The sequence below is a fragment of the Pipistrellus hanaki genome, assembly GCF_964339955.1.
Source record: "Pipistrellus hanaki genome assembly, chromosome: 18".
NCBI lineage: Eukaryota > Metazoa > Chordata > Mammalia > Chiroptera > Vespertilionidae > Pipistrellus > Pipistrellus hanaki.
Window position 1 is genome coordinate 27,737,443 of NC_140520.1, and position 288,358 is coordinate 28,025,800.

Consider the following 288,358-nt stretch of genomic DNA (forward strand, 5'->3'; position numbering starts at 1 on the left):
AGATTTAGTGGAATCCTTGGCTTGGATGTTGGAATTCTGACTGTTGTGGCTAGAAGCTGGGGCCCTGAAGAGGTACCCTCCGGGTCTTTGTGGACAGAGAACTTGGGATGGGGTTTGGACTAAGAACAGAGGATGCATCGGAGGGCATGTGTAGACTATAATAACACGATCATGGTTCATCAGAACATGTGAACTATTTCTATGGAGACTGGGTAGGGCCTTGTTGACATAGGTAGAAGGTTCTCATTGAGCACGTGGCAAAAAGAGTCAGGAAGCCAAAACCGGTTTGGCTTAGTGGATAGAGCGTCGACCTGTGGACTGAAAGGTCCCAGGTTCGATTCCGGTGAAGGGTATGTACCTTGGTTGCAGGCACATACCCAGTAAGGATGTGCAGGAGGCAGCTGATTGATGTTTCTCTCTCATCGATGTTTCTAGCTTTCTATCCCTCTCCCTTCCTCTCTGTAAAAAAAATCAATAAAATATATTTAAAAGAAAAAAGAAAAAGAAGAGTCAGGAAAACTCAGATTGTTACTGTCAAGGCGACCCCCTCTGTATGTAAGGAAAACCAAGGTTGAAATAACTTACACCTTGCCTATCAAACTATGGTGTTCATGTGCTCCCTAGTAGCCTAAGTGTTCTGAGGTGACCCTTGGGAGTGACCTTGAGATTGGGAGAGTAGGTCATGCAGGTTCTGGGCCTTTCACCAGCAACTCAGCCACAACAGTCACTGTTTCATCTACTTTCCCTTGGTGAGAAAGGTCTTGTAACAAGAAGATCCTTATCATTAAGAGAAAGGTCTTGACAGCCTGGCGTTAGGATTCTCTTGACTAAGCCTGGTGACTTGTACATGGCAGATTCTCAATGAAATCTATATTTATTTGTATACACAATTTAGCCAACATAGGATTTGAAGTGATAACAGCTTCTTTTATTTTTATTTTTTATGAATGAGACCAGAACCAGTGATTTATTTCTAAAATACATTGAAGAGAACAAAGCAATTTAAATATTAAGTGTTGGGAATACTGTTTTATTTCGTTTGCACAGACCAGAGATGAACAAATACAAATCTTAATGTCAGACATTTATATTGATTCTTCTCAATGGAAATAAGCAAGATAGTGAAAAACCATGAATGCGCTTGTTATTAACTATATTTCAAAGTTATTGCTGGTTGTTTAAGTCTGTCGAACTAATTTTCCATAACAAGAAAGAATAATGACCAACTCATAAATGTGTTCCTGCATACATTTTGACTAACAGAGATTATTACTAATTTTTAAATGGTTAGAAAAGATGAAAACTCCATTAATGAAGGAAAATTGTCCAAATGTTAACAGTTTTGAATGTCACTAGCCTAACATTTCATAACAAATAGATTGAATGAGAATTTTCCTTCGCCCTAGCCAGTTTGGCTCAGTGGATAGTGTCAGCTTGTGGACAGAAGGGTCCCGGGTTCGATTCTGGTGAAAGGCACATGTCCCGGTTGCAGGCTTGATCCCCAGTGGGGGGCATGATGGTTTCTCTGTAGAATAAATTGATGAACCACCTGCAAGACCCCACCCATTTGTGTAACTATGTCTGACCAGGTGGGCCTGCTCGAGGGCAGAGAATTTTTTTGAGGGCCAGTCTAAGCTGGCCAGATCAACATATTTGGGGAAAAAAAGGCCGTCATAAATCTATCAAATCACCTCTGACTTGAACTAAGCCACGGAGCAAACATAACTGCAGGATCTTCTATCAATAGAATGTTCTTGGGAATTTTACTGAACAGACTTTGAAAGGTACGTAACATTCTTTGAAAGTCTCCTCATCTGATAAGATTTCCTCACAGGTCATGATTATAGGGAACTATTCTGAAAGGGCGGGTGGTTACCATTACCGAGATTTCCAGATTAGAGGCAACCGCACCACAGTCTGAGGGGGATAGGGTAACTTGAATCAGACTGTATGGACCAGGCGTAGCCTTGCCTGTGCAGCAACAGGCCAGTCTAAGAGACGTGGCACAACCACTGTCTGCTGCCAAACAGGCGAAGTGATACAGCAGGGTCTGATCGGAAGGGGCCAAATGGGAATCCAGTTTCAAGAGTTCTTGGCAACCGTGATGCTCACTGTTAGGGGTAGACTGAAATGCTAATGGGAACCAGCCAGCCCCATGTGAGGCGTGAGACTGGGATTAGACCCAAGTCCTGGGAAACTGAACTGGCAGCAAGCAGGGAGGCGGCTGGAACACAGGCTCAGCCGGCCTCAATGCCAAAGACCAGGGCAGACGGACCAAACAGACAGCCTGGCTACTCATATGCTGCTTTTCTTCTTCTCCTTTTATTTTACTTTTTTCTATTTTGCAGCCATGGTCAAGGCTGCGCTCCTAGCCACAGGCAAAAGGCAAAGAGTCTTCCCAGCCCTATCTTGATGGAGAGGAAGGCAGCCTGTAGGCTGGCCTCTATGGGCTGTAACAGGACAGGGTGGGATGGGACTGGGGCTCAGTGCAAAACGTAGGGTGATGCTGGGCCTAGAACATCCCGATTTCAGAGTGGCCTAACTTAGGCAGAGCAATTCCCAAATCACATGTACTTCTTGGCAGACCACATTTTTGTGGCCTGCATCTGCATCTTGAAAACGTACTTTTATTTAAAAACAAAAAACAAGCTCAACTTTTCTCTGGCTGAATTCATGCAGGTGAATTCTACGTTCGATGTAGCTAACCATACATCCTTTGGGAAAAAATGTTTGAATCCTTGGGAAAAGCTCGAGGAGGCAGGGCCAGCCTTCCCATTTCCCTCCACAAGTGCACCACATCTTTGCTTTTGTGTATTTTACCCAGAGGCTGGGAACCAGGCCCAAACAATGTTGAAAAGAAAGGGTTTCCTAATGTGAAACAAATCCGGGGTCACGTTCAGATGATACCGAATGTGCCTGGGCAAAATCACATCCCGGCCTCGCTCTGAATTTTTATCCGTCCACACAGCAAGAACCCAGAAGCTGTTCCAAATCCTGAGCCTAAAAGTAAGTACCTTTCGAACGTCTGGAACCAGTTTCCACCGTGCCACACAGCCCCCTGGAAGACTGGCCAAGATCGCTTTCCACTCACTGCTTGCAGCTGGTGGGATTCCGCATGGGTGCTCTGTAGAGAGTGGAGCCGCCCGGGGAGAGCCACGCAGTAAACATGAACCTCTGCCAGCGCTGGCATCTTGCAGCACCAGCATTTGCAAACATGTTGAATTGCTATTTTATTCAATAAACGGAACTTACAATAGAAAATAGATTTGGAGGAGACATCAAACTTGTTTATCCTCTTACAGTGGGCTGGGGAAAGCGATTGTGCTCCGGTGATGAAGGCATTTCTGTCCGGAAGAAGCAAGAGCAGGTTTCTACCTTGCTCTCCGAGACTAACGTGAAGCACTCGGGACGGACCACCGCCACACCCCTTCCTTCAAGACCGCTTCTCCCAGCCCGAATCCCATCGCTTAGGCTGGTGGTCGGCAAACTCATGAGTCAACAGAGCCAAATAGCAACAGGACGACGATTGAAATTTCTTTGGAGAGCCACATTTTTTAAAACTTAAGCTTCTTCTGACGCCACTTCTTCAAAACAGACTCACCCCAGGCCGTGGTATTTCGTGGAAGAGCCACACTCAAGGGGCCAAAGAGCCGCATGTGGCTCGAGAGCCTCAGTTTGCTGGCCACGGGTTTAGGTCAACGGGTGCTAATTGTGCCCTTAGCTTCAAGTCCCAGTGTTATTCATCCATGCCATTTTCCTATGTGTTCTAAGAAAAAATATATTGCCCTGGGGGCGTGGCTCAGTGGTCAAGCATGGACCTATGAACCAGGAGGCTGCAGTTTGATTCCTGGTCAGGGCACATGCGGGCTTGTGGCCTGGATCCCCAGGGTGGGGTGTGCAGGAGGCAGCCAATCAGTAATCATCTCTCATCATTTATATTTTCTCTCTCTCTCTCTCTCTGCCTCTCTGAAATCAATAAAAAATTATATTTTAAAAAAGAAAAAATATATATTTATTAATATATAATATTTAGTGGACAATTATATGCATATGTATGTGTCTGTGTATATGCATGTACATATACGTAGGTTTCCTCGTTGTCAAGGCTGTGCCTTCTCCATCAGCTAATTGCTCTACAAGGCCAGAGGGCTTTGTCTCCTCCCTGAGTCTCAGAGATTCCCGGGAAGATATTCTGCCTTCCCTGTCAATCAAGAGGCAGGCTCATTCCCGGACTGGGAGCTCCCTGACCCTGCCAGGGAGGGCTCGGGAGAGAAGAGGTAGGGTGTTCTGTATGTGACCCAATGGACAGCGGGCAGTGAGCACACAGCCGAGCACACAGGAGGAGGAAGAGACGCAAAGACTGGCCCTCATAATAGCGTCACTTACTTTGCCAGCATTTTCTGTCTGAGCAAACGGGTGTGGTCACGATAAGAAGGTGACTATTCCCTCAAGTAAAAGCAGGGTATGCTATTTGCTGGAAAAGGAAATTGTGAGAGAGAGGGTGGCTCATTTCTGCAGGCTGAAAGCAGGCAGCGTCTGTAGTCTGGGTGTCTATTTACACGGCTTTTCAGCAATAAAGGGGAGCATTACCTTAATAACCCGCTCACCGGAGGCGGAGAGGACACTTAAGGCATCAGAGAAAGAGGCATTCACTCTGATGAGCCACTTTCCCCAAACAGAGCGAGATCGACACCATTTGCCCAGGAGGTTCTTTTTTTTTTTTAATTTCTAAAAATATTTCCTGGTTCTGACATGTGATCTCCCGCACAGGCACCCTGGGCTCGCTTTCTGCGATGGCTAATGACACCTCGATTCCCACCCCTGTCAGATAAATGTAGCACCAGACTTTGAAAGCAGAAAGTTTTACCAGGGAAAAGCCTCCCTGTGCCATTGTGAGGCAGAAAATGGCTCCGTCATTTGATCCCCGTCGCTTCTAGAAACACCTCGGGGAGAGATGCTCGGCAATGGGATCATGCCAGCCCCCCCCCCGCCCCCCCCCCTCCTGCCTTTGTCTCTTGCAAAGAGACCCCTGGACATTCCTGACCCGGGCACAGCTCTCTTCAGGCAACAGCAGCATTTTTTTCAAAATGGCCCTTTTTTGACACCTGTTCAAAAGCTGCCGGATGACAGGCCACACCCACCCCCACACCCATAACCACAGGGCATTGTTCTTGGTTCCAGCCGGCTTAGAGGACCTCGTCTCAACTTGCACTTTTAAAAGGATCTGAGGACAGATTCAGGGGAAGGTGTGGGTTTTTTTTTTTTTTTAATTTTTATTTATTTAATTGATAGGGCCTGAGGCATACTGTGTGTGTGTGTGTGTGTGTGTGTGTTTGGGGGGGATGTGTGTGTGTTTTTCATCTTCAACAATTAGTACTCTCCATGCTAGCAGATGCCTTTTCTTTGACAGAAAAAGCATTGCTAGGCATTGTGGTAGTGATGGGCACGGGGGTGGGGTGGGGGGATGCGTACACACAGTGAACGCATTCATTCCTGGACGCAGCTAAATCTAAATCTGATCATTTTGACCTTTGAAGAAAAGGTTGGGTCTTAAAAAAACAAACAACAACAAAAAAAAACCTGTTTAAAAAGGGAAATTGAAAGGCTAGGCAAGATCAGAGAAGGCGCGCTCCGTCTATTTGGCTGGTTTCTAAGTGCTGTCGGACACCGCCGGCTGGAAACGGATGCTGCTCGGTCCGGAACCGTCTTATCTGTGCGTTAACCGGCTCCAGAGACCCGGGACCGCGCCGCTGGGAAACCCAACCAACAGCTGACGCGGCTACGATCGACCGTGAAACTGAAAATCCTTGAAATGGACTCAACGGTCTTTAAAATGATTTTGTAATGCAGGTTGCAATGAGGCAGGAGAGCGTAGGATGTGGCTTTGGAATTCCTGGGTTCGAATCCTGGCTTACTCGCTGTTTAAAAAAACATTAGGTAAAATCACGTTACCTCTCCGAGCCCTGGCGGCCTCGTCCTTCGTAAGAAGTGTTTCACCTGCAAAGAATAAACGAGAGAGATTGCCAAAGTGTTTTGTAAACTGTAAAGTGCTGGACAAATGTACTTTGCTCTGACCACCCTGTGACTAGATTGTAAGATCTTTGAATTTCCTCCCATGGAGCTCAGAAATCTGTATTCGCTCCGCCCCCCCGTCTCCCCCTTCCTGCTCCAAACACACCTTGCCTTTTTTATTTTTTTACTTATTTTTTTTTTATTCTCACCAGAGGATAGTTTCCCATTATTTTTAGAGAGAGTGGAAGGGAGGGAGAGAAACATCAATGTGAGAGAGATGCATGGATTGGCTGCCTCCCGCACTCACCCAGGCAGGATCGAGCCTGCAACAGAGGTACATGCCCTTGACCTGAATCAAACCTGGGACCCTTCAGTCCACAGGCTGACGCTCTGTCCTCCTTGCCAAACCGGCTGGGGAAAGGAATCTGTATTTTTAAACGTGATTCCTTAAGAGTTCATTGTGCCGTGAGGCTTGGGAGCCAGCTCGGTGTGACCCTTACCTGGACCGGCAGCAGCTGCACCATCTGGAAACTTAGCAGAAACGCAAAGTCTCAGCCGCTCTAACCTCCTGAACCAGCAACTGGGAGGGTGAGATCCTGCATCCGGGTTTTTAATGAGCTCTATTGGTGACTGAACCAAGTAAGATTGAGAACCATTGGTCTGGTAGGCAGGCATTACCTCGAAAGTCATAGTGTTCATACAGATCACCTGCAGGCCTTGTTTTTGTTTGATGTCTGTTTGTGTTTTTTAAACATATTTTATTGATTTTTTTACAGAGAAGAAGGGAGAGGGATAAAGAGTTAGAAACATTCATCAGCTGCCTCCTGCACACTCACTACTGGGTATATGCCTACAACTAAGGTACATGCCCTTGACGGAACTGAACCTGGGACACTTGAGTCCGCAGGCTGACGCTCTATCCACTGAGCCAAACCGGCTAGGGCAGCCTGCAGGCCTTGTTAAAATGCCTGGCATGTCTGGGCGGGAGGGGAGAGGAGGGTCTGTGTGTCAAGGAGCTCCCAAGTGATATGAATGCTGCCGATCTGTCTTTAGGGAGCAGCCACCTGGAAGGCCCAGCTCCCTCTGGCTGCCTAGGGACACCTCAAGTCCACACCTCACAACGCTGCAGAGAGAACTTCTTGCCCTGCACACATCCCACAGTTGAGGGGTGGGGTAAGAGCAGGGGCTCCTTTCTAAGTGGCCCCAAGGTCTCTGTGCCCAGCGGGGAAGCAGGAGGCATGGACCGGGAGGGTGCTAGGGTGCCATGCTCCTGTCTGGGTCACCCCTTTATATGGCAGGAAACCCTGCTCCGTCCCTGACATCACAGCCGAGGCTTTATTGGGGTCACCCCAGCCCTGGAAGGACCTGACTCCGTGTCTTCCAAGAGGAGGAGTTTCCCGTAAGGAGAGAAAGACAGAAAGAGAGCTGGTTCAGGGTCCCACCCCCCAAGATAATTGTTATAAACCACAACCCAAGACCAGTTCCCAATTACTGTCTCCCTCCCAGGAGCCCGCCTCTGGGGGAACATGTGGCCAGAGAAGGCTTTGATTTCAGACTCGGGAGGATATTTCCAGGGATGGAAAGGAAAAAAAAAATAGATGCCATCATTCCAGCAAGGAAACGCACTTGACAGAGCCCCGCCCTCCGCCCCCGCTCCGGGGGCCCCCGTGCCAGCCTCCCTGACAGGGCGCTTGTCAGAGAAGGGGAGGTGTTGAGTGGAGCTTCTTCCTGATGGGGAGAAGCATCCTTCTGGGTTTTAATGAGATCATTTATTGTCTCTTTGCTCTGACGAAGGTTGTAAATGTGACGGGTGAAATAGAAAGAATAATTAGTCCCAGAGGTGAGCCCATCCCCTACAGTATGTCTTCTCTCCCTTCCCGGCCTGTTGAAAAGTTTACTGCTTCCAGATGCGCCCGATTTCAACAGTCAAGAGGCGCTGGTTCCCTCTGAGCGGCAGGCTTGTCAGGGGAAAGCCGGTTTTCGGAGGGAAGGGGGAGGACTCCTGGAGACACAGTTGCCGTGGCAGAAAACACTGGCCTCCCAGGGGCCTTGGCCGCTAGGAGGAGGCGGGGGAAGGCCCAGGACAGTGCCCATCACAGGAGCGACTCCTCACTAATGAGCTGGGAAGGAATCCGGCTGCCTCTGAAAGAGAAACGTGTGAGCAGTGCTCCCCGGATCCTGCCTGTGCTCCCCGCAAAGCCAGCGAGGAACTTCCCGCCTCCACAGGGCTCGGGGCAGGCCTCAGCCGCTGTCCGGAGCCCACACGTCAGTCTCCGATAAACACCAGCCTCCCCCTCTTTGGAAACATAAGCTCTCAGTCCCTGCCAGTTGCCTGGTAGCTTGGAGAGAATCCTGAGCATCCCCTGACCCCACCTGGAGGGGTGTGTGTGTGTGTGTGCAGAACCCAGCCCTTTTCAGATTGGAGAAAAGCGAATAAATATCCTACGAGAGCTGCTTTCCCCCTCGTGCCCACTTCCTCCCAGAGGCTCTGAAGCTGAAGGAGAGGACGTGGCCAGGTGTGGGCTTTAGGAGGCTGGGCAACGAGGGGGCCTCGGGGCCTGAGAGCGCCCCTGGCGGAAGGGGAAGGCATCGGGCCCAACAGATGCCTTCTGGGAGGAGGGACTGAGGAGAGGGGACGCTAGGGGCGGGTGGGCCTCACACACTGGTACTTGGCCTGGGTGTGAGCTCAGGGGTGGAAGGTGGACAAGCTAATGGTGCAGAGGACACACCTGATGCTGGGAAGCACCACCTTCGGGATCCTGCGGGGAAGTCCCGCACAGCAACCCTCTGCCCGGGGCGGGGGCCGAGTCTGTGAAAATCCATGCGTGTTATTGCCCTCCTTCTCACCCCCATCCCTACTCACTACCTCATTGCCCTCTCCGCTCCACCATTGCTTTGCTGGGATTCCGCAAACACAATAAGTATACCCCCATGTCTTAGTTTACTCCCAAAGCTGGGAGGTGTGTATACACACACACACACACACACACACACACACACACACACGCACGCAGGGCTGACATCCATTATCCATGCTGAGGGCCCACAGAACTTCTGGGGGCTCACGGAAATGTGTTCTTTGCAGAAACAAAGGGAAAATGAAATTTTAGATAATGTTTAGTACTTAATATTAGTATAGTCAAATTTGAATCAATGCAGTCATAAAATATATTATTTAAAAATTTTTAAAGATTTTCTATTGATTTTTAGGGAGAGATTAAAGAAAAGGCAGGGAGCCGAAACCGGTTTGGCTCAATGGCTCAATGGTAGAGCATCGGTCTGCAGACTGAAAGGTCCCAGGTTCGATTCCGGTCAAGGGCATATACCTGGGTTGCAGGCACATCTCCAGTAGGGGATGTGCAAGAGGCAGCTGGTCGATGTTTCTCTCTCGTCGGCGTTTCTAACTCTCTATCTCCCTTCCTCTCTGTAAAAAAAAATCAATAAAATATATTTTAAAGAAAAGGCAGGGAGAGAGGAGAGAGAAAGAGAGAGAGAGAGAGAGAGAGAGAGAGAGAGAGAGAGAGAGAGAGAGAGAAAGACATGGATGTGGGAGCAGAACAATGATTGACTGCCTCCTATATGGGAGCCTGCAACCCAGGCATGTGCCCTAACTAGGAATCCATCGCAATGGCAACCTTTCCATGCACAGGCCAGCCAGCATCCAACCCACTGAGCCACATCGGCCAGGACTGAAAAACAACTTTTTTGAAGGAAAGGTGCCCATGGCCACAAAGGCAAAAATGCCAAGGACCCCTAAAGTCAGTGTGGCCCCGGGAACAGTTCTACTGTCCCCCGTGTGACTTGTAAAGAAACCGAGGCCCTGAGAGGTGAGGTCACGCTCCAGGCCCAGCTTGTGAGCTGAGCGGTTAGGATCCCAGCTCGCATGGGGCTGACCCACAGCTCTGGCTCTTCCCCTCGGTCTGGAGAGACTCGGAGGACTTGGGTGGGTGGCAGGGAGGGAACGTTTGCTGGGGAAGGTGGGCCTTTTCTCTCGGCCGCTCTCCCTTCTCAGCAATGGGCCCGGGGAGGGCGCCGGAGCCTCTGGCCGCTGAACATCTGCAAACAGCCGGCCGTCCGGGTGCACCGCCACAGGCTCTTGGCGCCGCTCCGCCCGCTGCGGCCAGATGCGTCTTTGTGGCTTTCCTCCCTGGCTCCTTTCCCCAGGCCTTCTCATTCCTTTTCCTCTGAGACGGAGCTGAACCTGTTCCAGCAGGGCTTAGGGTGGACACCCAGGAGTCAGTGGGGACTCCAAGAGGAAGTGAAGGCCGGAGAAGGGGGCCAAGAAGAGGGGGATCAGCCTGAAGCACACAGCACTCCATCCTTCATTACTCACATGTGGCCGGGCCGCCCGTGGACCGGCTCCAGGAAAATCTGAACCCCAGACGAAGCCTCACTTCGGGCTTCAGGCTGTCCAGGCCGGGATGTCTCCCCCAGAGCCAAGCTTTTTCTCTTTCTGCTTTTTTTTTTTTTTTTTTTTTTTTTTTTTGCTTTTTGCTTTTTCCTTTCATAGCGTCGCTGCAGAGCGCGCTGAGCTGATGCTCCATAGACTTGGTCCCTCTCCACCAATGTGAACTGTGTGACCCGGAGCAAGACACAAAGCCTCCCTGCTTTTCTGAGTTCCCTCCTCCGGGAAAGGAGAGGCTGTTGGCGTTGGTGACCTTTGAGGTTCTAATCATGAAACAGAGAACCCCTGTTTCTAAGCTGATGAGTCCAGAAAGGTACTTCTGTTGCCAAAAAAAAAAAAAAAAAAAAAGCAAGACCCAGCGCTGGCTGGTGTGACCCAGTGGTTGGACTTCCTCCCTGTACCAAAGGATTGCTAGTTTGGTTCCTGGTCCCCGCTCAAGCTCAGGTTGCGGGCTTCAACAGGATGGGTTTGCGTGTGCAAGAAGCAGCCCTTGATGCCCATGTTTCTCACTCTCTTTTCCTCTCTCTCTCTCTCTCTCTCTCTCTCTCTCAAAAAAAAAAAAAAAAAAAAAAGAAAGAAAGAAAGAAAGAAAGAACGAAAGAAAGAAAGAAAAAAGAAAAGAATAACATACATTTTAAAAGCCAGTTCCCAATGTCCCCAAGGCCACTGATGTCCCCTTTGTGAGTGTCCCATTGAGGGCGATCCGGGCGCTGCCCCCGGTGGGTTCCGGCGGGATAACGGCGGGTGGGGGCAGATCGTCTGCCACAGACACCGGCCCAGCCCAGAGCCTCCAGGCCAGGCGTCCCCTCCCGCCCAGTCCCTCCCCCCAATTGGGGCAATCGCTTCTTTTTCTTTCTTTCCCCCTCGTTAGCGGGGCTGAAATCTGATCATGGAAAGTCTGGGGCGGGTCTCCCGCCGCTGGCCGGCTCGGGCTCCCAGAGCCCGGGGCGATTCCTGTCGGAGGAACCCGGGCCGGGCCCAGAGGGGCGGAGGCCGGACACCCGGGGAACAGGCCGCTTTGTCTGGGGCAGAGCTGGGAGGGAGCTAATTGCAGGGGCGGGGTGGGCGGGGGGAGGGGGGTGGGGGTCCGGGGAGCCAAACGACACCTGACAGCTCCTGAGAGCGAGCGCCCCGCAAACCCGCCGCTGGGGGGTGGTCCAGCTAATCCCCTTCTGGAGAGGAAGCTAATTGCCGCAGCCCGAGCAGGCAGGATGAAAGCCAGCGCGGACCCACACCCACCACCAGGCCTGGAGTCGCGGTATTTGCTGCTAAATTAATATAATTATATTACCTAATGCAAAAGCCACGTGAAGAACTCCGGCTTTTGGCTCCCACTAAGGAGCTGCTGATGGGTTAAAGGCTACATCTTGGTTTAATTCCCCTCTTTTTTTCCCATCCTCCTCCCTCCCTCCCCGGCCCTCTCCGCCGCCACCACCACCACCAGCAGCAGCAGCAACTACAAATGTCAGAAATAAATGATCGAAACCAGATGTCAGGGTTTTGGGTGCACATTTTCGGGCAGTCCCGCGCTCACAGATGCCTTGTATTAATAATGTACAGTTGTGACAGGAAATATGGTTTAGAGTCCTGGAGAAACATGAAAGCTAATTCCATTACCTCTTTTCATGGTACCTACTTCTTTCTCCAATGCTCAACTGGTTTGGATTAAGGCGAAACTTTAGAGGAAAAAAATGATTCGGTCTGAAAGGGTAACCGAGCCCTGTTTTCCAGCTTCTAGCCCCCTCCAGCAGCACCCACCTTCCCAGGCACCTGCGCTCCCACATCCTAACCGGAGAAGAGAACAGCTGGACCGGGTCACCCCTCAGCGGAGACAGCCCCGACTGTTTCCCTCTTTCCTGTTTGGGAGGGCCCAGCGGACAGCAGAGCCGGGCCAGTGATCCCAACTTCACACGCTTTTGCCTGGGACAGTCTCTTTAAACCTGGCCTACCCACTCACACTTCCCTTGGAGCAAAAAATAAAAAACAATAAAACACTTTTATGCTCCAGGAACCAGATAAATCCTGGTAATTGATCTCAGGAGAGGGATTAGGAAGGGGCTAAGTGCAATGCTTTCCAGAACCGGGGGTGTCATAAGCATGAAGCCAAACAAATGCACAATTTGTTATCTGTATTTCATCACTGGATGCGTTCTAAGCAACTGGCTTGGAAATGGCTTTCCTCCAGGAGGGGGAAGAAGGCACTAAAATAGCGGTAACACACGCATTGACAGTTATGCTCTGTTGCTGAAAAATGCCTGCACTGTCCGTGTGGCACGCACGCTCATGAGGGTCAGAATGCTCCTACCCTGTTTATTCGAGGGACAGGGTCCCCTCCACTCTATGGCACTGTAAATGCAAAGAGAGACAGCTCTTGGGGCCTTTCTGCTCCGCCCCCCCCCCCCCCCCCGATTTTCCATCGATGAAGAAACAAGGCCGCCAGCAAGGGCATCCTAACTGACCTGGACCTGTACATGAGAAACCCAGGGAAGAACGGTTAAGTTGGGAGAATAGCTACCAGTTCGGTTGGGTGGGACCACCGAATCATGGCATTCAAAATAATAGCTAAGCTGAAACGGGTTTGGCTCAGTGGATAGAGCATCAGCCTGCAGATCGAAGGATCCCAAGTTCGATTCCGGTCAAGGGCATGTACCTTGGTTGCGGGCACATCCCCAGTGGGGGGTGTGCAGGAGGCAGCTGATTGATGTTTCTTTCTCATCGATGTTTCTAACTCTCTTTCCCTCTCCCTTCCTCTCTGTAAAAAATCAATAAAATATATTTTAAAAATAATAGCTAATATTTTGGGGGATATAAGAGATCAACCAAAGGACTTGTATGCATGCATATAAGCATAACCAATGGATGCAAAACACTGGGGGGTGAGGGCATGTATGGGAGTGGGGTGGGAGGGACAATGGTGAGATATGTACACATATAATACCTTAATAAAAATGAGGGGGGGGAAACAAAAAACAAAATAATCGCTAATATTTATTGAGAGCTTAAAATGTGCCTGACACTTCCTATCTGTTCACACACTTGATGTCATCTAACCCTAACAATGCCCAAAAGGTACGCGCTGTATCGTTACACCCCTTGCTTACCGATGAGAAAACTGGGTTTTAGGGGTGCTCAGCCATCTGCCGAAAGCCACAGAGTTAGCGATGGAACCAGCACTCAACATTAAATCTGTCTGACTCCAAAGACTGGTTTTAACCAGCTCGACCGTGATTCACCCTGATGGGTGAGGACGTGGGGCCTGAATTATGGGCAGATCCAAGTTGTGTCATTCTGTTAGCAAAACTTTTTTTTTTTCTTCTTTTTTTCTTTTTTTTTTTTTTTTTCGGGCAGTGTTCACAGTTTCCAAAATAAATGAACAAAAGGCTGCGCTGTGGAAGTTGTGTGTGAATGGCACTGAGAAGGCCGGGAGTAGAAGAAGCTGGTGGAAGTCAGGAATCAGAGTCCCGGCTGTGCTCCCTGGTTTAGCCCTCACTGGCCGGGAAGTCAAGGCAATTAGCCTCCTTGTCTAGTTTCCGACCTTTACGGTTGACATGATAACACTTGCCCTGCTTGTGAAGATGGTGTGGAATAATGGCCATTCAACCGTATGACAAATACTCAGTGAACAGCTATGTGATCTTGAGCACATTCCTTTTCCTTTCTGATCCTCATCACCTCCATTCTAAAATGATGGGATTGGCCGAAACCGGTTTGGCTCAGTGGATAGAGCATCGGCCTGCGGACTGAAGGGTTCGGTTCAGGTCAAGGGCATGTACCTTAGTTTCGGGCACATCCCCAGTAGGGGGTGTGCAGGAGGAAGCTGATCAATGGTTCTCTCTCATCGATGTTTCTAACTCTTTATCCTTCTCCCTTCCTCTCAGTAAAAAAAAATCAATAAAATATATTTTTTAAATAAAAAATAAAATGAAATTATGGGGTTGAATGAAGCAAATCCAGCATCCTCTTCGGCTCTGAGACTGTACATTTGAAGGCTGAGTGTTGTGGCACAGTTCGAAGGCGCAAAAGCCAGGAAACACAGGCAATGCCTCCCAAGAGGGAAGAGCTGGAAACATCACCGCATATCCCACACATGGAATAGTATGAAACCGAGGAACATGGAAAGTCAGAGCGATGCCAGATAACTTAGAGGAATTTCTACGAGGTGGTATGGAGGGAGAAAAGGAAGACATGGGGGAAAGGTGGATAAATGATCCCACATTTGCAAAACAATGAACGGCACTCCCTCCAGTGTGTGTAGACGCGTATAGTCTATATAGAATTATATGAGCATAGAGGAAAAATATGGAAAACCATACTCTACATGGAAGGCATTAAGGTGGGGGCAGGGGAATGGGGCCAGGGCTGACCATAAAAAGAAAATGGAAAAAAAAAGATGATTGCATTGAAATCAATTTATTTAAAAGCCTACATATGCTCCATGGAGACATTCATGCAAAGGTATGTATGTGTGGATATGCTACTTTTTAGAAGATGAACCATGTATAGGTTATTTAAAACAAATAAATAAGATTTTTCATTTAGACCCTGTCTCGATGCCAGAGACTGCTCCCATACATAGACTAGTTAAGTACCAGCCTAGGGGTGCTTCCATCCAGGTTGGCTGTGTATCAACGGGGATTTAAAATAGAAACTTAGCCGAAACGTAATATGGCGTGTCAACTATCCTTTAACAATTAAGTGAGTACATTTTGTCTGAGAAGTCAAATAAATAAGACAATAAAAACAAATACATAGAAAATTCCCTAGTATAGTTCAAATATTCCCCCTGCCCACTAACCACACATATTTGCACGGGAAACCCTTTTCTCATATAAAGAAACATTTCCCAGCCCTCACCCAGGTGCTTTGTGTGTTCCACAGAGGCAGGTGATGTGAGCGAGCGAAGCCCCTGGCCTCAGGCACCTACCTTCTAGTGGGGGAGCCATGATAAAAACAAGCAAATAAAACATAGAACAGGGAGTGGTGCACGGCTATAAATAAGAATGAAGAGGGGAAGGGAGCAAGAGAAAAGAGGGTACTTGGCACTAAACTCATGAAGGTGTTTATGAGTTTATCCCAAGGAAGTGATAACTTAGGCAGAGACCTAAATGCAGGGAGTGGGCGAGTGGCCTGCAGCCCAGCCAGAGGAAATAGACCAGGAGGAGGAAGGGAGTGTGGTGTGCTAAGGAACCAAGTTTTCACGCAGGGTGTAGACACCATCTGATTTCGTCTCACCCCCACCATAGCCACCGCTCTCTTCCACCTGGTCCACTGCTCTAACCCTCCTAGCTGGTCTCCTGGTTTCTGTTTCTTGTGTTCCATGGTGGATTTTCCACACTTGCAGCCTGCGTGATCCTTTCAAAAGGCAAGCGAGATCAGGTTACAACATGTGCAAAACCCTCCAAGAGCTTCCCATCACTGAGAACGGCACTCAAAGGCCTTACCTTGGCTCACAAAGCTCCCCGGGATCAGGTTCCAGCTGCCTCCCCAGCCTCGGCTCACCACATTTTCCTCTCTATTCACTCGCTGGCCTCCTTGCGTTTCCTTATACAGGCCAAGCGCATACCTGCCCAGGTCTGGAGTTCCTGTAACTGGACCATGATTCATCTAATTGCTCCAGCCATGGATCTCAGAGTCATTCTTGACTCCTTCCTTTTCTCACACTCCTCAGCCCCAATACATCAGCAAGTCCTGACAGGTTTACATGAGAAAGAGATCCCAAATCAGATTACCTATTATCGCCTCCATCAACCATCCTAATCCAAGTCATCACCACCTCTCACCTAGATTGCCATAGCGACCACCTCACTTCCCATCTTGACCCCTTCCCAGCCTGTTCTTCACCCAGGAGCCAGAAGGAACCTGTTAAAACATTTACTCAACATTTAAAAAAGCCCAGCTGGCATGGCTCAGGGGTTGAGTGTCGACCTATGAACCAGGAGGTCACGGTTCAATTCCCAGTCAGGGCACATGCCCAGGTTGTGGGCTTGATGCCCATCCATGATTCTCTCTCATCCTTAATGTTTCTATCTCTCTTTCCCTTTCCCTTCCTCTCTGAAATCAATATATATATATATATAATATTTTTATTGATTTTACACAGAGAGGAATTGAGAGGGTCAGAGAGTTAGAAACGTCGATGAGAGAAACATTGACCAGCTGCCTCTTGCACCCCCCCCCCCCCACTGGAGATGTGCCGGCAACCAAGGTACATGCCCTTGACTGGAATCGAACCCGGGACCCTTCAGTCTGCAGGCCAACACTCTACCCACTGAGCCAAACTGGACCTGGCAATATATTGTATATATTTAAAAAAAGAATAAAAAATATTTATTTGGCCCTGCTATGTGGCAGGATCTATATTACATGCTGGAGAGTCAGCATTGGGAAGGGAAGGTTTGGGGGTAGGGGGATGAAAAGTTTTGTTTTACACATGTTAAAATAAGCAGTCAATATTGGTCAATATTATAAAAACACGTTTAAGCATGTGGATACACCACTAGCCATGGCACTTTATTGCTACACTTTGAAATCTTCAGTTTTACAACTTCAGGCCTCAGGATGCTCTAACTTTCCCCAGAACTGCGAGGCTCTGCCCAGTTGGTAGTAGATACCTTGATATCACATTCCAAACTATAGAGTCTGCAATGGACCTAAAATCTAGTTTGGAATAACAAGATTTTCAGACATTTAAAAACGAAAAGTAGGATTCTTTGCTAAAGCACATGAGCCCAAACACCCTATTTGGAGAAGATGATCAGGAAGCAAGCTTTTCAGTAAGGCACAGAGTCAAGGCTACCTATCTACTGACGCAGGTCAGTTCCAAAAAAGATTAGAGGGAACAACTGAACAGAATTGATTAATTTTAATGGTCATCGAACACAATTTAAGCTTGGTCTAATTTCCAAACTTTCATTAAAATGCTTCTTCCAAGTGACTTCATTTTATTTTGTTTTTTTTTTCTCCTTTGAATGTTTTCCCCCAAGTACCTGGAAGGCAAGGATTATGTTCATTCCTCATTTGACCCCAGTGCTTGGTACAATGCCTGGCACAAAATAAATGCTTGTTGAAGGACAATTCAACTTTCCTAGGGCGAGCTTTAAGTCTAAGTCCTCTATCCAAACTGGAATAAATATTGGCGTAAAGAAATACCTTTCTAGCTTTTTATGGGCATTTCAGCAAGAAGAGTGTTATGACTGCCCCTCTCCATGGGCAAAAACTAAAAGCTGTTTCCATTGTTTTCTGCTTTTTTTTTTCTTTTAAAACTTCCTATTTAAAAAAAAGTTCATTTGTAGGAAACAGAAACAATGATACCCATGTTAAACAGAAATGTTATTTACTATCAGGAGTTAGGTGGCTGAATTTGTTAGAAGGGCTGAAGGAGCAGGCCCTTGACAGCTCCTTCTAAAATGACTCTCAGAACAGCAGGACTGGCCCAGTGGGGGAGAAGCCACCTACCACGGGTGAATCTGAAGCTGATGAATTAAGAAACCCATGTGGTGGCTCTAGATGGATTCAGGGATCAAGAATCTGTCATCTTCACCACCACAGCCACTGTCTCTTGACACCTATAAGGCAACGCTGGAAGGCTGCTGCAGAAAAACACAGTGTCTACATGGCCAGGCTTGCTGCTAGTTCCAGGATTCCTCTGCGTGAGACCCTGAGGTAGGACAAGCAGGGATGATGCTTGGTTCTCAGGGAGATGCTCACCAGCCAGAGTTGCAGGGAGAACTGTAGCTATTTGGCAGAACCTATTCCTTATCCAGTAACCTAGCTGCAAGGAAGTCAGAGAAATGAGAGTTGAGTTTAGCAGCCTCTATAATACAAGAACTCATATTCAGAATGGTGGAATAGATACTGAAGGTCAATCAACCATAACCATCACGGTTCTTTCACTGATTCTGCAGAATCTCAGTCATTCAACCAACACAGCACTTACTCTGTGCCTATTTAAAGAAGAAAGAAGCATCTGGGGCAAACCTGGCATGAGAGCATTAAAATCCTCTATAAACAAACAACTACCCACTTTAACAGGGGGAGGGATTGCAACTCCACTCACAGGAGGCACACACCATCCTTGCTGAAGCTGGAGACGGGCAGCAAGGAGCAGAGAGACATTTTAGATGGTGAAAAGGAAGGATGAGGGGAGGACCTAATGACTTCTCTGTGGCTGTGCCAAACGCCTTTCAGTCAGCGTGCTGGGTGGGAAAGTGGACACAGCAGTACCCAGTCTGAGGGGAAGAACCCATTTCCCACTTCTGAGGCCTCTTGAGGTCTGGCTCGGTGAACTTCTCTCTATATAATTGGTTATAATTAAACACAAAATTTGACAAAGGAAAAACAGGTAAAATGGAGAGGGCCGGAGGGTAGGAATTGAAGGGTTCTGAGGGGATCTTCAGGGAGAACACAGTTAAAACAATCATGGGACTGTGTACAGGCAGTGTGTACATGACAATAGAACCCAACAGTGGTTGGGCATTTTCCTGAGAACCAGAGGTGCAGGAGGAGGCCCCAAGCCACTCAGCTTGTCTGCACAACCCAGATAGGGTTCTACCTAGAACCATCCCTGGCACCAGAATGCCCACCTGGTGAAGGCTGATGAATCAATGGCAGGACTGCTGCCTGCTGTGGTGAGACCCATTCAAGGTCACTGGCCAAAGACTGAATAGGTTTATAACATTTATAAAGTCTCATGATCTTCTGTGAACATCTCAACCTGGATAGTGGAATCTCTTCTGCACTCTCTTCAATAGTGATATACCATATTGTACCAGGATTGTACTATTTTTTTTAAATTGGGAATATGTTTCTCCAAATGAATAAAATTCATGATATTTTTAAAAAGTATTTTTAATTGATTTTTTACAGAGAGGAAAGAAGAGAGATAGAGACTTAGAAACATCGATTAGCTGCCTTCTGCACATCCCCCATTGGGGATATGCCTGCAACCAAGGAACGTGCCCTTGACTATCTGACCGGAATAGAACCTGGGACCTTTCAGTCCGAAGGCTGACGCTCTATCCACTGAGCCAAACCAGTTTCGGCAATTCATGAGATTATTAGAGAGAAGGGCAGGAGAGGAGATGGTGGACACATCCTTTTCCTAAAGGAATGATCTAGAAAATGCACATATCACTTCTGCTTAGGTCACATTGGCCAAGACTCGGCTACACATCCATACTGAGCTGCCGAAGAGGCTGAAAATGTGGTCGTTAGCTGCGTAGTCATGTGCCCAGCTAATCCTTGGTGGATTGTTCCCTAAAGAAAGGAAGGCCAGCCCAACTAGTGTGGCTCAGTGGTTGTGTGAACTCAGGAACCAACAGGTCACCAGTTCGATTCCCAGTCAGGGCACTTGCCCGGGTTTCGGGCTTGATCCTCAGTAGTGGGTGTGCAGGAGGCAGCTGATGGATAAAGCTCCTCTCTCACCATTGATGTTTGTATCTCTCTATCCCTCTCCCTTCCTCTGTCTAAAAAATCAATAACAACATATTAAAAAAAAAAAAAAAAAGAAAGAGGAAAATGGATATTGGGACATTGTAAAGATTAAATGTGCTATAGGACTAATGTATATTTAGGGAACTAAATGGAAATCTTATTCCTAATGATTTCCAAAAATACCTGGCAAGATTGTACCATTTCATTTGTGACAAATATTCAAAAGGTCAAACTGTATGTGAGGTTGGAAGCTGGAAGCTTCTTACAATGACCACACTACTACCTGAGGACCAAAGCCACTGCTCTTACTATTGTTGACGGAGAAAGACTTGAATTGTCTGAATCCTCTCCGAGAAAATATTTTGAAGACTAATTATTTATTTAATCAAATGACTATTAAATAAACTTTCTTCCTCTCGACTGGTTCTATCCATTACCACGGAGATGTATGAAGCAGCTCACCTTTTCTGAGCAAGGATTATTAAAGGCCAGACTACGCCTAGCTTTTTAAGCCTGACAAAAATGCTCACTTAAATTATTATTAGATTCTGAGAAACGCTGGAAGGTGATGAAGGAGCTTTTTGGAATGGAGCCAAATGCTAATGCTGATTTCAACAGCTGAGCCAGATCTGTGCCGGCACTCCAGGATCACTCCCCTGCTCTCCACCCTGCTGTTAAATGCCGAAAACAGAGGCTTGCATCCGTTGAAACGTTTTTATTTGCCCCAAGTCCTTTCTGGAGGGAACTGGGATACAAATAAACCACAGGATGGATGTTTCCCCAATTTGAAAGTGAGACTAGGGTCCTTTGTTTTCCCCTCATTCCTCTTCTGATAGGGATGTATCGTTTTTTAACATGAACATATCAAAAGTATGCTATTTCTGAAAAAATGGATCAGTATTAGAACCAGAGGGCTTTTTTATTTTTATTTTTATTTTTTGGTCTTGCAATTGCCTTGCTATGAAAACTGAGAAAGGAGAGAAGGGAAGAGAAAAGAAGGAGACAGGAAAAGAGGCACTAGGTTCTTAACCTTTTGACCTTTTGGGACCACAGATCACTTTGACAGACTAGGAAAGCTCATTCCCAAATGTGGCATCAAATATATAAAATAAATACACTGGTTTATCCAGGAACCGACTTTATTGCGATAGAGCTCTACTCACAGAATCCTTTGGATGTCTGTAGACACCAGATGAAGATGGTTAAATAACGTTTCACTAAAGTACAACTTTGCTCATTGGTTCACCAACTTTGCTATAAAAAGTGGAATTGAGTAGTTATGACAACTGAAAACGAAGTCTATATGGACCTCAAAGCCTAAAATATTTACTAATTGGCTCTTTACAAAAACTTTATCAACCCAGTGTAGTAAGGACTCAATAAATTCTTCCTTCTCCTTTATTTTCCTCTTTTTTCTGAAAAGAGACCAACAAAAAGAAAAAATTTGGAAATGAAATGTACTTTAGATTCATCTCATCTAACCCTTCCACAGAGGTATGATGTCGACATTCTGAAGGTCATACAATTATGCCTCAGTTTCCTCGTCTGTAAAATGGGAACATGTTAAGGATTAAATGTGCTAAAATATATGCAAAGCAATAAGGTAAGTGCCTGGACCATAGGTTTGCTATTTTTACTCTCATTGTTATCTGTCCTATGAACATCTGAAAACCGGGACTTTCTTAGTTTTTATATAAGCGATCCACATCCTTCCCTACAGAAAACGGGAGAGGGGCCTAGAGGGGAGGTGGGGGGTGGTGGTAGCTGGAAAAGCAGAGACCAGCAACTCAAAGCAGCTGCTGGCACCAAAGGCTGCTAGGTCTCTCCCCCGCCCCGTGTCTCCCCCCCCCCCCCCCCCCCCAGCCCCATCCCAGCCCAGCCTGTGCTAATAGAATTCAGAAGGTAATCCAATCCCCAGGCTCTGAATTCCTAGAGGATATGGCTGGGGGCTACTGGGAAGCTGGAAGGAGGCTGGGAGGCAGAGAGGGCACAGATAAAGATCAAGTACCCACAGCCCCCCCCCTTTCTCCCCTCCCCCCTCCCCCCTTCCAGCGGGACTGCCTCCCTAAGCCAGGCCTCAGCACAGGTTTGCAGGTTTCCTCCAATTGGCTGCCTGGGGGGAAAGTGTTCAAGTCCAGAGAGCCTCAGGAATGGCGGGTAATCAGGCCCAGGTGTGGAGAGAGCTCCCCTCCCTGCCTCTCTTCTTGCTGCTTCCACCCCCCTGGGAGCTGACAGAAGTGGCCAGATCCAGGAGGGCCTGCCCTGGGGGGCGAAGCGGGGAGGGGGGGGGGAGGAACCTGGTGGCCAGGGTTCCTCTTGCCCTCCCCAGAGTCCTGCCCCGAGGTGGAGCTCAGAGACACCCTCGCTGGTACCTTGCCAGGGAGCCTGAATGTACACAGGGCTTTTGTATTCTTTCTTCCTCCAGGATTCACAAGAGCAGAAGGAACAAATACAGGACAGTTGGGGCAGAGCAGGAAGGAGGTCAGAAGACACACAGAGCCGAAATCAGTTTGGTTCAATGGATAGAACGTTGGCCTACGGACCGAAGGGTCCCAGGTTCGATTCCAGTCAAGGGCATGTACCTTGGTTGCAGGCACATCCCCAGTGGGGGGTGTGCAGGAGGCAGCTGGTCAGTGTTTCTAACTCTCTATCCCTCTCCCTTCCTCTCTGTGAAAAATCTATAAAATATATATTTAAAAAAATAAAAGAAAAAGAAAAAGAAAACACACAGAGAGAAAGAGACACAGGCCCTTTGCACCCCCAGGCTGTAAGGACTCACAGTCTCTGCTTAGATCTTCCTGTGTGGGGCTCCAGGTGAGACACCCCCAGGACAGGAGAGGAAAGCAGCACCTGGGCAGCCGGAAGCTGGGTCTCTGACGAACAGGATGGTGCGGGACACGCGGAAAGTCCTTTTTGACTCTAAGAATCCAAATTCCTGGCTGAGCAGAACTATGGCAACAAACTGCCCACAGCGCTTCCTGCCTTCTCACCGAAGGCTCCTCTGCACAGGGCACGGCATGGGTGCTTCTGCAGAAGTCGGTTCTCCGTGTTCACGGGAGCCGTGCGCTGTGGAGTGGCTGCGAATCCTGACGCAGCAGCACTGAACCATCACTGCTGGGGGACACGGGGTTTGGTTCCTGGGAGCCCCCTGTCACAACATATTCGTCAACCCTTGTTTTATGTGTGCTTCTGATGACATAGAGCAGTGGTCGGCAGACTGTGGCTCGCGAGCCACATGTGGCTCTTTGGCCCCTTGAGTGTGGCCTTTCCACAAAATACCACAGCCTGGGCGAATCTGTTTTCAAGAAGTGACGTTAGAAGAAGTTTAAGTTTAAAAAATTTGACCCTAGCTGGTTTGGCTCAGTGGATAGAGCGTCGGCCTATAGACTGAAGGGGCCCAGGCTTGACTCGAGCCAAGGGCACATGCCTGGGTTGCAGGCCCAATCCCCAGTAGGGGGCGTGCAGGGGCAGCTGATCAATGATTCCCTCTCATCATTGTTGTTTCTATCTCTCTTTCCCTTTCTCTTCCTCTCTGAAATCAATAAAATATATATATATTTAAAAAAATAAAATAAAAAATGTGGCTCCCAAAAGAAGTTTCAGTTGTTGTACTGTTGCATTTTGGCTCTGTTGACTAATGAGTTTGCCGACCACTAGGGCAATGGCAGGCTTCAGCACCTCCACAAGCATCTGGGGGTAGCTGTTCTCTGTGCCTAGGCGAAGCACCATAGGGAAATGGAAATAAGCGAGGAAATATATTGACCTCACAGCTGACAGCAATGAACTCACGGCCTGAATGCATGGCTGGCAGCTCTAGGCCCATGTTTACCTAACACGTGTGTTTTCTCTGCGAGGCACATGGCAGCCTGCTGTGCTCAGGAACACCGGACAGCATGTCCACACGACACCTGAGGGCATTGTAAACAGTGAGATTGCCAACAAAAAGCGCAACAATGACAAAGATACGGCACTAAGTAGACCCCAGAAAGGACGCTTGTCTGCGGCCTGACAGCTGAAATGAGAAGGCAGAGGGTGCCTTGTTGGCCCTCAGTGAGGAGCATGGGGAGAAGAGGGCACATTTCCTGCCACTTTGTGCATGTTCCAGAATGATGCTGAAAGCACGGCAGATATTGATTGGGCGCTTACAAACTGATTTCAGTGAGCAGGTGTGTTTGCAAACACGGAGCTTCGCAAATAATGAGGACTGACTGTGCATGACCTCATTCACGTTTTCAAACCATCTCATGGAAGAAATTACGAGTCCCATTTTAAAGACTGGAAAACTGAGGCTCAGAGGGGTTATGCAACTTGCACAAGGGGATACAGCTACCAAGCGATGTTTTGTACTTCTCCTGCCATCAAATTCAAAGTAGTTCATTTGGAAGAAATACTGCCAGAGAGGACCATCCTGCCTCACTCGATCCTTTAGTCAATATCTATTCACTGTGCCTAACTGGATTTGTTGCGCTGCTGCTGTGAGTTGGTGTGCTCAAATGATCTGATTTGGGGATGCTTCTGGGGATGGGGAGCCATCCCCTCTTTCCCTCATGCCCATATGGATGCTACCTGAGTACAGACAGGGTCTCTCCTGCTGTTTATGCAAGCAGATTGTTGGAAAATCAACCCCAAGCTTTGGGCAGAACTTTGGTGGATATGAGGATCCATGAGGACTAGAGTGGGTGTTCATGGAGAGGACTCTAGAAGCAGTCCTCAAATGGTGAGTGGTATAGATGAAAGAAAGATGGAAGGAAGGAAGGAAGGAAGGAAGGAAGGAAGGAAGGAAGGAAGGAAGGAAGGAAGGAGGTCCAGGTGTCAGGAAGGTAGAAAAAGGCAAAGTATGGCTGAGTTTGAAGGCTGGGGCTGCACAAGGCAGCACCTTCTTTCCGTTTCCTCCCAAAGGCTGCGTGGAGCCCAGGGAAAATGCATCTAAGTCCCTTGCCAGTTACAATAGGATTTGAGCCTCTTCCAAGTTCTGAGCCCCTGGGCATAAAGGGCCAACGCAGATCCCCAGCCGACAATAGGTCATGCCACAGAGATGATGAAATCCCCTGGCTGGGGTTCTGGGGCACCCATCTTTATCTTCAGAAACCCAGAGCTATCTTTTTCTCCCTAATCTATTACATTTGTTACTCAATCCATCCTAATCTGGCTTCTGCCCCCTCACTCTAAATAAAGCCATTGTCATGACACAATGATCTTGGTGTCTGTACATTCCGTGGCACATTTTTGCAGCCCTCAACTCTCTGGCTGCTTCTCTCCTAGAATGTAATTATCGTGAAGTCAAGGCATTTTGCATTCACTACCTTGTTTCCCTGAAAATAAGACAGTGTCTTATATTAATTTTTGTTCCCAAAGATGCGCTAGGTCTTATTTTCAGGGGATATCTTATTTTTCCATGAAGAAGAATACGGTACACATTTATTGTTAAATGAAAATAAAAAAGGAAATTTATTACCTGTATACGGTACGGTAGTACGGTAGTTGTCAACACAAACCAGACAAACTGTGAATCCTACAGTATCAAGAATTTACTCATTTATTCAATGACAATCATGTCATCATCTTCTGGAATATCATCTTAACAATCCAATTCCTGAATTTCCTGATGAATTTCTTGTGACTCCATTTCTTTCAGAATCAGTGGACCAAATCTCTCATGTTTAGCCTAGGGGGGCCTTATTTTTGGGGGGATGCCTTATATTTCACTCAGAAGGAAACCTGTAAGTAGGTCTTATTTTCAAAGGATGTCTTATTTTCGGGGAAACACGGTACCATAGTCCCAGAACCTAGAAAAGTCTGGCATAGAAGGTGCTTGATAAATGAATGAGTGACGTTTCTTCCAGTGGCTTATGTGACACCACACTCTCCAGTTTTCTTCCCATCTCCTTGCTGCGCCTTCTCCGTCTCCTCTGTACACTCACCTTCTTCATCCTGCCACGTGACACCATGCCAAGCCCCTTCTAGGCTCTCTCCTCTTCCCATACAAACTCTCTTTCCTTGGGCTCTCTTATCCACTACCTTCAACGACCATCCACGACAGATGGTCATTCCATCCCCTGTGAGCATCTTTTTTTTTTTTTTTTTTTTAATATATTTTATTGAGTTTTTACAGAGAGGAAGGGAGATACAGAGTAGAGAGTTAGAAACATCGATGAGTCATCAATCAGCTGCCTCTTGCACGCCCCCTACTGGGGATGTGCCCACAACCAAGGTACATGCCCTTGACCGGAATCGAACCCGGGACCTTTCAGTCTGCAGGCCCACGCTCTATCCACTGAGCCAAACCGGTTTCAGCCCCTGTGAGCATCTTACAACCTGACACTCTCCCACTGAAAAGTGGGGTCTGAGTTTCCTCCCCTTGAATCTGAGTGGCAGCTTATGCACCCTTGGCCCGTGAAATACGGTGGAAGTGACCCTGAGGTTAGGTCATGTAAAGGATACAGTTCCCACCTGGCTTTCTCTCTTGGGGTGTTGATTTTTGGAACCAATCCATCCTGTGATGAGGAAGCCACATGTGGGTGCTTAGCTAAGATAAGGTCTCAGCCCACAGCCAACATCAACATCAGATAATTCTAACTCCCAGCCATTGAGTCTTCCCGCTGAGGCCTTAGACACTGCAGAGCTAAGCCATCCCCTCTGTGCCCTGTCCCGAGTCCCAAAACACCAGAACCGTAAGAGAAAATAAATGATTGTTGTTTCAAGTCATTAAGTGTTGAGGTAACTTGTAACTACGCGAGAGACAACCAGAATACCACCTGAATGCTGATATCTCCTACGTTCAGATTTCCACCCCACTCTTCTCCTTTGATCTCTAGATCCATATTTCCAAACGCCTACTCATCATCTCCACTGGGACGTCCCAAAGGAACCGAAATCTCACCGTGTCCAAAACTGAACTCTAATTTTCCCACAAGTCTGCTCCCTTTTCAATGTTTTCTTCCTCGGTAACCGGGTAACCGGCTCTGCCTTTCTACCATGTTTACAAACCAGAAATATAGGACTCATCCTTAACTCTTCCTTCTCTCCCCTGGCCCACAATGTACTTTGCCCATTTTATCTCTTACATGTCTCTCTGATCTGACAGCCTCTGTGGATCCTCACTACCAGTCTGGTCCTCACAATCACCCCTACAGCTATTCCCCATCTTCCCAAATCTCACTTGCTTCTCCCCAATTTGTTATTCACATTTCCATCAAAGCGATCCTGTGAAGGACATTTGAATGACATTGCATGTGTCTTGAGATCAAGGTCAGAATCATTAGCATGTGCTACAAGGCCCTAGGACACCTTGTCTAACCTCTGAAAGTCTATGTCATCTTCCCCTGTTCTGCCCTGCACCATGCTCTTTGTTTTTTGTTTTTTTTAAAAAAATTATATATATATATATATATATATATATATATATATATATATATATATATATATATATTATTGATTTTTAAATATATTTTATTGAGAGGGATAGAGAGCTGGAAACATTATGAGAGAGAAACATCGACCAGCTGCCTCCTGCACACCTGCTGCTGGGGATGTGCCTGAAACCTATGTACATGCCCTTGACCAGAATCGAACCTGGGACCCTTCAGTCCGCAGACTGACACTCTATCCACTGAGCCAAACCGGTTTTGGCTGCACTGCCCTTTGTTGATTTCTGGGTTGAACTGTGTTCCTCCCAACAGAGGGAAGTTCACATGTGGTCACCCTCCCAGAAAATCTCCTCTGTGCCCTGTCTTTCACCTTGTTTATTTCTATTCGTCCTTCAACTCTTAGCTCAGTCCAGGAAGCCTCTCCTGCCTCTTCCCTCATTCTCCTGTTTAGTATCCTCAGAGCTCCAGGCACTCCTTAACCACAGCAGATCTCTGTCTACGATTGCATATCATTCGGAGATTAGTTGATCAATATCTCCCCTACCTGACCCAAAGCTCCTGGCCAGCGGCAACCATTTTGTTCCACCCCCAGCACAGCGGGAAGGCAATATCCGGAGCATCTGCTGCTTGTGGAATGAGTGACTTAGGGAGCGCATCCAAGGTGGATAACAGCAACAAGCTCCAGCCTTGAGAGCCAGGAGCGCATTTCTGTTTTACGAGCCCCGTAAGCCAGGGAGACTTTGTCAGGAACTGCGCAGCACCCTTCGCCCTTTCCCAAAGACATGCTTTCTTTCTAACAGGATATAAATTTCCTTCAGGCTTTAAATCCCAGCACCAGGGTGGGTGGGGGTGAGGGATCCCAATTAGTTTAAAACTCTCGTAGTAATCCCCTGGCCCAGAACTGATTTAGGAATAGGCATGGGACACAAGGCTAGTGAGGCTGGAAGCGAAGCTGAGTTTTTAAGAGGGACAGGCGAATGCGCTTGGGTGAAAATACTTGGGGTCATTGTGGTCACGTGGCTCTGAGGGGACACGGGCCCCCAAAATGGCTAAGGCAAAGCCTACCGATTGGAGAGAACACAGCTCTTCAATGAGCAAATAAAACAACCAATCCTAGAACAGCTTGGGAGATGGAACAATACATTGTACCTTATTGGTTTAAGCCAGGGTTTCTCAACAAATCACCACTGACATTATGGGCCACGTGATTCCTTGTTGTGGGCAGCAGTCCTTGGTGTTGTAGGATATTGAACAGCATCCCTGACCTCTCCCCTCTAGACACCAATAGCACCCCTCCCCCCACCCCAGTTGCAACAACCAAAAATGTCTCCAAACACCTCCACATGTCCCCCAGGGGATAAAACCATCGCCAGTTGAGAATCACTGAACTGAACTAAACTTTCTATTACTTGAGACCAAAGGCATCTTAGTAGGTAAATGGCTGAACTGTGTTTACTCATAACAGGCTAACGTCTTTTCACCTTTCCACACCTATTTCTGCCTCCAAACTCAGACCTGCTCACAGACTCATTCACAGGATCACACCTTCCCATCAACCCCCCTCAATCTGAGCCTGCCTTACCTCTGCTTTACAGGAGCTCTCCACACTCACGCACTGCTGCTACCTCATCCCAACCATCTCTGCTGTCACCGTCTCCTGCCACTTGCTGTGGGCGCTGATGGGCGTGCTTCGTGTAATGCTCCTGTTCTGACACCGGTCTCTGCTACTTCTCCCCGTCATCAGGGTGAGACTGCTAGAAGTTTTCTTTAAACCACCCCACCAAGGCTCTTTCCCATCCCTTCTTTCTGCCTCATTTGCACAATCGTCTATCCTTCCTTTCTCCTTTCTTCCTTCCTTCTATCCATTCACCCATTCATCCTCCTATTCATTCATCCACCCATTCTATTTGTCCATCTGTCTGTCCAACTGCTATCCATTTATTCACCCATGCATCCACTATTCAACATTTATTTCACACACTTACTATGTGCTAGGGGCTACAATAGGCACTGGACAGCAAATTGATTAAGATACAGAATTTGTCCTTAAAGAACACACAGTCTGGCCCTAGCTAGTTTGGCTCAGTGGATAGAGCATCAGCTTGCGGACGGAAGGGTCCTGGGTTTGATTCCAGTGGAGGGCACATGCCTGGGGGTTGCAGGCTTGATCCCCAGTAGGGGGCCGTGCAGAAGGCAGCCGAGCAATGATTCTCTCTCATCATTGATGTTTCTATCTCTCCCTCTCCCTTCCTCTCTGAAATCAATACACACACACACACACACACACACACACACACACACACACAGTCTGGCTATGAAAACAAACAACTCACCAAGTCCATGAGAAGTGCTACTCATGGTGAAGATCTCAGACCTATTAAGAACAAATGTGTTTTCACACCCTATGTAGCCCGCACATTTAATTAGGTATACAGGAGGATGCTGAAGACGACCTTCATCTATCCACGAAGCAGGCCTGGTATAGGACCGCATCTGCCAATATGGTTAATCCAGTTCCGGTAACTGCATGAACTTGGGAGAAAGAGAAGGCCTACGTTTAAACATATTCTGTTCAGCTAGACTTTTTTTTTTTTTTCCTTCTTCCCCTCTGGTCTTTTCTCCAACTGGTCTGAATTAGTGAGGTCCAGCTGTTTCTATTTAAAGAAAAAGGCAACAAAATCTTTGGGGCGTGCCTCCAAATCCCATGCCAGAAGACACACACACACACACACACACACACACACAGCACCGCCACCACCAACTCCATCATCCACACACTGTGCCCCAGGGACAGGGACACACACTGACACACACTGTCAGACAGTTAAGGAAGGAAAAAAAACACACACAAAAAACCAGCAACTGGGCAGCAGCTCAAACAGCTTGCAGCTAGAGAAATGGAAGGCCAGCGGTGAGAGGGCAGGGCCGGAGGGGGGTTGGTGAAGAAACTGTTCCAAGCACAACAGAAAGGTCTCGCCTGAAGATTTTTGGATTTCCTCTCCAGTTCTTTCAAAGAATAAGTCTCTGGTTCTGTTTGGCTGGGGGACCGGCGCTTGTGGGGTGTGGCCTTGGGCTCCCTCTTCCCCTGCACAGTAACCCCATTGTTCAGAAACTGTGGCCAATTTATGGAAAGAGGTGGAATGTTTATGTAACTGACTCTGCGTTAGACAAGACGCTGGAAAGGGGGGGAAAAAATGACAGATGGAAGCAGGCCAGTCCAAACAGGGTTTTTCTTCCTTTCTGGACACAGATGTTGGAAAAAGGAGGCGAGGGAAGGAGGGAGGGAGGGAGGGAAGAAAGTCGGGGACGGAGAAGGATGCCAAAGTCCGGGCCGGCCAGAGACAGCCGGAGTCTGTCTTTGTGGCCAGGGGCAGAGCCTCGGAGCAGAACCTCCGTGTTTGGAAGCTGCTGTTTTAATTAAATGGGTCAGCCCAGGCGGAGCAGCTCGGTGTGAGTCTGGATCTCATTAGCCTCCGATGGGTGGGGGAGAGCTGGCCGTAGGGGAGTGGATCCCCTGGTGTGTGTGTGTGGTGGGGGGGGGTTGGGGCCAGGGATGAGGGAACTTCTTTACTGCTTTCCCCAAAGCCAGGCCCCAGGCAGCTGGAGCTGCCAGGAGGGCCAGACCACAGATGGAGAAAGCGCTTCATTAAGCAGGAGTCCGCTCTGCAGCCCGGAGGCCCAGGCAGACTGGAAAAATCAGAACTGCTTTAACGGGTGTGTGTGTGTGTGTGTGTGTGTGTGTGGAGGGGGGAGGTTGTGGGGGGAAGAGAGCAGGACAAGAATTGCCCTCCACCCAGCCCAAGTGGATGGGGAAACCAGAAGAATAGGCCTCATAACTTTCCATGAACCTTAGAGGTGCTGTGGGCCTGTGGGACACAAGACAAAGGCAGTAACAAGGAGGAGGTGAAGTCTTTGTCTTCCTGACCAGGTCCTGTCCTTGGGCACCCCTGTCTGACAGGGAGACAGTTTCCTGCCCTCAGGGAACCCCAGTTTGATGGCAGGTGGGGGGGGAAAGAGACCCAATCCCTGCACTTACGGGTAGTAGGTAGCCCTGACCCTGGGGTCACTGGTCTGATGAGGGAGGCGAGGGGAGTAAGAGAAACAGACATCAGATTCACACAAAATTAGCATGAAATCAGCCTCTGGTGCATTTCACGCCCCATGAGCACTTGGTGTAGCAAAGAACGTCTGTTCGCCATGAGAAGGGGTGAGACATGATTCCTAGAGGAGGCCAGATCCCAGCAGCTGGACAAGCTGAGTGGGACCGTCTGTGTGTTGCACATTCTTAGCTCTCCGGGAAGAGAGCTTAGGAGCCCACATCCCGGGAGAGCTGAGTATGGCCAGCTGGGGGTGGCGAGGCAGGGCCTGGCTGTCCAACGTCGGATACTGTGAGAATAAAGACAAATCAACGGACTGCCAAGATTTCCCCCACGGGATTCAGACTCAGCCACCGGCATGGATGGGCCAGGCTGCAATGACATCTCTGTCAGCACATCCTAGAGGCCACAGGCCTGTCAGCTGTCCCCCAAGAATAAGATGACCATGTCATTTATCATCTGGATGGGGACACGTCGGACAGAGAGGTGCATGCTGTTAACAGGTATGCTGGGCCCACAGGCAGAAAGCAGGCCTGATCCACATAAACAAAAAACACACAAACATTTCACCACCTTAGGTTCCTAAAATCTTTAAGGGCCTAGGTGTGTACGCAGCTGAGATTTTAAGAAACCAGAAGATTAGCTTCAAATACTCTCTTCAGGGCTTCAATTCAACTCCAAGATTTTTGGAGAAATGTGATTACCATGCTAAATAAAGCATGTGTGTGTGTAGTGTGTACTTATAGAACAGTGTATGTGTATTTATGTCTATGTAGGTACATAGGGATCTAGACACATGTATCTATGTCTATATAGGTAGAGAGCTATACACATACACTGAGTGGTCAGATTATTATAATCTCTGAAGGCATAATAATCTGGCCACCCAGTGTATATCCTATATAATAAAAGGCTAATATGCAAATTGTTCCCTCAACCAAGGGTTCGACCAGCAGGCAGGCAGGCCAACCTCATGTTCCCTCCCCATCCACAAATTCATGCACCGGGCCCAATACATACACACACACACACACACACATATATATATATATATATATATATATATATATATATACACATACACACACTGAGTGACCAGATTATTATGCATTCAGAGATCATAATAAATAATAATCTGGCCACTCAGTGTTTAATATAGAAGTCTCATGAAGTTTCAAATTTTATTTAAGTTAAAATGAAAAACCCAAAAAATCTAGAGCATGTAGCAACCTTCTTGGGACTATATCCCCAGCACCCCATTTGTGGTTAGCCAAATCCTTTCGACATCTAACACCCTTTCCATATGTTAATAGATTTTCAGAGTATTCATTCCACCTGCTCAAGGAAAAGTCCAACAGGATTAAAATGCCCCCATTTCCCAGTTTTCCTAGCTGCTGGGGAGAGGGCAGGCAGGCAGGTGCTTCAAGTTCCACCAATCAGACGCACTTTTTGGTGCAGAACAGAATTATCTGGGGATGGGCATGGCAGGGGGGTCAATTTGCATATTAGCTTTTACACTGAGTGGCCAGATTATTATGCCTTCAGAGATTATAATAATCTGGCCACTCACTGTATGTGTATAGCTCTCTACCTATATAGACATCGATACATGTGTCTAGATCTCTATGTATCTACATAGACATAGATACACATATGCTGTTCTATAAGTACACACTACACATACACATGTTTTATTTAGCATGGTAATCACGTATCTCCATGGATGTCCTTCCCCGCACCCCCACCCCAGGGTCGGCAACTCCACCAGGTTTCCAGTCCTTGCATCTTCACTCTGCTCCTCAGAAGTGAGGACTCAGGAGACACTTCTCTCGATCTTTCAGGTCAGTCATGTGAGGTCCAGAGAGGGCAGGTCCTGGCCTTGGTGGTGCTGCAGTCTAGGGGGAGAGGTGGATGGCACGTCCATCCTTCCTCTTCATCTCTGCATCCGGGAGCTCCCAGGCCAGGACTCCCTGGAGCCATGAGCAGCGCAGGCATCCTGGGACCTCGTTAGCTTGGTGACTGCTCTTTTCACTCATCCTTAACCTCTTCGGTGTCAGAGACTCTGTTAAAAATCAGATCCTTTTTCTCCCAGCCCCCACCCCCAAAATCACACACACTCCACTTTCTATAAAATTTCAAGGGGATTGTGGGCAGTTTAAAGTCCATTTCTTTGGGGAGGGGATTCGAAGTTTTAGTCCGACTCCCAAGGAGATCTGAAACCCACCAATCATGAAATGCCTGCTCTGAGGCCTCCGCCAGGGGTGGTTCGGAGAATGGAGGGCCTGTCTGTCTGTCTGCTCCTCTTGGCTCTCCCCTTGTGGTAGTCTTTCACTTTGTTAAGCCACAGTCTTCTCGTCTGTAAAATAAGGACAATACTACCTGCCCTACCAATCTTATATATATATATATATATATATATATATATATATATATATATATATATATATTATTGATTTTGTACAGAGAGGAAGGGAGAGAGATACAGAGTTAGAAACATCGATGAGAGAGAGTCATCGATCAGCTGCCTCTTGCACACCCCCTACTGGGGATATGCCTGCAACCAAGGTACATGCCCTTGACCGGAATCGAACCCGGGACCTTTCAGTCCCCAAGTCGATGTTCTATCCATTGAGCCAAACTGGTTTCGGCCCTACCAATCTTTTTTAAAAATATATATTTTATTGATTTTTCACAGAGAGGAAGGGAGAGGGAAATAGAGTTAGAAACATCGATGAGAGAGAAACATGAATCAACTGCCTCCCGCACACCCCCTACTGGGGATGTGCCCACAACCAAGGTACATGCCCTTGACTGGAATCTAACCTGGGACCCTTTAGTCCGCAGGCCGACGCTCTATCCACTGACCCAAACCGGTGAGGCTGCCCTACCAACCTCCTAGGATTGTTAGGAGAACTCCATCGTCACAGAGGTAGGCACAAGGCTCTGCAAGCTATACGATGCTTTACAAATGGGAGCGATCCAAGAGCCGGTTTACGTCTCTCTTTTCTAACCTCTGAGGGATGGTGGTGACATCAAGTCAGAGTCCACAGAGTTCTTGGCCTGAGAACTGGGCGCCCCACTGATGGTCTCTCACCAACAGGTGACCTCCTTCCCACTCACTGGCCACACTGAGGTGGCATCCCGTCCCACAGTCCAGGCCTGTGCCTGTCTCTTCCTCCAAGTCTTCCTTCCACTGCACACGCCGCCCGTGGCTGCCTGGGGGCATCTCTCAGACCCCGCCCCTTGGGGGACAGTCACACAGGGTCACTCACCCACTTGTGTTGCACAGAGCCATAGGCAGGGAGGGAGGACGGACTTGCTAAATACGGTGCCATGGCTCCCAGCCTCGTGGTCCCCTCTCACACGCTCCCATTTCTCAGACCTCACGTCTACATTCAGGGCTCAGAACAGATGAACCCAGGGCCCGTTCCCCCTTGGGGTGCTCTCAGACTTGGGGGGAGTGCAGCCTGGTTAGAGTCCATGGCACATCCTCACTCACCCAGTAACATGCACACACCCAGTCACGCTCGCCTGGGGAGGGCTGTGTCTGTCCCAGGCCCTGACCTGGCCTGCACAGCACCCAGGCACTGCATCAAAGGAGGGGAGTGGCGGAGGCCTTGGGTACTCGGGCATGCGGCTCACCTTCCTGCCAGGATTCCCCAGACAAGACTTCACTTGCCAACCACATCCTCCCTGCCTGGTAGCAGAGAGGATTAAAGACCGCTCTGTTCCAACAAAGGCCCCGCCACCCTGGGAACACCGCCGTCTGCAGCCCTCCCGCTACCTGCCTGCCGCGTCCTGGCATCGCTCCCTCTGGGATGGCCCCGCACATTCCCTTCTAGGGAGCCAGCACGATGTGAGGAGGGACGGAGTGGACCAAGGCCAGCCCCCCTCCCCCCCTCCCCACAAGATGATGATCCTTGCGTGCCTGGGAGTTTTACTGGGCAATCCCTGGGAATGGCCTTGAACTAGAGGGCTGGGCCTGAGGGTCCCCAAGAAGCAAGAACATGATGCTTAGACAGCAGGAAGGGGCAGGATGCGGTTGATGGTCAGGTGGGACTTGCAGGTCTCCCTGCACAGGGAATCGTGGGGACCCAGGCTTAGACCCACACCCGGGCTTAGACCCACACTGTCTAATATGGGAGCCACTAGACACATGTGGCTACTGAGCACTGAGTGGTAGGCGGTGTAAGTATAAAATCCATACCGGATTTCAGAGACATAATTCAAAACAAAACAAAAAAAGAATATAAAAATGCCTCCTTTATAATTTTATGTTGATGTGTTGCATGATAATATTTTGTATATAGTGGGTTAAAGGCAATGTGTTATTAAAATTAATGTCACCTGCTTATTTGAATTTGTGTTTTTTAAGGTGGCTACTGGAACATTTAGTATCATGTGTGTGGTTTGCATTACATTTCCGAGCAGTGCTGGTCCTGTAGATGCAACCAGAGTCACCCAGGGCAGTCAGCTTTGGAGGGAGGACCAGGGAGGGAGGACCCGCTGTGCTCCCTCACAGTCCTCACCATGCATTTAGCTGGGGACGGGAGCCTCTGAAGAGCTTATCTGAGAGGGACCTGGACCCGGAACCAAACCCGACACCCATTCCAGTGCTCCAGTCCCTCAAGACAAGCTCCTCATTCTCTCTCTCTCAGGGCCGGGCTGAGAATCTTGTGGCTCTTGGTGGAGGGGAGGAAGGCGGTGCCCCCAGGACTCTGGGCATCTGTCTAGGGCCGTGGTTGGCAAACTGCGGCTCTGAGCCACATGAGGTTCTTTGGCCCCTTGAGTGTGACTCTTCCACAAAATACCACGGCCTGGCTGAGTCTGTTTTGAAGAACTGGCATTAAAAGTTTAAGTTTAAAAAATGTGTCTCTCAAAGGAAATTTCAATCATGGTACTGTTGTTATTTGGCTCTGTTGACTAATGAGTTTGCTGACCACTGGGCTAGGGGACCTTCCCTGCTGGACCCAATGCAGTTTCAGGGACCAGAGGTGAAAGGGTGGGTGGGGGGGTACCTGTTTCTCCCTGCCAGCATGGCTTGGCTCAGCCTCTGAGCTCAGAGAAGAGAGATACCCCTTCCGACACAGGGCATGTTCTATTATTTATTAACCCCGAGGAGGGCTGCCCACGCTGGCCTTCCAGCTGGTTAATTGGATTTCATGACAACTTTTTTAAAGGGAATGTTCTGAGGAGCAGTGTTGTGTCCTGCCCCAGGGGTCCTGGGAGGTTTTCCTCCCTCTCCTTGAAAACACAGCCTCTGCTTTAATCATACACGTCGGGGTAGTCCCAGCCCCACCGGAAGCTGTGCTCAGGAGTGGGAAATCGGTCCCTTTCTTGGCTGAGATGAAAAAAAAGTAGACGCTGTGTCTGATACGCAGGGGGCTGCCGCTTCATGTGTGTGCCACTTCCGCTTTGATTCCAGCCCCTGGAAGCGAGCTGCTTATCCGAATGAGAATGTCAGAGGTCCGCATTGCCTTCTGCCGAGGAGACGCTAATAGACATGAGGTCTTGTGATGATAGTTATTATCAAGGCAGAGGCCTGTACTTAAACAATTATTTTGAGAATAGGCAGCAAAACACCAGGATGTCCCGGATCTGTTCACTTCTCACCTCTGCGGTCAGTTCTGCAGCGGTGAAAGCTTCATCCAGAGGATGCTCAGGGCTGGGCCAAAGAGGAGGGGGCGGGGGCTGCTGATTCAGGGCCTTTGAGACAGATAAGGAGAGACGCGGGGCGTGCTGTGCCAAATCCACGTACAGCCCAACCTGTGTGTGCAAGGACAAGCAAGAATTCTTGGGTTTATGGTAGGCCTTAGAGCAGTGGTTCTCAACCTTCCTAATGCCGCGGCCCTTTAATATAGTTCCTCATGTTGTGGTGACCCCAACCATAAAATTATTTTCATTGTTACTTCATAACTGTAATTTTGCTACTGTTGATGAATCGTAACATAAATATCTGTGTTTTCCGATGGCCTTAGGCGACCCCTGTGAAAGGGGGTCGCGACCCACAGGTTGAGAACCGTTGCTGTAGACCCTAAGACCATCGGAAAACACAGATATTTACGTTATGATTCATAACAGTAGCAAAATGACAGTTATGAAGTAGCAAGGAAAATAATTTTATGGTTGGGGGTCACCACAACACGAGGAAATGTATTAAAGGGTCATGGCATTAGGAAGGTTGAGAACCACTGCCTTACACTGTTAGATTCCTGCCAGAAGGGGTTTGCTTATAGGGAGGGTGGATGCTGAAGAACTTAAAGCAAGAAGGCACGGAGCTGAACCTCTTTCCAATGTCTTTCTTGTGCTAAGTCCTGACACTAAACACCCCTGATAAGTTATGTGCCTTTAAGCCACAGTCTCGTGGACTCCAGAGAAGAGTCCAATCTTAGGGTTGAAAGGGACTCTGAGATGAGGGAGGGGAGCAAGCATGGAGATGAGGAAAGCCCTAGAGGTGAAGCAGGTAGGGGTGCAGGCAACCAGGGAATTCCCTTGACTGTGGGCTCTCTCTTCCTGGCGCACATGCTCACACCCGCTGCTGGATGGTCCCCACATCAATAAGGACAACGACCGCAGAGCCGCTGGTATTCTACGTCCACATTGCAGAAAACGACTTCCGTGCACCATCCGCTGACACATCTCAACTACCTAGGGAGGCAGGTGTTTGCAGGGGTCTCACTTTACTCATGAGGAAACCCGAGTTTCAGGAAGTCAAGTCACTGGCTGGGTACGAGACATTTATAGCATGTGCCCATTAACCACTGTTCCGTAGTCACAACATAACGGGAAGCCAGCCTTGTAACTAAGGCTTCCGATTTCAAAACCCATGTTTAATTCCTACTTTATAATGCCTTTCTAAAAAAAGAACCTAAAACCAATATATATATGATTCTAGTTAAAAAAAAAAAAGTTGTTCTAGAGAGGGGATATATATATCACATTCTATATGTCATAAAACAGGTATAGAGTAGCCAGGAAGTCTTCCTACAAAATGTGGACCTTGGATTGACCTTGAGAGGAAGTTACTCTTTGCGTACCATACCTGGAGAGAGGCGGAGGCTGTCCCAGGCTGAGGGGGAGGCTGGGGGAGGCTGGGGAATGGGAGGGAGCTGGTCAGCAGGAGAGGATGCCATCTCTGGGCGGGAGCAGAAGCTTCCCTAAAGGGCTCGGAAGGTGGGGTTGGGCAAGAGCCTTGGCTGAGATCTGAAAGGCATTGAGAGGCAGGTGGGGAGGAAAAAATAAAAAATAAAAATTTAAAAAGCCGAAACTGGTTTGGCTCAGTGGATAGAGCGTTGGCCTGCAGACTGAGAGGACCCAGGTTTGATTTCGGTCAGGGGCATGTACCTTGGTTGCGGGCACATCCCCTGTGGGGGGTGTGCAGGAGGCAGCTGATCGATGTTTCTCTCTCATCGGTGATTCTAGCTTTCTATCCCTCTCTCTTCCTCTCTGTAAAAAATCAATAAAATATATAAAAAGAATAAAGAAGAAAACAAAAATAAAAAATTAAAATTAAAATAAATTAAAAAAAAAAAAAAAAAAGCCTGTTTTGTGGTGCTTTAGGACAATTAGCCACAGAGTGGAGGGGAGGGACGGCCTGGAATGCTGGGGAGCTTCTGGGAAGGAGGGAGGTCTCCGGCAAGCCACGCCTCCCATTTTCAATGTCAAGGTGGAGAGAACTGACCAGTTGTGGGGGCTGAAGGAGAAGTTCTGGTGACTCTGAGACTCCAGTTGGAGAGTGTGGACAGAGGATCCCTCTCTTCACCTGCTCCCCCCCCCCCTCGCATGGTTTGAGGCTGCGCCCAGCAGGCTCTCCTACCCGGGGCTCCCGGCTCCCTTCCCAGGGCTTCCCTGCCCCCTCTGCAGAGGGGCTGATAGTTCCCTATCTCTCCAGCCTCTTGTTTCTCTAATTTTATGATTGTATGAAAATAAGGTTCCCAAATTGCCTTTAATTAGCTCTAATAAGACAGCCTTTTTGCTAATTAAAATGATTATTACGAAACCCATTTATTGAGACTGAACGGAGTTGCTGGAACCTAGGAGAATTCTGAACGCTTAATAATAATAATAACAGCAGCAGCCACCACCAGCCCCCTGGGGCCATCAAGTCACCTGGCGCATTCCTGAATTCCGATGGGGTGGCTCTCAGGCTGGGGTCCGGGGTTTCACCCTCTCCTTCTCCCCGCCATCCCCGGGGTTCCTCCTTTCCCCTGTAGAATGTGCCCTCCCCCCCCCCCCCCCCAAGTAAGCACTGGGGCTTGCCTATCAAAGGGGTTGGTGCAGACAGTGCAAAGCTGGGCGGGTAGTCAGAAGGCTGTGCATCCTCCAGACTCACTTCACCTCCCAGCCTCTGTCTCCCAGGCCCACCCTCCCTCCTCCAGGCCTGGGAGGCCTCAGAGGCTGGGGCCCTCTAGAGCTGGTGATGCTGAGGCCTGATGGAGCTGGTGCCCGTGGAACCACACACCTCCAGCGAAGGGGGGAGCTTGGGGCTGGCGGGGCCCGCAGCTCATTTCAGTTCTCTGTTCCCTTCCCCCCTAGGAGAGCTGCGCAGGCAGCTGAGGCAAGGGACTGCCTTCGCACCACGCGTGTGAGGAGCCCCAGAGTCGCCCGTGCTCCCGCAGGAAGCAGCCCGCGCGCGGTGCAGCGAAGCGAGACCCCAGCGCGGGACCCCCAATGGAGGTGCAGCTCTGCGGTTCCCCCTCTGCTCTTCCTCCTGCCCCCTCCCCCCTCCGCCCCCCGCTGCGCAGCTGCAGACAGCTCCAGGGTGACAGCAAACGACTCCTGCTGTCATCTTCCCTCCCTGGGAGGGCTGGAGCCCAGTCAGGGGGGCTGGACCGAGACCGGGGGAGGGAGAAGGATGGCTCAGAGCTGAGGGGTGCAGCCGTGGGGACCCTGGGGGCCTCCGGCTTTAGTTTCCAGGGACATCGTGGGGACCCTGTCTGCCATCTCAGCCCCTGGGTCCTGCACCGCGCTGACCTCCCTCTGGTGCAGGCCTCCCTGGAACCTGCTCAGTTTGAGGTCTGACGGCGAAACTAAAAAGCAGTGTTTTCTTAAAATATATATTTTCATTGATACCAGAGAGAAAAGGAGAGGGAGAGAGAAACATCAGTAATGAGATAGGAGCATTGATCAGCTGCCTCCTGCACGCCCCACACTGGGGATGGAGCCTGCAACCCACTCCCCCTACCTCCTCCCGGCAGGTGCCCAGACCAGGAATCAGGCCCTGACCTCCGGGTTCATAGGTCGATGCTCAGCCCCGGAGCCAGGCCAGCCCGGCGATAAAGAAGTGTTTTTAAGTTTGAAGATATCACAGTGGAAAGAACGTGGGCTTCGAGCCCCACGGCCCTGGGCTCCAATTCGGTGGGCAGCCTTACTGGCTTTGTGGCCTTTTGTGACACTTAGCCTTAGTCTCTGACACCCCCTGTCTCTCCCTACCCCTCCCCCCCCCCCCCCCCACACACACACACACACACGGAGCTGCTGTGCAATAACGTGCAGCCACCAAGTGAGGCTGCCTGGTCAGAAGCTTGAGGCAGCGCAGGTGTCGGAGGAACTCGCCCTTGACCCCAGTCAGGGGTGGCGAAGGCCCATCTTGAAGGCCCTGCACCCCAGGCTGCGGCCACGTGTTGGGGTCTGGGTGCTGGCTCCCCAGGGGGTTCCGCCGGGTGGCCCGAATTGAGAACCGGTGCTGTCTCTCCCCCTCCCCCTTTGGGGAAGCGATAAACAAAGAGGGCCTGGCCGGGAGGCAGGGAAAGGACCCGGTGGGTGCCCTTGCGTCTGCTGGCGGCCCTTTCACACCGCACTCACGCGTCTGCACCCTCGGCCACGTGCACGCCTCTGCACCCACGCATACACCTTCAGTGGGACCCCCACTGGCCCACTCACGCCCCCTGTTTTCTCCGGGACGAGCCTGGAGGCCGGGACCTCCGCAGACTCGGGGGGCGCGGGAGGGGGGAGGGAGGAGAGGGGTGAAGCAGGGCCTGGCCGCTCGGAGAGTCTCGGATGGACCCGGCCGCCCCGGGCGCGCTGCTGCGGGTGACAGCTCCGCGGAGCCCCCGCTGGGCCGCATGGCTCTCGCTCCGGCTCTTTGTTATGCTAATGCCCCTTCCCAGCTGGTGCCAGCTGCCTGCACAATGAGCGCCCGGAGCCCTCGCCAGCCCTTGCCAGCCAGGGAGTGGGGGCGGGGCGCCTGGGGCAGGCGGGCAGGGAGGGGGACGGGAGGAAGCATAAGGGGGGGGGGGGGGCGTTCGGTGCCCTGCGTCTGGGATCCGGCCTGGCCCAGCCTGGAGAGGTGGGGAGCGGTCCAATCAGCAGCCTTCCTCCCTCCCCCTCCCCCACGCTTGCAGGGCCGCGCCCCTGGGGTCTGCAGGGCATCCATCCACTGATTCATTCCAGCCGCCCGGGCTGCCCGCCCTCCAGGTGCCAGGGCTTGGTGAAAAGTAAAAGGCTCCTGGGCGGCTGGAGAGCAGAGCGGATGAAAGAGGAGCAGCCGCCTCCCAGACCACACAGCTAATCCTCCCATAAACCCCGAGCAAATAAGGGAAGAGGAAGCACAGGCCGCCTGCAGATGTGGCGCGCAGCCTCGGGGGATCCCCAAATTAAAACTCGTGCACGGGGGGAAGCACTTGGACCACCACCAAATGACACTAATTGGGTTATGGGACCATAATCTTGGCTCGTAGAAAAAAAAATAAAAAATAAAAAACACAAAACACACACAACAACCACCAAACACCTAACAGTTCCAGTCCCAGCTGCAAGGACTGTCTTCATGAAAAGAGAGGGGGGAGAGTCGGCTATTTCATGACTCATAAATGAGAGGGGAGAGGGCTCTCGGGTCTCCCGCCTGTGTGGGGCAGGCAGGCAGGCTGCTTGCTTGAAGGGGAGGGCCGTCTTGTGCCAAGGGGGAGCGGCGCTGTGCCTGGCTGGCTCTGGATGTGTGTAGCTAATGGGCTAATGGGTGTGGGGGAGGAGGGGGCAGCTGTACCCAGACACCACCGGGGAGCGTGGCCTATCTGGAGGAATGCATCTCAGACAATAGGTTGCAGCCATATGCAGAAAACATCCTTCTGGACAGGAACACTGAGAGATGTATTCTTTAAGAAATATCCAGCCGAAACCGGTTTGGCTCAGTGGATAGAGTATCAGTCTGCGGACTGAGGGGTCCTTGGTTGCGGGCACATCCCCGGTGGGGGGTGTGCAGGAGGCAGCTGGTCGACGTTTCTCTCTCATGGATGTTTCTAGCTCTCTATCCCTCTCCCTTCCTCTCTGTGAAAAATCAATAAAATATATATTAAAAAAAAAAAAAGAAACATCCAGAAGCAATTTCTCAGTTGTTTTTTGGGGGGAAGTGAGGGAGGGGGGAAGGCAAGGAAGAGGCTTCCTGAGGAAAGAAAGAAAGGGATGAAGGGTAGAAAATTCAAGAGAAAATCTTCAGAAAGATCATTATTGTTATCATCACAAATGTTAGAGCCCAGGAGAGACTCGTCTTAGAGGCCCTTGGAATGCAGCTTCATCATTGAGGAGAGGCAATTGATGCAAGTCCAGGGGCTTGCCAGTGGTTAGATGGCTAGTGGGTGGCAGAGCTCGGCCAGCGCCTGCCTCCTGACTCCGAATCGAGTGCTCTCAACATTAACTTGGTTATAATTTTGTGGTTACAAAACAGCAGTCATTTGACGGAAAACCAATGCAATAAACGAAGGCAGTAAGGAAAAAGCTCGAAAATGTTAGAATGATTGAGTCCACGTTTGTGTGATCTATACTGAGAATAAGAGTTGGAAATCAATGAATTCTTACAAATGCCATCCCCGTGTTCTTTCTGGCCTGTGTGTATGTATTCATCCATTACAACACCAAGATGGCAGACGGCCACAGGATTTCTTTCAGGGTCCATTTTGTGCGGAGACTAATACTGTTTTCAGACACAGGGATGCCCTCCATCCCTCGCATCTCTTGTACATTACGTCATCTGGGCTAAAACCAGCTGGGTTAAGGCTGGACTGGTTGAGACTTATAGTTGATCATCCTTATTTATTGGAATCCTATCCACCAAAGGAAAAAAAAATCTACTCCAGCTGCTGAGTTTCCAAACAGAGAGGACAAGAGGCTGGAGGTGACTAACCTGGATCTTCCCGGGGAAGGCTGAGGACTCTAGTGCCTACTTCTCATTCTCAAACCAAACGGCTCAGTTTTGTTCTCATTTCAGGCCTGCCGATCAGCAAGCATCACCACAGAAATACCTCACCTTGTGGAAAAACATATACTCCTTTTGCTTTCTAAATTTTTAAAAATCCTCACCCAAGGATATGTTTATCGATTTTAGAGAGGAGGAGGAGGAGAGTAACATCAATGTGAGAGAGAAACATCAATCAGTCACCTCCCGTACTCACCCGGACTGGGGATCGAGCCTGAAGCCTAGGTTTGTGCCCTCACCTGGAATCGAACCCACAACCTTTTGGGTGTATGGGATGGCACTCCAACCAAATGAACCACCCAACCAACTGAGCCACTTAGATGCCTGAGTGCTGTGCCAGGTGCATTTCAGAGATATCTACTCACTTCTTTTATATATATATATATATATATATATATATATATATATATATATATATATTGATTTTGTACAGAGAGGAAGGGAGAGCTAGAGAGTTAGAAACATCGATGAGAGAGAGTCATCGATCAGCTGCCTCTTGCACACCCTCTACTGGGGATGTGCCCGCAACCAAGGTACATGCCCTTGACCGGAGTCGAACCCGGGACCTTTCAGTCCCCAAGCCGACGCTCTATCCATTGAGCCAAACTGGTCTCGGCTCTACTCACTTCTTGATTGCCAGGACACAAGGGTAAAAAACACATATTCTTTAAAAAAAAAATTGAGAGATATAAAACTCTAATTTTTAAAATGGAATCCTATTTTGAAGTCATCAGTTGGACTCTGAGTTTAAAGGCAACATAAAAAGGGATGAGATTTCGAAGCAGAGACAATCACACCCTAGTTGATCTGCTTTTTAAAGTTGGATCTTATAAGTGGAAACTGCATGTTACTTATTTTATGATAGACCATGGTCTCAAAGTTATACGTATACAGAAATTTCTGCGTTGGCCTCCTTTATCAGATACAGGAACCCTAGAAATAAATTTAAATTTACTCCGTTACGTACTTTTTCTGAGTAAAAACTACGTCTAAGAGAATCCCTCAATATAGTAATGAAATAAACGTGAACTTTGGCAAATCTTGGGGATAACTCAGAGATATGTGGCTTGAATCTTTTCACGTGTAAGGGACACCTCTTAGTCCCTTCACATGGTCAATGTTCTGATGAAAGATTCTATCCATAGAATTATAGTTATTCATTTTCCCATCAGAATTATTCTCTCTCTGTGCTGTGTTAACCTAGAGCTGATTTAATTCCAGCCAAAGGTAAAGAAATCTGACAAAGGTTCCTCTGGGCAAGTGCTTCTAGGAAACTTTTATGATTTCCAGTAAGCTCTTTGAAATATTAAAAATTTTCTCAGGGACACCAATGACTCTCTCCAAAATGGTCTAAGGGTTCTGGGCCCCCAGATCTAATTTCAAGCTTCCTGTACAGAACCCAGGAGGCTGAGTACTTTCCACAAAGAGGAGGATCTGGTATTGCCAGATCTGGGCCTCAGGATGCCCAGGGACAGCAGTGGAGAAGTCCTAATCACCCATAGCACCCACCATGGGCACCCAGGCAAGGTCAAGTCACTTCCTAATATCAAAGCCTCTAATCTTTTTTTTTTTTTAATAAAGTAATTTTAAAAATATATTTTATTGATTTTTTACAGAGAGGAAGAGAGGGATAGAGAGTTAGAAACATCGATGAGAGAGAATCATCGATCAGCTGCCTCTTGCATACCCCCTACTGGGGATGTGCCCGCAATCAAATTACATGCCCTTGACCGGAATCAAACCTGGGACCTTTCAGTCCGCATTCTGATGCTCTATCCAGTGAGCCAAACTGGTTTCGGCGAAGCCTCTAATCTTGACAGCTCACAAGGTGGGCACAGTGTGCCACTCCATCTTACAGCCAAGGAAACCATGGCCGTAGGAGGTAACATGGCATGCTGGTCAAGGCCAAGGTTGTATAGCTCCAGTGGCAGAGCTGGGACTTGTGTCTAGGTAATGTGACTCCAAACCCCTACTCTGAACCCTCTGATGTACTCACAAGTAACCCACAATCACTGTGCCTGAGCTGATGAAGAGAGAAGTGCCTCGGGCTAATGCCTATACATAATCACAGAGATGTTTTGGTGGGTTCATTGCCAAGCACAGCATCGAAGGACTTGGAGAACAACAGTGAGAAACCCTCCCAGCTCCCAGAAAGGGCAGACAAGGCATTTCTCTCTTTCTGCAAAACCCTTAGTCCCTGAAATGGTTGCTCCTGTGTTCTTAAAGAGGTCTGACAAAAAAATAAAATAAAATAAAAATAAAATAAAATAAAATAAAAATAAATTGTCTTCTTTCCTTCTTAACTTTAAGATGTTTCCTTCAGGAAAGAGAATTCGCTCTGCAATGTATTTCTCAGACTTCCACTCTGCCACGCTACTCCATAAAAGACTAAGGCCCAACCTTTTGCTGAAATCCCTTGCCGTTTAGCCTGCCTTTCTCTGTCTTTTCCTTACTGTGCACTCAGGGGTTTCCTGAGTTTTGAGGATGGTATAGATGCCTGAGTGCTGTGCCAGGTGCATTTCAGAGATCGCTGCTCACTTCCTTAAAAATATATATATATATATTTCTTTATTGATTTGAGAGAGGAAGGGGGAAGGAGAGAGAGATAGAAACATCAATCATGAGAGAGAATCATTGATTGGCTGCCTCCTGCACACCGCCCACGGGGGATAAGGCCTCCACACAGGCATGTGCCCTTGGCCGGATTGAACTTGGGACCCTTCAGTCCGCAGGCTGATGCTCTATCCACTGAGCCAAGCTGGCCAGGGCTCTGCCCACTTCTTGATGGCCAGGACACAAGAGTTATGTCACCTCTGAGCTCCACTCGTCACAATGGCTCAGAAGGCATCTGCAGAAAGAGCTCCATGTCTAGAAGTTTCCAGGCTGGGTTCAGGTGTGAGCCCACCCATCAGAAGGGGCAGTGGAGGGTCACAGGCCGATGCCTGGACTCGGCCGCTGCCATGGAATTACCCGGATGGAGGCAGTGCCTGCTGAAGGCCACGTCCCTCCTCCCCAAAGCTCTGCTCTTTGCCCACTGTCTCGGGATGTTAGCAGGAAGCAAGACCACAACTTATGTATCTGTAAATTCTTCTCTACGTGTGTTCTCCTCTCAAGAGAGGGCATTTGATAAGATTTTATAACTTTCAATCCAGGGAAGAGTAATAAAAGTTTAGCTCAGAAACACAGGAGATCTCATGAGAAATGACTCGTTCATCTCCATACATCCTATCAGTGTCATGGGGGTCAAAAGCAGGTGTTTCCAGCTTATGCATAAGTAGCTTGCATTTTAAAAATTAAAAAATTGGACCTACACCGAAAGGGTGGGAAAACACAACCATAGGAAGCCCACCAGAGAACAGTTTACCAAGAAAGATGAAACTCCTGGTGGTGGTTTGCACACAGCAGCAGACTAGCTGGTGCAAATTCCCTTCATTTAGTCATCGGTGCCTCAGCCTGTCACAGTTACTGAAGGGAAATGCAGAAACAGGAAATTACAGACTATTTTAAACAGCATGTTTTATTAAACTCACTTGCTGATGCACTTTATGGGCAGGATGCGAGACTCAAGTGTTCATAACTTACATTTTTTTTGCAAGTGCTTTTCCCTAAGTGGGCTCTCCCAGCTGAAATATGGCTTGTACACAGAGCTGGAAACAAATCTCTAAAAACGGTCACTGGCCGTGGGTCATGCAGCTGTGTCACATGCGATGGAGAAGGTTTAGCCACGTGAAGAGAATGTACCTCGCTTATCTACTGTAATGCTAAGAAAATGGTGGATCCCAAGAAAACAGAAACACCAATCAGGAAGGATATATGCACCCCTACGTTCACAGCAGCACCATTTACAATAGCTAAGATTTGGAAACAGCCTAAATGCCCATCAGCAGGGTTAGAAAACTGGTACATCTACACAATGGAATACTATGCTGCTATAAAAAAAAAAAAGAAAAAGAAAAAAAAAGAAGGAATTCTTACCATTTGCCACAACCTGGATGGAACTGGAGAGCATTATGCTAAGTGAAATAAGCCAGTCAATGAAAGAAAAATACCACATGATCTCACTCATTTGTGGATAATAAAAAACATTATAAACTGATGGACAAAAAATAGATACAGAGGCAGAGAAGCACTGAACAGACTGTCAACTATAGCACAAAGGCTAGGGAGGGTTGAGGGGTGGGGGGAGATGAGAGATCAACCGAAGGACTTGTATGCGTGCATATAAGCATAACCAATGGACTTAAGACACTGGGAGGGGGGGGACGAGGGCATGTGCCAGGGGTTAGGGGAGGCTGGGAGAAGGTCAATTGAAAAAAAAAATTAAAAGGAGACATATGTACTACTCTTTGTGATACTTTAAACAATAAAAAAAGAAAAAAGAAAACGATGTAGTAACTTAAAAGACTCTGAATGTATTTATTTTAACCCACAGAATCAAAACACAGCAATCTATTTTTTAAAATGTCTTTTTGTTGATTTCAGAAAGGAAGGGAAAGGGAGAGAGAGAATCATCAATGATGAGAGAGAATCATTGATCGGCTGCCTCCCGCATGCTGCACACTGGGGATGGGGCCGGCAACCCCAGGTATGTGCCCTGACTGGGAAACGAACGTGACCTCCTGGTTCATAGTTCGACCCTCCACCACTGAGCCATGCCAACTGGGCAAAACACAGCAACCTTAAAATAAATTATTAGAAACCGCACATTGTCTCTTTTATCATCTAAGCAGTGATTTCATTCCCCCTTCATGGGACAATTCTACCTCTATTTCAAACCATCCTTGTGAATGCCATGCAGAATCCTGGTTTTTTGAAATGGGCAGAGATGTGATCACCTTAACTACAAATGAAATGACTTCACACTTAAGGGCCGGTCATAAAAATGGGTTTGATCAACTTATTTTCAAGAACACTTTCTGCTCACAATTTGAGGGAGAGGAAGGCCTATCTATTATATGTCCTTGTCTGACATGGACGGGGAGGGTGACATCTCTTCCGCTATGCCCACGTCTCCTGCAAGGTGTTCCTGAAGCTGTCAAGTGGAGTTGTGACACAAGTTCATGACTGGAGGGGTGGATAGTCACGCTTTGACTGAGTTCTGAAAGTAAATATCTTTCATCCACTTGCTTCAGCATTTACTTAGCAAAGTAGCATGCAAAATGGTCTAAAAGTCTATTGTCTTAAAAGATTTTACCAGCCGATACCGGTTTGGCGCAGTGGATAGAGCGTCGGCCTGTGGACTGAAGGGTCCCAGGTTCAATTTCGGTCAAGGGCATGTGCCTTGGTTGCGGGCACACCCCCAGTGGGGGGTGTGCAGGAGGCAGCTGATCAATGATTCTTTCTCATAGATGTTTCTACCTCTCTGTCTCTCTCTCTTCCTCTATGTAAAAAATCAATAATATATATATATTTTAAAAAGATTATGCCAAAGATGCTACACCCTAATGATTGATTGGTTGTCCAAAAGTCACTTCCAGTGGTTTTGAGTTTTTGTCCCTTCCTCCCAGATCCCCATCGCTGCCATCTTTTGTAGAGTTCAATAGACTTTATTTGTATGAGCACTTTTAGGTTCACATCAAACCAAGCCAAAGGAACAGGGATTCCCCAAATCCCTTCCCCATCCCCGCCCCATGCACAGCCACCCTCACCTCAGTACCCCCCACTCTCACAGAGGGGTGCCTTTGTTACAATTAGTGGACCTGCATTGACACATCATCCGCCAAAGTGTACACTGGAGTTCACTGTTCATCCCTGCAAATCTGGTTCCCAGGGCCCCTTTCAAGGTGAAGTGTAGAATAATAGGAGTTTAGAGTGGAAGCAGATGATGGGGATTTCCTTTGCCCTTTCCAAGCACCTTTACAGACCATCTTCTGCATCACCCACGTTTAGAGAGGAAGGACCAGAGACAAAGGTTCGGGATTTGGTTAATGACATGCACCTCTCCACCTCGGGGTAGCCATTAAAAGCACTTGTGGGGAGCTGGGCCGTTTTCTTAAGTGAAGATTTCCCCTCATTTACAGTACCTTTTGAAAGTCTGGATTCTGCCACATCAGGTTTCCCTTAGAGCTGAGCGCAGCAAGGAGAAAAGGTGCTATTTCCGTGTTGGGGGTGGGGGGAGCAGTGTGAGGTGAAGGAGGGTGTCTTCGATTTCCCAGGCCCCAGGAACAAAGAACCCAGTGAATAGATTTAACTGGCTACTAAGGGGTGTGCCATGGCCATTCTGGAAAAATCCCAGCTCTGTGTCTCCTGAGCGGAGATGGCAACGCAGGCACGTAGGAGGCCCTGCTGCTCTCATCCCAACAGGAACATCTTTGTTATCCAGGTGGCTGGTTTGGGATTGTTTTCTTGGTGACGGGGGAGGTATCCCTTCTACTATGTTGGAAATGTCGTGAAACCAAAGCTTGTTGACTAACAATGACACATGTGATGCTGCTGGATCCACAGGCATGGCGGCTCCTGCAGGGGAGGGAGCTCCGCAGAGCAGGTGCGGGGCCCGCAGACAGGTGAGCGCTGTGGAAACCCACCCGCTCCGCCATTTCCAGATCTGCCACCAGGAGCCACATCTGGAAGTGCTGGGCTTTTTAAAAGCAAAGGGGGTAAGTCCTTCCTTTCATATTTAAATCTCCACCGTGTATTACCCTCATAACAAGGATGGCACCTTTGACAAATTAATTAGCTGCCAACTACCATCCCTCTTTCTTCAGATAAGACATTAGCCTCTCAGAATAACATGAATACGGAATTGTACGGAATACCACCGGCAATCATCGGCAGCTGGTTTAACTAACACTCACGTATAGGTCATCTTTCTTGACAATTTGACATTTCCCAAAGGAAGGAACTAGGAATCAGTATTTATAGATTCATCTTATGCTCTCCCCCCACCCCCCCCAAACTCTGCCAAAACTACATCTCTGGGTTCTTTAAGATAAAACCTTGCTGATGATCAATTATATTGTGCTCTTAATCCACAGAAATCTAACTGTAGAAACCGGGACCATTCAAAAACACCTGTCATACCGACTTCAAGTCAAAACTCCCATGCGGCCACTGCCCACTACAGTTTCTAGACGTTTTGTGTTGTCTTTTTATTTTTTTTAAGAAGAGCGAGCAATGGAAAAAGAAACATGGCCGATAATCATGAAAGTAAGAAAACCTTAATGAATTTTGATCGTTTTAATAAATATATATCAAGAAAACCTCACTTTATTACAACAACACATACATATACAAGCGTCTATCATCTAAGTTTTCAACATCAAATGTTTATCAAATATTGAAAATAAAGGACAAACTTTACTAGACTATTTAGCCATAACACAAGAACATGTTTGAAAAAATTGGTCCTTGTGGACATTGTCCAAATGATGATCCTACTCATACACTGTATGAATGAGACCTATATTTAATATTAATAGCAATAATAAAAAAAGCTTTATCTTGGAGAAACTGGGAGGACGTACTTCATTCCTCCGTTTGGCATTGGTTCGCACAGTCCTGTTTAAGGAGGCCCAATCAGATAGTGACCTTGAAATTGGAACACAGTTAAGCAGGAGGAATTGGCTGGAGCAGAGGGCAGGAGGGTCAGAGGGGCACCCCGAACCCTCTCACAAATGTAACAGGTTAAAGAAATGATTGAGAAAAACGTTGACCAAATACGCAGTCTGTAGCTATTGCTGGCTGAGTCCCATTTCTCCAAAATAACTTCCCCAAACCTAAAAATCTTTACATTCTTTAAGATAAAAACCTTATTGATCACCACATCATTTATTAACATTGTGCTTCTTAATCAACAGCAAAAGTTATATATAAAAAACCACATGCGTTTATAATCTAAAACGAGTGAAATGATGCAGAACTGATTAAAATAGAATGCATGCCACTGGTTCGTGAATTTCATTGGACAAGAAAAACCAAACCAAACCGAAGGACCCCAAACCCAAAAAACCCAATCCCGGCAACAGACGGTTGCCATAGAAAAGCCCAAGCAGCTAGCGCTGGTTCCCAACCGCTCTCTCTATTGTCTCCTCCATCCCTTTAAAAAAATGCCAAATTCCCAAACAACCGGGCATCAAACATAAAGGAACAGTAGAGATGTCGAATCAAAAGTTTGAACGCAACAGCTCGAAGGTTAACGGTTTCCAAACAATATCGATCCACCCTGTGTATGTGTGTGTGTGTTTAGTTTTTTTTTTCCTGTTGGTTAAAATCCCTGCTGTGACTCTGATTCATCCTTAATTTTCACATTGGCAAAAATTAAGATAAAGTTAAGGCACCGAAAATCGCCCTGTATACCACTTCTCTAAAAGCCTCATCATCACCCATCGCAGGCAAGCGGGAACTTGCAGGGAGCGCCCTCCACTCCTAGTGCTGATGGCCGCCCTTAGACAGGTGTGCTTCATTTACCGTTATGTCCTGTTTTCATCTGTTCCCACAAGACTATTAGGTACAAATAATTCACAGGCACCATGAAGCCATTTCACCTCGCTCTCCCTGTCTTCAGTCTTTCGTTCAGGAAAAAAAAAAATACTGTCTCCTATAGACGAAGCAGACCTTCTGTGCTGGTTATATGGATCTGTTTACCAAACACCTGCCTCATTCATTGGCAAACGTGGAAGTTTCTTAGCTAGTGACAGGCTCCTTGGGGACAATGTACATGCCACAAAAGCGCACTGTCCTCCCATCTGTCTAATCTACTGGTCTTTCGTGTAAGAAAACCAAGATAGACTTGGAAGCATGAAGTCCACTGTTTTCTTGGAAAAAATCACCACCCTTCTAAGTCGCTCACTGATGCCTAACCATACAGATGCTTTACGCGATCTGCTCTCCAGGCATTCAGACGACACGGCGTGTTCATGGCATAATCGTATCAGCTGTACAAGACTAGAAAAGTCCATTCAGGATAAAATGCAGGAGCGCTAACGGGTCATGCTGAGCATGCGTCAAGAGTTGCGGAGGGAGAGGATGGCTCGAGTTCTACTTCCTTTTGCTGCAGCACAGTTTGTTGCCTGGGGAGGGCTCCTTTCTCCTCAAGGACTTCTTCCAGGACTCACTGACGCCGTTCTTCTCATTGTAGCCAGTCTCGAAATAATCATAAAATTGGCCTTTGCACTCAAACGCCAGGTCGTGTCCCACAGGTTCGTGGCTGAGGGGGCCACTGGCCCGGTCAGTGTCATCGTGGGATTTCTCATCATGTGATCTGGCCTTTTCCTGAACACCAAGCGACCTGGCATTCGTGACAAAGATTTCGCTGGCAGGTATGTGGCCATCGCCCTTGTAAATCGGTGCACTGCCGACATCAAAATCCACCTGGTGGGAACAACTTGGTAAAGGCAGAGGGGAAGAGGAGGAAGAAGAGGAAGAGGAGGAGGAGGAGGAGGAGGAGGAGGAGGAGGAGAGGGAGGAGGGGGAGGAGGGGGAAGAGGAGGAGGCAGTGGTGGAGGCACTTCCAACATTAGCATTGACAGAAAGGGGTAGGTTTAGGTAGTGGCCACCACAATCTTGGTAGAAGCAGCAGGCATGGATCTTCTCACACTCCTCTTTGGCCATCCGCGGTCGTTTCCGGTAAGGACAGTCCTGGGCCACGAACCACTCCTGGGCAGGGGCGCCGTTGAAAGAGCAGGCGGGAAAGCACCAGTTATTCTGCATGATGATCTCCCCATGGATCCTCTTCATCAGGTTGTTGATCAGGACAGATCTCCGGAGGTACACTTCAGGGTCGTCGATGAACTTGAGCTTCTCTAAGGACATGTAAAGGATGTGGGCTCGCTCCTCGAAAACGGAGATGGTCTAGGAAATCAATCACAACAGGAAGAGAAGGCTTAGGAAAGGGACTCCTACGGTGGACAGAGCATCGCAGCATCGTTCTTTCTGGGCTGTGTCTGCACCTGGGAGCAGGCGGCCCTGTTTCCCCAGGTCCCCTTAGAGAGGCTGCCCCCCAGGCTGCTAAAGTCCCCTTCCTGGCTCACTGGTGTGGCCACGCGGCCCAGGGAGTCCAGCCACACGTGAGACCTCAGCAGGGACAAGCCAGGTTGCTGCCTCTTTCGTGGCACAACACTTAACTGTGCTGTAAGAAGTCATGAGGGTAGCAGAGACCCGTTTGGCTCAGTGGATAGAGCGTCGGCCTGCGGACTGAAAGGTCCCAGGTTCGATTCTGGTCAAGGGCATGTACCTTGGTTGCGGGCACATCCCCGGTAGGGGGTGTGCAAGAGGCAGCTGATAGATGATTCTCACTCATCGATGTTTCTAACCCTCTATCCCTCTCTCTTCCTCTCTGTAAAAAATCAATAAAATATATTTTAAAGAAATAAAAATAAAAAATAATAAAAAGATGCCGACATGCAAGTAATAAGGATTCCACTTCAAAGCCTGGCCTAGCCATCCAGGGGCATGAGACCTGGTCTCCGTGTTGTCCCTCTTTCAATCCTCTGGATTTCATACTTGCAATGATTGTTGCTCCAAAGGGGGATGATGATTGAGGAATGAAGCCCAGCACCTGAAAGGATCTGAAGGGCCAAAGTAGGCATCCCTTTGGGCTGGGCAGGAGCGGGGATGCAGAGAGGGAATGAGAGGACTCCCTCCTGAGCTGGGGGATACCCACCATCACTGTGTGAGGGGTGGTACAGATCCAGCAGAAACTGGAAAACTGCCACAGCCACATCCCAAAAGGGGCATACACTGCTTGTGTCCTGGGCGCCAGCTATTCCAGCTCATAAAAAAGCCAAATGGTAGCCTAACCCGAGGCACGAGGGACCGAACGAGCCCAGGCTGACCACCGGCAGGGATACACACGCAGGGAGAAGCCCAACGCCTGCCAGTGTGTGCTGATGTCTTCATGAGCAGGGTCCAAGTGACTTCTAAAGCACAGGGGTGGTGATGGGGGAGTAAGAAGAGACAGAGAGAAAAACTAAATCCTCTCTGCCTTTCAGACAACTAGCGTCTGGGCTGATGAAAGCAGCAGCTATTTTCTGAAGAAAGATAATAGCCCTAGCCAGTTTGGCTCAGCGGGTAGAGAGCGTCAGCCTGCAGACCGAAGGGTCCCAGGTTCGATTCTGGCTAAGGGCACATGCCTGGGTTGTGGGCTCGATCCCCAGTGGGGAGTGTGCAGGAAGCAGCTAATCAATGATTCTCTCTCATCATTGATGTTTTTCTCTCTCTGTCCTTCTCCATTCCTCTCTGAAATCAATATATATATATATATATATAGGAAAGATAACAGTAAGGGAAAAGAGATGGTGTTTGAAAAGCTTCGATGGCCAGTTTCACACTTCTACACACTGTCCCGATCCTGTAATTTTCTTATAATAACGTGCAAAAAGTTAGCTTTGGTGTTTTCTTGGGAACGGATGATATATCTGAACAAACTGAACGTATGTAACAAACGTGCAAGGAAGTGCAGGTTTCTGCTTCCATGCACACACTGGAGGGAGGGTGGGTCCACCCGGAAGGGGTCGGGCAAAGCCCAGAGGGAGCACCCCACGTGGGCACAGGCGGAGGAGCACTGTCATAGGAGCCAGAGCTGAGGGTGAGAGCAGGCCAGGGAAGGGACAGGGCCTGGCAGCACACGGGAGCACCGGGACTAGCCACAACACAGTGCGAGAAAAAGGAAATCATTTGTAAAAGAGGTGCTCCTTGGATTATATAATTCTGTTATTTCTGGGCAGTGGAGCGCCTGCTGGCTCTTTTTTTCCAACTCCTTGTGAAAAATAACGCAGGCACCCAAAAAAGTGACAGCGATGAATATGGCTGTGACGAGAAGGACCTCCCTTTCCTTGCTTGGGGGGAACAATTGGATTTCTGGAAATGGATCAAGCAACTGTTGTTACTCAGTATCTTAAACTCTTAATAAAAGTAATGACTATTAAAAAAACATACTTTATGGCTACAGCTGCTGAGTGGTGGGTGAAAATCCTCTTCTTCCACATACTTCCTCTTAAAGTATGTGATCTTGGATGTTGTTATAGGATTTGAAATTCCCCTGTAATGTGATCCTGTGGTAATAAATCAGATATGACAAATGACATGCGGTTTGCCAGAGGTTCTCCAAACAAAATACTTTTCTCTCCTTTCCCTCTAGAAGATAACTTGGCTATGTAGCTCTCTGTACATGTGGTGATTAAAAACAAACACTTGTCTTAATAATTGCTATCATGCAAAATCCTGCAGCCCAGGCCAGCCAAGGCTTTCTAGACAATGACAGAGGAAAACGACATAGTTCAGCATTTACTAAATATTCAGATTCTTTGCACAGGCAAACTCAAAAGGGGAGGACTGTAACAATTCCGAGATAATGTTGATATTTATTCAAATTGTTCAATTAAATTCATGATACCAGAACACCACTGTTCAAATACAGGGTCCCCCCGCGCCCCCGAAATGTATACACTTTAACAGCTGATAGTTCAATTTTAAAAATGAAATGTATTTTAATAAACAATTAAAATAATTATTCAAAGTGTGTCTATAATTATTCAAAGTGTGTGTATGCATTTTGGGGAACACCCGATATATACATATACTAAATTATAAGCACTAATAATTAAACAACTTTAAGGTATTATTGGCTTTAGGTAGGGAAAGAAAAGATTATCTGCACATGGCAGTTACAGTATTTCTTCTTTCAAAATATGAAATTTAAAAATTTTGGGTAACCAAAGTCCTTGTGGCTCTCAAAAACGTAACATGTCAACCATGAATTCAAGTAGGGTCTGCTTTTTAAAAGACCACAGCTTTTAATCCTTTTTTAGCCAACCAGACTTCACAAGTACTTGTGTTACATGGTAGGGCTCTTTAAAAATTGCTAGTACTACACACAAATCCAAAGGAGCTTACCTTAAAACATTAGACTAAAGCCTGAGAAAGAACATAGTTCTGTTTTCTGAGCTTTGACGTCCCACCCCCCAACAATACCAAAGCCAATTGTGTGCTTAATAATAAGAAGAGACACACAGCACGGTTGGCCCGGAGTGCAGATTCCTTTCTGTCCCACGGGACCTGGATTTCATTGTCAAACCCACTGGGGCTTGCCTGGAAGAGCCCCTGGAGCTGGGCTCAGCTCAGAGGGGCCCTGCAGACACCCCCTCCTCCCACCAGCCTGGTCTCAGAGGGCAGCGGGCCAAGGTCAAGAGCGGTACCTGCCAGCGGGGGGCCGGCTCCCCGGTCTCCCTGCAGAGGAGCCTGCGCTGGCCCTGGGGGGCTGGGGCCTCCGTAGCTGTCAGCCTCCCATAGTGTCTGGTACCCTGCAATTTCGGCAGCTCCTTCCGAGACAATGGGCTCGCAGAATCTATTCATGGACAGAACCAGAGTCATCTCTGACAGCCTCAGATCTGGAAAAAAAAAATAAAAATAGAAAAGAGCCGTGATCAGGAGGAAGGCAGGCCATGGCCTTGGCATCTTCATCCCTTTGCTCTGGGAAACTTTTACGTCTGGGTCCTCCCTCCCTTCACCCTGAAGCAGTTTGTTATTTATTTATTTTTTTTTCCTCAAAGAGAATCTCAGTAAACTCTCCGGCTGCTGTTCGCTCAGCCTCTGTGTTCGGCAATCGGCATCTCATGGGCGGATCTTGAAAAACCCCATCTCGTATTGTTCTCAGCTTCCCCTCAGCCCTCTCCGAGACAGCTGCTTTGCCTCCTAAACACCCATCTTCCCCCTGACCTTGCCGCAGAGCATGGACCGCCAGGAGGCAAGGCCAAAGCCCCCACTCGTCCTTCCTATTAATAAGGCGAAATCAATTTTCTAGCCAATCCCCCGAGAGTCTCCTTTGATGAAACCCGCTAATCAATCAGAAGAAAGGGGTGAGGGAGGCAGAAAACTCCACCGGCAAGCAATCCCTGCTGATGCTCTGGGGGTTCCTCCACTCCGCGGCCCCCTCCTCCTCTCGTTTCTGCGGGGCCAGCTCCTCTACAACAGTCTGGGGCTCCCTCCGCTTCCTTCTCCCAAAGCGCAGCAGACAGAGACACACTTGGTAGTTGTTTCCACCAGCCCTGATCGGCCTGAACTGGATCTGCCTCCAGTCAAAACACGGAGAGATGAAGACAGAAAATTGGCTCCAGTTGCAAGCCGTGAGTTGCAGTCCCGCAGGAGCCAAGCACAACATCAGCGGGGCAGGCAGAATATTAAACAGGAGCCAGGGTGCTGGGGCCAGAGGCAGCCGGCAACTCCTTACCCTGCAGAGCCCAGGCGCGAGGCAGGAACTTTCCAGGAGGCAACACACCCCTGCCCTGCTCTCTCCGGTTCCTGTCCTTCCCCAGGGGCAGGGAGCCTCCTTGCTCTGTGGAGCGAGCTGGGCCCCTCCGTAATTCAGGTTTGGGGGGGGGTGGAGGGATGGGTCATTTCCAGGGGGGCTCAGTGCCCTTCCCTTGGTTCTAAGTAGGCCTCCAGGCAGGGTCAAGAGTGAGTTCAAGGGAGGAAAGGGTCTGATCCTACAGTACAAGGACCCAGGGGCCACAGATCCGGGTGATGGAGGAGCAGCCTCAGGCCTCACTAAGGGCCAGGTCCTCTAGGAGAGCCAAGCCTTCTCCCTCGCTCTGCAGGTTGAAGAGCTGTCAGAGAGAGAGAGGGCAGGCCGGCTTCCTCTGCAGACTGGCTGTCTTGCAAATATGCATGAAGGCTCTAGTCCTTGCTTTCTTCTCCAAATTACACACCTTGTCATGTTTTGGGGAAAGGGTGACTCTCCTCCCATTGTCTCGTGGGGGACTGTTATTACCTACGTGTTCTAACAAGGGGCCACTTCCAGGTGAAAGACACCAGGAGCAGGGGGAAAAATAGCTTCATCCAAGTGACAAATGTCCCTCCTGGCAGCAAGGGCCCCGATCTTAACCCAAGCTTCTCCTGGAGATCCTAAATCCCACCCCAACCTCACCAGAGAGGGAAGCAAAGCCTTCTGATGGCCAGGGGAGGTGTCTGGGTTGGAGGGGTGGATGGGTCAATGGCTGGAATTAGGACCCAGCTGGTTTGGGCTTCTAAACCACTTACCCCTTCTCTTTCCAAATGCCCTCCACAGAGGCAGCTGCTAGGATTATTAGAAAAAAATCTTCTTGCAAGAGAAGAAGAAGAAAAAAGAAAAGAGGTTCAATGAATGCTCTAAAAAGAAATGGCGGGACACGTCATTCATTTCGTCCTTCGAGTCATCCACCAAAAAAATGTAACCTGTCACACCCTCCAACTCCGCACCCGAACAAGTTACAGAACCTCGTGCTAATTTATTCCCTGGAAGACGCTCATGAAATGGTCCACGCTGAAGCTCTCGGCCTATTTTAAGACAATTGCCTCAGGAAGTGCCACTGCCATGAACCTATGAATTAGAGGTTTTTCTGAGGCAAGTAGCCCTCCCTTAGAGACGGCAACAATATTTTCCAGCCTGACATTTACCCTCCCTTTTTTTGTGCTGGATTCTAGGAATAAGATCCGAACTTTTTGCCCGAGAAGAACTTTTATTACATGGAAACCAAAGCAGGTTGACCCATGTAAGAGAGGAAAGCATTGGCAGGGCCGAGCAGCGATCGCCTTTGTTTAATAGGACCTGATGTGGGCCCTGGGCTGTGTTATGTCAGCAAGAGTTTGTTTACCTCTTGAGGACTTATTGTTGTAGCGTTTCTGGTTAAGGCTTTCAGTGTTCCTATTTGTTAGTATTGTTTCTAGGACATAAATATTTATCATCACGCATTGGAACTTGAAGCGTGAACTTGAAACAAGGCAAAATTGTTTTTATTTTGGCTGGGTGTTTTTTTTAAAAAAAATTTTTTATGTGTGTGTGTGTGTGGTGTGTGCTTTTTCCTTTATGATACTAATTTCAGTTAAGTTTTTCTTCTCCGAATTGAAAACCTGGATGCACACAATGCTAACCTGGAGAGCATGAGTTCCACAGCAATCCAATCTTTCTAGTCTACGTAGACTGTGTAGTCAGGGACATTAACAAATGAAGAAGGCACGTTTAGGGTTCAGGAAGGACTGGAGTGTGCAGCGCTCAGCACCGATGGTTCACGTGATTCTTTATTGGTGGTGTGTGTACAGACCACACTGTCATCATCCTCTGTGCGATGCCATTTACCTATCAACCTACTACTGAAGTCAGAGGCTGAAGTCCACACATTGATGTGCTGTCAATATGCAATAGAGCCACCCAGATGTATATGAATGGCAAAAATCTGCTTAACGTGAAAGATGAGTGGGTTAAAAAAAAAAAGTGTGTTCAAGTGTGTTTTGTCTATACACTGCGTTTAAAATTATCAAAAGGCTCTAACCTTTTATCCTCAGGCCCCGACATGCCTGTTTGGTGAGGTGCCTGTTTTGTGAGCCACGTGGATGTAGCGGTATGACCTCTCAAGCATCCCCAGATGGCCGAGAGCTCAAGCCAGTGCTGGCGGTAAAGTTACCAGGCACTTCTATTCAGTTTGGTTTTTCCAGATGGGTTGGGCTTTTTTTTTTCTTTTTCCCATTATGATGCTAATAAGAGTGACTGGCACATAGAACAGGGGAGCCCCAGATTCAGTGGCACCTTGAATCTAACGGAGGCCTCCGGTCATTCTCACCCCCTTCTGTCCTTAGAAATGAGAGAACATTTTAGTAAGAGCCTTATAGCAGGTAGAGGTCTGGTGCCAACACTGGCAAGCAGGGAAGGGAAGGGCTTGCTATTTTTCAGAGCACTGACACTGCCAGTCTCCAACGCCCTGCCCCAGTGGAGCCAACCCCAGGCCTCTCCACATTGTCCCCAATCAGACCTCAACAGCTCAGCCCGCTCTCTGGAGAGCGGTGGCTGGAAGAGGCTGGATGGGCACAATCAAATCCTTCCAACCCTTCCAACACAGACAGACACCGCTCTCCTGCCAGGCCTGGCAGGGAACACCTGTCTGCCCTGAGCAGCGCCTTCCTCAGGCTCAGCTCCCAGAGCCCTGAGCTCCAGGCCAGGTCCTGGGCGGGAGGAGGAGAGGTGCGAGGTGGGTGTCCAGGTCCCTGGGCCAGGTCTCCCCATCCCAGGGCCAAAAAAAAAAAAAAAAAAAAAAGCCTGGGATCCGCAGCTTAGAGAACCGACCCCCCTGCAGGCTGGCAGCAGCCCTCACATCCCGGCTCCCAACCAGACACACCCCCGGGGTCGTGCCTACGCCTCCGAGCGAGCCCCTCCGTGGGGGGCAGCGAGCAGAGCCCCTGTCTCCCCCCGGCCCCAGGAGAAAGTAAACAACACCCCAAGAGTCTGGGAACAAAGGCAAGTTGTCTTTCCACAGTCTCCCCTGAAGAATAAGAGCTATTCTTTTTCTTTTCTTTCTTTCTTTCTTCCTTTTTTTTTTTTTTTTTAAACCAAGTTTCCTTCTAAGGGAAATAAACACCAAAGGTGGGATTCCAAGGAAATGACTCAGGGCAGTTGGCTGCGCTCCGGGCGGTGCTGGCCGGGTCGGCGCTCAGCCCGCAGCCCATCTCGCCTCCCTCCCGCCCAGCCCGCCCGGAGCCCCGGCGGCGGGAGCGCCCAGCGCGCCGGGAGCATCGGGGCTGCGGGTCCGCGACCGCATCTCCCGCCGGCATCCGCGGGTCTGCGCCACCGCCCACCCCCATCTCCACCCCCACCCCCACCTCGACCGATCGCCACCGCCGGACACTCGGGAAAGTTGCTCTAGGGCGGGCGGGGGGCAGGGAGCAGAGGGGCGGAGGCGGGGACCAGGCGGGCAGCCGCCGAGCCCGCCGGGGAGGTGAGCTGAGGACAGGGAGCCGCCGCCGCCGCCCGCAGCGCGGCCGGGCTGCGGGGGCGGCGGGGGCGGGGAGCGGAGGTGGCGGCTCGGGCGGCGATGCCTCTTCCCTGCAGGCGCGCGCTCCTGGCATCCGCATCCTGCATCCCGCATCCCGCCCTCCCCACCTGCCAGGGGTCGCAGCGTGCAGTCCCGGGAGGATCGCTCCCCACGCCCCCCGTACTCTGGACCGAAGGGGACAGGCGTCCGCCTGTGACCCCGAGGTCCCGCCGGAGCCGCCGCGGTCACCTTCCCCTGCGCTCGGCCCGGTGCGCGCGGGCGGCGGCGGCTCCCGCCCCGGGGAAGCCCGGCCACCTCCGCGCCCGGCTGCGCCCCGGCCCGCGCCGCCCCCCTGCTCCCGGGTCCCGATCGGGCCTGAGCGGATCCGCCCGGTGACCCCGGCGCGGCTCCGGTGCCGGGAGGGCGCGAGGAGGCCGCGCGGGTGCGGGTGCAGGCGAGCGAGATGCCCCGGGGGATCGGCCTCGGCCCCGCCGCCCCCGCCCCGCCCGGCCCGGCTCTTACCGCGGGGTCAGCGGGAGGCGGCGGCCGCTGGTCCGCTCGGGGGCTCGGCGCCAGCCCGGCGGCCGGGGCCCCAGTCGCGCCGGTCCCGCCCGGCGGCCCGATCGGCGGCGGCGGTGGCCGCGGGGGAGGCGGCGGGCGAGGGTCCGGGCAGGTCCCGCCGCCGCGACCGGGGCGCCGCGCCGCCGTCGCCGCTGCAGACGGTTATGGTAATGAGCGGCTCTGTCTGGCGAGGTGCGTGCGAAACCCGTCAATCCTGTTTGCCATTTCCCCGCGGATTTCCGAGGAGAGGTGGTGCAGGATGCCCCCGGGGTGAGAGAGGCAGCATGACAAGCGCGCCCGCTCTCTCGCCCTCCCTCCGCTCCCTCTGCTCCCGCCGCCGCCGCCGCTCCTCCGGCTGCACACGGGGCGCCTTCCCCTCACCCCCACCCCAGCCCGCCCCCTGCCTCCTGCCCGCCCTCCCTCCCCTCTCTCTCCCCTCCCCTCCCCTCTTCTCCCTCCCCTCTCCGTGCCCGGGGACTGGCGGGCCCAGCTCCAGCCCGCAACCCAGACCCCACGCGCTCCCGGCTCCCGCCCTAGCCCTGGGGGCTCGGTTTCAGCCGGATAATGTATTCGCTCGGCAACCTTCTGAGATAGCTTCTCATTTAAAAAAGAAAAAAGAAAAAAATGGTTTAGTTTTGTTGTGCGTGCGTGCGATTTAAAAAAAAAAAATAAGAAAGAAAAATCTGTGCTTTCCCACCCTTTTTGCAAAAGGACTTTCTTCTCCTTTCGCCACAGCAAACGGAGATGAGAAACAGATGTCTTTGCAGGACCGAGCCCTGACTCCCCCCTCTCCCCTGGCCGCCCGCCCCCGCCCGGTCCCCTCCGGAGCTGCCTGCGTATGAAAAAGCAACCTTGGTCTTGCTGCAACTTCCATTGGCAACACTTTGTGGCTGGGGAGCCTCCAGGGAAAACCTCCAGGAAAAAAAAAAAGTAGTAAAAGGTGGCTATCCTTGGTCAAGAGAATGTCATGTAAACCACGCCGGAATCACATTATTATTTTGCAAATAGTCCTTTCCCCCTCCTATATGGGGCTCAACTGGAGTTTGCTTTTTTTGAGACATGAATTCATGACTTCTGTCTGGGGACCCCCTCGGGAGTGGAGATGGGTCATTTCAGGTGTAATGAACGCAGAGGCTGAGAGACCTAATAAAACCAGGGGCGAAGGCACCTGCACAGAACTGTTACAAAGACTATAATGTTTGTTTACTGCTACTATGCCAGATGTGCTAAATATAACACTTCTTTAGAACAGTGATCCTCCGCCTGTGAAAAACCAAACCCCTGGCTGCCTGGCTCCCTGGGAACCCAGGAGAGAAAGGCACAGACTGAAAATCCGGAGGGGAGGGGGGGGGGGAGGGAGAGGAGCAAGATCAAGCGTGAGGATTAGCATCTGCAAATTGAACTCTATCTAATTTGCATGTTTATTTCTTAGAATTGTAATTAAATTTGTGTAATAAATGTTTTCCATTTCATTTGTACACTTAAAATGTGGGTGACTGACATGCAGTTAAGTGAATTTTTTTTTAAAAAAAGCAAATGTAGTTTATTGAACAAAACAGCAAACAAATATTAACCATAATTAGAACTAATCTGCTTTGAAGGTATTTTTTGCTGAACTTTGTACATGAAAGCCCTCTCAGAGGTTTTAAGGGTATTAGGGAGCCGAGAAAAGGCAATTACGCCGAAAACAGACACACTCAACGGACTTCCAGGAGCAGAATTTAATTTTTTTCCAAAAGACATTTCAGGGTTGCATGCCTAAAATTGGGAATGGGCATTCATCTTGGCTTTATTCGGAATCATATTAAATTGCATTGGCTCAGGCGTGATACATAGGCCATTATGATGATAATTTAAGAATTGTAAAGATGCCATTTTGTGCAATCAATGGGTGTTGCGTGCCCAGATTATGGGCAGAATATAATTTTCATTTGGGAGGGCAAGGAAATGCACAAGGGCATTTGGAGCTGTGCAAGGACTTGGAAATCTAAATATCAAAAAGTGGTTAGTGCTTAACGTAAATGAAGAACTGGGCTGGGAGGCATGGCTTATTATTGTTTTTATCTCCCTATATTAAAGTTTTATAGCATTTAAAGGACTATGGGGAAATCCCCTCGTACACTTGGCTGTGTCAAAATACATAAAACCAAAAGGAGTAAATTAAGCATAAAATTGAGAAATAACAGGAGACGAAGTATCAGCATGGGCTGCACTGGCATCTTCGGAGCTTTGGCTCTGAGAAATGAGCCTTCTGGGAAATTGGCATTGCCCTTGGGAGGGGAGGACTCTTGGCTTTAATGTGACAGCAAAATGGCACCACAACACAAGCATGAGGTCATTGTACTTCACAGCACCCCTTGTGGTTCTGGGTATGAACTTGACCCTGGCCTGTGAGGAGATGTTATGTTAGCACGTCTTACTGACAGCGGTTCCTGCCCTGCCTTTCATCTCAAGCTTAATGTTTTCTGAGATTCAGTGCCCAACTGTTGACAGTGTGAACCAAAGTCTACAAGTAGGAAAGGCAGTCAAACAAACGTCCGTGGAACTGGAAACATTATTTAAACATTTTATAGAAAAGACCCAACGATAAATCAATCATGAGATATTTGGAATGAGCTAATGTAATTTGTAATAAGTTAAAATATTCAACCTGAGAACTATGATGTCATCACTTCCTCTGTGTGTGTGTGTGTGTGTGTGTGTGTGTGTGTGAAGTTCCAGGATAGAAACTAGATGACACAACTTAAAATACCTTGAGCTGCAAATTCACTGAAGACAGTGATTGGTTTTCTTCAGTTAAAAAAGAGGATGTCAGATTCACAGCTGCTGAGACCTATTTCAGAAAAAAGTTTCTGTCATTTGAAAGGGGGATTTCTCAAGTAAAATTTGACTAATTCAGATTGCAGTGGATACAATGCTCATTTGGATTAGTAAACTATCTGAATTGTGGGTTTTTTAAACAAACTACAACCTTTTTACAACAAAAAGAGGTGCCTCTGTCCAATTGCTCTCTAACAACTCTTCTCCAGTTCTCAACTCTTCTGCAGTGAGGCTTTCCCATCCCATCATTCCATTGAAACTGGTATTGTCAGGGTCACCAATGACCTTGACATTGCTAAATTGAAAGCCTTTTCTTGGTTCACATTTTCCTTGACCTACAAGCAGCATTTGATCAAGTTGATAACCTCCCTTTCCTTGAAACATCTTTTACTCTACTTCCAGGAAAGCTTACTCACCTGGTTTCCCCCTGCTCTTCTCAGTCTCCTTTGCTGGTTCTTTGCCTTCTCTATAACCTTTGAATGTTTGAGTGCCTACAGCTCCGTCCTTGAACCTTGCCTCTACCTTTTAGCCACTCTCTTGTTGATCTCATACGGTTTTGTGCCTTCAAATACCATCTTTATTCTGACTCCCAAGTAGATCTCCAGTCCAGACCTCTCTCCTGACCTCCAGATTCCACTTAGATGTTTCTTAGATATCACAAGCGTCACCTATCCAATACAGAACCCCTGGTTTTCTCTCTCCCCCAACTTTGCCGCTCTAAATAGTCTGCCTTCCAGTTAATGAATCATACTATTTTTTTAGTTGCTCATGCAAAAAACAACAACTTTGGAGTAATCCTTGACTCTCTTTTTTTCTTTATGCCTTATATCAGATACATCAGGAAATCCTTCTGTCTCTACTTTTAACATTCTAGACTCTGATCACTTATCTCCACTGCTGCCACCCTGGTCAAGCCACCACCATCATCTGTTGCCTGGAATATTTGCAGTAGCCTCCTGTCTTCCTGTTTCAGTCTTGGACCCTTTTTTTCAGGTCAGTCTCAACTCAACAACCAATGACACCATTTTTTTTTTTGCTAAGACTCTCCCGAAGGCTCCCATTTCACTCATTGTAAAAGCCAAATCCTTACAAAGGCCTACACAGGCTGGAGGTCTCCCTTCGCTTCTCTGACCTGTCTCTGTCTCCAGCTTCTCTGGCTTCAATGTGTCAGGCATGTGTACCTTAGGGCATGTGCACCGGTTATCCCCTTTGGCTGGAATGCTCTTATCCCAGGTAGCTGTACATCTCAACGCTTCACCTCCTCCAAGGCTTTCCTCAAATATCACCTTTTTAACAAGGCCTGACCACTGTGCTTAAAATCACAACACTTCATCTTCGTATCTTATTTTATTTTTATCCAAAGGATTTATCACCTTATAATCTCTATATGTTGCACATTTACTCTATTTATCATTGATCTCCTCCTACAAGAAAGTAAGTTCCACGAGGACAGAGATTTTTGTCTTTTTTATTCACTCATATATCTCTAGCATCCGGCACAGTGCCTGGCACGCTGAAAGCTCTCAGTAAATATGTGTTGATTGGTTGAGACATTGACCAACAGTTAGTTTCACATGTGTACATAAACATGTGTACATAGACATGAACAAGGCTACTAGAGCTACTCTTGCTAGTTTAGCGAGTGGAGAGTAGTTAAAACAGGCAGTTCATTTTTATCACTCATTTGCCTCTTTTTAAAAATTATGTTTTTCAATTGATTTCAGAGAAGTAGGGAGAGGAAGAGAGAGATAGAAGCATCAATGATGAGAGGGAATCATTGACTGGTTGCCTCCTGCATGTTGGATTGGGCCTGCAACCCAGGCATGTGCCCTCGACTGGAATCAAACTCAGGACCCTTTGGTCCACAGGCGGACAGTCTATCCACTGAGCCAAACCAGCAAGGGCTCGTTTGCCTCTAATGGAATTCTGTGGCCCAGTGCTCTGATGTGACCTGCTGTATTCTAGGACCTGAAGACATTCCCAAGATCCCCTGGTGCCCAATGGCACGCTGCCTTTCTGCCTGAGAGTCCCCAATGTCATCCAAGCTGATTTCCACTTATTGCCAAGATGCTTGTCCTGAAGCTATAGTCTTAAAATGACAAAGCATGTAAAGTTACTCTCCAGGACCCTGGAATGTCACTTCTTGGCAAAGCCACCCTTTCAGAAGCCAGAAACTCCTCCACTGTCTTTCTCATCATCCTTCCAAATGCAATAACAGTTTAATAACGGTGTGTGCATTTTATATGCAGGCATTGAGCTAGGCACTGCGGGTGAAGTAGAGATGAATAAGACACTGTTCCAAGATTTATGGAGTTGTCAGTAGAATGAGCAGCATAAGACAAGCATAGAAAGAATGGTACTACTTAGCAATTCAGGGCATAATTGATACCATGGGAGTTCCGTGGTGGGACAGATCACATCTCGCTGAGGAGAGCCAGAAAGACTCATTTAAGAAAGTGAAACATAAAGTTGACCTTGAAGGACAGGTAGGCTTTCGATGGGTGGAAATGGGATGAAAAGTATTTTAAGCAGAGGAAGCCACTTGAGGCACTTAGGTTGGAAACTAAAGGGCATCTTTATAGAATAGGGAATATTCCAGTCTTGCTAAAGTAAGGTAGGTGAAAGAAGGGAGGTGAGGCCATCTAATAATAAACATTTTTTTAATTGATTTTTTTACAGAGAGGAAGGGAGAGGGACAGAGAGGTAAAAACAACGATGAGAGAGAAACATCAACCAGCTGCTTCCTGCACACCTCCCACTGAGGACGTGCCCACAACCAAGGTACCTGCCTCTGACCGGAATCAAATCTGGGACCCTTCAGTCCACAGGCCGATGCTCTATCCACTGAGCCAAACCAGTTAGTGCTAATAATAAACATTTAAAAGCAGGGTGAGTTTGATTTTAATTTAAGCAATGGGAAGCATGAAAGGTGTTTGGACTAGAGAATGACACGATCAAAGCCGAGCTTTAGGAAGAGTAAGTACAATGGAGAGTGGTGTTGGGAAGGCCGTTCAGCAGTTTAAGGGAAGGAAACGCTGGTCTGTGTTGGAGTGGTGGCCCCTGAAGGGGAAGGACTGAGGTGGGAGGTAACAGATTTGTGGTCTTTAGGATGAAATCACTGATTGGGGGTGGGGAAGAGAAGTGTGAAGATGACTCCGAGGTTCCTACCTGAGTTACGATGTAGCTGAGTGAATCCAGTTCTGATGAGAAGAGGCAAGTTTGAAGGGAATACAATGTGTGGTTCTGATTATGTTGAGATGTTCATGGTACAGGCACATGGAGATGTCCAATTAATAGCTGAATATTCTGGTCTAGCTAACTAATTTAAACAATTATAACAATTTATGATTATTTCAATAACTACTGAGATTGAAGTCTTAGGACTTAATGAAATATGTGAAGACATAAACAGAAAATCTAAGAGTAAAGGCCTTACGTCAGCACTGTGAGGATTCTGATAAATGTATTTATTCAGAGGTGAAAATAACTCTGTGGCATAATGTATGACCTCTTTCAGGGATATTTCTATTTAATGGTGTACAGAAATCCTTTTGGCTTACATTTAAAAGCAGAAATTTGAGGTGGGGTTGTAGATTTGGGGGAGCAGGCAGTCTCTCTTAACTATCCTACATCACAAGGCAGAAGTGGTTATATGCTGTGCTTCCTTGTGTGGTTTAATCTATTGATTTACCATCACAGGTGGAAAGGGATTTGATATTTCATCAGGGATCCTTGAAATAATCCGTCCCCCCAAATGTAAATCATTGGTAATGAGCTTGAAGTGTTATCTCTCTCTGGGATATTCGTATTATAATAGGTGTCTCCTAAATGCTACAAAAAATCTTTAATCAAAGCAATTAATATAATTAATGACATGATTTTAGATGGACTACGAGCCAATAAGTATTATTTCTGAATGGCCCCTTGCTGAGGCTACTATGTGTAGGGACCTATATTAGTGGATAGGAAGAACAGTTCACAGTAAACAAACCAATTATTTGTAAAGAGATGTTCTCCTAACCTACTGGGTAATTTTTGAAATTAAAAAATTTCTATTGAAATCATTTTAATGCAGTCAATGTCGTATTAGCTAAACAAGTGTGGTGATCAGGTAGGTGTACATCAACCCCAACACTCAGCCCAAGACGTTAGAGGAAAGATGGGCCATAAGTTAGGCAGGAAAGTTGGGTGGGACCGAGATAACCAGAGAGGAGGGGTGGGGAGCTCACCATGAGGGTTAAGGGATAACGATCCTGATCACACAATATAGGGCACAGGCACAGAGTGAGGAACTGGATCCAGGGCACAGGATGAGGGATGGGATCAAGGCTTAAATCTTCATCTTTGGAAAGATGGCAGTGCTGCTCTCAGAAGCACAGAAAGCAGAAGAAAGATCTATTTGAGCAAGAAGGGCGAAGTGTGGTGTGTATGTGCACGTGTTGTGTTGGGGGTGAGAATGACTTCAATTTTTTACAAAACGAACTGAGATAAACAAACAAATAAGAAAAACGGCAATAAGATGGTAGAAATATTTTCAGAGAAGATTACATTTTCTGTTCTAACTTCCTTTTCCTCTTCCAAGGAGACTTTCTCTACCATATTCTCTTCATTCCTGTGGGGGGAAGGGCCAGTACAGTTTTTTCTTGACTGAAAACCTAAACACATAGGCACACACAGACACACAGAAGAACAAAAGGATGAATAACTGAATGGAAAGGTGCAATGCTTCATCCAAAACCTTAAGACAGACTGTTGAGGCGAGGAAGAGGCTATGCAAGGTTGTGTGAGGGTATCAGAGCTAGACGGCAGAGGGTACCTTAACTAATGTCAAGCCTAAATATGAATCCCACTTGTGACAAGGTAGGCCCCAACATTCCTAATTTTGTCATCCTGTTAAAAAAAAGGCATAAGTCAACGTAGAGAGACAGACCAAAGAGAGGTAGTCTTTAGAGAAACTATAGCTACTTGTACATTTGACTTTAAAACCCTCTTCTCTCTATTTCCCTCACCTGTACATTGTTATAAAACAAGTAAGCTAAACATTTTATGAGGCTTAATATTAAGAGAGCAGATTATGTTTATAACACTATGTCATCACATCAAAAAGCATTCAGTAGGTGACTAGTAGTTGCATTGGCACACAGATAATTAATTCAACATGGAAGATTTGTATTTTTACATGTAATTTCTAGAAGTCTTTTTACCTTTGTGGCTAGCTATTATATATATATATATATATATATATATATATATATTACTTTTTTAAAAGATTAAAGCCTCAAAGAGGAGTTTTGGTAACTGACAAAGGCACTAGTATAATCCAATAAAGTACAAATTTAAGCTATATAAAAATTATAGAGATTTAAATATGATTTTAATTAAATTCATTAAATATTATTCAATGTGCTTTAAGTATTATGCTCTCTCTATACTAAAACAGTCTATATGGACTTAGTAAAATGTGTGTTTACACAAGCATGCTTGATTTTCATAGGTCAAACATTATTTTTAATCCTCACTGATAATATGTTATTTTTATTTACTTATTTATTTCTTTTAAAATATACTTTTAATTCAGAAAGGAAGGGAGAAGGATAGAGAGATAGAATCATCAATGAGAGAAACATCATCAATCAGCTGCCTCCTACACGCCCCCAACTAGGGATCAAGCCCACAATCCAGGCGTATGTATGACGGGGAATTGAACCCTGACCTCCTGGTTCATATGTCCACACTCAACCACTGAGAAACACCGGCTAGACAATAATATGTTATTTTTAGAGAGAGAGGGAAGAAGAAAGATAGAGAGATCTGAGAGAAATATTGATCCCTTGCCTCCGATGTATGTGCCCTGACCAGGGATGGAACCCGAAACATGAGAATGTGCTCTGATTGAAATAGAGCCCACACTCTTTTGGTGTCCTGGATAATGCTCCAAACACTGAGCCACCCAGCCAGGGCTCATAGGACGAACATTTTATAATAGAGACCTAGAACAAGGAAATCAGCATTTTGAAAGCACAAAGCTCTAATTAGGATGAAAACATAAGGGAACTATAGCACATGGTAATCATTCTTGCCTCTGTAGGCATTGGCCTTGCCTTGATTTAGATCTATTTCATATTATGTCCATGGATAGAATGCCCACAGAGTAAAATGCCTGTATTCGCAACTCGTGTCAGGAAAAGGGAATGAGGAATCCTGTTCTGACAGGGCGATACTTGAGGACAGATCCATCTTGGAGCATTTCATTTTGTATTCCTACATCCTCAGTGGTACAGGGTGTGGAGGCAAAGCAAAGCTCATAACAAAAGCTGCTTTTGCCATCAGGAAGATGTATTTATTTTCACAATGTAAAGGGAAATACGATGGGGTGGAGAGAGAGAGAGAGAGAGAGAGAGAGAGAGAGAGAGAGAGAGAGAGAGAGAAGGAGAGAGAGAGAGAGAGAGAGAGAGAGAGAGAGAGAGAGAGAGAGAGAGAGAGAGAGCGCGAGCTGCGGCAGACATCACCTGAGCAGGAAATGACACAGCCTGCACACACACACACACACACACACACACACACACACATGCTCTGCACACACATGCACAGGATTCATCTCTGACAATTTAATTGTTTAATGGTAGGACTAACAAGGAAACCTTTCTAAAGTAATGGCACATAAAGGCTTCCTAGTGAAGTTAATATTCCTGCCGCATTTGATGGGTGTTTCCCATTTGTGCAGCTCAGCCCTAGCAGACTCGTGGCGCATGGCGGGGGGGAGGCGGGAGGGGCGGCGGTGTCTGTGTTCAAGAGCGAGATCTGGAGAACGCCTTAGCCTGTGACCTTAGCCATGAAAGCAGGAAACCTGAGGCCACAGCTGGCACCAGTGCAGCCGCTCCCACCGCTTGTCATGTCTTGGCTGGCCGTCCTAGGGGTCTGGGTTTCTGGACCAGAGGCTGGTGTTTGCAGCAGACTCCTTGCTGCGGGGTTGTTTGTTTTTCCTTAGTTCCCTGGAACCCGGGCTTGGCATCCTTTGATGCTGAGGTTTCAGGACCTCCGTCTGACCAGCCCCCTAGGCAATGAAATGCCACAATGTTTCAGAGACGGACGAGGGGTCCGAATTCTCACCGAGCTGCAGTCTCTTCCCCTCCTATTTCCGCACGGTGTAGCCTTGCTGGTTTCTGGGCTTTTAATTGGGTCCCTGGGTGGCGGGCCTGTCCCGGCCGTGGGCGTGACGATGGATGATCCGCGGAAGAAGATGTGTCTCCAGAAACCAAGTCCTCAAACCAGACCCAAATGTTCTCCCGTTTGGAAGTTTCCATCCTTAAATCAAGTCATTATTGATTCAAGGACGGGACATTTATCACTCTGGTTACTTGGCTCGGAGGAAAAGAAGTCTCATGGCTGCACCGGAGAAACCCAGAGGAGGAGGCGCTGGAGATGGAATGTGACCACAACAGAGCGGCCCCTGAGCCCCAGTGTGGTTACCCTGGCTGGGGGCCGGCTCCCAGGCAGTCTGCCCCGCTCGCCGGGCTCTGCCTGCACCTCTCCGTCTAGGAAAAGGCTTAGTAGGCAGAGTTGGAAATGACAGGCTATTTTTAACCCGAGCTTTAGATTCCGCAGTTCTGGTTCTTACTTCTATTATCATGACTTATTCATAGACTTTTATCCCCAAATATCATTACCCTTTACCGTAATAGGATCAGCAAAGCAGCCACTTAAAACCAAACAAACAAATGCAGAGCCGTTTCCCCCTTCCCTTCAGCTCTCTGCGGCTCTGGGTGGGAGGGGAGAAGAAGGTGGGGCGGGGGGCGGCGGGGGGGGGGGGGTAGGAATTCTTACCAATCACTAAGAAGTTCTGCGGCTTCAGAAATCCCAGTGTCAAGGCAGCTTGGCCGCAGGGAATAGAAAGGCACAGGCAGCCTAAGGGAAGAGGATGGGGGTAAAGAATTTTAAAAGCACAAAAGGGGGAGTGGGAAGCTCCAAGGGTGCATTCCCTAAACTCGGTTTGAGCAGACAAAAACCCATCTAAAACAGACCCCATGACAGTGACTCTACATCGTTACTCCCTGGAGAGTAACAATACCAGGTGTTCGGAGGGCCTACCCATGCCAGGTGCTTTCTGTATGTTTCTCTGTGTACAACATTCATCAGTGGGTACGATTAACCCCCTTTTACAGTCAAGGACATTGAGGTTTAAAAAGCCCACGTGATTCATCCAAAGTCACGTGGCTGCACTGGGTGGACCTGGCACATGAGATTGGATCCTATCAGCCCAAAAACTGTGTTTACAGCCACGACACCTTTTTCATGCGGACACCCACCATGCTAGATTGCCTTATATTTTATTCAATCATGTGTCCCTCCAGTCACATGCTTATTTACCATACATTATATATATATATTTTTTACAGAGAGGAAGAGAGAGGGATAGAGAGCTAGAAACATCAGTGAGAGAGAAACATCGATCAGCCGCCTCTTGCACACCCCCTACTGGGGATGCGCCCGCAACCAAGGTACATGCCCTTGACTAGACTCGAACCTGGGACCTTTCAGTCTGCAGGCCAATGCTCTATCCACTAGGCCAAACCGGTTTCGGCTACTATACATCTTGTTCCAGAAATTATTTAGGATGGTGCAAATGCCTCAGAGCTATGCACATATCTAAGTAGTCAAGACACCCCACTAATTTGTTGTTTTGAGCTATAGAACATCAATTGTCAAGAGTCAGAACTAGTTCACTGTGGAGTCCTCTCTCTCTCTCTCTCTCTCTCTCTCTCTCTCTCTCTCTTATTTTTTTTTAATATTTAAAAGTAAACCAGCCAGCCCGGCTGGTGTGGGTCAGTGATTGAGCATTGACCCATGCACCAAGAGGTCATGGGTTCAGTTTCCTGTCAGGCCACATGCCCAGGTTGCAGGCTGGATCTCCACCAGAGGGTGTGTAGGAGGCAGCTGATTGATGTTCCTCTCTCATGGATGCTTCTATCTCTCCCTCTCCCTTCCCCTCTCTCTAAAATCAATAATATAAACACACACACACACACACACACACACACACACACACACACACTAGGGGCTCAGTGCACGAATTCATGCACCTTGAAAGGAACTTGGCCCATCCTTCGTGCCCCCACCCAGACCCTCCCACCATGGCCCCTAGTCCCCTGTCTAGCAGCAGTCCCAATCCTGCCGCCACCACTTGAACCTGCTGACAGCATGGAGTAATTGGGCCTGGCACCAGCAGAGTGAGCATGGCTGGTGCCTTCAGCGGGTGGGAGTGGTGGCTGCTTCCCTGATCACCCCTCAGGAGCAGGGGGAGGTGGAGAAGCCCTCAGGGGTGATCAGGGCTGGCAGCTACCACTTCCATCTGCTGATGGTGCCAAGTGATCAGGACCAGCACCAGGCATTGGCAACAGGTGCAAGCGCCGGGTGGGACTGTGGAGTGCAGGAGCTAAGAATTTTCATTAGCCCCGCCTTGGTCTGGCATCCCTGCTCACTTGCTCCACCCAATGCCTGCCATCTTTTGCACGTGCCCCCTAGTGATCAGCACACTTCAGAGTGACCAGTTGTTCAGTTGTTTGGTTGTTCCAGTTGTTCCTCCATCCCATTTATAATATTTGCATATTAGTCTTTTATTATAATATATATATATTGATATATTGATATATATATATTTTTTTTTTTTAAATTTTTTTTTAAAAGAAAGCCAGCCAGAAACCCATCTGTGCAGGATGGCTTGGCCCAGAGATTGGACTAACTAATCTCCCCAAGTCTCTTCTAGATCCACACTTTTATAAAGGGTTAGATTACCATGCTTTCTGGGAATGATCTTCTCTTCACTAATTAATTACAGAAATGTGAAAGGTGAGTTGGCAGGAGGAAAAAAGAGAAACTCGACTATAAGTAACCTGACCAACACTACCTCAGCCAGGTGAACTAGGCCAACATCAACATTAATTAGTCCCATTGCTCTTGATCCAATGCATTGAAAATGGCACTTTACTTCTTAGGTATTCCTCCCCCAAACCCATAACTTCAGTCTAATCGTGAAAAAAAAAAATCATATAAATCTAAATTGAGGGACATTCTACAAATCACCTCACCAATACTCCTTAAAACTTAAGGTCATTAAAAACAAGGAAAGTCTGAGAAACTGTCACAGTCAAGAGGAGCCTGAGGGGTGACTAATTGTAATATGGGATCCTTGTACAGAAAAGGACATTAAGTGCAAACTAAGGAAAACGGACCTAAGTATGGGCTTTAGCTACCATAATGTAGCAATATGGGTCCACTAATTATCACAAATATACCAGACTAATGTTAGATGTCAATAATGGGAAACTGATGTATGTATGGGAACTCTCTGTCCTACCATCTCAATTTTTCTGTAAATCCAAAGCTGTTCTAAAAAAAAAAAAAAAGTCTATAAAATATTTACACACACACTCACACACACACAAACACAAGTTGACCAAAATTACTGAGAGAACCAGTGGCTTGACTAGAAGTAGAATATATGTCTCTGGCTTGAAGGCCTAAGCCAATAAGATGAATGGCTCTATTGAATAATGCAATTTTGTTTTCTGTTGACCTCTGGATTTTTTATGAGTGCCTTTGAATATCTGAGGTAGGGTCAAGCTCTGAAGAGTGGTGCACTCAGTTCCTTGTTTTCAGCAGATGATTCTTATTGAATGAATAAATACCATTTATTCAACATTCACTTATGGAGCCTTCTGGCTCTAGGATGCATATCTCAGTGTGGGTTCCAGACCTTTCAGTGAGGGCACCCTGCACCCCAGACCATTATCAAGGTCAGTCTCGTTCTTCAGAACCCAGCAATCACTCCAGAAACTGATCAAGCAAATATTTCAATTCAAAGCTCTAATGCCACCTTCTGTTTGGAGTTCTACTTATTGGGAACTGCCAACGTCTTACATGTTGCAATATCAGTGACTTTGTCACCAATAGAAATCACAGATATTTGCATATCACTTTACAATTATTGTAGACTAGAGGTCCCCATGCACAAAATTTGTGCACTTAGGGGGTTCCCTCAGCCCGACCTGCACCCTCTCGCAGTCTAGGGGTCCTCGGGGGATGTCCAATTGTCAGCAGTTGGACATCCTTAGTGCTGTCCACCACTGCTGCTGCGCTTGCCAGCTGTGAACCCAGCTTCTGGTGCACTAACCATCAGGGAACAGCTCCTGTGTGAGCATCTGCCCCCTTCTGGTCAGTGTGCCTCATAGCGACTAGTCGGTCCACTGTTTGGCTAATTTGCTTATTAGACTTTTATTATATAGGATAATTCAAAAAATCACTTATACTCATCACTACTTTGGAATTGTGTCAGTTATTAAATTTGCTACTGTATCTTGATACTGAATGCATTAATAAAGAAGCATATGTAGACTGCATCAAACACTTTAAGTATGTTGATATTTGTACTTTAATATAACTGGTTTCCTTTGTAACCCGATGGTGCTTTTAAAGATACAATTATAAGCCTTTTTCTGAGAAGAGGTCCACTGCTTTCTGCAGATTCCCAAAGAGTGAGCTCATGGCACAAAAAGCTTAAGAACCCTTGATGCAGTGGAAAGAACACTGAAACCAGGAGTCATGGGTCCTAAATTGTGTAATCGCCATCAAATTCCTGATGTCTAGGTTCCTCCTTTTTCCCACCAGTGCCCATCTCAAAAAAAAAATAAAATAAAAAATGAGCTTATCAAACCAGATGGACCATAAGGAAATGCATGTAACTATGTAATTTCAAAGCCACATAAGTGTAAGGAATCACTGTTATTATTTGTTATGTTTGGCCATTAGATAAAAATGACTTTTTAAAAAGAATATATTTTATTAATTTTTTTTTTACATAGAGGAAGGGAGAGAGATAGAGAGTTAGAAACATCGATCAGCTGCCTCTTGCACACCCCCAACTGGGGATGTGCCCGCAACCAAGGTACATGCCCTTGACTGGAATCAAACCTGCGACCCTTCAGTCTGCAGGCTGACGCTCTACCCACTGAGCCAAACTGGCTTTGGCGACTTAAAAAAAAAGTATTTTTTTTTAAACCAAGGTTTTAAATGCAGTTCATTGCTAGGAATATTTCTTATTCACTGATTTAGACCATACGCACAAGAGCAAAAAGAAATGGAAAATTGAGTCAATTCTCTGGATAATAATTCATGCTAATAGGTTCTTACATTTGCCTGCAACATCCAGATAATAAAAGAAAATGTGTTTTTAACTTGAGTTATCAGCATAGCTATCTCACAATTCTCAACTTTCCTTAGAATGTATAGCTTCAATGGCCAGGACTGAAGTCCTTAATAGGAAGAGGGATAGAATTATTTTAGAGATACTTCAGAGGTGCACACCGAGATAGGTCGTGTGTTCAGAGACCTCCATGGTTGACTGTGCATCTAGACGCATACATAGCATTGATTAGAAATTCCATTAGAAATGAAACGTGTTAGGTAAACATTTTTTCAACTCCATTTGTGTTCGCAGATGCCTAAACCACTCGAATTTCTTTTCTTTTCTTTCTTTTTTTTTTTTTTTTTTAAATATATCTTATTGATTTTTTACAGAGAGAAGAGAGAGGGATAGAGAGTTAGAAACATAGATGAGAGAGAATCATCTATCAGCTGCCTCTTGCACACCCCCTACTGAGATGTGCCTGAAACCAAAGTACATGCCCTTGACGGGAATCGAACCTGGGACCTTTCAGTCTGCAGGCCGACGCTCTATCCACTGAGCCAAACCGGTTTTGGCAACCACTCGGATTTCTGTGTAATAGATGTCTTAGGATGGTGTTGCCTAGATATCCCCTCAGCAGTATGCCAGTGGGGAGCATTTTAAATGGAAAAGCAGGTTACTCTTGCCTTACAGTGTATAGATCCTATACAATCTATACACAAATATGCGTATCTATTTAAAAAATATATTTTTTATTTATTTCAGAGAGGAAGGGAAAGAGAGATAGAAACATCAATGATGAGAGAGAATCATTGATTAGCTGCCTCCTGCACATCCCTACTGGGGATGGAGCCTGCAGTCTAGGCCTGTGCTCTGACCGGGAATTGAACAGTGATCTCCTGGTTCATAGGTCGTGGCTCAACCACTGGGCCACACTGACTGGTCTACACAGCATTTTTAAAGAAAACATACAAACCAAATGGGAATCAGAAAGGACTTGAGTTAGAAAAAAATGTCTCACAACTAGAAAGTCTTAGTGATTCTGAACCCTTCCACTCTCTGATATAAAAGTAAATTTATTCATTCAGTCCAAAGAAATCAGTAATTACATTTTCTTTCTCTGCTGTCTCCCCCCAATTACTTTTATATACAACTATACAAATGTAACTCAAGAGGAATTTAATTCAATTGATGATGCAATTATGTTAGAAGATATACTATACCTAAATTGACGCCCTGGGAAAGATTTGCAACAAAAACAAAATCATCTAGGGAATAGCCCATCACTTAATAGAGAAAGCACGTTACACACCATATTCGTGTGCCAGGGCTGCCATAAGGGAGGACCACCCACAGGGTGGCTTAAGCAACAGAAAATTATTTTCTCACAGTTGTGGAGCCTGGAAGTGTGAGATGAAGATGCTGACAGGGTTTCTGAGGGCCATGAAATAGAATTTGTTCCATATCACGCCCTTAGTGGCAGGTGGTTGCTGACAGTCTTTGGTGATTTTTGGCTTGTGAGAAGCATCACCCCCATCTCTGCCTTCCTCTTCACAAGGCATTCTCCTGTATGTGTCACCATGTCCAAATTCTCCTTTTTTATGAGGGCACCTACCACATTGGATTAGGGTTCAGCCTAAAGACATCATCTTATCCTGTCTAATAAAAGAGTAATATGCAGATTGACCATCACTCCAACACACAAGATCAAAATAGCTACCCCCCATGTGGTCAAAGATCTTACCCCTATGCGGACACAAGATGGCCACCACAAGATGGCCAACTGGGGAGGGCAGTTGGGAGGGACCAGGCCTGCAAGGGAGGGCAATTGTGGGTGATCAGGCAAGAAAGGGAGGGCAGTTAGGGGTGACCAGGCCGGCAGAGGAGGGAAGTTGTGGGCAAACAGGCTGGCAGGGGAACAGTTAGACATCAGTCAGGCTGGCATGGGAGTGGTTAGGGGGTGATCAGGCTGTCAGGCAGAAGTGGTTAGGGACAATCAGGAAGGCAGGCAGGTGAGTAGTTGGGAGCCAGCAGTCCTGGATTGTGATAGGGATGTCTGACTGCCTGGCTTAAACAGGCAGTTGGACATCCCTCAAGGCTTCCCAGATTGGAGAGGTGCAGGCTGGGCTGAGGGACACCACCACCCTTTCCCCCCCCACCGTGCAAGAATTTTGTGCACCAGGCCTCTAGTCTAATTATAACTTAAATGATGCTGTTTGCAAATGAAGTCACATTCTGAAATACTGGGGATTAAGACTCCACATGAATTTTTTGGGTACACAAGTCAGCTCCTAACACACATATGAAATGTTCAGTGTACAGTATATTTGACACACTGTATTGAAAGGGAAGAGACTTGCAAAGAGCTATAGGGGCAAGCACTTCCTGAGAGGAGGCAGGCCAGACAAGCTCTGATGACACTGGAACCACGCATGTACTTCAGCAGCTAAATTAACCCAAATCTCTATCCATCCTTAAAGTAACTCCTAGCAGCAGCTCTTAATTTTTATTCTGAAGTGTCGTCTAAGAGTGAAGGATGACTACATCTCCTGGGGTTTTATCTAAAAATGAATTGGAATGTTCCACCATAATCCCTAACATAGCTATGTTTTCTAAGACAGCAAAGAAGCTTTACATGAATTACCCTTGGGTAAACTATTTAAATGATAATAGGTAATTAAAAAATATTTTTGTTTATAAGGGAGAGGGAGAGAGAATTAGAAACATCAATGATGACAGGGAATCATTGATCGGTTGCCTCCTGCATGCCCCACACTGGGGGTCAAGCCCGCTACTCAGGCATGTGCCCTGACCAGGAATTGAATCGTGACCTCCTGGTTCATAGGTCAATGCTCAACCACTGAGCCATGCTAGCCAGGCATGATAATAGGTAATTTTAAAAGCTCCTTTCATGGGCTGGGCACGATGCTAATGACTTCACATGGATTCTCTCATTGTTCTTTCACAGTGTGCGGTCCTATAAAGGACATTATCTCACAGGAGGGCGATAGACATTTAAAGAAGGTGAGTACCTAGCAGAAGGTAGATGAGTGTGGAGCTGGGAAGGAACCAAGACAGTGTTTTCAAGAAATGGTGCTAGAAATTGGACACCCATAGGCAAAACAAAACAAAACAAAACAAAAAACAAAACAAAACAAAACAGTCCTAACTGGTTTGGCTCAGCGGACGGAGCCTTAGCCTGCAGACTGAAGGGTCCCAGGTTTGATTCTAGTCAAGGGCAGGTACCTTGGTTGTGGGCACATCCCCAGTATGGGGTGTGCAGAAGGCAGCTGATCGATGTTTCTCTCTCATCGATGTTTCTAACTCTCTATCCCTCTCCCTTCCTCTCTGTAAAAAAAAAAAAAAAAAATCAATAAAATTTATTTATAACAACAACAAAAAACAAAACAATCCACACAGATGAAACTAAATACCTCTGCTCTTCAAATAACCAAGAGAAAATGAAAAGAAAGCTACAGATTGGGAGAAAAAGAAATTGCAAAACACAAAACTCCTATAGGTCTGGTAATCATATTATGTATACCAAAAAAAACCCCAAAAAAAACCTTAAAAAAAAAAAAAATACCAAACCCACAACCTCAAAGATAGAGAAGCAACCCATTAAGAAAATAGGCAAAAGAATGAACATACACACCAAAGGATAGACAAATGGCAAATAAGCCTTTTAAAGGGCACTGAACATTATTCGTCCTTAGGGAAATGCAAATTGTAATCATAATGTGTTACCACTACATACCTATTAGAATGGCTAACACTACAAAACAAAACTCAATCTTTCCTACATTGCTGGTGGGAATGCAAAGTGTTATAGGCCCTTTGGAAAAACAGTTTAGGAGTTTTTAATAAAGTTAACATATACTTGCCATGTGATCCTGCAATCACACATGGAGATATTTCCCCAAGAGAAATAAAAGCTTACGTTCACACACATGTACACACCCATTGCAGGTGAGTGCTTATAGCTGTCTTATTTCTCATCGCCCCAAACTGGGAACACAACAAATGGCCATTAGGTGGTGCGTGGCACACCCACACGAGGGAATGAAACAGGACAGACTGCTGACAAACACACGTGGGTGAATGCATTCTGCTAAGTGAGAAAAACCAGCCTCGCAAGGTTAAATATGTATGAGCCCACTGGAAGCACAGGGAAAAGGCTGGTGGCCTGAAGGGTTGCAGTGAGGAAAGACGTATTTACAGAAGTGTGAGGAAAGGCCTGGAGAGAGGGAGATGCTAGCGGTTATGTAACTGTGAGCGTTTGTTGAAACTCACAGGACTGCGCTCTGCTCACTGAAAGTGATGAATTCTATTGTACGTAAATGAATCCTGTTGCGCCCGAAAGAAGAGCCTAAAGGATTAGCATTGTAAGACACTAACCTAATGAGTCCAGGTAACCTTAAAACAGGGAGAAGGCATCTCTTGGTTTAATTAGTAAGTCGTCCATATGAGACAAGGAAGGTTACCAAACTTAGCTCCTATAGAAGGTGCTTGGAATTTAGAGTATCTCTTTAGCATAAATCTAAAAAAAAAAACCCCTCTTCTGGTCATATTTATAGGCATGCTCACTTTTCTTTTTTTACTTCCCTAATAAAGCTGTAAGAATGTGAAATCTTTCCAGTTTCCTCTTCAACCACGAGCACTTTTCATTTAGGTGTTCTGTTGTGCATGCGATATAAATTCTGTTGCATCACTTTATACCTTTGGTTGTTTCTGACGGCAGCATTTGCAAGTCATGTCTAATTTTGTTTGCCTGGAATGACAATGAAATGCTAAAATATATGTGTGTCTACATTCTACTCACGCTTCGCTCTTACAGCAGCAGAAGAGGCTTAATGTACCCCCATCCTCTGAGGAAGCTGGTGGTAGAACAGGAGAAACATTATGAATAATTAAAAATATGCTATTTACTCCAGGAGAAAGAAAACTCTTTGAAAAATCTCTGCTGGCAGAAAGCTTCCCAATCAAGTACCGTATCCTTATAAATAAATTGCTAGTCGTTCAGGTGTCAGGGGATTTCACAGTCAGATATTAATAAGATAAAAATGCTCAACTTGATCATTGAGGTGAAGAGGCATGAGGATTGAGTTACCTCTTGTTCATTCTCATCATTCTTCATTGTTAACTAGCAAGCAGGTACAGGTGCTTAATGCTGTGCCAGAACTGGAGTTATAAAAAGAGAAGGAGAATCTCAGGGTGAAGAGTTAATTCTGAGAGATTCCATTTCAAAATATTCAGACCTTAGGATGGAAACTTAATTTGTTTTCAACACAAAGAGCTGATCTCTTTTATGTGATTGGCCTTTTGGCCTATCTTTTTTTTTTCTTTTCTTTTTACATATTATTACAGGGGGAAAAAATCTCTCTATCCTCTAGGTAAGAAAGAAATGGTGGGTTAGTCAACCTGGCCACAATGGATATGGTAATCAGTTAGGGTTCAATAGACGGGCTCCAGCTCTACTATGACGTTAACTAGCTGTGTGACTTTGGACAAGTGACTCAACCTATCTGGTTAAAAATATGTATATATTTTTAAATATGTATATATTTAAAATATGCTTATTATTTTTTAGAAAGAGAGAGAGAAACTGGTGGGAACCCTTTTGATATATGGTAGGATGCTCCAACCAGCTGAGCCATACCGGCCAGCGTGGGGCTTACTTTATTTTTATCTCTTTATTTTAAATATATTTTATTGATTTTTCACAGAGAGGAAGGGAGAGGGATAGAGAGTTAGAAACATCGATGCGAGAGAAACATCAACCAGCTGCCTCCTGCATACCCCCCACCAAGGATGTGCCCGCAACCAATGTACATGCCCTTGATCGAATCCAACCTGGGAACTTCCAGTCTGCAGACTGACGCTCTATCCACTGAGCCAAACCGGTTTCGACTTATCTCTTTATTTGAGAGAGAGAGAGAGAGAGAGAGAGAGAGAGAGAGGGAGAGATTGGTTTGTTGTTCCACTTATTTATGCATTCATTGGTCGCTGCTCGTATGTTCCCTGACCTGAGATCAAACCCCAAATCTCGGGGTGTCAGGACATGCTCTAACCAATTGAACTGCTTGGCCAGGGGCTTGGCCTTGTTTTTCTTATGTGTGCGCGATGTGGTTGAATTTGATTATCTCTAAAATCAATTATAGTTCTAAAATAATTGCTGATTCTGCATGCAACATCAATTTTCAAATTATTTGAATATTATGTATAAACCTATATTAAGTATAATTAAATTCTTAATAACTCAGAATGCATTTCAAAACCCTGCATGGTGTAGAGTCATCACTAAAAATGTCTAGCAAAGTGCTGGTTAAATAGAAGTTCCAGACAAATGGAATACTCATTAAATTAGCTTTTAAAGTGTTTTACACAAATATACAATTTTAATTGTAACAAAAAAGTTTTCCTCATTTTAATAAAACAAAACCTAATTCTGCAATTAACCAGGAACAAAAGGCATGTGAACTCCATACATATAGGTTGAGAAAGTTCACCTATGGCATTCTGACTCTTTCACTTCTGGGAAATGGAGATTATGAGCTATGTATCAATCTTTCTAATGCTGCAACCCTTTAATACAGTTCCTCATGTTGTGGTGACCCCCAACCCTAAAATTATTTTCATTGTTACTTCATAACTGTAATTTTGCTAGTGTTATGAATTATAATGTAAATATCTGTGTTTTCTGATGGTCTTAGGCTCTACAGCAGCGGTTCTCAACTTGTGGGTTGCCTAAGACCACTGGAAAACACAGATATTTACATTACGATTCATTAACAGTAGCAAAATTATAGTTATGAAGTAGCAACGAAAATAATTTTATGCTTGGGGGTCACCACTACATGAGGAACTGTATTAAAGGGTTGTGGCATTAGAAAGGTTGAGAACCACTGAGCTATGGTTTATAAAAAAACTTAGAGAAGACAGAATTTTCCAATGGTTCTATGCAGTTATCCATGATGCAGTTTATGTGGATCTCACTCTAGTTAAAAGCCAACAAATTAAATTTTTAAAAAATATTTTTTATTGATTTCAGAGAGGGAGAGAGAGATGGAGACATCAATGATGACAGAGAATTATTGATCGGCTGCCTCCTGCACGCTCCCTAATGGGGAATGAGCCAGCGGTCTGAGCATGTACCCTGACCGGGAATTGAACCCTGACCTCCTGGTTCTTAGGTCAATGCTCAACTGAGCCATGCCAGCCATGCTTAAAACTATGTTCTTTAAGTTAATGTTAAAAACAGTTGCTTGTATTCTGTTTGAGCCTGAGCAGGTACTTGTTTGTGATAGCATATATTAACATGTATTTGTAGAAATACAATAGCTTTTTATTATTAATAGTCTGAGATTCATGGCTTCTAATTAGGCAGAAAATAAACAACATTAACTTTACACATTGTTCAAGATCATATTATGGGTTTACTACCATATAAATTGTTTCTGTAAAATCTATATGACTTACACAATCCCACTGGATGAATTTGATTGCTTTCCTATGGCTTTGTGCTCTGTTTTTTTGTGTGCCTTTATTTTTGAGCACCCCTTGAGTTTATATGATAGCATTTAAAAATCATTATTACTGCCCTAGTCAGTTTGGCTCAGTGGATAGAACATCGACCTGCTGACTGAAGGATCCTGGGTTCAGTTCTGGTCAGGAACACATGCCGGGATTGCAGGCTTGATCCCCAGTAGAGGGCGTGCAAGAGACAAGCTGATTGATGATTCTCTCTCATCATTGATGTTTCTATCTCTCCCTCTCCCTTCCTCTCTGAAATCAAGAAAGATATATTTAAAAAAATGAAAATAATTAATACTAAATAAGTAAGCAGAATGCCTTACACAAAATAGAATACCAAGCTATGTGGCATTTTTACACCAAATCTTCCTTATCCAATTATCTGGATATTTTGGTGAGAATTAATTGAGGTCAAGGTTGTGCTAACATCTTTTGTCTAAATATATTTGAGAAATGTTTTGCAATGCTTAAGGAATCCAAATATGAAACTTAATGTGTGGCTATATTTTCACCATTCCAAAGATTTAAATGTCTTCTTGATTATATTCAACCACCCATTTACTTTCCATTGGCTCCCAAACTCTGTGCTATTATTTGGTGTTGCAATATAGAAAATTGTTCATGCTCCAACTAATGAAATCATATTATAAAAGTCCATCTCTTTAATGACTACACATTCTCTGTTACTCCTTCTAGTAAGAGAAGGTGTCTAAGTTCACTCCCCTTGAACCTGAGCTGGCTATAGTGACTTGTTTGGCAAATGGAATGGGGCAGAAGTGACATTCTAGGCCTCCTGAGGCTAGGTCAGTGGTCGGCAACTCATTAGTCAACAAAGCCAAATACCAACAGTACAACGACTGAAATTTATTTCAAGAGCCAATTTTTTAAAACTTAAATCTCTTCTATCGCCACTTCTTCAAAATAGAATCTCCCAGACTGTGGTATTTTGTGGGAGAGCCATACTCAAGGGGCCAAAGAGCCGCATGTGGCTCGCGAGCTGCAGTTTGCCAACCTCAGGGCTAAGCCATAAGAAGCTTTGCAGCTTCTGTTTGGGCCCTGGTATACTCATCTGGAGCTCTGAGTTACCCATCTAAAGAGTCTGCTTATCTTTAAAATTGATTTCAGAGAGGAAGGGAGAGGGAGAGTGAGAGAGAAACATCAATGATGATAGAGAATCATTAATCAGCTGCCTCCTGCACTCCCCCTACTGAGGATCAATACCACAACTGGGTATGTGCCCTTGACCAGAATCGGACCAGGGACCCTTCAGTCCCCAGGCCAGTGCTCTATCCACAGAGCCAAACCGGCTAGGGCAAGTCTGCTTGTCTTGAAGTCACCATGCTGTGAAGATACCCAAGCTAGTTCCTACCCTGTTCCAGCCTCCAGCCACTCAACTCCTACCAGCTCAGGCCCCAGACATCCTGGGGCAGAGAAGAGCCATTCCCACTGTGCAATGTCTGAATTCCAGGCCTATAGATTTGTAAGCAAAACAAATGATGGCTGTTTTGAGTAGTTACACAGCATAGGTAACTGGAGCATATTTCGATGCCTTAAAAAAAAACCAAAAAGGCTGCTGACTTAACAAAACGTGTAACGTAGGACACCGGACTGGGACTGGGTGGTAGGTGGGACCTGGTAGGGCCCTGATGAGACTATGAAAGCTGGAAGAGCCTCCTGAGACACTCAGTCAGGCCTTGAGGGATGCCGAGGTGGAAGGAAGGAACGTGCAAGGTGTGTCCTGGCAGAACTGCTAGCCAAACTGTTGCCTGTGGTAATGTGGGGGAGATGGTGAGGATCTGGCCGGGTAGGTTTCCAGGCAGCACGCTGAAAGTGCTACTTGGCTTTTTCTAGTCGCCTGTTACATGACATGAGAAGTAAGGAAAGAGTTAAAACTGGAGCTATTCAAGTTTTGAGCATCTCCAGGGGACACATCAAGGAGTCAGGACTTTTTGGACTTTGAAAATACAACTCTCTTATCTCCAGTCTCTTTCAGCAAGAGATCCTCAATGTAAGAAACAGCTTCAGAGCGAAGGAACTCTTCCTATGGGCCTAGATGGATGTCATGAATGTTGTGCATCAGTGACTATGAACCTTTTGTTCCATCCTTCCCCCACTTTTTTTTTTTTTTTTTTTTTTTTCCCCCTACAAAAAGCTTGTTTCCATTTGGTCCAAATGGGAGAGGGCTTCAGGGTGGCTACAGGAATGGCTAGCAGTTTCAGAGAGCGGCTAGGTAAAAAGCAGACACCAGGCGGTGCAGAGAGGCCCCTCAAAGGCCTCGGGCTCCACAGGCTCCTAGTTGTGCGGGAGGGTAAGCTTTCAAGGAGCTTCTGACCCCGCCCAGCCTGGGGGCCTCAGCCTGCGGAGGGGAGCCAGGTGTGGCCCATCTTCCTGAAGAGTTTCACCTCCTCACCGGAAGTGGTTCTGCAGGAAGTCAGAGCTGAGGGTCTGCGGGGTCAGAACCAGGCTTGCGGGTCCACAAGGGCCTGGGTCAGGCTCCTCCCTGGCGCCCTGAGTTCTGCTCGCTCATCCTGGGGGGCCTCAGCGCGTCCTGGAGGAGAGGGCGGCCACCGCGCTGGGTTTGCATCTCTAAGAGACACTCGGAGCCCTGGTGCTGCTTCTCTGCCAACTCGCCTAGATAGAGGTAGGTGTGGGCGGCCCGCAGAGGCAGGAGGGGAGGGGGGCCGGGCGGTTGATGGCAGCCTCCACTTTGGTGGGATAATTCAGACGAATTTGGGAGCTCATGGTTGTTCGGCAATAAGGAGTTAAGGTAGAAAAAAACAAACAAACTGGTGTGTTGGCTGGTCTCAGAGGTGGTGCTGAAGGTGGTGACTGGATAAGACGCTGGAGGGTGGCCAGAGGCTGGGAGAAGGGTCTGTTCTGTCTGGCTGTTCTAGGTCTGTTCTGTCCAAACACTGTTGAAACAAGAGACAGATCTGGGACTGCTGAGGGCACTCCATCCTCCCCCCATGTTTTATTGGCAGCGTTTACTGCAGTTATCTACTCTTGTGCCACCATTGGATACTGGGGGTGTGGAGGAGGCAGAGAACGTGAATCTTTGTGTGTACGTGGGGGTGGGTGTCAGATCCGGAGGAGCTGTATTTAAGGAGCTGCATCCTGATTCCATGGTGAGATGGTGGACTTTGGGTCAGCGCTAAAATGGCCGAGACCTTTGGGTGCCTTCAGAAGAGACACGTGTGTTTTGCATGTGGGACAAACGTAAGAGTTGTGGCCAGAGGACCAACCAGGGGATGGCTGTCAATTCCTTGCTACGCTTTCCACTGATGGGCAGAGTCTGTTTCCTTCTCCTTGACTCTGGGCTGGTCTTAGGGATTACTTAACGAGTGGCATGTGGCAGACGCGACCTTCTGGGACTTCCGAGGCTGGGTCATAAGAAACCTTTCAGCTTCCAGCCAGAGCGCCTAGAACCCTGAGTGCCAGGTAAGGAGTCTGGCGTCACCGAGGCTGCCATGCTGAAGATGCTCAGGCTCACCCTTTGGAAAGGCTGTGTGAAAAAGAGAGAAACACGGGCAATGGGGAGCCAGGTGGTCCGGCTCCCAAACATCAGGATGATCCCGGCTGAGACCTCAGACATCATGGAGCACAGTGAACCCCTTCTCTGTGTGGCTTGTCCCAATCCCTGACTCCTAGATTTGTGAGCAAAAGAAGTGGTTATTTTTTTGGTTGTTATCATGCATTAAGTTTCGAGGTTGTTTATTATTTAGCAATAGATCATTCAAAGATCACCCTTCACTCTTAGGGGTCCCATGACCATTTCTGGAATCCAGACTTGATTTGGGTCTACCCCAGTTCACCAAAAATGTTATTTTATTCTGAAACTTCAGTGGGTGACAGTGAAATTCTTGCTCCTCGGTTTTGATGTAGATCAGTGTATGCACTGCCAATCAATGCAATTTAAGCTGATTGAATCCACACGTTGGTATCTATGAACGAGGCTCGACCCCAAAAAGGTTCTAGCAGTGAGGGGTAAAGAGAAGTTCTCCTGCCCCAATAAAATCACTGAAGCAATTTTAGAACAATATTCAATGTACGATAAATATATTTTAGATCTGAAGTAAACATTAAAGCCAGGTAATATTCTGTAAACTTCTAGAGATCACACATTCATTTAAAGCCTGATGATGCTGGAGAGTTGATTCTGCACCTGAGGTTTCTACATTACACCAGGATCATCAGGATTCAGCCCCGGTTCAGGCAATTTCAGAGGAGGCATTTAAGTAAATAGTTTTCAGAGGAAGGAGCTAGACAGAGTGATTCTGCAAAGTTGAGAAGAGCTGATGCCTAGATCCAGTTGAGAGTAATTCATCCCTAACTGGTTTGGCTCAGTAGATAGAGCATCGTTGGTCTGAGGACTGAAGGGTCCCAGGTTTGATTCTGGTCAAGGGCATGTACCTGGATTGTGGGCTCGATCCCCGGTAGGGGTCCTGTAGGAGTCAGCCGAATGTTTCTAACTCTATCTCTCCCCCTTCCTCTCTGTAAAATCAATACATACACTGAGTGGTCAGATTATTATGATCTCTGAACGCATAATAATCTGGCCAATTCAGTTGGCCCAAGAGGAAATCTAATTGATCTTTGGGGTATCTGAGGTGCTTCTGTGAGGATGAGGTCTGAAAAATCTGTGTTTTAAACATGCCTCCATCCTCAGGTGAATCTTAAGTACGTGAAAGCTTAAGTAAAACTGAGAAACGTGAGATTTTTTCCTAGGCCTCCCTCCACCGCCTAACCTTCCAAATACCCTTCAACAGTGGTCGGCAAACTCATTAGTCAGCAGAGCCAAATATCAACAGGACAACGATTGAAATTTCTTTTGAGAGCCAATTTTTAAAAAAAAACTTAAACTTCTTCTAACGCCGCTTCTTCAAAATAGATTTCCCAGGCCGCTGTATTTTGTGGAAGAGCCACACACAAGGGACCAAAGAGCCACATGTGGCTTGAGAGCTGCAGTTTGCCGACCACTGCCCTTGAAGATAGTTCACTCTGTTGCTGTCAAAGAGAAACCCGTTTAGAGCAAAATCAAAACAAGCAGAAAATCAGAAATAACTCTATTGGGAACAAAGTGATTATGTTTGCAGTGTCAATAAGTAGGAAATGATGGCCAGCTATTAAAGGCTTTCAAGCAACGAATGCTAAAAAGCCTTAAGTAGCTCTAGCTGGTTTGGCTTAGTGGATAGAGCATCAGCCTGTGGACTGAAGGGTCCCGGGTTCTATTCCAGTCAAGGGCACCTCGGTTATAGGCTCCTCCCCAGCCTGGGTCCTGGTTGGAGCCCCTGCAGGAGGCAACCAATTGATGTGTTTCTGTCTTTCCCTCTCTCTTCCACTCTCTCACTAAAAAATAAATAAATAAAAATGCATTGAATAACCCAAATGATATTTTTTTCTCTTCTATGCTGCAAGTCCTAGGCACATTTCTATAGTTTCTAGTGCATTTGGCAATACTTTTATTAGCTTTTCATTTTCAAACTATGAACCCCATTAGACTCCTTGAAATATAGCCCTGTGACTTATATATTTTATTTCACCCAGAGATTTTCATGGAAAAATACCTTCTTCACTTGATATTAATACTGCTGCATTCAGAGCCCCTATCTTCTAATTATTTTATAATAGTAGTCCTTTTAAATGAGTGGTAGGAGTGTAGGATATTGACTATACCACCTTCCCATTGGGTTTACTTTACAATATATGGCAACTTTTAGTTTAAAAAATGTGAAACTAATTTGTGTGAACAGCTGTATTATATAGGTTAACCAGCAAAATAGTAGCTAGTGGTAAAAAATAATTCTCAAATTTTTTGTTTTGTTTAAATAAACGTTTTGTATGAAAGCTTATAATTAATATTGAATCCTCAGAGTCATTTTGTGCTTCAAAAATAAAGGAAAAGTGAGATAAGTGGTATAAAATATTGAGACATAAAGTAAGCCCTTACGTTCTTCCCCTCGACAGATAATTGGGTACAGACTCAGATTTTACAGATTAAGGGGACATTAAGATAGTTTAAGAGGATCTAGAGGCTGGAAAATAGAATTTATTAAAGTTATCAGTATTATTCAGAATAAATACAGATGATTTAATAATAGTCCTTCAAGCATATAAAGTTACTAATGAGTTTCCTTTCATTAAGCAGAAGATGAAAATAAATGAAATTATCCCTAGCTGGTTTGGCTCGGTAGCTAGAGCGTCAACCTGTGGATTGAGGGGTCCCGGGTTCAGTTTCGATCAGGGGCACGTTCCCAGGTTATAGGCTTGATCCCCAGTGGAGGGCATGCAGAAGACATCCAATTAGTGATTCTCTCTCATCATTGATGTTTCTCTCTCTCTCTACCTTCCCCTTCCCTCTCTCTACCTCCCCCTTCCTCTCTGAAATAAATAGAAATATATACACTCTAGAGGCCCGGTGCACAAAATTCATCCCTAGTCCTGGCCATGGTCAGGGCCGATCTGTGGGGGCCCTGCAGAGTAGTGATTGGGGAATGGGGGGACTGCTGCTGGCACCCACCTTGGCTGGCCTGGGGCCTGTAGGCTGGGGGCAACTCCTGTGTTGAGCGTCTGCCCCCTGGTGGTCAGTGCACGTCATAGCGAACAGTCATCCCATTGTTTGGTCAATGTGCATATTAGCCTTTTATTATATAGGATGTCTTTTTAAAAAATAAATAAAATTACATGAACACTTATTAACTAAGTACTAGATAAGTAAACCCCAGTCAAGTTGCTTCAAACTCATAACTCTGTGCTGAATAAGTCATATCTTCAGATGAAATAAACTCAAGTGATTAAAAAACTTTCAGCCTGATCCACATGGCTCAGTAGTTGACCTATGAATGGAGAGGTCATGGTTGGATTCTGGTTGGGGCACATGCTGGGTTACAGGCTGGATCCTCAGTGTGGGGCATGCAGGAGGCAGCCAATCAATGATTCTCTCTCATTATTGATGTTTCTCTCTCTCTCTCCCTTCTTCTCTGAAATCAATAAAAATATATTTAAAAAAAAACTTTTTTTTTTTTTTTTTTTAATGAACTTCTGGTTTTAGTTCCAAGGTACTGGGAAGACCTTGTAAATAGTTTCTCATATCCTTACAACAGGGACAAGCTAAACAAACTGAAAACCAACTACTTTTCTGGGTTTGGAAATTAAATGCATGCTTCTAAATAACACACGGGCCAAAGAAGACATCTCCAGAGAAATTTAAAAATATTTAAATTAAATGAAAATGAAAAATATAACATCAAATCTGTGGCATACAGAGAAAGCAGTGCTTAGAGGGAAATTTACAGCTTTAAAGGCATATATATTAAAAAAAAAAAAAAAAGACATAGCTCTAGCCAGGTTTGCTCAGTGGATAGAGGATCAGCAGGCAGACGAAAGGGTCCTGGGTTCGATTCTGGTCAAGGGCACATACCTCGGTTGAAGGTTCCTCCTTAGCTTGGGCCCTGGTCAGGACAGAACCCCAGCTTCTCACTTGGTAGGGGAGTTTTTCATTGATTCTGGATCTTCTCTGAGAAGAGCTTCCTTTTCCGTTATTCTCAGTTGTACCCCACTCTAACTCTGGGAAAGTTTTCCTTTTCCATTAAATGCCGCATTTTCATTTGAACTCTGTGTTGAGAATCCTTTCCTTGTGGGGGGCTAGGCACCATTCAGAGCTTGCTTCATAGGAATCAAGTTTCCCTTGAGTTCCTCTGAAATAAGAGGCAGCACTGAAAGTTCTGATCTTTGGCACATGGTTGTGTCCCTTTGTGTAATGAGCAGTCAATAGGCCTTTTCATTTTAGTCTTAAATTTACTATTTGGGGTTCAGAAGAAGTAGACTTTTCCTTCTTTTCTTCTTAATTTTTAAAAACTTTTTTTGTTGAATGTATTGGGGTGACATTCATTAATAAAATTATATAGGTTTTAGGTGTACAATTTCAGAAGCTCTTAATCTCTAGGCTCTCTCCATTCCCTTCGATATCTGATTGAAAACCATTTGCTCCTTGACCGACTTTACTGCTTTTTTGTAATATCTTTTAACACACACACACACACACACACACACACACATTACATATGTATAAATACTATATATATATATATATATATATATGTATTGCCTGTCTCCTTCCATCTGTTTTCCCTAAACTACAGGTCCAGTAGTTACAATGACCACCTTTCAAGCAAAATAGGCAATTTTATCAAATGTTTTGCATCACATGGATTTGTTTTTAAGGCTGCTGTATCTACTTCTTCACCACAGCTTCTACCCTAGTGAACATGTCGTAGGTTTTCATTCTCCATATTGGTCTTAGTCTCAATTGCTTGCAGTAACGAATGGAGTCTAAAATGTGTAATGGCTCAAATATAAGTTTTTGCCCAGCCAGCGTGGCTCAGTGGGTGAATGTCCACCCATGAACTAGGAGGTCACAGTTAGATTCCTGGTCAGGGCACATGCCTGGGTTGCAGGCTCCAGTAGGGGGTGTTTCTACCTTTCTCTCCCTTCCTCTCTGAAATCAATAAAAATATATTTTAAAAATTTAAAGTTTCCTTTTCTTTTTAAAAAAAAATATATTTTATTGATTTTTTACAGAGAGGAAGAGAGAGGGATAGAGAGTTAGAAACATCGATGAGAAAGAATCATTGGTCAGCTGCCTCTTGCACACCCCCTACTAGGGATGTGCCCGCAACCAGGGTACATGCCCTTGACCGGAATCGAACCCGGAACCTTTCAGTCCGCAGGCCTACACTCTGTCCACTGAGCCAAAATGGCTTTGGCAAGTTTCCTCTTCATTTATGTTAACTTGCTAAGATAGGTGATACCTAGTTGTCTCTTTCCTCTGAGGTGACTCAGTGACACAGGATCTTTCCAATCTGCCTCTGTTTTTCTCCATATCCTACTGGTAGAAAGGGAAAGGAGGCATGAAGGCATATTTGTTTCTTAAAAAGCCTCCTTGAAAGTGGTAGATGTCACATCTGCTCATATTCCATTGGTTAGAACTTGGTCACATGGCCATACCTAATTTCAAGGGAGAGGCTAAGAAATATAAGCTAGCCATATGACTGAGAAAAAGAGAAAAGCATAGACTTGGTAAAGGGTGGGAAGTTTCTACTACCTATTAAAAGTACTATTTGGAAGGTTTTCTTTTGCATCTATTTTCCTTATGCCAACTGAAAAGAAGCCTTCATTTTTTCTTCTTACTACTTAATGTAAGTTTATGAGATCCTTAATACAATATAATTTGTCTCCAATTATTTGGCATTTAATTGTGTAGAGGTATTTACTGTATTATTATACTATTATAATTCATTATAAAGTACTAATCAAACAAAATATTTTGGCATTTTACTGAGACTTTTTATTTTTAAATTGGGAACGGCTTTATTTTCAAATGGGAAACATCATGGAATAGATTGATAATCTACAGAAAGAAAATATATTTGTTTAAATACTATTAGAGATAAAAGGATTTACAATCAATTTGCAATTAAAAGTTAATCTTAAGCATATAAGATGAATATGATGAATAACTAGGTAAGTACCTCTGTAAACAATAAAAATGGTAATTTAATGATATACCAGTACTAGTCAGAATGCAGATGTGCCTGCTTTCTGCTGAAATTGCACTTTATTTTTTGTGGTTTTGTTTATTTTTAAATTTTTATTAAGTTTATTTGGGTGACATTAGTCAACATGAACATATAAGTTTCATGTGTAGATTTCTATGTTGCCAGATCTGTATATTGCACTGTGTGCCCACCACCGAATGTCAAATCTTCCTGTCACCTCATTAGGACCCCCTTCTCCTCCCACCCACTTCCCTCTGGCAACTCTCACACAGCTGTTTGTGTTCCTAAGTTTCAGTTTTATATCCCACATTTGAGTAAAGTCATATGGTTCTTAGCTTTTGCTGTCTGACTTATTTCACTTAGCAAAATATTCTCAAAGTCCATCCATGTTGTTGCAAATGGTACTATTTTATCCTTTCTTATGGCTGAGGAGTATTCCATTGCATAGATGTACCACATCCAGTCCTCTATCACAGGACACTTTAGTTGTTTCCCTATCTTGATCAATGTGAATCATTCTGCAGTGAACATAGGGGTGCATATATTTTTGAAAATACATGATTTCAAGTTTTGGGTATATACCCAGGAGTGGGGTTGCTGGGTTATATGGTAGCTCTATTATTATTATTATTATTATTATTATTATTATTCTTTATTAAGGTATTACATGTGATTCCTCCCCAGCACATGCCCTCACCCCCCTAGTGTCTGTGTCATTGGTTATGCTTATATGCATGCATTCAAGTCTTTTGGTTGATCTCTATTCCCTCCCCCACCCTCTGAATTTTGATGGTCTGTTCCATGCTTCTCTGTCTCTGGGTCTATTTTTGTTCATTAGTTTATGTTGTTCATTATATTCCACAAATGAGTGACATCATGTGATATTTCTCTTTCTCTGACTGGCTTATTTCACTTAGCACAATGCTCTCCGGGTCCATCCCTTGCTGTTACAAATGGTAGGAGTTCCTCCTTCTTTTATAGCAATGTAGTATTCCATAGTAAAGATCAGTGTTTCCCAAACTTCTCTCATGATGAGAATCACCTGGTGGAGTTATTAAAACACAGATTCTTGAATCCCAACTAAGAAGTGCTAAACTAGAATTTTTGGGAACATATAGGTAAAATTGTATACTTAACTAGTGCTCTAAGACAGATTTTATATACAGAGCACTAAGTTAGGTATGCAATTTTACCTATATGTTCTCAAAAATTCTAGTTTAGCACTTCTTAGTTGGGATTCAGGAATCTGTGTTTTAACAACTCCACCAGGTGATTCTCATCATGAGAGAAGTTTGGGAAACACTGGTATAGATGTACCACAGGTTTTTAGTCCACTCATCTGCAGATGGGCACTTAGGCTGTTTCCAAATCTTAGCTATTGTAAATTGTGCTGCTGTGAACATAGGGGTGCATATATCCTTTCTGACTGGTGGTTCTGGTTTCTTGGGATATATTCCTAGAAGTGGAATTTTTGGGTCAAATGGGAGTTCCATATTTTTCCCCCCAGAAACTCCATACTGTTCTCCACAGTGGCTGCACCAGTCTGCATTCCTACCAGCAATGCACGAGGTTAGCTCTATTCTTAATTTAAGGAATCGCCAGACTGCTTTCCATAGTGGTTGCATTTAGTCTACAGTCCCACCAGCAATGAGGACCTCTCCAACACTTGTTGCTTGTCTTGTTGATAATGGCCTCTGTATCAGGTGTAAGGTGGTATCTCATTGTAGTTTTGATTTGCATTTCCCTAATTGCCAGTGAGGTTGAACCTCTTTTCATATATCTATTGGTTGTTTGTATTGTATGTCTTCTTGGGAGAGGTGTATTTTCAAGTCCTCTGCCCACTTTCTGATTGGATTGTTTGGTGTTGAGTCTTACAAGTTCTTTATATATTTTAGAAACATATAAAGAGCAACTATTTGCAAATATCATCTCGCATCTGGTTGGCTGCCTGTTTGTTTTGTTGCCTGTTTGTTTGTTTGTTTGTTTATTGTTTTTTGTTGTTTGTTTTTTTGCTGTGCAGAAACTCTTCAGTTTGATATAGTCCCATTCACTTATTTTTGCCTTTACCTCCCTTGTCTTTGGGGTCAAGTCCATATAATGTTCTCAGAGACCCAGGTCCATAAGTTTGGTACCTTAAAATTTCACTTCTTGTCTATTGTGATTCTGTGAAAGACAATAAGCCATGATCCAGATAAATGTGACTCTTTTTTAGAGTAAACTCATAAGCAAGCCTATTATTTTTGCTTCTTCTTAAACACCTTAATAATGGAAATACAAAAATGTTTGAGAGAAAGGGATAATTCAGCAGCAAGTATTGGGAAGGAATACGAATTCCTTAAACTTAGTTGATTAAATGACGAACCCATTTAGGAAGTGTTCCATGTCTTCTTTGTGTTCCGTTCAGACAATTCTTACAAAAAGAAAGAAGATTAAACCAGACCCGCTGGGCACTGGTGTTCTACTCTAAGCAAAGTTAATTAAAACTGGTTTTGGTTAATTTATCAGTTGCCTCTTATATGCACCCAGACTGGGGATCGAACCCACAATCTTTTGGTGTATGGGCAGACACTCCAACCAACTGAGCCACCTGGCAGGGCAATGCTTACTTATCAATGATAAAAATTAGGGCTGATTTTTATGTATCATTAGAAGTCAGATGCTTACCCATTCCTAGTGAGTACTAACACGTGAAGAGATTTCTCACAGAAAGGTGAAGAAAAGTAACCTTGAACCCACGCAAAAATTTATTTCCTGGAAAATTAAACTGCCATTAAAATCTCTTTAGATGAATAATTTTAACAGTTTGTACATTGTTTACACAGAGGTCAGTAATTTCATTTTGTAATACAATTATACAAAAGGAAAAGGGCACCGAGACAATCGGTGTATATAGATAGTAGAAAAGTAGATAGCGAGAATCAATTGCAACATGGAGCACATTTTCAATTACATGAAAATGAGGAGATACATGATCATTCTATAAAATGAGTTGTTCCACACACGCATCTGTTTATATTTTGACAAAAAAATGCATATTAATGTGACAGTAATACAACACTATTGATAACCACACAGATACTTGTCTATATTAGTAAGCTCCATTAATGTTGAGTCACTGGAAACTATGCTGGAGACAGTGTAAGACCAAGGGGAATGGTGAGTAGTAGTGCATTTCTTCAGGTTAATAGTTTTGCTCACAGAGCATTTAAACTTCACCACACTGTTTTAAACATGATTAGAAAAATAAGTAAGAAAGCTCTGTAGAAACTCTATTAAGGAAGTTTCATGCCTCAGAAAAATGAAATAGGAAGGAAATAGAAGGAAGGCGGGGAATGGAGGGAGGAAGAGAGGGGAGGGAGGAAAGTAGGGATATTGACGAAAAGATTCCACTAATTGAGTTTTCCATGTTACGTTGTTTTGAGAAATAAAACACAATGCACTGGACAGTAATGGACATCATGAGTTTTAGAAAAAGAACAGAACTCAACATTTATCAAGACCCTTTAAACGCATATAATAGCTGTTCTTCAGCAAAGACTAACTGAACTGAGAATATTGATATACTTTATTTCAAAATGTTAGTAAAAATCCAAAGGTTGTTTGCCACTCTATGACAGCTTTAAAGATTCCTCAAAATTGTCGTCACTCTATTATTTTCACTACAAAAGCAAAAGTCATCTCAATAAAATTACGCAGGAAAATGATAAATTAATTTTGCAATGCGAGTTGTAAGTTTTCTTAGTTAACTTAAAGTAATATTTATAATTTCAAAACACTATTTGAAGTATCTGCTTTATTTTCCAGTTGTACTTCAAATAATTGTTTAAACATTCTTAAATACCAATAGAGCCAATTTATATGCAAAAGCTACCTTGGTCTCTCCCTCACAGAACAAATGGGACATGATTATAGGATGTTGTAAATATTCCTGATATTTACCCAAAAGACTACCCCAAACAAAAACCACCACCATCCCCCTGCCTTCTCCCCATCCCCCCAAAAGGCTTCCTATGATTGACTTTGGTTTTCTCTTTATGAAATTGCCTGGTTAATTTGAAATATTGAAAACCAAGTTTTAAGGCTTTCTCACAATTTTTTTGAAATGTGCAAGCTACTGGGGGAGGAGAGAAGACAAAAAGGAGACAGTGTCTGACATAAGGACTTAAACTCTCATTTCCTAGAACCTGGCTTCCCCTGCACTAGGACTGAAGCCACATTTAGTGCTAAAGCTGCCACCCTACACCAGGGCTCTGAGGTACTAGTTCTTTACCCTTCCGGGATCTTCCTTCCTGTTGGTGCTTATGGATTTCTTTCACCAGCATTAATGGGGGTTTTGAATGGGATTTTCTGGTGAGACCCTCCCCTGAGGGTATAAGAAAACACCACCTGGAGATGAGCACACTCAGACCCTGACAAAGGCAGTGTTGGGAAGAGGTTCATGGCCAGATGTGAAAGGCAAGAGAAACAGATCTCAGGGATAAGGGAAGATTCTTATGTTCTCATTCCACAAAATAGTCATCTTCAACATGAACTGCTTAGATCTAGGGAAAGAGGCATTCTAGCCATATCTGCAGATATAAACACATTTCAGAAAATTACTTTTTTCCCAGTGTATAATGGAGTATTGTATTTCATCCATTGGGTATTCATTTTAAACCATCAGTGTCAGGTGAGTGATCACACGTGAAAGGGAATACACAGAAAGGGATTTCCCCCCCCCCCCTTTCAGAGTAGTCCTGAATATTTAAAGGACAAGCCCAAATATCAAACAGCAATCAGAAGAATAAAGAAAAGGGTGAGCCCTTTTTTCTTCCTTTGCACTCCATGGTCGTAGCCTTATTTCTTCTCCAGAGAATTCAGTTCAACCCAATATTTACCATGTGCCTGTGTGAGTAAGGGCCACATAAAGATATCAAGACAAGACACTAACTACTGTCAAGGGGAAAAGAGGAACATGTGCAATAAAATTAGCTGCGGTTCAGTTAAACCACAATGAAGGGTACAGGAGAAACACAAGTAAATCGCAATGAGAGCACAAGAGTCTCTCCTCTCACCATTGACACTGGGCGATGAATACAGGCTATCCCTATCCACTTCACAGGGCAGAAAGGTGCTCAGACATAATTCAGCTACATTGGATTGCCAAAAGTATGCAATGAGTAGAAGACATTGATGAATACAGTTTCAGAATGTAAGTGTAGGCTAAACTAGCAATGTAAATTAAACCCCCACGACTTTGAGAATCAACGACAAATAGGCCGCACAAGTACCATTTGTTTTGCTTTCCTTTCCCAAGCTCTGTTTCTTTTTTTCTTTCCTTTTCCCCCCTAGTTCTGCTATTCACCTGAGGTGGGTAGGGTTATTGATGAACATAATGTTGTCCTATTTTTTCTTGTAGCTAGTAAAGGGGGCTGCAGCTGCGAGATGCATAGGATGGGTCTAGACTCTAGAGTAGGGGTGTCGAACTCAATCAGAGAAGGGGCCAAAGCCTAAAATCCAGCCTAAATTGCGGGCCGAATGGTTTACTGAACAGTCATAAACTGACAATGTCATAAACTGACAGCGGAGTGCAGTGATGACAGCGCGGTGCGGGCCACATTGCAAGGCCTGGCGGGCTGGATTTGGCCCGCGGGCCTTTTGTTTGACATATGTGCTCTAGAGCAATTTATGGCGGGGTTCTAACTCCAGTTCTGCTTATTGAATGACTTTGGGAAGGTCTGTTTAACCTCTATGCTGCAGTTTCTTCATCTATAAAAGGGTAATATTATCTCCTACTGTTGTGAGACTCAAACAAAATAACTTATTGTGCTAGATTCTAGAAAATTATAGCCGTTACCAGTATGATTATTATGCGTTTTGGTGGACATAGATGATGTTTTAAAGATAATTAAAAAATGCTTGATAGCATGTTCCACTTTGTGCTCAGTATGGAGTTTGGTCGGTGATGGATGAGACTGATGGCTCCCTCCAGGGTTGGCCATGGATGAACTGGGGACAGCAAATGGTGGGAAAAAGTGAATAATAATTATCAATGTGAAATAATGTGACTATCAATGAGAAAAATCTCTATGAATTGACTAGTCTATGTAGGAAAGTGGCAATTTTATGCGTGTGGATTTGTGTCATTTCTTCCTATATGGATAAAGATCTTCAACAAAATGTGTTGGTGACTAGTATTCTTAATCCACCTAAAATTTATACCTTCAAATAGCCTCTCTCTCAGTTCACTGGAAAAACTATGCTATCATTTGGTCTCCAACTTCATCTTGAAGAATACCCACAATCCTATGACTTCTTCCCCTCCTGGTGCTCTCTTACTTTGCATTCCCTGATTATGCTTTTTATTAGACGTAAAAATGAAATGAAAATGATGATGCTATCAAGAAAATGATTTATCATGTGGATGACACTGCCTTACCAGGCCCTACACTTCGACATATGCATATTAATCAGGGCAGTTTAGATATTTTCTCATTGGTGTTTCTTTTTTTTTAATTGCAGTCCAAATTATTATTTTTATCACTAGGTAAATACCACATTATTGAGAATTCACTGGATGCATAGTAAGAAAATATACAAATGGATTTTACACAAAATGTGGATAGTGCAGAAGACACAAGACTCCAGAAGGAAGATTCTGAAAGATACAGGGATAATATACTAAAATTCTTTACTGGTTTGAAATACACTTGGTTTCCCGGGCAGTAATAAATAACTGTTTTTGCTGCTCATTTGGGAGACAAAAAGTCTGTAATTCCAGGCTCAGGAAATTATATGAGTGCCAGTCAATTGCCATATTTGGATTATCTCGTGTTATTATAAAACTTGGGGGATTTTAAGAGAACAATAAGAAAGTGTGTTGCCTTCCTCGAGTTTCTGAGACAACACCTGCTGCCCACCAGTGGGCCCCTATTTGCTGTAATTGCTGAGATATAAGACTTTGCCTTTAAGCCTTCATGCAAATTTAAGCACACAAAAGAGCAGTCGGACTGCCTGGTGGAGCAGGTTCAGTAGAGTGAAGGGGGTTTCTTGAGCCATATGTAATCCTTTTTTAAAGGAATAGACCAACTTTTGGAAGTAATTACTCTAACTTGTGTCAGTCCAGAGGAAAAAAGATACATACACCAAGTAGCCAGATTATTATGATCTCTGAACGCATGATAATCTGGCCACTCAGTGATTTTATATATATTAGAGGCCTGGTGCATGAATTCATGCATGGGTGGGGTCCAGCCAGCCTGGCCAAGAGGAAGGGATGTTGTAGGTGGTTGGCCGGCCTGGTTGAACTCCTGGTTGAGGGAGCAATTTGCATATTAGCCTTTTATTATACAGGAGGATATACACAGAGTGGCCAGATTATTACGTGTTCAGAGATCATAATAACCTGGCCACTCAGTGTATTTTGCTGTGTGTGGAGGAGAATGGCAGCAAATAGCACCCAGAACCAAATATAATTTCTCGTAACTATACAGAGGAGAAAAAGAATCCATCAACTTGACAAATGTTTTTCTATTTCATTTTCTGAAAAAGCCAGGGCACCTTCACCTTTACATACATGCATGTATGTATGTATAAATACACATAGTATGTATGTATGCAGGTGCATATACAGATACACATACACATAATCCATAATCTTTGAGGCCTTGGCAGCTGGGATGGAGACAGGGTCCTCGTTGAAAGTTTTTAAAATTGTTAATTATTTTTTAGGCCACATTGGAGTTGATACTTATCCCAGGCAAATCCCTAAGGATACATCAGAGCACACACGCCATTCTGGGCATAGGCTGAAGGAGGGCAGATTGAACAAGGAACAGCTAGTGAGGTCTTTCCTCACTGAAGGAAAAAGCACCGAGCTGGTTTTAGAACATGTGTGATTAGGCTTTGTTACAGCTACACATAAGACCGAATCTCTTTTTATTAGGAAGATCCCAGGTGTTAGCAATGAGGCAGCTGTCTCACAGCCAGGACAGATACCTCTGGCATCAAACGCCTAAATCTAATTTCTCAGTAAAACCTATATTCCTTCTCCCCCTTAAAACCCTTTCCATACTGTTACATGCAATATCATGCCATTTTCTACCTTTATAACCTAACTCAATTACAAAAAAACAAAACAAAAAACAAAACAAAACAAAAAACCCTGGGAAAAGCTGAATAATATAACAATAAAAGAAGGGATTTTCCCCTTTAATGCAACTCTATAATAGACAGTCTTAAAACTCATGTCATATAGCATTTGCATTTTATCTTATAATTCATGTGCATGAATGCATAGAGCTGCCATTTTTAAACTAAAATATGCCAGGAGTCTATCGTTGTTGGTAGTTTTGGACTTAAGGCCTTTCAGTATAGCCACGTTGAGACAATAATATGTACGCATGGTTTTGTTACTGTGATAATAACAAGCCCTCGCTTAAAATAATGTATATAGTGCTTAGTTGGGACTAGGAGCAATGACATACTTGCTTAGTAATTGGCAAATATTTTGCTTTCATCTAGTTTAACTAAAAATCAGAAAGAGAAAAATATTGTTCATATATACAAAACATTCTATTTAATAAAGTGTATGCACAAAATTATATATTGGTTAAGAAGCAAAATTAAAGAGAAAACAGCTTAGAGTATTCCTGATTAATCAGTGTTCCTAAATATAAAAACAAATGAAAATGCCTTGCGAGTTAAAAAAAAAAACAAAAAACACATTTTACAACTTTCACACACTTCAGGAGGAAACAGAGAGCTTGTGACACTGTTCTGAGGAATCTCTCATTTATAAAAATTGAAGGCCTAACTTTGCAAATACAACTTTCGAGCTGTATGAGCAAAATTAACTTACACGAAAGGCACAGGATGACATCACGTTGAAGAACGTATCCGTAAATTTCATAAAATCTAGTCACAAGTCACTAGGAACTTCATAAGGAATCCAGGAACCTTTTTGAACAATGATGTTCTGGTTCAAACCGAGAAGCGGAGAGTCTTTATATCAGAAATAACAAATCGCAGTGGGAGAGCAGAAGATTTAGAGAGAGGACAGCTTCTTAGGTGAATGCTACCTTGCTTTTTGCAGTGCTCGCTACTAAACACTCAGAGCGGGTCATTAAAATGTTCTTTAGCTTAAGTTATTCGCAGTTTTCAACAGCTCACACCATAGTTTTTAGTTTGTAAAAAAATGTATTTGCACAGTACAACAATTTTAAAGAGTCAATCATTGAAAGGAGTTTTAAAGTAAGGTCCTGTTCTATGAGCTTCCTACATTGGAATACGAGAATACAGGAAGTGCTTTCAACAGAAAGCTACAGAGGTCTACAGTACAACCTGTCTACAGGACTTGCAGTGACTGGGTCTCTTTGGATCGGGCAAAAGCAGAGGCAAGTGAAGAAATGAGTTTTGAAAATAACATTAAAAGTTCCTTTATGACAATGAAATCTTGCACTCAGATTTAGTGCCACTGAGAACTCAGGTACAATGAAGCTCAGTGCATAAAGGGAAAATATCTGAAAGAAAAACAATTTCCAATGCGATTGAAACCCTTCAACATCAGATATGCCTTATCATAAAGTTGGAGAACTACTTTCTCTTATCAAAGCACATTCCAAACAGCAGGGACGGGCCAGTCAAAATATGCTTTATGGGTAATATGGAGAGTGATACTAAAACTGTGTTGCAGCTAAAAATTCTAATCTTAAAAAAAATCACTGACGATTTTGACTTTTCAGGAAATGAGTGGCTCTTTTGCTAAAGAAAAAAAATTCACTTCAACCAAAGCTCTGGAGGATCGGTAGCTTAACGATGATTATAGAGTTCATTGTCCCAAACCAGCTCTGCCAGACATACAACCTGTCTGCATTCATGTCAGAATTAGATGGTCTTCCCACAGAACTGGAAACGTTCTGGTAGAACGCTGAAGGCGATACTTCAAAGAATCACTCTCGTAACGATGGCCAGTAAAAACCAGCAGCGTCGTCGCTGGAAGCACCGCTGCCTGGGGTTACCAATGCTTGTCCTCCCTCTCACGACTCCAGTAACGCGTGCCACCTGCACACTTGCTGTCCTTTCGACTCTTTCATTTCGGTCCAGTGATTGAGTTCCTCCTCCCCAGAGCTGTTCAGACCCAGAGAAATCCAGCCTATCATCTCTTTCCTTTTCATGCTGCGCTTGTTATACACGGACAGGATAAGGGTCACGTCAGAGAGCTGAAACAGGGCCACTTGAAAGACAAACGTCTCCTTGTACACCGGGTTTGGCTGCCCTCTGCGGATGGATGTCTTGCATTTAGACATTTCTTGACCCATGGAATTGAGGAGAGTTAATTTAACATATGTATCTGTAGAAAAACAAACACAAAAACACAGAACAACATACCACAAATATCATTTGAGAAAAACTAAAAAAAAAAAAAAAATCTTTCTTGTAACATGTGCTGAGAAAATGACTTGTGCTTTATAAGGATATGGTGTATACCGTGTTTAATGGAAATTCAACTAATTCCATTTTGATGTAGATGCTTATAATATGTGACAGGTACAGAGAATGCTAAGGAGGCAGAAAATTTTGGGGGGATACTCATATCTTAACCTTAACTATTTCTAACTTAGAGTTAGAATTTAAAGGTATACCTCATAATCCTTCCCCCGCCCTCCCAGTCATTCCTTGACCGCCCATGACCACCCAGGACCACCCCCCCCCCAATCCCATCCCATTTAGCTTCACTAAGCAGGACATCATAGCATTAATAAACACTTAGCAAGCTCAATTAGCCACAACACTGTAAAGCATTCCACTGTGTTTTCAGAGAATAAGGATAAACAAACAAATAGACATGAAGGCAAATGATAAAGAGGAAAAGATGAAGACAGGAATGCAAGGATGACATCAAAACAGCTTAGGATGAAATGTCAAAAAAATCTCTGCATGGATGTGGTTTTTAATTACATTTTAAAACTATCGGAGAGCCAAAAACGAAGCCAAATGCATTAAGGGCTCATCAGCAAGTCAAGTAAAACTTTCTCCTGGTTTCATGCAAGAGTACATTTAATGTGCTTTCTGGGGAGTCAAAATAGATACTACAGGGTTCCTTTTTTTTTTTTTTTGACACAATTCAACATCCAATTGTAAGAATGAATCTGAACTATGTTCATGAATTAGAAAAAATAAACGGATGTGATGTTTAGTGTACAGAGTGAAACGTAACAGTCCATTGCCTGATTATTTGGGAGATAAGCCCTCTCTTCAAACAACTGTGTTTTCAAGGTCATTTGATTCATGCAGATGACCTTCAGCATGTTGATCCATCATGTGTACTTCTTATCAAAATTTCAATTAATTTTAGTGAAAATTGCAGTATTTCTGATGAAGTAACTATATTTCTGTTCTATGAGTCAAAATACAATGAATGAAACAAAAGCCTTTAATTTAAAAAGTTTTGCTTACTTTATACTCTGAATACCATCATCCATAATCAGAGATAAATTCTAAGTTAGTTTTACTTAAAGTACCACAGATAATAAATGTGCATATTTTGAAACCAACATGGTGGACAGCTTCACTGCTGGCAAGTTTTAGGGTAAAATTTTTTTTTTGCATGAAAAGACAACATCCAATTAGCCTCTACAGGAACTCACCTCGGATTATATAAACCTGTCCACCTATCAAGTGTTTTAGACAACAGAACAGTCCATCTGACAACAGGGGGTGGAAAGCAGTAAAAGAAATAATGACCAGATGTCAATTGTTGGGTGAAAGAGGGTCAAAGGTTAGAATTAAAGAGGAAACACTGTTCACTGGAGTGGAAGAACACAAAAGTTTAGCATTTTAATTCAGGTAGAGGGCTGAACAAAAGGGTCGTTGGGCAAAACTCATGAAATGAGAATTAAGGTCATTGTGTAATCTGAAACAAAAATTACAGTGTTTTCTAAAGGGGGACATCTTTATAATGATATCCTCTTGGACTAAAGCACATTGAACATAGAAGCATGCAAATTATCAGGCTATAAAAGACTGAATAAAAGTCGTTATAGGATCACTGTTATTATTATCCTAAATGTTTAAGTTTATCCATGCAATACTTAATATTTCAAATACTTTTATTACTCTCAATGTAATATAAAATTAAGTGATGGAAAGTAAAACAGAATTACCAAATAAATTTTCCCCTTAAATACTGTTATTGTTTTCTTTGGTTAAAAATTGGATTATTCAGTTTATAACACAGTTCAAAGCTTAGTACCTAGGTAGATGTGAAGGGTCACAATTTTATATAATATATACAGAATAAGATGAACTGACAAATCTGTCTTATATTTCACTTTATTATTTTATATTTTACCCTGTATAACTAATTTTAATGTTGACTTATATTCAATTCAGCTAAACATCCTGATACTGAAGATCTAACTCTAAAATAATGAAATTGATTTAACTTACTCTTTAAAACCGGAAAGATCTGCCTTATATTGTGGATGCTAATCTCTTAACCTCTTCTACTCTGCTCCCTTCATTTTGAGTCTGATTAGTGATTTTCTGTTTCTATTAAAGTGGGTAGAACAAGGACAGAAAGGCAAACATCACTTCATTCTGCTATTTTTTAGCATCTCAAGTTAAATATTTGTCAAAAAATTAAACTATTAGCTAAAGCAAGAACGAAGGGCAAACATAACGTGTGGCTAAACGGAACCCCAAAAGTATCTTATTTGTTGTGGTGCTAACAAAAATTTCCCATCTGAATGTCTAATTCAGAGTGTGTACACTCTCCCATTTGTCACGGGCCTCACCATGTTCCTTATCTTTCATCCACAACCTCTGCTCATGTGAGTTACTTCCCAGGCCATTAGAGTTTGGATTCTAAGTGTGTATTAATGAAGAAAACCAAGTAGCTGTTTATTCTAATAACTGTTTCTTTATACCCTCTGAAATTTTCGTTCTGAAAAGAGGAAGGGGACAATAATAAATCCATCCTTCTTTTATGCACCTTTATCTGTTTGAGTCTCACAGTTACCCTGTGAGAAACGCAACCTTAATTTTATGTATAAGGAAACAGACTTAGGGGAGTTAGGGCACTTGTCCAAGGTAGAAATATGACCATAACTTTGGCCTTCTGACTTTTATTTCAGGGATGTATATAAGAAGCCAGGTTTCCAAGACTACTTAGAGCAAATCAGATATATATTTATGACTTTTCAGTTTGATTGAAAAAAAAAAAAGCTAATTCAAGGATAGAAAAAGTTTTTCTCCTTTAAGAACTATTTGATAATTAGAGTAGGAGATTGCTTTAAGCAAGTCTGAAAGAAATAAACAAATTTAAAGTGACCATTATTATTCAAAATTTCCAAATTTTTAGTTTGGGGCATTAAACAGCTTTAATTTAGAGAAGTACAAAAAAGCCGCTATTCCAAGTTTGTGTCCATAGATGTCAACAAATAGTTTTGGGCATTCCTCTGTTCTCCCATAAACTTACCTTGAGCTGGGAGAGAAATTAGGAGTTGGAAGAGTGAGAGGCCTAGAGACAGGGCAGAGGTATACTATCTAGTTTCCCTTCCTAGCATTTGGGGTAAATACAAAAATATTCCTTACTCTACTGGTCCTGGTAAAACCAAAGCACATTCCATTTAAGAAAAGACTCTGGTGACAGAACTGACTTATAATGTTAAAGAATAAAAATGTGAAGAAAAAAACAACACAGTTTCTTCTTAAATTGTTAAGGGAGAAAAGTGTCTAGTTCTGCATGCAGACAGATCACACAGCATCAATCTTCAAGTAACAGCAATAACTATCCATATTCCTGATTATCTTGGTGGAATATTGGTGACTTAAAAAGACCCTGTAACCTTTTCCGGCATTGGAAGATAATGGCTATAACGGGGAAAATTTATTCCACTGACATTAGAAAAATAAAGTCTCGACACCTTACAATCCATAAGTTGCATTTGAAATTTTTCTACTCCCCAAATGACTGGAAATAGAAATCATGAAGCAGATTAGCTGATGGTTATTACACCATTTCATTTTGATCAGTTAAGACTAAATGGTAGGACTGAAAGCTCCTAACACTGAGAGTCCCATAAGCGCAGAAAACATTAGAATTAGAAAAAACAAACATTTTCCACTCACTGGGTGGTCTGTTTGCTGCCAAGTTTTTGAAGTGGCTGCCTTTGATGACTTCTGCTGATAGTCTGCCAGTGGTGGCGTTATAAAGCAGGCCAATGAGGATTTCTGGAACTGAGCCATGCTCAAGAGACTGACAGGAGGATGTGCTTCTACTACAGGACACTTCGGACACACTCATTTGGGAGTCACAGCCCTGTAATCAAAAGCGAAATCTTTATAGTACTTTGTAAAAAAAAAAAAAAAAAAAAATATATATATATATATATATATATATATATATATATATATATATATTAATAATGCATGTTTAGTGGAATTAGGCAAGTAAATCACAATAAAGATGAAATTTTAAAGATAAAATTTCCTTATACTTTCCTTTGAAATGCAAGATCTAATGCAAACACTAGATTAGAAATGTTGTTCGGAGCATATTTTAGTCTCTACATCTCTTTTCATTATATAGCAGTCAAAGAAATGATAGATGAGGTTTTATAAATCCATGGATATTTACATACAAATCAGAGAAGTTAAATTTCTTAAACTCACAGATGTTAATAAACTGTCTATTGTCATAATGTAAAAAATTGTTTTGTTTAAAGACTTATTGACCTTGAAAGACTGACACTGATTTAGACTCAATTACATTAAATGTAAACGTTTTAACAATGTCTTTAAAGACAATGATTAACACACTTTCATTAAATAAATAAGATAAAACAATATTATATTTATAAATCAACATGTAAAACACAGAAATACAGAAAGTTGGGGGGGGGGGAATGGAAAAATTAACTATGCAAATAATAACCAAAGGAAAATTGACATAGCTACATTAGTCAAATTTGGTTTTAAGGCAATAACCATTATTTAGAGATGAAGAGATACACTCAATAATGATACAGTAATAATCCTTACACTCAATAATAATCCTTACAAGGAAGATAAAGTAATTCCAAATTTACATGCACTAACAACATAGGGTCAAAACACATAAAGCAAAAACTGCCAGAACTAGAGAAACAAATTCACACCAGTAGAGACTCAGTATGTACACTTGTTTCAGTAACTGACAGCACACAGAGAAATAAACATAGTAAAAGAAAGTAGGAGATTTGAATATCACAATAAAAAAATTGATCTAATGGTAATACATAGAACACCATACCTTACAGAATATACATTTTTCTCAAGCTCACAGTGGAATTTTTATAAGTATTTACAAAAATAAAAGCTAATTAACGATCAATTTCAAATAATGGAAATCTTCAGAATGTTTTTTAATTTAGAAATCTAAGCTAACTTCTTGTAAAGAAAAAATTCCTATATCACTGGAAATTAAGGAAACATTTTTAAATAACCCATAGGTAATGAAATGATAATGAAAATAAGTTACTTAAAAACATTAATAAAAATAGATAAATGTTGGAGAGTTTAAGAAAAAAGGAAGGTACAAATGCCAAATATCAGTGATAAGAAAGGAGACATCACTACATAGCCTGTGACCATAAAAAGGCAAAAGGATAGTATGAAGACTCTCTTCCACTAAATTGAAAATTAAAAAAAAATATATAAAAAATATATATTTAAAATATATATATATATATTAAAACAATAAAAATATATAAAAATATATATTTTATTGATACTTTACAGAGAGGAAAGGAGAGGGATAGAGATTAGAATCATCAATCAGCTGCCTCCTGCACACCTCCTACTGGGGATGTGCCCTCAACCAAGGTACATGCCCTTGATGGGAATCGAACCTGGGGCCCGTGAGTCCACAGGCCAACGCTCTATCCACTGAGCCAAACCAGTTAGGGCTAAATTGGGAATTTTGGTGAAATAGACATATTCATAGAAAATGATAAACAAAATTGACACAAGAAGAAACAGAGTAAACAGTGTTACTGGAAAAGTTTAATTTGCAATTAAAAACTTAAAAAAAAAACCCACAAAAAATCAAAACTAAAAACTAGCTATATGGCTTCACCAGTGAATTCTAATTAATAATGCTAAACTTACCCACATTTTCCCAGACAGAAGTAGGAAAGAAGAAACACTCCCTAGCTTCCTTTAAAAATCTAGCAAAACCATCAAAGAAAAATCAGACAAGGACATTATAAAAAGTTACAGGATTTTCTCATTCATGAACATAGATTCAAAACCCTAACTAAACTGTTAGCAAACCAAATCTAACAATCTCTAACATCATAGTTAATAGAAATTTTTTTTTTAACTTTTTCCCTTTGAAATTGGGGATATGAAAATGATGTCAGCTATTACCACTTCTAGTAACACTGCAGTGGAGATCCCCGCCAGTGGAGGCCTAGCCTCCCCAAAAACAGTAAAACGAAATGAAAGGTGTAATGATCTGGAAGAGGAGGTTAAACAGTCCTATGGGCAGATTATGTAACTATGCACACACGAAATCTAAACTAATCCACAGATGAGTAATGGTGGCCTACAAAGGTAAAAATTTACATCTCTACATTGCTGAAGGCCGAAACAACTTTGAAAATAAAATTTATCTTAAAATAGGATTTATTAGAGCATGAAATACAAAATACTTAGGAGTAAATAAATGATACGCAAGGCCGCTCTACGGAAAACTACAAATATTACTGAGAGAAATTTAAAAGTGTTTCGTAGGTATACTGTGTTAATATATGAAAAGGCTCAATTTTATAACATCGTCTCGAAATTGCTCTATAGATAAAAGGTAATCACAATAAAAATTTCAACAGATTTCTTTGTGGAACTCATAAGCTAATTATAAAATATATGTGGAATATACATAAAATGGAATATTATTCAGCCGTCTGTGACAACGTGGATGAGCCTAGAGGATATTATATTAAGTGAAACAAGCCAGTCATAGGCATTTACTGCATGATTCCACTTATCTGAGGTCTCTAAAACAGTCACACTCAATAGAAGCAGAGAGTAGAATGATGGCTGCCAAGCGCTGGGTGGAGGGAGAAATGAAAGTTGTGTTCAATGGGTATGAAGTTCCAATTATGCAAGATGAGTAAGTTCCAGAGATCTGCTATACAACATAGTACCTCTAGCTAACAAGACTGCATAACACACTTAAGCATTTGATAAATGACATATGTTAAAATATTCTTACCACAATAAAAATAATATACAAGACAGGGGGCCTGCTCTAGTATCAAAATTTATTATAAAGCTATATTATTTAAGACAATGACAAAAAACAACAACAATGTAAAACAGACCAAAAGAATAGAAAGCCCACAAATTAATCTGTGCATATAGACACTTAATTTACAACAAATATGGAACCACCAAGTAGTGGTAGGACAATTGGTTATCCACATAGAAATAAATGAAAATTAAACCCTCCTTCAAAGCATACCAAAAATTCAATTCTGGATTTAAATGAAAAAAGGAAAAATAATAAATCCATACATAGGGGACTATATGATTTCAGGGTAGGGAAATAATTCCTAAAGAGGACACAAAATCATTAATCATAAGGAAAAATTTTGGTCCTCGTTGGTTTGGCTCAGTGGACAGAGCCAAACTAAAGAGTCCCAGGGTTAATTCCTGACAATGGCACATGCTCGGGTTGTGGGCTTGTTCATCCCCCACAGTGAGGGACATGCAGGAGGCAGCCAATCAATGATTCTCTCTTATCATTGATTTTTCTATCTCTCTATTCTCTCCCTTCCTCTCTGAAATAAATAAAAAATATAATTTTTAAAATGTTTAATCAGGTTGTTAACATGAAAATTAAGAACTTTTGAGCTTCAACAAAGACTTTTAGGATGGCGAGAAAGCAAACAACCAAGGGGGGAGAAGATCTGTAATACATATAGTTCCATGATTAGCTCAAATCCAGGATATGTTAAGAACACCTATAAATCAGTAAAAAAATGATAGCACAATATAAAAACAGACACTTGAACCAGCAATTTTATGAAAGAATGGCCAATAGCCTGGCCAGTGTGGCTCAGTGGTTGAGTGCTGACCCAAGAACCAGGAGGTCATGGTTTAATTCCCAGTCAGGGCACATGCAAGTTGAAAGCTTGATCCTCAGTAGGGGGCATGCAGGAGGCAGCTGATGGATGATTCTTATTGATGTTTCTATCTCTCTCCTTCACCCTTCCTCTCTGAAATCAATAAAAAACATACTAAAAAATAATAACCAATAAATATATGCAAATGATGCTCAACTTCATCAGTAATCAGAGAAGTGGAAATTAAAACCATTGCAGTAACACCTCACAACAAGTAGATGGGCTAAAACAATTGTGTGATGCAGACACAAAGCAATGGGAACTCTCACATTTCTCTGGTGGTGGTGTAAAGTTTAAAAAAACACATACCTTATAACCTGGCAATTCCACTCATACATACACACATACATACACACACATCCATGTCCATCAGAAATATGTGCAATGTTTATCAAGCAACATATGAAGGAATGTCCATATCAGCATTATTTATAACTAGAGGCTCGGTGCACAAAATTTGTGCTCTTGGGGGGGGGGGGGCCCTTCAGCCCAGCCTGCGCCCCCTCGCAGTCTAAGAGCCCTCGGGGGATGTCCAACTGATGGCTTAGGCCCACTTCCCACGGGGAATGCACCTAAGCAGACAGTTGGACATCCTTAGTGCTGCTGCAAGGCAAGAGAGGGTCTCGCCACTGCCACTGTGCTTGCCAACCATGAGCCCAGCTTCTGGCTGAGCAGTGCTCCCCTGTGGGAGCACACTAACCACCAGGGGGCATCTCCTGTGTTGAGCATCTGCCCCTTGGTGTTCAGTGCACATCATAGTGACCAGTTATTCCACCTTTTGACCAATTTGCATATTAGCCTTTTATTATATAGGATAGAGGCCTGGTGCACAGGTGGGGGTCCCTGCTGGGGGGTGGAGCCAGCAGGGGCAAGGGGCCGTGGTCATTCTGGTCATACTGATCATAAAGGTCATTCCGCTGTTTCGGTCACTGGGCTGTTATTATATAGGATGGGCCCAAACAATAGAATGGATAACTTGTGGTGAGTTCATATAATAAAATAACTATTCTGTATAATATACACTACATAGCAAAAATAACTACATCTACAAACATAACTTTGAGTGAAAAATGCTGAATCTAAAGGGATACTTAGCTGTATCATTCAATTTATGTAAATTTCAACAACAGCAACAAAGACACAACCAAACCTTACTTCCCTTAGGCGTGCATCTCCTAACCGCTAAGGTCCCCAGGAGACTTTGCAACCATGGAGCATTGGGCAGCAGCAGGTCCTCTGGGTCTACACCCCTGAACCTGTCTCCACAGCCCCCTTTTCTCCGACTTCTCCGTGAGTGGATAGCAGCCCCACCCAGGCCCAGTTCTTCCCTCGGCATTTCTAGCCTCTCCGGTAGCTTCTATCCGAAGCCCGCCCTTGTTCCGCGGGCCTGAGCTTTAATAAGCGTGCCCTCAAAATACAATATAAAACACGCACACCAAAACCAAAGGCCAGGCAAAACCAAATCATAGTATTTCAGAGCCATGAATAGGTGGTAAAACTATAAAGAAGTCACAAAAGTGATCAGTATTAGTCAAAACTGTGGTTAACTCTAGACGGGGGGGAGAGAAGGAGGAGTGGTCGGGAAGGACATGCGGAGGGCTTCTGGGGTCACTGCCACTTTATTTCTTGACCCGGATGTAGTTCCATGGGTAGTAAGTTTTTGTTTTCAACATTAATGTGTGTTGGGTTTCATCAGAAGAAAAGGTTTCATAAAAGAATTACATGCTACAATATATCTAAACTAACAAACATGGATAAAAATACATATTTAGGGTTTTCATGGAAGATTCCCTAAAGTGATCCACTCCATGAGTTAAATAAAAAGACTACAATATGTGCTTTTTTTGGTAACAGATTTTTAGATTTAGCAAGCTTTAGATTAAAAAAAAAATCTGAAAATTCCTTAAATGAATCTTCAAGTTTGAATCTACTGCTGGCTATGTGAGTGAAGAAGAATTAATACATACGGGGACTGAATGAACTCATTAGACTAATATTCAGAGGGATAACATCTCGTATTTTCCAATTTAACTCTAAACCAGCGGAGAAAGCCAAAAGGAAAATGCAGCGTACACTTGTAAATCATGGGTCTACAAAACACAGAACTTGGTAAGTTTTCATGCCAGTTGGAGGAGAGCACAATTTTAGTAAGTCTCAATTAGCCTGCATCGTCACTCAGGAAAACAGTGTCAAAAACACGCCCGTGCACATTTGGTGCCCTCGCTCCATGGGGCTATTATCCTCACAGCATCTGTTGGATGCTGTGAAATACATCCTTCACAATATAGTATTTTTCACATTAACCTACTGTCAGATAGCGAGATGTGACTCTAACATTTTCTTATCAGCACAGACGTCATGGTGCCAATTTTGAGCAGCAATACAAGGTCCCAGGAAATCCTGGGGATGGCCTCTCTGGTCCTCAAGCCCAAGAAAAGAGCCAGAGCGATACAATCCTTGGTGACCGCATTCTATTTTAGGGAGCCGCGCTGAAGTATGATGGTGTTTAACAGAAGAAGCGAGGGTCTGAAAGAGTCCCGTGTGGATTGACACCTTAGGAAGAGTGCTAATCGCGTGACCTTCCCGCTGCCGTCCCTGCACCGGCCTGTCCAAGGAGGTCAGCGAGCACTGCCATGCAGCACAGAGCAGCTCCATAGATGGAGTAGCTGCAGCGAAGACAAGTTAAATGCAGACACGATACACTCCAGGGGCACCTCTCCAAGGACTGCTCCTCGGGGCGGACTGCTCCATCATTGTGCACTCGGGAGGCCCATCTAGTCTCTCTCAGATCCCAGCATTCACTTACCTCGGGGGCAGGTGATTAACCCAAAGCCAAACAAATCCCAGCCATCGTTAGGTCTGCTTCAAGGAACAGTCCCACAGGCTCCCCAGAAGAGAACTTCCTCCCATCTCACATAGTATTTTTTTAAAAAATATTTCCTCTCCTTGCCCCTGAGTCCTCTGTCCTAGGGTGAAGGAGTATTGTATGAAAGTAGAAAAAAAACCACACAAAAAAAACCATCTAGTTTTTTAATAGGCTCTATGTAACGTTTACCACAAGGAGAATTATTATGGTGCTACTAGGTTAACATTAGGGGGGAACTTATAACTATAGAGAGAAAAACAAGATTAAAAAGGCAGTAGCACTTTTATTAAGTGTCTGGACTTCTATTGGTACTAAACTGATTCCATCTTAGGCTCCGTATTTTTAAGGCAAAAACGGAACTATACAGTGATAATTACTATCCATTTGAGAAGTTTCTGTTGACTTTATTTTCACTGTGGGGAAGATATTGTTTTTTGTTTGTTTGTTTGTTTTGTGTCATTTATGCATGAGATGCTTCCATTAGACTTTTCTGAAAATGCGACAGTGAGGACACAGAGTGCTGAAGAGTTGCAAGGGGCGTGTGTGTGTGTGTGTGTGTGTGTGTGTGTGTGTGTGTACTCATGGGAGTTCTGCCTCAGGGCCTTTCCCAGCCCCAAGGCCCTGAACCCTCACCAGTCAAGGCAAGGAGGAGATAACCCCAGGCAATTTCAGGACAGAGAAAGCAAGAACAGCCAAACTGCTCCAAATCTTGTCCCCCTCCAGCCCACTCCCTCCCCCATCTAGTGCAATCTGTAACATAAAAACACCAAGAGACTCGTCAGGATAACTTAATAGGGTGAGCAGGGGATAGCCGAATCGTTTAACTTGCAGCGTGCTGCTGGATTCAGGATACATGCAGCTGCAAACGACAGAATAACCAGCTTTACCTGGCTCAGGCAACAAAGGGGAATTCCATGGCTTAGGGAACTGACAGCTGGTACTCACTGACCCAGGCCTCAACCTGAGTCCATAGGAACAGTTCTCCTCCTCCATTTTCTGAGTTTGTTTCCCAAATGTAGCTTTATTCTCAGGTAGACTTTTCCCTCCTAGTTGCTGTCCTGTTTTCAGCAGCTCTGAGTGTGGTGGGAAAGAGGACAGCATCCTGATTGCCAGTCTAACCAAAACCCCAGCACTGGCTAGGTAGAGCTCATGAGATCTCTCATCCCAGGGCTTTGGGAAAAAGCCACTTTCCCAGAGGTGCACAGGCAGATTGGTTCTCAAGCATAATCTGGATTCTGCGGCCACAAGAAGCTAGGGATGCTAGGCAGAGAAAAACAGGTGTTCACCACAAAACAGAGTTGTTTGTCGCTGCATTTCCCCCCTTGGCCTTCAGTGGGACTGGTACCCAGGTTACCAAGGAGCCGACCGTGTCACTGCCATTGCTCCCATTGTGACTACTTCCCGCCCACTCTTGGCGGGTTTGGTCTACAGTCATCAGCCTTGCAAGAGTCAAGGAAGAGGAAAAGGTGGTCCAGGGAAGAAAGCTCTGACATTCAGGTCAGGTAACAGAGTGGAAAGAAAAAGTAGAAAATTCTCACTTTTTCTTTCATAAGAAAAGCTTTTTTCATATTCACTCAGAGAACTTAACATATTAATGATTTAAGATATAAAAAAATTATAGAACAAATACAAACTAAATGTTTTATATTACCAGGGTTTGACTACGGCATCATGTAGAAGTGGTCATGAGCAAGTCCTGTTCTGATAAAAATTTGCATGTTTATACATAGGTCGATACACTTATGTATGCACGTGCACAAATGATTTTTTTTACTGTATCCAATATGAACATATTTAATGTGTTTCTACATATATGCTTGTGACATTAGTTTATAAAATTTATGATTTTTCCTCCCACGCTCTAAACTCCTATGCTATATAAACTATTTAAGAGGATGAAAAGCAAAAGTACATAACTTTTAGAATTGTGTAATTTTGATACCAACTAGACAAGAGCATGAGAAAAATTATAAACCAATCCTACTTATAAGCATATATGAAGAAATTACAAATTAAGCACTGTTAAATTGAATTCAGCAAAAATACATGCATATATACATATACTCATACTTATATATATATATAAACATCATACATTCTTTTTCATCAAATGTGCATTATTCTAGGAGAGTTATATGTTCATTGAGGTTGGGTACAACTTTCCCTTGAAACTCAACCATCTTTTGTGAAAATTGTTTGGACTACTGATTGACCTTCTTTAATGGTAATAAGTCTTTTTAAGTTTTCATTATTGCTAAATCACTTTTTAGAAATGTACATTTTTTAAAAAAATGTCCATTTCATCTGTTTTCCTAGAGTTATTCTCTTCATGATTTTGAAATTTCCTCTTAATTGGTGGTAAGAAATTGTTTCTTTTCCTTTCCTGATCAATATCTCCAGGTGTTTACCTATTTTATTAGTAATTTAAAAAATGCAATCAGCTCTTGCTTTTGTTAAACCTTTTTACTATTTTTTTCTTTCATTAACTTTTTATTTTCCTTTTCCAACTTCTTGAGTTGAAGAATATTTAGCTCACCAATTTGCACTTTTTCTTACCTTTCTACAAATATATTATTAAGGCTATACATTTCACTATAATACTGTGATACCTGCACCCCACAAATTTAATAGTGTTTTCATTTTATTTGGTTCTAAATATTTTTAATTTCCATTATGTTTTCTGACTGTGGGTTGAGAATGGTGTTTGTTTGTTTGTTTGTTTGTTTGAGTAGCTAAATATATAGAGTTAGGTAATGGGAGTGGTAGGTGGACTGTCTTTTACCTCACCTCCTACTATTCTATTCCCCGGTCATGGAGTTCTAGCTAAAAGGGCTTCCTGGGTATTCCCTGAAGACAACACATACACACCATGGGCTCTCAGGGTTGTCTGTTCCATCTGCTTGCAATATGCCATGGCTAACTCCTTGTCTCTTCCAAGTCTTTGTTCGCATGCTACATTCCCAATGAGCTCTGACCTCTTATTTAAAATTACATCTCCTTTCCCCCTAGCATCCTTGATCCTGTTCACCCTGTTTCTCTTCCCACCCATAATACTCGTAACCTTCTCATATACCATTTATTTATATTTATTATGTGTAAGGTACCTCTCTCCCTCCCCTTTAATGAATTATATTTTATGCAAATTTATTTGTTTTCTATTAATGCACACCAATTAACCAAAACAATGTCTGGTTTGCAGTATGTGCGCAACAGGTATTTGCTGAATGAATTTCTAATTTCATTGCAATGTGGTCAAAGAATGAAACTTACATGATATTGATTCTTTGATATTTGTGGAGACTTCCTTTGTGGCCTAGCATATGGTTGACATTTGTGACAGTTCTACCTGTATTACATGTATTAAATAGAGATCCCACATATATCCATAAAATAAACCTTAGGTGTTACTTAAATCTTCCATACCCTTACTAGCATTTTTTTTTTTTTGCTTAATCTCTGCTTATTTAGATTTTTTACATGTTTATCAAACTCTTGGTTCATCATCACGTCTTCTATCTTTTCCTACTTTTGAATGCAGTGTTCTTCTTATAAAAGTGTATGCTTTAGTAATTATTCCAGCAATGAACTATGCGTAGTAAACTCTCTTGGTCTTGGCCTGAAAATATCTGGAGTTCACTTTTTCCCTAAAAATATAATATTCCAAGTTGGTAGTTCATCTGCCTCGATACCTCAAAGATATTATACCACTGCCTTCTGTTCTCTGAGGCTAAGAAGCCTTCTGCTAGACAAATTGTTGTTCCCTTATATTTTCCCTACGGTTATGTCTATCATTTTCCTTTGGTGTTTCCTCCTCATGCTGTAATTTTTATAGGTGTGGATTCATTGTCTATAATCCTGCTTAGGCCTTGTGCTTTCTCAGTCTGATGACTTACTATGTATTTCAAATACTACCCCTCATTTTTCTCTAGACTCTCACTCTGGAGTTCTTATAAGAAAATATACTTTGCATTCTCATTCCACCCTCTGTTCTCCTTACCCTCTTACTCATATTTTTCATTGATTCTATTTTTAAGAACTCAATTTTTCATTCTTGAAGCTCCATATGGTCATTATTTAAATCTGCCTCTTTTCCCATATTGTCATGTATTTTTTTTCCCCTGTGTGGTTTCTATAACTTCTTTCAGCTCTTTATTCATTTAAAGCATACTTATTTTATAATCTCTTTCACAATGTGCTGTTAATTCATGTCCTAGAGATGCCAATATATTTATTTTTTGGGTTTGATGATTGTCATTCACAGTAGATCACTTCTTTCTGCTTACACTTTATTTAATGTGAATTCAGCTTTAAGGGGGAGTTTTTTAATTTTGTTTTCTTCCTGTGGGGATTCCTTATACTCTAAGTTTGGCTACCTGAACAAAGCAGGATGTCATTTAAGGTAAAAAGGTAATGGGGTTGGTATCCTGGTAGAAAACAAACAGCGTCCATTACACCCTTGGAATATTGATATTCGCAGTTTCATGATTTTTAGAAACACTCCGATTCACCTCACAATAGGGTTTTAATTTCATTTCTGACCAGAGTTCAGGCTAGTTGCAAGAAGTCATTAGTAGACAATATACTGCTTATCACACTGACAGACACAGGACAGAAGAGAAATGGACAGCTAAGTGGATACTCAGCAGGGTAAGCGTTTATGGAAGGTCTCTGCCCAAGGCACTGCCCGGGGAGAGGAGGTGCACTGGTCTCAAGGCCGACAGCCATATGCCCGGAGAGGCTTTATGGGAGAATGAAAGTGGGCGTGGTTAACTTCGGGATACCAGCCACTACATTGCTGAGAGGAGAGAGATCTGAAGTTGCCCTAAAAGGATTTCAACAGGCACAGGGTCGGGCATCTCAGGCAGAGGCAGTGAGCAAAGGCCCCAAAGTGGGTGGCACATTTTAAATGGAAACTGATCTGATGTGGCGGGTGCCTGTGGGGAGGACGGTGGAAGATGCAGCTACAAAGGCAGCGTAAGGCAAGCGTCACCCACCGAGCGCCTGAGACTTACCATCCTGCACTGTAACCTCTACTTGGGCTGTGCTTCCTTCTTGAGGGCAGAACCATTGGTGGACATATCTTTGTATGTCCCAAAATTAGTGCAGCGCCTGTCATTTAGCAGGCACTTAGTCAACATTATTGAATGAAAATCATAAATTGTAAAAGACGTGAAATGTGATGGTAAGAAAATCTGGACCTCCTCTCTAAGCCAGGGATAGGGAATATCCGGCCCACAGGCTGTGTAAGGTCCATGAAATCATTGGGTCTGGCCCTGCCAAGGCATTAGGGGTGAGTGAATGAGATGTTTGAACACATACAGCAGGCTAATTCTTAAGTTGATAATTTTGTATGGCCCATGAATGATGCTATAGATTCCAAATGGCCCTCGACAGAAAAAAGGTCCCCCCACCCCCTCCCCTGCTAAGCAGTGGGAAGCAATGTGGCCCTTTGAACTGGGGGACCCCATGCTTAGCTCTACGCCTGAGAAAAATAACATAAGGCCAAACATGTGACGTGACCCAGCTTGGGCACAGGCCACGATTACTTTGCTGTGTTCATGATAGATGTGTCTTTCTGAGACAGTTCTTGTAGCCTATCTTGGTGCGTATTTTACATTTTACTAAAAAAATTGTATTTTTTTTACCCTGTAGCAAAACATAGACTTTAAAAATATCTGAGTTATTCCAATCAACCTTGGAGATCTGGAAACATGTAGAGGTAATTGTGTGCGGTTTCTGTAACCTGACTGCGTTAGCACATAATAAGAACTATGACTTTTATTTCAAAATTAATGTAGCTGTCTTCCCTGTCTTCTCACTGATCTATCACAGTTCTGAAAGTTGCAAAAAACTTTCCTTCTCTGAACTATCTGAGTCACTGGCAACACATACTAGATTACTAAGGTAGTAAAGAGACTCTGAACCCTGGAAATGCCCTTATATTTACACCTGGGGGAGGTGAGAGCTTTTAAAAATTGGTCATTAAGCTTGCAGAGTGCTAGAATCAGAGTTATTCCTAAACTTATGGTAGCTTAGTAAATTAGGGTAGTATTCCAAATGTCTTAAAGGTTCCCTTTAATTTGTTTTAAATGAGATGATTGGATTCTGTCTTTTAAAATATATGTGTATATATTTTATTATTGGAAAACTAAGTAGAGTGACGATTAGAAAATCATTGCCCAAATTTATTTTTAAGTGCCTTCTAAGTTCCGGATTATATTTCAGTATCCACTGGATACTGGTTTTCCACCTGCAGTTAGTGGAACCCATTAAATTCAGTTTTTAAATATAGTTTTAACTATGTAAAAGCTGAAATAATAGATGCAGACAGATGAGTATTAAAACAGAGTCAGTACAACATGCTGGGAAGGAAAGCCAACTCTGGAGCCAGGCCGCCGGAGTCTGTCAGTCCCATGGGAATGTGACTTTGGACAAGGTCGTTAGCACCGCTATGCTGTATCTGAAATGTGGAATAACTGCCTACTGCCTCAGTACTTATACTGCTTGCTAACGTACTAGAGAACATTAGTGAATTTACTATTTGTATGGTAGGGTTAATACACTCCTGTTTACATTTTTGACTAAAGATTCATCTGCCATTTCTATCTGAGAACGATTTGGAGATTGCAGGGCAAGCTGTTTAAAAAAGAGTTGCCATTTGTTAACTCCTTATCTGGGTGAACCAGCCTTTCCTATATATTGTATAATTAAAGACGTGAATTGAATTGCATTTCAAAGCTGAAGCCTAAAACCTATGATCGGCAATTGCATAATTGTAGGTACCTGTGCTTTGGAGTAAGACAGGTGGGTTTATATGTAAGCTCTGACAGTTTGCCATCTGTATAACCTTGGGCATATTTCAAAATTCCCTTAGACTCCATTTCCTTATCTGTAAAAGGAAGATAGAAATAGTGCTATCTCCAAAATTGTATTCTAACATTTTTGTTCGTCAAAAACAGCTCTGTATATTTTCAGTGTTTGACGTGATTAAGTCAGCATTATAAAATTAGATTTCTTAGTAAAATATCATGTTTATTTACTTTACACATTTGGTTACAGATAATAATTCATTTTAAATAAAGTGTGTGAATGCTGAAAAACTTGAAAAACCATGTACCATATTCTTTATATTGTTTCTGAATAATCCCTTCAAATGACCAAAATCTAAACATTGTAAGGCTGTGCTGCCCCCTGCTGACCTAGTTTCTCCAACATATTTTGAGTCTTCTAAGAAGTCAAAACTTACACTTCAGTATTACAATTAAGAAACTCTATAATAGGCTGGAAGACAATAATAATGTAGATGGCAAACACTGCATATACCTCTAAATAATATATGAAATTTGTCAAAACACTGAAGTACAGAAAAATGATGGTGGAACAAATAAACATAATACACTCCCAAATGTGTAATACTTAACAAATTTAGATATCCAAATAACTGCTGCAATTGCTATTATTTAAAGTGCTACTGACACCTTGTGGGAAATTAGCAAAATATATAATTATTTTGCTTAAATTAAATCTTTGGTAATTATTTTCCTGATATTTTTACTTAACTAACAGCAGCTTGATCTTTATTTTCCCACAGTAGAATAGCATTTGTATTTTGGCTGGTCACAATGTATTAAAATTGTACTTTTAATGCAAAAAATCTCGGGCATCTTCCCTCTCTTAATCTCACATATACAACTGGTGATTTTCCTCCAGAAATCATCTCAAAATTGACTCATCTGTACACAAAAGCATCTCATCAGCTAGTAGTGCAAGGGGTACTTAACGAGAAATAGGAGAGCTGAAAGAAGCAGTGTCTATTTCTAGCCCAGAACCTTTGGGTAACTTACATATTGAGAGGCTCATTATTCATGTCATGTCCCCAGTTATAAAAGTACATGAACTAACATATAAATGCTTTGAAAACAGATCATTATAAGACAACTTTATTTCTATAATGCAATAGCATGTTAGTTAGCTTTTCTCCATTCCGATGCTTCCTATATACCATTATCTATGTACTCTGCCACAGATGTATGGAGTGGGAAATGAGGGATGGGACAGGTGGGGAGAGAGCTGCACACAAGTCTCCTGTGTTCAGTTAGGGCATCCTCCTCATGGTTCACTTAATTTGAACTTAGCAAAATATACTTTTTTTGAACCTTTAGCCTTGTAGCTTTCTTCTGATAATATTCTTAGGTCTTATATCATTGGATGACCATTTGAATCAGCTTACCACACCTTGTGTGACGGATCTCTATGCTAAAGAAAAGACATGAAGCACTGGTAAACCAGACTTCTATAAAATTAGCTTTGATGGTGACATGCCTCTATTAAAAATATTTAAGAACAGAATGGTGAAAGAACAGAACTCCAGAAAAATAACTAAATAACATGGAGACAAGCAATCTAATATACCAGATGCAGAGCTCAAAAAACTGGTTATAAAGATGCTCAATGAACTTAGGGAACAGTTAGAGATGAACTTAGAACATCAGTAAAGATATAAGAAACATAAAATCAGAATTAGAAAACAAACAAAAAAAAATACCAGTCATAAATGAAGAATATATGAACTGAAATGAAGAATACATTATAAGGAATCAACAGTGAGTAGATGAAGCAGAGGATCAAATCAGAGATTTGAAAGATATGGAAGCAGCAACACCCAATCAGAACAGCAAAAAGAAAAAAGAACCCTAACAAATTATGATAATATAAGGAGTCTCTGGGACAACTTTAAGTGTACCACATTGTGTCATGGGGGTGCCAGAAGGAGGAGAGAGAAAGGAATTGAAAACCTATATGAAAAAATGACAGAAAATTCCCTAACCTGGTGAAGGAAATAGACATGTAAGTCCCAGAAGCACAGAGAGTCCCAAACAAGATGGACACCAAGAGGCCCATACAAAGACACATGATAAAAATGTCAAAGGTTAAAGACAAAGAAAAAATCAAGAGAAAAGCAGTTAGTTACTTACATGGGAACTCCCATTAGACTACCAGCTGATTTCTCAACAGAAACTTTGTAGAGCAGAAGGGATTGGCAAGAAATTTTCAAAGTGATAAAAAGCAAGGCCCTACAACCAAGATTACCCAGAACACAGTCATGGTTTTTAGAATATTTAGAATTCAAGGGCATGTAAATAGCTTTCCAGAAAAGAAAAAGCTAAAGGAGTTCATCACCACCATACCAGTATAACAATAAATGTTAAATGTTTTTTTTTTTTTTTTTTAACATGGGAGGAGGGGATCTAGGAAATGGGTGAAAAGGTGAAGGAATTAAGAGGTACAAATTGTAGGTACATAATAGTCACAGGGATATAAAGTACAGCATAGGTAATATAGTCAATAATATTGTAATAACTATGGCACTGATGGGCACTAGATTTATTGAGTGCTAACTTAGTAAGTTATACAGTGTCTAATCACTGGTTTGTATACCTGAAACTAATACAGTATGTCAACTATAATAAAAAATACATACATATTTAAAAAAGAGCCTCAAGGACCTGTGAGATACCATCATGCACATAAAATGATGCTCAATGTCATTAGTCATCAGAGAGATGCAAATCAAAACCACCTTACACTCACCAGGAGAGCTAAAAACAAGACAAAACCAAGCATTGAAGAGAATGTGGAGAAACTGGAACTCCCATACATTGCTGCTCGTGGGGTAGTAAAATAGTGCAGCCACTTTAAAACACTGTTTGGCGGTTTCTAAAATGGTACGCATAGAGTTACCATCAATTCCAGAACTAGGTGTACACTCAGGAGAAAAGAAAGCATGCGTCCACACAACAACTGTACACAAATATTCATAGCACCATTATTCAGAATGCAAACAGTCAAGAATGTAAACAGCCCAAATGCCTATCAACAGATGATTGGATAAACAAAATGCTGTGTGTCCTTACAATGGAATATTATTAACCCTAAAAAAGCAATGAAGTGTGGATACCTGCCAAAACATGGATGAACCTTGAAAGCATCAGTTTAAGTCAAAGAAGCCAGATACCAAAAATCCACAAATTGTATGATTCCATTAGTATAAAATGTCCAGATGAGGCAAAGCCAAAGAGACAGAAAGCACATTAGTGGTTGCCAGGGACTGAGATTACTAATGGGTATAGGATTTTCTTTCTGGGTGATAAAAATGTTCTGGATTTAGCAGAGGTGATGGTTGCACAACTCTGTGACTATTTCAAAAAACCATGACTGTACACTTCTAAAGGGTAAAATATTTCATGGCATGGAATGAAATGCTATTTCATTATATTTCAACCAGAGGCCTGATGCATGAAATTCTTGCAAGTGGCTCAGCCCTCACAGCCCCGGCTGCCTCGGCCTTCACAGTCCCTCGCAGCACCAGCTTCATCTGAAGGTCGTCCAGACAGTTGTTCTGCTGTTCGGTCTACACTGAGTGGCCAGATTATTATGATCTCTGAACGCATAATAATCTGGCCACTCGGTGTATATCCTATATAATAAAAGGCTAATATGCAAATTGTCCCCTCAACCAGGAGTTCGATCAGCAGGCAGGCCGGCCAACTGCCCATGTCCCCTCCCCCTGGCCAGGCTGGCCAGACCCCACCCATGCACAAATTCATGCACCAGGCCTCCAACACACACACACACACACACACACACACACACACACACACACACTGAGTGGCCAGATTATTATGCATTCAGAGATCATAATAATCTGGCCACTCAGTGTAATTAGCATATTAGCTATTTATTATATAGGATAAGTTATCAAAAATTATTTAAGGGCTCCCTATTTCAAAATAATATGATTTTAGAAAGTACCTCAAAGAGAATCCAACTAGTGTTTTTCACAAAGCTTTAGTAACAGTACCCTTTGAAAAAAATTAAACCTTTTATTATAACCCTGCTAGTGTGGCTCAGTGGTTGACTGTCGATCTATGAACCAGGAGGTCATAGTTTGATTCCCAGTCAGGGCACAGACCCAGATTGCAGGTTCTGTCCCCAGTGGGGTATGTGCAGGAGGCAGCTGATCAGTAATTCTCTCTCCATCATGGATGTTTCTCTTTTCTCTCGGCAATCAATAAAAAAAATTTTTTTTTAATCTTATTCCAAGCTCAAACACATGAAACAGATAAGTGTAGCATTATATTGGTAAATAGTTATTATTGAGTTCTAACTATTTTGATAAAAAGGAAATTTGATATTAAGGTTGTAGGTGACAGTAGTAGTCAATATTAGTTTGGCATCCAGTGTTAAGTGTTTTGCTTTATGTAAATATTATAAAGTCCTGATAAATTGTGGGTTATCTTGCCTTCCAGTGTCGGAATATTAATCCATTTAACTGACCGAGAAAAGTGAAAGATAAAGTTATGGAAAAAAAAACCCACACCTTTTAAGTTAAATCACTTAAATTAACAATTATTATTGATACTATTTTTGTATCTAAATATTACTTACATTTTAAAGACTTTATTACCCTGGATTTACACAAATCATTAAAACTACCTGATTCTGTGTCATAGCCAAAACACTAACTAGTGCCCAGCCAGTGTGGTTCAGTGGTTGAGTGTCAACCTATGAATCAGAAGGTCTTGGTTTGATTCCTGGTCAGGGCACCTGCCTGGATTATGGGCTGGATCCCCAATAGGGGGCATGCAGGAGGCAACCAATCAATGGTTCTCTCTCATTATTGATGTTTCTATCTCCCTTTTTCTTTGAAATTAGTAAAACGTTAAATAAAACAAAACACAACACCACAATACAAAACACACCACTAATTAGTATTGATTGTGATGCATCAACTCAGTAAAATGTTATGGGCAGACATAGATAAGACCTAATTATGCACTGAATCAACACCAAGCTATATTATTCCTAAGCAAGGACATAATATAAGAATTTCAAGTATATAGAGTAGGGGTGTCGAACTCAATCAGAGAAGGGGCCAAAATCTAAAATCCAGCCTAAATCGCGGGCCGAATGGTTTACTGAACAGTCATAAACTGACAATGTCATAAACTGACAGCGGAGTGCAGTGATGACAGCGCGGTGCGGGCCACATTGCAAGGCCTGGCGGGCTGGATTTGGCCCGCGGGCCTTGTGTTTGACACATGTGATGGCAGAGGCAGCCTTGTTAGTAACTCTACAGGGGGAAAAATTACGTGATGTGAAATAGTATAGTTTCCAATGAATTAAAATTTTGTGTTTATACTGATGCTTACTGATGTTTTCAATCCTGGATTACACTCTAATTTTGATAAGAAATTTGAAGCAAACATTTGCAGAATCCCAGAAGCGTTTCTGTAGAACCTGGTTCAAACCCACCTATTGGACCTAATGTGCTTGGAGATGAGAGAAGTCAGGCCTGGGGAGGCTATTTTTCTCAAAGTCTCGTATCCAGTTCTCACACAGGAAACAGACTGGGACTCAGACTCTGCTCAGGATTCTCAGTTCTACAGTCGTTTCTTACTGACAAGTCTAAACTCTCTGGTTTTCAAGGATCTTTATTATACTGGCTTTATTGAAATACTCAATCTTATACTTTTTCCCCTCCATAATTTGGAAGAGTAGTGAGATTCCAAATTTTCTACTGAGAAAGAATGGGGGAAGCAGTAGTTTGGAAGAGCACTGGTGGAATGAGGAGGAGGAGTATGCTGGTGGGGGAGTTTCAACAGCTCCTGGAGAAATGAACACAGGAACTGCAGGGGAAGGGGTGGGGGTGGGGGGTTGTGCCTTGTGCATTTCCCTCCCAAAAGGGGGGGCCACACCCTCTTCCTCTTGAGTGTTCCCATTCTTTCTTGGGAGGCTTAGAGGGCGCTGACAAAGTTATGGGTAGGATCAAGTCCCCTCATCTGCCTAGAATACTGACACACATCTATTTTTATAACAGTTTGAAGCATATGCTCCCATCATCCCTGAAACATTTCTGCCATCTGCCTGTACCACCTCTTTCCCCAGCAATGTTTCAACTGCTAGTCACCTATAAAGGCTGCTCATTTGCTGATTTCCAGGGGCTCGCTGCCTTCCTCTTTACCTCACCTGTTTTGCCTCTATGAAAAAGTGGTGTAAGCCATAAAGGATATTTAGTATGGTCTAATACTTGTGGTCAGCAAACCGGCGCGCGAGCCACATGTGACTCTTTGGTCCCTTGAGTGTGGCTCTTCCATAAAATACTACAGCCGAGTCTATTTTGAAGAAGTGGCATTAGAAGAAGTTTTTAAAAAATTTGGCTCTCTAAAGAAATTTCAATCGTTGTACTGTTGATATTTGGCTCTGTTGACTAATGTGTTTGCCGACCACTGGTCTATACTGTATTCATGTAAAATTAGGACTCCAAAAATTTACATTTTGTTTTATATATTTTTTGTAATATATTTTTATTGACTTCAGAGAGGGAGAGACAGAAATATCAATGATGAGAGAGAACCATTGATTGGCTGCCTCCTATACGCCTTACTCCGGGGATGGAGCCAGTAGCCCAGGTATGTGCCCTGGTTGGAAATCAAACCATTGAGTCACACACTGGCCAGGCTTGTTTTATATTTTAGAGTAAGTTCTACCTCTATATTAATAAGACTATCCGTATCAAAAATGAGAAATGTTTTTTTGAAAAAATGATCCATCTATAATGAGGACAAACGGATTGTAAAGATAATGAACCATTGATTCCCACCAAAAAGAAGCCAAATTAGACTATTCTTTTGGAAGAAGTAGGGAAAAGGTGAAGGTAATAATGGTGATGGTATTAGGAATGTAGTGATGACAATGATATTAGTAAAACTGATATTTATTGAGTGCTTACTAAGTCCCTGGTGCTGTAACCACTTTACACTGTTGATAATCTTAAAACTCTCTTACTAAGGCATTAGGACAAAGATGGTTTTAGTTTAAATTTATGAACACCTTGAGTTTCAAATTTCATTTCTGGAAACTTCAAAATGGCAATTCTCTTATGCCATAAAAGACATATTTGAAGATTAGTTTTGAGTCAAATTTTTAATGTTATGAATAATTTAATGACAAATAAAATAGCAAACTCTGATTTATATGTTCATTAAAATGTGAATATAGAAGGAGAATTCTGAGAGTCTTAATGCAACTCGTAGTGAATTCCCTAGCTCCCTGAGTTATTCCACACGACGGTATCACTCTTGTTTTGTACATATCCTCACACAGCATCTAAAGCATTCCCAGGAAATGAAATGTTAACAGCAGGAGAAACAGCGATGCTTCTTATTTCACTTTATCACGACGTGTACTATTTTGGAACAAATTTTTAGATGCTATTTTCATTCCCTACCTGTCATTTTACGGGAAAGTCCAGGTGGGCCTGTGTTCTAAAGACGGCCTTGAGGACTGTTAATGGGCCAGCTGGCATATTTCCCCAAATTTGTGTTCCTGATGAGGCCCAGGAAACGCTGAACTTGTCAATTTATGAAAAGTTAGTTGTAATGTGTTGGTGCTATAATAAACTTTGTTTAAATAAACTGAATCCAAAGGAAACCTAACCTATAATACTCTAGGTTACATATAATGAAATTTTTTTGTGAAACATTTTTCTTATAGCCATAAGGGTTTAAACCCCTTTAAACCGTTTTTTGTTTTGTTTTGTTTTCTGTTACCAGAATATTTCAAATTTCTCATGCATCAAAGAGATAAATAATATTTAAAAATATATATGACATATCAAGTTTTGAAAGAAGCCAAAGACAATGAAATGTAACTTACTAGTGCCCATCACCATTTCTGCCTATTTTAAAAATAATTTATAAAAATTCAATTCTCATTACAATATTGTAAATAAAACAATTTGTATTAGAGGTGATTTTTATAGTTTACATGGTGGTAATTTGAGCAGATAATTTTGGGGAAAGATTTTATCTATTAACAATTCTGATAGTCGAGTTTTCTAAATGTTATAGTTAGTATCATGTTGAATATTGTGGTCAACTGCAGATGTTTAACGTGGCAATTACTCATTTTAGTCCTCTGACTTTCCAGGAAATAGTGGAGATAAGATAGAATCCATAGAGCAGTGGTCGGCAAACCGCGGCTCGCAAGCCACATGCGGCTCTTTGGCCCCTTGAGTGTGGCTCTTCCACAAAATACCACGGCCTGGGTGAGTCTATTTTGAAGAAGTGGTGTTAGAAGAAGTTTAAGTTTAAAATATTTGGCTCTCAAAACAAATTTCAATCGTTGTACTGTTGATATTTGGCTCTGTTGACTAATGAGTTTGCTGACCACTGCCATAGAGCAAACAATCAAGGATATTCAGGCTTTAGTGGCTCTTGTAAGACCTTTTAAAGCTACAGATACTCTGGTCCAATTCCTTCAAGTTTATGACTCAACAGTTCTAACTGGGGGCCTATTCATCATTACTTTTAAAATTCCCCGAGTCATACTAGTGTGATCAGAACCGAGCATCACAATTTTCAGGAGTTAGCTCATAGACAAATTAAGACACTAATTGCGTTACAGCACAAAATTTAAGATTTCTAATGTGATGTGCAAAAAATGTATATTTGATTCTGAGCTATTTTCAATTTGACTAAAATAGAATTTCACCCATGGTATGTCCAATCACTAACATTTCAACGGTTTGTCTTTTAAAGAAATTTAAATAAACACTACATTAATATTAGTTGGTTGTCTCCTTAGCATCCAGTCATCACTTCCTCCCAGTAGTGAAGGGACTCCTTTCTGTCTCTTATCTAATGTCCTTTGTGGGGTGACCCTGTTCTAGGGCTGAAGCCCATCCATGTAGCCAGGGATTGGTTCTGGGATGGGCAGGTAACCTAGTGGGACACACACTTTTCAAGAGGGCCGCTATGTGAAACCTGATTAGGAAGTTGATACACAGAAGTTAGGGTGAGAGAGGGGAGAAGAGAGAGAGAGAAACCAGAACCTTAGAGATGTGATTTGAGTCAGTCGATCAAGCCATGTCTGAAGACAAGCCTACTCTCTGGATCTTCTGGATCTTCTGTATTGTCAAGCGTTTAGGGTTGCTTTGCATTCACTTGAAACGGATAGAATCTTAACAGATGCAAATATTTATTCAATGTAATCTCTGGCTCTTCATAGATGTGTAATTTCCTTAAAGGAAACTTATATTCATATTTTTGCTATCATTTCACTAACACTTTTTTTTATTTTTCTTTAACTACTTTATGAATGCCCAAAGAACATACAATGCTAAATATTTGAGAAGGAAACCAAGACAATAAAGGATGGAAAGATCATTGAAATACAGGAAACAGAGTTATATTCTCTGAACTTACCCCAAGGTATAGCATCCTGCAGCTCACTCAGATGTGCAATGTTCTTTGGGAAAATACTTTTTATGCCAATGGTCTTGTAAGTTTAGTGATCACCTGGGGAATTTACTTAAAGATTTCTAGGCTGCTTCCTAGTAATTTCGATTTACTAAATTTGGTTAAAGTATTCTAGATTCTGATGCAATTGGTAGGAGAGTTCACTGAGAAATTTTGCTTTTTTTCTCTATTAAGTATTACATAGGTGTCCTTATCCGATCCTTCCCCCCCACCCTGGCCCTCACTCTCCCTGGTGTCTGTGTCCATTGGTTAGGCTTATATGCATGCATACAAGTCCTTTGGTTGATCTCTCCCTTTTACCCCCACCCTGTCCTACCTTCCTTTTGAGAAATTCTGCTTTTAAACTGCAGGAGAGAAGAGGGTTGGGTAGTAGGTCTATTTAGCTTTTAACTTTACATTTTAAACATTCACTTTTTTGACTGGCATTTCCAATATGTATGTAAAAGTAGAATACAAATAAGCCCATAGGTAACAAAAAGTTCTCACTAGTTCTTATAAACATAGATAAAGTCCAAAATAGATAACAGCACAGGCGGTAGAGGCAGATGGATTTAAATCCCTACTCTACAACTAAGTGTGTGACCCTGGGCAATTCAGCTAACCTTCCTATGCCTGCTTTCCCAGCTATAAATTAAAGCTAAAAGTAACTATTATTAGAAGTAACGGTGAGGATTAAATGAGTTTATACAACAAATGCTACAAATTGCACTCAGCATAAGGAAACACCATCACAACTGAAGAAAGTAACTTACTCTTGTTTTTCTTTTACTAATGAAATTATTCTCAGGAATTATGTTAAAAATTATTTTAGTTCGAATCAACCCCTAGTTATAATTGGCAGTGTCCTTGTATAGCATGAACTGCCTTGATATAAATTCAAAAATCTTATTCCAGGGTTAACATTAAACCTTTACTGTGAACTTCGTCAATCATGGATCAGGGACAGAACCAGAAATCACTTAAAGTCCGTGGTCGGCAAACTGCGGCTCGTGAGCCACATGTGGCTCTTTGGCCCCTTGAGTGTGGCTCTTCCACAAAAATACCACAGCCTGGGCGAGTCTACTTTGAAAAAGTGGCGGTAGAAGAAGTTTCAGTTTAACAAATTTGGCTCTCAAAAGAAATTTCAATCGTTGTATTGTTGATATTTGGCTCTGTTGACTAATGAGTTTGCCAACCACTGCAAACTCATTAGTCAACAGATTCACAAACGAGGTGCTCACAAAAGTGGGTTTGGCTGGGCCTGCAGGAATCACTCCTAGAACATTGAAAAACTGACCCACGCAAGGAGCTACTGCATTCACCAAGAAGGTGGGGACGTCATGGGTTAAAAACACAATTATTTCAGTTTGATCAAAGGATCAGGAAGCCATCACTGCCATGGCAGTCACCTCTTCGCTTCCAAGATGCTGCAAACCAGCTATCAGAACGTCGCTGGAGGGAGAAAAACATCTTCCCTTCAACTTGCCTGCCCTGAAGCAGAAGGAAAGCGGCTTTCCTTTCACTTTGCATATCATGCAGGAACAAATTTAATTGGTGGAACCTAATTAGCATTCGAAACTCTAGGGAGTCTGGGAAATGCACTCTTCAGAGGCAGAGGAAAGAAACTGGAGTGGTTTGGGCATACTGATAGATTGCCAATCCATCGGCTATTACACAGTGACTGAGATAGGCACTAAGAGATATTTTTCTCATCTATAAAGTGGGGGGGAAACGATGATTTAAGGAAGCAACAAATATAAAACACTAAAGTGGAAATAACTTTATACCCTTGCAATTTTGAGGCCTTTACTTTCACAGTCTTCCAGCATCGAGCTTTGTAGTGGGGAATTCTGATGCCATTCTAAACGTTTTTATGTTATTTGGGACCTTTTAGGATTTTCTCTTTACCATGGGATTCTGAAACTTCGCAATGATGTGTCGAAGCCTGGATTTTTTTTTTTTTTTTCAGGTCCTTTATTTGGAGACTCAAGCCCTTTAGCTTTGGCAATTTTTTTTGCCAATCACAGTTTACATTGAATATAATTATGTTAGTTTCAGGTGTACAGCAAAGTGGTTGGAAAATCATGTACTGTACTTTTCAGACTGGTCATCCTGCTACTTCAAGTACCCACTTGGCCCCATATGTATTTATTACGATATTGACTATAGTCCCTATGCTGTAATCTACATCTCTCTATTCTCTAGCTACTAATTTGTACTGTTTAATCCCCTCGCCTTTTTCACCCAGTCCCACTTATCCCTATTCCCTCTGACAACTGTCTGTTCTGAGTCTGTTTCTGTTTTATTTTGTTCATCAGCTGTTGCATTTTTATAAAATTTTTTTTTATTGATTTCAGAGAGGAAGGAAGAGGGAGAGATAGAAACATCAATGATGAGAGAGGTTCATTTATTGGCTGCCTCCTAAACTCCCCTCCCCCAACTGGGGATGGAGCCGGCAATCTGGGCACATGACCTTGACTGGACTCAAACCCAGGACCCTTCATTCCACAGGCTGACACACTATTCACTGAGCTAAACCAGCTAGGGAAAGATTGTCAAATTTTAATATAACTTCCCTTTGTTTTCTTTATGAATCACTTCTGAGGCATATGTTATAAATCCTCTTAGGTTGTCTAAGTCTCTTAACGTTTATTTAATTTTTATTTAATTGTATTTTCATTTATTTTTTCCTACTCTTTTTATTTTCTATTTCTGGAGGTTTTTTCATTTCTATCTTGTAACTAAGGGTCAGCAAACTTTTTCTGTAAATATTTTTGGATTCATGAGCCATATGATCTCATCATACTCCACTCTCTTTGGTAGTACAAAAGACAGTATGTTAACAAAGGACATGTCTGAGTTGCAATAAAACTTTATTTAGAAAAACAGGTGGTGAGCTGGATCAGGGCTTTTGTTTGCTATAAGTTTTTTATTACTGCTTCAATTCATCAGTAGTTATTGGGCCTATTCATTTTTTTATTCTGATTGAATTTTGGAAGATTATTTTTTTCTAGGAATGTCCATTTCATCTAGGTCGCCCAGTTTGTTGCAGTAGAGTTGTTTGTGGTATTTTTATATAATCATTTGTATGTTAATGGGGTTGGGTGTTTCTTGGTGAGCCTGGCTAGAGGTTCGCCCATCTTGTTTATCCTTTCAAAGAACCAGCTCTTGGTTTTATTGATCTTTTGTATTTTTATTGTCTCTATGTCATTTATTTCCACTCTGATCTTTATTATTTATTTCACTCTGATCTTTATTATTTGTTCTCTTCTTTCTGCTTAGTCTGGGCTTTTCCTGTTGCTCTCTAAGTTGCAGGGTTAGATAATTTATTACCATTGTTTCTTATTTTTTGAGGTAGGCCTGTTAGAGCTATGAACTTCCCTCTCAGGACTGTTTCACTGTGTACCCTAGATTTTGGAATGTTGTGTTTTCATTGCCATTTGTTTAGTAACCCAATCATTGTTTAATAGCATGCTATTTAGCCTCCAAGTGTTTGATATTTTATTGTAGTTGATTTCTAATTTTATGCCATTGTGAAAAATCAACAATTTTAAATAGACTAATTAGGGTTGGAATTGACATTTGAATACCCACTCTCACCACTATTACTCAATATAGTATTTGAAGTCCTCGCCATAGTAGCAATCAGACAAGGAAAAAAAAAATCCAAGGCATCCAAATCGAAAAGAAGTAAAACTGTCGCTATTTGCAGATGACATACTATATAGGAAACCTTGAAAAATCTACAAATATTAATATATTTCAGTACAGTAGCAGAAGAAAAAATTAAAAATAAATCCATCACATTCCTATACACTAGTAATTAATCAGAAGAAGAAATTAAGAATACAATTCCATTTACAATTGCATCAAAACAACAATCTAGTAAAAAAAATTTAAGGTGAAATACCTATACTCTGAAAAGTACAAGACACTGAAAAAAGAAATTGAAGAGGATACACATACATGGAACAATATATCATGCTCATGGATTAATATAGTTAAAATGCCCATACTACCAAAAGCAATCTGTAGATTCAATGTAATCCCTATCAAACTACCAATGACATTTTGGTATAATGTAAATGAGGGCAAATCCCTGATACCGGCCATCTCTCTTACTTTCATATTCATTCTGTAATTCTCTGTACTTCTTCACTAACACAGACTTCCATTACGCTCCTCTTCTCAGGATGCCTTTTGGAGTTTCTGACCTGTGATAAACTCCTCCAGAACTTCAGTTTCTTCTCTAAACACCCAGCACCTTGTTCCTCTTGAATCCCATTCTTCCCCGAGGCCACATCCTCCCATGCAGACTTTTTAACCTGGTTATTTCCTCATACCCAAAAGGCGTTGGGGTCAGGAAGCAAAGTTCTCTGCTGCTGTGTCAAGCACCACTCCTCGAAAATTGTGGAAAAGAATAACTACTTTCCTTTTAGGCTCATGTCATCCTGTCTATATAAATATTCAGTCCTGGACGTTTTATCTTCATTCCTTGAGAACAATGACCCTTGATTCAACCCTCTTTTACATTTCAATTTCTGCCACTTTCTTTTGTGACTTCAATATCCACGTGGATAACCCACCTAAGAACCTGGCCCCTCTTGACCAACTTGTCCATTTCCGGTGATTTTACTTTCTATTTCAAATTCTCCTTTCTAACCACAGTTGCCTAACTTTCTATATTTCTTCCTCAACTATTCCTCTCATATCTGTTCCTTGATATATTTAGGACTTTCAGCCCACTTACTTCCCCCTGCCTATCATTCCTTTTGTAGCTCTACTTCTCTCTTTATTACACTTAGATTTCATGGTCCACAATTTAAATAAATCTCTTAATTATTTTTGCTTCTCTGTTCATCCCAGACACATCAGTTAATATCTTTGTTCAGCCCTAGCTGGTTTGGCTTAATGGATAGAATGTCAGCCTTTGGACTAAAAGGTCCCGGGTTCAATTCCGGTCAAGGGCACATGCCCAGTGGCTGGGGCGTGTAGGAGGCAGCCGATCAATTAATCTCTCTCATCATTGATGTTTCTCTCTCTCTTCTCTCTTCCTCTCTGAAATCAATGAAAGTATATTATTAAGAACATGTTATATTTCTTCAATTAGCTCTCCTATATCTTATACTCCATCTTTTTATTATTGATATATTACTTGCAGAGTATGTAAGCATGCCCAAATTTCTCTTAACCTCAAAAACATCTTTCTAATTTCCCTCCACCACCCTTTCCAAATACTGTCCTCTCCTTTTTTTTACAGCCAAATTTAGAAGACAAGTTGTCTACATGATTGCCAATCTAGTTTGGACTCTGGCCCCTGTACCTCACCAAAACTGGTCCTTCTAAGCTACCCTGCTAGCGGTTCTCAACCTGTGGGTCTCAAACCACAGGTTGAGAACCGCTGCTGTAGAGCCTAAGACCATCAGAAAACAGATATTTACATTATGATTCATAACAGTAGCAAAATTACAGTTATGAAGTAGCAACGAAAATAATTTTATGGTTGGGGGTTACCACAACATAAGGAACTGTATTAAAGGGTCATGGCATTAGGAAAGGTTCAGAACCACTGTTCTAAGACTAATCATCCCCTTCATATCCTAAATGCAATAGACAGCTTTCAATACTGGTTCTATCAGCAGCATTCGATATATCTTCCTGCATAACTTCATTTTTTGTTATATTTTACTACTTCTTTTCTTACCCCTCCCTTCTTCCAGTCTTTAAACTTAGGGGTACTGAAGGTCTTCTCTCCTCACTGCTGAGACAATCCCACCCACTCCCCTGTCTAATTCCTATAACTTCTATGTATTTACCTAAAAATATAATATGGAATCAGATTTAATGACATATAGACATCTAGGCACATTTTCAGAACCCTCTCATTAGAACTTAAGAAAACTTAAGTTTTCTACTAGGCCTTATTTTTCCTTTTATCGCTCTTTACCCTAAAACATCTAGGTAGGAATTTATTTACTCATCTTCACCAAATTCCTTTATCCTTTCTGACTATTTTTTTCTGTAAACTGACAAATGATCATCATAAACCATGCAAAAAAAATACAGAAATAAGAAGTAAAAAAGAAAATCACCTTAAACTTTACCTAATAACAATTTGAGTAGTAGTAAACATTTTGCAGACATCATTCTATGAGTATGTCCAAACAGAAATAGGAATAGAAATATAGTTTTATCAAAAATATCTTTAAAAATATATATTTTTTATTGATTTTTTTACATCGAGGAAGAGAGAGGAATAGAGAGTTAGAAACATCGATGAGAGAGTCATTGATCAGCTGCCTCTTGCACACTCCCTACTGGGGATGTGCATGCAACCAAGGTACATGCCCTTGACCTGAATTGAACCCGGGACCTTTCAGTCCACAAGCCGATTCTCTATCCACTGAGCCAAACCGGTTTCGACAAAAATATTTTTATTTTAAAAATCTGTTTTACTTTCTATAAATTTAATAGAAGAAAATGAAATGTTTCTCCAAGTGACTGCATCTATGTTGAGGGAGCAACCATGAAGAAAAAGAATACCTGCAGATTTTATTTATGTTTATAGTTACATAAAGGTATTTGCTGGAGACTTCCTGAGTTGGTAAAGAATATCCCACTAGGATGAAAGTAGACTTACAGAATGTTATCTGAGTATTCACCTCAACCAAAGAAGTGATTTGAGTATTCACCTCAACCAAAGAAGTGATTTGCACATCTGATACTCATTTTCAATCCCTAGTTGTCTAGAGCGTCGGTCAACAAAAGTTTTCTGTAAAGAGGTAGGCCTTGTGGGCTGTATTAATTTTCTACTGCTGTCTAATAAGTTACTTCAAACTTTGTATATTTAAAAATATCTAATTATTATCTCACTGTTTCTGTTGGTCAGAGTCTGGGTGGGTTCAACTGGGTTCTCTGTAAAGGATCTTACAAGGCTTTAATCTAGGTGTTGGCTCAGCTGGGGTCTATCTGGAGGCTCCGGGGGAAGAACATCTTTCCAACTTTACTCAGGTGTTGGCCAAATTCAGTTCCTTGCAGTGGTATAATAGAACTGAGGCCCCTACGTTCTTGCTGGTGGTTGGCTAGTGGCTGCTCCACGGTCTTCCTACCATGACCCACTCGTCTCAGCAACAGAGAATTTCGTGTTCAATCTCACTGATGCTTTCAATCTATTTTTTCTGCTACCAATCATAGAAAACTCTTCGCTTTTCAAGGGTTCAAGTAATTGAGCTAGGCACACCCAGATAATACATTATCTTAATGTCAACTAATTAGCAATTTTAATTACATTTTTAAAATCCCTTTGCCATGTTCCATAACGTAATCACAAAAGTAATACCAGGGAATGAAGGTCAGGAGGACCATCTTAGAATTAGGCCTACCACAGTCTGCCTTCTGGCCTCCATGATTCAGATACATCCCACCTGTGAAATGTAGTGCCCCAGTACAGGGTTCCTAAAAGTCTCATCCTATTATGTTATCAGTTCAAAGTAAGTCCCTATACTTAAATCTAAACCTCATCATCTCAAAGTCCAAAATCTTATTCTTATCCAAATTACAGCTCTTGATGTAATCCATTATGCACAGCTTCTTCCTATTTATGAATCTATGTAACTAAAGAAGTTATCTGCCATAAACACTTCCAACATTTAAAAACCAAAAAGTGACAATATAGTGTATCCATATGGGTTTGTAGGATAACACTTAAGTATTTATAACAAATTATCAATTTCCCTATTAATTTTAAACTTCAGAATTGATAATTTCAGAAAATGCCTTTTAAAAAATTAAATCAGAAATTTATTAGAGGAGAGAAAAAAGTAAAGGCCAATTAAATATTCTCCCACTCTTTTTTTTTTAATATGTTGATTTCAGAGAGGAAGGAAGAGAGAGATGGAAACATCAATGATGAGAGAGAATCATTGACCGGCTTGCCTCCTGTACACCCTCCACTGGGGACAGAGTCTGCAACCCAGCCATGTGCCCTCAACTGGAATTGAACCCGGAACCCTTTAGTCCACAGGCCAATGGTCTATCCACTGAACCAAACCTGCCAGGGCAATTCTCCCACTCTTAATGAAAAAATTTAAAAATCACATTATTTGGTCTGCGTGGCTAGTAGGTAAAATGGTATATGGTTCTACTGTGAATGACATTCTGATATGATCAAAAGCTTCATGGTACAAATTCAATGAGACTCTAATCTTATGCTTACTTTTCAAAGCTTAACAACAACTCTGAAATATTATACTTTAAAATAATGTATCAATTTCTTCTGAAATCAGTGTATTTATATTATAAAAATGTTCTTAATTAGTATAACAGATGAGCAAATATCATTCATAATTTATAGCATATCACAGATTTTCTCATAATCCAAGTAACTATGTGGCATAATGTACCTCCCTGGTTTAAATAAACAGTGCAACTCTCTGGTGATCTGCAATGGCTTGTAGGAATTTAGTTTAAAAATATAAAGAGAGAGACTTGTATGTGATCAGAACCTGGAGGAAAATAGAGAAAAGGGAGAACAGATGATGGTACTAAATTTAAGTATTTTTCCAGAGACACTACAAAAATCTTAGTATAAAAGGTGGAAAATATAATGAGGCCATGCTTTTGAAGCTTTAAATAATGAGGCCATGCTTTTGAAGCTTTAAAAATTATTTCATAGCAGTTCTGGAATTATAATCAGTCCTGACCTAGTCAGCAGTATATATTCTATACGAGCAAGTAATATCAAACATACGGAGCTAGAGCGTTCTTAATGTATCACACAGTTTTAACCTGGAAAGAAAACAATGTATTCTATAAGGAGTTCAGATGATGTCAGAATCAACCATCTAATAAATGTTTAAGACACTGGGCTAGACCCTGTGAAAGATAAAATACATAAGAGAAATCATATATAAATCATATATAATCTTCAAGGGCAACTTATAGATGAAAACAAAAATTATACCTACCTATTCAGGACTTAGAAATTTTGTAAAGGTATGGCTACCTTTACATGTGAAAATTAGAATGAAAGGTGGTTGGGCTTATCATATTAAAATTGTGCACATCACAGACTTTGAACTCAAACTGTATTTGGGCTATTTGATCAGATACTCACAGAATGATTGTAAGAAGGTTCCAATATCACAGGTAATGACATTTTCCCTTGAAGATTCAATTTGGTTAAATAAAAAATCTTTTCCCCCACAATCTTTTCTTTTTTCATGCGGTGTACACCGTACAGTCTAAATCGAACTGCATAATTTCCAATCATCTCAGATTCAACATGGTTAAATTTGAATGTTTCTGTGAAGACAGGGCATGGTCCTCTCTGGATGCTGGTTTTTGCTCTCTGTTTCTTTATAGGTAGAAGAACAAGGTGTACTTGCCATGAGTTGCCACCTGTCCTGTTATATGTTGGGATATCTGTGACAGCTGTCACGGTTACCAGGAGCTTCTGTTCTTGTGAGTCATAGTCAAAAGTCACATCCAGCGTGCCATACTTAGCTTCTGGCTCAGGATCAAAGGGTTTGGGAAGCTGTGAAGATGATCCTTGAGCTGACATGTCCTAAGAAAAGCAAATTTAAATGTTTTCAGTTTTAGCTCCGTTCTTTGATCTGGCATGTAATTAAAATACCTGGTCTGTCTCAGGAAGTGGGTGTGATAACTGGTTGGTTGGCTACCACAAAGAACGTGATAGCAATCAACAGTTTAGTACAACCGGCAGCTACTCTACAGAGCCACAGTACTATACATGGTAAGCTAACCCCAAAAACTTTTATCCAAAAAGAGAATTTTGTATTCACCGTTACAATTTTGAGAAAGGTGAGATATGTTTTTATAATGAGAACTGAAAATATATGCTTCAATGTGTATCTCTGATCCTGTTGTAGGAACCTATTACATTTTCTTCCAGCATTATAAACAATGCAACTGACATGTCAACATTAGGCTGGAGAGAAAGAGAACATAAAGAAAAGTATAATGCTATTGAAAAAATTGGTCCCATTTATGATAGTTGAAAATCACTATAATTTCACATTTCCAGTGATTTATTTCCAAACACAAAGGCCTCAAAATATTTGTAACCAAATACTTTTCTGTAACATAATTTTTAATCAGAATTTAAAACTTATTTCTAATACTAATTACTGTTGAAAATGGCAGAATAATACATATTTCAAAAGTTCAAGAAGGACCAAATCTGTTCACTTAATTATGTGATTAAAATAAATTGTGCCCATTTTCCTGGAATTTTCTCAAATTCCTGCCAGTGTTAACCACCTGGAATGTGAACAGAGTTTCAGCCAGTTATCGACTGACCTTTCAACTCTCTCACTTGCTCCTTCAAGTATTTTAATAAATATTAAATGTTTTTCATTTTAAAATGTGGACTAAATTTTTCTGAACTTTTACTTAGTAGTCCCTACTACTGACTGCCAGTCTTCTCTTCTTTGCACTTCCCAAAGGAACTATGTGAGTTTTAGCCAGTGACACACAGTCTAGCAAAAGACTGTAATTTCCCTCATGGCTGATATGTCCATGAGGCTCAGCTGTGGCCAATGGGTGGCAAACGAAGGTTACTATATATGAAACATCCAGACTGTATTTATAGAAGAAATGCCTTCACTTCCGTTCTCTCCCACTCTTCCCACAGAAGAGCTGACACCAAGAGAGGATGTGTGGGCCAGTATGGACCACGGGGACTAGGACAGCACCCTACGGATGACAGTGACAAGAAAAGAAGGAACTGGGCCCCTGAGCAAAGCCACCTACTCACCCTGGTAAGTGAAAGACAATCTTCTATGAGTTTTACTCATGGCATTGGACTCTTGTTATAACAGCTTCATACAGATCCTAACTATTAGACCTACCATGTGTCAAGCTCTGGTTTAGGTGGGAGGGATGCAGTAGTGAACCAAATACATACATGTTTTCGACCTCATAAATATTATATGTCTATGTACTATGACCCCCTTGGTAACATGTATGGAAAAGATGACAAATTAAGGACCATACTTGGCGGGGAGGGACAAAGTCTCCTAGAAAACCTTTTTTTATAGAATAAACATATTCTTGCTCTGTAAAAAAAATTTTTAAAAATTACAGTTTAGACCAAAATGTTTTAATGCATGCCATTTCATAATGGCAAATAAAGATAATTAATGGTATAATTTCATAATGGCAAATAAAGATAATTAATGGTATAGCTTAGAAATTTCAATTATTTTTTAAAACAGTGTCATGACAGCTGTTTTCAGGGCAATAAAAAAATTTTTTTAAAAGTTCTAGATAGCTATTTCTGAATTTTGTTTCTCTTGGTCCATTCTAACAATTCTTAGGACCTTCACAGATTAAGCTTATAGGTGTATTCTGTAAGAATTCTAAATCAGAAAATAACCCTCCCTCTTAAGGGATCTTAGAGTTGTGAACAGTGTCCACCAGCAAGAAATCATCAGTTGGGTCCGAGCTCCCTGCCAGGGCTCTTCTGAACCCTCACTCTTCCCAGCTCAGTGTGTGTGGAGAGGCTAAGGGAGCCACATCCTGAGGTAAGCCCAGAGGAAAGTCAAGATTCTATATTTCTTACTATGTATTAAAGGGATGGGAAGTAAAATAAACTTTAAAAATACGGGAGTGAGTTTTATATTACCAGAGATTATTGGCATACAAATATTTATGTCAATATTTGCTCTATTTGAATATAGTCAATTCTAGAGGAGACTGGTCAGAAGTATTAACACAGATAGCAAGTTAGTAGCTTCTGAAATATGGGCAGAATTCACCAGCTGTATTAACTACAGATAATAAATAATGAAGCAGCTTCAGAGAGACAGGCAGAATTCTGAAGATGTAGTAAATATAGTCACTAAGTAACGTGTAAGATAGAAAAATAGAACAAGTGAATATTACTTATTAAAAGGGATGGGAAGCCCAAGCCATGATCATGTCATGTCTGGGCTGACAGCTCTGTCACCCATGTGTTCTAGCCAAGAAATGCAGGTAAAACCTATGCCTGTTGGGTAGGCTAACTTGCCAAAGTTTCACGGGTGACTTGCCCCTGCAATAAGGTTTGTATTTCTGGCCCTTGGCACCCCTGCTACTAGTTCAACTCTCGTCCTTGCTGCCATACCATAACCGGGGGATACAGGTGGAGCAGGAAGAGTGAGATGGGACAAATGGGCATTACCTACGCCAGGATTCACATAGTGTGGCCCTGCCTCTGTGCCTGCTGGCATCCTGTCCTAAGTGTGGAACCTACCTCATCTGGATCCTCTTACTTCTTTTATATCTGAACACTTGGTAGTGGAGGCAAAGTCAGCTAGCAAGAACAATGACACACTACAGTTCTACAAAATGTTGTCTAGGACAGAAGTTGTAAAAACTTGCAAATCTAAGAGAGAGAAATTTAAAAAATAAATACTACCTTATGAAACCCTCTACATGACCTTTATAATTTTCCTCTTTTATAGAAATATTTTTTAAAAACTTTCTAGAACATGTAAAGACTTCAAATGTGTAACACCCCTATTTTTGGTGTTAATTTTCACATTTTTTTTTGCTCCAAAAGAGGAAATAACTTAAAACACAACCAACAGATGCCATGAGTTCAAATTTCGTTAGTGAAGCTGAGCATGACTTATCTCTTCTATATTCTAGGATAGGAAAATGCAGAACTGTTATTTTGCAAAATATTAATGGGCAGCCTCCCAATATAAAAATGTCCCAAATAAAATAAATTTTTAAAAGACACAAACATCAATAGAAACCTCACTCATTATGAAACAAACAAATACTTCCAGAATGTTGTTTTTTAAAAAAATCTATCTTGAGGTTGAAACTTGGAAGTTAATTTTTCAATATTTTATGTGTTGCTCTCATTTTCAGCTATCCATCTTCGGGGTGGGGGTGGGGGGCGCAGGGAGAGCAGCCTGCAGAATGGTTGAAACACCCTGGTAAGTCTGATGGTTAAAGATTAGATCGAGGATATAAACTGGCACACTAAGCCACCTCCTTACCAAGAGGAGCAGCACAGGATTGTCATCTTCCAGATAACAGTCACTCTACAAACTCTGCGTGCTTTCACTTACTTCGGGGCTCAGGACGGCCGTGCTGTCGCTGGGAACGTCCTCTTCGTATCCTTTGTTGTGAAAACTCTCTATCTCGTGACCCGTGCTTCCCTCACTCGGGCACTTGTGATAGGAGCGCCGTGGGCTGTTGCTGCAGTGGGAAAATTCACATTTACTGTCCCCGATTTCGGAGGGCGTACATGAGAGGTGGGGGGACCCGCTGTCGTCCTGGTACGGCGGGGGCTGCAGTTCGTCCAGAGGGGGCGTCCTTCTCATTCTCTGGATGCAGTTTCCTGACAATGAGCAAGAATCGGGTCACTGTTTCCAAGTGGCCTCAGCACGCAGCACAGTCCACAACCATTGCAAACAACTTAAAAAAAAAAAAAAAAAAAAGACTGATGGGAAATTTTATGCTTCACTAGTTCAGATGCAGAAGTAAGCTAATCGGATTTCCCACTCTCTCCTCCTGCGCAGTGGTATTAGGAAAAAATAAAATATACTCTCAAATCCTAGAGAGCCAGTTCTATAGCATAAAAACGGGAGCGATCAATATCCGTGAAATAGCTTACCTAGTTCTTTTTCAGAACAAACCTGAAGCATCAGACTTCCTTATGATCCGTGTCCTCTCTAGCCACAGTAGGTAAAAAGATTGTAGGTAAAACATATAAAAACTTTGTTTATTTTCCTCAATTACTGAGATGAGTTTAATAGGTTCACCAGAAACTATTCTTCCACGTCTGCCCTAGATCCGAATCCTGACAAGAGGTGCTCCCGACCCATCAGCAAAAGTGCATGAAGGCTGCATCCGTCCCATCTCACCTCCGTCATCGGAGACCACCCCCTGCCACCCCACCCCCAGCCTGGGGCGGTGCTCCAGCTGACCGGCTCCACCTCGTCTTGCAGCAGTTAAGGTACAACCGCTTTCCCTCCCCTCTTAAACGGTCCTTTGAGTGTTTACCTCCACGCTGTGCCTCAGTGACTGAGGCCATGCCTGTGAACAGCATGGACGTGGGAGCAGGAGGGGGGCGTAAGGAGACAGGGCTCAGTTCACAATTTCAGAACAGCTAAGTCTGTGTAGATAAACCCTGAATGCAACATCAGGTTTTACATGGTAATACTGCTCAGCTTTTCTTCTAATGGACTATGGATCTCCTCCTCAAAAGGGACCCTGAAAAAAAGACAGTTTGTGCTAACAGTCTTTTTTCCTCGCTAGCTGCTATGCTGTGATAATCCTCTGAACTTCCTTCTGATGTGAGCAGCACAACTTAACTTCTATCTGGTGATACTGTTACACGTTCCCTCCTTTGGTGTATTTGTGTTTTCTATCAGGTAGCTAGCTCTCCAGCTGCCTGCCAGCCAGGGTATGTCTACTGCTGAGCCCCGCCTCCTGACTCTTGTTCAGACGTAGTGTACCTGTGCTCCGGACAGGCCACCCACAGGAGGGTCATGGGTATTTGAAGATGCTAAGGAGGCCCCATGGGTAGACCTCACCACTGTTTCTGGACTAGAGAGAAACGATTTTAAAGCTGTGAACTGGAATATGCAAATTGTTTTGGAATATACAAATGGCATGCTACATATATTGGAATGTATAAATACATATAATTATAAATTGTTATAAAAATCCTCAATGTGTTGAAAATACCTCCCTTTACTTTTCAAGTAAAAAATGCCCAAATGTATGTGGAATAGGAATTTCATTAAAAAAAATAAGTAATATGAGGATTTCTCCTTTTTTTAAAACTTCTGCAGTAAGGCTTTTTTTCTCAAATAGATAATCATGTCATATTGTACATTCAGCATAATATAACAACTAAGAGTTGGCTTAAACTTGATTGGTATTGGAAAACTCTAAAACGATTGTTTGACAAAATAACAATGTACGCTATCGTTGTTACGTCACACTGTGAACATCCAACCTTCAGAAGAAATTCCTGGGGGGACCATGAGACACCAAAATGATGCTGTCCTATATTACTTTAGCCCTCGTTTCATACCTAATGTCATCCCCTGTTTTGTGGAAATAATATGTCCATATAAGGGTTCATGCATGGGTACATGTTAAGCATTTAAATCTGCCACCTACAGATGGTACAGCACCTACGAAACAAGACACGGTATCCTCCTGCCCTGGAGAAAACCACTGCACGCGTGTCCGCGGTGGCCTGTGATCCCTAACGGCAGCCTACCCCCGGAGAATCCCCTTGGCAAGCGCCTCTGGAAACTTGCCAAAGTTGATTACAGAGAGTGGGTCATCAATGAAGGCTCAACACATTTCACGGGACTGGAACAAAAACAGGGTGTTTTCTGACCACAGAAGAATTAGACTAGAAACAGAAATAGAACTTTAAAAATTGACAGAAATGTAGACAAAAATAACTAGAAGTTAAAACATGCCGTTAAATAACCCATGGATCACAGACATCACCAAAGAAAGTAGGGGGGAAAAATGAAGTCATATGCAGCAGAAGCCAAATAGAAAACATGCTTTTGATAGAAAGCATCAGCAAACCACAAAGGAATTCTTTGAGAACACTCATAAAACTGACAAACTCCTGCAAGAGCCTGATCAGGAAGAAAGAGAGAGAGGGCATAAATCACTACTAGTATCTAGAATAAAAATAGGACATCATTTCAAATGCCGTGTCAAAGCTCAAGTAGGATACGGAGGGTGTGCACACGCAGGTAGTCCCACCCAGGGCAGCACGTAGAGCCTGGACTGGTGAGGAAGCCCAGCCCAGAAGCCAGCCCTCAGCAGGGAAAGAGGGCTCCCCACGGAGGGGGGCAGCCAACCTGGGGCAACAAGCTCAACCAGGAGGAGGAGTGTGTCTACACTGAGCGAAGGCAGCAACCCTGCGAGTGGAGTCATTGCCCAAGTAGGATCAGAACCACGGAGAAGAGACTGGTGTGGGTTGTCAAAGCCCAGGAAGAGGCGTCTACACAGGCGTACGTACCTGGTGAAGGAGGCAGGCATCCATGCAGACAGGTGGCCTGATGCGGGAAAACCAGAGCCAGGTGGGAGGAGGAGGGTGTCCGTGTGTGGTGGTGGCCTGGACTGTGGTGTGGGGTGGAAAGGGCAGCTGTGTGAGGAGAAGGGGGAGTCCTGGAGCTTGGGGTCAGACCTCAGACAGGAAGTTAGAGCTTAGGTGGAGTGATGAGAACATCTCCTGTGGGCAAACACACCTGGGTGTCATGACACATCCCGAGACCCAAGGATATGCACAGATGGGAAAGTCTTCATGGGATATCAGAACCCGAATGAGGCGAGGGGACGTGCATACAGAGAGGGGAATTAACCAAAATGGCGTATATATTTTGGTTTCCATTATTAGAGAAGGGAGTTACAAATATGGAAAGGGAGAGAAAACTAGAACAAACTCCATGGAATGGAATTAGAATGGAAGATACCAGTATGAACTCAGCTTTTAAATAATAGAAGCAAAGATAGTGTAAATATTCATATAATTTGTATGTACACACACACACACATTTCAGAGTACCCTAGCACTGTCCGCTGGGGGGATTTAAGAGCAGTATTTCCACAGCAGTGAGTATACCTAGTGCAAAGATCTTGGCTTCGAAATCTCTTCTTCACTAAAAGGAACCAGAACTCCATGAAGAAATGGAGTTTCTTAATTCCAGGGCTGAGAAAGGAAAAGAGTGAGACAGACTTAGAAAAGCTTATTGTTTAGGGAAGGAGCATGCTCAAAGAATGAAGGGGACACGTTCTCAAGACAAAGAAGCCAGCTTGTAGGGGTTAGCAAGGACCAAATCCCACTACCAATCTGCGTTTCAAAATAAATAATTTTAGTAACTACTTACAACACCTTGAGGGAAGGAGGAAAGCCATGAGTCCATCTAGACATAAATATTTGAAAGAACTAAAAGGAACAGGTTATGGACACAGTGTCAAAGTACCTTCTGACAAAGTAATTAATTAATGGGAGCAACTTGACAATGAAAGGCCTAGTAGACACACCTCCCTAACGGAGAGATCAGAGCGGACATTGTGAGTCATGGGACCAATCAAAATTGTGCATCACCTCGTAAGATGCAGTGAGAGGCACACAGCACCCCTTGGTGGCATTCCAGCTCAGGATGCACAACCCGAATCTAACCATGACAAATGCCAGAAGGCTTGGACATTCTAAAAGGAAAATGCCTGCAATCTTCAAAAACAAGTGAGGAACTGTTCTAGAAGAAGGAGACCAAGGAGGTGTGACAAATGAAGGCAAAGCATGACTTTGAACAAGACCCTTTTGCTATAACGGACATTCTTTGAAGAGCTGTTGACCATGAATGGGTTCTGAGGATAAGATATAATAATATATCAATGTCAGTAACTTAATTTTGATGGTTGTAGAGTGGGTATTTAGGAGAATACTCTTGTTTGTAGAAAATATACACTAAAGTACTTGGGGTGATAAAGCAGCTAGTCAATGGGCCACTTATTGTCAAATGGTTCAAGGGGGCAAAAGGGACTCTAATATTTTCCCACCTTTTGTTAATTTTGTGGGGGGAAAAAAATCTCCATAAAAGAGACACCTTCATACTTTCTGAAAATAAATGTGAAAATCAGATGATATAGACAAATTCCTAGGGAACCACAACCTATCAAAACAAACTCGTGAAGCAGCAGGAAAATTATATGTTATTATATCTCTTAGAGAAATTGAATGCACACTTTAAACCTTTCTAACAAAGACAACTCCAGACCCAGATGGCTTCGCTGGCGAATTTACCATTTAAGGAAGTAAAAAACGCGAATCTTATACAAAACACTTCAGATAATATGAAAAAGAGAAAATATTTCTGAAATTAACCTTAACGCCAGTATAATCTTGATTACCAGGGCCTGATAAAGTATTTTATAAAAACTAAGCCAATCTATCTTGTAAACACAGATACAAAAATTCTACACAAAATATTAAACTAAACCTAGAGTCATATAAACAGGGTACCACATCCCAACCAACTTGGTTTATACTAAGAATGTAGAGTTATTCTATAAATGTACGGTGGATTTAACATTAGGATATTTAATTAATTGCATTGAAAGAATAAAGGTAAAAATTACTAAATGATCTTTTAATCGTACTGAATAAAAGAGCACTTGATAAAAGTTATTATCCATTCGTGACAAAAATATCTGCACGAACTGGGAATAGAAGCCAATTTCCTCTCTCTCAGAAAGGGTATCTGTGAAAGTCCCACAGCAAACATCACTTTTAATGCTGGAATAAATGCTGAAAGCTGTACCTCTGAGGAAGGGACTAAGACAACAATGCCTGTTATCAACACTTCAGCTTAATGTACTGGAGGTGCTAGCCAGTGCAATGAGGTGAGGAAAAGATGATGCAAAGAATTGGAAAGAAATAAATAAAATCCATTACTCTCAGATGATAATTATGATATAGAAATACCAGAATAATTTTAGAGATAAATTAGAAATAGAAGCACTTTGAGCAAGGTCATTAGATACGAGAGCAATACTTACACACCACACAACACACACACACACACACACACACACACACACACGCAATTAGAAAGTGAAATTTAAAAGCAATCCCACATATCATTGCATCAGATAACATCAAACACCTAAGAAGAAATCTAACATATCACCGTGCATTATTTTCCCAGTTCTTGGGTTCACAATTAGAATGTGTACTCCCAGCAACTGGCAGAAGCCACACATTGTCTTTCTACACAGTGGCTATTTGGTAGAGGAAGGGACAGCTGGAGACCAGGGGGGCTTCCTTTCTCTAACAACAAGACACCCCCAGGGAAGAGCAGAGACTAGTCTACCATCACAGACTTGAGAACTGCTGACCTCATAAATGTCCTCACTAGCTTGGCCACTGCAAAACTTAACAGGCCTGACCAATGATCATACACTGCATCAGAAGATGGCTGCAGCTGGAGATGTCACTCCGGAGAGCCTCCTTGCTGAGCGAATTAAGGCGTCTTGGTAGTTGACAGGCAGCTTTAATGTAGCAAATGATTTTTCTTTCAGAACAATCCGGAGAGAAAGGTTAACAGGTTGTTTTCATGGGTCAAGGAGAGCAATACTCCTACTGTCCTGTTATGGGGATTCTTGGGATCTTTTGCTAGAAGTGGGTTTGCTGAGTCAAAAAGCAATTCCACTTCTAATTTTTTTTGAGGAAATCATGAAGACAGTTGTTTCTTATCATTTTTCCCAGTGTTCTAATTATTTATCAGAAAAGCAAGTCCTATAGCACTGTGATTTCTTCATTCCAAGTCTTCTAATTTTAAACACAATTGGAAGAAGCTAGATCACATATTCTTAATGAGGGTAATATTATACCCAAGGGGGTTAAAATAAGCACTGGAGTGGGGGACAAACAAATTTTGACCAATCTAAGCTTAACCCTACCAAACAAAATCTTAATTACTTAGTAATTTTCTTTTATTTAGAAGTTAAATTCAAATTAAGTTGATTTATATAAATTAAAATTATCTCTGTAGGGAAGCAACAATGGGAAAAGGTTGAGAAACACTGATCTACTTAGCTTGACAAGTCACTTCTACTGAGCTCTAAAAAAATCAGTGACTAAAAAATATATAATAAAGGCATAATATGCTAATTAGAATGACCTTCTGGACAAATCTGGGACTGTGAGGGCTGAGGCAAGCTACAGCAGCTGCGAGGCCCTTGCACAAATTTCATGCATCGGGCCTCTAGTATTGTTATAATCCTAGAACAGTGGTTGGCAAACTGCAGCTCGTGAGCCACATGCAGCTCTTTGGCCCCTTGAGTGTAGCTCTTCCACAAAACACAATGTGGGGACGTGCACGTACAGTGCGATTGAAGGAGTACCCTAATTAATAACAATGTACTTACCTATATAGTTTAAGTTTTAAAAATCTGGCTCTCAAAAGAAATTTCAATCATTGTACTGTTGATATTTGGCTCTGTTGACTAATGCGTTTGCCGACCCACCGTCCTAGAGCTTTAACTATTCATATCTGTGTCTCACACTACACAAAGAGTCAATGAAAAGTTTCCTGATGTTCTATTCAACTACTTGATAAGTCAAGTGTACACAGTCTAAAGAAACATTTTCACATCTTTTTGTTTTAAATCACAGGAACTAAGTAATGTTTATCCTTACTGTGTGCAAAAATTATATTTTATGGTCAATATAATTTCAATTTTTTAAATGTTTTTCAAGATCCATAGAATTGATTTCATGATCTCTCTGCAGTTTGAAAATCACTGTACCTGCTTTGCCAGACTACTCATGTTTTCTAAAATTGATGGGTATTATCATGACTCACTAATATTGGACATGGCTCAATACATTGTTCTTTGTTTCCAATGTTCATCTATAGATGTCCTGGTTTCCAAGATCCAAGACTCCTTATTTCTAGCATAAAATGTTTCCTGTTCTGTTTTAACAATTCCATCCTTTGTGCCAACATTCTGTACCTACTTTCCATAGTACTTTGCAGTATACGTAATTCTTTAACAACTATTTCCCCATATCACAGAAAAACAACATCTAATAAAAGTGTTTACAACATGTGAAGAAACTGGAACCTTCATACACTGCTGATGGGCATGTACAATGGTACGACCACTTTGAAACGTAATTTGGCAGTTTTTCAAAATGTTATACATGGAGTTATGATATGGCTCCGTATTTTCCACTCCTACATTGCATGTACCTAAGAAAAATGAAAACATACATTTCATAGTGAGTTGTACATGAATGCTCATGGCACCATTACTCATAATAGTCAAAAGGTAGAAAGAACCCAAATATTCATCAAGGGATGAATGAATAAATAAAATGCATTTACCTATACAATGAGATATCAAAATAATATAGTTCTGAAACATGTTACAATATGGAAAACCCGTGCAATCATGTAAAGTGACAGAAATCAGTCACAAATAGCAACATATTACATTATTCCATTTACATGAAAAGTGTGTGGAACAGGCAAACATCATATACAGACAGAAAATAGATTAGTAGTTGCCTTGACTGGGGAGTGGTATTGAACAATGACTGCTAATGGGGACAGGATTTATTTTTAAAGTGATGAGAATGTTCTAAAATTAGATTATGGTGATGGCTGCACAGCTCTGAAAATACACTAAAAACCACTGAATTGTACACAAGTGATTTTTATGGTATGTGATTTACATCTCAATAAAGCTCTTAAAGACGTGTATTTCTCCTGCTTGTTCTGAGATTCTGAGTAGAGACACTGACTCTTAATATTCCCCAGGTCAACAATGTAAGGTCTCAATAGATAAATGAATATTTATGATTACCAAAGATATGCTAGTTGTCGGCAAGATAAAAGAAAAAAGATGAAGGCCTACTATCAAAATGCTTAATTTGCTGAAGGAATGAACCTATGGGAAAGAAAATTACATAAAATATAACATTTTGCAATATTTAAAAATAAATATGTCATGTAGGTACTGCTACCCACAAATTAAGTCCCAGGTTAACATCAAAGACATACTGTTGGTGTCATAAAAAATCTATGCAATAGCAACATTATGGAGAATAAGAAAAGATGTATTGCTTTCTGGAGGGCATTTTATTTTGATAGAAAAGAATTTATAAAAATCTGGACCCAAGTCATCTGTAAACAATCGAACAGAAATTTTTGAAAGAGTGTAGCATGCTTCCTCTAACATTATTAATAAACAATGTGAAGGATAGAGCCGGGATTGCAGGCTGACAAAAAGATGCCTATGCTTGTGTCAATGCCTTATGCTCATACACTAATATTTCACTGTGTAAGAGTGTAGGGTTTGGCCTGGCCAGTGTTGCTCAGTGGTTGAGCACTGACCTATGAACCAGGAGGTCACAATTCAATTCCCAGTCTGGCGAATGCAGGCTTGATCCCCAGGAGGGGGCATGAAGGAGGCAGCCTATGGATGTTTCTCTCTCCCTCTCCCTTCTCAAAAATCAATTTTAAAAAGCATATTTAAAAATATGTGGGGTTTGGTATCAGACAGCCTGGGGTATTAGACAGCCTGGTTCTAACTCCACTTCTGCTATTTACTAGAAGTGTGACCTTTCTGGTTCATAGGTCTATGCTCAACCACTGGGCCACACCAGCCAGGCCAAACCAAACCCTACACTCTTATACAGGGTAACTTAGAAAGAATAAGTGAATTAGAGACAGATATTTTTCATTATTTAGTGTTCCTGAGAAAAAGCAACAGAATTTCTAAGTTAGTTTGTAGATTAATTTTGCAAGAATTCTGCCCTGTTAAAACTGTACAGAATGCTATCAAAGATTTTTCAAAAAGCAACGTACAGTATTACTTCCCATATCAGATCTTTTAGCAAGATGCTCCATGCCACCTACATTAGCATGAGCATCTTCATTTACAACTTTTACTTTGTCCTGTCTAGTAAGTCAATATTAATCATGACCCTAAATTGTTATTAAAGGTTTAATTAAGCTAAGCATAAGAAACAAATCAGAAAGGTTTCCATTAAAATATTAAAGAGTTCTCATGCATAAGGAATACATTCCTAGTTATCTTTGAGGGATATAGATAACCACAGGTTTACAATGCTCAAATTCCTTCAGAGATGTAAAGAATCTAATAAAATAGACCTGATTTACTTACAAGTACAAATTTTTAAATAATATGGTACCTTCTCAAGTCCGCAAGATTTTATATGCTCCTAGATTGTCATTAGCATATGCTGTCAATCAGCATATGCTCATCAGTAAATGAAAGTAAAAATTAACACAGAAATTAAATCATACCTGCTACCTTTCCAATTGTGTTTCATTTCATCTTTATAACAGACCACAAATAGCCTTTTTTTTACAAGTCTGAGTTATAACTTAAATCAACTAATAATATGAAATTATAAATTTCAGCTTTTATTGCCTTATTTGATGTACCAAATCAGAAAATAAAATTTGGTAAGTGCTGTATATACAACAACATATACTATAACATAACAAAGATTTCATTTTGGAATTAGTCTAGGCCTTCTGGAGTTCATATATTACCTTTTTTGCTATTAATAATTTGGTGAGAAGTTTTTATATTTGTTTTATGAAATGGGAAAGAACCCATGCTCTTAGAAAGACAGAATACATAATTCAGTTCTGGCTGTAATGTAAACATAGGTTTACAGTAGATGATGTTAACAATATAGATTGGTAAAGTGGTGGTTATATACTAACAAAGACAAGAATGAGAACAACTAATTAGCTTTTTCTTATGACATAATCTGGGAATGTGATCTCAGTTCCTGGAGGATATGAGGAAGGCTGTTCTCATTCCCATTTTGTTTTAAAACACTTCAGGCATTCTGAGGACTTTTTATTTTTTCATTTTTTGTAATACCAGACACTTCAAAAATAGATGGTTGAAATTGTAGCAATTTAGAATTATGAAGCAGTTAAGTGCTTCATAATGTTGATGTAACAGCAATTATAGACCTTTGTAATTCAGTAAAAAGGCTTTGTTTTGTTCATATTGAAACTATACAGTAAGAGCACCTCTCTGTTTTCATTGGAAAGGGCTCAAATTTTTTTAAAAAATCTTTGCATTAATGTTTGACCACTGTTATCGGCTCACCGTTGACATTTATTATTTTGTAACTAAAAATAAAATAAAGCACTAAGGAGGAAAAGGTTGTATAATGTTAGAATTTTGATTAGCAATCACAGCTGCACCAGAATTAGTTTCTATAGCAACAGGAAGAAATAATGTGTTGAATTGCAATGCAATACAAGATTATTCTTTACAGATTGCAATTCAAAAGGAAATCTTTAAAGAATTTTGTCTCAAAAGAGTTATTAATCTTTTATCCATAATAATTCTCTCACAGAAAATACTTAATTATTATAGTCTACTTTCCCCAAATCCTGTTTTAACCCACTCAAAGTTAATATGTTCCCAAAAAGGTGAAAAATGTAATATTAATGAACAATAAGAATTTCGGCTATTGTCTTACTTGCTTTTTAAAATAAAAACCCATGGGCTCATTCTTGCACACTGTATAGACTGAGTATCTTTTCTAATAAGTACATTAGACTCAACAAGGAAAAGCCTAAAAGGTGCTGTTATGAATAGACTATGTAGAGGGATAAGAATTAAAAAGGGTAAGCGAATTCTACATTTCTATCAAAATGAAACTAAGTGTCCTTTTATTCTGTGTGCTCTCCCTTGTCTAAATTATGATTGAGAAACTACACTGCTATGAGTATTCAGAGTGTGCCTCTCTCGTCCCTTAGTAAAAGATAATCATTAAATTTCAAATGCTGCCCATGCCATTTCTAGTAGTGAAAAGTATTATTTCACTGCATCCTCTCCAGTTCTAGCTATTTTTGGAAACTAATTAAAAACATATGCCTGCACCTTTTATGTATTTTGCCCTTATAATGAGACCTATTACTGTGGCTCACTCTCTACCCATTTGAGTTCCATATCTTTGGAGTCACCATGGATACCGGTGACAAGCATTCTCCCGCAACTGCTTTATGTGTCTCATCAAACACGAGGAAACTGACATGGCAGGAATCAAGCCATCTAGACACCATGAATTTCTAATTGTTTGTACTACTATTCATGCTTTTTACAAAAAAGGTGTGTGTGTGTGTGTGTGTGTGTGTGTGTGTGTAGGAATTTTTAAATTAAACAAGCCAGGGGACTGGAATGTTATTTTAAAAATCTGAGTAGACATCAAATCACGAGGTAAGAAATGAAGAGGGATTAAAAAAAGAAAAGGTATAAGCATTAAAATACACTAATAGATAGCAGTCCACCAGTGAGTACAGGGTCCAAAGTGAAACCTGGAGCCCAAAACAAACAAGTTTTCAGATCTTCAGTAATGAAAACTAATTAAAGACAATATCTCATAGCAACATTCATTTCTATATAGTCCATGATAAAAATTTTCAGAACAATTCATTTATGAGAACATATAGAATGTCCAAGGTGAACTGCTGGCTTGTAACAAAAACATTGCAAAATGGGACAGCATTTTAAAAAATTATCAATAAAAATTATTTGGACTATGTCAGAAATCCTCTCATTCTTATCATTACTTCCCCCCCTCCTTACTGTAGCATTTTTTCTTAATAAACTAAAACCTTTTACTAAAGCACATTTTTTAAATCAGAAATTGAATATCAGATGTGACTTCTAACAAGAAATATTTTCAGCATCTCTTTTTGTGACTTAACAGTTTTAAAAACAGTATAATTATGTAAATGGTGTTGAGGTGACTTCCTATCAGAGATATAGTTTTACTTTTTAAGACAACTGTGCATATAAATCTTAAGTTTCAGTCTCTTCACATGACATAACAACTCACAAGAACTATTAATATATTAAATGTGGTATGTTCCTTTAATGAATGCTTAATTATTCTAATTTTCTTAATGAAGAAACATCGACCTAGTAATATTACGACTCCTACAAGGACTTGTGACCTAAAGATCATATTGGCTGGGTAAACATAAATATTTTTATTACCTAAAATGTAAAAGATGATTTACTAAAAGAAAGCTCTTGAATTTATAAGCAACACATACAATATACAAAAATTCAGTTTGATAAAGTTCCATGAAGAGGTTCTAGGTTAAACCTCATAATGCCTCAATTTCTTCATTTGTAGAGAAGAAAAGCATCTTTTGTAGCTATTAAAAGACCAAAAATTTTCTAAGTAGAAAATATAAAAACTGTTCAAGGAAATGGGAATACTCTGTTTAAGAATTAGCTGAGGAAAAAACAATATATCTCTGAAAGTCTAATCAGGACTCGGAGAACATGTTTAATATCTGTTTTCCTCATCATTAAGAACTACAGCGAAAGTCATAGAAATTACATTCAAAACTATTCTTGCTGAATGGAGTTGAACAGCAGGCGAATTTCTCCACCTAAACCAGCTTCTCCTGAGTGCCATGTTCTGTTCAGAGTGGTTTGGGGAAATACCGTGTGGGTGGACCCACACTAAACGCACGCACCTGATCTCAACGTGCCTCCTCTGTGCCACCTATAACAAAGTGCAAACCACTAGGCACAGAGCAATTCCGAGTTTAACTGTCTTTTTCTCCCAGGAATTGTTAGACAAGGTGCATTTGCTTTAGTACCTATTTGGCGAGGCACAGAATTTGTGAAGGTTACATGTCAGGAACAGGGAGAGTAAGAAACATCAAGCAGGGAGGGAGGAAACTTGGGTTTGAACCCATGGTCTGCCACTAAGAAACTAAGTTAGCCTGTCAACTGGTTCTGTGCACAGAAAGTGAAGAAAATGAGCTAGATCACTAAGATCCTTGCAATTAAAAAAACATCTTTGCAATACTAACTGCTATAAATTCATAACTTTTAACAGTTCCATTTGGGGCTGGTTTAAAATAAGAGCTTAATTTTCTTAAAGTGGAAATTGCTAATGAGGCATTGGTTTATAAAAAGAAACTAGAGAATCTCCTTTCTTGAACAAAACCCCCCAAAACTTTATTTGCTCAAGCCAAGTTTCATGTTTTGATATTTGAGATATAGACTTTCTGGCATAATGACATATAACTTTCAAGAGCCCCTCTAGCTGTGTGATTCTACAACTAGATGATTGTACAATGCAAAAGGAGAGGGAAAGCTGGCCAAAAAGATTGCATATAAAGGTTAAAGGAGCAAAGGAAAAAACATGCATTTCCCTCCTGAGAACAAGAGTTTATATCACATAATGGAAGTGACCACTACATTATGCAGACATTTTATAAATAGTTATCAATAATAATATTAACATGTAATTAATATTATGCTAATTCTTATAAGTAATGTCAACTTGAATGCAAACAATGTTTTCTCTAAATGTTCCTAAATTTCTAAAGCTGTTTAGAATGTTTAGAATCATCCCCTTTCCTATGGCTATTTCTAGATACAAATACGATCAAATTTGGAGACCATCAAAATTTTTTGCACACTACATTATGGCCCTAAAAATTACATCAGGCCAATGTGATATTTAAAAAGATCCTGAATAGCCATAGCAATCCTAAGAAAGAAGAACAAAGTTGGAGGGATCACAATACCAGATATCAAGCTATATTACAAAGCCACTGTTCTCAAAACTGCCTGGTACTGGCACAAGAACAGACATATAGACCAATGTAACAAAACAGAGAACTCAGAAATCAACCTAAACCACTATGCTCAATTCATATTTGACAAAGGAGGCGAGAGCATACAATGGAGTCAAGACAGTCTCTTCAATAAATGGTATTGGGAAAATTGGACAGATACATACAAAAAAAAATGAAACTATACCACCAACTTATACCATACACAAAAATAAACTCAAAGTGGATAAAGTACTTAAATATAAGACAGAAAACCATAAAAATCCTAGAAGAATCCATAGGCAGCAAAATATCAGACATATGCTGTAGTAATATCTTTACTGATACAGCTCCTAGGGCAATGGAAACTAAGGAGAAAATAAACAAATGGGACTACATCAAAATAAAAAGCTTCTGCACAGCAAAAGAAACAATCAGCAAAACAACAAGAAAGCCCACTTAATGGGAGAACATATTTGCCAATGCTATCTCTGATAAGGGTCTATTCTCCAAAATTTATAGGGAACTCATACATCTTAACAAAAGGAAAAGAAACAATCCAATTAAAAAATGGGCAAAAGACTTAAATAGACATTTTCGAAGGTGGATATACAGAAGGTCAAAGAGACATATGAAAACATGCTCAAAGTCACTAATCATCTGAGAGATGCAAATCAAAACAATGAGGTACCATCTCACACCTGTCAGAATGGCTATCATCAACAAATCAACAAATAACAACTGCTGGCGAGGATATGGAGAAAAAGGAACCCTTGTGCACTGCTGGTTGGAATGCAGACTGGTGCAGCCACTGTGGAGAACAGTATGGAGTTTCCTCAAAAAAACTAAAAATGGAACTCCCATTTGACCCAGTAATCCCACTTCTAGGAATATATCCCAAGAAACCAGAAACACCAGTCAGAAAGGACATGCACCCCTATGTTCATAGCAGCACAATTTACAATAGCCAAGATTTGGAAAGTCTAAGTGCCCATCAACAAATGAGTGGATTAAAAACCTGTGGTACGTCTATACAATGGAATACTACACTGCTGTAAAAAAGAAGGAATTCTTAACATTTGCAACAGCATGGATGGACCTGGATAGCATCAGGCTAAGCGAAATAAGCCAGTCAGAGAAAGAAAAATATCACATGACCTCACTCATTTGTGGAATATAATGAACAACACAAACTGATGAACAAAATAGATTCAGAGACATAGAAGCATCAAACAGTCCTTCAATCCTCAGAGGGAAGGAAGGGGAAGTGGGGGTGGGGGTAAGGGATCAACCAAAGGATTTGTATTCATGCATATGAGCATGACCAATGGACACAGACACTAGTGGGGTGAGGGACATGTGCTGGGGGTAGGTGTGGCCAATGGGAAAATAGAAGACATATGTAATACTTTAAACAAAGAAGAATTTATAAAAATTTTAGTCAGGCCAAAGACAAAAAAGGGAAGAAAAAGCAGCATGGAGAATTGGAGTGAATAAAATAAAATAATATGGTAGAAATAAATTAAAACACATGATTATAATATGTTGCAATAAATATAGGGGACCTAAAGTATTAAGAGCTATACTTAGAATTAAGAATATAGAAAGGCTGAATGTTACAGCATTAAAAATATATGTATACTTGATAAATATCAATAGAAAAAAGGTGTATTGGTATATGTCAAATGAAATAGTTTTTTTAATCCCTCCTACAAAAAGGCATAAAAGTAAAAGAATAAAGAGGGTTATTTCCATGTAATTATAAATGGGATGATTTAACAGAAGTATATAAGCCTTAAACATGTTGAGTCCCTTAAAACATAACTTTAAAATATTTAAAGAAAAGTCAACAAAATTCCAAGTCTTACAAACCCACAATCATACTGGAAGACTTAAATCTTGCCTAATAATTAAAAGGTAAAGCAGAAAAATATTTAGGAAGGATACAGCAGATTTGAACACAGTAAGTTTGACTAAAGGACATTCATAGAACCTTGCAAACAAAAATTTAAGAAAACATATTCTTTTGATGGACATACTAAGTATTGACAACCTGCCCCCCCCCCCCCAATAAATATATTAGCTATAAAAAGCAGGGGTTTTTTTTTGATTTTTGGTGTTTTTTTTTTTTTAACAAATGGGAAAAGCTAATATCACATACATTATGCTATTTGATCACAACATAATTACTTAGAACTCAGAAACCAGAAGAGATTTAAAAAAAAACTCAGTACCTTAAGTGTATATGTCAGAAAACAGAAAAACCCTGAAAGACAATAAAGTATTCAGCTCAAGAAATTAAAGGAAGGTTAACTCCACAGAAAGAAGTAAAATAATAAAGAATACAAAATTAATGATATTAATAGAGAGGATTCATATAAACCCAAACCAAGTTCCTTGAAAAAAAGACCCCCCCACCCCCCAAACACACACACACACACACACACACACACACACACACACATAAACCATAACAAGGTTAAACAAAAAGTACTATTAATACCTTTTAACCATAATTCTAAAACTTACAGAAAATCCCTGGGAAAATAAAATTTATCAGAAACCAATTATACATACAACATTTAGGTATTGAATAAATAAAAATCTACCCACAAAAAAGAAAAAAAAAAGGTAATGTAAGGTGATTTTACAGATTGATTCTAATGACCATTTCGAGAATACATTGATTTTATATAATGTTCTAGAAAAATTAGACAGAGGAAATAATCCACAACTTATTTATCTCATTTTTATGATTTTTTGAAACTTGACTCGATTCTAAAACTCAAACAAGCAGTGTCTGAGAAGGGAAAAGTTTACAGTAAGCTCCTTTAGAGTTTACACCTACAGAAATAAGAAGAAACAAATATGATTCAGGAAAATCTCAGGAATGTAAAGTTGGTTGAACATGAAAATATCTTTTAATATAATTTAAAACAAATGAAAGTATAAAAATGTGCGATTTCATATGGAACAGCAATTGATAGCATTAAACATTAATTAATAAGCCAAAACAAAATAATCTTAGAAAGTGAGGAACAGAAGGGAATTTCATTACCTCAATAAATATCTTCCAAATAAATAAATAAATAAAAATAAATATCTTCCAAATACCTAGAGCAAACGTCACAAACAAAAAACATGAGAAGCACTCCCTGTGAAACAGAACAAGAAGTATTCACTAGTATTCAACACTGTGCAGGAGCTCCAAGCCAGAGCTAGAGGCAAAGCATTGGACACGTTAGAAATAATGAGCAAAGCTGCTGGAGAAAATATTCCCGAATAATTTGCCTATACAGTCTGCTTCCCCTTCTAGGCAGACAATCATGACATTTCCATAGTTAATCTTTTCAAATCTTCACAAATCTTATTTTTTGTCATATCTGTGGTACCTAGAAACTCCAGCTCAATGTTTAATACCATTTAGTAGATGGCCAAAAATGCCTGTCTGGCAACTGTAAGTGTTGATGAATATATAAAAGATTAGTAAAAACTGCTTGCACACTGTTAAAGCAGCAGCTTTAAAATTTTGGTTTTTATAAAATATATTTTTATTGATTTCAGAGAGGAAGGGAGAGAGAAACATCAGTGATGAAAGAGAATCATTGATTGACTGCCTCCTGCATGCCCCCTACTGTTGATCAAGCCTGCAACCCAGGCATGTGCCCTTGACTGGAATCAAACTCAACCTGCAGACCAATATTCTATCCACTAAGACAAACCAGCTAGGGCAAAAACATTTTGACATAAAAAATGCCTGGAAATGATATACACCTTATGAGAGATCTTCAAGTGTTTCATTTATTAAAATTCTTGGAATACAGGAAAAGTTACAATCTTGAAAAGCTAGAGAAAATATGCATCATTATGACATTATCTTGTCCCTATCTGTATGCTGAAAGCATATAATTAAAAAAAGCAAATTAATAGAAGACCAACTTCCAGTATGACAGCATGCAGAGCTTTACTGAGCCACTCCCCAGTGAAATTGACGGAAACTATTTTTTTTTTTTTTAAAAAAAGATCACTTAAAGTGTCTAGAAATGAACAACAAATGAAGAGATCTATTCAATATCACCCATGAAAATTCACTAAGATGACAGTCTATGGTAAGTGACCCAAGACCATTCTCTCCCTCTCTCCTCCCAGCTTCATTCTGCTGCAACCCAAAACAAGGGTCTCCATAGCTCATGCCCCACACAGAGAAGTAAAATGTCACCATTTTTAATCCGTCCTCAGCTACCTGGTGCCGAGGCTAAGTCCCAGGCCAGTGTCATTAAGAGACGGGCTCCCTTCTCCTGCCCAGCCCCCACGCAGGAACAGAGAACTCTAACTTTGGGCTGAGAATAATGCAGCTATGATTAGCTTTGCCCAGGCCAATGTGATTCCAATCAAAACAGCACAAGAATTACCCTCCAGTTCATCTGGAAGAATTAATGTACAAGAATAATAAAAAACATGAACAAAAATAATATTACAATATATCATTAGACACTGTAAATGAGGAAGTAATTGGAACAGAATAAAGTTCAGAATAGACAAAAGTCCAAAAAGAAATTTGGTAAGTGAGAACAGTAGTACTTGATATCAGTGATTAAAATATAGTAAATAAAATAGTGATGAATGGTCAATAATTTGGAAAAGAAAGAAAGAAAGAAAGAAAGAAAGAAAGAAAGAAAGAAAGAAAGAAAGAAAGAAAGAAAGAAAAAAAGCAAGCAAGCTAAGAGATCCACTTCAGCCCTTGCATCAAAATAAGTCCCTGCTGGCCGAGAAGGGTTTGGCTCAATGGATAGAGCGTTGGCTTGGGGACTGAAGAGTCCCGGGTTCGATTCTGGTCAAGGGCATGTACCTTGGTTGTGGGCATATCCCCAGCAGGGGGTGTGCAAGAGGCAGCTGATCAAGGACTCTCTCTCATCGATGTTACTAACTCTCTATCTCTCTTCCTTCCTCTCTGTACAAAATCAATAAAATATATTAAAAAAAAAATAAATTCCTGCTAGATCAAAGATTTACATGTAAAATATGAAACCATAAAAATCCTAGAAGAAAACCTCAAAATATGAAAGGTCTTTCTAAATGTAACATAAAATCCAGAAGCCATTAATCGAAAAGGCTGAAAAATATTAATATAATATTAAGTCTCTGAGTTGGAAAATCACTATCAATAATATTAAAAAAAATCAACTACAAAAATATTTTAACATACAATAACGAACTCCATGAGCCCTTATGAATCAATAAGAAAAATAACATAAATGCAAAGAAAAACATGGGTCAAATTTATCAATAGTTGACAAATATACATATGTGCATCAGATATAATACAAGCACATAAACTTTAGCAACTAAAACACTTCTTATCAAATTCTATTAGTGATTATTTTCACAATGAAATAACAATCATGGATTCAGAGGAAATTTATATTTAGAAATGTAGAGTAAAATAGAGGTGTCAAAGACAGGAACTGTGCTTCAAAATGACTTATTTCCCAATTTCTGTGGGAGTGAAAGGTGCAGATTTTTTTGAGACTAGCGTGTCAAATTCCATTTGTGAACTACAATATTTAGTTGTAGCCATTCGCCCTTCTAGAATTCAAAGTGGACACGCTGAGGGCAGGGTGCAATAACTAGCAATGAAAAGCTTCCTGCCTATTTATTTTTTTAAATGTATTAGAAATGGCAGACCTGAACAATAACCTCACAATCAGTGACAGGTGATTCTTATCCGTATTCGCTTGCCCATTACCGTGTTTTTGTTTTCCGCTGTCAAAAGTTCAACAAATTAGAAGAAGAAAAAAATCACTGACCTAGTACCCTCATTCAACAGCATCTTTTCTATTTGTAAAGTACAAGAGGAGTTATTAGATTGGCAGTCAACCATTTGCACAGATCATCCCTGTACAGTTTTACACTGTAAAAAAAAAAAAAATCAAATTTCCAACTATGCACTTAGTTATTAGTTCTATTTTTAACCTGCCACTCATCGGCTGTCATGTACTTAAAATTCAGAACATGTTTACATTACCCATCCGGCAGGCTAATGCAACTACACGCCAGACAGTCATGCATAATTCAAACCAATATCCTCAGGCTTGCAACTCTAAGTCAAAGCTGCCTTTAAAAAGGCTAGGGTGTGACTCTAACATGAATAAAGTATATCTAATTTTTCTCTTTATGTGACAAATTGATACTTTCTGCGACGGAATGCCAAAAATGCAAAGCTACCATAGAATAGATCTTTGCACTACTGAAAGAAAAAAAAAGAGAGAGATAATTGAAAAAAATAAATAAGGCAACCATCTTCGTCTATGAAAATTAATTATAAATAGTGAAACAGATACAGCTGAATGAGACTTAAAGAGCAAAGCTCACAATATAACAACATATCATATGGAGTTTTCCAATAACCAGAATGTACAGATAGTATAAAATCAAGGATCCCACTATGAACTGGGAGCTATTTTTACAATTACATTCAAATTATGGTTTTAATATCAGTCAAGTCAGTTTCATTTCAATTCCTTAAATAAAAACTCCTTTACTGGCCCTAACTGGTTTGGCTCAGTGGATAGAGTGCCGGCCTGTGGACTGAAGGGTCCTGGGTTTGATTCTAGTCAAGAGCACATATCTGGGTTGTAGATTCCATCCCCAGTGGGGGGCGTGCAGGAAGCAGCCCATCAAAGATTCTCTCTCAACACTGATGTTTCTATATCTCTCTCCCTCTCCCTTTCTATCTGAAATCAATATAATTAACCAGTAGTATGTCTAGAAATGGCCCAGGTCTAGAAAAGCTTGAGGTCTAGAAAAATTTATGTCAATTTATTAGACATAAATTGAGGTTTACCAGCTAAATATGTCAAGATACAGCCCTGAATAATTACCACACCACATTCTAATCCCTGTCATCTTCCCAGTGGTTATTTGCTTTTTAAAAAGGAAGATTAAGAAAGATAACGGAGTCCTACTTTACAAAGGTCTATTGTTGAGGCTACTAAAAACATCAACATTTACCAAAACCATGAAATGTGACACATAATTGATTAGCCTGTGGATTAAAATTCTCACAAGCAAGAATAAATGCATATATTTTGATAATTTTTCATCCCAGAAGCTTCAAATTTGGCTCGTCATTTAAAGAAACCCTCCAGATTCGGGCAACTCAATTATGAAAATTTCATGTTAGTCCTATTCAATATTACAGGCATACCAAACATAATATCCTTGACAATGACAGTCCATTAATGTCAAGGTGCAGTGATATGAAGGATGAAATTAATGGGATAGCGAGGAAGGCTTCAATGGTATCTGAGATAATGAAAAAAGATTAAATGGCAGGCCTTTGGGAAATCCAGTCAAGGCATGGAAGTCCTTTCAAAGAGGACAGAGAATTTAGTTCAGGTGAATAAAATACTTCTTTTCCATTTTCTTGTAGAGATGGAAAATTTAAACAAAAGTGCAAATGACAGAGTAGATAAATCAAAGACGTCTTCATTGATGAAGACCTGAATTTAATTAGGAGCTTATAGATAACTGTTAGCCACAGCTGTCCAATAACTATTCTGTAAGAAAGTAGCAAAAAAAAGTCTTATAGCAATTCAACTACTGATTGTTTTTTGATGCACAAAAATTCAGAATTTTAATAGCAACAGCAAATTTTAAAAGTACCCTAAAAAAGCTCAGCTGAAACCGGTTTGGCTCAGTGGTAGAGTGTCGGTCTGCGGACTGAAAGGTCCCAGGTTCGATTCCAGTCAAAGGCATGTACCTGGGTTGAGGGCACATCCCCAGTAGGGGGTGTGCAAGAGGCAGCTGGTCGATGTTTCTCTCTCATCGACGTTTCTAGCTCTCTATATCTCTCCCTTCTCTCTGTAAAAAATCAATAAAATATATAAAAAAAAAAAAAAAAGAAGAAGAAGAAGCTCAATCTCACCTAGCAGTAACAGTGGCATGGACCATAATTTTTTTTTTCTTTAGAAAATATTTTCCTTTAAATTTCCGTATTTCTTGCCCACAATTACAACCAAGTAATATTTTTAATGATCTGCAAAGATAAACTATTAGCCCAGAGTTTTATCTTCATTTACAAACCTATTATGGAGAATATTTGTAGTATAGCTTCAAAGTTCAAAGAGCAGAGTATATCATATTAATTTCGACAGAGACTAATAAAAAGTCTTAGAGAAATAGCCAACACATAAGAACTGACAGAATTATTACAAACTATAAACTGCATACACACATGATTTATTTTCATAACTAGTTTAAATATGACACTGAAAATTATAAAGGCAATAAAATGAAAGTTTAGTAGTTGTAGTTTGGAACACAGGAGCTCAGAATGAGAGAACTGGAATGAACTTTATTATATCACTAGTGGCCTGGTGCACAAGATTCGTGCACTGAAAGGAGGGGGAATCACTCAGCCCGGCCTGCACCCTCTCGCAGTCCGGGACCCCTCAGGGGATGTCCCCCCGGGGGTCAGGCCTAAGCCAGCAGTCAGACATCCCTCTCACAGTCCAGGGCTCTCGCAGTCCGGGACCCCTCACTCCTTACTGCCCGCTTCAGTGGAGGCAGGAGAGGCTCCCGCCACCGCCACTGTGCTCACGAGCCATGAGCCCTGCTTCTGGCTGAGTGGTGCTCCCCTTTGGGAGCACACTGACCACCAGGGGGCAGCACCTGCATTAAGCATCTTCCCTCTGGTGGCCAGTGTGTATCACAGCAATGGGTCATTCCAACATTCAGTTTATTTGCATATTAGGCTTTTATTATATAGGATATTGCTCAAGCTCATCATTTCTGCAAAAGATAGTGAGAGCCTGTGACATGCCCAAAGTAACATTATAGGAAGGGCAAGATTAGAAGTCAAGTGTGTCACTTATGGGACTGCTGAGCACCAAACTGTCCATCCACATGATGGCTCGAACCTTTTATCAAGTAGGTTTAATCAAAGGAAATAATGAAGTTCCATATAACTTTTTAAAAAATACGTTTTTACTGATTTTTAGAGACAGAGGAAGGGAGAGAGAGAAAAAAAAATATGAAAGAGAATTACTGATCAGGTGCTTCCTGCCCACAATCCCAGCATGTGCCCTGACCTCCGGGAATCGAACCAGTGACCTCAACCATGAGCCACACCAGCTGAGCTCCCTATAAAGATTGAATGGTAATACAGATACAGAAGGGGCCAAAGCTAGACTAGAGCTGAGATTACAGTACTGCTCATGGGTACATTGGATGAACCCTTAACCCCCCAACTTCCAACCTCTCAATCTGTACCCCTCGTGGATCTACCTGCACCCACTGATTTCACAGGGCGAGAAGCCTCCCAGGAAAACATCTTAACTAAGACTACATGGAAACATGTCTGCATACTGGAGGGTGGGATGAAGGAGACCATCCCCATTTCTGAAAGGAGCACTGCCACTCGACAGTCATAACAAGGGAAGGCAACACCTGTCCTAGGAAAAAGCCATTCTAAGCAATCGTGTCTGGAGCCAGAGTAGAGTCCCTCATGCAAGGTGGTGCCTCGTAAGTGAATGCACCCACCTTTGTCAGACCACTGTGGCTACGGAGTCACACTCAGGGCAGAAAACATGCTGTGGATGACCTAGAAGAGCAGCCCCTTCAACTCTGTAAGACTTTGGAGCCCACGACTCTGACAGAGGACTAAGCAATGCATTGCAGGAGAATCCCGTCTCTCACTTGCAAAAGAAAGCTGAATTGTCAGGTCCCTGGGACAGCCGGGAGCCATGCCGGGAGCCAGAGGCCAGCTGGACAGCTCGGAGCAGTGCTGACAATGCCTGGATGCAGACCTGGCTGGAGAGGAACAGTTCAGAGCAACAGGCCCCAAAGGAAGCAGCAGTCCGGGCTAGTCTGTGAGCTACCAAATGGCACCCATAGGGGCTCTCTACAACAGTTGAAGGAATGGGAAATGCAAGAGCTTGAAATCTCCATGGGAATGAGTATGTGAAGCTGGCGATCATGAGACTTGAACATTAATGTTAATGTGATCCTATTCATGTCCATGTAACAGAGAAACTTGACAATATTTTTGTTTCATCTATGCATACACAAATGTGCTCTCATTCAAATTAGCAGGGAATTTATCAAATCTTAACCGCCCAATTCATTCCCGAATGAATAAATATTACATGCTGTATTGTAACTCTGATGTTGGCCCTAACTAACCAGTTTAGCTCAGTGTATGACTCTAATGTTGTATTTCATTAACTAGAGATTAATATAACTGGTTTTTGTGATATACTATATACATTTATATTTATTACATGTATGTTAAATATACTAAAGCTGAGCTCAATTTATATTAGATAAGTGAGCAGCTTATTAAACAGTCTCCATTAAGTGGAATATAACATGATGCTAGCTTAATTTTCACTCTAATTTCTATGTTTTAGTTGTATGATATGGAATTTCCCCAGACTGCCCTGAATTTGACCTTAGACAGGGTTCATACATTCCCAGTCACTTTCTGTGAGTAGAGAATCTCAAACTAGTAGAATTTAAAGACTCCATTCCCAAGTCTAACTTCAATCTCATTTCCACACCCACATGTCTAATGTAAAACAGAGTTATTAACAGTCCACAGCGCACAGAACGGTTAGAAGATTAAGTGAAGTAATACACAAGCTTCAAACAGTGCTGGCCACAGAGTGAGCACTTTAAGTATTAGCTTTCAACACTCCCTCCCACTGGAAGATAATATAACCTTTTGCTCATGGGACTCTGAGTGCTTGACGAAGTGAGGTCAGCTATCCTCCCACTCCAGAACCTTGGCAACTTAGGTTGGAATACTTTTTCCCTCTCTCTCTTGCAACTCCAATTACTCTGACGTATAGGGGAAAGAAATGGCAGGAACTGCTAGGATTGCCTTACTGGCTGCAGGAAGGTACCCTCACCCCATTCTAGCGTTAGTCCGCTGGGGTAGCTTTTGCTGATGTGATGGTTCAGTCACAGGTGATGCAGGGCCTTCATTTGTTTGGCTTCACCTCAGCCTCCCCGGGAGAGGGCGGCCATGTCTTCCTTCCCCTGCCTCAGCAGTCCCTGCTCCCATCCCCTTAAAAGGTCGGGCATCTCCTGGCTGGCTGGCTGTCTGCTATGCCTGAGCCCCACAGCTCCCATTTCCTCCCCTGCTTCCCAGGCTCCTTCTCAGGAAACCTCAAAACACCCCATGCCCTCCCAGAATTCCAAGTGCCCACCGCGGAGTGAGAAGGGAGAAAAGAGCTGTTAATTCCCCAGATTTCAAACTCTTACTCTCGTTTACTTCTCAGAGGATACAGAGAACAGACTGACACTGCCAGAGGGGAGGGGGTTAGGAGCTGGGGGAAAAGGGGAGTGGGATTAAGCAAACACACACACATACACACAACAACAACAACAACAACTCATAGACACAGACAAGAATGCATTATCAGAGGAAATTGGGGTTGAGAGAGGTAGGAAAAGGTAAAGGGGGTTTAAATGGTGATGGAAGGAAACTTGACTTTGTGTGGTGAACTCACAATAAAACATATAGAATTGTACACCTGACACCTATACAATTTTATTAACCACGGAAGGCCATCCCAATAAATTCAATAAAAAATCCAATTAAGATAACGAGTTAAATTTTAAGACAGTTACCAATGTCATTTTATTCAACTGAATATGCACAAAATTTAAATTAGGGTGTGTGTGGTTTTTTTTTGTTTTTTTTTGTTTTTTAAAGGAACACAATAATCTATTCACTCAGGTATTCGGCATTTACTCCTACAGAAAAGCAGATTTCTTATTCAAAATGCTATTTCTCACTATTAGCAGTTTTGCATGTATAAATTATGTTTGACTTTTGACACTGAAGTTAGCAGAAAACAAAATATAATAGCATAATAACTTTAATGAGTTTGTAAAGGGGGGGGAATGTATTAAAGTTACTTAGATGGGCATCATCTACACATTTTAAAATACCAAGAACTCCTTTTCATGTTAGTACAAAGCTTTCGTATTGATCAACCGCTTCAATCATGTCAAAAGGAACAAAATGTACAGAAAAGAGCAACATTTTGATGTAGAGAATAACTACAGACTGTACGTTTTTGATAAGGTATGAAATGTAGTCATTGTAATTTTACTGAACATTTTTTTGTTTGCCTTTATTTACTGTAGCCACATAGTAATTAAATTGTAAGGTCAAAAACATGACTAATGTCAACCATCTGTATAGGTTCCAGCAGTTTCCAAAGCATTATCAGCAACACAAGTGAATGATGTGCTTACTCACACTTTCTTTCTACATCTCAACAGCCATCACAGCAAACTGCCAAAGAAATGATTCATGAAATAATCATCACTTTACTTACTCAAATACCTAACTGTTACTTTAATCTTTTTAGAGAAGTCTGTTTGTTATTAGTCAGATGAAATTATCAGCTAGTGATTAAGATTCTTCCTAAGCAATATCTCCAGTGTATCCTATTCTCAAAATGTTAATTTGTAATATTTCATACTGCCAACTGTTATTCATTGTGCTCATTTATAAACACAGCACACACACACACACAAAAAGGCACCTATCTTTCTTGTTATCTTATCCCTGGGGCTTAGAGAGGTACAGAATTTTCCTAAACAATAATTCCCAATCTCCCGGAATCCATCACATTAAAGGGAAAAGTGCTATTTAACATACATGGTGCATGCTGGTATTTTTTCCTAATTTTTAAATTTTGTTATACATCACATCCTGCCTAATAAGAGTAATATTCAAATTAACCATCACTCCACTACACCCACAAGCCATGCCCACCAGCCCCGCCCACCAGCCAATCAGAGTGAGTATGCAAATAAACCCAACCAAGATGGGTACAGCCACAGAGAGCAGGAGGGAGGCTTGGGTTTCCCAGGCAATGGAGGAAGCCAAGCTTTATGCTTGCCCTTGCCAGCCTAGGCCTCCACCCAAGGCTACAAAGTTTCAATTACAGAAGGTAAACAAATCCAAACAGAAATGGCAGCAGCTATAGAGCTGGAAAGAGCGGGAGGCTAGGGTTGCCCCTGGCAATGGAAGAAACAAAGCTTTCCACACACCCTGGATGGCCCAGACCTCCGCTTAAGGCAACAAAGTTTCAATTATAGAAAATATACAAACCCCAAAAGAAATGGCTGCCACTACTGAGTGAGCAGGAGGCTTGGCTCCGCCCCAGGCTACAAAATTCCAATTGTAGATGGTAAATAAATTCCAGATATCAGGGCCTCCTCTTGGGTCGCCAAGGGGCATGGCTGGCCTGCAAACCACCACATGCCCCAAGGGAACCCCCATCCTGATCCAGGACACCCTTCAGGGCAAACCAGGTGGCCCACACCCATGTACTAGGCCTCTATCCTATCTAATAAAAGAGTAATATGCAGATTGACCATCACTCCATCACATAATATGGCTGCCCCCATGTGGTCAAAGATCCCACCCCCATGTGGACACAAGATGGCCAGCAGGAGAGGGCAGTTGGGAGGGATTAGGCCTGCAAGGGAGGGCAGTTGTGAGGCACCAGGCCTGCAAGGGAGGGCAGTTGGAGGTAATAAATCCTGCAGGGGAGGGCAGTTAGGGTGACCAGGCCGGCAGAAGAGGGAAGTTGGGGGCAAACAGGGTGGCAGGGGAGCAGTTAGACATCAATCAGGCTGGCATGAGAGTGGTTAGGAGTGACCAGGCTGGCAGGCAGAAGCAGTTAGGGGCAATCAGGAAGGAAGGCAGGCAGGCAGGCAGGCAAGCAGTTGGGAGCCAGTAGTCCTGGATTGTGAGAGGGATGTCCAACTGGCAGTTTAGGCCCGATCCCACTGGGGTCCCATATTGGAGAGGGTGTACACTGGCCTGAGGGACACACACACACACACACCACCCCTGTGCATGAATTTCGTGCACTGGGCCTCTACCGTGTTTCCCCGAAAATAAGACCTACTTACAGGTTTCCTTCTGAGTGAAATATAAGGCATCCCCCTGAAAATAAGGCCCCTTCTAGGCTCTGTCTCAGAAACTTTGTGAAACCTAAACTACAAGAAGTTGTGACTTGGGTGAAGAATTCATGGGAGAAAATCACTGACAGTTGCATTGCAAATGCACTGCGAGCAGGCTACCTTGACAAGAAGTACTCATTTAAAGACAGTGCTATTGCTAAACATGAGAGATTTGGTACACTGATTCTGAAAGAAATGGAGTCACAAGAAATTCACAGGAAATTCGGGAATTGGATTGTTATGATGATGTTCCAGAAGATGATGACATGATTGTCATTGAATAAATGATTGTCATTGAATAAATGAGTAAATTCTTGATACTGTAGGATTCACAGTTTGTCTGGTTTGTGTTGACAACTACCGTACTACCGTACCGTATACAGGTAATAAATTTCCTTTATTTTCATTTAATAATAAATGTGTACTGTATGGAAAATGTGTACTGTATTCTTCTTCATGGAAAAATAAGACATCCCCTGAAAATAAGAACTAGCACATCTTTGGGAGCAAAAATTAATATAAGACACTGTCTTATTTTCGGGGAAACAGGGTAGTACAAATATAATTTATATGAAACAAACATAATGAGATTACGTAGAGATTTTATTTATTTTGTTTAGCTTCTCTGCACTCTTTGGTGTTCATTCCTCTTATTTAAATCTCTCCTCTCTTCCTAATTACTCCCCACATCAATACCTGCACAGTGTATTCCATAACAACAACCCAGTATATTTCTAGGTCTTCTGCCAAGCTCACAGAATCATACACAAACCTGAACAAGAATACACCAGTGTGCCCAGATACCTACTTTCCTCTTCTTTCTTTGGGCCCAACAGCCACCACCAAATACGGGCAGGGCACATACATGGCTGTGGCATCGGAGGCTGCATGACCATGTGACCAGGCCTACTCAAGGGCGATGATGAAATAGGAATGATTCAGGCAAAATCGACTGGACATTTTCAAAACGAAAGTGGCTTTCCCCCTGGGCTCTCTTTCCTTCTGAAGGATGGCACTGAACGATAAGGTACCGGAGGGCCACCCACACCTCAGACCCAAAAACAGACGCCACATGTCAAGGACGGGGGAACTTCCCCACTGGCCCGGGTCCCCTAAGACATCGCTGAGCAGAGGAAGCCCTGCACATCCTGGATTGTCATGGAGAGCTCACAAATTCTCTTCTTCAAAGCACGACACGCTGAGCAACAGGTAATTTTACTAGGAATGCTTCACATGCAAACAATAATTTTTGCATCTCGCTTCTCTCTCCTCAAACAACACCCGCTATAGTTTTATCCATTCTTTTTTAATGCTATCCCCATTATTTCTTAGTGAGGAAAAAACCAAATGTATGCAACCATTCCTCTTAATATTCACTGTATAGTCAGCGCTTTTCCGCTACAAATAAAGCCACAAAAAAATACTGTCAGAATGCATCCTGCATGCTGGGCTTTGATTTCGACAGGATGGATTCTCAGAAGACCTGCAGGTGAGTAAACGGTGGACAGACTGCCTTCAGAGAGTGTGCCCTCTGTTCAAGGTAGGCTCACGTTTCTACCAGAAGATGATGAAGGCCCCGTTTTATTTTCCCCAGGTGAATGGCAGGTTACACCAGCATCATTTCTAGTCTTTTCTCAATGGATTGATAATAACCTTTGTTATTAAAAAAAATAATATATTTTTTTTAATATTGATTCTTGGGCGGGGCAGGGAAACACACAAAGAAAACAGACCTGCTCTGCCAAAAGCATTTAAAATAAGGAAGTGTTAAAGATCCAATAGGGACGTGTCAAAAAAATACCGAAACCAGCTTGAAGGAGCAACAAAGAGCCAAATTTGGAGCAATTTGAACATCCAAATGGAAAAATGACAGGAATGGATGATAACACTGAATGCAAAAGATCAGTAGTAATGCTAAAATATAGTAATAATTGATTTAGGCAAGACTCATCAATAAATGCTAAAAACTACTGAGTATTGGGGAGTGGGATAGTCACACAGTCTCAATGTACAAGCTCATTACAAAGAGGGGGAGGGGGGACCTTTAAAATGGAGCAATCTAGTGGAGAGCACACCATTTAAATCAAGCAAAGTCAGTAGCACCAATAACGTGACCAATTGAGATCATGTGGTCCCTACTGTGACACTGAGGACACTTCCCGCATGCAAAAAATATCACCCACAGAAAGGCAAGCATTTAAATTATTCATATTTTGCTTGAGCTATAGTCAACCTATGTTTACTGACCTATGTTTGTATTTTAAAACATCTGTAATATTCTCAGGATATTTAATCAGACATCTATTGAAGCCATGATCTACGTTAAATTCTTCAAATTAGGATATATAGAAAAAAGGTTAAGTAAATAAAGAAGGCGGAAAAACACTATGTGACATTAATTCAATAAACATATACAGGCTACTTTTCTTTGTGCTATATACTATTTGACAGGGGCTAGGCAAACAAGGATAAATCTGGCAAAGTAAATGCCACCTTTATTCTTTTCATAAAACTTTCTAATCATAATAAATCCAATGGGGGAGTGGGCAAACACAGTATTAACCTAAATTCTGGTTTTAAAGGACTATGATATAATGGTGGATCTAAATTAGTTAGAATCCTCACTTAACCATATGAATCAATATAATAGAAATACTGTAATAGAAAATAAGTATTATATTTGATTCATTAGAGAAGTAGAAAATATAGTGATTAAAAACCGGGGATTTAGAATCAGACTGGCTGTTTGCATCCTGGGCCCACTGTAATTCTACAGTTCCTCTGTCTGTAAAATGGAGCTGATAATATGACGTTATGGAGATTAAATATGTCAGTGCACAAAAGATCTTAGCATACTTAGTGGCAATCACACAACCACCACAAATGAATGTTCATAGCAGCATTATTTGTAATAGTAAAAAGCTGGAAAAGTGCTAAATGATCATCAATGAATGAATGGACAGAGACTATGTGAAATACACATAGACCACGATGAAATATAGCTCAGTAACAAAAAGGAACAAACTACTGCTCTAGCCAGTTTGGCTCAGTGGACAGAGCATTGGCCTGTGGACCATACGGTCCCAAGTTCAATTCCGGTCAAAGGCAAGTGCCTTGGTTGCAGGCTCATGCAGAAGGCAACCAATCAATGTGTTTCCTCTCACATCTATGTTTCCCCCTGTCTTTTCCTCTCTTCCACTCTCTCTAAAAATCAATGGAAAAATATCCTTGGGTAAGGATTAAAAACACAAAACAAAAGAAACAAAGTACTGACACATCTTCATCAAGAAATGAACCTGCTAAGAGAAAGAATCCAGACAAAAGACTACAGATTTCATGGTTCCATTTACATGAAATATCTACAAAAGGCAGATTTATAGAAAGCAGGTGACTGCTTGAGACGGACAGTGAGAATGACGATTAATGGTAAGTGAGCATGGCAGATCTTATTAGGAAATGAAAATGCTCTAGAAATAAATTGTGGTGATACTTGTACCACTCAGTAAAATTACTAAAAATCAATGAGTCATACACTTGAAATGAGTAAATTTTACATGTAAAAATAATCTCAATAAAGTTGTTTTCAAAAAATAGTTACTACATGATCTCACTCATATGTGGAATCTGACGAACAAAATAAACTAATAAAATAGATCCAGAGACATACAACACAGTCCAGCTTAAAAACCTCCCAGGACCCTGTAGTTCCCATGAGACAATGTCCAATCTCCTGAGCATTCAATCCTATCATTGCCCGTTCTCTAAACATAGACCCTAAATTAGGGGTGTCGAACTCAATCAGAGAAGGGGCCAAAATCTAAAATCCAGCCTAAATCGCGGGCCGAATGGTTTACTGAACAGTCATAAACTGACAATGTCATAAACTGACAGCGGAGTGCAGTGATGACAGCGCGGTGCGGGCCACATTGCAAGGCCTGGCGGGCTGGATTTGGCCCACGGGCCTTGTGTTTGACACATGTGCCCTAAATTATACCATGAAGTACAAGCCCTTCTGCTTTCACCCAATCACTACTCCATGGTGTTGAAACAGCTTTCTCTCAAGTCCAGCTCACCTATTCCGCAAAGACTGCATTAGACATCCCCACATGCCCACCTCCCAAAGGAAGTCTGAGCCACCTCCTGCTCTGCGTTTCCACGGTACTTTGTTCATGAACCCAACAGACCTCTCATCCCATCACAGTGCACATGTACTCACGGTGTTCCTCCCTCAGTCCCTGGCTCTTTGAAAGAAGCTCGTTTTATTTCTATTTCACCCATAGTCCCTGGTATATGGCACATAAAAAGACTTCAACAAGTGTATATGAAATAAATCATTCTCATTTCAGAATGCCTAAAATCCACCTACCCTGGATGTCTTATCCAATAATTGAAGGCAGTCGTGGTAGAAAAGTACAGATGGGTCCTACCTATTTAGGTAGAATATTCGCCAGCTCCAGTGATTTAGGCAAGAACGGAAGAGCCACTGCTCTGCCCCAGATATGGAGCCACCTAGGATAGCAGGACCACAGGGAAGAAGCTACCAGGACAGCAGGGACGTGTAGGAGATAGGGGAGAAGGAAAATAGGGAAAAAGAAAAATCCCAAACTGAAGCTACAAAAAGGGACATGTCGAGGGTCACAGATTACAAACTCGGGGCTCGCTCATGACTCCTATCATCTCCACCATTGCTTTCACCACTCCCCCTGACAGCAACCATTTACTGACCACCTCCCTGTCCGCTGTGGACACTGTGCTGAAAACGATCACACATGTTATTCAGCGTTCATAGCATCCGTATCACAGAGGTGTTATCCACGTTTCAGAGACAATAAAACAAACCTATCTACAATGAACTGCACTGCCCAAGGTTTCCTAGTTAATATGTTAAGTCACAGAGCCTGGTGTGAAAAAGGGTCAGGCTTCAAACTCCTCTTTCTGCTCTGCTATCCATGCACCAGGGGTGTCAACAATTTGGGGACTGGCTTTGCACTATTTGGTTACCTTTGTGAACACTCGTCTTATTTCCGTCATCACTAGAAAGTATCTGTGAGGGCACAGCCCATATCTAATATGCTTTATTTCTTCTCTAGCATCTCAAAATGATGTTTCTATATAGTAATCCATCAGTACTCGATTAGTTTCTAGAAATATTGGTTGCTAGTAGGAATAAAAAAAGGTTTATTGATCGTTAGTTAGCATTAAGCCAAATATTTAAAAAAAGATGATGTAGCTCCATTGACTACAGTACGTGCTGGGGTAAAACTTTAAGTCATAGACTGGCATAGGCCCTAAAACACCAACCACAGCTATACAATGAAGGATGGTTTGGTATAGTAATGCGCTAAGATATACTGCTCTTTTCTTCAGATCTGGGTATAAAGATCACAATTATATATTGATATGAGTAGTCCTGTGTTATAACAAGCACATGAACAACTTACTTAAATGTGGAAATAAACATGCCTTAATCGTCAAAACCTCTTACTTCTCTTGTAGAAAGATATAAAAACATGTGAGAGTGGGCTTATGTCTTCTACACAGTTCTACAGTCAATGTCAGTTCATGAGGCAAAAATCAATTAGAGACACAACGATCTTTGAGAAGTCCTTAAATCACTCTTAAAGCCCAGTCTAGTACAGTACCAGCTCTCAATAAACCCATCTGGACAGTGTTTCCTCCTGTGCGGAACAAACATCACCATTTCCTCTGCTGTGTGCCACGTGGAGCATGTGGCTCCTGCTCGGAGGCCACAGTGAGGGGAAGCGCACACATTTACACGCGGGCATCACAGTCAACACTCAGAGGTACTTAGACCGATCAGTTCCTGAAACAGGTATCCAGGAACTGGTTCCATCTGAGAGAACAGCGCATCCCCGTCTTCCACCTCATGCCTGCTGGGCATACGCTCATGGTGGAAAAAGAGCTAGAATGACTGACTACTGTATTTAAATAATTTAGTGTCTTGTGTTGGGTGTTTTGGTTTTCAGCGTGAGCCTAAAGATTATAAATTTGAATCAGTTATATTCCCAGAAATGTGACTCTACTGTACCTGCTCTCTCTTGATGGCTGTGCAGCCTCAGATGCCTAGAACGTTAGGCACAAGTTACCTAACACGGTAGTGTGTCATCTGAAAAAATGAAACTGATCTTACCTTCGTCTATGGATGCTTCACTACTGTATCCATCATACTCTGCAGACAGAGGACTGTATTTTTGTCTTGTTTCCCAAGTGTAGTTCTTTTGTCTAGAATCAGCCAACGGGAGTCTGGAATTGTGTGTTCGGGATAAGGCCTCGTGGTATTTACCCAGCGCTTCATCTTCGCTTTCAGAGGATGAGCCATGCTCATCTCTGTCCATGTAGGAATTATCTATTTGCAACAAGGAAAGCAAATCAAAATTTTAATGCAATAAAGGATGAGGAATTTGTTATAGTTTTTATACACACACACACACACACACGTAAATATATAGAATCAATATACACAGATGTATATGTCATATATATCCATGTACACACAAATATATAAATATATATAAACAAACACAAGCTAAATTTTTAGCTTTAGAGAAATATAAACTTTTCACTCAAAAAGCCCAAGACTATTTTTTAAAGCCCAATATTTAGATTTTAAGGGGTTTTTAAAAAATATTTTTATTGATTTCAGAGAGAAAGAGAGAGGGAGAGAGAGATAGAAACATCAATAACGGAGAGACTCATTGATGGGTTGCCTCCTGCACGCCCCCGCATTGGGAATCGAGCTCACAACCCAGGCACATGCCTTTGACTGGAATCAAACCCAGGACCCTTCAGTCTGCAGGCCAACACTTTATCCCCTGAGCCAAACCAACTAGGGCTAGAGTTTATGTTTTAATAGAAAAAGATTCATTTGTATACTCCAATGACATAAATAATGTTAGTCACAGGGATTTTCCTACAATGTTACACATAAGGAAAATAATAGGGCCCGTCATTTTACACAATTTTTCTAAAGGATCAGTAGTATACAAAGGATGTTTATAGGTATTGCCAAAACATATGGGCACGATTAAATAATTCATGTTACAAAAGATATCACCTTAGCTGAAATTTTCAAAATAGATAATTCTTATACTAGGAATGAAACAGACAAATGGGCAGACATGTACAGGAGAGGGCAAAAGTAGGTTTATAGTTTGTATATGTGAAACAGACATCTAAAGAAACAGATTTTATTTATTTTTAATTCTCACCTGAGAATATTTTTTTTTATTGACTTTGGAGAGTGGAAGGGAAAGAGAGAAAGGGAGAGAGAGAGGAAGGGACAGAGAAGGAGAGTGATACAAAGAGAAGCATCGATCAGTTGCCTGTACACTCCCTGATGGGCTTCAAACCCGCAACCTTTTGGTGTATGGGCCAACACCCCAACCAACTGAGCCACACGGGCAGAGTATTACTTACTACAATTGTATTTCAAACTGTAAGCCTACTTTTGCCCACCCTGTATTAGTGAAATTATAGTTGGTAAAACTTTTCTAGAGAGCAATCTGGTAATGCATATTAAGCTTTTAACTCTGTATAGTATTTGATCCATTTCTAAGAATTTATCAATTCCATTTCTAAGAATTCATCCTAAGAAAGTAATAGGTGAAAAACATATATATTTGAGACAATTCAGTGCATTGTGTTCAAGAGCAAAAGAAAACAAAAAATTAAGTAAAACCTAAACATCCATCACGAGGCCTTGGTTAAGCAAATTATGATATATCAATGCAATGATATACTACGCAGTGAATGAAAATGAAGTCAACTTACAAGAACTCACAGGGGAAAAAAATAACTAAGGTTATAAAATAGAAGGTATATTCATAGTCTCTATATTATACACACACACACACACACACACACACACACACACGAACACTCGCCTACATGCAGTAGATACACACACATGCAGTATATATTTATATACACATACAAAAATGTGTGGAAAGATATATAAAAACTTAACACTTATAATCTGCAAATGGTGAAATTAGTAGGAAAAGTTTTTCTTACATATACCTATATTTAATATAAAAATTTTAGGTGGCATAAGTTGTTTATTATATTGAAAAGCACTAGTTATTACTTTTAAAAAGGTAAAACTTTTAAAACAGCAGCTTGCTAAGATGCATTTAAACTAAAATGCAACCTCCTTAGAATTATAAATCAACTCCAGAAAGATGAAGAGACCACAGAAGGTAGAATTTGTGAAGTCTAGATGTTTTTTTCTTTAGTATATGTAGTTGAGATGATCTGTACTAAAGAAATCAAGGTTTGAAATCCAAATAGGAAGACGCAGGATAAGTAATTTTACAATATGGGATAGGAATTGAATGTTTAGAGTTAGAGCTTAGGTGTCACCTGGTGTAAGTCCCACCAATAGAATACTTAATATTTATGTCTTTCTTTATTTCTGCTACTTCATGTAATAATTGGTTACCAAAAACCTCTGAGCCCAACATTCAAAAGGCTACTAGAAGAGTAGATTCCAAAATGGACATAGAGTTGACCTCTGGCATTCAGAGGATTAGTTCTAGAACTTTCTGCAGATACCAAAATCTAAGGATGCTCAAGTCCCTTATGTACATCCTGCCACATACTTTAAATCATACCTTAATCAATAAAGAAAAAAATAAAATATAAAGGGATAATATGCTGTAAAAATAAACCATCTCTAGATTACTTATAATACCAATACAATATAAATACTATGTAAATACTTGATATACTGTATTGTTTAGGGATTAATAATAAGAAAAAAATGTCTGTACATGTTCAGTATAGATGCAACTACCACAGGTCTAACTACATAGTACATGTCAGTGACAAAGTAACATTTAAAATACATATATCTACATATATATTTATATATTTTTTCAATCTGTGGTTGGCTGAATCCACAATTATGGAATCCATACATGTGGAAGGCTAACAATATTTCCAAAAACTGGTGTTTCTTTTTAGTTAGCTGATTCATCCTGGATCAGCCTCTATTATATCATTAAAAAAAGACATGCATTTATACAATTGATAAATAGCAGATCCTTATTCCATATAAAGCCATGCAGAACTAAAAAAGTATTTCTCATTTCTACTATTACTCATATTTTGTTATTTTATGAGAATTTAAATTTATTGAAAAGTTCTAGGTACATATTTTATAAATTAAAGCCAGTGTACTTTTGGCCTTGGGATCAGACCAGCAATAAATGGGAATGATTATGGAATTAATAGAAATAATTACTAGGATTCTGAAGCAATTCTGCAACCAAAACCAAATAATTATTGCCTAATTGTTTTGAAAACTGTTATACATATTGTGGTGGAAAACTATAAATGTTTGATTGGAATCTTAATTCTATAGAGAATTTATGAATAATAATAGATTATTTATGTATACTCACTGTATGAACATGTATGGCTAATGAACAGACACATATTCTGAAGCATGTTACTAAAAAAATAAAATAAAATCTACTGCTCCCAAAGGAAAATATAAAACACTTGATATAGGTACCAACTAGGATGGACTTGAAGATCAACCCTGTACAAAGGACTTTGGTGTTAGTTACAAAAATAAAATTTAAATACAACTAAAAATAAACTCCAACTTAAGGATTCACACTAAAGAAAGCCAAGAAGTTTCTGGTTGTAAAAAAAAAAAAAAAAAAAAAAAAAAAAAAAAAAAAAAAAACAACCACAACAAACCAGACATTAAAAAAATTAAGGTTGTTGAAAATTGGCCAAATAATGCAGGAGGACCAGAGGCAATATTTAGTGTGTGTATTGCTCTTTGAAATGACTGTGAGAAAAAAATGAATGACTTTAAATATGTCTCCCAGCAAGAAGAATAAAGAAAGTCTCAAAGCAGATATATAGGCATGTATAGGAAAGTTCAGAAATTTGGATATTTTTCCTAATTTCAAAAATCAAGAGAAAATTTACCACTCAAATCCACAATAGGAGACCTCACCTTTTCCTGGTATTATCTTAGAATATTTTTCATCTTTACTCTTTGCTTTTCCTTTCTTGGCAGAAATGGCTTCACTTTTCTTTGCTTTTATGTCTCCTTTCCCTTTGGAGCCTTTTGTTGCTTTTATATGTTCTTTGATTTTTCCATATAATTTATCTTTAGAGCTAGTTGATGGTGCTAGATGTTTGTCTTCTTTCATAGTGGATTTCCTTATCGTATGTCTATTGCTCGCCAAGATATCTTTAGGAGAGTTCTCATTTCCTGAACACTCATTTCCTTTCTGCCCTTTCCTTTTAATGTGGTTTTCAGCTTTCTTTAAATGTTTCTCTCTCGTTTCTTGATACCTTCCCTCTTTTAAGTCATTCTTACCATTACTAGACATTCCTAAGCCAATGTTTTTATACCTGTCTGTAGGTCCACGTTCTTGGCAAGTAGATCCAGCCCTTGCATTCTTCTGCTCAACAACTAATATTCCACCATCACGCACATGGCCTTCCACAGATTTAACAGTATTATTGGTTTCTTGACATTTGGATAGCATCTGTTGCCTATCATTAATCTGTTCAAACGGTCTTTCATTTGTTCCTTGATCTTGCCTTTGTGAAAGTGAAGTCGGGTAGCAATTCCTTTGATTTGCTGTGTGCTCTACATTGGATGGTGTTTCCTGACAATCGGTGTTTTTGGAGATTTCTGGTGACATGGCGTCTTCTTGTTTAGAAGCATCTGCAGCTTCCGCTGCTGCAGAGCTCTCCTCTTCTGGGTGCAATCCATTCATCATACTGGTCACCTGTTCAGAAACCGCGTCGCTTAGAGCACAGCTGACCTCCCCGACAACGGTGGTCAGGTCCTCCACCGCGCTACTGATGGTGTCCACCAGCGAGGACATGGAGGGCAGGCTCCGCTGCAGTTTTCTGAAAAATGCCATTTTCTACTTCCTCGTCCCTACGAGGTACAATGAAATTTCCTCTTCTCAAAATATCAACCACTTGGAACTTGAATTTAACATTTGCTTAAGTGTTGCTATTTCTGAGCTCGATATTAGTATTTCGCATGGTGGCTTTTTAAATCTTTCTGTAAATGCATTATGCATTTGAAGAAGCATGTCGAAGCAAAGACTCTTCCGGAAAAAAGAAAAATCAAACCACGTGCTTTAAGTACAATGATATTTTTTCTCCCACTCCAAAGCTATCATAACAGCAGCAAGACCATTATTTTCCCCTCAAATACTATTGGTTTTTAATTCTATACCTGTAAGAAGAAGTATAAAAAGGATTTTTACTATATACTTTTTGTTAATTTATTCCTAGTCTATGCAGGGGAACTACCCTATCTTATTAACAAACTACCAATACCACTTCAAATTAAGAAAAACAGAAAGGGGGAAACATGTCAGCAATTGTGCACAGAGGTTAGAACGGGGATGGGCAGAGGGTGAACATTTTCTCAGTAGCTATGACATGCAAAGCATTGTGATTTGTAAATTTTACCTTATTTGATCTTATAACAACTCTAGGAGATAAACACGATTATTCCTATTTAATAAGTGAAAGAAAAACCAGGTTCGGAAAAATTAAGATCCCTGAGAACTTTCCAATGGATTCTCAAGGTCAAAACTATTTTTTATAATAATAGTAAGGAGATATTTATCCTCTCACTTTTATTTGCTCACAAAAGAACCCTGGCATCTTCAGTGACTGCGTGACAGACTGAATGCAGAAGCAGATGTGAGGACCCAGCTGTCCCTCTCCTCCATGCCAGTCATCAGAGATGTTCCAGAAATGTAAAATAATGTCACTCGGCTCGCCAAATTTTTTGTTTTAATAAATATCCTTTTTAATTAAAATGTTATTTATATTAACATGTCATAGGCTTATTGTTGTTTTAATAAGTAAGTTGAGAAAAATATTTTTAAACTCTCCTCGGCTTTAACTTCTAATATTATGCATATAAACAAAAGTCCTTTGGGGACCTCAATAATTTTTTAAGAATGTAAAGGGGCCGAAACTGGTTTGGCTCAGTGGCTAGAGAGTCGGCCTTCGGACTAAAAGGTCCCAGGTTTGATTCTAGTATAGGGCACGTACCTTGGTTGTGGGCACATCCCCAGTGGGGATGGTGCAGGAGGCAGCTGGTCAATGTCTCTCTCTTAGCAATGTTTCTAACTCTCTATCCCTCTCCCTTCCTCTCTGTAAAAAAATCAATAAAATATATTTAAAAAAAAAAAAAAAAAAGAATGTAAAGGGGTCATGGGACCAAGGAACATCACAAATGCTGATCCAGAGAATTATTGGAGGCTGCCCAGAGACAGCTTTAACCAGTTCATTTTTTACAAATGCTCAACATGCAGGGTTGAATTATGAAAAACAAGCCAAGACCACATAAAGCACTATAGCTTCCTAATGCAAGTGACAGATGTAATTCAATAGCAAATCGATTTTTACAATGAGGCGATCACTTTTTAAGTTGCCAGAAGAGAAGAACATCTCTCCAATACATGCACACAGACCAGGAAAGCAAAGTCTTTCTGTGTAGTGCCTCACAATTCTTCCACACTAACTCCCTTTGGTAATGGTCAACTTGGCCCTGCTGTCACTTATACAACCCAGTCTTCGGAAACAGCAAATAAGGAACTCAATAACGTTAAAAAATAGCTCCAAGGAAAATGTTTCCTTAAGAGAAAGAACAGTATTACAGCCCTCCCTCATCTTTCCTGGGATTGAGGAACAGTGAGTGATACAATGCCAGTGCTGCCAAGGAAGAGAAAGGAACACTCATTTTTCTAACCAGACTTCATACACCAAGTTACTAAAGAAAACCTTCTCCAGACAATCCAGTTATCTATCAGCTGAGAACCCAGCAGCAGGGAAAGAAAAGATTGAATACTTCCAAAAGCTTTCTAGGGACATGGGGGTGGAGGGGAAGCTATTTCAAGAGTTATTTGGATAAGAGATTTAAGCTAGACAAAGCAACAAAAAATTCCCCCTTCTTCTTAAAGTGTGTCTATTAACTTTATAGTCTCAAAAGTCAATCTTTCATCTTAAAAATAGGTTATTGTATAGTAGTGGCAATTTATCTTTATGCACTATATTAGCAATTTGTGGACAACAGAAGGATTACTGAACCTAATTTACTTAATAGATCTCTTATTCTCACAGAATAGTGGTTCAAATGTTCATTGGTAGCATGTCAAAACCAATCTTTTTAGTATTTATTTTTAAAAATAATAGGACAGTACAGATACAGAGAACAAACGAGAAGCAGTGATAATACTTACAAATTTTATCTTGTGAATTGTTCCTTGTACTGTATCCTGAACCAAGATCTGGAAATGCGCCAACATTTTCAAAACAGAACTTCTTATTAATATAGAGAAAAAGGAGCAGCATCAAGACAATAAACACCCCAACCGCTGACAGAAATCCAACTGCCTCTGGAGATACTAGAGAGAGAAAAGTCACAGCTGTAAGCATCCACTCCTCTTTTAGCTACAAATAAGGAAACCCCCATAGAAATGTTAGATTACTGTCTTTTTTAAATTACATTTTAAAACTGTCATAGTTCACCAGAGTTTAGTTTATAAGACAAACCGCACAGTTTAACAAGTTATTCAATTCACTCAAGGAAATTTGTTCAACTCTTCTAAAAGTTTCCCTATATATTATGTTAGAACCATCTTAAAAGACAAAGTCTTCAAACCTGGCAGTTTTACATGTAGTTCATTGAAGAGTATTACAAAAATTTTAATGCAAGAATTACAAAAAAAATATTTCCCATGCAAGAGCATATTACTTAATCAAATTTGTGAGAATGTACATTATTATTCATATCTCTAAAAGCTTCAATGGCTCTTTTTTTATTAAACAAACTCTGGACTTAACCTGACATTCAAAGCTCCAGCCTCTCTCTTCAGTATTTTACTCCAATCAAATGGTCCCACTCATTGTCTCAGAATCAGGTGCACAAATTACTATACACCTTGTTTTTGCTCTCTCTCTTTCCATTGCTCTCTCTTCCCATAATGAGCAAGTCTCCTCTCTACCATACCCTCCCTCTACCATATCCCACTCTCATTCAACCAACCAATATTTTTGCAGCAGCAGCCATACACCAAGCATGAGCATATACACAGTTTCTGTTTTCCGTGAACAGTCTGATGAAAGCAGTTACAACATGGCAAAATAAAGGCTGTGACATGGGGAGGGGTGAGAGGTAGGGAATATAGAAACCCACAGAAACACTTGATCCAGTGCTGAAAAATCCAGTAAGCTTTTCTGAAAGTTACTACCTCTGTGATTACATTTTAAGAATCAGCTGAGTTTACACTATCCAGGCTAATAATCCAGTGTTAACTAATAGTTAACACTATTCTGGATAGTTAACACTATCCAGAAACAGCATGTGCAAAGGTGTGGAGGCAGGAGATCATGGTATATTCTAGAAACGCAATAAAACTTTGTTCTGATGAACCCCCAGGTTCCCAAGAAAATCTGATCTCAAAGGAACACATGAAATCATCCACGGAGATCTTGTAGCATACAAAAACAGACAAAATCTTTCCCAACTTCGCCAATCCTCAGCAACCCTCTTTCCTTTCAACATCTGCCATATTTGTCACCATGCCCATCATTTGGGGGTATCAGGAACTCAATTTTTGTATCCCCAGAGCCTTAAAGATAAACACTCAAGTATCAACTGAGAATAAATCCTAAGCCTCAAATACCCTCTACCATCTACAACCTGCTTTCTTCCTCCACTGCTCCAGGAGCAACTAAAATACCATCTCCTCCAAGATGCTTTTCTTAGTGGGAAGAAAGAGCCTTGATTTTAGCATCCAACTCGCTTGTTTAAAATGAAGTCACCAACCAGCCAATGAGGAGCGCTCTAACCTCCTAGATTTCCATTCCTTGTGAAAGCCAGACATGCCAGGTGTAGAACTGATAGGACACTGCACCTGTTCACAGCGGGGCCAACGGTCTTGGGACAGAGGGTGGGGGCAGAGAGGGGATAGGAATGGAGGTACTGTCCTGGAGGGCACTGAGCGTGAGTGCAGGAGGGGATAGGAATGGGGGGGGGGGTGCTATGTGAGCACCAGGCTGATGCTGAGGAACAGCTCTTGTTACTAGAACTAAGAAGACAGTTATGTCCTGCCCCCCTCGCTTTTAGGCTGAAGAATAGTCAGGAAAGAAAATAATATTTTAATACGAAGATCTCAGGTAAATGACAAAAGCAGTGGTGTGCACCAAGCCAAAAAGTTGCGATAACAATGAAAACAGAAAAATCACCATCAGGATTTCTAAAAGCTAGGAAGGTCAGAAGCAAGACAGAATCTGGTATGAAAGGGCAAAATGCTTACGAAGAAGCAAAATGCACAATATCCTTATAGTCACTATTCCACTGTAAATAGCAAATACGTATAGGAGCTCCGCTCTACCCCAGGCCCAAAACTCACTCAGAAATTGGATGCCTGAAAAATCTCCATTTCTTAGAAAACGGAATGAGAGAGAAAACATAGCTCATTTCACTTAGGAAAGCTATTGCTAACAAAAACAGCAATAAACACATACAGCATGCACTGTTTTAAACACTTTACTAGTGCATAGATGAACTCTTGTAATCTTCACAATTATGCTATTGTTATTCCCGCTATAAATTGTGATACAAAGATGGAAACACTGTGCCCAGCCAGTGAAGTAGGAGAGTCGGGATTCAAACCCTGTCTGGCTTCAGAGTATGTTTCCAACTATTTTTCATCCTGCTTGTCCTGTTTTCCTTCTCTCCTTCCCTTCTTGCCTCAATCCTTATTTCTGTGTTCCTCTTTCATTTCCCTCCTTCCCATATTTAAATCTAACCTAGGGGGAAAGATCAACTATAAACAAGTAAAGATTACTTACAACAGGGTAAGGACCAGAGGTACGAATATCAAGCATTTCTGGAGCACAAAGAAGAAATACTACTTGGGGAAGTTACGAACACTTCAGAGAGGAAATGACACGTGAGCAGGGCATGAAAAATTAAACACTAAAAGAGCAGATGAAAGAGCATGGTCAGAGGCTCAGAGACAATGGGAGCGCATTCTCTACGCGCTAATGGGGCACCCTCCAGGCTCTCTTGGTTACCTCTGTCTTCTCAAAGCACCCAGCACCATGCCACGGAGCTGACATTAAATAAACAACTGCAAGTGAGTGAATGTTTGTTCAGGAGAGATAAAAATATACCCGCCGCCGAGCCGTGACTGCAGATGAAAGCAAGGTCTGAAACATCCAAGAACCTTCAATGTCATCCTCAATCTTTGATACTTGTTGAGCTGTTCTGCTTAAAACAATTAGAAAACTGAAATGCAGTAGAAAGTGAATGGCGGCAAAATATGAGGTTTTGGGTTCGTTTTGTTTGTTTTGCTTCCAACACCCCCCCCCCCCAAATTTTTAATTGGGAGAGAGGGAGTTGGAGAGGGAGAGGGAGAGGGAGAGGGAAAGAGAATGAATGAATGTGAGTCCTTAAATCAAGTGGTAGCGGTGACACAGAGAAGCCAATTCCAGTCTTTGTTCCAGGAAACGTTTAATAACCCAACGTAGAGAGTGTGGGTGAAGGGAAGGGTAGGATAATTCTAACGTTTCCAGCTTAAGTGAGTGGTAACACCATTAACCAAATGAAAAAATATAAGGCAGGCATGTGGTTGAGGGAGTGGGGCTAAAGAGGGACATAGGACAGACAGTGAGTGTAGTGCTTGACCCGTTGCCTGGGAAAGGCCTGCAGGACGCTCCGTGTGGACTCCTGGGAAAGGGGAGGAGCCTGGGAAAGGGGAGGAGCCTGGGAAAGGGGAGGAGCCTGGGAAAGGGGAGGAGCCTGGGAAAGGGGAGGAGCCTGGTGCTCCGGCGAGGCGCAGGCCAGGTGCCAACCATCCCAGAGTGCTCCCTGTGCTGACCCTCATCCATGTCAAAGACTCCACTGACCCACACAGCCCCAGGGGCACAGGACAGGACACAGGCTTTATTAATGATGAGTCTCTTACTTTACACACTTTTAAATAAACACATACTGTGACAAATTAACAAAACATCGTTCCCCATGAGGAAAAGGAGAAAGATGTCTCCTATAAAGATACCATTCACAGAGCTCCCATTTTCTCCACTGTCTGACCAAACGTCCGTGTTCTACCTTCCCTGAAACAACTGTGCACACTTTAAGATTTTTAAATGATAACACGGCTGTCGATAAGAAATAAATAACATAGTTTCTAACAGAAAGCATTAAAAAGCTTCAGGCTTCTATGTTCACCCTACACTTAGGATTAGAATAATATTTGTTTCAAATGACATGATGCCAGAAGTTGGCCGGTTACAGTTCTAAGTGTGAAAACATTGGATAAATGCCACTTGTGCATGAAACTGCAATAGAAATACACTAACGTTAAACTAAAGACAAATGTTATAACCCCATCAAAAAACTGAAATTATACTAACTCAGATCTTGAGAATATAAAATATATTTTCATCCAGAATAAGAGGGAAATTTACCGCCAAAATTTTATTTCTATTATGAATCTGCTTATGAAGCATAAACATTTCTAAGATCCTGGTTAATCTACCTACCTACATATAAACCTACTTTTTTTTCAAAACATTCTAGATCATCCACTGAAAACAAGTAAATTATATTTTAAAAATGCATATATAATACCTCTTAAGGAGGATCTTCAAAAATCTCTAACAGCACACAGCCACAACCTCAGTACAACCCAAGTGTATAGATATGGGCATTGAAGCTCAGGGAAAAAAATATAATTTTTGAGTTCTTAAAATTATTATTTAGTGACGGAATCTTGATTTGAAAGCAGGCACCCTGACTTCTGAACCCCGAACGTTAGATATTAATCCCTGTTGCTTCCTGTTTGCCAGGCACTGTTATACTCTCTCCCAGTTTAAACTTTAACGCTGAGAACTATTTTATGACAGTTAAGTGCCACACATTATCTTAGACTTTAGATCAGCAAACTGAGGCCCAGAGAGCAGTTAGCTCGGCTAAGGTCACAAATCTAGGAAATGGTAGAACCTGGATTTGACCCCCGACATTCTGCCTTCAGAGCCCACGGTCCCCAACACCAAGCAACACGCTTCCTTATCTGCCAGCCTGCAATACAAAAAGGGAAGGCTGTGTGATCCAAGTGATACGGCTTACTGCATATAGTATGGAAACACATCTTGTAGTTTACTTTTTTTTTTTTTTTAAATATATTTTATTGATTTTTTACAGAGAGAAAGAGAGAGGGGTAGAGAGTTAGAAACATCGATGAGAGAGAGTCATCGATCAGCTGCCTCTTGCACACCCCCTACTGGGGATATGCCCGCAACCACGGTACATGCCCTTGCCCGGAATCGAACCCGGGACCTTTCAGTCCGCAGGCCGACGCTCTATCCACTGAGCCAAACCGGTCCTGGCAGTTTACCTTTTATACATGCTAAAAGATAGCAAAGGATTTCAACTTTCTCAAAACAGCTATGTAAGTTATACAACTGGAATCATAATTTTTATATCCAAGGTACTTTTCAAGATATTCTAAAATTAATTTTAGCACTATGCTTAGAAACTAAGTCAAGGTCACATTAATATGTAATATGGCATGTTTGAAAAGTTGATAAAAGTTTAAAAACAAAGTATTCTATAAGACAGCAAGGAGATGTTCACTAGTAATGCTCAACAAAAATATAGGTAAGGTTTCTGTGGGCTATAGGACCCTGCAAAGTGAAAAAAGTACAAGACAGAATAATGTCACCAGAAAATAACAAAAGGTTTTGCTTATCAAATATTAATGACTATCCAGTTCTGTATACTACTTACTGGCTTTAGTTGTTATCTTTACTATATATTTATAAATATACACACACACAAATATACACACATATATACAAAAGGTAAATTTATAAAAATATAATTTTTGTCAAAAATTTAAGCTTCAATAAAAACAATAAAATTCACTTGGCCATGACAAAGAAAAAAAGAAAATGACAAAATAATAGTCTTACAAAATAAAAGCCAGAGAAAATCCACTTAGACTTGAAAGTCTTGCAGAATTCACCCAAATTCTAGTTGGCATTTTATCACAAAAGGACATTTTCTAGTAAAGTTTATTTTAAAAAAATACTAGGATATACATAAAAATAAGTATAAGGGAAATACTGAAGCCAACATATTTTCAATATTAATGTATCTGTACAATACTCTTCTCCCAATAAAACATTTTTATCCAAACGAATCAGACATTGTAAAACAAATTTTACCAAACTCTTCTGTCCATTATATTTTAAATGCAAATTTAAATAAAAAATACCTATGCTTCTTATAGTTCTTTTAAAAAGGAGGGTAAAAAGAAACAACTTACAATTTGCATTATAAGGTCTGTATTGCTCTTTGTCCTGCTGGGCATGGAACACTAGTCCTCCAGCTCCATGTCATGAGGCTTTAATAATTCATTCAATAGATGCAACTCTATCTCTTGAACAAAATGTGAACTATGTGAGAAGCCAACTTTCATTCAAAAGAAAACAAAACACTTTCCATTTAATAAGCCCTAAATATTGTTTTCTAATCAGAAAAATCCCACAATATGCTTTGCTCAGGTTTGAACAAAAAACAGAATTTATCAGTATTTTCACAAAACAATGTGGAAAGATAAAAGGTCAATTTAATGTGTTTAAACTTCCTTTTGTAACATTCCAGCTACTTGCATACATAAGATCTCTCTTGAAATTTTTATATAGTATGATAGAAATCATGCAAAACTGGAAAATAGCATATAATCCAAGAAAGATATATAATAATATATAACTATTAACTTGATTTTATGTTTAAAAAGTCAGTGGGGAAAAAAGCAACTATTCAGCCCTAGCTGGTTTGGCTCAATGGATAGAACGTCGGCCTGCGGACTGAAGGGTCCCAGGTTCCATTCAGGCCAAGGGCATATGCCTGGGTTTCAGGCTTGATCCCCAGTAGGGGGTGTGCAGGAGGCAACCAATCAATGATTCTCTCTCATCACTGATGTTTCTATTTCTCTCCCCCTCTCCCTTCTTCTCTAAAATCAATCATTCATATATATATATATATATATATATATATATATATATATATATATATATGTTAAAAAGCAATTATTCAAAAGTGATATAATTCCTTGCTGGGTAACTTACAGGGACAACAGAAGGGAAGGCACAGATGGCAGTGAGACCTAGGATGTGAGAAGTAAAACTGGCCTCTGGGGAAAGTCTAAGGTCACGTTGACAAAATAAATTCTACCAACTTGTTTGAAATATCAAACCACATAGAATATTTCTTTTAAGCACCATGTAATACATTAAAACTTCATTCAATATCGTGATAACAACAAAATCCTAAATCAATGTTAAAACTCGTTATTCAGTTGTAATATTTTAGATATTAACCGCTTAGCAGATATATGGTCTGCAAATATTTTTCCCCTGACGTAGGCTGCCTTTGCACTCTTGATTGTTTCCTCTGCTGTGCAGAAGCTTTTCAGTTTAATGCAATCCCACTTGTTTATTTTTGCTTTCATTATCTTGCCTTTGATGTCATATAAAAAAATCCTCCCCCAGACCAATGCCAAGCTTCCCCCCTATGTTTTCTTCTAGGAGTTTTACAGTTTCGTGTCTTACATTTAAGTCTTTAATCCGTTTTGAGTTGATTTGTTATATGGTTGTAAAATAAAGGTTCATTTTTCTGCATGTAGATATCCAGTTTTCCCGACACCATTACTGAAAAGACTGTCCTCTCCCTCATATGCTCTTGGCACCCTTGTTAACAGTTGACTGTAGATACATGGCCTTGGTTTGGGCTATTTTTTCCATGGGTATATCTCTCTCTCTCTTTTTTTTTTTTTTTAATGCCAGTATCATAATGTTTTCTATCAGTACTGTAGCTTTGTAATATAGTTTGAAATCAGTTAGTATGATACTTCCAGCTTTGTTCTTCTAGTTCAAATTTTCTTTGGCTATTTGAGATCTTTTGTGGTTTCATGCAAATTTTAGGACTGTTTTTTTTCTACTTCTGTAAAAAATGCCATTGGACTTTTGATAGGGATTCCACTGAATTTATAGGTTACTTTGGGTAGTATGGGCATTTTACCAATATTGATTCTTCTAATCCATAAACAGATGTCTTTGTCACTTATAAAAAGAGATACTTCTTCCTTTCTAATTTGAAAGCCTTTCCTATCTTTTTCTTGTCTAATGGCTCTGGCTAGAGCTTCCAGGACTATACTGAAAAGGGGAATCCTTTGCTGTACCTTATATCGAAATCTTAAAAGAAAAGCTTTCAGTTTTCCCCGTGGATTATTATGTTAACCGTGGACATATATAGATGGCTTTTATTGTAGTGAGATTAAGTTCCTTCTATATCTTTCGAGAATTTTAATCATGAATGAGGATTTTTTTTCCCATTGCTTTTTCAGAGAAGTAAAAGGGAGGGAGGGAGGGAGGAAAGGCAGGAAAGAGGAAGAGGAGGAGGGAGAAATATTGATGTGAGAGAGACGCATCAATCGGTTGCCTCCCACCTGCACCCGGACTGGGGCCAGTAATGGAACAGGCAACCCAGGCACATGATCTGAACTGGGAATCAAACCCACGAGCCTTGGGTGCGAGGGCAGATGCTCTAACAGAGACACACGAGACAAAGCTATTCTGTTCCCTTCTAAGGAGGTCATGGCCAAGGGAATCCCTCTGGGTGTCAAGCTCTGGAGGACTAGAGGTCAAGGTGATGCCAGTAAAATGCGTCCTATGCTTTTCTATGGAGCTGTACTCGGTTGTTTTTGTCCCACTGGATTGCAGCAGCTGCCTCACCATAGTGCAGAGCTGTCCTGGAACTATTTTCATCTGTATCTGTTTAGTCGTTTGTGTGGACGGGAAGTGTGGTGACCCCCTGGTCCATCATCTTCCTAATGCCACTCTCTATTTCTCTTCCTGAAGTGATTAAAATATCCTTTGCTCACCTTAAAAAGTCTTTCTCTTTTTCTTTTTTTGCCCTAAACTTGGTCCATTTTGAGAAGACACCGTCTTGACTAAAAACACTGCCCAGTTCAAGGCATATGGACGCACTGTGTCTGACTACATAAGTATGCAATCAAAAGTCCATCCACCTTAAAAGCGTATCATGTGTTCTTATTTCCGCTAAACAGGTCCAGCACGTGAGAGTGGTGATGAGAGCTCCACGTCACATCATGTTCCCACTTTCACACAGGAATTCGAATGTAAAGAACTATTGGCTTGAATTCTCAGTGCAGTCTAAATAAGGAATGGGCAGCTCTATTTGCAAAGTGATGTCTTCCTACCTTTTTTGATGAGATATATATAGTCCCATGGATATCATGAAAGCAAACATATTTTTAAAACAGCTGTAATCTACTCCCATTTCAGCTGCAGACAGAGTTCCTGAGCAATCAGTGAGCAAGCGCGGCAGTGCTGGAGCAGAATCAACTACGGCAGTTAGCAGCTGGAGGCTGGGTCTTTCAGAGGGTGTAAATACAAATTTTAAACCATTGAAGTAAGGGACTGATTTCGATGTAGACTGCTTTATAAGGTAAGGAGTGATGCTGCAGGTTAACCACAGCAAATGTGACAAAGCCAGCAGATTCCCAGGGCGGAACAGAAGCAATGGCTGGGGAAGATTCAGTGGTGTCTACTTCAGTTGGAGATTTAGGAAAGTATGACACAGTTTAACGATGAAGAAAATGTCTTTATATTTTAAGTTGATTTTAAAAATTCTCTTTCCTTTCAGCCGAAACCGGTTTGGCTCAATGGATAGAGCGTCGGCTTGGGGACTGAAAGGTCCAGGGTTCGATTCCGGTCAAGGGCATGTACCTTGGTTGTGGGCATATCCCCAGTGGGGGGTGTGCAAGAGGCGGCTAATCGATGACTCTCTCTCATCGATGTTTCTAACTCTCTATCTCTCTCCCTTCCTCTCTGTACAAAATCAATAAAATATATTAAAAAAAATAATAAAAAAATAAAAATTCTCTTTCCTTTCAGTGGAAAAAGTCTGAAAAGTACCAACTTTACCGTAAATTACTCCCTAAATGGCAAGAAATAGGAGTGAAGTCGGAACAAAACAAGTTGGTCCCTGAATCACAGACGTAAATACGACAGGGGAACCCGGCCTTAACTTGGGAGATAGGCGAAGACTTTTGGAGGAAGTGACTCCTTCAAGGAAAGAGGAAGATTCCAGAATGAGAAAGAGCAAGGGGCAAAGCAAAAGGGTAGGAGAGTAATTATAGCAAAAAGGCCCGGAGGCAAGAGGTAATGGCTCGGTAAGGCCCAGGGGATAGAATAAAAGATGTAAGTGTTGAGAGAAAAAGCTGGGTAGCAAGCAAGGACAAAACCATGAAAGTGCTTGGATAAATGGACTATGAACTTTATCCTGGAGGCAAAGAGGACTCAATAAAGTATTTTAAACATGGAAGTGATAAGGCACTCTGGTAGAAATAAGGTTGGGAATGGAAAACTAGACCTCAGGCTGTCTCTTATATACAGACTAGTAAAGGTATAAACATATATCCTGGATTAATCTTAAAAACGCTTTCCTGTGCTTGCTTCATTGATACTTCTATTTCCAACAATAGAGACCTTCCAATCCATGGCCTTCCAATCCATGGCATCCAATCACAATCACCGAACAACACATAAATGACTTAGTGACTTTGTGAACATACCTTAAAAGTTGCAGATTTAAAAAACAAAAAATACCATAGCAGTTATATGAGAAAATATTAGTTCAAGTTATCAAAATACCAACGTTCAATTATCTAGAAAAACACGTGAAATCACGGAGCAACCTTCAGGTCTCAGAAAACTGTCAAGATAACTTATTAATTTCCTTCCATGAAAAAATGACTGATTATGTAGACAAGGAAAACATATGATGTCTAACTTTCCCAAACAAATCTCACCATATTCTCTAAAATGAAACCAGTTCAGTCAACAAATTTATAGGTAGGATCTAAATTCTAGGTTAAGATCTGAAAGCCCAAGTAAGTCAGGAGGCTTTATAGCAGCCTTGCCACAGGGGATCTCTCTGAGACAAATACTGGTACAGTATTGTTGGGGTTGTTTGTTTGATTTTTTGTATTTTATTTATTTATTTATTTATTTATTTATTTATTTATTTATTGCCTGTACCAACTTCACTTATTTATTTATTTGTTTGTTTGTTTGTTTATTTATTTATTGCCTGTACCAACTTCGCTGCCCAACCAGTATTTACCCTTACTGCTGACTAGGTCTAATGCTAAGGAGGCCATTTAAGTCACTCCCTCCCCGCAGCTGAATATTCTCTTTTTCTGTCCCAGCAGCTTGAGTCAGGAAACAGCAAGTAGTTAGTTGTGTAGGTGACAGGGTGCTGAAATATATATTGTAGATATGACAGCAGCATCGGAACCTGAGCCTGGGATCCTCAGGACAATGGATAAAAACCCCACAGCGGCGGAGCCACCCACCACCCAGCAGCCCCTTTCCTGATCCCAAGGAAGCCACGTGGCTAGAAGAAACACTGATAGATCAGCCACAAGAATGTCATCGCCCCTCTACTTCCTGTTTAAAAAAAAAAAAAAAAAGCAAAATTTTCTCTCTCTTTCAACTGCCTGCTTCTCTAACCCCCAGGTGGAAAATTCCACGTGTGAACCTGCTTTGTCCCCAGCTTATAATAACAACCCAACAGAGCCAGCCCCAAGCCAGTTCAGAAGATCTTCCTTTCCTCCGTGCTGCCTCCCTTATGCTTGAGCATAAGCTTGATAAAATCTGTCTGGAAATTCCTCTGAGATTTCCTCCTGATTTCTGTCTTGGGGAACACCAAATCCCCAAACACCAGTAACGGATAGATGATAGGTAGGTAGGTAGGTATGTAAGTAGGTAGGTAGATAGAATGAATATGCACAAAAGAATGTAGGATTACATCTAAAAATGCAATGCCTCATAACTACCTTAAAGAAAGTCACTCTATATGCTGTTACCTAATACCTTTACCAATGACCTGGATGAAGGAATTGAGAATATGTTATTAATTTTGTAAAAGGTCCTAGGAACAGTAGGTTGAGCATGGTTGCTAATTCATTAAAAGAAAGATGTATACATGAGGGATCTCAATATATTAAAGGGATAATATATCAAAATAAAATTAAGTTCAATATGGATTTCACGATAACTATCCCTCCAGAGCCCAAAATACTAATAAAGGTTAATGAAAATGTTAGCTTAGTAGAATGTGTCAGGAAAAAAAATAAAAAATAAAGGTATGACAAAAGTCAAATAGAAATCAGCAGTGTAAAGTTTCTAACAGGTGAAAACTAAGCCTTCTGTTATGCTCTCAGATTCTTATTAAAGTAGTCTGGTCTCCAATTTCCAAATAAAACTGAGAACATTAAAAGACAGAGAGAAACAAAAACAAATTCACTAAACATATGTTAAAGGTTGAAATTAATTTATACTATAGGAGAAACGACAAAAAGGTATTTATCTAAGGTTTAGTGTACACAGTTAGACCACATAATATAGAACTCTCAGATTAGAAATATAGAAAATGACCTGTAATGATATCCAAAATATCAGTTACAGAAATACTGTGGGGATTAAGAATGGAAATAGACTATCAAGAAAGGCTGTAAGACGCCCTAGCCGATTTGGCTCAGTGGATAGAGCATCAGCCTGTGGACCGAAAGGTCCTAGGTTTGATTCTGGTCAAGGGCATGTACCTTGGCTATGGGCACATCCCCAGTGAAGGGTGTGCAGGAGGCAGCTGACCGAATATTCTCTCTCATTGATGTTTCTAACTCTCTATCCCTCTCCCTTCCCTCTGTAAAAAAATAAAAAATATATATTATTTAAAAAAGAGAAATGCTGTAAGAACATAAAATTTAGAGGACTGAATTAACAATTTGCTTGAGAGAAAGGCTAAGGGATTCTATTTAAACAAGTCCCAAATGGCTAAAGTTACTGTCATGAAAATATTTAGAAAGTTTATATTCATAAAGAAATTTTGAGAATTTTCAAATCAGCAAATAAATTAATGGTAATTATTATAATTGCATAAAACACTAAAGTACATCCAGTAAGTCAGAAGGGTGTTTTTTTAAAATTATTATTAATTAAATGATGGCTTTGGAGATTTCACAAAAAGAAATAAAAAGCAAACAAAAAATTTGTCAATGAAACTGTCTATAAAGGAAAAAAAGCATTAACAACAAAACTGATATTTGTAAAAATTTGCCAATCTATATATACTGAGCGGCCAGATTACTATGATCTCTGAACACATAATAATCTGGCCCCTCAGTGCATATCCTATCTACCCTGTTTCCCCGAAAATAAGACAGTGTCTTATATTAATTTTTGCTCCCAAAGATGCACTAGGTCTTATTTTCAGGGGATGCCTTATTTTTCCATGAAGAAGAATACGGTACACATTTATTGTTAAATGAAAATAAAGGAAATTTATTACCTGTATACGGTACGGTAGTACGGTAGTTGTCAACACAAACCAGACAAACTGTGAATCCTACAGTATCAAGAATTTACTCAGCCGGGACCGGTTTGGCTCAGTGGATAGAGCGTCGGCCTGCGGACTGAAAGGTCCCGGGTTCGATTCCGGGCAAGGGCATGTACCTTGGTTGCGGGCACATCCCCAGTAGGGGTGTGCAAGAGGCAGCTGATCGATGATTCTCTCTCAATCGATGTTTCTAACTCTCTTTCCCTCTCTCTTCCTCTCTGTGAAAAATCAATAAAAACATATTTTTAAAAAAGAAAAAAAAAAAGAATTTACTCATTTATTCAATGACAATCATGTCATCATCTTCTGGAACATCATCATAACAATCCAATTCCTGAATTTCCTGGTGAATTTCTTGTGACTCCATTTCTTTCAGAATCAGTGGACCAAATCTCTCATGTTTAGCTGGGGTGTGTGTTGGGGGGGCTTATTTTTGAGGGGATGCCTTAAATTTCACTCAGAAGGAAACCTGTAAGTAGGTCTTCTTTTCAGAGGATGTCTTATTTTCGGGGAAGCACGGTAATAAAAGGCTAATATGCAAATTGTCCCCTCGACCAAGAGTTTGACCAGCAAGCAGGCTGGCCAACAGCACATGTCCCCTCCCCCTGGCCAGGTTGGCTGGACTCCACCCATGCATGAATTCATGCACTGGGCCTCTAAAATAAATAAATACACACACACACACACACACACACACACACACACACTAAATGGCCAGATTATTATGTGTTAAGAGATCATGATAATCTGGCAATTCAGTGTATATAAAAGGTTAAGTGACCGACCATCCATCCGAACGGCTGGTACATATGACATGCAACGTTGACTTGCGTGTGCTCTCGCTGGTGCCAATTGCACGTGACTGACTGGATGGTACATGTGAAGGGCACTGGCAATTTAAAAATAAATGTTTACTGCATGAATCTTTCTTCTAATTAATTTCCCTTCGATGTGCACAAATCCAAGCACAGGACCACTATTATTTAATAGCTTTTAGGGAAACTGGTTTAGATGCCATGGTAAGACAGAAATGGGTTATAGATACAATATCATCCCCTTTATAAAAATTTTTAGAATACTATTAAGCTTAATTTTTGTTTTGAAACTTGGAATAAGTATACTGGGAGCTTGATATTTTCTAAGTAAAGTTTGTCTTTGCGAGCACAAGCAAGACCTAAAGGCCAGGTCAGTCTATTACAACTCCGACCACTAATTTACTTAAAGAGAAAATATCAACTCCTGTCTCAGACTTTCTTCTTCCTGTAAGTCTCTCCTCTCAGTTTTCTCCCAATTCAGGTGGTGGCAGCCAAACCTCTGTAAATCTTTTGGAAATTATTTCCATCTTTTTTGCTTCCTCTGGACACCCAGAGACATATATACTCTCCTACTTAGCCTCAACTTCAAAGCACTGCCACATTCCTAAAGGAGGAAAACATTCCTGAGAACTAGAGTTCAATTAATTTTGATGCTTATTAAAGCGACAAGTTTCTCTCTTCTGGTTAAAATAGTGACTGAGGCGAAATACTACTGAAGTTTGGAGCATTATCCTTCTGGGTCATTTAGAGTGAAAAGACCAAAAGATCTGAAGGGATGGGGGTGTACCTCTTAATGGGTGCACTTAACAACAGGACTATGTTCTGAGAAACGTCGCTAGGTGATTCCGTTGTTGTACGAACATCATAGAGTGCACTTATCCAAGCCCGGGCTATAAGTCTGTAATATTGTGTGTTACATACAAAACAACAGGGGACTAAATCAAGCACAACAGAAAATGGTGCGGTTAAGAGCATAGTAAATACAGGATGTCTAAGACTGCTACCAATGCAACATGGCATAGGGTGCCATAGCAAACGTTTTTTTAAGTACGAGCTACTCTTACATATCAATTTCGTGCACCGGGCCGCTAGAAATTAACAAATAATAATAGCGGAGTAAATACCTATGTTACAGGATAATAAAGCAGCAAGGGAAGTTCTGGGGCAAGTGGAATGGGGAAACGGAGCCAGGAAAGCTAAAACAAGGCCAAACAGAGTGTGCAATTCGCAGCAGGCATGTCAGTAACAAGCCATTATCTCCCCAGCCAAGGACACAGCCAATGGCTAGAAGCCTCCTTAAGGAGAGGCCGCAGGAAAACACGGTTGGGAGGGGAAAGGGGAAAGGGGCAGTTTTATTCTCTAAACAGGGAAGCCAGCTGTCTCAGGGCTCGGCAAGATAAAATTGCCGGGTGCTTCTTATGAATTCTGGGGAGGCCACAGCAAAGGGAAAAGGGGCCTTGAGATGCATCGGTACCGCAAGTTTCAGCAGAGGAACTGTGAAACCTACAGGCAGGGGAATAGGTAACGCCTCACACCCTCACACCACCGCTCTTCAGATTAGCCGAGAGCCCGTCTGCCCTGCAGAAGCCAGATGCATAGATTTGCTTGCCTCGCTTCTTTAATAAATTCGCTTGCTTTTGTTGCTTTAATAAAATTGGCTTCATCACAGTGCAATCCTCTGGAATGTTCTCATAATCTCTGCTCAAAAATTTCATATTCAGGCACTTACAAATCCTAACTGCTGAGAAGGATCATGTAATGGTCTTAAGGGAACTAGTTGTTTAATTTTTATTGATTGGTTGGTTTTAGAGAGGAAGGGAGGGAGAGAGGGAGAAAGAGAGACACATCGATTTGTTGCTCCACTTATTTATGCATTCATTGGTTGGTTCAAAAGTCAAAAAATGGCCGAAACAGGTTTGGCTCAGTGGTAGAGCGTCGGCCTGCGGACTGAAGGGTCCCAGGTTCGATTCCCGTAAAGGGCATGTACCTTGGTTACGGGCACATCCCCGGTAGGGGGTGTGCAAGAGGTGGCTGGTCGATGTTTCTCTCTCATCGACGTTTCTAGCTCTCTATCTCTCTCCCTTCCTCTCTGTAAAAAATCAATAATATATATATATATATATATATATATATATATATATATATATATATATATATATATATTTTTTTTTTTTTTAAGTCAAAAACGTATCAAGGTCTAGAGGACCTACATAAGAAACTAAATGAATTTAGGCACAGAGGTAATAGTCAGATTCAAATGGGGAGATATTAGGAACAACTTTTTTAAAACTTCCACTTGAGAAAACTCTTAAAATTGCGGAAATGTTAACAGCATGTGAAATCAGGACATTCATCTTCCTGGTATTAGGGCACCTAAAAAGCTGAAACAGTAATTAAAACGTTGCTTGGTGAGCACAAAAATAACCACCTGTCTGGTGATGCAGTATGAGACATCAAGAATTCTTTTAAAACCGGAATTAAAAAGAGGGGGTGTTGGCGCAGGATACACAATAGACCAGTCGCACAGATTAGAGGTCATAAATAGACATGTGCACATGTGGATTCTGATATGACAACGAGGGCTGCGGAGCACTGGAGAGAAACCATCTTTTCAACAGAGCAGGCTGGGAAAATCAGGAAGATGAGGGGTGTGTGTGTATGTGTGAATAATCCACATACAAATCAACTCCAGGTGTCCAAAAAGTCGTAAGGAGGTTTCACTAAATTGTAATTACATAGTACAATATTTAAAAGATAAAACAATGAAACAATATTAAAATAATCTGCTATACAGAGTAAACTGGTATAGGATAAATAAATTTCAAATCTATAGAAAAAATAAAATTTGCTGACTATTCAATAAATAGTGTTGTCATCCTGGGGAGAAGGATAACACATGCTATTTTTCTTTTCTTTAAAAAAAATTTTTTTTAATTGATTTCAGAGAGGAAGGAAGAGGGAGAGAGTGAGATAGAAACATCAATGATGAGAATGGATCATTGATTGGCTGCCTCCTCACTGGGGATCAAGCCCACAATGCAGGCATGTGCCCTGACTGGAACTTGAACCATGACTTCCTGGTTCATAAGTTGATGCTCAACCACTGAGCCACACTGCCTGGGCACACATGCTATTTTTAATGTTTGTTGAATTTATAGTCCTTTAATAATCAGGAAAATATGTATTAACTATTTGAAAAAATTAAGTCCAATAAATTTTTATTTTAGATAACATTCATAAGCATGAAATAAAATAAAGAATCCATAAATAAAATTATTATTATATTATCCCTACATACAAACATGAATATCTTATGTATCAAAATATGCCAAGTCAAAATTCAAAGCTAAACAATAAAGAGGAGGGCAAAAATTAACATATGGCAAAAAAGAAAGGAGGTAAATGTTTTCACTCTAAATACATCCTTAATATTTTAAGTAAAAAATTAATAATCTATAAGAGTAATTGCCAAGGTAGTCACCAAAGAATTATAAGTCAACAATAAACATGAAAAATTACATTGATCAGAGAAATGTAATGTAAAAAATTAATATACCAATTTGACAAAGTTTTAACCAAGAAATTAAAAAGTCCTTTATGATATTATTATCAATGTAAACTGCTAAAATTTTCATAAAAGACTTTAAAATGAGAATATTCTTAAAGTTAGTCAAAGAAAGTTTTTAGCAATATAAAAGATTTTTCCCTAAAGAAATAATCAGAGCCATTACAAAATTATAAAATATTGTACTCACTAAAGCAGTATTAGTAACAGTATAAAACTGTATAATTCAAAATCCAGAAATAGTAAATTGGTTAATAAATAATAGTATGCCTATATAATAGAATAACATGTGATCATTAAAAGTCAGATAAACAGTAAGAAAATAAAATGAAAAATAGCCAATAACATAGGTAAATACCCATAATATTAGGTAAGTGAAAACTCTGGACACAACAATTTACAGAATATTATATCCACTTTGTTTAAATTGTGTATATAAAAAGGCTATATAGTAACATTTACAATAGTAGTAATCATCAGTACCATCATCATATAAAAAAACAAAATATTTTATCCCATTAAAACAAATAATATATATATATATTCCTTTATTTATTTATTTTTTTTAATATTCACCCTAGGATATATTTTTCATTGATTTCAGAGACAGGAAGCAGGGAAAGAGAGGGAGAGCAGGAGAGCAAGAGAGAGAACACACAACTTGGATGTGAGAGAAAGAAACATCAATCCATTGAGTCCTGTACACACCCTGACCTGGAATCAAACCCTCAACCTGAGTATGTGCCCTGACTGGGAATCGAACCTGCCACCTTCCGGTATACAGGACGACACTAACTAACCAAGCCACACCAGCCAAGGCTATTCATTTATTCTTAAAAGGGAAATACAGAACACTTCCCAAAATAAGGCCTAAAGAGCACCAGATCACAGAATTTTAACGTGTTAGTTTTTTAAACGAAGGAAAACAAGGGTTTTATGATAAGATGCATTTAGGAAACACCAAGTAGAATGGGGTAGAAGAGTCTTCTTTTTCACTGCAGGGCTTAGAGAGTCTATTTTTTAACAAACGGGTTTTTATTTATTTCAGAAAGGAAGGGAGAGGTAGAGAGAGAGACAAAACATCGATGATGAGGGAGAACCATCGCTAGGCTTGCCTCCTGCATGCACCCTACAGGGATTGAGCCCAAAACCTGGGCATGTGCCCTGACCACGACCTCCTAGTTCATGGGTCCATGCTCAACCACTGTGCCACACCAGCCAGGCCATACAGAGTCTTTACACTGCCAGCTTTTCTAACCTTAGTCACCTCCATGATAGCCTCTGGAGATGCTCCACAGAAATCCAAGAATCTGGAGAACCACTTAAAAACTGCCAGTCTAACTAATCATTATCATGCTCTGGACACATTTTATAAAAAATACAAAGAGGAAGAGGGAGGGGAGAGGAAAAATAAATTCCCTGTTTACAACAGAAGTGATGGTCCACATGCCATTAATTTATAAGTACGTACTGGAACCAGGAAAAGGAAACAAGAACCAAAAATGATAGCGTTTGCAAGGTCTGCAAACTGGACATGCTTCTTATAACTGGTTTTCCTTGCAAAATTTGTTTTGAATAGAACTTAAAATATGCTAATTGCATACATATGACTTTATATGTAATGAAAATCAGACACTGATATAGCATATATATATATATATATATATATATATATATATATGACACTTTAGTGTTGGAATAAAATTGTATCTTGGGCATTTAAAGCAAAGATTTCAACATTAAATTTAATTAGCATATAAACAAACTGCTAAGCATTTTGGCACTTACCAAAGAAATTTTTATATTAGCCATTAGATGGCACCATATACTTACTAGTTAAGAAAACTGTGCACTAATTTCCCCAATGTGCTTAGAAAGTATAACATTTAACTTTTAAGTAAATATGATATGCATAATCTGTTATCATCACTAAAACTTAAGTTTTAAAGTGAAGAAAAAGATGTAAGCAACTATATTTGTGTCACATTTCTGGAACGTTACAATTTAAAATAAATAATCCCTTTCAGAAATCAAACTGGAATATTCTAAGCCAACTACTCAGAAGTTAAATGTCAGCTGGCTAAAAGATGTCTTCGCTTAAGCTAACTCTGAGCCCAAAACTGTCTACCTTCACAAATGTTTTAAACTCCTTTTCCTTCATAAACCTACACTGACCTATCAATTCCTATAAAATTAAAATGTAGTTTCCCCACTTCTATCTTAAAATCCCCTGCTCCCGATTTTTGTATGGGCTCTTTACATACCAAAAATGACCCCATTCTGACACTCACTTTATCCAGTGAAGATAGAGGGACAGGGATAAGATGTACCCACCACCTGAAAACACTGAGCAATATATAAAACAATGGCACCAAAACTCTAAGCATCAGGAAAGGAAAAACGAGATCATTCTTTCCCAGGCTTACTGCCTGGAGGAAGCTTCCAAGCAACACACAGAGAGAAGGACCCACGCAGGGCCCAGGGACCGAGCTCCCTGCGCTGAGGATATGGAGACCTGAGCACAGCTAAGTCACATGGCTTAATCAATGGTGCAGCACGGTGTACAAAAACAGACCCATAAATATATGATCTACTGATTTCCTACAAAGGGGCGAAGACATTCCAATGGAGAAAGAATAACCTTTTCAAAAAACAATGCTGAAAACAACTGGATATCCATATGCAAAAAAGGGGATCTTTGATCCATATGTCACATCATATATAAAATTAATTCAAAAAGGATGACTTCAAAACACGGCCTTTGCCATGAACCTTTGGTATAGAAAAGAGTTAGCAGAGCAGGCCTAAGATTTATCCTTAGAAAAGCTGGCTTACAAGGTTGGCCTTCGGCTGGCTGGTATCTAGGACCATGGCTCCCAATGTGTTCCCCAGTCAATAATCCACTAGTAAGAGTGGTTCCCTGGGCCGAGACCGTTGGTGTAGACCTATGCTTTATGCAGAACCTCAGCTGCCCTCCACGGAGTCTGGAATTTTGCTACAAGCTAGATAGAAGGTGTCTGTGTGATCAGACCCAAAAAATAACCGTAGGCTGAGGCTTTCATGGGGTTCCTAACAGACAAAAAAGAACCACCGCCTATGTGCCGCTACATTTTTTTTCTTGTAGCTTTGGGAAGTATGTCCTCTGTCTGACCTCCTCCTATGAGGGAGAGAGCATAAGGAAGCTTACAGGTGAACTCCCTCAGATTCTACCCATGTCTTTTCCCCTTATGATCCAACAGTATATCTTTATTACATCACTGTAATAAATCTTGGCCATGAGTAAAACCCTAGTTGAATAATGCAGGGGTAAGAGATGCCACCACCCCAAAGCAGTCAAAAATCTACATATGACTTTTGAATTACCCAAAACTTAACTACTGTCATCTCTCAGTATTGGCAGGGGATTGGTTCCAAACACCCCAGGATTATCAAAACCCACACATGCTCAGTCCCCTACATAAAACTAGAGGCCCGGTGCATGAATTCAGGAATGGGTGGGGTCTGGTTAGCCGGCCCCTGATTGGGGTGGAGAGGGGATGCCGGAGGGAGGGGCCGAGGGCAGTTGGCCGGCTGACCCCACCCCCTGGTTGAACTGGTCAAACTCCCGGTAGAGGGGGCAATTTGCATATTAGCCTTTTATTACATAGGATGGCATAGAGCAGTGCACATAGTCGGCCCTCCACATCAATGGGTTCTCAACCACAGACTGAAAACAGTGGTTTTGATCCTCGGTTGGTTGAATCTGTGAATGCAAATCCAGGGATATGAAGGGCCAACTGTATATTTATTGAAAAAAAATTTTATGTAAGTGAACCCACACAGTTCAAATGCATGTGGTTCAAGAGTCAACTGTATATAGGATGTCCCATGAGTCCTAGCAAATCACTAAACTGGGGACTTGCTCCTGATGACCCTCAACACCTTTGAACACAAAATACATGAAATCAATACTATAGCATGCTGTTTGATTTCCCAACTAAACCATGCCTTCATTCATAGTCCTGGTTGGTTATGAAATATATATATATATATATATATATATATATATATATATATATATATATATCAGTAACTTCTTAATATGCAAACAATAACTAGACATTAAAAGTCCCATTCACAGCAAAACAAATAAAATGCAATAAAAATAACAGTAAGAAATATGTATGCCTATAAAATTCTACTGGAAGATATAAGAGGAAATGGAGAAATAAATGTATTTAAGAATTTAAGTTGATCCTATTAGGATTATTTTAGGGAAAGGAAGTGTCACATAAATTGCAGGAGGGGATACTTGACAAGGGGATTCCACAGTTCATTTGGAAAAATAAGCATAAGAGAATAACCAGGAAGTGTTTTAAATAAACATTCATCAAGAAGCCCTTTTCTACCAGATAATAAAAGCCACAAATATAAAACCAGTGTGCTGGTGGTGCCAAAAGAAGCGATCAGTAAAGAAAATATACAGAAACTGACCCATATATGCATAATAACTTAGTACATGATACAGTGGCATTTTAAATTATGAGATGAATTATTCAATAACTGATATTTGTATAGCCAGTTAAGATAAACATAAGGCTGGATCCTTCCTTCACAACGTAGACTGAAATACATTCCAAGTGAATAAAAGACTTAAATGTTTAACGATGCCCACATTTTACAGTAATTAGAGATTCACTGAGCTGAACTACCAGTTCTTTTGGGAAATCATCTGCAAACCTAAGCCACATCAACTAGAGCCACCGCTTTAACTTTGTGGTTATATATTTTTTATTTTTTTCTCTTTGTGGATAAGTTTCTTAAAGGTTTGTTTTGTTATCTAACTTTGGGGGTTGAAAGGTAGAAAAAATGAAGTATATTACAGCTGATACACAGAAACTGTCCTTTACAAATATTTTCCCTCCTCTTGAAAATGGTCAGAGGCCAGCAGAAATAGCCATAAAATTAAATTTATTTTTTAAAAAAGTCCTAGCATATATTTTTATATATGATATTCATTTAACTAAAAGGCAATATTAATCAGCATATATTTCACTCTTCTGTCTGGGTCTTAGGATGAAACAAGTCCATAGGAAAGAAATTATCCCTGCTCCCCTACCCTGCTTCTAATGGAAAAAAAGTTAGGAGAGAAAAACTAAATTGGTAACAGGAGTGAATATTCTGTAAAATGCTTAGACTCTTATCATTGAAAGGGGCTGTAGGGATTGGTATATAAATTATATATTCTCTCAGGACAGTATCAGGAATCCATCCCTAATACTATTCTCTCAAGTATTAAAAAGAAAAAGAATAGATAGACATCCTGGCCATCTCAGCTTCAGATCTATCCTGAGCAAAAGCATGCATGGACACTCACTTCTCTTGGCCCAAGGGCTGGGCCGTTAAGAACATTCTGGTCCTCTGTCCTAGGAACAATCAATGAGCCTCCTTTTTCAGTGTCAGTTATCAGAGCACATAATACAGCTGAATAACGCACATGGGCTAGAAAAGACTGAAACAGGCTTTAGCTTTCTGAAGTTGTTCCCCAGATATCATTCTGCAAAACACCAGTTTTATACTCACAAAATTCCAACTAATAACAGGCTCTTAGAAAAAGAAATATGGAGGAGAGAGAAAATGGTACTTTTAGACATAAGTATTCCAGAAGAAGGCAAATTTGGTAAGGTCAGGACAGGCTCTCACCGTGACTTCACCATGACTTTGCTCTCCATTTTTATGACTATTCCAGATGTTGTCACCTTCACAATGTATTCTTTACCCCCATCTCCTGAACTTCACCCACTCGCTCCCCTTCAGATGCCGAGGGTCTGCCTTTCTTAATGCTGATATGAACGTACAGCAGCCTCGGTTTGGAATATAAAACTAAAAATAACAAGCATGAGTCAATGTGGAAGGCTCTTTTCCCTCCGGGGGCACATAAACCTCTCATTAAGAAGTTCAAGGAAGCTGAGGATGAATCAAAGAAAACAGAGTTCCATGAGAGCCACCTTCTATTAAATTGTACATGAAAGCGTCATTTTAGTCATAGTAGTAAAAGCCGGCTCTTTAAATTCACAATCAAAATTAAAATTCTTGAGCCAGAAAAAGAAGCTTAAAATATACCCCACCAGAGCAGCTGCAAAAATATATCGGTCCCCTCAATTCAAGGAAATCTCTTATTAGCACTGTCTAGAAGTCACTGAACTATACCAAAGGGAAAGATATCTATCCTAAGAACCAGAAAAAGTGAAAATAATATAGATAGGGAGAACTGTATTACCACTTTAGATATTTTAAAAATAAATTCAATAAATTATATGCTGAGAAAAAGAGCATATCCTTTATAATAAAAGGCTAAAATGCAAATAGACTGAATGGCAAAACAACCAAACAACCAGTCGCTATGACGTGCACTGACCTCCAGGGGATGTGTGCAGAATAGGGTGGGCGTTGGCCACGGCAGGATGGTGGAGCAGATGAGCAGGGGCACCAGACCAAGGCAGGGAGACAGTCACTGTCGGCGGGGTGAACCTCTGGTGTTTATAGAAAATTCTTTGCTCCCCCACACCTTAGTCCTGCCTTGCGCTTGCACCCACTGCTTTTGTCAAATCACTATAAATTTTCATACATTCAAAATCTTGAATACCAAACCATTAAAAGGATGGGCAATAGAAAGAATCAGAGCATGTCCTCCAGCTTTATACATAAAAATGCATCTGACTGATCCTTAAGATTCTACAAATATCAAGAGTGTACCTGCATATAAACAAATATATTATGTACACACAAATATATTATGTATACACAAAATCCAGAACATGGGGCATTCTAAACTCTGCTAAGTTGGTGGCTAGACAACCTTTTCCAAGTGCCTCAAAATGAACAAAAGGTCACAATATCCAGTGCCATAGAGGGCTCTCAGAAGAGATAAGTGACTCATGGATTCCCCTCAGCCATCTGAGCAGAAGCCAAAAGCAGAGATGGACTTATTTAGGAGGGACCTGTGAAGGAACATCTTGTCTAACGGACTGGATCGCTGGGACACACTGAGAAGACTCACCAGACTCTTTTTTGAGAATATTATACCAGCAGAAACAACACCAGCTCAAACTGAAGAGTCAGAGAAGACAAGATGAAAAAAGACAGACAGACTACCCAACTTTTACAGGAAAAAAACAGGCTGGTAAACGACTTAGTGCAAACATACACTTCCTTTTATGACAAAAGAAGGATGGCTCCAAAGGCAGAGCCTTAAACCCAGAGCAGAGCCTCAGACCACAGGAATAAGCACCAGGAAGTATTAGTTCCACGCCTTGAAACCTAAAAGGTTCTTCCCAGTTGAATTTCAAAAGTGCTTGGGACCAGTGACTCTTTCCTTCCTTCATTTTCTCACTTTGGAGATGGAAATGTCTATAACTATTAACCTATGCCTGTTCCATCATTGTATTTTGAGAACAGATAAATTGTTTCCTAGTCTCACTGGTCTTCAGATGGAGAAATTTTGAACCAGGATGGATCCTATGAATTTCGCCCATACCTGATGGAAATGATTTAGATGATGAGACTTCTATGTGATATGATAGATGACATTTTGGATTTTGAGTTGATGTTATAATGTAAGGCTTTGTAGATCAGGGTAAAGCACTTTAATCTTAATCCATGTATAGTGGGAATTTACAAGACAATTCCAACTGGCAAAGTGACAACCCCTAATTTACATTTAAAAAGACCTTTGGTTTGTAATGGAAGGAAGTAAGAATGGAAGCAGGGAAACCAGTGAGAAAATAATTCCAGCAGTGTAGGCTAGAGAAGATAAGGACCCAGCCTACAATAACAGCACGATGGAAAAGAGGGTAGATTATAAATATATTTCGAAGGCAGAACTGACAACATTTGCCAATAAGTTAAATGTGAAAGAGAATCAGAGAAATATAGACTAATTCTTAAGTTAGAACTTGAGGAACTCAGTAGACTTCCGTTTATTAGCTGAGAAGGAGGAGACTGAAGAAGGGAGATGCTCATGTGAAGAAATCAAGACTTGCCTTTTAGACAGGTCAGGTTGTTCTAACAGATATCCAGGCAGTAATATTAAGAAAGTAGGTGAATTAAGAGCAGGGAGCTCCAGGACAGCTCAGACCTGGATTTGTAAACTTGTGTGGCATTTAAAACAGAACCAGATAAAATCAAATAAAAACAGACAGAAAAATGACGTGAAGCCAGGACCAAACTCTGGTACATTCCAATATGTGGAGGTCTGACCGAGAGAAGCCAGCAAAGAAAAGAAGGAACAGCCAGCCAGACAGAAAGAAATGGAGTGTCATGTCAGAGATGCCATTTTACCAGAACCACTGAGACCAACTACAATTATTCTGTTTTATGTAACCTTCATATAAAAGTCCATCTTAAAACACAACAGCTTTAGCATTAATTTTGAAAAGACTCAAATCCTTATGCAACCTCCATTAGGATAAGAGACTGTACTGAATGCTGAGGGGCTATCGAGCAGTTTGGAAACTTTTCCATGGAGTGACTACAGTGGGATAATTTTTTTTTTTTTTTAATTTTACTCACCGATTTAACTTTCTATAGGAAAATGGGAGAAAGAAATCAAGGCAAGGCGTGGCCTGAGAACTACCTGAGAGGAATGGAGCGAGCAATAAAGAACAGCAAGAGGAGCCATCATGAAAAGGTGTGCTCACCATCTCACCCTATCCAGGCCGTTCCCTCCACCTCAGCTTTCTGCTCCCACTGCAGCTACAAAAGGCCTTCACCCATTTCGTTTTCCTCCCTCCTCGCTCTCTATTCTTGTCTTGATTCTCTCTCCATCTCACCACAGTTTTGATAACGTTTGATTCCAAAGACTTGTGCAATGCCTTTTGCTTCCCAAATCAATTCTGTGTTTTAGAAGTTTTAGTAAGACAGGTAATAACTATAAAATTACATAAAGCTTTTTTATTAATTCTGGATGGACATATTCTAAAAGACTAACAATGTTTGCGTGGAGGAAGCAAACAATGTATAAAGGTGTTCCCTCTGTCCCCCATTTTAGATAAGAAGCAGTATTAACAGTGTGAACATCGTTATCCCAAATCTGACATTGCAGGGAACTGATTTCAATGTTCTCCTTTGTGGTAGCAGAGATGCATGTAGGTAAGCTACACTTTATTATACAGAAAAGAGAATGTTTTTAAATGGCCAGCAATTGGGCCTCCCGGTGCTTATCGCAGGCTGTGTGCTTATACTGACTGTTCAGAAATAGGAGGCGGAGTAAACCTACCTCATATACACCTACACCATATACCCCATATACCTCAGGCTCTCTGTCTGGTCTGTATTGTGAATGGGGAGACACTGAGTCAAGGGGGTTTGGGATCTAACTAGTTTTCACTTCCCCTGGGCAATGAGTAGATGGTGGCTATAGCTTTATTTGAGACATGGCAGTTCAGCCAGGGAGTGATTGTTGAAATAAAATATATAAAAAAAATAAAAATAAATAAATAAATGGCCAGCAATTGCAAGCAGGGACACACAGATAGGCTAGTATGACTGTGTCAAATTCACCTAGAAAGGATTTTTCCCCAGCACTGAAGCAGCTGAGGCTTTTCAGACCTGTTGAAGACTTACTGGAAGCATGCGGACATCTCCCTGCCAGGCCAACCATACTCATGTATCACAGGGACTGACACCTCCACCAACCTCCTCAGGGGGGACTATTAGGGAGGGGAGTGCAGCTAGTTGGCCAGACTCAGGAGGGCCAACTCAGTGTTCAAGAAAGATGCAAGAAAAAGGAAGTTTCCCAAGTTTAAAGAGAGAAAAGAATAGTAAATTTATGATGATTCACCCTGGGACCTCCCCAGATATATCTTTTCCTTTTTTTTTTTCTTCACACCACTTCACAGATCTGTTATCACTTGTAAGTGTGGAGACTCCCAAGTTTCTCCTGATCCACCCAAATATAGAGAATGCCTGGTTCCTTGCCTCCTGCCTACGAACTGAATGGCCTTGCCTGGGGCCACCGTGTTGAGCCACCCAGTTGCCTGGTGGTTCCTTCTAAGGAAGCACGGACATATGTTGGTTTCAAAAGATGCTGTGGTCTTTGGACATGTCCCCGATTTGAATGTCAGTAACTCCTCACACCTCTCTGATGGGACAGTAACAGAACAGAAGTCAGTGGGAGATCAGCATGCACTCAGATTCCAGACTCTGAACAGGAACAAAAGTCACACCCTCCATTCTCTGCCTCTTCACCATGTCCAACAACGGACATGCTAGAAACCAGGCTTTCACAGCCCCTCAAAACTAACTACAAAGCAACAACTCCCAATATCCACATAACAAGCAACTGCACTTTCTGGGTGCTCATGTCTGTAATACAAATAACAAACATTAATATTTATTAAATTTTATAATCTGTAAGCCTAAATTATCCGCCTTTTGTCATACTCTGTGAAATGTTCATTTTGCATTTAAATATCCATGCAGAGCATTACTTACCTTTTCTAATACAGATAAGTTCATGTACTCCACAGGTTCTTTCTCCACCTAAAAGAAAAAGAAAGAAAGAAATATTGTTAGGAGTTAAGCACAGAAAATAACCTGACTTTAAACAAAAGGAATCCGAAGAGGACCACACCAAGACACATCATAATTAAAATGCCAAGAGCAAAAGACAAAGAGAGAATCTTACAAGCAGCAAGAAAAAAACAGTTAGTTACCTACAAGGGAGCACCAATACGATTATCAGCTGATTTCTCAACAGAAACTATGAAGGCCAGAGGGAGTGGCAAGAAATATTCAAAGTGATGAATAGCAAGAACCTACAACCAAGATTACTCTACCCAGCAAAGTTATCATTCAGAATTGAAGGGCAGATAAAGAGCTTCACAGATAAGAAAAAGTTAAAGGAGTACATCACCACCAAACCAGTATTATATGAAATGCTAAAAGGTGTTCTTTAAAAAGAGAAAAAAAGAAGAAGAAAGTAAAGATAAAAATTATGAACAACAAATACATATCTATCAAGTGAATCTAAAAGTTAAGTGAATTAAAAATCTGAGGAACAGAATAAACTGGTGAATATAATAGAATTAGGGGCATAGAAAGGGAGTGGATTGATAATTCTCAGGGGGAAAGGGATATGGAGGGTGCAGGAAGAGACTGGACAAAATCATATACCTATGGATGAGGACAGGGGGGATTTTGGGGGGAGATAAAAGCAAAGGGTGGAGGGGAGCTATTGGAGGGGGAGGGAGGAGAAACAATTGTAATAATCTGAACAATAAAGATTAATAAAAAAAAAAAAGAAAAGAAAAGAACCTGACTTTTTCAAAAAGAACCATTTCAAATTAGCTTCTAGACATTAATTCAGAAAAAGCGTTTGCTAATTCTTCTCTTTAAACTTCACTATATAAATATGATAAATCTAATATCGAGAATTTTCCTGAAGCCATAAATTAAGATTTTATAAAGTCTTAGAATTCATGGGGAAAATAAGACTTTTTGGGGGGGGAGGGGGGGGGAAGAAGGAGGGGAGACTAGCAATCTGAATATGTGCCAGTAACCTGCCTTCTAATGTATTGTACATTCTTGCTTGCCGATAATCAATTCCATTTGTGAAAGAATGTAGGAGGCTAGTAGCCTGCCTCTGTACCTAGTTCAATATCCCTAATGTACATTCTTGTTAGCCTATAATCAAGTCATTACCCCTTCCTTAACTATCTGGTCTTGCAAGACCTATTTACCTAAATACTCTCATCTTAGAGGCCATAAACCATGAGCTATGCACAGCCCCCGGAGGGGTTTATCAGCGCTGGCACCAGGCCAGGCCTTCAGCTGTCATCTCCCAGCCTCCATCCCAACACATGGGGCTTTTTGCAGAGCCCTTGAAAGGTCCGGAAGTCTGATCCATATTTGGGGGACAAAGAAACCAAAGGGTATAAAGAGAAAGCTTCCTCCATATTGGGGGACTCAGGATTTGGAGAACTAACTCCGTGAGTCACTGTACCAGTACATGTGAAACATCGGAAAAGAAATGGGTTTATCCTGAATCTCCGAGTACTCCTGTGTATTTTTTCAGTGGCCTGGTAAATCTTGTAGCAGAATGAAGAGTTTTGCTCAAGTATTTCTTTTAAATGGCAAGCTTCCCTAGAGCAGAAACATATCACCATTTCCCTAGCACATTCCTCTTCCATCATCTAGATTACAGTGGTTCTCAACCTTTCTAATGCTGAAACCCTTTAATACCGTTCCTCATGTTGTGGTGATCCCCAACCATAAAATTATTTTCGTTGCTACTTCTTAACTGTCATTTTGCTACTGTTAATGAACCGTAATGTAAATATCTGTGTTTTCTGATGGTCTTAGGCTCTACAGCAGCGGTTCTCAACCTGTGGGTCACAAGGCAAGACCCACTCTTTGATATATACAGGTAAGCTACTGCGGAAGGGTCAGTCCTGTGAACCACTATTTATACTTCATCACACATACTCATTGTAAAATGAAATGTGATCCTTACCCATTCACAGCTACCCACTCATAAATCTATAATGATAAGACAAAGTTTATAAAGAAATAGTACGATGATAAAACTAACAAGGTAAACCCAAAACTTATTTTATCATAAGTATTGTCTAAAATTACTTTATCGTAAAAGAAGCATTATTAGTTGCTATAGAAATAGTATTTATTTCACTCTGAAACATAGTGCCACTACTTTATATTTTTAAAGTATATTTTTACTGATTTCGCAGAGAGGAAATGAGAGATAGAAACATCAGTGATGAGAGAGAATCATCAATCGACTGCCTCCTGCACGCCCCCTACTGGGGATCAAGCCCAAAACCCAAGCATGTGCCCTGACCAGAAGTCAAACCATTATCTCCTGGTTCATGTTATGATGCTTAACCACTGACCTATACTGGCCAGGCTAATGCCACCACTCTAAATGAATGTAAGCTATCCCTAGCTAGTTTGGCTCAGTGGATAGAGTGTTGATGTGCAAACTGAAGGGTCCCAAGTTTGATTCCAGTCAAGGGCACATGCCTGGGTTATGGGTTCTATCACCAGTACAGGGTATACAGGAGGCAGCTGATCCATGATTCTCTATCATCAATGATGTTTCTCTCTCTCTCCCCCTTTCCCTTCCTCTCTGAAATCAATAAAAATATATAAACATAAATAAATGAATGTAAGCTGAACAAAATTTTGTAGTGTCCTATATCATCATGACCTTATGATTATGCTGTAAATTATGATTAAACTTCGCATAGTATAAGTAATTTAATCATCTTATTCATTATAAATCTCATTATGAACAGTTAAGTTATAAGAAAAAGAAATCTCTTACAGCAATAAGATGGGAAATAAAAACCATAATTGTCCACTAAAAAAAAAAAGTAGGTCATCCAGAAACCAAGCTAAAAAACTAGAAAACCGTATTTCTATCACCAAAGTAGGTTAGATCTACATTCTAACTTGGTTGTAACAATACAATTGCTTCTTTATGACCAACACCACAGACTCATCACTGGTTATCAGGAATATAGACTCAGCAAGAAAAAGCACCTCACGTAGCTATGATTATAAAAGATGATTCAGTAAACCTCAGTGTAAATACACTGAGGTCTTATGAACTGACTATTATCACTGAGCAACCCATGGTCACTTGCTGAAGAGCTACAGTGACTATACTTATACAGCCCATATCTTTAAAACGGAGAAAGACACTAGTCAAATTACTGGAAGGAGAATATTTACCAAATTATAAGAAACAAGCCTCGAGAGATTTAAAAAAATCATGTAATAACAACATAGAATCATGTAATAATAATATAACTAAAATGTAAACTGACGCCATCGCTAATGTTTGCGTGGGCTTAGAAATATTTCTTAGGTAATCATTAAGGCCCGTTCTCTAGAAGGTAACACTTATATTTACTTAATTCATGTAACAAGGGTACACTTTTTAAAACTTGTAATTACAACTAGACTTTTCCCAATATTTAATATAAATGGTTAGGTTTTACTATACACATCTAATCTTAAATGTAACTACATAGGTGTTTTTTTTTTTAAAGACTTAGTATTAGCAGTAACGATAAAAACTACTATGTTCTACGACTTTTCTCCACACTGCAGAATGACAATAAAACACTAACTCACACTTTTAAAACTATTCCATTTACCTACACATGAAAGAATTGCATAAATATAAAGCTAAGTCAATAATTAGTATATTTTAAATTTAGAATTGGTAATTTTCAAATCTGCCAATGTATGCACAAAAACCACATAACCAGAGAAACTCCTCTTGCTATTTGTTTTGAAAATTCTAACCAAGTGAGAATCCATTTGATGTACACATGGGACTCAAGAGCAATCTCCTTTATTACTGAAATGGAAAGGAATATTAACAACAAGCAAATGCCAAACAATAAAAGTAAAATTTGGGGGAAAACTTACTTTGAAAAGTACAAAAACAAAAACAAAAATAAACCCTCAGAAAGTTAAATAAACTTCATTATAGTATCATACACTTTTCAACAGTCCTTTTTTCCTCAGTCCTTCCGAAGACCAGGAAGGCTGTAAGGAAAAAAATATGCATTCTATGCAATAAGTGCATGTTTTAATATATACACGTTTGGAAGTGAAAAGGCTACAAATTTTATGCCTTTTTTTTTAAATCTCTGAAAGTAGATCTGAAAAATGTTTAATTTGTAGGAAAAGACAAGTCATACCTTAACTTAGATATGATGGTAGTCTACAAGGGTGTTCTCTGATTTTAAGAATATAATTCATAACAGGAATGTATAATTTTTTTTAATTTCAGCTTAAGGCATAATCACGATATAATATTGTAAGATATTTAAAGTGTACATTGTGGTGATTCGATATACTTGTAATCAAACATATATATATGTGTGTGTGTGTGTGTGTGTGTGTGTGTGTGTATATATATTTCCAAAATATAGGGTAATAATTATTTTATTGAAATATATTTGACATATAACATAGTGTAAGTTTAAGATGCACAACCTGTTGATTTATACACTTATTACTGCACTATGATTACCACATTAGCATTAGATAATACTTATATCATGTCATATAATTACCTTTTTATATGTGGTAGAAACAATTCAGATCTAGCCTCTTAGCATCCCTGAAGTTTACAAAACAACCTTATTGTCTATAATCATTATACTGTGCATTAATCTCCAGGACTTACTTATCTACTGTTGCAAGTTTATATCCTTAAAAAAACAGCTCAATTCCCGCACCTCTGAGTCCATTGTAACCACCATTCTACTCTGTTCTATGAGTTAGACTTTTTAGATTTCACATATAAGTGATATCATACAGTGTTTGTCTTTCTCTGTCTGATTTATCTCACTTAGCATAATGCCCTCAAGGTCAATTCATGTTATTGCAAATGGTAGAATTTCCTTTTTTCCCATGTCCCAATAATATTCCATTGTACACATATATATACCACATCTTTATCTACTGGCAGACACGTTATTTCCATATCTTGGCTATTATGAATAAGATTGCAATAAATGTGAGTGTATATATCTCTTCAATATATTTTCATTACCTTTGAATACATTATACCCAGGAGTGAGATTGCTAGGTCATATGGTAGTTCTTTTAATTTTTTGAGGGACCTCCAAAATTCAAGAAGTGGTTAAAACACTTTGAGAGAATGATTACTTAAAATAATCAGTCTATCACTTTAAGAGATGAATCTTCCGCTAAAATAAATCATCCCTCAAATGAACTCTTATACAATTTTTCACTGGAGACCATAATAGAATGACAGAATATAAGACACTTGAAATCAGAAAAAAAGCTGTCCGGCTCATTATAGATAAACAAACCAAGGTGCTAAAAATTAAGTAAAGTTGCCCAGGGTCTCTAGTTAATTGTCAGAAAAAAATAATTATAATACTAGGTTTAACAGAGAAAATAAAAATTGATTTTTCTTCATTTTTATAAAAACAAAAATTATGGGGGAGGCTGGGGGAAGGTCAATGGGGGAAAAAAGGAGATATACGTACTACTATATGTAATACTTTGAACAATAAAAAAAGAGAAAAAAATTATGCAATTGTTTTCTAACCCTTTAAGGTCATTTAAATAAAAGTAAATTTCTCAAAACTATTCTTGGAGACAATAGCAACAATGCTCTTGAAATAATCATCTCAGCAACATGGAAATGAGAAATAGGCAGAAAATGACAAGTTGAGTCACAGTTACCCTCTTTTTCCCTCAGGCAAATCCATGTAGGACCCTAATGTAAACTGGCATAATCCTCTACAATTGGCATAAGTAATAGGTGTAAGAGGAATGGATGTGTGTGGATGCACACACATGTGCTGTGCATGTGTGTGTTTGTGTCTGGACATGTACATACTTAAGACTATGCCTGAGAACTGGGGAGTGTTAAGGGGTGGGGGCCTCATAAAGTATGTGCTTTCCCACATGTCTACCGGAAGAAAATAGGTGGTCATGTGCATTCCTATCAAAATACACCTGGAGAGAAAAAATGGAATTAAACCCAAAGACTGAGCTCCTTCAAACTGAATCTAGGAGTCCTTTTTAAAACTGGCTTTATTTTTTTTCCTACCATGTTTATTTTGACCATTAGCCTAAACCACAACAATGTACAGGTTTTATTAATTTCTTCTCAAACACTGCAAGGCTACTTTATAAATTTCATCTCATCTAAAGTTTTACCTCCAAAACACATGCATTAATGTAGTCACAGCCTTTAAATTAACAGCTAGCTTTGACTCGTAAGCTGTTATAGCTAACTAGAGGCCCAGTGCACGACATTGACGCAGTCCGGGAGCCCTTGTGGGATGTCCGATGGGGAATCCCCAGGGGGAGTGGGCCTAAGTGGGCAGTAGGACATCCTTAGCGCTGCAGTGGAGGCAGGAGAGGCACCCGCCACCACCACTGCGCTCACCAGCTGTCAGCCCAGCTTCTGGCTGAGCAGCACTCCCCATGTGGGAGTGCACTGACCACCTGCTTCTTTGTTGAACACCTGCCCCCTGCTGGTCAGTGCACGTCCTAGTGACCAGTGGTTCCATCCTCAATCAATTTGCATATTACCCTTTTATTATATAGGATTCTTAAGCAGAATTACTGTACACAACAAGCATGAAACTTTAAATATGTCCTATTAATACTGCCAAGTCCCCTAACCAACTTAACCCATTTAGACCAGATAATAATCACTAGACACTTTTTGGTCTTGTCCCTAATTAAGTCCTTCAAAGAATAACACCAATTTTAGTCCCTAACTGAAAACATGGTGTGCGATTTTAAAGTCAGCATCACCTAGCATTATATGTGTCTTTGTAAACCACATACTTGTTAATCTTGGGAGTAAGAAAAGGAGTAAAAATTACTACTGAAGTTCTTTGTAAAGTAGAAATAATCACCACCCCAGGAAAGAACATAGTTTTTATCCTATATACCGATTCTATAAAAGTAGCTGCTAGAGTGGGGACGGAGGGCAGTGTTGAGAATGATACTGAAGCCAATTCCACAACTGGTGGGTGCAGGAGGAAATACTTTTAACAAAACAGGTGTCTGCTACAGTCAAGAGAGGAAAAAGTAGTGTCATGCATCCATCCTCAACGGAGATGCTGGATGGATGGATGGATGGATGGATGGATGGATGATGCCTGGCCCATGGTGAGCACCAAAATATGTTAATGCCTTTGGCACGCCTCACAGGTAGAATACAAAATTCAGAGAAAACTTATATTTCCCCTGGAAACAGAGGAGACTACGTTTTCTTCTTTCCACAGTATCAATTATTTCATCTCTAACAACCACCTGTGTAAATATTCCAAAATAAATGCTACTCTTTTCATACTTCCTAACTTGTCCTGTTTTTAGATTTTTCTCTTAAAAAAAAAACTTTCAGGTTTCCAACTATCTGAGAATTATCCTCCCTAATTGTAATTCCTTTACTTTTTCATTACTAAGCAATTACTGTAGAGTTAAAATAGTCTGAATTAGTCTTTGCTATATTTATTTTTACAAACTCCTTTAATCTATATTCCTATCCAAAAACAGTCTAAATTTTGAGACACATACTCACCACTATGTCAGTATCACCTAGAATAACCAACTATCCCTTTTCAAAACAATATCTTCGAGCACTTAATGATTTGCAAAGCATACTAAGTATTTTGATCCATAAGTATCTTTTTTAATTCATATGTGCTCCTATGAATTTATTTGATAATTTTTTTCTAAGAGGTATAAGTTTTATCGTATATAAGTAAATGTACTGTTCACAAATGTAATCAACCTGTCCCACTTCTGAGTCACTTTTTAATTCAATATTTTAATTATGTTTGTGAGTGTTAGAAGCTCATTAAGATACCATAAAGCCCTGAATCACATAGCTCACAAAAAGGCATTCTACTTAATCTTCTAGCTCACTGAGGATACCTTTTGGGTTTGACTGCTGCACCAGATCATTTTGGAAAGCTGCTAGTATGCATTTTGCATAGTAATAAGTTCAGAATCCAGAAGATAATTTAATATTTCATTAAAATCCTCTACCTCTTGATGACTCACATTACTGCAAATGAGAATTCTAATACAGCCCTCAAAGTGTGAAAATAAACTCTTTTGAATGTACATATAGATTCTAGTTTATTTTTAAATAAATTCCCTATAACAGCTTGCTGTATGTCACTATGTTCTCTTTCTTAAAAAATGGCAAATCAGTGGTTCCAATTTGTTAGGTTTCAATTAAGATTTAACTACACATACAAAATATGCATGTCAAGATCTTGCTGCATAGATAACATATGCATGTAATCATTTTACTCAAAAGCTTGTAGTGTTTTATTTATAGTAGTTTGTCCAATCCTATATAGGCATTTTCATGTTAGGTAGTAACTGGCGAGGATTTGTGGCAGAAAGAATAAAGTCAGCAAAATGGAAATCGAATCCATGAAGACAATCTACTACACTACTAACACAGGCTATGTGCAAACACTGTATTCAATTTAAAGAAAGCAATAATGCAGATATTACTCAACAGAGTACATAAATCAATCTCTCTGCTGTCCACACTGGCATACACTGTTGCATTCTAATACCATCTAAAGCAACAACAAGTGAAATACAAACTGTTTCTCTATTTTTTTTCTAATTTTGTTTAGTAAATCAGAAAAAGAAATCTTAAATTGTCAATGACTAAAAAGTACTTGCAGGGGTCTCTGAACAAATCTACCTAATATCCAACATGTCTTCAATCTCTGTGAAACATCAGAAATTTTATTGCTGCCTAAAGTCCAAGTGCCTGCTGTAGGAACATCATTGATTAAACTGTAAATCCCCCCCAAATCAACTGTTCAAAAAATTGCCTCACTCCGCCTAATTGTGGAGAGGTGCTGAATTAGAATTATACTGTCCCCTATTACATTGTAATGATATCTCTCTAATAATAACATGGAAAGCAAAAAAAGAAGTGTGATATTTTCTCTCAAGACTAATAATATATGTTTGCTTTTTTTTTTTTTTTTTTAATTCAGTATTTCAAATGGCTTTTGGAAGTCCAAATTCTTCCTCGGAGATTAACTTGAAAGTCACAACAAATCTTCAAGAGCATCTCAGAACTGTACTGATGATTTTAAAAATATATGTGAAAGTGTGTGGTTAATTATAAGGTGCATTATGAATACAAATATATACATACATAATACACACACTAATTTATCTTTCTTTTACAAATTAAAAAAATGCTACCAGAAAGGTTAAGAAGTCAAGACTAAAATTTAACAAGTTAACAATAAAAATTATTATTTTTACTTCACCAAAACATTTTCAAAAGGAGTCTTCTGATATTCTTATGGAAGAGACAGAAGAATATGGGATGGATGAAAAAAGGACATTGGCCAGATCCTTAAACACCAGCTTTTAAGACTGATGCTGATAAGACAAGATAGTAAACTAATACAAGTCTCTTATTGGGAGAAAGGAAATAAAAGGAAGAATAAGCAATAAGTCATAAATTAACTTGAGATGTAGAATTGGTAGAACTTGGTGATTAACAAGATGTGGGGGGCGTGAATTATGTCATAATTATAATCAATCGGATGGTAAATTTGCATGGAGTAGGGAGTATGGAAGCTGGGTTTGGTGGCTGGGATGACAACTTTAGTTCAGGATATTCTGACTGTCCCAAGCTAAACATTGTGGACTGATGTGGGACATCCAAATATCTAACTACTATCTGAAAATATAAACCAGAAAATTTCTGTGTATTTTTAATTAATTATGAACTTTTAATTTATTGCTTTTACATGAGTACGTAGAAGTTATTAGTACCGAAGAGCAGATTTTTGGTCAAATATCTTGGCAATGGATGCAATCAATGTAAATCCTATATAATAAAAGGGTAATATGCAGACTGACCCTACCAGTGGAATGACCATAATGACCACTATGAAGTGCACTGCCCACTTCTCGGTCCCTTTCCCTGGCTGGCAGGCTCTGATCCCCCAAAGGCGAATGAGGAACCGGGGGTGGGTGGTGGGAGACACCGGTGGTACCAGGCCAAGGCCCCCGCCCCACCAGTCGCCCCACACTCAGAGGGCAACTTAGGGCAGGGGCGGGGCTGGCAAGAAGGAACACCAACCTCTCAGTCCCTACCCCCAGACGTCAGGCTCTGATCACCTGATGGCGAACAGAGTACTGGGATGGGGGTGGAGGGGCAGGCCAGCTGCAGGCAGCAGGAGAAGATGGCCCTGGTCGCAGGCCAGGCCAAGGAACCGTACCTGCACATGAATTTCAGGTGCCAGGCCTCTAGTAATGTATAAAATTCCATTATGGCAATTCAAAGACCATATGTTGAATACATACTATATTCAGATACAGTGAAAAAATCTAAGGAATATAAAAACAAATAGTTATCCTCTAGAAATCTACCATCAGACTGAGGATACAAATGTATAAACAAGTGTTTAGAAAATTATTCGATGTGTGCAATCCTAGCAGTGTGTATAAAACACAAAGAACGTTAGACAGCCTGAGAAGTAACTAATCCAAAGTAACTAATCAAAAGACAGAAGATAGTCAACAGCGTCAGATTGGCAGAAGCCAACTCTAGAAGACTTAAAACACTGGATAACAATTACAGGTCTTGATAGGCTAGGCCAGCAATTTTCAACCGGTGTGTCTGGAGAATTTTTTTTTTTTTTTTTTAAATGCAACACCTGACTATTTAATCAGGGGCACTGACCTCTTTTCCCTCAGATTGTAAAAAAAACAAATACATACATACATACATACATAAATAAATAAATAAATAAATAAATAAATAAATAAAATGCCCAACAGCCAACACAATAGACTTCTGATGTAAATGCAGAAATATATAGATCATATAATAGAATTGCATCTTACTGATCACATCACATGATAAGCTTGCATCAGATTAGTTATTTCTTGGTACCAGAAATCCTTATATACAAATATAGGCACCTGATTTTTTAAAAAGTCACTTTGGAGCAAAAAGGGTAGGTAATTAGTAGTAGTAGTAGTAGTAGTAGTAGTAAACTAGTCAAATTATAAGTATTTTTTTTGTCAGATTGGCAAAAAAAAAAAAAAGTACTGCATTTTCCGGCGTATAAGACGACCCCCTAATTTTACAGTTAAAACATAGGTTTAGGCCTATATTCGCTGTATAAGACTACCCCCCACTTCCGAGGCAACACCAGTTCTTTTTTTAATAGACTGCCTCTCTGACTCTGGCCAATCTGAGCAGGCTTTTTTTCTTTTCAAAAGTCGTCTTATACGCCGGAAAATACGGTATTTTTTTGGAGTACCACAGAATTTTAGTAATTATTTTATGTGTGCCATGCAATAAAAAAAGATTGAAAATCACTGGGTGAGACTAAACCAATCATTCACAAACTGGTATCACAAGATGTTTAGGGCAGTGGTCAGCAAATTGCGTGAGCCACATGCGGCTCTTTGGCCCCTTGAATGTGGCTCTTCCACAAAATACCACAGCCTGGGCCAGTCTATTTTGAAGAAGTGGCGTTAGAAAAAGTTTAAGTTTAAAAAATTTGGCTCTCTAAATAAATTTCAGTCGCTGTACTGTTAATATTTGGCTAATGAGTTTGCCGACCACTGCTTTAGGGTAACAATAAGGATCTGTAAACTACTCTTAATATTTCAAAGTACCTTTTAAAACTTGTATCTTTACCTAGGATAGGACTAAATTCTTCCTTCACCTTTGACTGAAATTATGTTCGCTCAGTGTGGTAACACCATCACCTTATATTTGTCTGAAGTACTGATGAGCAGTTACCTGATTGCTAAAAAAAACAAAACAAAAAACGAATGACTACTTGGTATTGTAAAATGAGAATTTTACATACATGAGGAAATAAAAGTGATCCTTAATATTTAAAAGTCTAAACTCATGACTAAAATGTTAGGCCAGAGCTAATTAAGAGTATGCTTAATGATATAAATGATGTTTTTCAATTAAAAACACTGGTCAGATAGGCAAGGAATTGAAGATACATGACTTGAAAGTAGTCCAGGTTAAAGAGATTCTTTAACCTAAGCCAACATGAAGTTTCAAAAAGGCTATTCTAACATTAAGCTACATTAATAATACCGTGTTTCCCCAAAAATAAGACATCCTCCGAAAATAAGACCTAGCGCATGAAAAGATAAGACATCCCCTGAAAATAAGACCTAGCGCAACTTTAGGAGACAAAATTAATATAAGACACTAAGTTTCGGGGAAACAGGGTATTAGCCACAAGTCAGGGAGTGGTATAAGTTCTAATGTACTCTATTCACCAGTGCATCTGAAATAGAATATCACGTTCCGAACTTTAAAACATACAACTGTAGACCATCCAGAGGAAGAATTAGATCTTTTGTCTACAAAAGAGGACTCTTAAGAGATGTCTTCAAATGAGAGAAGGGATGTTATGTACATGAGAACAGTGGACTTGTAACTTATTACTCAGACAGCAGCAGAACTAGAATGACTACATAGATCAACATTACTGAATGGCATATTTTTTGTCAAATACAAAGGTTTTAGGGACTACAAGAATTATAGTTCCACGCTGACATAGACTGTTCAATAATGTTCATCTGCATATGAATTCAATGAACTCAGCATCATTAAATGTTTTTACACGAAAGGAGAATGACCCATCTCGTAGTGCTCACGCTATACCGTAATTGCATGGTTACGATTACCTGCTTCCCTCATTAGAATATGGGCTCCTTGAGGGCAGGAATGTGTCTTATTCGTCTTTAGAGTCCCAGTGTCTAGCACAGAACACAGAGTACAACTAGGGCTCAAGAAGTCTGCTGACTTAAATGAATGAAGTGACTGGATGTTTTAAGAACCATTTCATTGAGAAGAATGTTGAATGAGATGCCCTCTTGGGACACTATCTAAGATGCCTACAGTACAAAGTCCTCATCAGAGCTCATTTTATTTTGTAACACAGCATTAAAAATCTGCTTTCGGCCGGGACTGGTTTGGCTCAGTGGATAGAGCGTCGGCCTGCGAACTAAAAGGTCCCGGGTTCGATTCTGGTCAAGAGCATGTACCTTGGTTGTGGGCACATCCCCAGTAGGGGGTGTGCAAGAGGCAGCTGATCGATGATTCTCTCTCATCGATATTTCTAACTCTCTATCCCTCTCTCTTCCTCTCTGTGAAAAATCAATAAAATATATATTTTTAAAAATCTGCTTTAGGCCCTGGATGGTGAGCTAAGTGGTTAGAGCACTGGCCTAAGCTCGGAGGGTCTCAGGTTCCATTCCCAGTCAAGGGCCTGTACCTGGGTTGCAGGTTCGATACCCTGTCTGGCTTGGGTGCATGCAGGAGGCAACCAATCTGATATGTCTCTCACATCCATGTTTGTGTCTGTCTGTCTGTCTCTCTCTCCCGCTTCCCTCCCTCTACTCTCTCTAAAAATCAATGGGAAAAATACCTTAGTTATAGATTAACAAAACAACGAAATCTGCTTTAATATGTGAAAATTAGCATTTAAACTAAACTAACCTGACATCTTTATTTGAAATGTTAATATTAACTACAGTTTCTTTGCCAAACTGGAAAAGAAATAATTCCTGATCTTTATATAATGAAACCTCACACAAACGCTTAAGTATGGAATTACTTATAAGAGTATCTCACACACAGAAGAATCTCTAGAATATGAGGCTTTAACAATCCTGTTCCTTAAACATACAAGCACTAGTAGGCAGAGAAAAATGCCATCATCTTGATATGAAAAAGTAATCAATTATAATTAACCACGGTAGAGGGTGGGAAGAGAAGGGAAGTTCTGGGGAAAACTGTAAAATATTTAAGAAATTATAAATTAGAGTCTGACTGGTGTGGCCTAGTGGTTGAGCATCGACCTATGAACCAGGAGGTCACAGTTCAATTACCAGTCAGGGCACATGCCCAGGTTGCAGGCTCAAGCGCCATCCTAGAGGCAGTCAATCAATGAATCTCTCTCATCATTGATGCTTCTATCTCCCTTTCCCTCTCTCTCTCTTCCTCTCTGAAATCAATAAAAAATATATTTAGAAAAAGAAACTACAAGTTATAGAATCAAATCTGGATACTATAAACAAATAGTCCTTTTTTACCTTTATCACCTGGGAAGAAATCCTACCACAAATTGTTTGGGGAAACAAAGTACAAAATGTAAATCGGTGGACCTGGATCCTTGATTTTTAACTCTAGTAAACAATACAGTGAGGGGGAAAGGTTGAAATTACTGACCTGGATAACAAGACTATCAAGGATTACAGGTAAATCTTATTCCCGGTGCTCTCCATCATTTTCACTAAAATAGATAATATTTAAAACTGTCTGAATGACCAATCTCTTACCTAAGTAAGATCAATGCAAACACACAGCTAAAGCAAATTTGGAACCCACTAGAGGAGCGGTCGGCAAACTCATTAGTCAACAGAACCGCGGCTCGCGAGCCGCAGTTTGCCGACCACTGAAGAGGGAAAGTTTTACTCAAAGGATCACATAAACTGAGGTTAATAACGATACAGCTGTAGGCACATCTGTACTGATGAGCACACACCGGCAAATTTTACCAACTACTTTCACTGAGTTCATCTAAGAGACAGAAGCTGGAAGAGGCTACAGTCTTTCACCAGGTATCCTAGCCATGTGATAGTAATTTCCACAATACCCTCCTTAAACACAGAGCAAAATGCAGGCACTTCATTCCAGGTGCATGCTTTTGAAACAAGAGAAAAATACCCTTTGATGTCAACTACCTCATCCAGGAAATTAATGAAGCTCCTTTTCGAAAACAGGAGAACTGCTGGCGCTGTAACTCTGAAATATACACAGGCTTCTAAGAGTGTGTGCTTGTTGTAAAGACGTAGACGGGAAAGAAGCAGTTGGAGTGTTAAGAAAACAACAAACAACACTTGAGGAGGAAATTAACCTCCACGCAAATTTCCTGGCCCCTCCAACAGCCAACAGAAGCGGCAGGGGAGGAGGGTGCTGCGTGCAGTCCAGCACCAGCTCCAGAGCAAGGACCCAGGAGGGCTGGGGCTGGGACAGCAAACCTGGGCTCCCACTTTGCGAGAAGGCGGGCATTGCGGGAGGATGGTTTAAGGGAGGATGGTCTGCGGGAGCGAGGTCAATGCAAAAGGGATAGGTACACCCCGCGGTCCCAGCTCCCCAGCCCGTCCCGCGGGGTCTGCAGCACCACACGGGAGCCCCGCTGGGCGCCGCCGTTAGGAAGCGGCGGCCCATACGGTACCCGCCAGCCCGACCCACTCGGGGCCACGGGCCGCGGCCGCCGGATCGCATCTGCGAGGGCCGAGCGCGAGTCCAGCCCAGCGCATCCCCGGCGCCGCTCCGCCCACTCGCCTCCCGGGACGCGGTCGGGACCCCGGCGCCTCCTCTGCCCGCTCCCCGTCCTCCGGAGACGGCCCCGTCCGCGCCCGAGGCGCCCCGAGCCCCGGCTCCCGTGGCATCCCCCTCCTCCCACCCGCGCCCGGCCTCCACTTACCTTCGATCGCCATGATGTGCTCGCCATGGACCGCACCAACTGGATGGCGGGGACGCGGGCGGGCGTGAGCGCGGAGGACGCGCCGAGGCCGCGGGCGGGAGGGGCGGTTCCGCCCCGCGGTCCGCGGGCTGCGCGGCCGGGAGGGGAGCCGCGGGCGGGGCGGGGCGGGGCGCGGGGTGGGAGCCCCGAGATGCGGGAGCGCGGGGCCTGGCTGCGGCGGAGGAAATGGAACCTTCCCCGGGCCGCCGCTGGCACGTGATGCTGCCCCGCCCCCGCCGCCCCCGCAGCGCCCCGCGCCGTGATTCGAAACAGGTGCCCAGTGCTGAGAGCCCGAGCATCCGCACCTGAGACGGCCGAGCCGCACTGAGCATGTGCAGGCGGTGCGGTCCGTTACTTCCCGGGGCCTGGACCACCTCGCAAGGGCCTGCTCCTCCGGTGCGTGCAGCGAAGGCCAGGAGGGCCAGGAGGGCATGGGAAGGATGCGGCCAGCACCATGGACAGGTCTTCCTGGATGAGAAGGATGCTCAAGGATTCCCACTGATTCTGTGATCTGAGCATCTGTGTTGGTGTTGACTCGCCTCAGATCTCTGCTGTGGGGTGGAGAGAGAGCATGTAGGCGAACAGCAAACCGGAGAGAGGGATCCTGAGGACAGCAGCTCCTCTCTGCCTCTCCTCTTTCTCCTCCTCTTTGTCTCTCTGTCTCTCTGTTTCTCTCTCTCTCTTTCTCTCTCTCTCTCTCTCACACACACACACACACACACACACACACACAGGTGCTGGCACACTTCACCCCTTAGCCTCGCTCCTGGTAAACCTTGATCCTACCCTGAGTTTGTTCCCACCCCCCCCCCTCTTGGAAATAGGAGTCAGCATTTGTCTGCACATTATAAACACGCATTTAAGACCATGCAAAGGTAGGGGTCAGACACACGTTAGAACAAAGGGCCTGGAAAGCATGCCACACGCTGGTTTTTAAACTTCACAAACCTGTGAGCATTTTGAACAATCACAGGCCAAGTCTGAACCCAGCAACAACTGGCCCCTTAATGTTTACCTGAGGTGCTTGAACCACAGCCAGGCACCCCGCTCTCACCTTCAGGTGATACTTCGAGGACTGGCACAGTCAAGAGCAGAAGCAGCTGAAACCGGTTTGGCTCAGTGGATAAAGCGTCAGCCTGCTGACTGAAAGGTCTCAGGTTTGATTCCAGTCAAGGGCATGTACCTTGGTTACAGGCACATCCCTAGTGGGGATGTGCAAGAGGGAGCTGATCGATGATTCTCTCTCATCGATGTTTCTAACTCTCTATCTCTCTCTCTTCCTCTCTGTAAAAAAAAAAAATCAATAAAATACATTTAAAAAAAAGAGCAGAAGCAGCATTGAGGACTTAGAAATAGGGAGTTAGTGATTGTTCCTTGTAAAGAAAACGCTAACTCCCCGTACAAAATCGCTATACTGGGGCGTAACACAAAGCAGAAAATACGTTGCACTTATGTAAGTAAATCTAGAGCAGAAACTTTCTTGCCTTTATGTAATCTCTCCCTTTGTCAGTTTGTGGTCAATTGAAATTCATTCTTTACCATTTTCCTTCGTTCAGTGAATATTTATTCAACCAGGCACTGTGTGAAAAGCTGACTATAAGCAAGAATATAATTAAATATCATTCTTCTCAGATATTTTACCTGTATTTTAGGAAAGCTCTGTGTATGTGTTTACCATTGGTATCGGTGAGATTCAAGAAAAATATGTATAGTGCCAAAGATGTTTTCTCCAGGTAATCTCCCTTAAAGCAATCTTGAGCCCTAGCCAGTGTGGCTCAGTTGGCTGGGCATGGTCAGGGCATATGTCTGGGTACAGGTTTTGGGGCTCCGTCCCCAGTAGGGGGCATGCAGGAGGCAGCCCCTTAATGTTTCTCTCCCTCTCTCTTCCTCTCTCTTTAAAAAAAATCAATTTAAAAAAATGTTTAATTAGCTCTGGCCAGTGTGGCTCCATGGTTGGGTGTTGTCCTGTGTTCCGAAAGGTCATTGGTTTGATTCCCTGTCAGGACACATGCCCGGGTTTCAGTTTTAATCCCTAACCGGGGTGCATATGGGATGCAGCCAACTAATGTGAAAGATTGATGTTTCTCTCCTTTCCCTACCCCCCTCTTATTTTTCCTCCAAAATCAATAAAAAACTTATTTTTAAAATTTATATTAAAAAACATAATTGAACTCCAAGGCATTGGTTTCCACTTGAAACCACAGTTCTGGTTTGTGGTTTCTGGCTCGCTCTGAGTAATCTGATTGTGCAACCTTTAAAAATTTTTCATATTGAAAGCCAGAAAAACTTAATGATCATTTCATCACCAACTACATAAGTTACTATGTATATGACCAAATTATATGAGTATTCATAACCCAGGTTCCTATCACAACAGTGTGCTCAGAAAATGTGTGTGTGTGTGTGTGTGTGTGTGTGTGTGTGTGTGTTTTATGAACTTGAGCTTCAAACTTGTCAAATCTGGGAATTTAGGCCAAGGCTATTCAATATTTATGCTGTTCTCTCCCCCCCACACAGATTATAATGCAGACTTCTTCCTGCTAACATTGCCTTTTAAAAAACACAAAACTGTGCTCTCCAAATACTAGTTGGAAAATTTCTATGATACTAGTGTTGGACAATATCATGTGCCTTCCCTTAATTTTCCACTGTTTTGTATAGCTTATGAGTTTGCTTAGCAGCCACTTGGAATTAAGATTTAGCTTCTTACACATCCCTACTTCTAAAGTATGTTATTGGTTTGGTACTTTTAATTTGGGAGAATATCAATTAGTTAAAATTTAAATGTTTTATATTTTATTCACTATGTACATCCTATGTAATGATACAATTATTTTCTAATTTTGACCTTATACCTCTAAACTATCTTTAGTCTATACCAGTGGTCAGCAAACTCATTAGTTAACAGAGCCAAATACCAACAGTACAATGATTGAAATTTGAGAGCCAAATTTTTTAAATTTAAACTTCTTTTAACACCACTTCTTCAAAATAGACTCGCTCAGGCCGTGGTATTTTGTGGAAGAGCCACACTCAAGGGGCCAAAGAGCAGCATGTGGCTCTCAAGCCGCAGTTTGCTGACCACAGGTCTATACTGTTTTATGCACTAGGGGATGTTCAAGAACTGCTTCATTTGTAATTCTCTATTAATTATTTTTCAAAACAGCTTTCATGCATACAGCTCAAGCGATTACCTAATTTGCCCATCATGTGTTGTGGAGGTAGTTAAGGGCTGAAATGGGGAAACATTTTTTAAAGTCAAAGTAATTCCCTTCCCTGAGACTAGGAAATAGAAATGTGTTTTTGATATTTTAAATTTCAACTCAACATTTCATAGAAATATTATTTAAAAGGATAGTTTGACTTCCAGGAGGACCACAAAACTTCATTTATTGGTGGTATTGCTGAAATAACAATGGAAAAAGGAAAGGCTGACGGTGAATGATGTAGAAAGTGGTAATTTCACCTACATTAGTTAAGTAGTTTTCATGTGCCAACCAAAATAACCCAGCACCATTAATAGCAACACTATACTAGTATTGATGGAAAAGTATGTTCCAAGCTACAAAAGTTTCCAATGTACTTTTAAGAAAGAAATGATTTTTTTTAAAGTTGGAATCTTCATTTATTTAAGCTATTCAATTGAAAAAGACCAAAATCACTAAAAGGAAGAAAATAATATCTAGCAATATATAGCCGCATACATAAAAATGAAGGTTTAACAAGTACCCATACCAAAAAACTACATTTTGAAAAATTTAGTAGATGTTAAATTATATTATTCAAGGATTTTGAGTTTTTTAATTAAGGGAGACAATTTAAACTGTAAGATTTGTCAGCAATTGTAATTATTTGAGGAGATGTAGTCGGGTATACAGATCTAATGAAAAATCTAGTAAAAACTATGAATATTGCATTTCTTTCATGAATCATGTCATGGAAATGGTTATAATATTAGTTATTTATCCTGGTAACTTTGTCAATGAGAGCAACTCAACTTGAACTAACTGAAGAAAAAAACTACACACGGAGCATTCGAGAATTGTTTTTATTCACTGAAGTCAAATGGTAGTTTTCCTTCTTGCAAGCTTTAGAGATAGAACAAGCTCTAACAAAAGAAAAGGGGGGAAAAAGAGCAAATAGCACAGTCACTAATTTACTACCCTACATTCACTTTCCTTTATATTTCCTGAGTCTTCTATGCAGACTGAAGGGCCACCTACACTTCTCCTTTCCTCTCTAAATGTGATGTGTTCCTGTATAATCTGTTGTAACTTCTCATTGATCAATAAAGTTATTATTATTGGCTAAATGCATAGAGGAATACACTGTGGTTTGTTGACACAATTACAACACAGCATGAAACTGTCCGTGTGGAAGAGTGAACAGAACTTCCAAACATATAGACCAATTTAGCACAAAGTGTTCAACAAGTATATGCTTAGTAGGATACAAACTAAAATAACTAGCCTTCTTATTCAAAACAAAGAAGTATACAATTTTGTTCTACATAGACGTGTTTGATTATATGAAAAACTTTTTTTTTTACAGCTGGATAGTCCCATGATAATGACAAGTGATAGTTATGTAATAATTTTCACTCACAGGTCAAAAAAATATGCCACATACCTTTTAAATGGCATAAATAGGTCACACACCAATAAATGCAGTCAGCCATCATGTACAAAGCATGAAGCAACCTGTAGAAGGCCTCAAGAATGTACATACACAGGAAGGAAATTGAATTCTACATTTAAGAAAATAAATTAAGAATCTGAGGTAGATGAGAAAATCATCTTATGCAAACAAGCCATTCAAATCTCCTTTGTTTATATAACTGCTTATAATAATCAAATATAAGAATGTCAAACACAATCCTATATAATAAAAGGCTAATATGCAAATAGACTAAACCATGGAACAACCGGTTGCTATGATGCGCACTGACCACCAGGGGGCAGATGCTCAACAGGAGCTGCCCCCTGGTGGTCAGTGCGCTCTCACAGAGGGAGTACTGCTCAGCCAGAAAAACCCTGAACCAGGCTCACAGCTGGTGAGCACAGCAGCGGTGGCTCACAGCCTCTGCAGCAGTGCTAAGGCTGTCCAACTACCAGCTCAATGGGGAGCGGGCCTAAGCCGTCAGTCAGACATCCCCCGAGGGCTCCCAGACTACAAGAAGGCACAGGCCAGGCTGAGGGACCCCCTAAGTGTGCGAATTTCATGCACGGGGTCTCGAGTTCTTTATATAAAAGTAGATAACTTCAATTTTGATTAAATTAATAAATAAATCATAGTAGGCATAGTTTCATGGATCCTTTATATTAGTAGTTCTTAAATTTTGATATGTTAAACTACACAACAGATAACATAACCGTTGATGTTCTTAACATCAATGCCATAATGCATATAGGTTATAGGTCAGTTCACATGTTTATACGTTTCACTATTATGTATCAACTTACTGAGCCAGAGGGTGCCAAGATATTTGGTAATAACCTATTGTGGGTGTGTTTGTGAGGGTGTTTCTGGATGAGCTTGACATTGGAATCGTTAGATGGAGTAAAACAGGTTGCCCTCCCCAATGTGAGTGGGCCTCATCTAATAAGTTGAAGAGGAACAGAACAAAAGACTTAGTAAGAGCCTTGAGCTGAAATGCCAGTCTTCTTGCCTTAGGATTCAACCTGAAATGCCAGCTCTCTTTGGGACTCTAGCCGCCCAGCTTCTGAACTGGAACTATATACCATCAGCCCTCCTGAATCTCCAGCTTGCCAACTGCAGATCTTGGAACTTATAAAAATGTCTCTCTCTATATATATATAAATGTGTGAGTGTACAAATATATGTGTATATATGTGTGTATATATGTGTATATATGTGTGTGTATATGTGTATATACGTGTATGTATATATGTATATATGTGTGTATATATGTGTGTATATGTGTATGTGTGTGTATATATGTGTGTGTGCGTGCGTGTGTGTGTGTGTGTGTGTGTGTGTGTGTGTATATTCTGTGTTTTTTCCCCCCAGAACCCATGTATAAGAAATAAAACATGTTTGTCCTAGCCAGTTTGGCTCAGTAGACAGAGTGGCTCATGAACTGAAGGTCCCAGGTTTGATTCCAGTCAAGGACACGTACCTCACACTTTGGTTGCAGGCTCAATTCCCAGCCCTGGTTGGGGTGCATGTGGGGGTAACCAATTGATGTATCTCACATTGATGTTTCTCTCTGTCTCTCCCTCTCCCTTCCACCCTCTAAAGATCAATGGAAAAATATCCTCAGGTGAGGATTAATAACAACAAATAATAAATACATACATACATACATATTGTTGAAGGTGCAGGAGTGTTGGATGGATATATACCAAACTGATAACAGGTGTTTCCTCTGCAACTAGAAGCATGGAATAAACTTTCACTTTATATTTTATCATTCCTGCCCAGCTGGCATGGCTCAGTGGTTGGTTGAGCATCAACCTATAAACCAGAGGTCATGGTCTGATTCCCCGTCAGGGCACATGCCTGAGTTGTGTGCTCAGTCCACAGTGTGGGGAATGCAGGAGGAAGCTAATCAATGATTCTCTCTCATCATTAATGTTTCTATGTCTCTCTCCCTCTCTCTCTCTGAAATCAATAAAAGTATATTTTAAATATATATGTACATATATATTTTTATCATTCTGTGATCTTTGAATTTTTAAACATAGCATTTAAAGTTAAAAGCATATAGTTATATTCTGAAAATAAAGTTTCAAATGGTTCCTCCTCTCTCTAATACTTCCTAAGCCTTCTCCCCTCCCCCCGGCCAATCAGAGATAAGAATGCTCCTGACATTTTGCATTTACATATATTATAAAATTTAGAGACTCTTCATAATTGAAAGGGCCCTCCACTAAGTCCTAAATGAGTAACCCCATTTCATTTGTCTTCCTGTTCCCCTTTCCTGAGGGAGGCTAAAACGGGGGAGTTCCCACATAGGTTTTATTTGAGCTACACAGGGCAGCCTGACCTGAGGGAGGAGGCATGTATTCAGTTCACCTTTGCCTGTTCTCTCCTCCTTGTCTTCCCAGAAAGGGTTTTACCGTTCTGTTAGGGAACATTTTCTTTTGATGTAGCCTCCTTTTATGTCTGGGGCTTAGTTATATAACCACTGCCGATCCTCTTTCTTTCCTCCACACTTCCCATGCAGGGCTTTTGTCTGTGCTGGTCACAGGAAGTCACTTAATGTTCTGAGCTATCTCTCTGCAGAATGGGAGAATCTGGATCCAGGGGATAATTTGAAAGGAAAATGTGGACAATAATATCAAAGATCCACAGCCCTAAGGAAACGCCTGAGTATAAACGCCTCCAAATTGGGGACAGAAGTTGGATTGGTAGGTTTCTTCTCTCTCTCCTTATTGGATGGGAAGGTCTATGAAAAACTCAATCTTGTATTCTGAACTCCCTCACTCTGACATATACCAAGTAATGACCAACATTTCACGAGTCTATATTAAATACGAGTTTATGCTTCGGTGGTTGTTTGTATAGAATATAAAAGTACTAACAACTCTAGCCCTAACCGGTTTGGCACAGTGGAGACAGCATCGGCCTGAGGACTCAAGGGTCCCAGGTTCGATTCTGGTCAGGGGCATGTACCTTGGCTGTGGGCACATCCCCAGTGGGGAGAGTGCAGGAGGCAGCTGATCAGTGTTTCTAACTCTCTATCTCTCTCCTTTCCTCTCGGTTAAAAAAATCAATAAAATGCCGAAGCCGGTTTGGCTCAGTGGTAGAGCATCGGTCTGTGGACTGAAAGGTCCCAGGTTCGATTCCGGTCAAGGGCATGTACATTGGTTGTGGGCGCATCCCCAGTGGAGGGTGTGCAGGAGGCAGCTGGTCAATGATGTTTCTCTCTCATCGACGTTTCTAGCTCTCTATCTCTCTCCCTTCCTCTCTGTAAAAAATCAATAAAATATATTTTAATAAAAAATCAATAAAATATATATTTTTAAAAATAAAAGTAAATAAATAAATACTAACTCTAAAACTTTGCTCTAGAGTTAAAACAGCCAATACTTATACTAACCTATATTCTGAGAGTATCCAAAGCAATAAGCTGGAGAGGAGCCTGGACAAAAATTCTGTGCAGAATACGTTTGCACAGCCTGAGAGGGAGCGCTTCTGTAAGTTTTGCACCTTAGGACCTAGACATCTTGCTTGGCTCACCCTCAGTCTGGATCGTGCCACCTCTAGCTCCCCTAGGTTACAGCAATGCAGGGGGTCCCAGTGGTGATAAATCTTTCCAGTTCTCAGTGGCCAACCCACAGTGGTTCCTCATTTGTCACAATGTACTGAACGATTGAGAAGTCTCCAGGAAATGAGTGAAGACACAGTAGAGAAGACCTAGGCCAGAAGCAGCACCTAGAGTGTTCATTGAGCGTGTGTTTAATTTTCATATAGAGGGACTTACTAAAAGTATTAATGTGATTTTTAGGCTGAAATTTGGAGGCTTATTACCTATCCCAAAGAAATCAGTAATCCTACTCTTCTCTGCCCTGGTAAGAAAATACCTGGAGGCCCAGACGGCCTGGTTCAGTGGTTGAGCGTTGACTTATGAGACAGGAGGTCACTGCTTGATTCCCGGTCAGGACATATGCCTGGGTTGCAGGCTCAATTCCCAGTGTGGGGCATGCAGGAAGCAGCTAATCAATGATTCTCTCTCATCAATGATGTTTCTATCTCTCCCTCTCCCTCACCCTCTTCCTTCCTCTCTAAAATCAATAAAATATATATTAAAAGAAAATAGCTAGGCCAGTGTGGCTCAGTGGTTGAGCATCGACCTATGAACCAGGAGGTCATGGTTTGATTCCTGGTCAGGGCACATGCCCAGGTTGTAGGCTTGATCCCCATTGTGGGGCTTGCAGGAGGCAGCCGATCAATGATTCTCATCATTGATGTTTCTAACTCTCTCCCTCTCCCTTTCTCTCTGAAATCAATAAAAAAAATATTTTTAAAAAATAAAGAAAGAAAATACCTGGAATGAATTCAGCAGCAAGATATTTTTAGTTGCGTTCCATGAGAAAAGGTTAAAAAGCTGATAATGTTTTGTCTGGAAAAGAAATGACTCAGAAAGTCCAGGATAATTGTTTTCAAATATATGAGTGGTTGCCAGATGAAAAGGAATCAGGCTTATTCTGCGTAATCAGGAGGGTTAGAGCCAAGGCCAGTGGGCGGCAGCTGCACAGAAACGGATCTTGGCTTATTATGAGCCCTGAAGCCCAGATTATTATAGTCATGGATAATCCCTCTTGGTTTAGTTGTAAAATAATTGGATTTCCCAATCAGGGTAAACCAGACTGTAATCATACCCCACATGTAAGCTCTATTGGCACAGAATTATGCCAACAGGCCTAGTCAACAAACACATTCAGGAGGTTTGGGAAACTGCCATCCCTCCTTCCTTCCATCCCTTTCCCCTCTTACTCACTTGCCTTTTTTTACTCTGTATCGGTGGAGGCATTTGGGATCATTGAAGATGATGTTTTCTCAGATGGGCTTTTTTCTTACTATAAGACTCTCCTGAAACCCATCCCATACTTTCTCCGTCCCTCCATCTCCCACAGTCTGGGTCTCCAGTGGCTTCATTTTATCCTAGCCACCTGCTCCCTACCTCCTAAAGACCTCCTGCTGGTTTTGTCTTAGAGACCAGACCTTAGATTTTGTACCCTATCCCTCATCTATTCCTATCTCTCTTTCCTTCTCTCTTCTCCCTCCTCTCTGTCTGTGCTTTTGTTGTAAGCTCCAGAGATTCACCTCTAACCTCCCTCAGATCAAGAAGTTAAAGTGGCGAGCAAATGATATTGATGTTCATACTGAGACTTTCCACCACTGAGATCCTATGATTCTAAAACAACTTGGGGGTGGAAATAATCATAGTGTGCCTGAAGGACAGTGATATTTTCAGGATTCAAACATTGCATTAGGGAATAGTAAGAGTCGTGTTAGAAGGTTCTGAATGCCATACTGAGAATTTGAGACTCCCCAACAATTCTGCAGGGCTTTTAGTAAAAAAGCATTGCCCAGGCAGTGTGGCTCAGTGGTTGAGCATCAACCTATGAACCAGGAGGTCACGGCTCGATTCCCTGTCGGGGCACAGGCCCGAGTTGCAGGCACGATCCCCAGTAGGGGGCATGCAGGAGGCAGCCGATCAATTGATTATCTCTCATCATTGATGTTTCTATGTCTCTCTCCCTCTCCCTTCCTCCCTGAAATAAATAAAAACATAATTTTTTTAATAAAGTGATAAAACAATAAATAAATAAATAAATAAATAAATAAATAAATAAAAATAAAGTTATACATTCATGGTGATGTTCTGATCATAAAATTATAAGACAGAATAGGATTGGTTGAAGATGGTTGAGAATAAAGGCAGAAACTAATTAGAAGATGCTTTGGTAGTCTAAGAATAAAACATTGAAAGACTATGAGAGCAGCTGTGGGAATGAAACTGAACTGGCTGCATTTGAACTGGAGGCCATGTCAGTTTTCCTTTATACACATTGAGCTGTCAGCACAGGATATCGAGTCTTCTACTGGCAGCCAAGGCTTGTGGGAAACATCCAGATAGAAAGAGCACATTCCAGTGGCCCAGTTTGCTGGTTCCAGTTCTGGAAGTTTCTAGAGCTGTTCTACTTCCTGCAGCTCTTTCTTTGATCCTGTGAATTACCCATGGAGGCTTCCAGCAAATCCCCCCTTTTCCTTAAGCTAAATGGAGTTTCACTTCATTGCTTGCAACCTAAAGAGTCCTAACTAGTGCGTATATACTTATATGGGATTAAGTATAGGAAAAACAAATAAGACTAATTCTAATGTTATCAATGTAAGAAACCAAAATACGGTGCTATTCACAGGAATATGGGGATTAGAACCATTTTATGAAAGATGATTGAGTCTCAATAGGAAGCCCAAATTAAAATGGGCCGTAGCTTATGGAGGTAAATAAAAGATGGAAGCCTACTGAGAGGTCTCAGGAATAAGATACAGACACGGCATGACTTCCTACTTGAAACCAGAATGTGAAATTGATTTAGCAAGGCAGTACATTGGGCGTGTACAGTGTAATGAGATTATTATTTCCTCTATCTTCATTTTGTATCCTTGTACATAATGTCTATGAAATAGTTACTGACATGCATATCCTTCATTAATGTAATTTGGTAATTAGTCCAAATTAACTATATTTTTGTTTGTCAAAGGTTTAAAAAGGTTAAAGCCAAAACAATGGTTGAACAACACAAACAACAGTATGCACTATAAATGTTTTCAGGGGGTTGGAGGCAAAGCAAAATTATAATTACTTTAACAATCTCATACATATAAAAGAATGTGAATAAAGAAATTTTAATACTTGAAAATGTGAAAAGAAAATATTCTACTGATGTGTCATTCTATATGTTTGGTGTTTTGTTGTTTTTTTAAAAAAAAAAAAACTAAGAAAAGGAGGAAATTATATGCTAACTCATCATAAAGCTAAATCAACAATGAATTAAGTTTTTTAAAATTTACCTCAGTGAATCCCATTTCTGAATTACATAAAAGCCTAACTTGCACTTGCCTTAAAAAAATGTTAAGTCCAGCCCAGCTGACATGGCTCAGAGGTTGAGCATCAACCTATGAACCAGGAGGTCATGGTTAGATTCCCAGGCAGGGCCCAGGCCCAGGTTGTAGGCTCGATCCCCAGTGTGGGACGTGCAGGAGGCAACCAATCAATGATTCTGATCATTGATGTTTCTGTCTCTCTCCCTTTCCCTTCCTCTCTGAAATCAATAAAAATATATTTTAAAAATGTAAGTCCAATGTCACAGTGATGCATTTAGAAACACAGAATTTTAAAAAAAATATATGACTTTTAATAAGAGGTAAGAAACTTCTTTCTCATAAAATTAATTAAGTGATGAGATGGCTGTGCGAATTACAATAATGTGCCATGCCCTCATTGATCTGAATTTTTCACTAAGAACTTTTGGCAGCAACCTCATAACTCTTGCCAAGAAGAGTTTGCCCTGGTGGCCATCCAAACTAGTTAAGCAAAATATCCCCCAAAAGGTTTTAAATAACTGGCTTTGTTTTAAATACTTGTAATAACATAAGATGTTTTAAAAAATAGGAAGGAAGAGGGAAAGAGAAATAGAAACATCAATGATGAAAGAGAAACATTGATTGGCTGCCTCCTGCATGCCCCACACTAGGGATCGAGCCCACAACCCCAGGGATGTGCCCTGACCAGGAATTGAACCGTGATCTCCTGGTTCATAGATCAATGCTCAACCACTGAGCCATGCCAGCTGGGCAATAAAATCAGATTTTTATTTGTAGCATAGGATAAAAAAGACTTCCATAGGTGTCTCTCAAAGTGTGGCCCTTCATACTGCATCAGTATAATCTAGGATTTGATAAAAACACAAATTCCCATACATCCATCAAATGAATCAGAACCTTTGGAGGTAGGGCCTGAGAATCCACATTTTAAAAAGCATCCCCCTCAAGTGATTCTTATGTATGCAAAGCATTACTCTATAAAGTCTGATTTTTAAATGCAGAGTATTTCTTCCTCCATAGAAGATTTTAGGTTAAATCTAACACAGAATGAAAATTTTCAAGTATTAAAAAATACTGAAGCCCAGCTGGTCAGGACACATGTGGGCTCGATATTCAGTAGGGGGTGTAGGAGGCAACTAATCAATGATTCTCTCTCATCGTTGATGTTTCTATCTCTCTTCCTCTCCCTTCCTCTCTGAAAATCAATAAAAATGTATTTTTTTTAAATATTAAGAAAATATTGAAGAAGAGTTTCTCAGTATCTTCCAATTTCAAGACACACCTCACTGTCCTGAGAACAGTTCTGCCAGCTACCCATGGAGAGGCCCTGGGCGTCATGTTTGTGTAGTCTTTGGATTATCATAAAACTTGGGGCTCGGGTTTTAAACTGCCTATATCCATCCCCGTGAATAGGAGAATACTATTCATTGTTACAGGAGAGATGACATGGCCCATAGACGAATGAATCTGGGCCTGAAGTGGGTTCAGTTTTCCCAGTCACATGGGGGAGAGGTGGACAACCAAACAAAAAAAAAAGGTCATAGCAGGAGGAGGGAAGTGGGCACCAGTTGCTATGAAGCCAGCACACACCTACACAATACAATTTTCCTATTTTCTTTTTTTATATATGATTCTGGAAAGTCCCCTCCAATCCACTCTAGACTGAGGAGCAGTATCATAAATACCCACATACACGAATACACACACACATACATGTTATCGGAGGGTGTTAAACACAGTTCAAGGAATCAACATAGTTCAGACAAGTTGCTTATACGTTCTACTTAGCCGCTAGGCCTAGTCACTATGTGATATATTAACAGTAGTCATAGTCATTCAACAAATCATATTAATTTAATTAAGTTAATATGGAGCCTATTAACAAGTAATCATCTTACCTCTGTGTTTTGTATATAAATTTTTTTTTCAGTTGGTTAAACTACACTAACAGGTGCTTAGCCTTTTAAGCTTGTTACCCTTGCAGAATAGCTGCCTTTCGATACCTTTCTCAGTGCTGGAAAAGACACCAGGTGACAAGAATACTTCCCTGCCCACTGTGCCTCTGCCTGGGCTCCTTGCATCCCTTCCTCCTCATCCTGTTCAGTGTGTCTTCCCTGTGCTATCCATGAAGGGGGGAAAAAGGGGGGGGTGGGTATTGTGAAGAGAAAATGTGGAGGAATGGAATGGAAAAGAGAAAAACCCAGAAACTACTACTTGGAGGATATTTATAATCAAATTTGAACTGGAAACCTCCAGGGTGTATAACCCATTGTAAATTTGCTTATACAAAATATTTCCTTAAAAAAAAAATCAGACTATATTAAAACTACAGATTAGACTGTTTCCTCACACTATTTTAAGGCCTTAAGAATGACTCAAGTGGGGGAGAGAGGGGGATATATGTAATACTTTCAACAATAAAGATTTTTTTTTAAAAAAGAACAATTCAAGTAATATATCAGGTTAAAGCCTGAGAATTTATCATTATAGCTATGATTTAATTGAGACTTTTTTACATTAAGTCATTTATTTTAAGGGACATATTAAATATCATTTTAATAGCCAGATATTTAGTTGCTATAAACTTTTATCTCCCTGAAACAAAATGTAGTTATAATTTAAAATGATATTGAAAAATAAACCAAAAATAGTAAATTATGTTGGATTTTTTTTAAAATGTCTCAAGGACACTTATTATACCTCATTGCTGGAAGTATAAGCTATGCTATTAATTGAAGAATATTTTATCCTGTGTATAAATTCCCTTTCATTAAAAAAACTAATTGAATATTGTTTCAAAACTGCAGGATATAATTTTAATGGCATTTCTAAACACAGTTATTTGCAGACTAAGAAAATTAGTCCATGAACAAGCCAGGGAAAGAATCAAGGAGCAACTTTTTAGAATACATAATGTTGTGGGTGATGACTATTTTGCTCATTAGCATTTTTAGGGGTTCAATAGTTTAAAATTATTCCTTCTCACCCAAACTTAATGGTTTTCTACATAATGTGAGTTTAAGATAAATAACAATTTCACCCATTGTTCTTTTCCCTTCTGTTTACAGAATCATTGTGTGAAACGAGGAATTAGGATGCGCTGTTCTGCAGGGCCCACTTGGCCTAGGGCGTTTTGGACGGTCCCCAGGGAGCAAGGCAATTTGACTTGTTAGAGCTAAAAAGTAAGTGAAAGAACAACAGAAATCTCCCAAGTGTCAGTGGAGTGCAACCACCCACACCTTCTCGGCATTCAACTGTTTTTTAGGAATTATAACCCTGTCCTGTTTTTATTTTGTTTGGGGTCTAAGGCACTGCAGTTACAAAAGCCTCTGTAGCTGTCTTTTTTTTCTCATTATGTGCCCCCACCACTCCAAGCTCCATCGTGGTGCCCTCCTGAATCTCTGCAGACCCTGGAGCCAGGCATCACTAGGTTAGGTTGGCATACGAGTTGAGCATCGACCTATGAACCGGAGGTCCTGGGGGGTGCCTCCAGAGGTTTATTGGGAGTCGTTTAGAGGAACAATCCAGGGGAAACTGAGGAAAGCAGAGCTGGGCAGAGGCAGAAAATGACCCACAATGAGGAGCCTGAGGCCTCAGTTGATCCTGTGGGGAATCTGGAGCCCATTAAGGCAAAGTGGAGCTGGTCTTTATGTCCCCTCGTTCAGCGGTCATTGGCCACCAGCCTCTCTGGCAGGTGATGCAGCCTTGGGGGAGGGAGTCCCCTACAGCTGGGGACACAGCTCTGAGGCACCGAGTTGATACTCCCAGCAGCTGGAAGGCGGTTACTTTGACCCTGAAGAGGGTATCTGGGTGGAGAGACATAGCATCCAAGCAGTTTCACTCCTTGCTTCCCTGGGGTTCACTTGTTTCCTAGACAACGCTCTCCCTGACAACAGCTTCTCCAGAATGAAGGAGGTGTAGGTTGTTCACTAGATACCTGGAAGGGTAGAAGAGAACTCCAAGCTATCAGGAAGTGAGCGGTAGCAGGAAGCACTACCACCCCCAGGGCTTAGGGAACAAACGGAAGAGGCCCAATTGTTAATTCTTAGAAACTAGAGAAGCAGCTCTGAGGAGCAAGAAACTCAGGCCTTGGGGAGGAGGACACTGCCTGGCCAGTGTGGGAGGTGTGGGGTGGGGGTTCGGGGCAGGAGAGGCTCTGAGGGGCTGGGATGCAAACCTCAGAAAAGGCGTACCTACTCGCTGGCTGGTGCTGGCGTCTGAGGCAGATGTGGTGAAACATATTCTGCAACTGTCAGGTGACCGCTGTCATGGGAAGGACCTGCTGGTGCCAGGGCAAAGCTCGCAGGACTTAAGTCTGAAAGATCTGAACCATACTGATGGTCGTGGGAATAAACATAATGGGTAGATAGCTGTCAGATTCCTTCAAAAGAAAGAAAGAAGAACTTCATGGCTGAATGTGTTGATTCCAATGGAAGGTGAACGAAGGAAAGGGAGAAATGATCGACTAGAGGGCCCATTAAAAGGCACTCGATTCGAATGGAAATGCCGGGTCTCCTCCCAGGAGCCCTTTAGAGACCCTGTCCCAGCCGTAAGAGATCGCCCCAGTGATCAAAGAAATGCGCGTTAAACCACGGCTGAGGTCCTGTTTCCCACGCGCTTAACCATAATTATCCACTCGCCGCTTTCGCAAATGCAGCCAGACTGTGGTGAGCCTGGGGTGCGTGGACACGGCTGGTGGCGGGTCGGTGAACACAGCCCTTTGAAAAGTAATATGGGGTCGTTATCCAAAATGGTTTAAATCAGAGGTTCCCAAACTTGTTTGTGCCGTAGACCCCTTGCCATGTTTTTCGGTTTTGGGTAGACCTGATATTGATTTTTTTGTAAATTTCTAACTGTAGTGAAGTTTAGTGTTAAAATTTAATAAAAAATAATGTACCTACTTTTCTCCGGCATTCTCAAACAAAATAACACTGATTCACTATAATTTGTATGATAAACTACCAGTTTATATATTTTTTAAATGTTTTCTCAGCACTTTCCTATTCAAGATTCAGGAAACGAATGAACGTATTTTTCTCACACTCATATTTATAGAGTGACGAATTGAACAAGTCGGTGCAAGTTCGCGAAGCTTTGAGACAAAAATTGGCAAGAATGTTTACTGCGCGTATGCTTGTAACAAGATGATACTGGTATATCATTATGTGCAGGTTTTTATCCTACAACTTACACAATTTTATAAACATATATAATAAATTTTTTACTTCATAGGTACTTTTATAAATAATTTATATGTTTTTATATTATAAGATACAATAATATGATGTAAGTAAATAGGTGCTATCAGTGTATGTTGAGATCCACTATCGTGGACCCCCATTTTCATTTCATGGACCCCCAAATTTTTTTTTCGCTGACGTAGACCCCTTGCAGGTTGTCATAGACCCCTGGGGGTCGATATAGACCACTTTGGGAATCACTGGTTTAAATGCTCATTTTTAATAAGTAATTTAAAAACTGAAATGCACAGAGAGATGTGCATTAGACAATCACTTCAGGGGCAGCTCCTACTGATGCCAGGTGCCCTTCACGTCCTGGACCCCCTCCATGAAGTCCTCCTCAGCCTCTGAGGGACTGTCTGTTTCCTCGGTGTGCCTAACATTGCACAGATCTTTATTACAGAGGCTCTTCTTTTGAAGTAATGACATTTACGTGTTATTTATTCCCCTCTATACTATGAGCTTCCCAAAATGCTTTAGGAGAGGCCACACGTGACCTGGACCCTCCTAGGGCAACTGGGCCTAAGAATGAAGTTGATGTAAAACAGATTAAGGGGAGAAAAGCATACACATTGTATTTAATATTTGTACTTAATGTTTCTATATGAACATGGGAGCCTTCACAGAAAAATGAAGACCCAAAGAGAACTTGGACCTAAGTGTTGATACACTAGGTTGAACGATGAGTAGTAATTGTGGGAAAGTAACTAACATATAGGGGGGAGGAGACTAAGGGAAGGTAAGGGCTGTTCGGACAAGGTCTGTTTGCACTGATTTCTCTCGGCCTCAGCTCCCCATCTCTGGTGATGAAATGTTCTTTTCCTCCTGGGACAGGGATGGCATCTCTCACAGGGGAGTCTCAGCTCTTGCTTTTAGAAAGAAAAGGGGAGGTCAGAGAGCCCCTTCTTGCACCTGCTGTTTCTTAAGTGCCTTTAGCTCAATACAATCAATATGGCAAAGTGGCATATTGGAGGTGGGGAGGACATATTCAGTAGCATATACTAGGTACTTAGCGAGTGTTTGCTAAATGTCTGTTGAAATAATTTAGCTCCTGTGCAACTCTAACACTCAGTCAGCTTCCAGGTATCCATGCTAGTGAAGGGGAGAGGAGACTGAGGCTGATGACAGTTCTGAAACCCCAAATCCTCGGTTATTGTACTCGGAAATACAGTCACACACCCACACACAAACAGCCAGACCACTAGGAAGGGTTTAGAGGAAGAAGTCAACTGATTCAGACTCTCTGCAGGGTGGCATAGCTAGTCGAGGAAAACAGTAAAACAGATGTGGCAGAATTTGCTCTGCTAGACGCCGCCTTTGCACCCAATTCCCTGCCATCAGAGGTTTGTACTGTCACCGCTACAGGCAAAACGCTTTCACTCCATTAAAATCGCAGGTGACCAGTAATATCCTACATGCCTGCCTACATGGTGAGACACCAACTTAAGCCTCGAGGCAGAAGAAATGCAGTTGAAGAGGTAAGCTGGCCTTGCCCACAGGAGGGCCCTGCCTGCCACACTCATAAAGGTGGGTTTGAGGGGATGGTGAGGTATTAGAGAAAGAGAGAGAGAGAGAGAGAGAGAGAGAGAGAGAGAGAGAGAGAGAGAGAGAGAGAGGGAGAGAGAGAACACGTGGGGAGATGTGCCTTAACGAGCACTGGTGGCGGCAATGTGAAGGAGGAGGGGGAGGGGGAGAGGCAAGGTCACCTTGGAAGGATGAAGAGGAAAGTCTCTGAGTATAAGTGGGGCACCCACCTTTGAGGCAGAAAGAGAACGGGCAGAGGAAAAGGAAGAAAATGAAGAGTTGGTGATAAAGGCCGAGAAAATCCCCTCAAATTGAACCCCTTGGTTTATGCGTCTGCAGAGCTTGGCATCCTTGTTCTGTACAGGGCCATCTAGTAAATACGTTGGGCTTTGTGGGTCACAGGAGTATGCGTCACAGCTCCTCAGGCCTGCTCCTGCAGTGTGAAAGCAGCATGATCGGGAGTCCTTAATGACCACAGCCGTGTCCCAATAACACAAGAGTGGAGGAAGGAGATGGAGACTGAAGCGAGGCCAGGGGAGCCGAAGGAGTTCATTTTAGCTGGTCTTCTCAGGCGGGAGGGAGCCAGGCGAGGAGCAGAAGGTTTAGTCTCTGGGAGGACAGTTTGGTGAGAAACTAGCATGTGGGGACTGGGAGGAGGCAGCTGAAGTCAGTACTGACAGGGATTCTTGCCCAGAAAGGATTGTTACCCCTGCAGGGCACCCCAGAGACCTCTGCTTGGGAAAAAAGGACAGAGCACGTCTCTGAGACCAGCTGTGCTGGCTGTAGCCACCTCTGCCTTACATGCCCTCAGAGCATGTCTCTCTGTTTTTTTCCATCTCTTTTCCCCTCTCAATCACTGGCAAGGGCGGACTGAGATCTCTACTCAACATTCATTCATTCCTTTTGTACTTAGAGGGTGCCTGATACGCACTAGACACTGTTCAAAGTGCTGGAGTTCAAGTGAATAAAGCACACGAGTTCACAAATCCTGCTCTCATGGGACTTATTTGGGGAAACAAACAACTGATAGTTAGAAAATTAATGACCCTACTTACTGGTAAATGCTGCAAAGAAAGTAAATTTGGGTAATAGGACTGGTTTGGGGGAAGCATCATTTGGAGCTGGTGGTCACGGAAGACCACAGATGAGCTGAGATCTGAGACAAGAAGCTCCAGCATGTGAAAACCGGAAGTGAGACCCTTCTGGGCAGAGGGGACAAGGGAAACGGCTCTGACATCAGGAGAGCCAGTGTGGTTGGAATACAGTAGTTTCCGGGAGAGGGTAGGAGATGACTGTGGATAACCAGGAAGCAGGAAGATGTAGCCAGGGCACGGGCTGGGGCCCTGGGAGACTGCATTCTCCTCCAGGCTCTGCCCCCGATGTCCTGTGTGACCGGAGGACAGTCACCCAGGATCTCAGTTTCCTTGTTGCCAGAACAAGATGATGTAAAGAAATCGGCCACTTAATGATGTGTGTTTAAAAGGAGAATCTTTAAGGTTCTTTGCAGCCTGTGTTCTATGCCCAGTGCCGATCAGGGCTTATCAGGGCTCCCTGCTCCTTTTCTAATAGCGTTCCCCTGCCTTTTAGGACTCTTTAGCGGGGCTGTTCTCCCTGCAACCAGAACCGAACACTCTCTGCCTGCCTCCCCAGGTCTGCGCATGTGCAACCCTCTTCTTTCTTTGTTCTGTCTGTTCATCTCTCATCCCTTCTTTAAGCTCTAGATTAAATCCCACTTTGCTCATAAAGCCTTCCTTGACCACTTATCCTCCTAACTCCAATATAGTTTATTCCCACACATTTATTCAATCTGCCCAATGTCATTCTAACCTTCTAAGGATGCTGTATCAGTTCAGCGTTCGCCAGAGAAACAGGATCAATAGGATTTTTATACATGTGTATACATGTAGGGCAGTGTTTCCCAAACTTTTGACATATGTCTACCCCTTCTATAATTTTCGTAATGCTGAGTACCCCTCGTACTCATGAGAACGTAGAATTAGGCGCAGCTAAGCACGGTGCAGTGCATATCCCCACCAAACTCCGGTGCAACGCGTACCCCCACAAAACTCTTCCCGTACTCCTGGGGATACGCATACCACACTTTGGGAAACACTGACGTAGGGGAAGAGATAGATTTTAAGGGCTTGGTCCACACAATTTTGGGGTCTGAAAGGCTAGAGACCTAGGGAAGAATGGATGTTGCAGTCTTGAGTCTGAAGGCCTGGAGATGAGAATCCCTCTTCCTTGGGTGACCTGTCTTTTAAGGCCTTCAACTGAGTGGATGAGGTCCACCCACATTCTGGAGGGTAATCTGCATTACTCAATGTCTACTGGCTTATATATTTACTCATTTTTCCAGCTTTGTTGAGATATCATTGACATACAATGTTATGGAAATTTAAGGTGTTGACTTGATACACTTATATGTTGCAAAATGATTACTACCATAGCTGTTAGCTAACATCTGCATCATGTCACATAATTAATTACCATTTCTTTTTTGTGGTGAGAGCATTTCAGATCTAGTCTCCCAGCAACTTTCAAGTATATAATACTGTATTATTAACTGTAATCACTGTGCTGTACATTTGAAGATGTAGCTATCAAATCCATCAGAGTAAGATTCTAAACCACCCGAGGCTTGTAGAGGTTAGATCATTTGCTTAATTGTGTTAGAGTAAGTGGTAGACAGAATTCTAAATATGGTCGCTTAAGACTCTTGTCCCCTGGTTATTCAGTCAAACATTAAATCCCTAGAACTTATTCATTTTATCTTTGGAAGTTTATACTCTTTGACCGACATCAACCCTTTGCTCCAATCCTCAGCCCCTGGCAAAACACCATTCTGGTCTGGTCTCTTGACATTTTTCAATGTCTACTGATTTAAATGTTAATCACATCTAAAAAACATCAAAGCAACATTTAGTCTAGCATTGGGCCAAACAACTAGACAGCACAGCCTACCCAAGTTGAGACATAAAATTAACTATCACAGATGATGGAGCCTTATGAATATTCATATTCTTCACTAGATTCAGCACAAATGCATTTTGTGTAGTAAGCACTTGATAAAGAGTTAACTAAAGGATTCTAATTAGTGCTATATATTCCTTCATTCAGGTACTGTCATAAGGGCTGGGCAAACAGCCATGTGTAAAACTGATAATAATTAAATCTGACTCTTGTTCACTCATGGTTTGACATCTTGTAGACCCAGTCGGAGAGGTTGTTGTTTGCTTTTAGTTTTAATTTTGTTTTATTTTTAATTAGCTGGTGCTGTAAAATTATAATAAGTGTGTAAGCCCTTTGAAGATGTAGCTATCAAATCCATCAGAGTAAGATTCTAAACCACCCGAGGCTTGTAGAGGTTAGATCATTTGCTTAATTGTGTTAGAGTAAGTGGTAGACAGAATTTTAAATATGGTCGCTTAAGACTCTTGTCCCCTGGTTATTCAGTCAAACACTAATAATATAGGTAATGCTGAGAAGGAATTTTTGCAGATATAATTAAAATTCTAAGTAGGTTGATCTTGAGACAGAGAGATTGTCCAGGCAGTAGATTGTCAGGTAATCCAGAGATTGCCTGACCTAATAGATGAACCCTTTAAAAGCAGAGTTGTCTCCAGCTAACAGAGCTTCAAAGCATGAAGGAGATGCGATTCACCATCGCTGTCTTGAAGGAGTCATGAACCAAGGAGGTGAATAATCTTAGGTACTAAGGGTTGATTCCCATCAATACCCAGCAATACTGATATATAATAGATATAAGATCCATTGGCCAAAGAAATGGGACCTCAGTCCTACATTCTGCCAGCAAGTGAAATGAACTTAGAAGCAGATTCATCCCCAGATCCTCCAGGCAAGAGCCAGATGGCCAACACCTGGATTTTGGCCTGGTCAGACTCTATGCCGAAAACCCCATAATGCTCACACAGACTTCTGACCTATTGACTTCTGACCTATTGACTATTTGACTTATTGAGCTAATAAAAAGTTGTTGCTCTAAGCATCAAAAGTTTGAGGTAATATGCAGCGAAAGAAAACTAATGGAGAATGCACAGCTAAATAGTGATATGACTCGTTTTAAATGCTTATTTTTTAAAGTGGCTTAGGAAGTAAAATACTTTCTCATAGGAATAATCTTTAACAAACATTTGCATAAAAAGAATGTTTTTTGTTATGTGGCCAGTGGTTCTTATCTATAAAAATACTGCAAGTCTGAGACATGTCAGTTATGCTTTGGGTTAGGGGAAAAAACCCTCTACAGTCTATGATAAAATATTAAGCTATTATGCTAAAAGCAAAATAAATTAATGAAGATCCATAAGCCATATCCACTGTCATTGATGTAAAATATTTAGTATCATCTTTATCACATGTTATGAGAATAACTAATAATATGGGCAAACTCCTGGTGTTCAATACCCCAAGGACTAAAGAACTTATGAAGGAAATGAATAATTTGTTATTGCTTTGGAAATGAAGGCTTTAGGCAAGCAGAGCTGAGCTTCCTGTTCTTAATAAATGTAGATAGATGTGTTTCATGATAATTTAATATGCCTGGAATTAACTCCCACTTTGCATCTGGCAAGTTTCTCCCTTATATTTATTACATTTTTCCTCTAGACTCACTCATCTCCCCAAACCTCTAAGAACTACCAACACACCCTGAAGGAATCTGGCCCAAATACTAACTTCTGCATATAAATAAAATATGAGGGAAGGACAAGGGTCACTGATGGTCTGAACCAAATACCCATTGTTCATATGGGGAAAGTGAGGCCCTGAAAAAGGCCTTGTGAAAGTCACAAGAATTTAGTGGTGAGGTTGGAACTAAAACTTTATTTATTTTTAATTATATATATATATATATATATATATATATATATATATATATATATATATACTAGTGGAGCGGTGCGTGACATTTGTGCTGGGGGGGAAGTAATGGGTTCCCTCAGCCCAGCCTGCACCTCTCCAATTGGACAACCCTCTTGCAGTCTGGGACCACTGGCTCCTAACCGCTCACCTGCCTGCCTGCCTGATTGCCCCTAACTGCCTCTGCCTGCCTGCCTGATTGCCCCCAACTGCCCTCCCCTGCTCGCCTGATGACCCCTAATGGCCTCTGCCTTGGCCCTCACCACCATGGCTTTGTCCTGAAGGAAGTCAGACGTCCAGAAGATGGCCAGTCGACCCAGTCCAATTAGCATAGTACCCTTTTATTAGTGTGTGTGTATGTATTGATATATATATATATATATATATATATATATATATATATATACACACACACACACACACACACACACACACACACATATATTTCAGAGAGGGAAAGAGAGATAGAAACATCAATGATGAGAGAGAATCATCCATCAGCTGCCTCCTGCATGCCCGCCCCCCACTAGGGACCGAACCCAAAACCTGGGCATGTGCCCTGACAGGGAATCGAACCGTGACCTGCAGGTGAGCTGATCTGTGAAAATAAAGTTGGCTTTGCTATAGAACAGACAAAGCAGCATAGAGCTGTGCATAGAGCTGTGCACAGAGCCGTGCAGAAAGTCTCTGACCCAGTCATGGAGCCAGGAGTCCTGGCCTTACAATGACCCTCTTTCTCCCTCTACATTCTAGCTGATAGATAATAGATATAAGATCCATTGTCCAAAAAAGGACAAAAATATCAGTTTTATCAATGGCTTGGCACGTGCCCTATAATCTCCACAGAGTGGGGATCCATGGTACAACAAGCAAAGGAGAAAGCTTCTGAGAACTGGAGCTCAGTTCTTTCACCTCCGAAATCTGGGCCTTGGGATCAGCCCGAGGATCTGGGAGACGGGAGACACATGGTGAAAGGTCGGCTCTGTGCCAGCTCACAACAACCCTGTGAGGCCCACCGTGTTATCCCCCTCTGACAATCCAGGAAACGAGACTCACGGAAATAATCTCCCCAAGGCCACACCCAGACCTCTGGGGCTTCCGTTTCCTCATCTATGAAATGGGAGGGGTGGACTAGGCCTGAGGTCCCCCTTGGCACTCACACCAGGTGTGCGTGAGACTCGTGGGCTCTGAGGGAGGTAAGAGAAGTAGCATCCCCAAGCCTAATAACTAAGCACTGGAGGGCTGGGTGGGGGTATCTTTGAAGAGGATACCCAGAGGCTGCGTGGATGGTGCGGTCAATGACAGAAAATGACCCGACAGAGAAGGAGCAAGTTTAGGGAAAACCTGCTGAGTTCCGGTCTGAACGCTTGAACTCGGAAGTGCTGGCAGGATATGCAGGTGCAGGTGCACTCGCGAGAGATCACAGTGACACACCTGATCAGCCCTCCCCTCCTTTCTTCCTCTCTGGGGACACTTTACATCCTCTCCTTCCCTCCCTCTCCCCCTCCTGCCTGCCCTCTTTTTTTTCTCCTTTTCATCCTTTCCTTCTTTTCCCCAACTGAGTTAAAACATGCAGAAGCCTTTTTGAACTGAAAAGCTATAAAAATATGAGACTATTATTAATATTCTTTGTTCTCTGTAACATTTGGCAATGGCTAAAGACTTTTTTTTTTTTTTTTTTTTTGGTTGCCACAACCAGAGGGGATGATACTGGCATCTCTGTAAGTAGAAGCCAAGAATATTGCTGTCCTACAATGCACACAACACCCTCTCTTTGCAAAGTGAGTTGAGTGCTCAAGGATCTAATTTGGCCTCAGTAGCAAAATAACTGCATTGTGTCTCCGTTTTCTCATCTGTGGAGTGGAGACATAAACCACATTGGAGGATTTTTTATGAGGGCGGAATGAACTAACGTGACTCTTCAACACCTGTGCTCATGGCAAGGTTTGTGACTGGTCCTTGGGGAGATAAGCAATGAAGAATAAGCTTTGAGAAACTTCTATAGCAACTTGCCAGAGAAATTTTATGTCAGTTAAATCTTATAGTTAAAAAAGAAAATAAAAAACAATAATTAAGCTTAACTTTTGCATTTTTTTAAAAAAATTCACTTTATAGTAATTAATTTTTATTGAATTCTATGAACGTATTTGTCCATGGCAGATAGGAAATTTAAAAAACAACACACTGCTGGAACCGGTTTTGCTCAGTGGATAGAGCGTCGGTCTGTGGACTGGGGGGTCCCAGGTTCGATTCCAGTCAAGAGCATGTCATTGGTTGTGGGCACATCCCCAGTCGGGGGTGTGCAGGAGGCAGCTGGCCGATGTTTCTCTCTCATCGATGTTCCTAACTCTCTATCCCTCTCATTGATGTTTTTTGCTCTCTGTCCCTCTCCCTTCCTCTCTGTAAAAAATCAATAAAATATATTTAAAAACAAACAAACAAACAACAACAACACTGGTTTAAATAGTATGGCAAACATGGAGTTAACGTGCAAATACTTAAAACAGCACCTGGCACCATGTAAGTACTTCATAATTGTTAGTTAACAGTAATAATAGCATGATACTCTAACCAAATGAGCCATCTATCCCCAATATATATGTTCCCGAGCTTTATCTTCCATGTCATTTTAAACTCATCCTCAATCCTGTTAAATCTTTTTCCCACAGTGTGAGCCATTAGGGAAGTGCTACTATACTCCTGACTCATTTATCATATATTATCAGACACTAAATATTTTATCAGCCGGTGTCTGCCACTGGTCCCGAGGGGAGTATAACCAGCAGCGGACAGAGCTATTCTGGTGGTTATGCTGCCGCAAACGGCGGCATAGTCTTACCCTGAGCCCCTCTGCCAAGAGACCGGTCCCCCTGACTCATCACCAGGTAGGGGTCAGAGAAAACCAGAGCCGGACAGTGAGACAGCCCTAACGGATTTTATTCAGGACTATTGCAATGGGGGAAAAGAGACCTCAGTATAGAGCCAGGCTCCGTTCCAAGTACAGAGCAGGCAAGTGGGAATATATAGGAGCAGGGTATGGGTCAATGGATGAAAAATTACTAAGAGGCCCTGCCGGCATGGCTCAGTGGTGAGTGTTGACCTATGAAGCAGGAAGTCACGGTCCCCAGTGTGGGGTGTGCTGGAGGCAGCTGATCAATGATTCTCTCTCTCTCATCATCTATGTGCCACAACCAGGGTACACGCCCTTGTTTCTACTGTCCTTTCCCTCTCCCTTCCTCTCTGAAATCAATAAAAAATATATCTTTAAAAATTATTAAGAGGAGCCCTAACCAGTTTGGCTCAGTGGATAGAGCGTTGGCCTGCGGACTGAAAGGTCCCAGGTTCGATTCCAGTCAAGGGCATGTACCCTGGTTGTGGGCACATTCCCAGTAGGGGGTGTGCAGGAGGCAGCTGATAGATGTTTCTGTCTCACTGATGTTTCTAACTCTCTATCCCTCTCCCTTCCTCTCCATAGAAAAAATAAATAAATAAATAAATAAATAAATAAATAATAATAATAATAATAATAAAATAAGAGGAATAATCAGGGGTGAGGAGTGAACTGACCTCATAAGATTCTTGCTGAAAAACAGGTCAGGATAATCAGACATCACTTGGGAGATGGAGGGAGATGAGGAACCCAGTCAGATTTCAAGGGTCAGGGGTTCTTGCTAAACTGACTTAGCAGGGTTCTTGCTGAAACTGGATTTTACAAGGCTAGAACACAGATGGGCTGAAGGAGAAGGCCTGGCAGCCTGACTAAAGTTTGGTCAAGCAGAGTCCTTGTCAGAGGGAGACCACTTACTCACCCCCACCCTTCTGTGGTCCAGCGGCCCTTCCTAAGGAAACCGCTGTTTCATAGTCCAAGCTCCATGGGATCATCCCAGTGTCCTCGGTTCCCTTCATTGAGGCACCAGAAGCACATGTTTCACACAAAACAAGTTCCTGGGTAGCAGGAATATTAACACTGAAATGGTTCCATGTCTCCCTGGGATTATGGACTACCTAACATTTTCACTTAGTGGATCGATGAAAGGGGTGGCAGACATAGAAGGACAAATCCATCGCATGCAAGCAGTTCAGCACATCCGGCTCCCCGGACCCCACTTTTCCTCCCTCCCTCTGACCTCCTCTGTGCAGCCTATTTTCTCTTTCCTCTCTTGAACCGTTAGACTCTTATCACCTTCTCCTCTGACACCCAGCGGTTTTACAAGGTCAGGGGGCAGGCAGGCCCTGACTCCAGCCAGCATCATTGTTCCTGTCACAGTCCCCTCTGAGTTAAGTTGAGAATCTCCTGATGCCTTTCAGACAGCCAAAAGCACAAAGAACTGTTGCAATCATAACACGAAGCTCTGGAACCATTTCCCTCAAGACTCGCTTGGCTCACCAGGCCAGGTACCAAGCTGAAAGTCCTTGTGGAACGTGTTCCGTGTGTCCATTCCTCCAAGAAGCCTTCATGGTGAATGGGAGAGCCGGGCACAGACTCACACATTTCCTTTTTCTTTTTTTCTCAGTAAGAACATTTTATGAGTTTCTTCTCTATCATTATTCTCTTTGGCTGAGCTCTCCTTATTTATTTATTTATTTATTTATTTATTTATTTATTTATTTATTTTATTGATTATGGTATCACATAATTGTCCTCATCCCCCCATTCCCACCCCAAACCCCTCCCCACATATTCCCCCCCCCCCCCCGTTGTCCATGGTTACCGGTTAGGCTTATATGCATGCACACAAGTCCTTTGGTTGATCTCTCCCCCTAACCCCCACCCTCCCTTACCTTCCCTCTGAGGTTTGAGAGTCTAATCGCTGCTTCTCTTTCTCTGGGCCCCTTGCCTGCTTAATCATTCACATCATAATAAAATCTCTGTGCCCCAGAGGAACTCGACTAGATTTCTTTTGTTAAAATCTCATTAAAGCCTGCCTCGGCCTGTAATAATTTGTTAATGGATGGCAGTGTTATTTGGCTGCTACTGGGCTTGCTTTCATTTCAGGTCTCATCGTGGTTGGCTTGTCTCCCAGGCATCTGGGTGCCACTGGAGGGTAAAAGCTGCTCTGGCCACTGCAGACCCAGTACCTGTGAGGAAAGACACGTCTCCCTCCTCTCCTTCCTTCCTCTATTCCCTGTTCAGATTCTTCCTATTCAGCTGAAACATACGGCTCTTCATATGAAGCCGAGCCCAATTCCCAGCTAGTTTCCCCTGCCTGGTGGTTCGAGGTAAGTCTATTTGCCAAGGGTCCCTTTCCATTGTGTCTCCACAAAACCACAAAGCAAATATTTAGGTGTTTTTGGAATGACCATCCAAACAGCCGCAACTAAAGCATTTCCAAAGGCATGTGACAAAGTCTGTCTGTGGGTGGGGAGGGCACTCTGGGAATCACGGGAGGTCATGGAGGTAGAATTGACTTATAAATTGCAGCCTGCAGAGGTGTAGACCATGAAGCGATCTGAAGTACTCTGGGTTTGGGCTGAATTACAGAAGACTCTAGCGGCCGTAAGCCTAAACAGGCGGGAAGTACTTGTACCCAACACCATGTCTACCAGGCCATGAATTCCCTTTATAAAATATAAAAGGGGGGGGGGGGAGAAAGGAGGAGGAATAGGTTGTGTGTTTTCATTTGCATCACTGCACCTGTCAATCAGTTTTTGCAAACAGGACAGCAGGCTCACCTAGTCATCCCATACTCTCTACAATAGCTATGGGATATTGATGATTTGATAGGTAAAATGGAGTTCTAGCAATATGACTACCACTACTACTGACAACATCAATAGCTAACGTTTGCCAAGCACTCACTCTCTGCCAGGCACTGGTCTAAAATCCGGGATCTTCACTTGGATAATTCCTATACTCTCACAAAACCATAGGAGATCGAAATTATTGTTATTCCCAATTTAACGATGAGGAAACTAAGGGTTGAGCTTCAGAGCCCCGAGCATTCTGACTCCAGAAATGGCTTCCTTGCCTATTTAAGCCCTTTACATTAGCTAAGCTAAAGTGTGTTTCTAGTTATACTAGAAATAAAGGGTCAGCCCAACCTCATTATCCCAAACGACCATCATGGACCTGAGAATGGGAACGTAGTTGAATTTTCCTGAGCTACTGGCCGGCTACATCACAGCTATTGTTCTACCCAAATCTCACGTCAGATCTACCTGCTAGAGAAGGAGGTTCCTTTGAGGAAAGTGACTTAGTTAGGTACACTGGGATCCGTGAGGAGCAGAAGACACAATAAGTAAGGCATGGAGGTATAAAGAAGGGTGGGTGGCCAGGCAAGTGGGATGAAGGAGGGGGGTTATTCACCGGAGATAAAGTTGGAGAGACAATAGAGACCCTGGAAGGCTACCTCAAAGACCATCCCAAGAAGCTCCAATTATATGCTGAGGGTTTTAATCAGGAGGATAACATCAGCACGTCTGCCTCGTGGAAACTGTTCTATAGTTGCATCGAAAAAGATGGAGCAGGCCGAAACCGGTTTGGCTCAGTGGATAGAGCGTCGGCCTGTGGACTGAAAGGTCCCGGGTTCAATTCCAGTCAAGGGCATGTACATTGGTTGCGGGCACATCCCCATTAGGGGGTGTGCAGGAGGCAGCTGGTCAATGTTTCTCTCTCATCAATGTTCCTAACTCTCTTTCCCTCTCTCCTTTCCTCTCTGTAAAAAATCAATAAAATATATTTTTAAGAAAGAAAAAGAAAAAGATGGAGCAGGGACCGCTTTTACTACTGAAGCAGTGAAAGGGAGAGACAGAGCAAGCCTGGGGTTGGAGAAAGTGGTAGAGAAGGGAGCGGTTGGGAACAGAGGTGGTGAGAAGGGGAAAGAATATGTAGGCAGATTAGGGGGCACAGGGGAGAAAGAAGTTGACTAGGAAGGTTCCCAGGTCTGGGGCTTAAGTGATTGGGTAGATGCTGAAGCCAATAAAAAGAATCAGGTGGGCCTGGCCGGTGTGGCTCAGTGCCGCTGAGCATGGACCTATGACCCAAGTTGTCATGTTAACAAGCCAAATGACACAATGTTGAGAGATGGCACGTGTCCACCATTGCCTGGGTGGTCCTCTCTGCAGACCTACAGCCCTTCCCCTCCATGGAGGTAAACTTTCCTACAGAGTCTGTATGTAAGGCAGAGGCATTTGTGCTCCCAGAGCCTGTGGGAGTCTTCTCCTTACGAGTTACTGCTTTTGGCGAAATAAACCCAGTTCTTTGGAATACAAATCCTTAGCTCGAGGTTGCTTGAGTGGAAATTTTTAATGAGCAGTCCCCTCAGCTACAGAGTTGGGCGAAATGCTATTCTCTTAATGTGTGTGTTCCCACAGAAGCTAATAAATGGGCATTCCTCTGGTATGGACACGTCCTATTACTCAGCGTGATCCCAGTAGTGCTGGCAAAAAAAACCATTAGCTGCACCGGCGAACAGCTGAATTCATTATGTCCAGCTACAAGAGTAATCCCCAGACGGATTCCTGTTGACATAGAGGGAGCACCAGTCGCCAGTCTGGGGGGAAGTGGGGTAGGGAGGGGGAGGCGATGACAGGGCTGCCGGCAGAGCAGCCAGTATTGCCACGGCCCCTTCCGCGGCCGCTGTGCTGTCCCACTAATCAGAAGTCACCGCTGCTGCTGAGAGGATGATGAATGGCCAATGCATGACACTCTGTTATATTTGAGACAAAGAAAAATGGACACCAGGAAGGAGGGAATCTCTGGGTTTAGGTTGAGAGATGGAAGAATGATGCAGCAGAAGATAAAGGATTTAACCACTCCTGTCATCACCCAGGGAGCCGAAAAGTAGGTCACCAGCATGCAGCCAGTTGCACATGTAACGCTGGCATCCCGGGCTGAATGGGCTCACCGACAGACATTCCCTAGCTTGAGGCTGAATCATCCCCACACCCGTGCCAGCCTGGGCCGGGGAGACTCCCCTGAGAGGAGACACAGCCTAGTCACCTCATCCGTCATCCTGGATAGGCACAATCCCATAGAACAAATCTGGGCAGGGTTCCTGAATTCAAGGAGTGACAGCACCTGTCATCCTCTTAAGAAAGATAGTACCCATCATCCTCTGCGAGAATTCCAGCATTCCAAGGAGCCTCAGGGAGCGGCCTTGCCCTGGGGAGTAGGAAGCGACCCTACAGGCCACCAGACAGGCCCCCTGGCAACCCCTTCTTGGCCTGAAGCCACTTCCATTGTCCTGACAATTGTCAGACTGGTCCATTGTATTCAGAAGAGTTCATTGCCAGAGTGCTCATGCTTCCAAACCCATTGTTTCAACTGGCTCTGTTCCCCATTGGTTCTCAGCAAAATTACTTTCTTCCTCTACTGTCCCCGGCTCCAGGCAAATAGGCTGCTAACTCTTTATCCGAGAAACCTCCTCCATGCAGCTCTTTCTAAAACCAAACACTGCAACCTCATGTAATCTCCCCCTCGTTTGTCCTCTGCTGTCAATGCGTATCCTACTGTCACTTCATTCATTCATTCAACAGGAATCTACTGAGCACCTACAGTCTGTAGACCAGGCACTGTTCTGGGCAGTGAGGACCCAGTCATGAACAGGACAGGTAATGTCCTCATCTCCTCATGCTTCCAGCGAGGGAAGATTTTCAGTAAGCAAGTTCTATCAATTGATGCTGAGAAGAAAGTCATAGTTGTACAGCTGAAGAAAGAAAAAATTTAAGCTATTCAAATTCTTTGATTCAGGCTTGGTTCAAATTATATAACCAGAGGTCACAAAGGTGTTTGACAAGCCTTAGATGGATAGAGCAGTGCCCTTTTGCTTGTCAAAGTGTTTTCCTGAGGCTGCCAACCTCCAAAATGGTTTTCTGATACAATTTTCTCTCCTTCTCCTCCTCCTCCAACCAGAATCTTTCTTCTTAGGTATGAGAGAGAAAGCAATCCTATGGAATGAATTCACACTGATGTGTGAATGAATGACTGGTTCACACATAATCCTCAAAGAGTTTTATGATGTGCTTTTTAAAATATATTTTTATTGATTTCAGAGAGGAAGGGAGAGGAAAAGAGAGATAGAAACATCAATGATGAGAGGGAATCATTGATTGCCTGCCTTCTGCACATTGGACTGAGCCTGCAACCCACGCATGTGCCCTTGACTGGAATCCAACCTGGGACCCTCTGGTCTGCAGGCCGACACTCTATCCACTGAGCCAAACCAGTGAGGGCAAGTTTTAGTTTTTGGAAGAAAATTTTTACTAAACCTAAATGATATCTAGATATTTCCATACTCAATATAAATTAGAAAAAAGGGTTTTATAGGAAAAGTTTCCACTAGGTTGTAAGCTGTGGGTTCCTTGGAGGCAGATACCATAACATTTTGGGTACTCAGTCATCTAGCCCAATCAATTGGATACCTAATCAACATGTGTGAATTGACAGGAACAGAAAGAGGGAATAGGAAGGAGAAGGGAGAGAGAGGAAAGGAGAACCAGGGGAATGAAGGGAGAGAAAAGATATGAGGGAGGAAGGGAAGGAGGAGTCAAGGAGAGGAAAGCAAGGAAATCATTAGGGAGAGATAGAGAACCAAACACACTCCATATGATGGCATAGCTTCTGTTTTTTTTCCCACTACAGTGAGGAGGGACTTTTTCCAATAGAAATGGTGGGAAATGCTGTCCTTTAAAGTGCCAACAAGAGGATGGAGCGAGAAGATGCCAACCCCAAAGGAAAGATATTGATCAGAGCCACACACTTCTATTCTCCAGCACAGTAGAAATGACAGATGACTGCCCACTATCAAGTAGCCTCCCAAGGGGCCTCTGTCCCCGGAAAGAGGCCAGGATATCTAATGATCACAGGAACTCGGGCACTAACTCAGTTAGGGTTATGAAAATTGATCTCTGTAGATTCAATATGATTAGAGACTGCATACATCTGTTGAAGGCCGCAGTGGGATTTTCCACTCAAACCAAATGCAAACGGGAACTTGAGAGAGAAGTAGAGGTCAGAGGTGGGGAGCCAGGACCACCAATTTTCTTTTGGGTCTCAGGACGGAAGAGGAAAATCTTTTTTAGATGCTAAAGAAGAAGGGTGAAGCAGCAGATCCTGGCTACGGGGAACCAGCGACCAGAAGTCCTGGAATTCGGAGAGAAATGGGTTCAGGCGCTCGGAGGGATGGAATCCTTGAGCAAGGTCAGCCCGAGATCCAAAGGTTATTCATTCTTGCCAAGATATGGAGGGAGCTTACTCTATCCTCTGGGATTGGCCTGCTTGAGATAAGGATATCAGAAAGAGCTCGGCCCAGCTCACAGCCAGTGAGATTGGCTGTGTTTAAATGCTTGCTTGCTTCCATCTGTACCAGCAGGGAAACCAGGGTGCCTGGATTTAGTTTCAAACAGAATCTTGACCCTACCACTCACTGGTTTTTATGACTTTGGTCAAGCCCCTTAATCCTTCTAATCCTTCATTTCCTCATCTGTAAAGTGGGGGAAAAACTCCCCCTTTCTCTGCACCATTTAATAAGTGCACTCACGAATGCGATCTTCTTTACTCATTACCACCACCCGACCCGGTAGCCTTGTCTTTTGACAGATGGGAGCACGAGCCTCAGAGATTGCCGCTGTTCCGAGGTCACAGAGCTGGGAAGTGCCAGACTGGAACTGACACTTGGTCTAACTTCAAAGTCCACAGCCTCAAACTGGGCGGCCTGTTTCTCCTCCCCCCCCCCATCCCCCCCAAATGTCCTAAAACCACACTGCTGAACAAAAATAAAGGTTTTCCCTGCTTCCTGCTTCCGTTCAAATACAGCTGAGGGAACGTGCTCCTTCTCCCATCCTGATACGGTTGTGATTAACCCAGTCATTAGTAACAGGAAAGGTGCAAGGCAGGAAGACCACGGTAGAGGCATGTCATGTGGACAGCTTCCCCGGGAAGCTACAACTTGACACTCCCAGGGGCCCGTCAAAGGGAAGACAGACGTGCCCAGTAACGCTGGGAGGACTAGAGAAGATGCTGGCCCTCAGCCACACCCAAGGTCATTGGCCAGAGTGGGCGTGGCCATTGCAAAGACACAAAATGTGGGATATTTAAGCCCCTGAACGTAGGGGTTCGTTCTCTCATGCTCTTGGGACTCCCTTTTTTTTTTTTTTTTTTTTAATATATTTTATTGATTTTGTACAGAGAGGAAGGGAGAGAGATAGAGAGTTAGAAACATCGATGAAAGAGAGTCATCGATCAGCTGCCTCTTGCACACCCCCTACTGGGGATATGCCCGCAACCAAGGTACATGCCCTTGACCGGAATCGAACCCGGGTCCCTTCAGTCCCCAAGCCAACGCTCTATCCATTGAGCCAAACCGGTTTCGGCTTGGGACTCCTTTTTTTAAAAATGTTTTTTTTATTGATTTCAGAGAGAGGAAGGGAGATAAAAACATCAATGATGAAAGAGGATCATTCATTGATTGGCTGCCTCCTGCACACCTCCTATTGGGAATTGAGGCTGCAACCTGGGCATGTACCCTGATTGGGAATCGAACTGTGACCTCCAGGGTCAATGGGTTGACACTCAGCCACTGAGCCACACTGGCCTGGCTCTTGGGACTCTTGAGACTTGTGTGACTGGGTTTGTGAGGCTCTCATGCATTTGCCCCCGTGGCCCACGGTCACTCGAACCCCACACACAATTAACTAATGGACTGTCACTACTCTGATGCTGTGCTGGACCTGGCTCCAACCTGGAAACTCTGGACACTGGCTTTGCTTCCAGCCTCACTGAAACCCCAGAGACACTTCCATGGCTGGACAAAGGGATATGGGACGTTGGAAACTCAGGGAGGTATTTCCAGAGAAATACTGGTGAAGCTTTCTCCCATATTGCATCCTTCTGTGTGGGCCTCCGGAAATGCTTACTCCAGGAGTCCCCCAAACCTCCCCCCCCCCACTCCCTCTGATAACAATCCCAGCAAGGTCTTCAAAAGGGAAGCACTGCCTGGGCAGCATGGCTCAGTAGTTGAGCATCAACCTGTGAACCGGAGGTCATGGGTTCAATTCCCGATCAGGGCACATGCCTGGGTTTCAGGTTCGATCCCCAGTAGGAGGTGTGCAGGAGGCAGCCAATCTATGATTCTCACACATCATTGATGTTTCTCTCTCCCTCTCACTTCCTCTCTGAAATCAATAAGAATTTATTTATTTATTTTTTAAAGGAAGCCCTCCCCTGTTTATCTTTCAGTTAACAAAAGGCACAGGGGCCTTTCTGGTTTCTCTTTTATCTCAGTGTCCTCCACCTTCAGACTGGGAAACTCAGCTCAGCACCAGGTCTGCAGGGGACAGAATTATTGTAAGGAGCTGCCGTTTGTCAGCTTTCCTCGGGCCCCTCACCAGGGCAAGGGCGTTGCCAAACATGGTCCCTGCCTCTGTCCACCCTCAGCGGCTGCAGCCTTGGCATTCAACCGCTCCAGCTTATTAGAGAAACAAATTACCAACATGAGAACTGCGGAGGCATTCAGATGGAAAATGGTCTCTTTTGTATGAAGTGACTTCATTGGGTACCGTTTTCCCATCAGCTCAGGGTTAGAGCTTAGCGGGGCAGCCACTAAGGAGAGCGTTTGGCCTCTGCCTTCCTGGCTCCTTTTTCTGTTGCCGCCTCTTGAAAAAAGGAGGAGAGCGAAACCACTTTAGGAAAGACCTTTCAGGCCTGAGGGTCCGTTTGCAAGGTCTGCTGAGAATCTCCGGCTGTGATTCTCTGATTTGTAGCCCGATTCTCCTGTGCAAGGACTTTTAAATCTTTTGCTTCTTGCACTTTCCCCTTCTGCTCCTCGCCCCTAGCCAAGACCTCTCACAGCCCTGGTGGCTGAGAAAACAAAATGAATTTCAAAGGGATCCTTGCTGGACATAACTCTGAAGGATGCTTGGGGTGGAGGATTGGAGAGAGTTTGAAACTAGTTGGGTTTCTGTTATTCGGATCCTGAGGTTTCTAAAATAGCACTGGAAATCTGCTTATCTTTTCAGAAGCCTGTGCTCCATTCTGGACCAGCTGGATTTTGACATTTTTGTTGCATTCCCATCACGTTTCCAGCACGAATTCTGATCTGTAGAGCTGACACGTGATCCTCCATCATACAGAGGAGCCTCCATTCCTCACGAATCCGGAATAAGCAGGGTGAGCCTCCTAGACACCAATGGGACTGATCTCTCTCTCTCTCTCTCTTTCTCTCTCTCTCTCTCTCTCTCTCTCTCTCTCTCTCTCTCTCTCTCTCTCTTTCTCTCTCTCTCTCTCTCTCCCTTTCTATCTCTCTCTCTTTTCTTTTTATTTTCCCAGAAGGAATGTGAAAAGGGTAAGGTTCAGGATTAGTGGTTGAATGTACTGAAAAAAAAAAAATACAACAAACTGGCCCATCAGTGTTGAGTCAATGCTCCATACGTTTAGTGTGGAAAGAATTCATGGAGAAAGTGAGTATCGAACATGCTTTGAAAACACTTGACAGATTTGTGGCTCCTTTTATGGACTTTTAAACTTTTTTTTGTCCAAGAAAACCAAATAACCACACATTGTTTCTTCTCGCCTATGAAAATGGCACAGACATGCAGTCTTTCAGAGGGAAAACTTGTTCATGCTATTGTGAGAAAACGTTGTCATGATGGCAGGTGGGTAATTTTGTCATCTAGAGTTTCTAAACAACGGAGCTGAGCTGAGACCTTTCAGGGGGCTGTGAAGTCAGTTGAGCAGATCATGACCAGCCTTTTGAAAGGAAATAATCAAATAGGAAAGAACAGAAACCACAAGTGTAGGCATGCAGGTGTGCTCTTGCATGCACACAGGATCATAGTGTCAAACAAGCATGTCAAACTCAAAGGCTAACACGGGCCAAATAAACAAGGCATGCGGCCCGTGGGCCACGAGTTTGACATGGCTGGTGTGAACTGTAGTTCTTACTGAGGCTCATAGAGCTCTAAATGTGGCTTCAAAAGAACAAGGTTCTCAATTTGGTTCTTCTATTGAACCGTTACCTTAAGTAGAGGCCCCTTCTCTAATCTTTTTTTCTGTCAGCATAGGTAAAATGAAGGGCTCTGGTAAAACAGGAAAAATGTGCCCTGGCCAGTGTGGCTCAGCTGGTTGAGCGCCATCCTGTGCACCAAAAGGTCGCCGGTTTGATTCATGGTCAGGGCTCATACCCAGGTTGTAGTTTGATCCCTGGTGGGGCATGTGAGAGGCAGCCAATCGATGTTTCTCTTTCTCTCTCTCAAATCAATAATAACCTATTGGAAAAATATAAATTTATTTCTGCCAAAGTATACTCCATCCCAACGTCTGCTGGAAATGGATTGAGGGTTTTCTGAAGCAACTGCGTAACTGCTCCTCCGGTGACATCTATGTGGCTGCCCAGGACTTGACTAAGGTATGCCTATGGAGCTAGCTAGCACCACTGTCAAAGGAATTTGTTATGGAAGGGATATATTGAGTGATGATGACATTTTAGAAATGAAACTGTCAAAGATCAAATTCTTAGCACAATAACTGGCTTGTGGTCTAAGCATCTTCTCTATTGACACTTCATCTCCCTTAAAAAAAAGAAATATCACAAGAAATACCAAGCCGTGTGGATCCTGCCTTGTGCATGTTCCAGCGCAGCTCTGCCCACCGTTTCCCGTCCACATGGAATGCCGGGTGCCTCACTGCAGAACCCGAGGTTCTCTTCACATGCTTTGTTCTATAAGCTACTCCTTTCTCTGCAGCTGAACCAAGGTCTGACTTTTACTGCATCTGAAGGGCAGTCTGTCACGGGATTGCTCTGTGGGTCTGTCTCCGTCTGTGTCAGGATTTCTTGGAGAAGGCACGGCCATCCATTCTCACAGGAATGCACTGCAGAGGACCCGCCAATGTTCAGTAGATCCTACACATGTTACACTGCAATGTCCTTGAACCTGGTCCCTGCTAGCATCTGAGATTGGGATGTAATGGAACTTGATTTAAGTTCTGATAATTGATTACAGTACAATCATAGCAATAATTGTAAAGTTTTGTAGTTATTACTTGTATGTCTTTTCATTACCTTGTGAATAATTTGATGTGTGCGATTTAATCATGCGTATCGTTAGATTCCCCTTCCAGCAAGACCATCAATGGGCACCTTCAGGCTCATGATAAATGATGCTGGGATTCAATTTATTACTGGAGAAAAGAAAAGTTGTTATCTACAAAAGAACACAAGTAAACTGTTGGTGTCGTTATATTTGGGAGCTTACACTTAAATGTGTCCCATGTGTGGGCTTGAAGTAATTCACTTCTAACCTAAAGGAACCGCTGAAACTTCAGGGAGACCACCGAGACCTGGGGCTGGCAATCTATGGCCTAGGGGGGTCGAATCCAGACTACCACCTGTGCCTGTTGGTCAGGTTTTATTGGAACATGGGCACGTTTTTCTATGGGTTCTTTCATGCCACTGCAGAGTTAAGTAGTTGTGACAGAGACTGATAGTCCACAAAACCTCAAATATCTACTATCTAGCCCTTTACACAAAATGTTTGATGAGCCCTGATCTAGACAGAATCCTCTGGTTCTATGTGTAAGGGAAGTGAGGCCAGGGAGAAGTGACTCGCCCAGACTCATTAACTGCACAGCTGAGCTGAGCCTGGAGGCCTCCCTGTCCTGTCTCTCTGTTTGAATATCCTACTCTGTCTTCACCAGCCTGAAGCTCTGAAGCTCTAAAGCCCTGAAGCTGTGCCTGTATCCCTCTGCTTCTCCAAGGCAGCCTCTGTGCGCCTCTCAGAGCTGATGGGTGACGTCTTGTTTTCCCACGCATGTCCATTTGCAGGTGGAGTGACAGGGTCTCAACCTGAACCTAGACTCTGTTCACCCTGGATCTAGCCATCCTCGGGCATGTTTGGAGAACCTCGGCCTGGGCCCCCCAGGAAAGAGCTCATCTTCGGGAGCAAAGGGTAGAGTTGCGTAAATCTGGGTTCAAAAAGAGGAGGAGAGAAACTAGATGGCCCTCCCTCTAGGCATGCATGACACCTGCCTGAGCCCTCGGGAGAAAGGGCTGCAATAGGAAAGAATGAAGACTAAATAAGTTGTTCCACAGAAGCTGGCAGGGGTGTGGAGGGCATTAGACAGGGCAGAGGATTGGTGGCCGTGGTGCTGGTGGCTGGGGCACATGAGAGGTGGAGAGTGGTGGACTCCAGGTGACTTCACTGGCATATGTGATGTGTGTAATGGAACTCAGACATCAAGCCAAGGCATGAGGAAAATAATGGATGCTGGCCATTGCCCAGAGGACTATTTTATGGACACACTAGAGGCCCAGTGCACAAATTTGTACCCCTGTGTGTGTGTGGGGGGGGGGAGGGGAGGGGGTAGTCAGGCCCTGATCAGGGCTGGGATAGCTGGGGAGAAGCCATGGGTGATTGGCCAGCCAGCCCTGCCCCCGGTCAGGCTGGACTCGCTGGCTGCAGTGGGCATCTTAGCGACTGATCGTTCTGGTCGTTATGGCATTATGGTCTCTGGCTTTTTATATATTTAGATGTGATGTGCTCCTTGGGGTCTCCTAGAACCAGGAGGGAGAACTGAGGAGGCTAGAGGATTCATAGGAGCAATGGGACTGAACAAGAGAAATGCTATTTTTAAATCTCCAGCTGGTCCAGCGGGAAGCAATAACAGTTACAAGTGCCAATCAATCCTCTCACCTGCCTTTGCCAGTTTTAGAATGCCACAGAAGCGAGTTGGAGCTCTTCCCAAGCATGCCCTCAGAGGTGGACAGTCATGCCTCCCAAGCTCCATTGCTGAGTTCACTAACCCTGGTTCAACAGGGCAGGGCTGTCCTCCCAGCCATTCGACAAGCAATCCCCTCACTGTCGGGTACTGCGTTTCTATAAAGACTGTCATTGTAGTTGATGGTTTTGGCACAGCCAACCTACACTTGAGTGGGATCCAGAGAAATGGCTTTCGGACTTTGAGGGGGGAAAGCAAAAGAGAACAAATACGTTTTTAACAACTACAATTCCTATTCATAACAGGAAATCCTGGCTTATAAACCTAGGGCTTAAAATAAGCCAGACAGAAAGAGGTAAGTCTATTCATTCCACGTGGGTGGTTATTTCCAAGGAGCATGGAGGAAGATGGGAAAATGGCAAAAGAGGGAGGGAGGAAAGTCGCAGGGGCTGCAGTTTGGATCCCTTAATTTCTGAACACCATTTTCTGGCCTTACTTGTGGTCGTGTACGGTGACTTTATTAATAGGCAAATGGCCTGTGAATCTTATAAAGAGTGAAGTTATGGGTTAAGAAAAATTATCCGAAATTTAACATGTATCCTTTAGGGTCATGCCATTGCATAGTCTAACAAGCCCACCCAAGGATCATGTGATGCCTGCCCTAGGGAGATGATTTAGTTAGACTTACTAACTAGTAATGGTTAGGGCCAGACTCTATAAAGTTAGGTGTTAAGAAGATTGCTATGTGGCAAATGAATTCTATCAAATAGAAAACATAACCCCAAGTCTGATCTTATCGCCATGGGGGATATTAACAACTTTTATGTAATGTTGCAAACCTACTTCCCACATCCTTTCTCTTAATGGTCACATGTAAAAGTCTCTTGTGTTTGCCTTTGATTTGGCGTTGTCCTGGGGTTCTCTCCTTAATGAGGTACATAAATCTTCGACTATGTGACTATATGAGCATCATGTTTACAACATTTTATAGAACCTCTCTCCTCCAAAATTCACCATGGGCCTCCCTGCTTATAATTATCCATCGTATTCTGTGCATCCTAACGAGTTGAATTCATCTGGCTTCCATTTCTCAGCTGGCAGATTAGACAAAGTCTCTTTATTTTAAAAATGAAAGGAGAGCCGGCCAGCATGGCTCGGTGGTTGAGCACTCTTATGAACCAGAAGGTCACAGTTCAATGCGCAGTGGTGTGGTGTATGGGAGGCAGCTGATCAATGATTCTCTCTCATCACTGATGTTTCTCTCTCCCTTCCTCTCTAAACATCAATAAAAACATATTTTTAAATGAAAGTTCAGAAAGAGATAAAATTAAAATAATAAAAATAAAAAATAAAAATTCATTTCTACTTTGAAGTCGATTCACTTTGGCAAGTTGCTCTGTGACCTGTTGGGTCCAGTGTTATACTGGTTACTCCAGGCGTTACAGAAAAAGGTCAATGTTCTGTCCTTACATGTCTTACAGACCAAATGGGGACATGAATAACATGCATTTGTTAGTAACAATCATCTGCCTTGAGACACTGCTGCGGTATGCTCAGACCAGTGAGCCACCTTGAGCTGAGGCTAATCTCATTTTATTCTGGGATCCAGGGAGGGGCGGGGGAGGGGGGGAGGGGGCAAGAAAGATGAGTGGAGCTGTAACAAGTTTCTACCTGTCTTGGCTCCCACCCAAACTAATCGGCCTGGGAGACAGATTACCCCTCCAGCCAGCATCTTGTTCAGCATTTCTGCTCATCACGCTTCTGGCATTGCTTCCTCAGAAAACCGTCCATCATTCCTAAACCATCTCCTGTCTTCTTGATAAATCAGCAGACAGATGCCGGGGATGCAGGACGGAGATACAGAAAATACACCTGATTCCTTCCTCCTTGTTACCTTGGCTTCTCAAATCAGAGAGAATCATCGGGCAGTCTGGTGGTGAACCAGGTGTGTGTGTGTGTGTGTGTGTGTGTGTGTGTGTGTGTGTGTGTAGTGTTGGGGTGGGAGCTGTTGGAGCAAAAAGATTCCTGGGTCCAGCCAGCATGACTTAGTGGTTGAGTGTCGATCTATGAACCAGAAGGTCAAGGTTCCATTCCCGGTCAGGGCACGGGCCCAGGTTGCCGGCTTGATCCCCAGTGTGGGGTGTGCAGGAGGCAGTCGATCAATGATTCTCATCACTGATGTTTCTATCTCTCACTCCTTCTCCCTTGCTCTCTGAAATCAATATATCTATCTATATCTCTATATCTATCTATCTATATCTATATCTATCTATCTAATCTATCTATCTATCTATCTATCTATCTATTTTTTTTAAAGATTCCTATCTATCTATCTATCTATCTATCTATCTATCTATCTATATATATTTTTTTTAAAGATTCCTGAGGTGAGTTTGAGGGAAGAAAGCTTCTATATGGGGTGTCCTCTAGCCCCTCTGAATTCTTACAGGCCCATCTTTGAGAAAGATTTTGGAGACGGATGCTGACTTTACAGTCTCTTCAAGGTCAGAAACAGAGGCTCGTGTGTTCAGTGTTAACACAGAGGGAGCGGAGGAAAGAGCGGCTTTGGCACCACATGGTCATTTGGCTAAGAGGCCAGGAATTGGCTGCGGGTGGGGTGGGGAGAAGGTGGAGACAAATCTGTTAAATGATTCCATAAATGAACCCAGCTGGGGTCTCCTGGTCCCTTCAGATCCAGATAAGGTTTGTTTGAAGTGTCGGGATTATTCAAAAGCTAGAGCCCTCTTGCAAATTTCTGTGAGTTATGAAGGGAGCCTTGATCTGCTTCAGCGCTGGCTCCAACTTTCTGCCCCTGCTGAGTTGTTGTTCTCTGCCCTACATCTTATGGCTGTTCCTTTCTCTTCACCCTGGTTTTAACTCAAAGATGAAAGGACTGGGCTCCCTTTCTGCAAACTAACTATACACACATGGAGATGAAGGAAATGTATACGCAGCAACATAAACTATTTAAAATGGAGCAGTGGGTATTCCTCTCCTTAAACGTCCTTTGGCCACTCTGCCTGTTGTCCCCAATCCTCTCACTCGTTTTGCAAAGGCAACATGGTGGACTACTTAGGGGCATGAAAGCTGGCTGATAGCCCTGACTGGGTTTAGCTCAATGGATAGAGGGTTGGTCTGGGGACTGAAGGGTCCCAGGTTTAATTCCGGTCAAAGGCATGTACCTTGGTTGTGGCCACATCCCCAGTTGGGGGTGTGCAGGAGACAGCTGATCAATGTTTCTCTCTCATCAATGTTTCTCTCTCTCCCTTCCTTTCTGTAAAAAAAAAAAAAAAAAAAAAAAAAAAAAAATCAATAAAATATATTAAAAAACAAAAAGAGAAAGCTGACTGAGAGAGTTCTTGTCCTGGTCTAACCCTCACCCATTGTGCACCTTAGGTAAGTCACTTCACCTCTCTGTGCCTCATTCTTCTCATCTATAAAATGGAGGTAATAATCCACCTACCTCATAAAGTAGTTGTGAGCATAAAACAAGATATATATATAAAACATTGAAATTCAAATCAAAACCACTAATGACATATCCACTTCACATCCACTAGGATGGCTAGAATAAACAATTCAGATAACAAGTGTTGGTGAGGTTGCAGAGAAATCAGAACCCTCAGATCATATCAGAAATGTGAAAATAAGCATAGAGTTACCACGACTCTGCAATTCCATTCCTAGGTATATGCCCCAGAGAAATAAAAACATACATATAAGCTTGTACCTGAATGCTTATAGCAGCACTATTCATAATAGCCAAAAGGTAGAAACAATTCAAATTTCTGTCAACTGATGAATAGATATTCAGCCTCAAAAGAAATGAAGTACTGACAAGCTATAATATAGAAACAGTATGGACCATATGAAAACAGTATAGACCATATACTATCGTATATGATTTTTTTTCCATTTCATATGAAACATCCAGAACAAGGAAATCTATAGAAAGTAGATCAGTGATTGCTTAAAGCTAATGGTTGGGGTGTGATACTAAAGGCATTAATAGCTAAAGGAGATGGGGTTTCTTTCTTTCTTTTTCTTTTTTAAATTGATTTCAGAGAGGAAGGGACACAGGGAGAGACATAGAAACATCAATGATAAGAATCATTGATTGGCTGTCTCCTGCATGCCCCTCACATTGGGGATGGAGCCCACAACCTGGGCATGTACCCTAATCAGGAATTGAACCATGACCTCCTGGTTAATAGGTCAACGCTTAAGCACTGAGCCAAGCTGGCTGGGCTGGGGTTTCTTTCTGAAATAATAAAAATGTTTCCAAAATTGGCATGGCTCAGGAAGCCTCGGGCTTTTTAGAAAAGAGGACCACGATTCCGCCTGCTAAAAACAGGCTTTTCCCTTCTACCAGCCTTCATCCCTGCCTCTAATGCACACACTCACACACAGAGCGATGTTTCAATTGGTCCTTTGTTGGAAAGTCTGTTCCTTTAGCTCCTGCAGAGGTTCCAGGATACATTTCCCTTTCTCTCCCCACCTTCAGCCCACCCTGAGGATTTGCCTCTAGTGAACCAGTACATCGGGGCATTGCTCAGGGTGATAGGTTCAGCTTTTCTCTTCGGCCTATCCAAGGAGCTTTTCTTGAGGGCGGGCGGTGGTTTGGAGACTGTACAATGAATGAGATAGAGTGGGGGCCCCCAGCCTCACGGACAGGTTTAGACAACCAGTGGGAAAGTCTGGAAGCGGGCATGATTCCATTTGGTAATAAACTGATGATTCCACAGAGATGACCATGGGAAGGGGGCTGGGAAAGATGAGTGAGGGTTAACAGCTTGGACATGGCGATGGGGCATTCCAATCAAAGGCAGCAGGATGGCCAAAGATCTCCAATCTCTGGCCCTGCTTCATTTTCTTCCAGGATTTAGCCCCATCTGAAATTACATTTTTGTCCAGCTTCTGTCTATTTTCTGTCTCCCCGTTCCAGCTCCTCCGTCCTCTCTGAGGGCAGAAGCATGTCTGCCTCACCCACAGCTCAGCACGTATTTGTAGAATGAACAAATTAATGGGCGTGCATGGGAAAGGGAGAGAATCCCTATGATCTCCACAAATATGCATGTGGTTTCATGTCATGCTTAGCAATACCGCTCCCCAAGAAAGACATCATTATCTCTACCTTGCAAATAAGCAAACGGAGGCAAGACAAAGGTCAGCAACTTGCCCACGGTAACACGCTCGGTAAAAGGTGAAGCTGGGGCCGAGACCGGTTTGGCTCAATGGATAGAGCGTCGGCTTGGGGACTGAGGGGTCCTGGGTTCGGTTCCGGTCAAGGGCATGTACCTTGGTTGCGGGCACATCCCCAGTAGGGGGTGTGCAAGAGGCAGCTGGTCGATGACACTCTGTCTCATCGATGTTTCTGGCTCTCTATCTCTCTCCCTTCCTCTCTGTACAAAATCAATAAAATATATTTTTTTTAAAAATGTGAAGCTGGGATCAAAGCCTCGGCCACCAGGTTCCAAAGTGAGGACTGAACCAAGAAGAACCTAATCAAGGCCTGAGCGCTGACCGAACGGACCAGACAAGAAAGGGAGAAACCTCCTCAACGATTCATCTCCATCCATGCTGCCGGTCCTGACACGTGGCCTTGGCCACTAGCTATTTAATGTTGGGAGATGCTAATTTTTCTGAGCATCTATTTCTCCTGCAATATAATGATGGATGCTATGTTTAAGTTGTTGTGAGATGATGTAGGTAAAGCACCCTGGATGGTTCCAGGCCCATAGTAGGTGTTCAATAAATCTTTCCCCATGACCCCCTGCTGTATTTTGGCCGGGCAAATGCTATTCTCCAGAGGAGGACCAAAGAGGCAGGAGATGTTAGGACATCTGGCCCAAGCATAGGTGAAGGAGGGGACAGTCTCATGAAGGAAATGAGCCAACAAGCTAGGCTTGGGACGGGTGGGATGGATAAGAAGCTAGGAATGTCCCCAACAGAGAAAACTTCCGTCTCTGCAAGATCATCTCTGACTCCTCCAGAAGGAAGGTTCAGGTGAGCAACCAGAATTCTGAGTCACCGTGGCCAATCTCTCCTCTGCAGAAAAGGTGTCGCCACAGCGTGGTGATGGGGAGCCAGGGGGCCATTTGGCTTGGGGCTCATCTGTACAAATTTGGTGGTGTGTCCAAAGGAAGGTATTCAAAGTTATAATTCTGGGTTTGTATTAGAAGTGCCTATTTTAGGAGTGATTTGTGAGTTTAATTATACACCGCACCTGCTTGAGACTTTCCATTTCTTAAAACACAGTGTTCGCTGCTCTATAAAAATTGTTTCCTGAAATAAACGCACCATCTGTGGGATCATTTTTATAAGGTATTAACGTATAAATATAAACCGGAGTTATACCACAAGTTTGTGTGCTTGTTTCTGAACTTCTGCGTTTGCTGTGTGTTGGCTGTGGATCTCTGCAGCTAGGAGCCCAGGACAGCAGTAGCCCAGCACAGCCAGAGGGGAGGGGAAGCACCTACTACTGTTCTTGTTCACAGCGCCACCTGGTGTTTGCAACTCATAAAATATCAAGCTTCCTCATCCTTAAGAACTGGAATTTGCTGAATAAAATCCCCACAGCTACTTTCTGAAAGTTTCTCTCTCCAAAATCTCATTTTTATTCACTTGAAAAGAATGTGGCTTATAAGCAAGAATAATCCAAAATGACAGTGGACATGCCAGGATTTTCTGATGGGTGGAAGTTTTACAAAGTCTCTAACGATCAGAGCTGATGAAAGGAGCCCACATGAGTACCTCATCCATGAAAGCACTCAAGCAGAGGCTGGAGACTGCCTGGACAGGTGGCACACGGGTCACGTGGCAGGTTGGATCACAAGACCGTTTCCTAATGTTGCTCTGAAATATACACTGGAGAGATGAAAAACAGGTGGTCACTGGCTTTCAGGGTTCAAGTCTGTTTTCTTGCCACTTCTTTTTCTGCTCCTATCAGTTTCCATAAAGCCTAGGAGAGGACACTGGTCCTCCCAAATTTTCATGCATCCAGAATGGGCTGGACATGACAGAGGGGACAGTGCAAAGTCACAGAGGCCTCAGCACTCCCTCCCCACCGGCCCCAAGTGGCCAGGCATTTACCCTCAAGTCCAGTCCTCCTGTTGGTTTCTGCAGAGAAAAGAACAAGCAGTTCTTGGACTTCAGGACTCTGATTCCATGTCTGTCGTCTGAATCGGTGAGGGGCTGCTAACAGCAGAGGCCTGGCCCCCGTGGCTTCAACAGATTAGGGGTTTAGATTTCCCATAAAAGGGCAAAGGGAGGCCAGTAGAACCAGTGTGGTCGCTCCAGAATGTGATCAGAGAGAGGCTCCTGACTTTCTGCTGCACATCTTCTATGCACAGAGCTTAGGAGCCTCGGAGGCAAAAGGGAAGAAGAGGGAAAGGGGTGCTCCTCCGAGCTGGAGAGCTCCCTTGAAGGTCTTCCCAATGGTTAGTGCACACTTCCCTGGCCACACCTTATTGCAAAGGAAATGTGTTAGCTGCATATTGTGCCACTCCAATAAAACCCAGGGTTCTGTGAGGGAAGGAGTTGAACACAGGCAAACTACCTCTCTCTCTCTCTCTCTCTCTCTCTCTCTCTCTCTCTCTCTCTCTCTTTCTCTCCCCCCCCCCCCCCTTTGTCAGCGAAGTGGGCATTCCTCCCTACTTGAGAAAGATGAGGAAGCTGAGAAGCAGCCAGGAGCACCTGCAGGAGGTCGGTGGTGATGTGGGTCTATGCATGTCCACTACATTCCTCTTCCTGAAGCTCACTGCCAGCTTTGAAAGATAATGAGCACAAAGCAGAAACCAATGGCCATCTGGACCAACACCAGCTGTGAGCCCAGGGCCCTCCCTCCGGGGGGCAGTCAAACTGACAGATGAAGGCGCTGCAGAGGGCAGTGAGGACAAGGGCTGCAGGACACCGGGCTCCGTGTCACTCCCTGGGGTTGGCGAGAGGGAGCCAGCTGTGGCCGTGACTCAGCTGGGAGGACAGATTGGCAGGAAATCAGTGCAGCTTCCAAGCCAGCCAAACGGCAGGCAAGTGAGGCTCCGGTTCCCACCGGTCACAGCCAGCTGCAGAGGCCCAAGACTGAAGAGCATGACAGCTGGGCCAGGAGCAGCCCAGGAATGTGGCATCCCTCCCGCTGGGGGTGGGTGGGTGGGGGCATCAGGAAGATGAGCAAGCGCAGATGTTTCTCCAGCAGAGGGTGACACCTCGGTGGAGCCGCCCACCAGGGGCAGGCTCAGATGTCCCTGTGCAGGGGAACAAGCAGACCAGTCAGGACCCCTCTGGAGACAGCCAGCCCATTGTTAGGGCACAGCCTGGAGCTGTTGCTTCTCATGCTCTCAGCTCCCACAGGAGTGAAGGACAATGTGGCCAGAGGTGTAAGGGAAACCCTGGGATTACATGGGAACATACGCAATGCGAACAGAGGCCACTCCTTCCCACGATGATGAAGAAAAAGTCCTCAGAGACCGGAAACACACACAAAGCAAACATGGGGGCGAGAATAGGACCGTGTTCAGCTCCAGGAATAGGACAGCTCTCCTTCGAGCACAGGGTGGAGGAAGAAGAAATCGTGTTTAGAAAGAAACACACTTTCTCCTGTCAGCTGAATGCAGGGAATGTCTAGACCCAGAGGAAAGAGGGAGGAGCTCTTTTATCTTTCATCTTCCAAAAGCTACACCCATGATGGTTATCTGTGGAGCCATGCCCGATGCCCTGGCTCTGCAATGAACAGTTGCCTGAAGTTTGCTTAGAACTCTATTTAGCTAGACCAGTGATCGGCAAACTCATTAGTCAGCAGAGCCAAATGGCAACAGTACAACGATTGAAATTTCTTTGGAGAGCCAAATCTTTTAAACTTAAACTTCTTCTAACGCCACTTCTTCAAAAGAGACTCGCCCAGGCCGTGGCATTTTGTGGAAGAGCCACACTCAAGGGGCCAAAGAGCCGCCTGTGGCTTGAGAGCCGCGGTTTGCCAACCACGGAGCTAGGCTTTCAGAAAAGCTTTTTCAACGAGAAGTCTGGGGTAGACGTGGTAATGAAGATCTCTCCTCTAAAGAGAGAAATTGAGAGAGACTGGAAGGAGACAGGTGGAGGAGAGGGTGGGCTGGCTGTGAGGTGAAGGCTCGTCCTCCTTGAAGGATGCTCCTTGACAGGCGAGGTCTATGCATTTCCACTACATCCCTCTTCCCGAAGCTCCTGGCACCTCGCAGCCTCCTGCAGGCTGCCCAGTGAGGCTGTGCAGATGGTTATAAACAACTTGCAACTCGCTCCTTCACCCCAGGCCCATTGCATTGCAAGACCCTAGACTCATCCAATCTAAACTCCGCTGTCCAAAGACCTGCTCCTGTGGCCTTGGAGAGGCTGGGCAGAAGGTGGCCAGCAGGCTCCCACACCTCCTGCCTCCCCTGACCCCCTCGGCAGCCTGGCTCCTTGCCCACACGGAGGGCACAATCAGCACTGAGCCTTCCGGGGCCTGCCTTGGCCCTCTAGGGTGCGAGGAGTCAGCAGGGACACACTCCCCACCCCACCGGGGACATCTGCACTCAATTACAAGCCTTTGGAAGCCAGCAGAGGGCTGTTTAGCTGCTGCTGGTTCTCTATGATTAGCTAGCTCTTGCTTTTTGAATACTGCACGTGGTGCAGCCAGCTGTAGGAAGCATTCATGATTCAAAGCTTTTTCCCCTGCAAAAAGAAAAGTGCTAAGCTAGTTATTACTATGGGGAAGAAAGAAGTTTTAAAGTCTTAACTTTCTCACCGAAACCGGTTTGGCTCAGTGGATAGAGCGTCTGCCTGCAGACTGAAAGGTCCCAGGTTCAATTCCGGTCAAGGGCATGTACCTTGGTTACGGGGCACATCCCCAGTTGGGGATGTGCAGGAGGCAGCTGATCGATGTTTCTCTCGTGGATGTTTCTAGCTCTCTGTCCCTCTGTAAAAAAATCAATAAAATATATATTTTTTAAATTAAAATTATTAAAAAAAAAAAAAAAAAAAAAAGCCGAAACCAGTTTGGCTCGGTGGACAGTGTTGGCCTGCAGACTGAAAGGTCCCGGGTTCGATTCCTATCAAGGGCATGTACCTGGGTTGTGGGCACATCCCCAGTAGGAGGTGTGCAAGAGGTAGCTGATCCATGATTCTCTCTCATCGATGTTTCTAACTATCCCTCTCTTTTCCTCTCTGTAAAAAAATCAATAAAGTATATTAAAAAAAAAAAAAGTCTTAACTTTCTGGGTACGTTCCTCTTTGTCTTTTAATTCCCTATCCTCCCAGGATTGGGACCGGTCCTTTGTCTATTTTCTATAGGCACCATCTCGCCACATGCTGCGAAGAAGCTTGCTGAGAAATATCAAGACAGTGTGAACCCAAGCTGGTTTGGCTCCATGGCTAGAGCACTGGCCTGCTGACTGAAGGGTACCGGGTTCGATTACAGTTAAGGGCATATGCCTTGTTTGTGGGCACAATCTCCAGTAGGGGGTGTGCAGGAGGCAGCCAATCAATGATTCTCATCATTGATGTTTCTATCTCTCTATCCCTCTCCCTTCCTTTCTGAAATCAATAAAAATATATATTTAAAAAAACAACAACAACATAAAATGAAAAATAAAAGACAATATGTAATTTCAGCTTACGCTTTATTACCCATGGTCCGAGAGACTCTCCCTTACTCTGTGTGTGCAAGAGACCTGGTGCTAAGGCATCCTTTTATATGTATTCATTTATTTTAATATATTTTATTGATTTTTTTTTTTACAGAGAGGAAGAGAAAGGAATAGAGTTAGAAACATCAATCAACTGCCTCTTGCACACCCCCCACTGGGGATGTGCCCACAACCAAGGTACATGCCCTTGACCGGAATCGAATCTGGGACCTTTCAGTCCTCAGGCTGACGCTCTATCCAGAGCCAAACCGGTTTTGGCAAAGGCATCCTTTTAATGAAACTATTCCAGAGACTAGACTGCAATGTTGTGGAGCCAGGACCAACTGCTGAGCTTACCTTCTTTCCCAGGTGCTGAGCCAGGAACAAAACCCAATGCTTGGTTCACACTTGAAATCCTGCGTTCTCTGCAGGCAAGAAGCAGTTGCCTGGCTACAAGCTGGCACCAAAATCACCACGGATGCTTACTAAAACGCATATTCCCCAGGCTACACCGTGGACTTGGAATTGGGGCTCCCAGGTGAGCGGAGGAGCAGAGGAGCTGGAGATTTGGGAGTCTTGTGAATGCTGATAAGGAAAGCCAGATTAGCTACAATCCACAGGGGAAAAGAAAATGGAACAGAAGATGCAGGTGATCAGCATTCCTTCTTCCTCTTACCTCTGAACTAGACTTATTTCTTTCCTCACAATATACAAGCTCGATGGTAAACAGCACCAATATGCCAATAAGCACAGGGCACTCTATAGATATATTGTAAAAAGTTCTTTGTGGCGTAGGTTCGGTAAACTTAAGACTGTCATGTAAATTTTTGAAACTTTGGGAACCCATCTACATATGGAATACATAGTTCTTTATTTTATATGTTAGGAAGAGAGAAATAGCCCAGCCAGCATGGCTCAGTGGTTGAGTGTCGACCTATAAACCAAGAAGTCACGGTTTGATTCCTGGTCAGGACACATGCTCAGGTTGCAGGCTTAATCCTCAGTCGGGGGTGTGTAGGAGGCAACTGGCCAATGGTTCTCTCTCATCATAGATGCTTCTATCTCTCTCTCCATCTCCTTCCTCTCTGAATTAAGTAAAAATATATTTAAAAAAATAAAAATGCCTATTGAAATAGCAGGAAGAACCAAAAGTGCTTTCACTTTTTTATAAATAAGCAGTTTGAAGTGTGTCCAAGTAGAAGAAAATTTGTACCAATTAAGGGTTGTTCCACTGAGGAAAATGGGAGCCACACAAGCCACTCTTTGAGGAGGGAGTTACAGATATGAAAAGGGAGAAAACTAAGAGGAACCCTGTGGTGTCAGACTGGAATTGGAGGAGGATATGAATTCATGATTTTCGATAAATAGAAACAGAAATAAATGATGTCATGTAAACACGTGTGTGCATATATTGTACATGTACACACATGTAAATATTCCCAAGCTGACCACTGAGATGGCTTGGGACCAGTGGCTCCACAATAGTACAATAGTGTTGAGCACACCTGGCTCTCAAATCCTAGCTTGAAAATAATTTTCTACTGTAGGGCTGGAGTAGGAAAAATACAAGACAAGCGTGGAATGTCTTACTGTGCCAGAAAGCAAAGATATGTCCAAATATGGTGGGGGAGGGGCGTGGGGGAGTCAAAAAGTCATAGGAGTCTGCTTGAAGGTGCTTCTGCTCATCCTGAGACTTGAAACATCTAAAGAAATAAGGATAGTAGCGGATCACCACCCAATGAATGACAGATGAAACTACAGGTCTGTACGAATACAAGTTAGTAAGGAAAGGGGGAAAGTGATTCTACAGGGGAAAACCTGCAAACGCCACTGGAAACAACTGGTCAGGCATCGCCCGCAGGGATGGGACTCCCGAGATCTGGCTCCACCCTCTGAGAGCAGTGGGCACACAACACTGCTCCTGAGCTGTTCCTGCCAAAGATGTGTAAGTTAAACCCAATCACAAGGAAACACTCCAAATAACTGGCCTGTGATCTTCAAAAGGGTCAAGGTGAAGAAAGCCAGTGATGAGCTGAGGTCCTATTCCAGAATGAAAGACATACAGAGACAGGGTAAGTAAAAGCAGCATGTAATTCTGACTACACCGTTTCCCTATGAAGGTCATTATTGGGATATTTGGTAAAACCTGAATGGGTCCAAGGATTAGATGGCAAGATATTAATTGCAACTTCCTGATTTGATGGTTGTTTTGTGGTTCCATAGAAAAATGTCCTTCAGTGGTTTTTAAGGAGTGATTGGCCCATCAAGTCAGCAACTTACTGGTTCTGTACTTACATGGTTCTGGTTATGTACTTTTTTGTTTAAAAATATTTCAAAAAGTACCACTTCCTTTTTCTGTTATATGACTTAAAGAATGACTACAATAATGATGAAGATGATGAGGTGGAAGATGGATATTTCAACATCAGAGTTTTATAAAATTATTTCTTGAAACAAAATAGAAATTATTTTATATAATATTTTAAGTGTAGCTGAAACTGGTTTGGCTCAGTGGATAGAGTGTCGGTCTGTGGACTGAAAGGTCCCAGGTTCGATTCTGGTCAAGGGCATGTACCTTGGTTGCAGGCACATTCCCAGTGGGGGGGCGTGTGGGAGGCAGCTGATCAATGTTTCTCTCTCCTGGTTGTTTCTAACTCTCTGTCCCACTCCCTTCTTCTCTGTAAAAAATAATAAAATATATTAAAAAAAATATATATATATATATATATATATATATATTTTAAGTGTGTACTTTAACTGAAATATTTACTATTGTGACTTTAAAAAAAATCAGTGAATAAATGCACTCTTCTAGGTTGAATTAAAATAGAATACTTACAGTTTTTAAAGTTTGGTTGGGGAAAAATAACAGTTCTGCAAAACCTGTGCAATCCAAAATTAAGATGATATTCAGCAGCGAGAAGTCTTCCAATTTCTCATCACCCGTTCTCACAAGCAATGGCATATACGCTTTACTTTAAGAAAGTATCAAACAGAAATAGGCAAATCTGAACAAATTTATCAAGTGTAATAAATTAGAGGTAAAATCACAATAAAAGAATTTATGGCTTAAAAAAATATTCACAAGTAGATGTCTGCTTTATCAAATTCTAAGAGTCCCTCCCATTAGTTTCCTCCTGAAGGTGGGAGTTACCAACATTCGGTTTACGTTGAACTTTCCAGGGACATGTGACCTGAAAAGTGTCAGACACGATGCTGCTGGGTGCCCCTTCCTTATGGCAGTCCTGGTCCCGTAGAAGTGGTCAGAATCCGGTCCACGTGGCACAGAACCAAGCCCCGGTGTCGTGCCAAATACCGTTTCCTGCCCGGCACATCCTCATCTCTCCCCAGTGATGAAGAGGTGGACGTTCTTCTTGGACTGCAGCATTTGCGCGGCCCGCTCCGCGCCGACCACCGCAGCCAGCCGCTGGGCGTCGTACTTGGAGTAGAGGACGGTGCAGGTCCAGGCGGCTTCCTCTCCCCTGGTGGTGGCTCTCAGCATGTTGCAGACTTCGCTGTAGAAGTGGGGATATGTGGGCAGCTCATAGAAAATCAGGTTCCTGATGCCTTTGATCGTGTACCTGTCAGGAGGGGAAAGAGAGGCCAGGTCTGCTTGAGAAACGTACAGGAGAGCCACCTAAGAGATCTGCAGCTCGCTCCGGCCGCTGCGTGCTGGAGGGCACCAATAACAGACCCGAGGTTACACTCGCTGGAGCTTGAAGGACTTATTTCTGTGACATCATCTTTGAATTCCTAATATTTTGGCTTAAGAGATGATAAAATAAATCACATTTCTTGAGTCTGCTCTGGGTAGAATTTCGTATACTCTGAGGTAGGGTGGAGAAGATAGTAGACTTGGGATTAGCAGTCTGTCAGAGAAAGCTTACAAGGCAGGCACTTACACTTTAACATTATCCTTATTATAATCAGGCAACACAGACTGTTCTGTAATGAAGATGAGGTCAGAGCCAGCACATAAGATAAACTGCAGAAACTGTAAATGCTTTCCCATTAGTCTTTTCTTGTCACTCTGCAGACATGTTAACGCCACGGCAGATGTCCCAAGTTCATCCATTTACAAAATCCTGCCTGCGGACCCATTAGGCATTATGGGAAAGCAATTAGTTTAACAGCTCATGCAATTCTTTCCCTGCTGCACAGTGGTAGTGGGAGGGAGGAGGGAGTGGTGGACCCCAGGGATTCACCATATGGTTAGGGTTGAGGTCAATCATTCCCTCAGGGGTACCATAACAAAGATTTTGTATGTTGACAAGCTTCTGATTCTTCCTGTTAGTCTCGCTCATACGTTGCTGACTTTATGGACTCCCCTGGGAATTTTATTTTGTTCACAGAGAACAAGCTTTCATTGCCTTTTAATCCCACGGCTCTTCCTGATCTCTCTGGAGACCCTCCTCTTTCAAATTGTAATTTGGTTCACATTGCAACATCGCCTTTCATAAAGGATTCTAATGGCTAATGAACTTGAGTAAGCTGTTCTACCTCACTAGTTACTAAAACAAAAACAAACATTGAGCTCCTCTGCAGATGTAGAAAACTCAAAAGAACATTGCTCCCATACTAACAAGAAAACTCCAGATCATATACGAAAGCGTTTTTTCTTGAGCCTAGACAGCTGATGTTACGAGGCAACCAGGTGAACTGATTGGATGGGGTGCTGGGAAGGAAGGGTACTGATTTGAAGCATTTGCCAATTTCTGTGGTGTAAATACTCCCTCATGGCCTATTTCAAGCCACCAAAGTCATGTTGCTGAACTTGGAGTTGGGAAGAGACATGTAATGAGATTTCAACAGTCAGTATAGGCCAGCTTCAGGCCATTAATGACTATTCCAGAGTGACAAGGCCCTCTGAAAAGAGCACATGAGAACTATCTCCCCTTTGGCAGAGAACAAGAGGAAGAGGAAGCTGCCAAGGAAGTGGGCAGGAAGAACAGCTACACTTTCAGCAATTCTTAAAGGACAAGTGTGGGCTTGGATGATAGCTTAGCTTTCCTGGGAATCCTAGACACTCCCTTAGTTCACATTCACTCATGAGCTATATACATTATATATTGATTTCAGAAAGGAAGAAAAAGGTAGAGAGATAGAAACACCAATGATGAGAGACAATCATTGACTGGCTGCCTCCTGCATGCCCCCTACTAGGGGATTGAGCCCACAACCTGGGCATAGTGCCCTGAGAATTAAACCATGACTTCCTGGTTCACAGGTCAACACCAACCCAGAGCCACAGCAGCTGGGCACTCATGAGCTCTTTTCCACAGGCCTTCACTGGTGATACAGACATGAATCCTTCCTTATATGAACTTTCCTAGACCCATACCTTACATGAAGCAAAAACCTGAAGCCAATGGGAGAGGGCAAAGGTCAACTGCTGATGGGGGAGGGTAGGTGAAACAAAAGTCACCTGCCCTAAGAGAGGGGCAGTAACCATCCCCCAACTCCGTCCATCCCCACAATGTACACCAAATAAAAAGCAACAGTGGCCTGTTCCAGAGGAAACAACATGAAACCTATTCGGCCAGAGATCCCACTGACCTGAGCAGAGGCCTGCCACCACAGAGGAGAAGCAGGAACTCTTTCCCACCAAGACCCCTCTACAGACACAATATGGCTGCCATGAGGATGTGCGAGAACCCAGAGAAAGTCCCACCTCCAAAACTCAGAATGAGCAAGGCCTGCCTAAACCCGAGCTGGACAGCGAGCCCCCTCTCCTGCCTTAAAAAAGCCTTGCAGTAGGTAAGCAGGGGTGGCCTGCTGCTGGGGGAGGGGCAGGAGTGTGGAGACAGACCCTCCTCTGGCACTGGGAACCAGCCTTGGTGAAAGCTGAGCGAGCAGGACGCTGAGGAAAGGCCCTGCTCCACGTGAAGCCATCATCTGGGCTGTATCCTAGGTTATTATAGTAACAACCAAAGACTGACTAGATTCCCAACTCCCACACTAGTGGCCTCACACAAAGAGGTGTGACTAGACATAAGTACTACTGGCCTCAGCCTCTACATTTAACTGACAATTACAAAAAAATAAAAAATTTATTCTTAGAAGTGTAAAAGTTTGTTAATTAAAAAACAACAACAACAAAAAAGAGATTGAAAAACCTAATGAACAATAATAGCTGTTCATTGTAGTAGAGTCGGCGATATGGGAGGGGAGTGGACTGACTGTTCTCGGGGAAAGGGAGGGAGGAAGAGACTGAACATAAACTGTGCACCTATGGATGAGGACAATGGGGGGTGGGGAGGGGGCAGAGGGTGGGGTGGGAACCTGGTGGAGGGGGGAAGAAATGAGGAATCTTTGTAATAATATGAACAATAAAGATTGATTTTAAAAAAATTAAAAAAAAATAAAACTAAAAATAAATAAATAAAAATAATAACACACACTCACACACACACAAAAACCACACACACAAAAAAAAAGGCAAGAAAAATACATTAAAACAATGAGGCTACATTTTGACTACCAAGTCACTGGTAACAAGCGGGGTTTTGTAGAAATGGGCCAGTGTATAAATTATTGTGAATTTTGGATAGCAGGGGTGAGGGGATAGGAGGGAAGATAAGGGGAAGATGGGAGTGAGCCAATAAGCAAATTTTTAATTGTGTACAGCCTTTGAGGTATCAAGTTTTTCTTTTCAAATTTATTCTAAGGAATTAACTAGGCAACTATGTCATCAACTATGCATATAACAATACTATCGGCATATTTCAAAGATCTAAAACAAACTCCAAAAATTCATCTGGAATAAAAATAAAAATAAAAGACCACGAATACCCACAGCAATACTGAGAAAGAACAAAGTTGGAGAGATCACAATACCAGATATCAAGCTATATTACCAAGCCACGGTTCTCAAAACTGCTTGGTATTGGTACAAGAACAGACATATAGACAGACCAATGAAACAGAACAGAGAACCCAGAAATAGACCCAAGCCATTATGCTCAATTACTATTTGACAAAGGAGGCAAGAGCATACAATGGAGTCAAGACAGTCTCTTCAATAAATGGTACTGGGAAATTTGGACAGATACATACAAAAAAATGAAACTAGATCACCAACTTACATCATACACAAAACAAACTCAAAATGGCTTAAGGACTTAAATGTAAGATGGGAAACCATAAAAATCCTACAAGACTCCATAGGCAGCAAAATAGCAGACATATGTTGTAGCAATATCTTTACTGACACAGCTCCTAGGGCAATAGAGACTAAGGAGAAAATAAACAAATGGGACTGCATCAAAACAAAAAGCTTTTGCACAGCAAAAAAAACCATCAACAAAACAAGAAAGCCCACTGCATGGGAGAACATATAATATTTGCCAATGATATTTCAAATAAGGGTTTAATCTCCAAATTTTACAGAAAACTCATACTACTTAACAAAAGGAAGACAAATGATCCAATCAAAAAATGGGCAAAGAACCTAAATATACACTTTTCGAAAGAAGACATACAGAAGGCTAAGAGACATATGAAAACATGCTCAAAGTCTCTAATCATCCAAGAGATGCAAATCAAAACAACAATGAGCTACCATCTCACTCCTGTCAGAATGGCTATCAACAAATCAACAAACAACAACTGCTGGTGAGGATGTGGAAAAAATGGAACCCTCGTGCACTGCTGGTGGGAATGCAGACTGGTGCAGCCACTGTGGATGACAGTATGTAGTTTCCTCAAAAAGTTAAAAATGGAAGTCCCATTTGACCCAGTGATCACACTTCTAGGACTATAACCCAAGAACCCAGAAACACCAATCAGAAAGGATATATGCACCTATGTTCATAGCAGCACAATTTACAATAGCTAAGATGTGGAAGCAGCCTAAATGCAGATGAGTGGATTAAAAAACTGTGGTACATCTACAGAATGGAATATTACACTGCTATAAAAAAGAACTTTTATCATTTGCAAAAGTATGGATGGAACTGGAGAGCATTATGCTAAGCGAAATAAGCCAGTCATAGAAAAATATCACATGATCTCACTCATGTGGGATATAAGAATCAACATAATTTGATGAACAATAGATCCAAAGACAAATGGCAGGGGAGGGGAGGTTAGAGAGCAACCAAAGGACTTGTATGCATGCACATTAGCATAACCAAAGGACAGACACTGGAGCGGTGGGGGCTTGTCCAAGGTAGGAATGGCTGGGGGGACAGGGTCAATCAGGGAATAAAAAGACATATGTAAAACTTCAGATAATAAAAAAAAAAAAAAAAATACACACACACAAATTATGCATATGGATGTTCTTGGCATTATAATAAAAGGCTAACATGCAAATCAACCAAAAGGTGGACCAGTCACTATAAAGTGCACTGACCACTAGGGGGCAGATGCTCAATGCAGGAGCTGCCTCCTGGTGGTCAGAGTGCTCCCACAGGGGGAGCACCACTCAGCCAGAAGCCAGGCTCACAGCTGGTGAGCTCAGTGGTGGTGGCGGGAGCCTCTCCCTTCTCCAGGACAGTACTAAGGATGTCCCCCAA

General features: G+C 42.1%; 3 protein-coding genes across 5 annotated transcripts in view; all 3 read right to left on the minus strand.

The window, feature by feature from the left end:
- Positions 1 to 50,664: 50,664 nt before the first annotated feature.
- SERTAD4 (SERTA domain containing 4) lies at positions 50,665 to 62,159 on the minus strand. The gene is made up of 4 exons (XM_084865170.1): positions 61,740 to 62,159; positions 56,637 to 56,828; positions 55,378 to 55,493; positions 50,665 to 53,292 (listed from the first exon to the last, which is right to left on the minus strand). The coding sequence occupies exons 2-4, from the start codon at positions 56,809 to 56,811 to the stop codon at positions 52,480 to 52,482; spliced, it is 1,104 nt and encodes a 367-aa protein (XP_084721296.1). The 5' UTR covers positions 56,812 to 56,828; positions 61,740 to 62,159; the 3' UTR covers positions 50,665 to 52,479.
- Positions 62,160 to 101,206: 39,047 nt separating this feature from the next.
- SYT14 (synaptotagmin 14) lies at positions 101,207 to 229,328 on the minus strand. Of its 3 annotated transcripts, none has more exons than XM_084865539.1 (9): positions 229,291 to 229,328; positions 213,716 to 213,763; positions 185,598 to 185,762; positions 178,484 to 178,699; positions 144,271 to 144,542; positions 140,301 to 140,750; positions 107,979 to 108,168; positions 105,494 to 105,550; positions 101,207 to 104,196 (listed from the first exon to the last, which is right to left on the minus strand). In XM_084865539.1, exons 1-9 carry the CDS (start codon positions 229,301 to 229,303, stop codon positions 103,883 to 103,885), a joined length of 1,725 nt encoding a protein of 574 aa, XP_084721665.1. In that variant the 5' UTR covers positions 229,304 to 229,328; the 3' UTR covers positions 101,207 to 103,882. The 3 variants fall into 3 exon arrangements, with proteins under 3 accessions (XP_084721665.1, XP_084721667.1, XP_084721666.1); XM_084865541.1 differs by having other exon boundaries at positions 185,598 to 185,645; positions 229,291 to 229,308; XM_084865540.1 differs by lacking the exon at positions 105,494 to 105,550.
- A 53,398-nt stretch (positions 229,329 to 282,726) lies between these two features.
- The window catches only part of UTP25 (UTP25 small subunit processome component), a 23,384-nt gene continuing 17,752 nt past the window's right edge, over positions 282,727 to 288,358 (minus strand). The window contains exon 12 of the mRNA XM_084865729.1: positions 282,727 to 283,420. Within this exon, the coding sequence (XP_084721855.1) occupies positions 283,177 to 283,420 (244 nt within the window). The 3' untranslated portion in view covers positions 282,727 to 283,176. The remainder of the gene's footprint in view (positions 283,421 to 288,358) is intronic.

Excerpts from the sequence above, each read along its gene's own strand:
- SYT14 (XM_084865539.1), bottom strand. Across the intron at positions 144,543-178,483 it reads TGAAGCATCCATAGACGAAG|GAAACTGCATCCAGAGAATG; the intron begins GTAAGATCAGTT and ends GCTCATTGTCAG. Across the intron at positions 105,551-107,978 it reads GGCAGCAAACAGACCACCCA|ATGGACTGTTCTGTTGTCTA; the intron begins GTGAGTGGAAAA and ends CCCTGTTGTCAG.
- SERTAD4 (XM_084865170.1), bottom strand. The coding sequence starts at position 56,811 with ATGACTCTGGTTCTGTCCATGAATAGATTCTGCGAGCCCATTGTCTCG. Across the intron at positions 55,494-56,636 it reads AGCCGGCCCCCCGCTGGCAG|GATCACATTACAGGGGAATT; the intron begins GTACCGCTCTTG and ends TTATTACCACAG. Across the intron at positions 53,293-55,377 it reads TCAGCAGCTGTAGCCATAAA|ACCATCTCCGTTTTCGAGGA; the intron begins GTATGTTTTTTT and ends TTGATTTCCTAG.